The 229,881-nt window shown below is 41.4% G+C and overlaps 17 protein-coding genes across 29 annotated transcripts; 9 read left to right on the forward strand and 8 right to left on the reverse strand.

The window, feature by feature from the left end:
- Positions 1 to 1,061: 1,061 nt before the first annotated feature.
- Positions 1,062 to 11,710, reverse strand: onecut3b (one cut homeobox 3b). Its single transcript, XM_038719312.1, has 2 exons — positions 10,630 to 11,710; positions 1,062 to 1,440 (listed from the first exon to the last, which is right to left on the reverse strand). Exons 1-2 carry the CDS (start codon positions 11,708 to 11,710, stop codon positions 1,097 to 1,099), a joined length of 1,425 nt encoding a protein of 474 aa, XP_038575240.1. The 3' UTR covers positions 1,062 to 1,096.
- An 18,286-nt stretch (positions 11,711 to 29,996) lies between these two features.
- Positions 29,997 to 36,181, forward strand: map2k2b (mitogen-activated protein kinase kinase 2b). The gene is made up of 11 exons (XM_038719313.1): positions 29,997 to 30,925; positions 31,015 to 31,225; positions 31,373 to 31,519; positions 32,524 to 32,601; positions 32,886 to 32,937; positions 33,193 to 33,317; positions 33,472 to 33,685; positions 34,025 to 34,077; positions 34,229 to 34,290; positions 34,421 to 34,466; positions 34,790 to 36,181. Exons 1-11 carry the CDS (start codon positions 30,837 to 30,839, stop codon positions 34,898 to 34,900), a joined length of 1,188 nt encoding a protein of 395 aa, XP_038575241.1. The 5' UTR covers positions 29,997 to 30,836; the 3' UTR covers positions 34,901 to 36,181.
- Positions 36,182 to 39,700: 3,519 nt separating this feature from the next.
- On the forward strand, positions 39,701 to 63,783 carry tcf3a (transcription factor 3a). Of its 5 annotated transcripts, none has more exons than XM_038719316.1 (20): positions 39,701 to 40,178; positions 43,653 to 43,749; positions 44,181 to 44,253; positions 50,035 to 50,108; positions 51,428 to 51,491; positions 52,109 to 52,152; positions 52,328 to 52,460; positions 52,869 to 52,918; positions 54,314 to 54,410; positions 54,765 to 54,901; positions 55,034 to 55,184; positions 55,308 to 55,366; positions 55,470 to 55,548; positions 56,801 to 56,877; positions 57,001 to 57,171; positions 57,345 to 57,453; positions 57,592 to 57,724; positions 60,309 to 60,544; positions 60,960 to 61,091; positions 61,229 to 63,783. In XM_038719316.1, the coding sequence occupies exons 2-19, from the start codon at positions 43,696 to 43,698 to the stop codon at positions 61,082 to 61,084; spliced, it is 1,866 nt and encodes a 621-aa protein (XP_038575244.1). In that variant the 5' UTR covers positions 39,701 to 40,178; positions 43,653 to 43,695; the 3' UTR covers positions 61,085 to 61,091; positions 61,229 to 63,783. The 5 variants fall into 5 exon arrangements, with proteins under 5 accessions (XP_038575244.1, XP_038575247.1, XP_038575245.1 ...); XM_038719319.1 differs by lacking the exon at positions 60,309 to 60,544 and adding an exon at positions 58,536 to 58,774 and having other exon boundaries at positions 39,704 to 40,178; positions 52,112 to 52,152; positions 52,331 to 52,460; XM_038719317.1 differs by lacking the exon at positions 60,309 to 60,544 and adding an exon at positions 58,536 to 58,774 and having other exon boundaries at positions 39,705 to 40,178; positions 52,331 to 52,460.
- A 502-nt stretch (positions 63,784 to 64,285) lies between these two features.
- LOC119902923 (cytochrome b-c1 complex subunit 10) lies at positions 64,286 to 68,015 on the forward strand. The gene is made up of 3 exons (XM_038719321.1): positions 64,286 to 64,442; positions 65,293 to 65,420; positions 67,646 to 68,015. The coding sequence occupies exons 1-2, from the start codon at positions 64,393 to 64,395 to the stop codon at positions 65,408 to 65,410; spliced, it is 168 nt and encodes a 55-aa protein (XP_038575249.1). The 5' UTR covers positions 64,286 to 64,392; the 3' UTR covers positions 65,411 to 65,420; positions 67,646 to 68,015.
- A 1,030-nt stretch (positions 68,016 to 69,045) lies between these two features.
- On the forward strand, positions 69,046 to 78,790 carry mbd3a (methyl-CpG binding domain protein 3a). Its single transcript, XM_038719320.1, has 7 exons — positions 69,046 to 69,203; positions 70,041 to 70,206; positions 74,048 to 74,185; positions 74,482 to 74,572; positions 74,667 to 74,844; positions 77,713 to 77,868; positions 78,013 to 78,790. Exons 1-6 carry the CDS (start codon positions 69,190 to 69,192, stop codon positions 77,861 to 77,863), a joined length of 738 nt encoding a protein of 245 aa, XP_038575248.1. The 5' UTR covers positions 69,046 to 69,189; the 3' UTR covers positions 77,864 to 77,868; positions 78,013 to 78,790.
- Positions 78,791 to 79,692: 902 nt separating this feature from the next.
- Positions 79,693 to 88,031, forward strand: LOC119902919 (RNA-binding protein MEX3B). Its single transcript, XM_038719314.1, has 5 exons — positions 79,693 to 79,945; positions 80,152 to 80,277; positions 80,829 to 81,402; positions 82,987 to 83,240; positions 83,414 to 88,031. Exons 3-5 carry the CDS (start codon positions 80,895 to 80,897, stop codon positions 84,629 to 84,631), a joined length of 1,980 nt encoding a protein of 659 aa, XP_038575242.1. The 5' UTR covers positions 79,693 to 79,945; positions 80,152 to 80,277; positions 80,829 to 80,894; the 3' UTR covers positions 84,632 to 88,031.
- A 1,700-nt stretch (positions 88,032 to 89,731) lies between these two features.
- On the reverse strand, positions 89,732 to 123,426 carry LOC119902924 (protein unc-13 homolog A-like). 2 transcript variants are annotated; one of them, XM_038719323.1, is made up of 42 exons: positions 122,998 to 123,423; positions 118,824 to 118,853; positions 118,523 to 118,622; positions 116,433 to 116,550; positions 116,149 to 116,272; positions 115,432 to 115,502; positions 115,193 to 115,247; positions 114,716 to 114,745; positions 113,205 to 113,418; positions 110,922 to 112,016; positions 110,723 to 110,825; positions 109,461 to 109,504; positions 108,743 to 108,821; positions 108,221 to 108,226; positions 108,052 to 108,126; positions 107,725 to 107,944; positions 106,779 to 107,006; positions 106,082 to 106,223; positions 105,675 to 105,844; positions 105,385 to 105,500; positions 104,252 to 104,415; positions 103,881 to 104,034; positions 103,554 to 103,622; positions 103,196 to 103,285; positions 102,699 to 102,833; positions 102,440 to 102,567; positions 100,216 to 100,301; positions 99,906 to 100,032; positions 99,713 to 99,809; positions 98,443 to 98,586; positions 98,263 to 98,340; positions 97,627 to 97,704; positions 97,454 to 97,542; positions 97,209 to 97,352; positions 96,661 to 96,784; positions 95,949 to 96,005; positions 95,768 to 95,848; positions 94,926 to 95,073; positions 94,393 to 94,449; positions 93,519 to 93,605; positions 93,242 to 93,398; positions 92,605 to 92,893 (listed from the first exon to the last, which is right to left on the reverse strand). In XM_038719323.1, exons 1-42 carry the CDS (start codon positions 123,017 to 123,019, stop codon positions 92,605 to 92,607), a joined length of 5,625 nt encoding a protein of 1,874 aa, XP_038575251.1. In that variant the 5' UTR covers positions 123,020 to 123,423. The 2 variants fall into 2 exon arrangements, with proteins under 2 accessions (XP_038575250.1, XP_038575251.1); XM_038719322.1 differs by having other exon boundaries at positions 89,732 to 92,893; positions 97,454 to 97,704; positions 122,998 to 123,426.
- A 2,726-nt stretch (positions 123,427 to 126,152) lies between these two features.
- Positions 126,153 to 133,121, forward strand: LOC119902926 (BTB/POZ domain-containing protein 2). Its single transcript, XM_038719327.1, has 9 exons — positions 126,153 to 126,673; positions 126,774 to 126,893; positions 127,168 to 127,324; positions 128,345 to 128,450; positions 128,562 to 128,759; positions 128,899 to 129,091; positions 131,349 to 131,436; positions 131,547 to 131,693; positions 132,024 to 133,121. Exons 1-9 carry the CDS (start codon positions 126,153 to 126,155, stop codon positions 132,183 to 132,185), a joined length of 1,692 nt encoding a protein of 563 aa, XP_038575255.1. The 3' UTR covers positions 132,186 to 133,121.
- A 1,043-nt stretch (positions 133,122 to 134,164) lies between these two features.
- On the reverse strand, positions 134,165 to 143,257 carry eef2b (eukaryotic translation elongation factor 2b). Of its 3 annotated transcripts, none has more exons than XM_038719324.1 (14): positions 143,103 to 143,257; positions 141,652 to 141,866; positions 140,201 to 140,382; positions 139,894 to 140,105; positions 139,526 to 139,701; positions 139,195 to 139,300; positions 138,627 to 138,879; positions 138,310 to 138,505; positions 138,073 to 138,196; positions 137,652 to 137,894; positions 135,878 to 136,231; positions 135,576 to 135,758; positions 135,124 to 135,256; positions 134,165 to 134,820 (listed from the first exon to the last, which is right to left on the reverse strand). In XM_038719324.1, the coding sequence occupies exons 1-14, from the start codon at positions 143,103 to 143,105 to the stop codon at positions 134,627 to 134,629; spliced, it is 2,574 nt and encodes an 857-aa protein (XP_038575252.1). In that variant the 5' UTR covers positions 143,106 to 143,257; the 3' UTR covers positions 134,165 to 134,626. The 3 variants fall into 3 exon arrangements, with proteins under 3 accessions (XP_038575252.1, XP_038575254.1, XP_038575253.1); XM_038719326.1 differs by lacking the exon at positions 143,103 to 143,257 and adding an exon at positions 140,610 to 140,695 and having other exon boundaries at positions 134,627 to 134,820; positions 141,652 to 141,789; XM_038719325.1 differs by lacking the exon at positions 143,103 to 143,257 and having other exon boundaries at positions 134,627 to 134,820; positions 140,610 to 141,794.
- Positions 143,258 to 149,836: 6,579 nt separating this feature from the next.
- On the forward strand, positions 149,837 to 159,074 carry LOC119902927 (cyclic AMP-responsive element-binding protein 3-like protein 3-A). The gene is made up of 10 exons (XM_038719328.1): positions 149,837 to 149,992; positions 150,943 to 151,038; positions 151,359 to 151,632; positions 152,207 to 152,340; positions 152,639 to 152,743; positions 152,981 to 153,087; positions 155,918 to 155,986; positions 157,885 to 157,969; positions 158,285 to 158,378; positions 158,463 to 159,074. Exons 1-10 carry the CDS (start codon positions 149,966 to 149,968, stop codon positions 158,573 to 158,575), a joined length of 1,104 nt encoding a protein of 367 aa, XP_038575256.1. The 5' UTR covers positions 149,837 to 149,965; the 3' UTR covers positions 158,576 to 159,074.
- Positions 159,075 to 162,664: 3,590 nt separating this feature from the next.
- Positions 162,665 to 166,408, forward strand: LOC119902928 (relaxin-3 receptor 1-like). Its single transcript, XM_038719329.1, has 3 exons — positions 162,665 to 163,197; positions 163,443 to 163,886; positions 163,996 to 166,408. The coding sequence occupies exons 1-3, from the start codon at positions 162,991 to 162,993 to the stop codon at positions 164,605 to 164,607; spliced, it is 1,263 nt and encodes a 420-aa protein (XP_038575257.1). The 5' UTR covers positions 162,665 to 162,990; the 3' UTR covers positions 164,608 to 166,408.
- Positions 166,409 to 178,757: 12,349 nt separating this feature from the next.
- Positions 178,758 to 190,473, reverse strand: LOC119902930 (NAD-dependent protein deacetylase sirtuin-6-like). Its single transcript, XM_038719330.1, has 8 exons — positions 190,312 to 190,473; positions 188,814 to 188,941; positions 186,075 to 186,257; positions 184,095 to 184,154; positions 183,240 to 183,335; positions 183,077 to 183,157; positions 181,354 to 181,477; positions 178,758 to 179,493 (listed from the first exon to the last, which is right to left on the reverse strand). Exons 1-8 carry the CDS (start codon positions 190,375 to 190,377, stop codon positions 179,191 to 179,193), a joined length of 1,041 nt encoding a protein of 346 aa, XP_038575258.1. The 5' UTR covers positions 190,378 to 190,473; the 3' UTR covers positions 178,758 to 179,190.
- Positions 190,474 to 196,724: 6,251 nt separating this feature from the next.
- LOC119902936 (ubiquitin-conjugating enzyme E2 R1-like) lies at positions 196,725 to 202,078 on the reverse strand. Its single transcript, XM_038719340.1, has 5 exons — positions 201,318 to 202,078; positions 200,622 to 200,708; positions 200,387 to 200,484; positions 198,764 to 198,898; positions 196,725 to 198,641 (listed from the first exon to the last, which is right to left on the reverse strand). The coding sequence occupies exons 1-5, from the start codon at positions 201,501 to 201,503 to the stop codon at positions 198,431 to 198,433; spliced, it is 717 nt and encodes a 238-aa protein (XP_038575268.1). The 5' UTR covers positions 201,504 to 202,078; the 3' UTR covers positions 196,725 to 198,430.
- An 823-nt stretch (positions 202,079 to 202,901) lies between these two features.
- On the forward strand, positions 202,902 to 208,665 carry cactin. Its single transcript, XM_038719331.1, is given in 12 exon segments — positions 202,902 to 203,604; positions 204,081 to 204,107; positions 204,109 to 204,694; positions 204,856 to 204,951; positions 205,059 to 205,204; positions 205,296 to 205,458; positions 206,507 to 206,621; positions 206,728 to 206,920; positions 207,077 to 207,199; positions 207,394 to 207,752; positions 207,946 to 207,974; positions 207,976 to 208,665. Coding segments are annotated over 12 exon segments (2,604 nt in total). The 5' UTR covers positions 202,902 to 203,299; the 3' UTR covers positions 208,438 to 208,665.
- Positions 208,666 to 209,177: 512 nt separating this feature from the next.
- sema4e (semaphorin 4e) lies at positions 209,178 to 217,326 on the reverse strand. 6 transcript variants are annotated; one of them, XM_038719333.1, is made up of 16 exons: positions 215,603 to 217,326; positions 214,266 to 214,578; positions 214,021 to 214,166; positions 213,042 to 213,104; positions 212,842 to 212,940; positions 212,600 to 212,699; positions 212,398 to 212,508; positions 212,120 to 212,271; positions 211,766 to 211,944; positions 211,495 to 211,651; positions 211,117 to 211,339; positions 210,875 to 210,990; positions 210,589 to 210,746; positions 210,454 to 210,500; positions 209,726 to 210,363; positions 209,178 to 209,560 (listed from the first exon to the last, which is right to left on the reverse strand). In XM_038719333.1, exons 2-16 carry the CDS (start codon positions 214,432 to 214,434, stop codon positions 209,363 to 209,365), a joined length of 2,556 nt encoding a protein of 851 aa, XP_038575261.1. In that variant the 5' UTR covers positions 214,435 to 214,578; positions 215,603 to 217,326; the 3' UTR covers positions 209,178 to 209,362. The 6 variants fall into 6 exon arrangements, with proteins under 6 accessions (XP_038575261.1, XP_038575260.1, XP_038575265.1 ...); XM_038719332.1 differs by having other exon boundaries at positions 210,448 to 210,500; XM_038719335.1 differs by having other exon boundaries at positions 209,424 to 209,554; positions 209,672 to 210,363; positions 210,448 to 210,500.
- Positions 217,327 to 217,474: 148 nt separating this feature from the next.
- On the reverse strand, positions 217,475 to 222,465 carry stap2a (signal transducing adaptor family member 2a). The gene is made up of 11 exons (XM_038719338.1): positions 222,117 to 222,465; positions 221,249 to 221,320; positions 221,044 to 221,163; positions 220,904 to 220,960; positions 220,654 to 220,805; positions 220,402 to 220,533; positions 220,227 to 220,296; positions 219,583 to 219,685; positions 219,384 to 219,479; positions 219,178 to 219,306; positions 217,475 to 218,907 (listed from the first exon to the last, which is right to left on the reverse strand). The coding sequence occupies exons 1-11, from the start codon at positions 222,438 to 222,440 to the stop codon at positions 218,852 to 218,854; spliced, it is 1,311 nt and encodes a 436-aa protein (XP_038575266.1). The 5' UTR covers positions 222,441 to 222,465; the 3' UTR covers positions 217,475 to 218,851.
- Positions 222,466 to 222,587: 122 nt separating this feature from the next.
- Positions 222,588 to 229,413, reverse strand: LOC119902935 (endophilin-A2-like; the record flags this gene model as incomplete). The annotated part of the gene is given in 8 exon segments (XM_038719339.1): positions 222,588 to 225,132; positions 225,932 to 225,988; positions 226,143 to 226,270; positions 226,518 to 226,621; positions 228,187 to 228,345; positions 228,595 to 228,728; positions 228,952 to 229,168; positions 229,345 to 229,413. Coding segments are annotated over 8 exon segments (1,053 nt in total), but the record flags the coding sequence as incomplete, so codon positions are not given.
- Positions 229,414 to 229,881: the final 468 nt, after the last annotated feature.

A 229,881-nucleotide genomic window follows, 5' to 3' on the forward strand; every position in this document is an offset into this window, starting at 1 on the left:
CATCCCTGGTTGATTGTTCTCCTTTTGTAACCTGAAAATAACCTCTCAAGTGGCTATGCGGTCTATGGCTATGTCGCCATACTACTTAAGAAACAAACATTCAAATGTGTATCAAAGGGTTTGTGACTAAGCATGTTTTATTATTTCTGTCTGGTGGTGTTTGCAGGGCTACACTTATGCTTATATAGAGTATTGGTGTCTTTAACCTAATAGACTACACTGCAGGCTACACTGGGTTGCTGTAGGCCTGCTGGAGATATGGGCTGCTAACTACATGCTTTGAACATGTTCAAAGATGTGGTTTAAATAGACAGCAGGTGGCACTGTTACTCTGACGTGGAGCGGCCGAATCACTGCAGAGGAATAACACCTCCTCTTGAGCACAGGCAGCATGTGGACATCACGCACATGCACACGCACGACACACACGCATGCAGTGATGGAGAGCAGCGAGGGGTGGTGTGTGGTTAGCGGGTCAAAGGACCTGCCGAGAGCATTTCACAGACACTTGACACACAAACGCACCTCTCAATCAGACTCACTGTCTGTTACTGAAATGAGGAGTGGTTGATCACGGACACATCTGCTGTCTGATTTCTGGCTGATTTGTGAGACCAACGTGTGGCAAGGTTGACTGTCTTAAAGCTATTGGTTCCCTGTCATGAGTGATTCTTTGGTGTGTTTGCATCCTTTCATCAGGAAAACCAGCAGAGGTTCCTTAACCAAACACCTCCCTTTTCAAGGCTTTAACACAGACCCACAGTGTGGTTTAGTCTGTATGGATTTTCTTTGGTTTTCAGATGGATTTACTAAACTCCTGGAGTGATTGTTTGAGGGCAAATCTCTTGAAGCTACTGGATCTTTGGTTTGAAGAGTCACAATTTGAGATGCAGATTAAAAAGACACATGGAGCGTTGAGAAGATCTGATTCATCTGCACAAGTCATCACCACTTTGAGTAGATGAATCAGATGAGTGGCCTGAAGCCACACACCCTGTAGCTCTGCAGGATTTAGAGTTAGAGCCCACTGCTTCAGTGATAAACATTCCCCCCCTCCATCATCCATGCATCTGTTGAACAATCCGTCCTGCCACCATCAGGCCTTAGAGAAAGTGGCTGCAGTGGAGGTACCGGGTTGGATTGGTGAGGCGTTGTTGTTTCCGTGAGGAGTTTGCCCGTGGCCGTGCACCCCGTGACTGTGCTCCTCTGTGTCCCAGCGGTCCGTACAGCGGCGGCGTGAGTTCATGAAGAAGTTGGAGACGGTGGAGAGCTCCAGGCCCAGCTGCTGGGAGATGGTGATCTGCATCTCCTTGGAGGGGCGGCGGTTCTCTCTGAAGATGGCTACCAAGGTGCGACGCTGCAGGTCGGTGAAGACCAGTCGCTGCTTCTTTGGCATCTGATTGCGGTCTCGTCCTCGGTCCTCCTCCTTACGTTTACATGCTGGAGAGAAAAAAGGAGAGGCATAGAGGAAAGGAAGGGAGAGGACAGAACATAAGATTGGAGTTTTATTGGAGATTTTCTAGGGTCCGGTAAATGTATTGAATACAAAACACAGGATTTTGTGGGAACTAACAAATGAGGTAACCTAATGATGACATAAAGGGAAATACCAAAGACTTTAAGACAAACAAATACAATTGTTAAAAGGGTTAGTCAGAGTGTGAAAGCAAAATGTTAAAAAAAAAAAAGACCAATGGAGATGCTTGTGTGCATGTATGAATGTTTTAGTGTTATCACAGGTGTGATATTATAGTGGAATGTGTGTAGCTCATTGTTAAAATGTGAATGTAAGCTATATCACGACTGTATGATACAGGTAGAAAATAACTAATATGAAGCTGAAACTAACAGATTATAAACTAACATTCACACTTAACATGTGACATGAGGGAATCCAGGCTACAAAAGAGGTAATGAAAAAGTGGAAAGGCAGAAAGAAAAGAAATGAGTCAGTGAGTTGACATCAGTGAGTGGAAGAGACCTGATTAAAACTTCTTTCTGATTTTCAGATTCTAAAACTCAAAACTGAGATGTCTGTAACACAGTAGCACTTTCCAAAGACGTTAGCCTGAGTTTAATCTTGCCTAAACCAGTACTTTGAAAGCAAAGTATCAGACCACCCTTGGGATCTTTTGATGGCCATTATACCATTGCTTTCTCAAGTTTCAACCTTTAAAATGTTGTATGACTTATATTAGGCCTATTGCTATTTCCCAAACGTTGTTAGATTGATTTCTCTGTTCCTTTATTAATGTATTTCATTGTGGTATATAAATCAACTTTAGAAGATCTGAAACTAACAATCAAACATTAGGCTAAAGGGTAATTTTCCCCACAAACACGTATGATTGTATTATAGCTGGTGGAAATCATACTTTTCAGCTGTTGAGGTGACTATCAATCCCAAGATGTTGAACTGTCCTTGAATGTAAGGTTATTTTTGGTAATAACAAAAAAAAACACAAGTGTTCATTGGGATAGATTCCTTATTTCAAGCAAGTTTGAAATAGGCTATCTACATGTTGATTTTCAAAGTGCAGTGAGATTAGCTGAAACCAGTGGCCATCTGGAGGATAGGAAATCAATCTAAAAATGTAGGCTTGGAAAATAGTCATCAGTAATGTAAAGTGGGTTGTCCAGTGTGTGGATGATGGGCTAGCCTATAGCTTAACATGCAAAAGCTTCAAAGGGGTCCTTTAAAGTTAATACAGAGGTTACATGTGGGAGGAGGAGGGAAAGTTTAATTGTTATTATTCCTAACAGTTATATATTGTTTTATTTCCCCTGTCTAAAGATACAGTTCTCTTTAGAAAAGGAGGTTGTGGTGGTTGAACAGTTTTCATTGTGGGTCCATTTGTCTTGTCGAAACTGGCTCAGGAGCGTGATCATGTGAAATGCTGACAAAGAAGCGGTCTGCCGTGCCTAGCTGCACCGTCAGTAGGCTCGGCTCTTGCTGTGGAGACTGGAAGGAGTCTGTTCTGTTCTGCTGCCCTAAAAAGCTGCAATGATCGATTTTCCGCGGTTTTCTCCCGAACACGTGGTCCAGTAATCAGGGCTCCCTTCCCCACCCGATCGATCCCCATCGATCCATGAGACCGAGGTGTGTGTGTGTGTGTGTGTGTGTGTGTGTGTCTGTGTAGGCTATGTGTGGCGTGAGCGTTTGTGCACTGCCTTCGCGTTGGGGGAGTATAGCTGGCGAGCGCGCTGTGTGACAGACAGATGAAGAAGAAATTGTTTATCTGTGGAAGAACAAAGGATATGTGGCGGTAAATAGTGGCAGTCATCCAGTCTGAGAGCTCTGGAGTAGGGCAAAGGATAATGTGTGGTTGATTATTTTCATTAAAAATATGTGGCCTGCTGGCTTGCATGGCAGAAAGAAACAAAGTGAGGGTGTAGCATATTTACCCCAAGTGTTTGTGCACGTGTGGGCCAGGAGGGGAGGAAAAGATGAGAGGAGAAAAGGTGGGAGAGAGGGAATAAGGCAGTGTGGAGGTGGTGTATGCAAATGATTGATGACTTTACAGCTGGTTTAGACAACAGCAGTAAACAGATTTGACTGGGGGGGGATCAATATGAATGTGCACATGTGTATGCATGCCTGTGTGTGAGCTTACATGTGTTTGAATTGCCATTGTTCATGCTTTGTTACTGCAAGCAAAGCATAATTGCAAGATATTTTTTCCTCAGCAGAATGTAGGGCATGTTTGTCCTGACATTAGAGCCTCCACAGATACATCGCTCCATGCCTTCTTCACCTGTTTTCCTCTTGTTGTTTTTCTCAATTGTTTTAATTTGCCCCCAGATTGATAGCCCCCATATTGATTGATCCGCACTTCAGAACCATTTCATGGAACGTTTATTCAATTGGTTCAGGCCCAGCCATGCCAGAATCTCCTCGCGGCTCTCTAAGTGCTGTCTCAAACCAAACTCAATACTCCCTAATGTAATGACTGAATGCTAGTGCTAATATAGTGATAATTTAATATGTAATGCCTGTTTTCGAACAACTTGTGCTACCGGCCATTTTACAATGCCAACACCACTCTGGTTCTCCTCCATCAACTCGAATGCAGCTCTGCAGCTCTGAGGCCTGCAGAGCAACGCAGCCGCCATCCAGACCGAAGTGAAACGAGAGAGAAGGGGCAGAGGACTGGGGAGGAACAAAGTGCCTGAGTGTACAGGGCCCTCATGTGAAGAGGACCCACAAAATTACTAGATGAAAAGAAGTGGAGGGGCCCAAAGACAATGCCTATGCAGGGACCAGAATTTTGCTATACGCCCCTGCCAAGTTAGCACAAGGCCTGGCCCTGGTCAATACATATTTCAGATAATCAATAGATACATTTCAAATGAGAGTCCTCTGGCTCCCTGAAAGCTCCCTTCCACAGCAATGAATAGGACCACAGGGAAGGTAAAGAGGGAGCTGCTCATTAAACCGACCTCTCTTGAGACGAGAACCAAACCATCACAGGCTATCTTTAGTTGCCTCATTATCAAATGGGCTTTTCTGAAGAGACATGCGGTGGCGCTGAGCAGTCTCAAGTGGCACTTGCTCATGTCTTCTCTTTCATATGTCCTGGTGTCAACGATGCCAAAGGTCTCAGTCAACTACCACTTTCGCTGATCCAAAGATTAACTCTAAATTGTGCTCGTACCTCCTTTAAGAGCTGCTCAGCTTGATTACTTAAGTGGCTGCTGTTTCTACTTTTCCTTTTGCTGTCTGTAAGACTGTGCACTTATACATGATGATGAGAAGGGAAGTAGGTGGATGGCGATTGACTTGTGTCTGTTATATTACTTTGCACGTGATAGCCTAGGTAGAAACCTACACTAAGAGTAAGCCGGCTGACAAAAACTCACTGGACTAGAAAACAATCTATCGTACTCATTCAGTTTCTTTAAAGATCGCCTTCCAGACATGTTTTAAGAAATTTAAAAATACTCTGTTTGGAATAATAATTTGTGTCACATAGGCTGTTATGATTATCTTAAAAGCCCCTCTCCTATCCAGAATCTTTGAATATGCACTTTTTCCCCCACTGGCTGGACACAAGTTGTCCTCTACTTCACTGGAAAGTCCATTCCAACTTTAGATGCACCTGAGGCTTCAGGTTTTATCATCACACTTGTATAAGTTGCACACTGGCCCCTGATTGGCTGAGTGGATTTTTGGCAGATGTAGAAGTAGAGTGTCAAACTGGCATCATTCTGCACAGTAAAGCTCAAACACCAAGTTACAAGAAGCAAAACATAATTTTTAAGACTTTAAATTCCTTCCCTAATCACTGACATTACTGTAACAAACACAATGGAGTGTGTGTGTTGCAGGCAGAATGATGCTGACTTTAGACAGACAACAATAGGAATCTGTTTGAAGACTCTCTGCCTGCTGTGTTTTGAAATGTTGAATGTGCAGGAAGGAAACATGAGATTCTCAGGGTATCCCAGTGCAAATAAACAGAGATGAAAAGCCAATGAGTGGATGTGAGTCACATTTCATCTATCCATATCCTGTGATGTGGTATAAAAAAAATAATAAACAAAACTCAAAAGGCAGAGAACAATATAAACAAAAATGAATTAATTTATAGTTTTATGAGTGAATTCTCAAAATCTTTAAACTTACTCATAATTTACATCTGTGTGTGTGTGTGTGTGTGTGTGTGTGTGTGTGTGTGTGTGTGTGTGTGTGTGTGTGTGTGCAGATGGGGCATGAAGGGGCAGACGGTGAACTAACCGCACCGTGCTGCTGCTAGTCGACGCCTGGACGGACGGATGAGATCGGGCTTTGTGTCCGGTGAGACGGGCCCTCTCCCGCCCTGGACGGACTACTGCGGGCGAGAAACAGTTTGGCGTCAATCAATCTCTGTCACACCTCTCAGATGTACGGTTATTGATTATATTGATCATATAATAGACCCAGGACTATTCATTGCTGGGAAGTAAAACGCCCGAATAGCAAATCACCATCAACCCCACCAACACACAGCAGCGGTGAAACCAAACCCAAGCCTTCCTCCTAAAAAAAAATAGGCTACTAATTGATTAGGATTTGATTTATTTTTTTATTTTTTATTTTTGGTTTATTTTTCATTATAAAGCCCTTGTTGTCCTGTTGAGACGAGTGATCGGCAGCTTTACATCCTATCAGATATTGGCTTAAAGTCTACAAACCGTGTGCGCTACTTTTAAATGACGTCTCCCCGTTTTTCTCCTAACCAAAGAGTGCACTTTATTTACCCCCAAAACAACCCAAATTAAAGTGGGTAATTTAACTCCTAATGTTTGAGAACCTAAACACGGTGTGAAAATAAAGAGAATAAAACGAGTTCTCGATGCAAACGAAACAAAAAAAAACAGCCACTGAGGGAAACGTTACGGCGACGAATGTTTACAGCGTGCAGAAAAATTGATGAACAGAAAGCCTAAAAAAAAAAGCTATTTTTTATATTGATGATGTAAATAGCCATGTAAAGGCATTTAAATTCGGCGTTTTTGGTTTTGGGGAAGGTGTTTTATTGAAGCCTCAAACAATGTCTCTATAAATGTTTTAATTGCCTGGAGGTGTAGGCCTATTTTTTTTAGTGTTTGCCCAAAATGTGCGGCCTGGACTGATGTGTTGTTTTTTTGTAAGGATTATAAATAGTGTGTGAAGTTGTAGACTGTGAACAGAAAACTTTTAAAAACGCTAAACAAAAACACGTAATTAAATATAATTCTATAGGTTTAAAAAAAATGATTGTGCTGAAGTTTAATTGAGATTTAACATTGTATAAACGAAGCCATGTGTCTCCTGTCGGCCATTATCAGATTTAATAGCCTAAGCCTATTTGACTAGAACTGATCTCGCTGAAACGAGGCTCTGCTAAAATATAAGCCTACCTGTAAGCAACCCACGGAGAAGTTGATGTTGAAAAGTTGTAATTTAACCCTGACCAGTCAGGTTTTATTTGCTCCTTTGACACCAATCTGCTGCTGACAGAAGGAGCTGTCCCTTCAGCACCAGGATGCCTTTTCCAAAAGGACATGAGGCCAAAGTGCAACCCAAGTAAGGCTGTGCTCCAAATTACATATTACAATTTACTGTAAGAGCTTGGATTAAGAAATAAACAACATTACTGACTGCCTGCCATTAATATTTATATTAAGACATTAAGGCAATTTAAACTCAATAGTAGGCAAAGTGGAGGAGAGTAGGAACCATATATTTCTACCACCTTACAGACATCCATTTTTAAATAAAATGCTGCATCCTGTTCACAGTCTTTTTTTCATGTAGTTTGATTAAGTTTGATAATGGGATATGATTGGTTCTAATGGAGGCTTAGTGGTGCCCTAAATATCTAATTTCATCAGTTGTATGTCATTTAAGTTCATTTAATTTTTTATTATTATTAAGTTATATAAAGCTTTTCTATACACTACTATATTGTACAGCTTTTGTTTTCCTATGTGAGGACACATTTACTCTCATTCATGCTGAGTCAAAATATTTCACACCAGTGTGCCAGTGGTGGCTATGCAAAATCAGCTCTGTCTGTTACAGAGAGAGATGAAATGAAATGAAATAAGGGTGGAAAGGCAAAGGATCTGTTTTGCTGATGCTGGTACAGAGCCAGAAGAGGAAGAAGGGGGGAGGAAGGAGGGAGGCAGGGAGGGGAGGAGAGAGAGTGAGAGAGCCGAAGAGAGCAGAAGAGAGGAAATCAATACCGATTCAGAGTGAGTCAGATAAGCCTGAACAATGTATAGTGCAGACACACTCTATAACCCAGTCACACACACACACACACACACGCCTGCATGCACGCACGCACACACAAACACACACACACAATGGATGAAATGTGCTTGCATACCTCCATAAAGACGCATTACAAACCCCATAAAGCATTGCAACCTTTAAAATCAAATGACATCACAACCTTGGATTGCTTTGAAGATTTGCTGACCTGAGCAGAAAGCACTCATTACTACGACTGGATAGGCAACTGGATGCTCTGATGCTCTTTGTCTACTGTAAGATGCTCTTAAGCGCTGATCTTTTTATGTTTGTGTTCACATTTCAGAGAGGCTTCCTTGTCAGTCTCTTAAATATGTTCTGATGTGAGATTTCAGCACTGGGAGTCTACATCCATGCTTGTCGGTGTCAGATCCCTGCTGTTGATATTTCACAGACATGTTTTGGTTTGTAAACAGTGTTCTTGAAAAGCACTTAACACACTCTCCTGCAGCGGTGTGTTTAGGCCATGAGACTGGTGTGTGGTCCTCAGCTGTTAACCACAGATTTTACTTTGCTTACCTAGAAGATGTTGTTACAAGCGCTAACACCACCGCACTCTGTGCCTCCCTCGTTCTTCCCCTCTCCCCTCCGTCTCCCTTATACTTATCAATTATTAAGGTCGGTATTGATCTTTTCACTACCCTGCCTCTATCTGGCTGTTCACACAAAGGCCCAAACCTGACAGCCCTCACTCAATCAATGGCATCTCCCAGCTCTTTTTCCACATGTCAGTTTTGCTTTTCTCACTTTTGCACGTAAGCCATGCCCACAGAATTTTTGTACATCCCAATTTGGTCCATTTGGATTCTTCAGAAAATGGGTGATACAGTACACTGGTATTAATCTTTCATGGCACAAACAGGGCATTAAAAGATGGGTCTGGTAAGGGAGCAGGGAGAGTGAAAAAATGGCTGTGCGCATTGTTTGACTTTATGAAACAGCTCACATTCATGCTCTCCTCATGCTCCAGTCAATGATTTTTTGTTTTGTTTTGTTCCGTGGCGCCAATCTCCTGAAGCCAAACAACCTGCCTGCCTGTTGCCAGGTTAACCAGTGAAAGATTAGTGATATTACTGCCATATGCTTCAGAGAGGGAGAGGGAGAGAGAGAAAAACAGAGAGGGAGAGCACCAGGGTGTGGGAGAGAAGGGGGTTGGGAAGGGGAAACGGCCTTATTGATCTCCTGTGTGCAAAGCCAGGCAAACACTGAAAGGAACGAGCTACACTATTAATGACATTCACAGTCTCATCTATCTATCTATCTATCTATCTATCTATCTATCTATCTATCTATCTATCTATCTATCTATCTATCTATCTATCTATCTATATATATATCTATCTATCTATCTATCTATCTATATATCTATCTATCTATCTATCAATGGACAGTGCCTATAAAAGTATTGAAGTAAACTGTGTTTTGACACATTAAAATCCCTCTGATTCATCGTTTTAAAACAATAAAACATAAGAACCTCAAAGTCAATACTTTTTATAGTCATGTATCAGTCTATTGGCAGGTAAAGACACTGCAGTAATTCTGCTAAATCTGATGTTATGGTCAATAAACTGTGATGGATTGCAACATCCATCAGGAGAGAAGGATATCAAAGGTGTAACTGTGGATGAATTGTACTGTAATACACTGACACCTGCACAGTTTTGGAAATCAATTCCTCTGAGTTATAGAGGCCATCAGTGGACTCTTACTATTTGACACTCAAGTGCCATTTTCAGGCAACGTAAGGCTACATTTTCTTTATGTGTGGCCCCTGTGCTTTTCAGTATCAATCAAAACTCTATTTTCTTTCTCTCCATGTTCTTGTCTGTATTGGTGCCTGTAAGGAATCCCCTTTCCAGCTGCAATCAATACTTCATCAGAACAGTTCATGCAGCTTAAGGTTGCCTTGAAATAGATCTGGGGATCATATGTAGGCCATGTTGGACGTAGACTTTCAATAGTATGCTATCATGCATGTTTTTAATGTTATTTTACACATGTTATTATAAGAATGATGTCCTGGGTGAGAGGCATAGTCTAATCAGAGTTTAAAGGTTCCCTAATCCTGTGAAATCAGGATGAAAATTCATGGTCACATCTTGCTCCTCTGACTCCATGACTCAGTGTGGAAGAAGCGTCCCAGCGATCACACCTGTCCATGTTCTAAATGTAGAGCTTTTACTACAGAGTATTAAATGCAAAGCCGGAGAGACCGTGCGGTTATTGCGTCTTTCAGCTCCGATACGAGTATTGATCCGTGTGCCACATTTAAAAGGGAGAGTGGGAACTGGCGTATTGATCAGGCAGCCTGGGGTCACCCCGCTTCTCCCGCGGAACTAGTTGGCCCAGTAGCCCCACCGCCGCTGTGTGTTTAAAGTGGGACTCGGAGAGAGGGAGTTAAAAAAAATTGTCGGGTGAGGGAAACTATTTTGAGGTTTATTGTGAATCAATTGCGATTTGCTGTGTCCCGATCAAAAATATAGACCTGCAAATTTAGCAGCCCGCATTAACCAAAATGTACACGCCCAAAGTAGTCATCAACAGTTTTCTTTTCTAGAGCTCTTAATTCACTATAATTAGGCTTGTTCTCTTTCTACAAACATATTTTTGTTTCAGGTTTTTAGGAAATAAAGAACTAGTTCACTTTAGGGGAAGTCTCTGAGCGCTGTGTTTCAGCCGGTTGAACTGTCCGTGGTGCTGAATCTTTAAGGCGTGCGCAAGTTAAATGTGTAATTGTGTCATTTAAAATAAAAATAACGGTGGAAGGTGACCGGGCTGTTACTTCACATTGATCAGTTTTAATGTGAAATAATAGGCTAGGTAATAATGGAAGGACAGTATCTTACCGGCCAGCCGGAGAGCAGACATTCGTTGAAACTCAGGCTCCTGCAGCCACTTCCACATCCTCCTGAAGGTCTCCCGGCCTGACTTGAGCTTACTCCAGGGTTTGGGGTTCCGTAGCAGGTCTGAGAGGGTTCCTTGCGACCGGCTCAAGATCCTCTGGGCGAATATGGCCTGCGGGATGGAGTATCGCTTTAACTCGGCTGTTATCCGCTGAGCCACTTCCTTTGTGTTGATTTCCTCCGCCTGGACGCCAGACCCTGCTACTCCCTGTCCGGCTCCGTGGCCGTGCCTCTCCCGGTCCCCCAGCATCACCGCGCCGTTCGCCTGTGAGTGGAGATGACTGTGCGGGTGGTGGTGCATGCCGTTGAGGTTGGAGATCATACCGTGGCCATGGCCCCCTAAACTCCTAGCCAGGTGCTCTTGGTCACTTCGGGACAGCATGGAGGCGTGGGACTCAAACCCTGACACAGGAGAGAGCATCTTGGCGTCGGCGGAGAGGTGCGCGCTTGGCCCGTAGGCTGAGAGCGTCTGCTGGGAGTTGTGCAAAGAGCCCAGCCCGCTGGACAGCGGGGAAAGCGAGCCGTGACCCATGCCGGACACGGACATCTCTTTGGGGTAGTGGCTGTACAGGTTGCCCATGGAGGCAAGCCCCCGGTGGTCATCCCGCATAAGAGTAAAGCTGCCGCTGACGTTCCCGGCAGAGAGTCTTTGATGGGCGGCAGCATGGTGATGTGAGTGCGGGTGGTGAAACTTATCCGAGACGGTGGATATCGGAGGTAGATGCTGCAGAGGGGTCAGGGTGGTGTACGAGTTGCTAAGGCTCATCCCGTTCTCGCACATGCTGATGGACGGGTGCAGGTGTCCGGACAGCGCTGACGGGTCTGTTCGGTAGTCCCCGCCGGAGCTCTCCAGGAGCGAGGCCATGCCGGAGACCATGGCTGACCGCGCGCCGGGAGCGTGCGAGACCAGATTCCGAGGAGTGGAGCTGGGGGACGGCGACGGCCGCACGTGCGGAGAGCTCATGAGGTCTCCCGCCTGGGAGTGCGAGGAGACGCTGTGAAGGTTCTCCATGGTGAGCTCCATAGCTGAAAGGATATATGTTCGCCTGTCCCACCCTCCCCACCCTCTCCCCTGTCTCTCCCTCTCGCTCCTGTCTCTCAGGCTCACTCAGGGACGCGCTCTCTCTCTAACCCTCTAGCCCTTCTGGAGCGATAAAATTACCAAACCGTTTGAATGCCAATCCATTGATTAAAGTTATCCGATCAATCCAGTGTGGTATAGATACGTTCTGATGTTCCGAGGAAGGTACAGAACTGAGCGTCTCCGCGGCGCCGTAGCGCTTTATGCCTTCATGTGGACGGGAGCTCTCCAAGGCTATATCTCATCTCCGGTCCAACAGCGCTTCCACTAAGAGCAGGCTGAGGGAGCGCGCCTCTGTGTATTTAAAACGTGGGGCGGGTACGAGCAGAGGTATAGTCTCCCTCACTGGGATGAAAACATAGCTGGTGAAAACACAATGTCTCACACTGAATATCTCAAAGTTTTAAATTATCCTAGACATAATTAGGTTTTGAGAAGATGTAAATATTTTATCTAATGCCTATGATGTTTGTATGCGGGTGCATGCGCGCGTGTATCTCGCCTGTACCTGTAGCCTATACATGACAGTCAGACAGGTGATGCCCGTACGTGGAATATGTGTAAAATACAATCAGTATCAGTTTCCGGATACAGGAGTTCCTTACAGATAAACTTTGTTTTCCCACGGACTGTATGCTTTTGCATTTATGCGCTTAGTGATAAACCTGATCGAAGTATTGATTGACAGAGATTAATGACGTGGCGCAGGCCGGTAAGGAGGGTTGGGTGGGGGTGAAGGAGGTCACAAAGTAAGTTAGGATCCCAACGCTGCAGACCAGTGAGAGACCAGCCTCTGGGTTGGTTTGTGCAAAGTTCACCAAGTCCAGAGATTAAGTTCAGTGTTTGATTTTATCTCCTTCGAGCTATAATAATATTGTGTAAATTAAATTTTTTCTATGACACACAAAAAATGTCATAGTCCAAAGGAAAGTAAGAGGATTCCTTAACAGCCCGGAGGAGATTCATAACCGGCCAATTTAACATTCATTAATATATTTATCAATATCACACATCTATTTGACTTAGGCAATTAGGCTGTTTGGTAACTTGCAGTTTTATTTTGAATCAACTAAAAATGTGGTAGTGCAATAACAAAAGTGTAAATAACTGTCAGTATATAACTGTATGAACAACATAAATAATAAAAATAATATGGTAACCGAAGCTATATTTATTTTATTTAATATTGTATTGTATATTAAACATTTATTTATATTAGGCTATATATGCAGACAGTTAGCTGTCTAATCACTCTGCTCAGTGAAATAAATGAAGAGTCGGACAGCTCGAGGAGCAGATCTACACTGGGCTCGGTAATTGATGCGTGCACCATCCGCATCTGCAACGAAGGCCGGTATGCAGATGTTGCTTTGTTTGTTTACCTGACTGTCCGTGTGTGTGTGTGAGTGTGTGTTTGTGTGTGTGTGTGTGTGTGTGTGTCCGTGTATGTGTGTGTGTGTGTGTGTGTAACTTAACCGTGAGCAGTTCATAAGGACATTTTAGATTTTAAACAGCTGCGTCAATTTGTCACATGTCTTTTTTTTATTTTATGGATTGTTATATTGTTCACCGTGATCCAGTTTGCTGCACAGGACAAATTAAGAAATTACCAATCAAAAAGCAAAGAAAGATATTTCCATTCTCATTCATTAAACACGCACAAATAATAACATCTTCCCAGAAAGAATTCTGCCTTTACTTCAACAGTGGCTGTGCCGAAGTAGGCTATTAAATAAAGCTAAATTGAGCTTTTTAAAAAAGGTTATTAGATGCTGACCTATGCTGCAAAAGGTTCTAAAAGGTCCTTTTTCGATTTAAAAACTTTAATGTAAATTATATTTTTCAAGTAGCCTATAAGGTAATATGTAGGCCTATTTCTTTTTAGGAATTACACTGACAGGAAACAGACACACACTCACCCACCTCTTTAAACCAATGTATTCTGCTCTTTGTGAGCTGCAGGCCCCCTGTCCTAAAGCCCAAAAGAAACCTAAAAAGATAAAGACTAGGCCGAAACATACAGCGATTAATGCACATTTTTCTAGTTTTATTTTCCAGATTTTAATCACAAATATACTTTTTAAGAGCCTCAGATTGAAAATATTTTTAACCAACCAGAGCCTATAAAATTAAACAGAAAACCCTAAGTGTTATTTCTGGATATCATAAAGCTCCATGGTTAAGCTGTTTCCCCTAAAGTTCAGAGATTGATCGCGGCGTTCGATATATTGATAATCGATCACTTCAATCTCACTCGGCGCTGTTTGCTAAACACAGAGGCATTTGTGAGATCTTTTCAGTGGTTAGGCTTTGACCTGTAGCACATGAATGACTGGCACCGGGAATATGTTGAAAAAAATAAATGTCAGCCTGGCTGTTTTATTATCTATTGAGCAAAAGGCCGTTAAAAACTTCTGCTTCCTCCTCCTTTCAATAAGGTTAATAATGACATCCGTGCTGGCCTATTCAGCTTCTTATATTGATGTGGCTCACAGGAACGGCGTTATTTCGTTGATGAGAAAGAAGACAAGCCTTTCTGCTTATTTATTTCATCGAAAAAAAACTTAGAAATTTCATATTCTATCTTTATTTATTTGTTTACTTAGATTTCAATTAATTTTCGCCAGAATTGCTATCCCTGTATCCACCATTATCCACCATTGTTTCCAAATGTTTGTGATTTGGTCAGTATTTCACGTAATTCACAGTCATCCTGTGAACATAATCCACTGTTCATGTAAGGTATAGCCCGATGAGTTGTGGCAAATCAAACACATACTGCTAAATTATATAATATATATTACTAAAACAGTAAACGACCAACTGGAACAGAGCAGAACAAATCTCATTCAAAAACATTCAAGATGTTTCCCCTCGGTCGTCAGAATGTGCTGAAGCGCATCAGTAAAGGGCACTGCAGATTATTTATGTGTAAACTCAGTAGCTGGCGTGGTGAAGTGAAGTGGTGGTTTAGTCTTATCTGCTTCTCTGCTGTCTATCTAACACAATTGACTGTATGTTTTACAAAAGAAAAATTGAAAAAAAATATTGATTACATTTTTTCTTCTTCTGTAAGATGACCAAGCCACAGCTAAACCGGATACTCGAATGCAGAAAAAACATATGTTTGCCAGACTGAAAAAAAGAAAGTTCTCATTTACAGTATTAGGACAAATTAAAACTTCGAACTACAACATTTTCTGCACATTGACTCAACAATGCTTTTCACACCAGTAAAAGTAATTAGAAAAATAATTAGGCTATTAAAAAACATACTTTTTAAATTTAAATTTAAGTTTTTTGTTACCTCAGTGATGTTTTTATAATGAGTTCTTTTTCATATGTAGGGCTGAACTGTACATCTGTGGTAGACAGCCCAGTGATGTCTGTCAAATTGCTTTTTTTATTAAAACATGTCCTAAATATTGGATATACTCAAAGTAAGATTATTTTCATATTTATGGGAAATAATGTTACGTTTAAATGCATTAAAGCGAAATTCAGCTTTTCTCATAGATTCACATAAGACAGTTTGTGTCTCATTAGAGATAATTCAACCTACTGAAAGTCTTTTACTGGAGGAAGTATATAATTTAAAAAAAAAGCAATTTAATTGAGTTGAGTTTTATTGAGTGTTTTGTAAAGATATTACAGATTTCTAAAGCAGCATTTGAGCGTTGTGCTGAACATTTACATTGCCGTAGTCTGTACATTTTCTCCACCCTGCTTCTATTGCAGTAGTTAAATGTATTGAGTTGTGGACGAGCACAGTGAGTGTCTACAAAGTGAGAAACTGCAGTCAGTATTTTATCAGCTTTTTCAAGAAGACAGAATACAACCCTCATTAAATCTAATAAGTCCGAAACGGAAATTAAACAATATCATAGATATTATTTATATTTAATATAAAAACAGCATCTGTACATCTCAACATATCCTGTGATGATGAAAGAATAAAAATGCACATAAGACATGAATGATAGTAATAGTGAAGACTGAAAAATGTGGGGGGGGATTGTCAATATTTACCAACACAGAAGCAATTTATTTTGTTGTATTATGGTGCAATTAACTACTGAAAAAAATCATATTGATTAAAACAAATCAACAACTTAATCTACTTGCTTGATTGGCACAATACTGAAATACCAAATTAGGATATTCTTGTCATTGAACCAAACTGACCGACTGCCATAGAGTATTTTTAAGTCAAGAAGTTAGGCACAGTTTGAGATCCAAAGCCCATGTTTCCTATTTTATTTCGAAGTTACCCCCCCGCCCCCCCCAACATTTCACCACATAGTCATGGTGACGTTTTCATTAATCATATCTCTTTATCAACAGAAAATGCACAGGAGTACAACTTCTCCAGCATCCGTATCCTCTCAGGCACCGGTTGCTAAGTAACAGAAGGAGAGATGTATTGAGACAGAATAGTCAATCAATTCTCCATGAGGTGTGTGTGTGTGTGTGTGTGTGTGTGTGTGTGTGTCACAGAGCCATGCTGTTTCTGCAGTTGAGTGTATGTCTGTAAGTAAAGGCTGGGAGAATATAATTTCCATTTTAGAATTGAATTAAAATATCTCAAATACCCCTTTATCTTACTCGATGAAATGGTAAGATATAGATATAGATTATAATATAAATGGTTCACAAGTTCCAGACTTGTCATTTCAACCACTTAATTTTGAGAGCAACATAATCTTTAGCCACTTTATATCCAAAGGTCATAAGTCACCTTGCTTCTCCTGCAGGGATTACCTGCTTTTCATCTCATCACTCGGTGCAGTTTGAGGCTTATAAGGGAAACGCTTATCTTCACCGTACAGAGGCAAAGCAACAGATTATTAATCAGCTGGACCACTGGAAGACCTTATGCTGCAGGTACCCAAAAGGGATGCATTGGACATCATTCACTTTGCCCCGGATCGAAATCAGCTCCAAAAAACAAAACAACAGTGACCTCTCCGGACTTTGTTGTTCTTGAACAGAAAGGGACGGAACAGTTTCACACTCTTAGTGCAAACATATTGGGATCCTGTTTCTGATGACTAATTCAATAGACAAAAAGGGTTATTTTTGAGTGTGTGTATGTGTGTGTCGAGTTTTGTTTCTCATCACAATCTATCGTTTAAGGATAGAGAGTATCGTATGTTGTGCAGATTTTAATAGTCTATGGGACAAATTTGAGGATATATAAAAATAAAATTGATTTGAGATGAACGAACTGTACCTTTACTTATCCTTAGTGAGTATGATTTACTCACACTGGTCTGCTTGAGCTCAGACTTTCTAACGTCTCCATGAAAATACGTAAGATTTGTTTTGTTCTGTATTGTTAAAAGAAAAGACTATAAACCCAAAATGTAGAAATGTACAGATTTGCTGTAAACCCTCGTCTCCATGTCTGTTCCCCTTCAGAAGGAGGCAGAGAAATGTGCTGGTTTCATACACTCCATTGATTTTGCCCTCAAACAAAGACAGACAGAGAGAGAGAGGTGGAGGCAGGGAGCACAGAGAGAGAAATGAGAGATAGATGAACGCACAGCCAACATTTAAGAATCTGTTTGGCAATTATTGGCAACTGCCATAAGGAGAAACAAGAATGAGTATTAAAGGTTGTGTGTGTGTGTGTGTGTGTGTGTGTGTGTGTGTGTGTGTGTGTGTGTGTGTGTGTGTGTGTGTGTGTGTGTGTGTGTTTATTTCGGAGGGGAAAGCACTCATCAAGCCGGCTTCAAGCTCTATATGCAGAAAAGGTGCCGCTTACTCTGCGAATGAGTGTGTCACAGAGCAACAGAGCAAGAGCTGGAAACAGAGAGCAACAGGGAAGAAGGGGAGGAGGAAAGAAAGAGGTAGACAGAGAGAGAGAAAGAGAGAGAGAGAGAGGGAGGGAGAGTTGGGCTGGTGTTAAGGTGATTAGTCTGGTGGGTTGGCGATAGAGAGAGTTGATCAATAACCTATCGATCTCCCATTGCAAGTGTCATGGGGGTAGTGGGAAAGAGAGGGAGGGTGAGAGAAAGGATAGGGAGGGAGTTGGTCCTGGCTTGACTTTTAAAAATCCTTTACTCTGCAGATGACAAATAACCCATTAGATTGCAGGAGAGCTGTAAAATCTGGATATCCTTCCTGCTGCACACACACACACACAGACATGCACACACACCTGTGCATTTTCTGATTGTTGCAAATATTTCTCACATCCAAAGAAGCATGGTACAGACGATTTTTCATCTAAGGCTGCATGCAAAAGAAAAATCATTTCTGTAAGTAGTGTGGAGGAACTATTGAGCTCAATGCAGTGAAGTTACTTAGCAGACCATTACTTCAAAGAATTCCTCCAGGCTGAAATATTCACTGAAGCAAGTCTCACTCGATACTCACCCCAAAGCCTTTTAAAATGCTCTGCAATAAGTCTATTCGAAACAGGTGACAAATTTGAATGCAAACAAAAGCAGGCAAGGAACAAAGCTCTCCACTTTCTTTTTTTTGGTGGATTCTTTTAGGCCGCGAAACGACAAATGTGTTGCATCCGATGGCTTGTGTGTGTCATCTGTGTTTCCTGTTTGGAGCAGTACATGATATAATAATGAGATGATGACAAACATGGCGATTAACCATAGAGTCCCTCAGGCCTCCTCACAGACAAGAACAGTGGTTATTAGAGTCTGAAAAATGAATACTGAAAACACGCACACACACACACACACACACACACAGTGAGTCAGTTAACAGAAATATGACTTTGTGTGCAGGTGTCTTTGTTATGTGTTGTCGCCGTGATAGAGGTAATGGTGTTACAAGGTTTGTGGCTCCCCGGTGTAATCTGGACCATGCAGGGTGGGGGTCAGAATTGAGGGGTGAGAGGTGAGGGGTCACCTGGTCCTTGAAAATACCACAGAGCCCAAAGAACGGACGTCAGGGCAATAGAGAGGAGGGTTTTAACAAGCCATCATTTTTATTGTCAGCTCACATATATACCGGAAATCTTTTACTACAGCAGGTGGCTCAAAGCAAAGTGGAGTCAGGGTCCGGTGCAGGTGCATCGAAAAAAAAAACATGACGCTTTTTCCTGCCATGCATCCCAGTTGCAATCCGCTTTCACCTTGCTCAGGCAGGAGATTTGAAGGCAGGGAATGATGGATTCTCCTCGCACTGGGGCTCGGCTCTCAAACAGCCATTATCATTACGGATCCTGCTGACTTCAGGGCTCATTTGGACAAATGGCGAGGGCTTTTGATATTTGAGGGAAGCCATGAATTAGGATGGTTAACGGGGAAAACACAGCCTCTTTGTTCAGTCCTCTCTTTCTCACCCACGCTCGGCTCTGCCATTCTTCCCCCCACTTCCATCTCCTCATTTTCCTCTCGTTCCTCCTCCTCCACCCGGCTCTCTCCTTCTTATGTCCTTGTCTCCTTTGTGCCACTACTCCCTCTCCATGCCTCCCTCTACCTGCACAAAGAGCCCCTCCCCCACCCCCAGTGTCTCTGCTGCCACACCGTCCCTCAAATTAATGTAGAGATATTGACAAGTGATGGGGGGCATTGATCATGAGGAGGGAGAGGAGAAGAGGGCTGGGATGGCCAAACAGATGGAGAGAGCGTTCCCTTTAGGCCACCCTATAGCAGCTTACTTAGCTAGCTATCTGTGGCTGCCCAGCAAATATCTGCCAGCTTCATAAAGTTGTCAGAATCCGACAAGTCCTCCATCAATTGATTTAATTCCTCTATGATTCAGAGGTAGAGGCAAGGTGGAGAAAATGGATGATATTTTCATCACTGCTTTATACTTTACACACACAAATGCCGTTTAACCAATAATTAGCATGCACACATACATCTCATACACCAGTGTCCACACTAAACTTATTATATGTAAACTGGAGAAGGTGCCGCTAACAATGTGCCAGTTGGTCAATACGGCAATTACATAGATGAGGGTATGGAAAGGGCAAATGATAGCCAATCAGTGAAGTGTTTTTGCTGTCTTCCAGCAAGAGCTGACCCCCTGACCCCGTTTGATGACCCTCGGGCCAAAGGTCACCTCTCCAAGGGTCAGAGGGCATTGCCATGTACTGGCCAGAGAGGCGTTGCTATGGTAATAGAAATGGCCGAAGAATGGCTAGGTGTGGCGTTGAGGAGGAGAGGGGTCACTGTGGACGCGCTGAGCAGTGGCGTGATGTTACTCAACCTGTTTTACCTGCATTCAGTGACAAAAAGTGCTTCATTAGTTTGATTACTTAGTAGATGCCAAAATTTTTTTAAAGTTGACACACACACACACTGAACACACAGCACAAACTGTCATACCGGTTTGAAAATATGCACCAGTCAAACGTTTGATTGTACCAGCTTGACACCAGGTTTTTGATTTGAGTGATTATTTCAGATTCAGATTATTTAATTTGAATTCACAAGATTCCCATTCGTGTTTAAAAAAGATCTTTCTGAAAACAAATGATTGACAATTAACTGTGCACTAATATTTAAATATAAAGGCCAATTAAATGTTTTCAGGAAAGAGTAAAGAACATAATGACAGACTAGATATCAAGGAACTGAACTAAAGATTGAAAAATTAATTTCTTAACATGATCAAAGGTGAGTTTTTTATGTTTTGTCTTGTTTTATTGTTTCATTGTTTTATCGCTTGTGTAAATAAAACAATTTTATCCAGTGATAGAAGGTGCTGCATATCTACTCCTGTACTGTACTTGGGGAAATTTATCTGACAGCTATAGTTATTACTTTACATATTTAAAATTATAAAGGTTGACAACCACTGGACTAAACTATTTAACTATATATAAAGTAGTTAAAAGTAGCTCCACTTCCACCAGCTACAACAGTTGTGTGCTGCTTACACATTGATGCATCAGTATCATTCAGAGGAGCCAGTTTTCTGCAGAATGAGTACTTTTACTGTTGATACTTTGTGGTTTTTTAGGTAGTATTTTGAATGCAGGACTTTTACTTGTGGCATGTTTTATAATGTGGTATAGATTTACCTCTACATTTCTGAACACTGCTTTTATCACAACCTTTGAGTATCTGGGCAGAACTTTACCTTTCTCAGCACATCACTGATCATTTAGTGCAATGTTGCACCATCTTGTGGTGGTTGTCCGACTACTTTACTTTTGGTGCTAATTGTATACCCCAAATAAAATTGTAATTATGAATTTATACTCTCTTTCTTTCTCCTCTGTGTTTAGGTTATGTCTTCAGCCTGCTTTAACTTTAAAATTAGGGGTGGATTGCCAACATTGGTGGAGACACATTAGTAGCTGTACACTCATTGATGAGCGCTGTTTCTCTATAAGTCACTCACACACACACACACACACACACACACACACACACACACACATTTCCATCACTTCACTGACTTACATTCACTCCCGGGAGATCCACACCCGATCCTTATCCATAATCAACACCTAACTCCAACCATCACACTAATCTTAACCATAAACCAAGTTTTAAGCGTAAAATGTTATGATTTACGTTGAAGAGGCTTGCTTTTTGTTCCACAGAGGGAGGTGAGTCCCCATAGTGTCTCCAAAATGCCACAATGTGAGTACACCGTCACACAAACTGCTCTGCACTCCACTGTTAGTTTGCCACTTAATTGTCACTGCTGTGTGGCTAGTGCCCTGGCTTATAGGCTATTTAACTGGATAATGTTATAAAACATAACGGTAGCCTCAGAGTCTTGTGTGAAGGTATTATTGGAGCAAAACAACTGAGCACCTGTGACAGTGGAATTTGCAGTTGTAGAAAATTGTCACAGTTGTATCAGTGAATTCGAAGTCAAGGAGAAAAATACTTTTTCTTTCTTTCCAACACAACAGTTACAGTTTCTCAAACTGGGCATTGCAGGTGCCCAAAAAGGTTACAATCCTATAACCTACAGCCTCCATGCTTGACTCAAATTGTAAACTAGTCCTCCAGAATTAACATTTCCCATTACTCAACACTATTAAAATAGTAAATTCATCAAATTCAGTGCCCCTAAGCTTAAGCAGCGACTTTTCTTCACATTTCACTGGGGAAATTTAGCGCATGGAAATTGTCATTTGTGAGCATTTGAGACACGTAACAGCAGATTCAAGCAGTTGTTATCATTGACTTGTGTTTGTGCTAGAAAAATATCCAGGAAAAAATTTTGTAACGGTGTGCAACTCTCATTGCATAAATCCACAAACTGATTTGAGGTGCAAATTTTTCCCATGCATATAAGATTTGTGCTAGAATTGAGAAGATGTAGGCCTAACTGTGTGGGAAAGAAACAATTCTACAGGTTTGCAACCCCTATTTCTCTCTGTGACTTCAAATTTACTGATACACAAGTGTGACTATTTTCTACAACACAGGATTACAGATTCCACTGTCACAGCAGGTGCTCAGTTGTTCCAATAATATCTTCATAGGGTCACAGGAGTCACGACCCTGGGCGTCTTGCTGCAGGCCTGCACCAGTTGAAACCTGTCAAATGAGCTGGGTTTTATTACTCCATTAGCTCAGGTTTTCTTCTCTGCCACTTCACATCAGCTGATCTTAAGGAAGATCTATTTTATGGTGTAGCGAGTGCACCTATCTGTGAAACCTTATTAGGACAACCTACCGACCAGTCAAACAGGGCTCGTGATCTGATGTCCTCGGTGTGTCCTGACGACAGTGTAACTCCTCTGGTTATAAGAAGAGTGCTTTTTTCGGTGCTTTTTTCGGTCATGTCGGATGGAAGAGTGTGAGACTTCGATGAAATAGTGCGACTACGGCCTCTTTCAAATTCTAATGATTCGCTCTGCGCATTTTAAGTGTAATGCCGTGTGGGTAGGCTACATGGGATTGATTCGGTCTTACTGATTGTCTCTGCTGTTAATTATAGTGGGATCTGGTGTGTGACAATTCATTCAATTCAAATTGAACTTAACTTCTAAATGCAATTTTATCTTATTTGAGAATAAAACACTTTATTTTACAGTCTCGGTTTTGGCATTGGTTACGCCTTGTTGACGCTCTTTGCCTACTTCATACAAGGCTGGAGGATGCTGCTGGTTGCTACCGCCATTCCTGATTTTCTATTTGTTCCAACATGGTGGTAAGTCATCGGCTGATGCTATGTTATTGATCAGTGCTCTGTCCCATGCCAAATGTTAGTGTCTCCTCTATTTAAATTCACATTCTTCTGTTTTCAATTGTGCTGTGTCTTATGACATATAACTGAGTGGGCAAGGTGAAAGGAGTGTATCTGGTTTGTAACTTTATTTTATTGTTTTAGGAAACAATCAAGTTGATTGTGATTTATAAAGGGAAATCGGTGTAGGACGTGCATGCATACTGTTTTATAACAGTGATTCCTCTAGGATTTTTTTCAGCAGCAGGGGCAGGAAAAACTCGACTATAACTACAGATATGCAAGTTGACTGCAATTAATTGCAAATAAAATTGATAAAAAGCCAAAGGATTGCACCTCTGTGTCTGCACCATGACTAGACTGAGCTGGTCCCAGTTCTTGTTGCTGATGAGTGTCTGTCTTTCTGCAATCAAACTGCTTTAATAGTAAACCTGACTGTCTCCTCCCTGTCTGAGATTTTACAGTTCAGCTCCAAACTGATTTCAACCTTAACACAGTGTGCATATTATGTATTCTTTGGAACCTTTACGGCTTTTGATTTGTGATTGTATGACATGATTATAGCCCATGCATTACCAAAATCAGATACATCTATGTGAAGCTTTTCTGACCAACTTTCACTGGTGTGTGCAATGTCTATGTTATAAAATTTTTTCACATGCTCCATGTAATTCTGTGTCTTGCTTTGTGTTCAGGGTGATCAGAATCTCCACGTTGGCTTTTACATAAAGTTCGGGTGAAGGAGGCTGAGCATGTCATACGCTGCCAAAATGAACAGAGTCACCATCTCTGACGTTATATTCAGGGCAGGGGAGTGCTTGGAGTTAATGGTAATTATTCAATTTTTACTCCTCATGCTGTGGTAGCTATTGTACTCCAGTGTAAAACATGGTCTAAACTGTAACCAGGTGGTACTTTTGTAAAACAGACAAACTACTCGTTTCAAATCATCTAGTCACTTGTGCACATCATAGAAGCAATTTCTCGTTCTTTTGAACAAATTGCAAGAACTCTGACACATTCATGCAAATGAGTATGCACAATTGTGTGCTGTTTCCTACATTATCAATTGCTTATGTCATGTTGATCACAATATTACTACTTACTATACTTACTATAATATTATACTTACTATACTACTCTGTTGAATAGCCAAAACATATAGACAGAAGTTCATTGCATAAGTCACTACATGACACAAGGACTGGTCATTCTGATGGCACTGACATGTTCGCTGACATAAATATTTACTTTTACAGTTTTTTATCAATTGATTTAGCCCATTTACTGACACAAACTTACAATTGTCAAAACTCAAAAGAAAGTAAAATCCTCACACTAAATGGTACCACTCTATGCGGTCTGCAATATGTGATTACTCAATCAAAAGAACATACTCATGTTTCAAATGTAAAATAGATCCATTAATGAATAAATCATTGTAATCAAAACAAAAGGTTCCTTTATCATTGCTTAGACCAAGACTGTCAAAATGCAAAGACATCTTGTCAAATGATAACACACTCTGAAATTGTGGTAGTCTAATTGCTAACATTGTATTTTTAGGCAGCTGAATAGTATTGATGTCAGCTGTAAGGGCAGAAAATTGTTTTCTCCTTACACTTATCATCTTTTATGCAAGTACTTATAAGAGTGTTATTTTTCTCCTGTTATTATGTCTTATATATTGTTTTAAATATTTAACCTGTTCCATCTTTATTATTGTTCTTGTTATTCCAGTCTGTCCACATGTGTGGGGTTTAGGTCAGGAATGTAGGGTTGTTGATTGTTTTCCTCACTAACTGTTCTTCTCCTTTTGTTCCCCAAAACATAGATGCTCAGACTGTGTAAATGATCATCCAGTTGTTTGCTCTTGGCCAGACGTTAGTGACCGTCTTAGGAGACAGAACCTCTGGTCTAGCTGATTCTGTTGTAGTACTTCTCTGTTTATTCTCTTTTGTTAAATAAATTCAGTTCGTTGTAACTCAATTATTTGCTCAACCTCTCACCAGGAATACAATTTCCACAACATCAGCCATGGCACACACTATACATTAAACAAAAAAATGTTGACGACACCGTGGACTGGCCCAGATTAGGCTGCACTCTCCGACCAGCATCTGTCATACTTAAGCCATGGTTGATTACATGGTCTATGAATGTTGCTTGTATCGCATTTGAGATTTCTCTGTATCTATGCATTTCTCTGGCTCTTCCCCGTCCTCTGTGCCCCCTCTCTCGTCCTCTCTCCCTCACCATACCACCCGACACTCTAATGCCCCTTCCTCTTGCCCCTGTCTGTCTCCTGCATGCTCCATATTCCACAGCTGTAACATTCAGTCTTACCCTTGCAGTATAAATTTGTTTTCTGAACTGATTGGTTATGAGTTTCCCCTGTTAGCTAAATTGGACAGCAGTTGCATTTGGTTGCTCTAAATTGTGGGAAAATTGAATTGTTCCCCATCTAAGTCTATCCATCTGACAACTTTTAAGTTGGTCGCTCTATTTAGCATGTAGGGATTTATACAATGAACATGTGTATAACTGCGTTTGAGAGTGATATGATTCAAAAAGCAAACGAATACAAAGTATTTTGATCTGCAAAGCTTACTCTGTCATTTTGTGCCAAGGTAATTATAAATGACTATAGTAATGTGAACAACTGACCTAATGTTCATATAAATAGTCATATAGTTCAACAATTCTGCCAAAGCAATTGAGAAAAACTGTAAGAGATAGACTAAGTTTTTGAGCAAGCAAGGGCTTTTGCAGGTAATCTGTTTCAAGAAATGCACTTACTGTTTTGCAAATGTTAAGGCTGATTCAAGAAATGTAATAAAGCGACTGAGATTTTAAATCTGGCCTTACCATGCCTTTTTGTTCTGTTTTGTTTATATTTGTATTTTACATGACTATGCATTAATAGGCCCTTTTCGCAGCAGACATTTTGACTTGTCTTGGTAATAAAAGTTCACATATTACTAATAACATTTATGACAGTAAGAGTACAGTTTCCCAGTAAGTCATGACAGTGTGACAGTGAGGCAGCATGCACAACACCAGGGCCCCTAAACTGAAGATGCTGAGTGGAATTCAGCCTAGTTATGTGTGCCTCTTGTTATGTTTGCAGGTGTACAGCGAGACCCTGCCATACATTAATTTTGACACAATCAGCATCATGGCTGCTGTTTGCATACTGCTGCATGACACCAGAAAGAGCAAACTTCCTGACCTTATCACAGAGGCCAAACACATCAGGTGGTATGTCACTCCATGTGTGTGAATATGTGACTAATGATCAGGATCGCTACTAGAATTAGTAAAGTATTTGAGTCTATGAAACTGAGACAATGAAATATGGTGACCTAATTAGGATTTTGCCAAGCCCTATTGCTACTGATATTCCATCAAGCATTTTTAGTGTTAAGTGAAATGGTGATGATTTCAAATAAATACTGTTTGTCATTAATCTGTAAACACAAAGGAGCAAAAACGTTTTAGAGAAAAGTGAATGACAGATGTATTTCTTTGTTTGTGATAATGTGAGCTGTTCTGTCTCTGTTTTTGTGTCTTAGCTGCTGCTGTCCAAAGGAAACAGCTACAGCCCAGACAGATTTAACTGAATGAAGAAATGAGAAATGAGCATGAGCGCCCTCTGCTGAAAGAAATTCACACAGCAAGAAATGACGGATCATAGACAAAGGCTTTTAAAAAATAAACGTTTTCCGATGTATTGGTGAGACATTAATGATGTTTATGAGAGAGAGGCTCTGAGCCTCTTTTCAAACACAGTACAGAATCAGCAATCATTTACACTTATGTCATCTTGAAAAGATTTGTAACTGTGTTCTATAGTTAGCCTACATAAAGAGGTAGCTGGGGAAAGTCAGTGAACACCTACAAACAAAACATTGATAGACAGCAAGACAATAGTGTCGTAAAACAGTGCAAAGGATGCTGAAATACATAAATATTTTGTGAAGTAATTATGCAATATCATATGTAGGCCTACATAATGCAATATTATTATGTATAGGGTAGGTGGAAGTGATAAATAGACTACAGTATGTACAATGTGAACAGCTATTCACTTGCTAGTAGCCTAAGCAGTAAATATACAGGTGGATGTTAGAGTCAGAGTCAAAGACACAGGTATTGCTCCTGACACCGTGTGTCTGGAGTCAACTGTTCATCAGAGTGATGGCCTATTGGTCGAAATTGTTCCTCTGCCTGTTTGTTTTGATGTACAGTGCTCTGTAGCGCCCACCAGAGGGGAGAAGCTGGAACAGGTTGTGACAGGTGTCGTGCCGAAAAGTGATCGTCTGCCGAAAACTGTTTGCCGTCTGCTGGAGCTGTATTGCCCAGTCTCAGTCTCTTCAATCACTTTCTGGCAAGTGAAATAGCCTACTGCATTTTAAGAGTTGTATTGGCCATTTAAAGGTATTATAACAGGTAAAAAACCGAGTGGATTGGTTCGTAGGCCTACACAGCAAGTAAAATAATGCAGAGTCATAAGGATAATTGCAAAATTGTCTTCATTTTATATCTAAGCAGTAAGACATGTTAATTAGGCTACAGCCCGTTTTCTAAATATAAACAAAGATATTACACATAGGCCTACCAAACATCAGTTTTCGGCGGACGATCGCTTTTCGGGCACGAAACCTGACCGTTAATAATAGTTGCCCGTAAAATAAATGGTCACACCTGCCATAAGAGTGTTTATTACTATTATTTATAAAGTTAAAGGACAGTTCAAGTTCATAATTTTGTTCAATGTACACAAATATAACTTGGCTATATGATAATGGAATGGCATTTAAAATGGTTTAAATAAGGGCAGTTTCAGGATTATGTTATGTTTTGAAATTCTGAATTTTAATTACTCAATGCAGTCACAAGTGGGATAAAAGATGGTGGCCATTCTGTTTATGGAGGGATTAAGCGAGACAATCCACACAGATTATTTTATAAACCAGGGCAGCAAAGCACCCGCTTCTTGTACTGGTTGTGTAGGTCCACATTCAGTTGGTCATTTTATTAATTCCATATTTTTTTAGGGGATTTCCAAAACTAAAGTTCATCATATTGTGTATTATGATCGTGTGGTCCTGTGTTATACAGGGGCCCTGTGTCAAAATGAAGTTCAAATGCCTTTATTATTTTAGTTAATACTGTGTGCATATGGTGCATGTTCTTTTTTTAGTAATAAATTACACTAAACTAATGAATGCATAGAGAACCTGGACATAGCAATTATTATACTAGCATAGCAGCACTGGTTAATTAGTGGTTCCCAAGACATGCCATGAAAGTGTTCACTGTAAAGGAGAGAGGGTATGGTTGTAACACTGTTTGCTTCAGCAACTATAACTCACTAAATTTTTTAGCTAGTTCTAAAACTTTTGACAAAGTACCTATATTTGTTCACTACAAATGGCACCAATTCAGTCCTCAAGAATATCACAGTCCTCGTGAGTTTATGTCAAATACATGGTGTTCCGTTGATACAACCCACCCCACTATCGGGGTAAGCTGTAACAATTACACAAAAGAAGCAAAAATGGATGCCACACCATCTGATATACTTCAAAAACAGTTTTATTGACATAAAAGAACAATGTCTCACTCTCTCTCTGTAGCATACTGTCTGATTAACTCTTAACTTGAATAAACTTACTTACTTATAGTACAGTGTATAAAACACATGTCAGTGTGTGTGTGTGTGTGTGTGTGTGTGTGTGTGTGTGTGTCTGTGTGTGTGTGTGTGTGCGTGAGTGTGTGTATTCTAAATCAGAGTCACAGTGCTGACAAATGAATACTAGTAACCCTGGGGTGCAGGTGCCTGGCTCATCTGAAGCACAAGACATGGTGAATTGCTGAGGAGCCAGAAGAAACCAGTTAGGTTGGAGGAGAGGAGGCCATCCCCAGTTGTGGCCTGTGGTTGGTTGCCTCTGGACTGCTCATGGACAGGCTGGGGTTCAACTTCATGAAGAATGTGAACCAGTTAGGACCTGTCATCTGCTTCTCACCCCATGTTTGTGGATATTTGAGGTTATACTTTACAGCCAGTTCATATGCAAACTTTCTGGCCTAAAAGAAAGTGAAATAGAAAACCTGACTAAATAGACCCCCCAAAAATTTCAATTTATCTGGCACCTATGCTAGTGTTCAATTCTAGCTAACCCGTCATTTGCTTACCTCCCGTGGAGTAAATCTATGATACAGGTATGCTGCCTGAGTCAAATATTCTGCAAACACTTTCTCGTGCTCCTCAGAGAAAACTCTGCTCCAGTAACCTACACTGGAAAGATCACTGGACCCCTGGTCTTTTCAGCTTCTGCTCAGAGTTACATGGCAGATCCTGTGTGCCTTTGTAGCTGATCTGACTGACTTGCCCTTCTTTGTGACCTCAACAGATGCTTTATTTAAAAGACTGGTAGACACACCTCTGTTAGTCTTTTCCACTGCCTAGGCATTCTATAAAAATATTAAAATCACTCCGTTCTAAGTTGTAAAATGGAAATAGTTACAAGTAACTATTCGAATAGTTACTAGTAACTAATGAATAGATGATATCTGAACGGCCCATAGATTTCAATGGCAAAATTTGCAATTAGTTACTAGTAACTAAATAAATTGTAACTAGAAATTAGAATAGTCACTACTAGTCACCAAAAATTAAGTGTGCTACTAGTAGCCTATCTAATCGAGTATTCCTAGTAAAACGGGAATAGTTACTAGTAACTAATAAACAAGTAGGCTACCTGTAGCTTTTAAATAGTGACTAGTAGGCCTAAATGTTAAAACCAAGTGGCTGGCGCATCTCTACACTAACAGTATAAGGCTAATAAAACACTGAATGTTTCTTCTCACCCTCCGTAAACAGGTTGCAACTTATACTGTGAACAAATGGGCTGCATTTAGAAGAAATGATGCCATACAATTTCGTAATAATTTGCAAAACAGCAGAACAGCAAAACTTTCCTGTTCTTCAGCTAGGGCTACGTAAGAGAAACGTCACCGTCAGGCTGAGCCAATCAGAGGCAGGGTAAGGCGGGTCACGCATCCACCACAGTAGGATGCACAAATTCGCTACCGGGCTGAGTGTGGGGTGTAGCTGGCCTGGCCCCTGTGCTCTGTGGTGTTACCGGGACCCGGTGTTTGTCTGCGGCGACCACACACCTGGCAGCGGAAAGACGGGACAAAAGCTAAACTAGCCGACACTACGGCAGCATTAGGCTGGAGTTGGTCACTTACACAACTGGTGGGGAAACCGCACTGGAACCGCTTTGTATACGTAGCTAAATGTGGAACAATCACGCAACAGCTAGCAGATTAAGTTAGTTAGCTAGCTAACGTGTAGTGCTGCTTGTGGTGACTCTGGTTTTGAAACTATTCAGTTTGCCGTTTGGTTGTAACGTTTGCTAGTTCGGCGTAAATTAATTTAAAATCCTCTTAACGTCAACTAGCGGTACTTAACGAGAGTCAGAGCCCTTTAGAGAGTGTAGTGGTCATTATAGTGGCTGTCGTGCTAACCAGTTAAAATACCACGTCTCATCCTTTACTCAAGCTAAAACAACTAATCTTGCTAACGTTACAAAGTTAACCTCTTGCTGCCCAACAGTTTCTAAATATTTGCAGTTTTGCTCGATGTGATATGAATCAGAGAAGGGTCATTTAACCAGATTCTGTGGCCACACCCGTGTAAAGTGTTGAAGTCTGTATGTACCTAGGTTGTCTGCCCCACCAAATTACTGTCAGGAAACGTGAAGTCGATCGATCGTTTGTGCACTTGTTTATGCTCACCACAAATAATATTACTTCACTTTGTCAGTCATTTCCCATTCGGAAACCTCTAGGTTAAGAGGGTTAAACTCTTTTCTAACCCAGTGAAAAGTGCCACTTAAGCTCAGTTCGTAGGTAAGTGAGCATGGCTCCTAAAAAGAGACCAGTTCATTTAACCATTGGGCCTACTGGCGATGGGATGTCTACCTCCACCAACACTGATGTTACATCTGAGTAAGTTATTTTACTAACCACATTCATATCAACAGTAAAGATGTCCGCCCTTTGTATTCCTGTTCAGCAACAGTTCTCTATTTTCTCAGGGCCAATTTAGAAGCACTTAAAAGAATATTGACCGAGTTGGACCTGGATGAACAACAGAAGAAGAGTTTAGAAGCTTTCCTTACCCAGAAGGCCAAGGTGGGCGAGTTGAAAGACGATGACTTCCAACGCATCTGTGAGCTGGGCGCAGGCAACGGAGGAGTCGTCAACAAGGAATGTCACAAACCCTCAGGAACAATCATGGCCAGGAAGGTGTGGCTGAATATGATAAAACATTTTTGATGCTGTACAAAAAAAAAAATGATACTGAACCTGGTAATAAAGTGTTGTTGATCCTGTACAAAGTGGTCACACCATAAAACACATTTGATATAACGGTTCTCTTTTCTGCTTTTTCAGCTCATTCATCTTGAAATTAAACCTGCTATCAGAAACCAGATCATCCGAGAGCTTCAGGTGCTGCATGAGTGTAACTCTCCCTACATTGTGGGCTTCTATGGAGCATTTTACAACGATGGAGAGATCAGCATCTGCATGGAACACATGGTGAGAGAATTGGTGGGGGTCGACTGTGTGTGTGGGAGGCCAGTTAAGGTATTAAAGGTATTTCTGTATTGATCAATTTATCCCAACAGGAAAATTATCTTCTTTTGTCCCTTTTGCACATTTTTATCTCAGATACCTATCCTGAAGGTCAAGTACAGAAAACCTTTTACCTAGTTTCCTTTTTTGCCTATTTCAAGGATCATGACATTGAATCAAGGAAAAAAACACATGATCCTCCTTGGCCTTTCTATATGTTTGTGTGTCAGTAACATGTTTTGATATAGTTCTTCAAAAATAAGGAAGGTTATTGTTAAACAGCTCAAATGCTAATCTTTGGCCTTCTCCTATTCAGCAGCACATACCTGGAACACCATACATATAGAACTAAGGAACATTACATTTCTCAACTCCTTCTCCAAAGCTATAAACAGTGGTTACTGGATAATCAGATATGCTGTCATAATCTGGACAGGGGTAGTGCTTCTGTCATTGTTTTTATTAATGCATTGTGTTACTATTGTTTGTGTGTATGTGCTTTTGTCTGTGCATATGTGATTTTGTTTGCGCTGATGTGTTCTGTGTTTATATGAATTTATCTGTGTTCCTGTGCTTTCTGTTTGTGCTTTTGTGCCTTTGTATGTTTTCTGAATGACTTACTTAAGTCTTCATGTTAATTAATGGGCAATGCCCCTTTTTTAAAATAAATAAACTTCACTTTAATTTAAATCACCCATAGTTTGATTTTATAGTAAACCAAAAAGTAAATGTTATCTTTGTGGTAATCATGACATGAAACTACACACTACTATATAAACATTTTCTTTAAAATATTTATGTTTTTACAGATTTAAGAACCACTGTACGTGTTTAGTAGATGTACTCGGTGCACATTACAATAATGGTAAACAAGTTATCTTTTTGAAATTCCCTTTTAGAGGGGATGTGCTTTTAGCAATCTATATAATGACCTAAAGGATTCTTTGTTGTCTCACTTCATTGTGTAGGATGGTGGATCTCTGGACCAGGTGCTGAAAGATGCAAAGAGGATACCTGAAGACATTCTGGGCAAAGTCAGCATTGCTGTACGTATATGCTTGACTTTTTTTATTTTTTATTGTTGTGTTATGTTATATTACATTATTGGCATTAATGAAACAGTGGTTAGTTACAAATGTTCAGTTTAGATAAAACTATTTCATCGATGCTTAAAAAATCAAGATATATCACCCAGCTCAAAATAAACTCTGCACTTAATATACACACACACCATGCCTGAACTGGTTTCATGCTTGTTTCCAACTTTTGTATTCACCTTGCGGTTGTTTATGATTATTGAGCTGTGTAACTTCTTCCCTTTTTGAAACAGGTTTTGAGAGGCCTTGCCTACCTAAGAGAAAAACACCAAATCATGCATAGAGGTACTCGTTTTTTCATGGAGTTAATGCGTTTCATCTGAAAGGCATAATGCACAATAGCAAGGCACTTTGTATGTTGTTAAATAACGTGTATTAACCGGTTCATACACATCCTAAAGATAACAAAAATCTAACTAATCTGACTTTTTATGTTAATTCTAGGGCTGTAGTCGGTACAGTGGTTGGGTAAAGATCGTACCTGTTGACTGCATTTTGTCCAGTCAGGTAAAGTTTCATACATATCCTTTTTTTCCCCAGATGTGAAGCCTTCAAACATACTGGTGAACTCACGTGGGGAGATCAAGTTGTGTGACTTTGGTGTAAGCGGGCAGCTCATAGACTCTATGGCCAACTCCTTTGTTGGAACAAGATCTTATATGTCGGTATGTTGGTCCTATGAATGAACTGACAGTTTTAAACAAACACCACAATAGTATCCCATTTCATTTCAGATTATTTAATGTTTGGGCAGTGAGCAACAGTTCCTTATATTTATTGAGATAATTAATTGTTGTGTTGTTAATGTCTGTTGTGTAGCCTGAGAGATTGCAGGGAACCCACTATTCTGTGCAGTCAGATGTGTGGAGTATGGGGTTGTCCCTTGTAGAGCTGTCCATCGGACGCTTCCCCATCCCTCCTCCAGATACTAAAGAACTGGAGGCCATATTTGGACATCACATCTTGGATGGTAGTGAGAGCGAGACGCACAGCACTTCCCCCAGACCCAGACCACCGGGTAGACCTGTCAGCGGTGAGCAATGCACACACTTTTTTTAGATGGCTATTTTAAACTGCAAAAGGTAACTTTGCATTCAGGCAGCTGTAGGTAGCAGCAGGAGAAATAATGCCTCATGTTAATAAATTGCACTCTAAGGTATACCAACCTGGCCAGAAAGTGAGAGACTGAAAGTTTCCTCTGAATTCTTACTTGCTGCAGTTGTGGAGACAGTTTGAATTTTAATTTTTATGTTTTGATTCATCAGCTCTTCTTGGTAGAAAACTGTATACCTGCTACAAAATAAGTATGGTAATCAATTGTATTGCTTGAAATGTTGAATATGAAACACATTTACCTTTGCTCCATTTCCAGGTCATGGTCCTGCAATGGCCATCTTTGAACTCCTAGACTACATAGTAAATGAGGTAAGAATCTAAGAAGCTTTCTGAAGAATAACAAAAAATTGCTGTATATTATAAAGTACAAAATAAAGTATAAAATAGTACTGTCATTCTTGCAAAATTAAGAACGTGTCTTTCTCTGCTGTTGTTAATATGACTTTCTTCTGTGTTTTAGCCCCCTCCTAAACTACCACATGGCATCTTCACTTCTGATTTCCAGGACTTTGTGACCAAGTGGTGAGATAACATTGCTCAGCTTTCACACTCGCGTCTTCTTTTTTGAGTGTGTACTTTCAGAAGTAAATCTAAACATGTAAACCAGTGTTTTGTGAACATGAAAATCTCTCTCTCTTTCTGTCAATTTCAGTCTCATCAAAAATCCAGCAGACAGGGCTGACTTGAAAATGTTGATGGTGAGTGTCCTCCGTGGGACTATGGCTTATGTTTTGAATTTAAGCTCCCAGTTTTCTCTTTGGGGCAATTTGCAATGACTGTATGTGTATGTGTAATATGTGACAGGTTGATGGTCTAGATCAACAAATAGTTTTTGTAGAAACACCTCAGCCAAACCGACACTGTGTTGAAACTCCAACTACATTTTGTGATGTGATGAGTGTTGTATTTGTACACACTTGAAAGTTAGAGTCGGCTGCAGAAAACTATGTCCCTTTGTAAATGATTAAGTGTTTGGTGTCCTGTGTCTTATTTGTATGTGATTGTGCTTGTTTTGTTGCAGAACCATACATTTATCAAGCGGTCTGAGGCGGCAGAGGTAGACTTTGCTGGCTGGCTTTGTAAAACCATTGGGATGAACAAACCTGGAACTCCCACGCGTGCTGCAAACTGAGCACACACTCCCAACACATTCTTGCACACAGTATGCTCACGCAACAACATGGAGATGCTGCTGTCTAAAACACTCACACCTTGCGTGCCACATTCCTCCCTCAGGTGAACCTCTGAAGCCTCCATCTTTCAAATCTACTGACATGTAAGCCAGTTGATCACATGCTAGGAAAGGTACTGTGTCTATAGTTGTCACCTTGTGTGGAAAGTCAGCACCCATTTCTGTTATCCATACTTTGTTTTTTTTAAATCAATTACAGCATAATTTCTCTGAATGATTTTTGGCGTAGTTTGATTCAGGATTTTGGGCCATTAAATCTGTATTTTGGAGACTAAGAAACCTGGAGCTGCCAGATTGGAATCCTACTATAAAATGCTAGCCTTTGCATTTTAATTTGTCACTGTTCTTACAACCATGCTGCACTTTTTTCCATGTTTGGCTAATGAATGCCATTAGGCTTTTGTTTAGCCTCACCCACCATCCTGCAGTCATACAGACTGAACATACTGTATCAAAACTGGAAAAGATATTCCTCAACAGAAAATTCATATATTAGCTGTGTGATTTTCTAACGTGTCTTTTTCAATTCTGCTTTTCAGTTTTTCTAGTCTGAATTTCTCAGAAGTGTTGTGAGGTTTACAGCACGAGTGTGTCAATCCCAGTTATTACAGTCATGGTTGAGAATCTGTACATGTGTACAGGTAGATACATATATTGCTTTTATATGTGTTATGCAAACAAAGTGAGAAATGGAAGAATATGTTTATTTTACTAAATAGCTTGGGTTGCATGTCTGTGTTAGCATTTTTTGACGTGACTGATTTCTACACATTTTCAGATGCCTCGAGGTGAAGCACAATGTTGTAGTGTGACCCTCATGTCATGGAAAAAATTAAAAAATAAATTACAACCTTAAATGCACCTCTGTAGCAGCATCCTCACCTTTTTGTGGTACCTTTTTTAGTTTCAGATTAGCTACGCTAGGGCAGAGGATGCCTTTGGAAATAGCATAAATCCATCCCTTGACAGTACCCTCTGTAACAAGACTGCTTTTATCACTTGAGCAAGCTACATCGCTACTCACTAAGCAGTCTCAGTGGAAACAAATAGTTATTTCTATGTTGTGGCAGGAGTAGGGCATTTCGCTACTTTGTTTTTTTGGGGGGTACCTCCTCCTATAAATCATGGTTTAAAGATATAAATGTTTTTTATGGTAAAATCAACGAGAACTTTATCTTTCTGAAGTCACAATTGTCAATAAATGGTATGTGTTGGAACACACGAACAAAATGTCTTCATTTGCCAGAACAGCCCACTGTCTTACACTGATTTTACCACAAGGGGGAGGCATTTCAGGTACAATGCTCTGAAGACTTCTGGTAAAACTAAAATATGCTATCAAACAGAAATATAATATACTTTGTACTGTGCGCAGTGTAGTGTGTACACATTGCTGCAACCAAGTTAGCTTATACTGACTGAAAGCAAGCGCTGGACACTGAATTACAGACCTGCTGAAATACATTAGTCCTCCATTTAAATTATAAGCATGATGATTCATCTGTTTGGCTCATGTCTGGAGTGATAATGAAATGTCTTCCCTTGAATGTCTGTCAACTTCAAGCTGAAAGTGTGAGGCCTTGAGCTCAGAGAAACGTAGTGGTGCAGCATGTGGGGAGGCTAAGTCTGAGCAGTGTTGATGGGAGGGGGATTACTGCAGCAGAAAAACAGCAAACTCTGCAGTCATTAATATGCAAATATGCAAATGAGAGGGTAATTAAGATTGGGCGTTTGTCAGTGGCTCTTTGATTGCTAATGAATTCAAATCTGCAAGAAAGGGGGAGGGGATGATGAGCTAAAAATTAGGAAGAAGAACAGGATGGTATTGTGTGTTTTCTTGCAAAACAAAATGAGAGAAAGCGTGAGTGCTCTGTAGAATGTAAAGGCCCTAGTGAACAGAAGAAATTCTCATCATTGCTGCTTTTACCCTAACGCCGAATTTAAAAAAAGATGACGCCCTCCCAAAACTAATAAAGAATCACACAGATGAGAAAGATACTAACAAGTATGTTAAAATTCTGTTAGAGCACCAACAGAAGCCATAACATAAAAAAGTGGGCTGTGAGTTCGTGCCAAGACAATCAACCATGCACACCGTCACTGAGCATTCAGCATGGAAGGCTAGAGCCAGCACAGGAAGGTGGAGAAAGATTTCTGCTCATTAAGAGTGATGTGGCTGACCCCTGTTGAGAGAGATGCTCAGGTATCTTTGGTGGGGGGTGGGCGCAGTGGCAGCATGCTGTGTGTCACAAACAGTGTTATATTCATATTTTTGGCAAACGGGGTGCCTACAGTTCACACACGAGCACACACTCACTGCTGTTATTGCTGTTTCAGTGGTCCCTTGACACTTGTGCATCTTCCTCCGTGGCATGTGAAATGGGAATATGCATACAAGGGATAAAAACAGATTAAATGTTGTGGAGAATGGGGGGGAAACAGCTGTTCTTGTCGCCTTATAGCATAATGACTTTGCTGCAGCTTTGTATATTTCACAGGGCTGCTTTGTATATTTCACACTGACCACGTGTCACTGTCTGTGACACCGAGTCAAAAATACACTGAAATATTAGACTGAGTCTTGTTGGGAATTATCTGAAAAGAGAAGGTATGCCACTGTGTTGGGAATCCAAGTGGCAGTATGATATTTATTTTGAATTCCCGAATACTTGAGCCAGGATTGTAAATACAAACACTTAAATAACATATTTGGCATGGGGTGTTAGCAGCTGATCCCAGGGCTGCACTGTTTGGTGTGTGACAAGTGGTGGAGTACATGAGTGCGTGTGTGTGTGTGTGAGTGAGTGTGAGAGAGAGAGGGGGCTGTATTTTTCACAGGAAACAGGAAACCAGAAGTCATAACAGGATGCCCCAGACTGTACCTGATGCGTGGGTGGCTGTATGGGGGTAACCCATTTACAAAGCTATAGTGCTTTTTGAAGAAGAAGTGAGAGCCCAGAACAGAGTGGGTGGAGAGGAGGGTATACACTTGGGGGTTAGGAAAATGGAGTTCCATTCTAAATATAGCTTTTTTGTGTCTTGCGCCTTATCGTAAAACCTTGATGTTGTTTTGCCTCCATGTCGTTCGTCCTACTTTTTAAAAGACATCAAACCAAATATTGTTTGATGTTTTGTGTAGAGCTGCGATATGATCACTTCCATGGCAAAAACATATGCCATATTTCCCCAGGTGTACTGCAGGAGCTTCACAAGTGAATCTTTGACATGAGACCAGTTTTGTCATAATGAGGTTGATCTGTTCGCACTGACTGAATGCTCCTTACTCTATTGCAAAAATGCAGAGCCACTAACTTAACTGTATCTGCAATTTAAAGCATGCATTGCCTGTGCCTGTGGCTAAGTAAAATATTCTGTGGTCCATTTTTATACATTTATTTAGCTCTAAAAGGATAATATGATAACCAGTCTTTAGTCCCACTGTTAATGGCATGCAGGTTTGTGCCTGAGTTGCATGTGTGCAGTGCATGCTGAGAGTGTGTGTGTGTGTGTGTGTGTGTGTGTGTGTGTGTGTGTGTGTGTGCGTGCGTTTGTGTGCGTGCGTTTGTGAACCACAAAGTGGATGGCTGAGTTTTCTCGTAAAGGCCAGCACAGATGTTATTTAGGTTGTTTCCCCTCAAACCAGTTGAGGTTTTCTTTAGAAAGTCTCAAAACAAACACGCACATTAACTGCTGCCTTGTTTACATAACCACTAAGGTACAACTCATGGAAAACAGCAGCTAGGCCATTTTTCTGAGTTAGATGCTGGCTCATGCTGTAAACTCAGCTTTTTGATTCTAGTTTGACAAAAAGAAGCACCTGCATGTCACTTTTTTCTCTCTTCCACACATAAAAACACACTCAAGCATTCACGTGTTGCATTCAACATGCCTGGGCAGTGTTATCCACTGCTCCATCACCACCCCGATTGTCCCAACTACTGGGACAAATTGTGATAATGCAATGATATATTGCAATATTTCAGTATTATCACACATACAGGTCACTGTGATGGCTTTACATATTTTTCAGGGATGTATTCATAACATTTTGTAAGTACAGATTTTTTTTTGACATAAAGGGTATCCAAACACATGATGACTAATTGTATTAGTCCCTAATTATTTCTTAGGGATGTTTTCATAGCATTTTCAAACTGCAGATGTTTTTTTCTCCCTTAACACTTGACTAAACTAAAGCATTGGGCAAAAAAATGGCATAAAAAGACGTTATTATATTTGATCTTGCATTGTTGTAGGCTACATATTATCATAAATGTAGGCCGTTGTGATTAGTGTATTTTTTCAGTTGTGTATTCATAGCAAGGTCACCCCAAATCTGCTGTCTACTGTCAACACGGCCAGTTATAATCCACCCTAAGAAAACATCTCACTATCTGATCCATGTTTTTGCATAACTGTGCATCGTGGACTCCCATCTTTCACACACACACACACACACACACACACACACACACACACACGAACGTTTACAATAGCTCGGGCACTGTAAATTAAAGTGCGAGCAACCCGTAGGCAAAATGAGACTGCCCTAAAGGTTGATGATGAAACATATTTGGGCGTCCCGCTTGCCAATCAAATTTTCGTCGTATCCAATTGGTCGTCCCTCTGATATTATCATTCCATCTTCTACTGGTCTAGGCTGTTGGGCTTTCCGCTGTGCTAATCCGCCAGTCGACATAGATCCCCGCGAATTGGTACTCCCATCATTTTGTGTCTCGTTTACAACCAAAAAATAGTGACACTGCGCGGTATTTAAGATACTCGCCGCGTAAATTCAGATTTCGTTGAACCCTGCGTCGTTTGGTTACTTCGTCTTTAGTTGAGATTGGACGCCGCTGATGTTTCAGCGTCCATGCCCTCCCGTAGGCTGTGTGCTGCGGAGTGATACTCGGTTGGAACCGACAATGTGGAGGCTGTTAAAATGTCTACTTGGAAAATGACATGGTTACAATTTCTCTAACAATAAGGAAACGGGGGGTAACACAAGAGTTATGGTTTGTGTTAGAGACGTGTTTTCAGCTTCGTGACGAAGACAACGACGAGACGAGGTGACGGAGGAGTGGTTCATATTGTCTTTCCTCATTTTCTCAAGCCCACAGTCCGGACCACGGGGGGAAGGATCCTATCCCCAACTTTGTTTTTCTCTCTACTCCAGCCGTTGATTTCTCCCTGTTGGATGCCACATAATTGAGTCCAGGTAAATATGTGGATAAATACACACTCATAACAAGCATATGCATGTCGAACAGAAGTTGTCTGTCGCGTTGTAACCTGAGTAATGATCAAGTTTTTAAGCCCATCGTTCAAGTTGTACCGAGAGGCACAGCCGGGAAAAGCGGGGTCTCGGATTTTCGTCCCTTCGGCCTCAGCGAGCTTGTCGTGTTACTACTAGAGTATTACTCGCTGATGTGCGGTGGAAAAGACTTCTTTGTTCACTTCAATGGGCTATAACGTTATAGCACATTAGCATAGTACCAGACAGAGTTAGCTCCCCCCGGGATTTTGCTGCCTGTAGCAGTAGTATGTAACGTTAGGTTTTCTAGAAACAAATGCATGGACGTTAGCTAGCAGCGAAACGTTATCATAGCCAGACGTTGTTGATTTGCTTTAGCTGAAACGTTAACATTCCTGGTTGTGGCTACAATGCTAATCTCTTCCACCTGTTATCAGGATTTTGGGGTTTCGCTAATGTCGCCTAACGTTAGGTCACTGTACTCATAAGTACAAACCACAAAATAGTGCAACGATAGCAAACCCCCTAGATAAAGTAACTGTGGGGTATTATTTTTTACTCCCCCTCCATCTTTACAAAAAACACCGCTGTTACAAGCAACAAGAATGCATAAAAGCCTTATTTTCTCCACCCTGCATCGTTTAGATACATTTTTAACGATTCCCTAAAGGCATTTTAACATTTATTCTCTTTTTGTCGGCTTTCGACCACTCAAGTGAAACTTTGGTGGCCCGAGTCTTTGTGTTCATTATTGTCCCATTCTCCTGCTCGACGTGAGGGCAGGCAACAGGTTTTTAGGTCCTTTTAAACACCCCGCAGGATTTGAACCTACAGATGAGCGATGAAAACATGGCCTGGTGATTACAGACTGTTTGTTTATTTAACGGCAGATATAAGATGTGTGGTTATTTATGCCTTAAAACTTTTCTCCAAATGGGCAGGCCGAAGGTGGGGGTGCTCAAGACGAGCGTATGCAACTTCCATTTGTTAGGAGGGGCTAAACACTTATCCCCCATTTTGACCTCGGCTCTATAAGAGACCGATATTACCAGATTAGGTCGTGTCAAAATATTTAGGCTTGTTCTTACATTTCTCATTAGTCGGTACTCTTCGTGTTGTTATTACCCGTTGTACCAGCATTTAGATAGCTTTTTCCCCGTTAGACTTGATCTAGCGGTTGCGTCTTTGCATGCCTTCAGATGCAGTTGTTTTGTGAGTTATCATTGTAGACAAATTGTTGACTTCTCCTACTGTCTTTGTCACGGTTTTACATGATTATAAACAAAGTAGTTATATCAGTCACAATATGTCCAGGAGTACCACTGGTAGCACTCCTTTTAATGCAAGTTGTATACATTTTAATGTGATGGATTAATGCTTTTCTTGTTGTCAGGAATAGCTCAAATAACTGAAACTAATTGACATTTCCTGTTTCTAGTGTATTATTTTGGACTAAAAGCGAATCTCCAGTCATGTCCTGAAAATGATACTGAGTTATTCAAGTGGAAGTAGTGAAATCATCTCAGTAACAGCTTACAAATGTAATGTTACAAATCTACAGACCCCACCAGTTGTTTGAACTACTTGCAGCAAAACAAACAATGCACAAAATAACAGAAACATGCTATAATCCAATCCAACTGAATAATCTTATAGACATTTTAATTTATAGTTTGTAGTGATGTTAACGTTAACATAGTGTCTTTATGTCAGTGTTTGTGGCAGATCTCTGCAAGTCTCACCAGTTGAGGAAATATTGCTGGGGCTCACAAACAGTTTTTTTACACAAAATGATTTATAGTGGCAAAGCAGAAGTCTAAAAAATAACGAAGACATAGAGGAACAGTGGCTATAAGTATACCCCCAACAACACTAACTGAACAACACTTAATTGTATATTTGGTTGATGGCATCACAGCCTCTGAATTTAATCAAAACCTCTGATTGCAAACAATTTAAAAATACATTTTCCCCAGCTGGTACTGGACTGCAGCGCTATTATATTGCAAATGTCTCAGTTGGTTTGTCCACCTAATGTAGAAATAATACATATTTATATGTTTTACACACATGGCCTGCATTTGCTTTGATACAGCATTCACACAGTACATTGCCTATTTGAGTGTCCAGCAAGCTGTGTTATTACTCTCTATGTTTTTCAAAGGGGCTGTTAGAGCAGGTTGGTTTTTGAGGTAGAGGAAGCTGCCTGAGTCCAGTGCCTGACTAACAACGAGTGCACTGTGGCCTGTGGCTGAACCATAGTCACCCATGTTAGATGTGGGCTTCCAGGGAAGCTCTTAGAACTGGTTGGTGTTTTCATTACCAGGTCAGTTACGAGGTAGGCATTAGGTATTCAGGTTTAACTGTATCATTGGTAGAAAGAGTACCTGAGTCAGAGTGATGTGTTATGAAAAGCTAACTGGGTGGTTTTGTAGGTTGGGTATGCCAGGGTTCCCACCAGGTTGTAATAGACTCATATTGAGCAAATTGAATGCTTTTGAGTCATCTGAATAATTATAATTATTAATTATAAAGCTGAGAGAAATCAGTATGTTGTCTGGAGTTGTGTTTATTGTAAGATTTCCTGCTGCATAAAGTGAGTTTTTTTTTCTCTCATCCTTTTTGCCATAATTCTATTTACCAGCTTTATTGTTGAGTTACGGGGACACACTAACAGCACCAGGCACAACTTTAAAATGGATGAGCCAACACCACGGGCACTTAGACTAGCTTAAACAAGTCTCTAGTTTAACTATATTATCTGTACCTCTTATTTTTAAGGGAAAAGGAAGACACTAATGTCTAGCTGCCCATTGCATTATATAACTGCGTTTCCTCTACCATAAACCAGCACAGCAGGACAAGTTTGAACTGGGTCCACTGGGTGTTTTGAGTGGACAGTTTGGGTAAGAATTTCAGTATGTTAGCTTTAATTTGAAAAAAAGTGGTTTAGATAACATGTTAAACTGGACTTTTTTTAAACCCGTATGATTGCTTGTGTGGTTGCCCCGTGTGTGCATAGCTGTTTCTTCAAGTGTTGTGTCCTTATATCTCAGCAGCTGGTGACTAAAATGTTATCATAACCGAAAGGAATGATGAATAAAATGTTGAAACTATTTGTAAATTTATTGGAAAATATTTAAATGCTGCAAAAACAGCAAAGTAATGTCATTTCCTAAACTTTTACTGGGCTGTTCCAGCTGAGTCAAATAAGAATACATTGAACTGCTTGGTTTATATGTCCACATTTTTACCACAAACCCATCTTACATTTACCTTTTGTTTTTGTGTAAAGCACCAATAGTCATACACACAGTGTTGTCACATTCTGGAAAAACATTGTGATACTTGCCTTTGCGAATATCTAGCTCTACTCCGAACTCTACCCTCTTACAAATGGGCGAAATATACTCATATTCTCCTTACCTCTGCTTGTAGTCGCTTGCTGAGACTGAAAGGGCCAAGTGAACAGCAGCAGAGAATGGCTGCAGTGGAAACCGACAAGGAGCTCAACGACTTGCTGGATTTTAGCGCGGTAAGATCCCTCCGAAGATTGCTCGAACTTGTCGAGTGTGCGTCCTATACAGTCCATTCTATGCTCACAGAGGGCCAAATTGCTTTCCTAATAAGTCCTGAACAATTGGTAGTACGTTGAAATTTCAATGAATATCAGGGCATCCATGAATGAGTCAACTTGTCAGGGTTTGAGGGATTGCAGCTACTTTTTTTTGAGACTGTTGTGTCTCTTTAATTTTAGCAGTCACACAGTCAAAAGCTGGAATGTGTGAAGTGATTCATGCCCTTTGTAGCAGTTGGCTAAATAGGTTAGGATACATCATAGTTTGAATTAACCACCTAATAAATCTTTACACAAGTGAAGAGGATACAGTTCAGCAAAGTCATAGATGTACTTGAACTGTCTTTTTTTCTTGTTTGTTTTTTACAGTTTCATTTCTCTCATTTCAGATGTTTGAGCCTCCAGTTTCAAATGGCAAGAACCGGCCAACTACTCTAGCCAGCAGTCAGTTTGGAGGTTCAGGTAAGACAAAAATGGTTTACTTTTCCTTTAATTAATTAATAATTTTTTTTCAATGCCACCCAAATAAATGCTCTATTCTTATATTTGTGATTATCTTGATCGAAAAAAGATTAAACATCAGTAATATGTAATTACAAAGAAAAGAAAACATTACCTTTCTTCCTCTTATCTAAAGCTAGTGTTGAAATGTCCTTACTGGTTTGTAATGCTCCCTAGCACATATCCTGACAGTACTGCTACTCTCCCACCCTCACTCATTCATGGTGTTTTGAATAGTAATAGAAAAGGAAATTGTTCCTGTTCTCCTATTCTTCTCATGAATTGTATATCAGATCACAGATTATTGGAAGGAACCTCAGGATAGATTGCCAGGTTATTTTATGTTATGTAGATCAAGCGTCATCTCCTCTACACTTCCTCATCCTCGACTTGCAGGTGTCCCTTCCCTCACCTTCTCAGCTGTTGCCATTCAATCACTTAAGGACAAAGGCGGTGGGTGGGGGTTGATGGGAACAAGCCCAATTAATCTGCTATGCTTACTCTGTGAAAAAGTGTATTCCCATGTCCTGCAATCTTGCACCCTACTTTCCCCCTTAACATAACTCATTTTCACCCACAGCTATTATTCAACCTCATCATCAACTTCACCAGCATAGCCCTTACAGTTAGTTTTAAGACACGCATGCAGCTTACTATAAACAAACAGCCTCTGACATACTCAAGATCAGACTGTTTCCTTTATTTTGTGTAGTTTCTGGGCCCCTTTGTAAGGCTGTCATACACACAAAGTGGTTAGATTTGTACTGTCCATCTCTCTTCGTAATGTAGCAGATCCACTCTCCCTGCCTGAACCTTTCTCTGTCACCTTCGTATCTCTAGAAGTGCTGTAGGTCTTTCGGCTGGCAATAGAAATGAAACAGGATATTGAAGCTAAGATGAAAGACAAGGCAGGCAGCGGCAGGGAGGGGTACAGGGGGCTCCATTTCTTCTATTCACTTGAGGGCCACTTACATGTTCTTTTGTCACAGTAAGGTGTGTGCTTACAAAAGAGACGCATTGATGATATCAGTCCAACGGCTGCTTATGGAATTGTGCTCCATCCTTAAAATTATACTCCACTATTGCATTTCAGACACAAAACACAAACATTGTAGTGTGTTGTTTGCTTCTTCATGAAGAACAGCTACTGTGGTCTGCATTATTTCGTGTTGTTTAGATAAGTTTTCACAGCAGGAAAAATAAAGTTTTACGAGGTCCATAGAAACATGTACAGTACCTCTGTAAGATCTTCTCTACCCCTCCTGTCTGTGCGATAGCTACGAAGCTGGAGCCAGGATGCGATTAGCTTAGCATCAAGACTGGACCCAGTCGGAAATGGCTAGCATGGCTCTTTCCACAGTTCAAAAATACACCTACCATCATCTCTACAGCTTACAAATTAACAAGTTCTGTTTATTTGTTTTGTCTGTATGCAAACAGAAATGTAAAAACAATTTGCGGTTTTAGGAGTAATTTCATGCCATAGCTATTGCTTGGTGAACAACTGTTACTTTCTGAAGTCTTGTCACAGTGAGGATGCCAGGTTTGGTTCCTGTACAGAAACCTATACTAAAACCTGTGCTCACTTACCGTATGTGGGAACCCAGAGGTCCTGTACTGAAGTGGTGGCCAGGTGGATAAACTTTGTTGGCCAAGAAACAGAATGAAACTTTCTATTTCTTGTCATTTTCACATTTCTGTATGTGTACTAAACTTCTCATCTTACTCTCAGCAAGAAAGCGTATTTCCCAAAACATTAAGCTGTTCCATCTAACATAACAACATGCATTTTAGCTTTAAATGCTTTGACAGGGGGCTAGGTCAGGCCAGTACTGCAGGGTATTCACACAGCATATGTTGCTAAAAGAATCATTTCAGAGTGAAAAATGCACCTCATTGTTCGATTCATGTCTGTCTGTAAGTTCTTATAAATTATGTATGATTATTTACGTATGATTAGTTTAAAAAAACCTGACTTGGTCAGACTGTATTCCTGCTTTTTGTGGAGCAGCTGCCACATGTTTTCCTTATAGAGTCAGTTAAAAGCCTTTTTTTCCCAGTATGGTTAAGCTTTGGGATATGTGGAGGTTTAACATGTGTGGCTATGGGGAACCTCCCATTTAGAGCCTTCAGTGAGCATAATATCTCTGATCTGGTCTTATGTGCCTGTTCAGTCAGTCAATTTCAGTAATGTTCAATTCTCTTTCACTTTTTGGTCTTCAGAAACCGAGAAAATGTATTTTTAAGCTTTGGTATGAGCTGAAATGCAGAAGAGGCGCTTCAAATTTGCATGACATGTTTAATTGTCCAAACAGATGTGTTAGTGAATTACAAAGTCTTAAGGTTATAGTTAAACTCACAAGTAGGTTTGCTGTTTAAAACAGCACACTGTGTTTTGTTTGAGAAGTCTCCGGTGACTCACGGGTTAAAACGGCAATGCCTGTGTTATTGTACATTGTTCAGTATTTCATTAACGGTGTTCACTCTCTTGAGATTTGATCTGACATCATGCTTTGTGTCTGTGTGACTCACTTTGCCAAGGGAAGGAAGAAGGTGTGTAGACAGAACGGCACACTCTGTTATAGGTGCCTGGGGCAGTGTTCCTATAAAAACCAAGACATGTCTGCAAGTTTGGTCAATGTATGTGCTGGCGTTTTGCTCATGAAGCCTATGACTCAGCCTGGCTGTCTGTTTTCAGTATCTCTTCCTGTGTAATTATAGACTAGCCATGCTTAAAGGGGCGTTGCATGCTGGGAGGAAAAGTGCATTGGGGTTCACCAGAGAATTTGTCTGATGTTACTCACCCCTTTCTTCATTTTTGTCTTCTCAATCCTGTTTGTCTGTCTGGGTTGTGCACTACTCATGGTTTTAGCACTTCTCATGGCTCTAATGGAAATTGTTCTGCAAAAATGACTCTGGATTCTGTGTCATTGTGTCATTGAAATTGCAATTTAATTTCTTACCTCTTTAGAATCTCATTTATACATGATAATGATTCTTGCTGCAACAGCAGTGTGATCTGATGTATTTGTTCAAGCACTACCCAGTTTCTTCTGAAAACACCACATTATGAACTGCAAAGGCCAAAGGGCCAGGGACAAAAACAACAATGGGTGCAAATAAGTGGAAAAAGTAAAGTAAAAGAACAAGCATTACACACTAAAAAAGCTTAAAAGGAAAAGCAGTAACTAAACAAAATGTGTCCAAATTAAGGAAATAGTGAGGAAGAAGAAAACAATAATCCTACTGTTTGGTCCTTTTGAGCAAGAAAATGTGAGTGTGTTCAAATGTGTTTCATGTTTTAAACACATGATAATTTCATATTGCTTTAATTATAGGTAGGCGCAAATGGGGTAAGTGTATTTTGGGTTATTTTGATTTAGTAAAGATATTGAAAAGGGTCACATCAAAACATAATGATGACTTATAAAAGTATTTACTTTGTGAGCAGAGTAAGGAGCCATATTTATCCAACCACTTGAAATGAAGAATCACACAAGCACTGCTCAAGAGACGACCAGATGAGCCTAGTCTTTCTGGACCACATTGATAAAATACACTAAATGACCGGAACTACGACATTTTCACATATGCCCTCGCATGAATACTTTGTAGGCAGATACCTGTTTCAATCTAGCTGATATGCAATCAACTGAAAGTGCCTCCTCTCTACCTATCACTGGACGCAGCTGAGCTGCAGCTAGGTTCATTTCTTTGGTGAAATAAAAAAATAAAAGTCATGGAAGCAACACAGTTGCTATGTTGGCAACGCTGAAGTGGTTTAAAACTGGAGCATTTTCATTTCAATAATGTGTGTCAGGCAGTCACAAGGTAGCATCACTGTGGTGGCATGTAATGCATAAGCTTGTATTTTAACATTGGAATGTATAGGATCAGATAGATAATGTTAATACACATATACTGTTTATTTGCATTTAATTCTACTGTTTTACTCCTATGATTGAAACCACATTAGATTTGTGTGTAGAGGGAACTGATTATTATTTTAGTACATTAATAGAAATACACAATGAGTGACCAGAAACATAAAACCCACTGTATAATATCATCGTTTTTAGTGTTTAACTTCATTAAGTAGAGTTGTCAGGATTCAATGAAGCAATTCTGAAAGCCATCTCAAATTTCTAATTAATTAAAGGGATTCCACTCGGTGTTGTTCATCTGCTTATCATCAGATCAGTTAATTAGAAGGAATATGTGGGTTAATTGGCGTTAATTTGAATTACTCTTTAATAATGCCTCTTAGTTCATCTTATTTTCACTCTCTCATGTCGTAAACATTTATTCCATAATTCCATTCCCTCAGGTGTGAATATTCACATTAATCCTCCCATTGTTTCCTGCACACGATCCATTGTTTCCAAATTAACCCTACACTGGAGTGCCTTGAAAAAGGTATTCTTATACAAGAGCGGTTCTGGAGTTAGTTTTCTGCAAAGTGCTATATACATCCTCCTATTTGTGGAATGAATTCCTTACGATCCTCAGTCCTGCCAGAGAGGGGAAAAATGCCACATGTTCATGTCTCGCTGATTAGATTAGAATTTTTGACTGTTCTGATATGCAAAATTAAAGCTTGTTCTACTTGTCTGTAAACAGACTATACTGTTTGTTTGACACTGTAAATACCTTATTTACATGTAGTATCAATAGCAGAGTGAGTAAAATAGACTCCTTGAATATATATTTAATGGTGAACTGTTTCACTGTCAAAAAACCTACTTGTAATCCACATCTGAGCACAAGTATAATGCATTCACAAACAACATTGAATTGGAGCCTTTTCTTGGCTGGAGCTTGGGTAATGATTACTTACAGCGGAAACGAACGGTTCATGCATTTTCTTTATCGTCTTTGATTGACGTGGAGAGTGACAGTCAGCCATAGAGAGGGGACAAGACATTGTCTCCTTCATCTCTTATTCTGCTGGTGTCGTGTGTATAGATCACAGTTGTCACAGCAATCTAGCAGCTCTCAGTGCTGTGGACCCATCATTCTGTTCTACTGCTGATCCTGTCATGATTCTAGCCCCCCCCACCCCCCCACCCTCCGCTTTTTAATTAGACAACAAAACAAAAATATGAATATTCATAGAGCTGAGCTTCATTAATATGCACAATTATGCAAATCAGTGCACAATTAAGCTTCAGCTTTCCCCCCAGAGATGCTGTGTTGCAGTACGAGAGGAGATTGAGAGAAAGGGGACAGGCAGGAATTTCTGCTTTGCCAATCTTTAAAATCGGTTCTTTCAGACACATTCACCTCTGTTAACACTGGAGTGCTGTGGCCAGGGATAACGCGTGTCAACTATGTAAGATTGAGACCTCGCGTCTGTGTCAAGGTGAAGGTGTAGGCCAACTGTGAGAGAATAGATGGGGGGATGAATGACTGTTGCCATGGAAAATGTAAAGGAGTAGAGTGGGAGAATGAAGAATGTCGAGGATGATTCTGGGAGCCTCATACTGGGTGTTAATTATTCAAACTTCCTACAGCTCATATCCACACTATGTGACAGCGCTGTCACTATGCTGTCTCTGTGTGAGCTGTGAAGTGAAGCTCCTCAATGGAGGTTACTTTGAGCAGCTTGAAAAACCTCTATCAAAGCAGGTCAACTTCATCAGTCTCTGAAGTTAGACTTTGCAAAGCCTAAGTTTAAATCCCTGTTAAGAACCTGTCTACCTTTAATGGTTAATAGGCCTAACCCAGTTCTTTGTCTTCCAGGTATGGATGAGAGGAGTGGTCCCAGTCCCTGGGGGCCAGCACAACAGAACAGTCCATCTTTCAACCAGGGAAGGGTATGGTTTATCCTCACTTACTACATTGAATCTGGCCTTGTAGATGTCATACTATTGAGCTTGAGTGAAACACAACAAAAGTTTGGGTGATTTATACCTCTTTTCACACATAAACACAGTGTATGGTATGGGATGATGAAGTTTTTAACCTGCATTATTTTAATACACTTCACTGTTAAGACCAGGCTGAGATCTTAGGATTTTACTAGAAAGTGATCTACAAACAACAGCATAAATATATTCACACTGAATGATAAAATAATGGCATGTCACACATTACACAATATTATGAAGATGGATATGAAGATATAATAGATAGTTTGTATTGTGAGTACACCTCAAAAAGCCTTAATGTTAACGTCCAGATTCTTACAAATGTCATACACTTTGCAGTTATTGGAGCAGAACCAAATTAAATCTACCAGCAATTTAGAAGGATTAAGATCTTATCTCTGAACCACTGAAATCACCAGATATTCTGAGCTCTGAACACTGGTACTGACAAAGCCAGGCCAGACCACTATTCTTCCAAGATATCTAGAACATGGTGGATATCATGGGTAATTTTGGAAGAGCAGACATTATGGATGGTTCAGACTGTCAGACTACCAGGATTTATCTTCTTAATTTGTGCACCTTATGAAAAGTCAACACAACAACTAATGCTGTGTAATCATATTCGATTATTCATAATCATATAAGTATTTTTACATCACGTAGAACAGAAAATATGTTGCTGTTATCTGATATTAGTGATTAATAAAATTATCCTATACTATAGTGGAGTGTTTCCTACAGGTTGAGAATTTATTTTTGTTAGCCAACAAAAACAAAATTTGGGATAAGGGAAGTCATTAGCACTGTGATGGAGATGTGAAATTTCATGTTATTAATTTGAGGAACGTTACATTCTCCTCATCACTCCACACAGATCTGATGTTTTCATCTCTTTAGAGGAGCAGAAGCTTGAGCGACCTTAAAGTCATATCATGTATGTCATGATTTATCCTCATTTTAACTTCGACACAAATCAATATTTTGATTAGACCAAATAAGAAATATTGGCGTATAAATGGTTTATCGATTTCTGTGGCAATCCAGTAGTGATACTATAGTAACCCTGTAGCTGCTACCATATTCACCCTTTTATCACAAAACAGAGCAGTGTTGGACCTGCGTACAAACTAGTCCTAGCAAAGGGTCTCTCTTCGTCGTTCATATGAACACACAACAGTTTATTTTCTTACATAGTTACTTTGGTGAGAAAGGGTTGTTAATTAGGGTTTATATCCCTAATGCCTCTGCTGTCTTTCCCTCAGGGTTATGGAGAAGAAGGCCTTTACAGTGAGCAAGAGGCGCCCATGTTTGGATCAGGGATTGTTGGTAAGAAGGTTTAAATTGAACTAAGCTGTTGAAGCATAGACACCACAACATTCACATAGTCTTTTTTTTTTAAATAAAGAGAATCAGGGACATTTGGGGCCAGTGTTTCTAATAATAGGACTTTATGACGGAAGAAACAATGAGTTGTTTGTTTGAGAGAAGCCGTACACAGATTAGTGTATCTCTTTAGGGCAAACCATGTTTATGCTTAGGTGGCAATGGAGGAAGGGAGCAGAGTAATCAGCGAGGTTGTGGAGGAGGGGTTTGTTAGTGTGTTGCAGTTTGTGTGTTCAAGGCGGGGGGGGGGGGGGGGGGTGTAAAGGGCACCCATGCACAAACAAGGCTCTCCCTTGGGACTACGGTAGCCTATAGCTCTCCCCTGTTTAACTGTCAGGGGAGGGGACAGAGGTTGGTCACAATTGCCCCTGAACCATTTATAATGGGCCAATTTGTTGTTGTTTTGCTGTCCGCAGCCATAAATACCACACATCATCATATGCACTCACAGATGGGAGGCACCCAAATGGAGAAAGGGGAATGGCCAGATTGTGATTTAATATTGACATAAAAGCCCAATCGTCACGATCATGACCTGATTTTATGTTCCTTTCTCCCAGCAGGGAAGGCTGAGCGAGGACCCTACTCGTCATTTGCAACACAGGTATATTAGTTCTGCTGCAGTATTGCCCCATCTCTCCTCATGCTGTTCTTGAAAAATTCTATCCCTCAGTCAGTTTTCTTTTCCTTTATTATTCTGAATTTACATTCATAATTCTTTCTTTTTACCTGTCCTTTTACGCTACATGAGTTTGTGCTTTCTTTTGTGCTGTCTTTAGCAGGGCTTTATGCCCAGTGAGATACCCATGCCCAGTCCCAATGCCCTCTCCCCATCTGGCCTGAAGACCAACTCCCAGTTTTACTCTTCTTATGAGGGAAACCCTCGCAGGAGACCCTCCCAGGACCCCATTGGTAAGATTGTAAAGGACTGTTTCAAGCACAGTGTTGAAATAAGATAAATCTGTCATCACATATTTTGTGTCAGAAAAAGTTATAGAGTTATATATAAGTATATCATCACTTCTCCTGCTGAGGTTTTAAGAAATTCTCACTTCTGCTTGGTTAAAGAAAGTGAAATCGCTGTGAGTTCTCAATAAGCAAAGTCATTGAATAACATCAGACTAGAATACCTTTTGATCAGGCATTAATGACTAGTTACAAGACAGATGGAAAGATTGGTTCAGCGGGACTTCAGAAGGAAGGGGGCTGCACAAATGAATCCCTTCATTGGTGGTTGTATAGTCACTTCTGCATTAAGTTAAGGTCTGTGTGTGGGTGTAAGCATGCTTTTGTGATTTCACTCTGTCTTCCTCCCCTCAGAATCACAGCCAAAAAAGATCAGGAAGGTGCCCCCTGGCTTGCCCTCTTCGGTGAGTGCATCCAGAAACGTTGCAGCCCTGAACTATATTTCAGTCCTCGCAGTCAGTCCATGTTTTCATGTTTTACGCCCCTTTTCACATTCCATTTGGCATCTCAAGCCTCTCCTTGGCTTGCAAAGCAGTAGAATGGCTGCAATACAGGACATCCAGCTCTTACAGCTGTGTATCTGCTGCACCGATGTAAAAAAGAAAGGGGGGGGGGCAGTCATTCACCCAGTCACTCATCTGCAGCATATATTTTATAGTGTGTTGTATTTGTAGGCCCTGTATTTCATGGCCACATTTCTTCCCCACTGCCAAGTATATGCGTTAGATCACTGAAGGGAATTCATACTGGGGTTTGATGATTCTTACTCCACCTCATTTTTTCCCTCCCACTCTCGCTCTCTGGGCACCCTATTTCCGCCTCTCCTCTGTTTCTTCATTCCCCTCCCCCCCTCCTCTTTAGCCCACACCCCCTCCCTCCGCTCCCCTCTCCTTCCCGCCGCCTCCCTCCCTTTTCTCTCTCTCCCTCCCCCATCCCTCTATCCCAGCTGCCAGTGGAGTTGGCTGCCATCCAGGATTCGGCAGATGGTTCAGTAATTAGGAGTGCATCTCTCCGTTCCCTCTTCTCCTCTCCCCTCTTTTTCCTCTCCTTTTTTTCACTGTTTAATCAAATTACAGAAGAAAACTTCAGTCTATTTGGATTTGAGTTTTTGGAGACACAGTTTGATACTTGCTTTTCGTCTAGAATAGTCTTGATTGAGAATAATATGGGGGTTTAGAACATTGGTTCCTTTATACGCATTACACCGTGCACCAAATCCAACTGCATGTCCCATTGTGCGGTCACATCTCACTGTGTTGAAGAGTGTGAGTTATGTTTTTCTGTAAACCCTTCTTAGTGTGTTTCTGTTTAACCTGATAATATGTAAAAGGCCTACAGATATTGGAGGCAGAGCCCAATAAAATTACTGACACTGCACATTGACTACATAATGCTCAGTACTCCAGTCTGTAGAAATGTTGCAACAGCCTGTGTTTTGAATTAAGTAGTAAAAACAGATAGTAAAATAGATTGTAGCCTAGGAAGGAACACGTACTTTTAAGGTATGTGTTTAATCAGGTCTTAAATACATATACCTTTTATTTTTTTGTTTTGTTTGAAAACTTTAGTCAAATGTAATTTTTGTAGAAAAGTTTATTTGTGGTCAACCTCCTAACTAAGCACATGAAAGGTACTGTATTGGAATGGTTCTTATTAGAGAAACACCTTATATGTTATGTCCTGTGTGTCATTTATGCAACAAGTTATTTATGTCTTATAGCTTGTTTGCAGTAATTTTGTGATTTGTGACAATGTTTACAAGCACTGAACTGAATTTTTTTTCTTTGTATCCTCTGTAGGTTTATGCGTCAGCCTCAGGAGAGGATTTTAACAGGGACAATGCCGGCTACCAAGCCTCCAAGGCAGGAAACGTCTACTCACCATTCTACGTGCAAGGTCAGTCGAAACAAAATTTGCCTTCAGAACCTCCCCTTGTTCGTTGTGTTGAGTGGAAAAGTTCAGTCTGACCGAGACACCTGTTAAATGTATCAGATCTCACATAGATAATAAGGAATATTCCTTTATATCCTTTATTTATGGTTGTTGAATTAGCTCCTCATAATATGCCTAAGGAAGTCTGGGTAAACCCTGTGGTAACTGGGTGCTGAATAGTGCATCACAGTTGAATGAAGTCGTCACAGTAATGTGACATGTCTCGTATGTGCTTGCTTCATTGTCTTCTGATCTCCTGTGGCTGGTTGTCCCTCGCCCTTCTTGCTGCCCCCTCCTCCGCTGGATGCTCCCTGACAGAAGGCCTCCACCCGCCCTCCGATCCATGGGGCTCCACCAGGTCGATGGTTCAGCCTGGTTACTCTGCCATGCTGGGCAACTCCCCCCATCTGAACCAGCATGGTCCCTTCACTGCCATCAACCCCCAAGACAGACTGGTGAGCTCTGCCTTCATACTTTGGACTTTTCTATGAAGGCTTTAAAGGGTCTTTGACACTTTTTGACTAATGCATCATTGAGGGCTTCTGTCTCGTTGTGCATTTGTATCACTGGGTGTCTTTGCTTTCAAGAAACGGCAGCCACTTCCCCTCTCTCCCCAAAACTACCCGCTGCATGGCAGTGATGTGAACGGGGCTCATCCCACTGGCTTCCACTCTGGATCCAGCAGCTTCGGAGTCCCCAGCCACACCCCCCCTATCACTGGCACTGACACCATTATGGGTAAACCCTTTAATTTGTTTAGTGAAAAGCGCTCTTTTATTTTTTTCATGCAGTATTGTCACATAGCAGAATTGTTAATAAGCATAGGATTAAATGGAAATGCTTTTATTTCTTCCCCAAAAGCCAATCGAGTTGTAGTACCTGGAAGTTCAGGGGATGAGATTGGAAAAGCTCTGGCATCTGTAAGTAGTATCCTTTCACACAACAGTTTAGCGTAATAGCATAATAAATGTAAAGGAATACGTTGCATTTTGTTTAATTAAAAACAAAAACTTGTGTGTCCAGATCTATCCTTCAGACCCAAACAGTAACACCTTCCCTCCGTCCCCGTCTACTCCGTCTGGATCTCCCCAGGCTGTATCAGGTGAGGGAATAGTCATTTTTTCTCTGAGGCTTCAATGTCAACTGGCTGTTTTGTTTGTTCAACACAGAGTCTTTCCTGTTGGGTGTAAGGGGATGATAAAATGTATTGTTTTCATTTTGACTAAGCCTGAATGGTTCTTAGTGACAGAGTAGCTCCATCTATTGGGTTAAAAGTGAAAGTAAAACATTGTTAATATTAGTGTTATTATTATTGTTATTAAGTAAGTATTATTATTATGGATTAATATTGTCACTGGAACAATATACTTAAAATAAATGAAATGGAAGACTGGCATGTGTTTATCTTTACATCCTTTGGACTGGATACTCACAATTACAGATTTAAGTTAAATAACAATGACTGTACATATTTTAAGTGTAACTTGTGGTACACCACAGCTTAACCTTCACTTGATCTTACACCATCCAAATATAACTTATGAGAGAGGAAGGGAAAATACAGTAAAAATAAAAAAGAGGGTGGGGTCACTTCCCCATTTGTCTCTGCACAGAGGGAGCTCATTACAATCACATACTTAATACACAAAATACTACTTGTGGCGCAAAGTGAGAAAAGAGAAAAGGGAGGAGGGATAATTGTGAACCCAATAAAAGAAATTAGATATGGAAATACCTTACTTTGACCAAAGTATGAATAAAATCCACAATTATATGAAGACGACACAAGTATATTTCATATCTACTGTATCTACGTGTTTCACTTTGTTTCATATCCCCTATCACGTTAGTTTCGCATGTTAAAAATGTCCATTCAAAATACATGTAGTGTTTCATGTTCCTAATTTTCGACACATAACAATGTGAGGATCATTTTTAGAAGCAATAAAGTCTTTGTGTTTAAGAACAGATATTTCTCCTGCATGTGCTTGGCTTAAAACAGCAAAACCCTGGTGTACATTTTATGGTGTCTTTGATTGAGCATGTATCATATAGCATTTGACCAAAGTGACTCACAAAATAAGACAGTATGGCGGGGTGTAGGGAGACCATCATTCATCATCACCTGCAAGGCCCAAGCTTGCAGTTGCATCAGTCATCTTCTCTGTGGTGTTTGTGACATGAAAAGCTACTTTCCAGGAGTGCTTCTTATTGACTAACCAACAAACGTCTACTGCTGAGTGTGTGTCATTACCTATGCGTTAATATTTTGTACCAGCTTAGAGCATAAGCCCAGTCTATACAGTAAACAAAGGCAAATGCACCTAGCAACACCCTGTGGTCTTTTTTTCTAGGCTCTGCATCCCATTGGACTCGCTCCTCTGGCCAGGCCACACCGTCACCCAACTTTGACGGCGGAATTCAATCCATGGTGAGTCAAACATGTCTGTTTTATGCAAGATGTATATTACAGAGATATATACAGGCTGCTACAGTCATTCATACATCACCTTCTACTGTCTCATTGTCCATTGTTCTTCATCATCTGTACCAGAGTAAAATGGAGGACCGTCTGGATGAAGCCATCAATGTTCTCCAGCGTCACGCCAGCGGACAAGGAGGGCCAGGCCTGGCTGAAATGCACAGTCTGCTCTCGTCTGGCTTAGGGTTGCCTCCAGCCTTCACCAGTGCAGCACTTGGACTGGCTAGCCGCCTGCCTGGACTGGTGAGATTTATTAATAGCAGCACAGAAAAGCTATCCACAAATGACTGAATGAAGTTTGGTATTTTAAATTAAAGAAAAAAGTAAACTGTGAAAGCCATTTTTTTTCGTTTTGTTGCTCTTATGCAACAATTACAGAATTGTAACACTCATCATGTTCAATTGCTGTCTTGAAGATGTCCGGTCACCATGAGGATTCTGGCCTGCCCTCTAGTGGAGGACTTTTGCATGGTCACCATGGCCCCACATCTGGCCAGCCAGGCCCACAGCATGAAGGTTTTACCGGTGAGACTTTCTGTTGCTTTGTACTATTTATTTTTCATGTCAGAAAGGGTAGTAATACCATCATTGGACTGTTAAGTAATATATTTTGGTTCTTTATGTGTCTTATTCCGTGTCTTTGTTTCTGAACTCCTTGTGCAGGCCTCGCCAGCAGCCTAAGTCGCTCCAGCGGCAGCGATATCAAACGAGAGGACAAGGAGGATGATGAGAACTGCTCCATTACCGACAAGTCAGAGGATGAGAAAAAAGACATGAAGGCCCGCCTTCGAACAAGGTGTCTAAAAGTTTTTTTTTGGTTTTGTTTTTTTTACATAATAATTATACTCAACTATCGTGCATGAGATTTTATGGAATATAATCCTGCAGTGGTTTAAGTATAATATGTGTCAGGAAGTAATTCTTTATAGTAATTTATTTATTATTTAATTCAACAATAGACTTATGGGCACTTGTCTATTAAGATCAAAACAGGAAGAAATACATTTTAGATATCAATGCTCAGTGGCATGGTAAGAGAAATTGACCAGAGCCTTTACTGGGTTGTTAAAATTTGATTAGCTGTTAAACTGGATACTTCACTTGTCCCGTTTTGAGTCCATAAATCTGAATCCACATCCAGGCTGAATAACAAGACCAACTCCTTTTCTAAACATCCTTACAAACGTACCACGTCTGTATCAAATATGAAGTTGAATTTCATAGGAAAGATCATTTACCCATGTATTATTTTGTAGTAGGCTTTTAGTCTGAACAACCAAAGATGATTTGGTTTGTGGAGCTCTGCCTCTTGTCTTGGTAGGCCCCTGAAAAGTCTTACATCCTGATACTCAGATGTGGTGGAAACAGGAGAGACTTTTAGTTCCTGACATTAGGTCTTGGGGCTCCATTATTCCTCAGAGTAACTCTAATGTGACACACCTTAGTAGCAGTGTCTGTAATTGCCATAAAGTTACTCAAACCTTTCCATGTGGTGTTGACATTATGAGGAAAATGTATTGCACACCATAATTGGGAAGTTATGTTCAGTGAACTGTACCCATACTGTTGTTTCCTTCCCTCCTCATCTGTCATTGGCTCTTCGCTAGTCTGGATGATGAGGAAGACGATGAAGATCTGCCAGTGGAGATTAAGGCTGAGCGGGAGAAAGTGCGGAGGATGGCAAACAACACCCGCGAACGGCTACGTGTGCGGGACATCAATGAGGCTTTTAAGGAGCTGGGCCGCATGTGTCAGCTCCACATGAGCAATGAGAAACCGCAGACCAAATTGATCGTACTGCAACAGGCTGTTAACGTTATACTCAACCTGGAGCAGCAAGTTCGAGGTCAGTGGGTGTCCAGGGAGGAAGGAAGAGGAGGGGAAGGGCCTTTTGACAAAATAAAACTCCCACATGGCTTCATTTCCCAGCTCCTGACATGTCCTTCTAGCCATTTAAACTCTTTTTAAAAATTACTCGTGGTACTTCATTTTACTCCATTAACAGCGCTAAACAAAATATGCTAGTGACACTAGTGAGTTAAAGTATTATTCTTTTTGCCGTCCATCCTAAAAGTGATCAGCAAAGTGAGGACATGGGATAAGGAAAAAGAAGCTGTGTGACTGTTTTTAAGACATGCCCATTCTCCCGTTCATCTTCTAAGGTTTTCGTCCTCTGGTAACACATACAGGACTGCTGTTTGTTCTGATGCAGTATGTGTTGCCTTGTCTTACAGTTGGCTGTCTGTTTCCACTGTGAAAGCGCTTACATGCCTCTCTGCCTCACCCTTTGACTGGATTAACACACCTTTTTGTGTACTCACTTGCTTTTTCCGCTGTTGCCTCATTATGCTTTTTGCAAACTATGAAGTCATTTTAGTTTCAAATAAATTATTTCAGCGTTATGATGCCTTCTGCTCATAGTATACTTGTCTGTTCTCGTGCAACCCAGGTTAGCATGGAAGCAGGGCTGTCTGTTGTCGTGTGTGTTAATCTGTCCTCAGCTTTGTTGCAGTGTCTCTGTGCTGCATGTCCCAGCCTTTCAAGCATTAACCCTGCCACCCTGTTTTCGAGACAAACCTTTTCTCTTTCTCCATTCACTCCCCAGCCCTCTGTCATTTTCTTTTTACAGATGGCAACAGTGACCTCCCTTTTCCTCACATTCAGATAAATACATCTCCTTCTGCTGATGTATTTAACACGATGCCCTCAGTCTCTCCTCTTAGCTTTTTCTCTGTGGCTCTTTCTATGTTGGCAAAGGGTGTTGCTTCCTCTCTCTCTCCCTTTATCTCTTCCTCCTCATTACTTTTCTCATTCTGCTGGACAGTCACCATATCCCCTACAACTTCCATCCTGGACCCCAATGACCAAAAAAAAAAAATCTTTGGTTGGTTATACTTCAGGGCAGATTTATTAGACCTGGTCACACAGGTCAGCTGTTGTATCTTGATCTCCAATATATTTGTTCTCGACTTGATATAATTTATTGCCGCGCTCGTTTAACACACAACACTTAAAGTTGTGAAAATCTATTCATTTTACAAAGATTTAGATCTAAGAAAAAACAAGCTTTCAATTTCCACCCGTCCGCTCACTCTCCTGCAACACAGCCCCACTCCACTGGGATCTTCTTCAGCAGTTCCACTGGTCTTGTCTTGGGCCAAGAGCTTGATTTTATGTAGACGTACATAAAAGATTTTCACAGTAACAGAACAAGTGAAAAACACAAAGTTAAAGGCAGTGCTATAGGTTTAAACCAGTATATGGTAACTGCAGCTTTAGTGAGAACATCTAGCCTAGGTTCAGCGAGGGTTGTGATTTGGGTTTGTTAACCAGCCCCTCCAACCCCCCACCCCCCCTCCCACTTCTCCGCCTGGCTGCAGCGTTGTCTCGGTGACTGATGAGAACCTGACTGCCGAGGAGAAGGAGCAGAGGGAGCGTGAGCGCCGCCACGCTAACAACGCTAGGGAGAGGGTGCGTGTGCGCGACATTAACGAAGCCTTCAGAGAGCTGGGCAGGATGTGTCAGGTCCACCTTCAGAGCGACAAGGCCCAGACCAAGCTTATCATCCTGCAACAGGCTGTCCAGGTCATACTGGGCCTGGAGAAGCAGGTGCGAGGTAGGTCAGCCAATACAGGAAGGTCTGATCCACATAGACAACCAACCATCTCTTATCATAGCTGGCCAAAAGTTGCCAGTCATTTACCTGTAGGAAAATCTCCTCTTTAATTTAGTTCTCCCTTACTGTGTGGCATCTACTTTGGCTTTCTCTTTGCTATTTGCCCGTATAACTTTGAAAAAATGGAGAAGAAGGGGAGAACATTTGAGGAAGTAGATCCCTGCTTTTCTGCCAAACGCCTGCAGTTCCCATCCTACTTTTCATTTTCCTGCTTTCCTTGCTTTTCCTCTTTTCTGTTTTCCCCGTCTATAAATGTGTTCAAATCTTTAATCTTTTAAGATTTCTGAGGGCAAAGCACAGCTTCCTTCCTTCCTTCCTGTTTTTTTAAATCTATGTATGTGTCCTTTTTTCAAAGAGCGTAATTTGAACCCAAAGGCTGCCTGCCTCAAGAGGAGAGAGGAGGAAAAAGTTTCAGGCGTGGACCCCCAGATGCAGCTTGGCGGGGGTCACTCTAGTCTAGGAGCAGATGGACATATGTAATTCTCAGGTCAGTCTACAGAAGCTGTGCATGGGGGGTTTGTGTTGCCTGCAAGATAATATGCAAACAATACTTGATTTCGTTGCTTGTTTTTAAGCTTGTTTTGTGGAAACAATATTCATTCATTTTTCTCCTTTCTCTTCCAGTTCCTGTTGATTGTACAGCCCTTAGAACACGTGGCCTTAATCTATCAGTGTCATGCATCTCAGTGTGTGTTAATCAACTTTTGGAAAGCACACACGCACACACACCTCATTACTGACAAGGCAGGTGGCCACATTCCTGACGATGAATACAAAAGTAACAAGCACACTCTTACAGAGAGGAAAATTTTATTAATCTTTACATGACAATACTTTGAACTGAGGACGCTGGTTTGGAGACAGTGGAAATTGGACATAAGGACGTTCTTATGATCATGTTTTTGTAAGACATTTTGAAAAATTGCTTTACACGTTGGGAGCAAACCTTGTTTGGATCAAATAAAACTTTTGGATCAATTGCTCGTGTTAGCAGAGTTAGGATTTGTACTGTTGGATAATTATTGGCATTCCCATCTGAAAAGGATGTCTTACATTCTTCACAAGCAAAGAGGGACAGCCGGGTTTATATCTTAAAATTGAACAAAACCTGTTTAAGGTTTACGTGCCTGAAGAAGGCCTAATGCATAGTGTTTGGTTAAGATAAAAGTAGCCATCTTTATTATCCTTTCATGTGATGGCTGAATTACAGAGGTAGATTTGGAGACTTTGGAGCAACTAACTGGGACACCAGAGAGCTGACTTCTCATTTTTGATATGTTGGTAACTCTGGCCGTATTTTTAAAATTGTCTTGCTTTGGCTCTAAAGGTGCCACAGCCACTGACTCACACATGGTGGGTTGTGTTTTCTTTATTTTTTACTGTGTATCCCTGAGTCTTATCTGTTTAATGTCCTGTACATCTGTTATTGTCACGGCCGTGCAAGTGGAGTGGAGAGAGTTCCGGAGAGAGACCCACCACCGACACAAAAGCGAGCAAAGACTCGATACAAATCCAGGATGATGTCGAATCAGATGTGCACAGGCACATCCCGTCCCTTCCTGTGTGAGGCTGGCGTTGGACTCAAGCACACATGTGTCACCCTCACTGCTCACATCCTTCGCCATCATCATGAAGTGAGTCAGTTTGAACCCTCTGAATCAAGTGCAGCCAGTGTCACATCAGCCTGCCTCTGTCAAATCATACCTAGACACTGTTGCAGCATGGTGAACTTGCTTAAAGTAAGTCAGTTTGTATTGTGCTAGAAGACAGAAACAATTGAGTATTTGAAAGGGATCATGAGTGTTACTGCTACCTTTTGTGGAGAATTTACTCAATCGCCATTGACTGACTTGTTGTGGTTGTTGCTCTGTGTCGAGCGTCTGGTGTTTTTTTTGTTTTTTTTCCTTTTTGAACAATTGCAAAGCCTGTTGTAAGGATCTTCCTTTTGTAGAATTGATTTGTCATTGTTTATTTTTTACTTTGTAAGATAGTTGTATGAGTTTTGTTTTTATTGTTTGGAATGCTCTTTCTTTTTTTGTTTACATTGTTTAAATGTAAGGCGACTCAATTTAGATTCCAGGAACAAAGTGAGGTGTTTTCTTTTGTGCCAGGTGCTTAGAAATGTTAGAAATGACAAAATGATCTGGCTGTAACATCACATGTTGTGATATTGCTCTTTTGTTTTAATTGCTATGTTTCAACACAAACCTGAAAAAAAAAAAAAATGAAATTAAACACAATATTTTTCTTCAGCACACCCCCCTCCTGTCGCAGATGTCCAGCTCAGTGATGAGCTAGTTGATTAGATTGAGGAAGAAGCAGTAGGGGCGGTCTGCACAATCTACAATATAATTCACTGTCTAACTATAAAATGAAGCATAAAACGAATCAAAAAGGGTGGCCTTAGTCATTTTCCTGACTTTGGGAGTTTTGATAATGGTTACTCACCAGTGCCTGAATACATCTCTGCTACATGGTGGATGATGTTGCATTTGAAGATACATATATACTTCAATTACATCTGGCAGTGTCTAAGAACATCTATATGAAGAATTACTCGCTGACACTGGCTGCTTTAGTGTGTGTGTGTCATTAAATGTAAGATGACTAATAACCTGATCTACAACTTTGATGCTGAAAACTGTACTTAAAATATATTTCTCATCTTTTATGAACTGATTTTGTATAATTTTCTCCTTGACTGGCATGTTCATTGATATGTATGTACAGCTGTATGATATGTCCTCATCAGCTTTATCATTGTAAGCTGATACTGATATGTAACAGTATTTGGTTTACCTCTACCTGTCATTTTATCACAAACCTTGCCCTATGGACTAGCCCCAAACGTTGTTTTCTTTGTCAGTTATTCTAGCCTTTCTGCAGAAAAAAAAACGTGGTCGTGATATGAAAAATCGCCACTGAAGATATTGTCTGCAAGTATCCAAGTATCAAAACATGCACCTGATATTCTTTATTAACAGACCCTTTCTGTCCTCCACAACAGGTGACCTGCTACAGATCTCTCTGTCTTCACTCATGTTTGGGGACAACATTTATGTAGGCTATGTCCTCAAAGTGCCTCCAGTTTCCTATTTTTTATATATAAAGTAGATATTGAGAACTGTTGTGTATATAACAGTAATGTAGCAATAAATGTGCCATTTTTAATAACAAAACCCACGTTAGTCCAATGTCTTTTTTTAAACCATAAATCAAAATTGCATTGCCAACTGGGACAGACAAAGTACGTAATGATAATTTCATAGGCTGAAGCAGAAATAGCATTATTAGTCTGCTACGTGGCAGAAATGAGCTCCACCTTCACCTCCCACTGTCCCGCCGTAAAGTACACTGCACACACAAGAACTACAGAGGAATTCACGTTTCACTGTATTTTGTGCAGATCCTTAGAAGAAAAAATAATTACTTCCGTGCTGGAATATTACTTGGTTTCAATTTTGCTGTGTGTAAATTGTGATCATTTGAATAAACATGCATAGGTCTTTATTTAGGAATAAACATCCGGCGCAATCTAAACTGAATGGATACAGATATAAGAAATAAGTTTTGACACAGGGACACATCTCGGAGACAAGGCCTTCTGAAATGATAATAAGTTGCTATTCGGTTTTATCGAAATTTTAATGTTGCTTTTATTTTTCGAGTAACCGGAAGTAAGTTGTGCACATGCGTACTAGGTGTGGGAAGCTATTGACCCAAAACGGAAATTCTCCACAGCTTTTAAATCGGTCCGTCCTGAGTTTGGAGGACATATTCCAGCCAAAATGATCAGCAAAGTGATCGGTCAGAAGTATGTGGCTATTGCCAAGTCATGGTAAGATGCTTTTTTTTTTTTTTTAAATCTAACTGGTGGTAAAAAACGGAAAGAAGTCCGACTTCCTGCTAACAATCTCGTTGTGTCCTTAGCTAACATGAGCGGTTAGCCTAGCCGAGGTCATTGCTGTGGGACCTGCTGACTTTAGCGATCAGCTAAACTCAGGCTAAATGTCCCTAAAATGTAATTGTTAAGTAATAATAATAACGATTTACAGCTATAATGTCAACGTTATATATTTTATTTGCTCAGTAGAATACATGTTTAATTTAACCAATTAGCCAATGCTAACTTAACGTTAGCTGACTGACTGATCTCACGTCAACGGCTGAAGTTAACGTTAATGTTTTCGTTAAATATTAGTAAGAAAGACAAGTAGTCATTAATCACTGATTCTAAAAGAGTCAGATAAAATGTCACATTGCTGTCCTGAAGCTGATGCTAAATGGGGAAAAAACAAGTAACTCCTCACATTTGTATTTCTATTGATATTTTCTCACAGTAAAAAAACAACTTATCAAGTTGCTATTTTTTTGCATGCATTATTGAACAAATCGTTTCAGCACTTCTGTCTTCTAATATTCAGTAGGCGCTTAATGTTGCTTAGGTGATTGATATTTATAGTTTTCTAGCTACACACAAAACTAAAGAACAAGAACAGAACAACTTGCTTCTTCAGCTTTACCTTTTAATAGTATTAGGATTTTTGTTTTAATATATTGCATCCTTAGACTAATAATTTGCAGTCAATGTATTGAACATTTTTTCCTCAGATTATTTTCATTAAGGGTATATCCACTTTAAATGGAAGACAAATTTGTAAATCTTGACAATGTTCAATACTCCACAGGATCCCAACTATGGCTGTATGGGGCACAGCCAGTGGCGTAGCTCTGGTCCACTTCACAGACTGGAGATTGATTTTGGACTATGTTCCCTACATCAGTGGCAAATTCAAGGACGAGTAGTGGCACTCAGGTTAGTATGAGGAATGTCAAAGAGAACAGGTTGTGACAGCTTGTAATGAATACAGACAGGTGAAGCGTTAACATTTTTCTGCACCTATGGTATATTTTAATGCCAGAAACACTGTCTAGTGTGGAACGGACCCTCTCAGTCCCCATCCTTTACATCTTAATTGGCTTTAGAGTGGCTTCTACAGCAGTTCAGACTCACATTTTGTACATGTTGTTATTGTTCTGATTCAAAATGCTCTCTAGATTAATAGAAATAAATGGCTAGACAAACTAATCTGGTAATTACACAGCAAACACAGTAGTATTTGCAAGTTAGCTAAAATGTTCATACAGAACAATTTTTATTTTTTTTTGTATAGAATAGTTAAATTATGTTTTAAGACCCTTTTTTCTCATACTCAACATTGATTGTATTCCTTATCTATCTGTGGCAATTCACAGGTTTGAATATGATTCACAAAGGCACACTGGTCTACCTGCAGCACTAAAGGTTACTGTGTAATTGTGTAAGGAAGTGTTTTTACCTTTCAAACTTGGTTCTCCCAGGCAGAGAAATTCAATGTTGAGTCTTTTCACATACTACATGATTATTACTTTTTCTTGACTGCCATGGTGGCAGCATTGCAAGAGAGCCATTGTAATTGCAGCAATTGCAGACTGTCTAAATAGTTGAAACCGGGGCAGACCTCTGTTCAGAGATCACAGGCAGCATTGGGTGGAAGTTTGCCCCTGTTTCTACAGTTAATCCTGTAAACAAGTTTTGTCTGTGCAGCCACAGCCTAATATAAGCATAGACCCCCATCCAGCCAGAATGTTGTCCAAAAAGTATTTGGGCATTGGGTTAAATATTCCTTTATGTCAATGAGAATGGCCAGTGTAGTTTATTCTGAAATAACTCTGAGACCGCCGCATGCAGCAGCTCAATTTCTTGTTTACGTTTTGCTAGCTGATGAGCTGAGAGTCAAAGAACATAACCTTGTGCATGCTCTGTACTCTGTTTTTGCTTTTGTTCACATTGGAACTGTATTGAAGAAGACACACTTGCAAATGCTACTATGTACGAAGTAGGAAAATTGCCAAAGCATTTTATTTATTTATTTATTTTTTTTTTACAGTTAAACTACACATAACATTGTAATGAAACTAAGTAAAAGATAATGTAAATTGAAGTCCATGTGATTTTAATTTTCCCCAAATTAGATCTTTCAAACAGACTGTCTGCATACCTGTTATTTGCAAGTGATCAGATCGCATGTGTGTCCAGATATCACCAGCCTATCTGCACTCTGCAAGTAGCAAGATCTCTGCTCAGCCACTTTGATGCACTTCCATCACTCTGAATTTGATGGCATAATTTGTGTGAGTGTGTTGTGTTGAGTTGCAGGTCACGCAAAAGACACTTCGAAGCGTCCGAAATGAGACACATCCATAGAAATCTGATTGGAATAGCATTTCATTGTACCTCCAAATGTGGCTTGAATCCGATTTGGCTAAAAAAATCAGTCTTTTTTAATTTCGACTTTCTAAAATCAATCTGGATATGCACAAAACAGATTTGCGCTGGGAGTCTGAAGAAGGCTTTAATCGACACATCTAAATCTGGGCATACATAAAATATTATATTAACTCCGGTCCGACACAAAATAAGTGCTTTTGCCTAAATACCAAGTGCTACCTCTGGTTTAAAAAGGGTAACATCATTCTTTTGGTGAAACCTGATGGTGGCAACACACTGATGGGATGCTTCTTCTCAGCATGGACTGGGAAACTGTCAGGGCTGAGGCAACAAGCCCTGGTAGTTTCAGTGTCAGGAGACCAGAATCCAGGACAGTGGCCTATTTTTAAGACCGTATGTTGCAGCTTCTAATAATACGTGAATGCCTGGAAAAACCTTCGACCACTCTGTAGCGTAGTTATTTAGCATAGACATTTAAACCCTGACAATGTTTAGACTTGTGTTTAGCCCACATATGCAAAACTGTTTATGAACAGTGTTGGATGTTGAGTGAGTTTTGGATAGTGCTTATAAAATCCAAACAGAACAATGTGTACAATGTACAAACAAAAAGACAAATGTGCTTTCAAGTGAAATGCTCATACTCAGAACCTTGTCACTTAAACATACCATTTTTCCACTGAACTTGCTGACTGTCCATCAAGCGTTGTCTGTCGCAGCAAAACCACATTTTCACTGTTAAACCTAATGGCTTTGTTTTCCCTTGTCAGGTCAGTGCTGTATTTTACACTAAGACTTCAAATATTGATCAAGACCTACTGCAGCTGGTACCTTGCACTGCGGTCCAATTGCATTCCAGGCTACTGGAAGCTGTCATCTTCACCCTGCAGCGCAGTCAACATTGAACTGTTCACCACAAACATCCCATTAAATGCACTGGAGTTTAGCGTGTCAACGTTCCTCATCCAGTGAAAACATGAATGGAATAATATGAAAACAGAGATGGTTAATGGACTTAGTGTGGGGTCAGGTATTTATTTTAATCCTCATCTGTGTACTGTGGGTTCACAAATGGAAAAAATCTGTCCTCCATGTCATGCTGTAATTGCTCTTAAGAGAAGTAAAAGTATGTGATATTTATCCTGTGTTGTGGCTGTGTATAATTTCACATTCTTAAAATGATTTAAAATGCAGTCTTCCTGCTGTCAATATCGAGTCAAATTGAAGTGCATTTGTCTCCTGAATGCAGCCCCGTCACTGGAGTTGGGCTAGAGCTTGCTTGGACTCAACACTGGAGCAGCTCAATTAAGGACGTAGTAATTAAAAATCCTGAATTGTGCTCCTGATGTGTTGGTATATTCCTAAATACCACAACGGATCATAATCCACAATGTACGCTGTTTGGCTTCTGTGTTGACAGACCTTAGCGATGAAAACAAGCATCAGAACACAGTCTGCAGACTGAAAGCAGCCAAACCATTTGGGAGAGATGATTGTTGCTATCCTGAATTTAGATTTTAGATGGAGGAGCTACATTTTTGGATTGTGTATCTGTATAAAATTTGTGTGTACAAGTCATATTTTTCAAGTGCAACTAAAGATCGCCATTGAGTTACAGAATTACCACAAACCTCATACCTAATGCAGATGTATAAGGACATCTTAAGATAAATGTAGTAATGGTATAAATGTGAAGGACTCAGTTACCAGTATTAGTCCTGCAATAAAATTATATAAAAAAAAGTACATGGGTATAAGCAATGTAAAAGTCATGCAGAATTTGTTACTTGTTAACCTGTATGCAGCAGTTTGATGTTGCAGTTAGTACAGGTGGTGATTTAATACTTTAATAAGTTCATCATTCAGTATGTTTATCATGCAACTGAATCTGCAAAGTAACTGCAACATTGTGGGTTTAACAATTTTTTTCTCTAAAGTGTAGTAAGAGTACAAATCTGCACAAAGCAAATACTCAAGTAAAGCTACAACTAAGTACCTATAATTGTACTTGAGTCAATATATTTAGTTTTAGTATAGTAACAATCTGCCTCTGATAGTGTGCATTGTACAGACCACGTGAGACCCGGAGTGTCATTCGGACTACTTTACAGGAGTGTGGCGGAGGTCTTCAGCTCATTGTGTTACAAGGCTGGCGGAGTGATCTACAGTTGTCCTGACGGGAGACAGACAGCGGAGATCGATAACAAACAACACTCGGAGAAGTATTATGACTGCTATAATAGGCAGCTAGCTGGCTTATCATCTTTTTTTATAAGCCGGAATCAAAAGGCACGCAATCAAGACAACGGCGACCATGGAAAGAAAAGGGTGGGACTTTTAAATGTGTAACGTTAGTCGAAGGAGTTAAAATGAAAGTTTCTCTGCAGGAAATGCATGCACACACGCGTTGTTGAGAACAACACTTAGCAAAGGAACATGTCCGGGTTATTTACACTTTAGTTACTTAACTAAACGCAGGCGTTAGATTGTTTTCAGTTTATTACGTTAGGAAACTTCCAAATTTGAACAGCAGTAATTGATACGCAGGTTGCTGCCACATTGACGTTCCCGGCGCTGCTAGCTTGATTAGCTAGCTAAGTTTCATTGTTTACACACGCAAGACTTACGGTGCGTTGGGCCCCGGCACAGTTACGCCAGTTGATACGTTATCAACATTTCAGATGCAGCACAGTGGTCTTGTTGAAACGAGTAGATGCAGAATATGTTTTACCACCACTAACTTATCTGCTTGCAAGTCTCCTAAATGAGTAGCTAACTTACTTCACTCTCAGCACATTGATACGCTTGAAAAGGCAGCCGGTCTGTTTTATTACCATTAAGTTAACAAATCTACCTCACGCAACATCCACACAGGTGTTCTCATTTACTTTGGCTGCGCCTCTTTTTAAGATTTTGTGGGCGTGTAGAGATGTGCTTGATTGACATCTCCTGACTCGTTGTTAGGGCGGGACAACCTGGCCTGCACCTTTTGATCATTGCATGCACTCAGGTGACCTCAGAAAACAACAAGTTCACAATCAACCTGTGAAGAGGTCCAATCATTCAGAATAACTGAGAAGCCATGTGTGGGTGTCCAAAGCCATAATGCCAAAGTTACTGTAAAGGTCAGTCTTTTTGTGATGCGTTTTCTGTGTTTCTTTGTAGTATACCTGTTAAGCGCATTCTCCACAAGCCCCAGATAGTCCGCAGTCTGGGCAGCAACCTTCACGCGGATGTGAACGCCAACCACTCCCGGACTGCACGGTCGCTCCTGACCAAAGTGCAGCACAGCAGGCACAAGCATCTGTATGACATCAACCATCAAATCAGGGTGAGACAGTGTTTTGTTTTGGTATTGCTGAGGCATAAATAACTGTGCAGCGCTGCATGAAGGAAAATATGACTCAATCAGAATGTGAATGCTCCTCTTTCAGGGATTTCTGGACAGTATTAAATTAGTTTATACAATGGCCATAAACATTCGGCAGTAATTACCAGCCATAACTATATGAATAGGTTTATGTCAGCTTCGTGCATCCTGACACTGCAGTTTTTCTTCTTTGCAAACTTGCACAAGCTCTAACAGGTTACATGGGGGCCTTCCACAGATTCTGGATTCATTAAATTCTGAACTGACTTAGGCACTTCAGGAAGCAGCCACAGTGTTGTTTGAATCCAAAACATAGCATTTGGTATAATTAGTACTGCCAGAAAGCTCAATTCAGGTCTTATTAAACCAGGGCTGGCGAACCTTTTTCCAATCAAAGGCCATTTCAGTTTTTAAAACAATCCTTTGAGGGCCATGCTGAATTATTAAACATATACTGTATATCACACTAACCTCTATTGCAACGGCGCAAACTGTGCTGTGATGATGATGCCACAGCAGTAGGCTGTCCCAAACAGAGATGCATGCATCAGTGCATGTCTCCTCAGATAAAAAATAGAAATAGAAAATCCTTGTGATGCATATTTTATAGAACCCGAGCTGGGGATGTACCTTGTTTTGCAGCTCAATCATTTCATGTTGCAGGTTGTCCAGCACATCAGCTGGTTCGACTTAAAAATGCATAGCAAATATGTTCAGTTCCTTTTGTTTACTTTTCGTGTCCTGAAACCTCTCACCTAATGCCTGAAGGTGTTTTTGCTAACTCACCAGCATATTCAGATGTCATAGCAGGCGGTTGTTCTTGCAGAGTAGGAAAATGCACAGTGTTACTTTTATAGTTGCACTTGCCACAGCTTTAATTTTCCTTCAAATGATTTCACAATTGAAAGCAGAGAGCCAAGAAGCTAGTTGGGACCTTGGAGCTTTACGTTCAGTTCTGAGAGGTACCTGGTGATGTGCACCATGAAGGCCAAATCACTAGGGATGCACCGAATGTTCAGCTCCCAAAAATAATCGGCCAAAAATAGCACTTCTGGTGTTCGGCCTAATAAGTCAAGACACCGATTAAATTTTACCAAACAATTATGTTGATATGTTGGCAGTGTGGAAACAAAGTGTCTGAGAAAGACGCAAAAATCGCGGTTTGCAGACACTGTTCTGCTGAATTGTATCCTAGCACATCCACTCCATCTTTGGCTGACTTCTTAGAAAAGGCAACAAACAGTCTGACCCGCTTTGAGTGTTTCTGTCACTCGTTTCTGAGAAGACGATTAAGATAGCCACACCTACATTTGGAGTGCACATGTTATTTAAGCCTTTATGGTAACTGAAACGGACCAGTGCGAGCTGACAGGCAGGTTAGCGACTATCCTGTCATTTTCCTTCTTTACAAAGACATGTGTTGCAGTATTAGAGTCCTACCTGAAGAGAGGCAATCAAGTCTTCATGTTGTGCGATACGAGAACCAAGTATAAATTAATTGTCCTTATGTCCTTTATATGTAGCTTTGGCAATATTGTTGCTATACATTCATGCCAATAAAGCTAATTTGAATTTGAACCACATACAACATTATTTATCAAATTGGGTCCAACTTGATGAATTTAGTGCGAGGATACACATGTGACAAAATAAGGTGTCTATACAGGATGGAAATGAGATAAATTGGATTATATTCACAGAAAATCTAAAACATATTACGTGTGTCCATTGAAAGTAAATGGACACATAATTTATTTTACCGGACCCTCTTGGGCCACGGACCCACCCACCATAGTCTCTCCAAATCGTGTGGGAAACACTGAATAAAAAGCATATATGGACTATTTAATTTATGAAATGGTAAAACAAAAAAAGGCAACATAAATGGAAAAAATGTGAATGTACTTGTTTGGTATTCTGCTAATTTTTTCATTATTTCCGGCTTCGGCCAAGAATTTTCATTTCTGTGCATCCCTACTGATCACACAGCCTCTTGCTTTCACAGAGTTCCACGACAGGTCTTCCTTTTTGTAAAGCCATGTGAGCATACTAGCACCACTCAGCCATCGCACTTCTCGGTAAACCAGATCTCCATACTCCAACTCAGTAGCTCCTTGAACTGTTGGCTGTTTACTTCTCCGCTTTTGATGAAATTCATGGTGGAAACAGCAGTTGTCCTTACCTTGTTGAACGTCAGGGAATGTGCACACAGTTTCTTGATGTGTGATAAAACTAAATCACTTCAAGACTGATTTCCTTTTTGCAGTCAATCCCTTTTGTGGGCCAGTCATGCCTGGGGCTCCATCTGTGGCAAGGCCACTTAACTTTACCGGTGGAAGTTCAACTTTGTTCATAGCCAAAATAACTTGCTCAAACAAATCATCACCTTTGATAGTGCCATGCATTGTATCAAACCTGCAGTAATCCCACACACAAAAATGTCTTTCAGTGTTTTTTCATTATCTTCAACTGTTATTCGACACAAACTTAAACATTGGAGCAATTTTACTTTACTTTGTCCAGTGCTAGTAGCTCGACAAGGCACTCCTTCAGAAATACTCCTTCTGAATGAGGTTTCAGCTTCTTAGCTAATAGCTCACTCACCACAAAACCCAAACTCTGCAGAAGAAGCTTAACTTTATCCAAGCACACTTGTCCTTGCAACTCAACCAGTTTAGCACGTTTCCAGCTGTAATGACACTCAAGATTGGCCTTCGTCAACACTGTGAACGTGTCCCCAGTAGGCACACTGGCTTGCCTTTTACTTGAACAACAAAATTATCTTTTATCATCTGGAAAGCGCAGCCCACTTTTCCTTTTTTGACAGTAAGCTGATGCATGTCAGCAGTGACAGGTAACATGCCTATTGTGTTCACCCTGGCCATGACCAGCACATGGGAGAAGTTTGCCCTTAGGCCTTTTTGCCAGAAGGATGTGTTGGTCAACTATTTTATGTTATTTGCTTTCATCACAGAAATACAATAATTTAAGGCCAACGTCCAACGTCTAATTTAAGGCCAACGTCCCCTACCCGTGCATTACAACATACAACCTTCTTCCTCTCTGTTTGTTCCTGCCTTCTGGCTAACACTAACTCTCTATATCTGTAATGTCACTTTTTTAACAGTGGCTTTCTTTGCCCTAAAGCTGCAATGGATATTAGTGTTTTTGGACAAAACTTGTTTCTTAAATCTTAGAAATGAAACCCTGTTGCTATTCAAGACTTGTCATAGGTCGTTTTGTTGCCTCTCTTGCTGGTGAACCTCTGTAGACATTGTTTTATGATTTGATATAATTTTATGATATTCAGTGCCTTGTAGCCTGTTGATGTTTAGCTTAAGGAGACATTTGTCCCTCCAAACTATTCTTGAATCATAATAATCATTCCGGTTGATTGTCATGTTTTACATTGTCTTTTCACACTCCGTTGATTTAAATAGGGATGCAACAGTACTGACAACTAGGACTATATGAATGATGCATTTTAAGATAATCCCAAAAAAGTGCAGTGCCAGTTATGCAAAGTGAAACTGATCAGAGTACTGTGAATTTGGCAAATCACTTGAAAAGAATAATTTCTCTGAATGTTTTGCTGCTCGGCTAATGTTGGATAACTTCATTCAAAAACCTAAATAGAAGCTTTTGAATGTAAAATGAACATTGACATTCGGTACAGCCCTCCTTATATAAGTGTTTAGACCTGTACAGTAATCTCTCACACATGTCCAATCTTAAGGTTCTATTTTTATTATGATAGAAAATTGGATTAAGCAGGTCATTCATGTTGGTGTCTCCCTTAAAGGCCAAGCCTGACTTAAACACAACACTACCAGTTCGACAGACGGCATCCATCTTCAAACAACCAGTGACCAAGGTAACAAATCATCCCAACAACAAGGTGAAGGCAGACCCGCAGAAGGCTGTAGACCAACCCAAACAAGTAAGTCAGAGGGCAGGAAACATGCACATTTCAGTTCTTTTAAACTACTTTTTAGAGTTTTCAGGAAACGATAACATCACTATAGAAAGGAAAGTAAGTCATAGGAAATTTCTGCTCCTGCAAGTAGTTTTTTGTACCGCTGACCAACATAAAGCCTGCTGTCTTAGTGTTTTGTCTCTGTCTCTCTTTGCTGTTATGTAAGGAGAGTTGAAAGGTTAATTCAACCTTGTTCAATATCCTTAGAAAAATTCCACATATTCAGTTTACGAAATCTGTGTGTGTGCTTTAATTTTCAGCTGTTCTGGGAGAGGAAATTGAGCGGGTTAAATGCATTTGATATCGCAGAGGAGCTGGTGAAAACTATGGATCTTCCCAAAGGCTTACAGGGTGAGGCTAACTAATACGACAGTCTTGTATGATTCAAATCTGGAAAATTTGTGTAGAAGCGTGACTCTCTGCCTCCCTGTTGCCCTCTGCTTAGGTGTTGGGCCTGTGTCTTCAGATAAAACACTGCTCTCTGCTATCGCCAGTGCCCTGCACACCAGCCCTGCTCCTGTCACCGGACAGCTCACCGCTGCAGTGGAGAAAAACCCTGGAGTGTGGCTGAACACAGCACAGCCTCTCTGCAAAGCCTTTGTAGTGACTGATGAGGACATCAGGTGAGATGTTCACACATGCAACACAGCTGTTTCCTCACTGTATTATCGATATCATCAATACACTGGAAATAAACAAAAGGTGGGATCCATTGCTGGTGACCTTCTTTTAAGCAGATGTTTTTGTCAGTTAGAGGGCTCTTTTATATTTTTTATTTTAAGGTGTCAAATGTGAATAAACTGTAAAAGTGCAGTTCATTGCGGCACATGCACCCAGTAACATGGTAGTGTGATGTGTAAGGCCTATCATTACTGAACTATTGAAAAGTGTAGACGTGGATCAACCTCACTTGCATGGAGGTGGATTGGCTTTGAAAAGATGGCTGTTGCTCAAAACACATCAAACTGTATCAAAGATCGGTTGCCGTTAAAGACCACTAACTAACCACCATGCAGAATATCAAGCATGAAAAGCTTCTGGAGTCAGTTGTCCACGACAGGCCTAAATCGGCCTAGATACCAGCACAAAAAACAAACTGCAGTTCAAACACTGCTACAATGATGACAGAATCAAAGACATTACAACAGGTAAGACAGAACTCAGGGCTAATACCACGATAGATGAAATTATTTACTCATACTTACACTGTTTGATGTCAGTAATACTTGCGCTGGTGATTTCAGTGTTTTAATATTGTTTATACTTGAATGCTTTAAGTAAGCTTTAAATAAATAAGACCTGTTTCCATTAGGGCTGCATGATTAATCTAATCACAATCACGATGTCGTCATGTGCGACTACATAACCGCAAAACAGGTACGATTTGATAAAACAGAAAAAGTGTGTGCTGCAGTCTGCTCATTATCCCCGCCCACACCAGGCTCTCGCATGTGCCTCTAAAAACAGATAGGCCTATGTGCAATAAGAAAAATTATTCAGGAGCAATGTGCCAGTAACTTTTAAGACAACAACCTACCATAACCCACCTTCCCGCTCCTCCGCACCGCGCCGCTAATTGGTCAAAACATATCCAGACGCGCCACCGGATCACCAAGAGAAGTGCCGGTGGGAGAACCGGGAGAAGATAAGGAAGGTTTGGGTTTGGCTCGCTGGCCATTTTAACGTTAGCTATATTGATGCCTTTTGTTGTTCTACATGTTCAACTTCTCACAGAGCCAACGTGCTTGTCGCTGTCACTTTTCGTTAACCGACCAATCACAGCCTGGATGGGGCGGGATGTTATAAAAGGTTTGACGTAGGCCTGCTTCAGCAAACTTGCAAATGTTAAACAATATGATTATTGACAAGTTAGTTCTTAGCATTAACAAATTAGAGACCAATGTAGAGCCTTTTTTCTTGCACAAAGAAAAAGAAAGAAAAAAGATTAAATAAAAACAACCCACAGCTGTAACTGGATATAATAATCAACTAGTGGCAAAATAGTATACTATTATATGAAATTATAATGAATGTAGTAATTAATATATTATTAGTATAGGCTACTGGCAGTATACTTTTAATTTAACATTATACTCTTTATTTAATGTTATAATATTATACTAATACACTCATGTATAGCCTACTAGTTCCTCCTCTAGGATGTGGACAGAGTCTCTGCAGTGGACAGTTGTAGATTTAGCCAGAGCCAGGAAGCCAGTGTGCCAGTATTTGCTCCTTCTAGCCGCCTCCTCTATAGAGCAGCACCATCCCCTTGTTCTGTTTTACATCTGTTTTACTCGTTATTTTTATAAATATTTATCGTTTATCCTTTGTTCAAATTGAGAAATATACATTTCAAAATGTCAGTATCTTGTGCATTTTCCATTATAATCGAGCAAGTAGACTCATAGTACCATTTATTTCATTATAATCAAATCGCAGTCGCAAATAGCAATATTGTCCAAAATAATCATTGACTTTTTCTATAAATTGTGCAGCCCTAGTTTCCATTAATGTCATTTGTAAGCAACAGTTAATATACTTTTAACAAGAGCGAGCTAGTACAATATTAGATTTTTACGTACACATTTTTGAAGGATGCCAGATATCGTCTAATTGGTTATCAAGAAAACCCCAGAAAATATAATTTTTTTTTGTCAATATTGCACACCTCTGTTGCAAAGTGTTTGGTTTTTTTTAGTATCGTGAAGAAAGAAGTTCCTGTTTTCTCTTATCTCAAGGCTTTTCCCCTTTTGTTACCGGTCTACCGTTATGCTGTAATGCTTTCAGAACCATTAATAGTCTCTCCTAAACTCCTAAAGATGTTTAACCTAAACGTCTGCTATATGAAATACTGTAAATGACACAGAAAGTACACACAATACTTGCTCAGTAGTTAGCTGTCGAGACTTACTTACTGTGGGGGGGGGGTTGACTTCACCAATGGTGAAGTGTTGTGACGTGTTTCAGACACTGCATCTGAATGTTGGTGTGATTTATCTATCCGCTGCTGTGGAATTCACTGTTGCGACAGAGCGATCAGGAGTCAGCTAAACTGATGTGCTCACAACATCTTACGCTGAATAATGTTATAGTTAACTAACCCTCCGTGATGTAAATAGTCTGACTAAATAAGTGGCTGTGGCAGATTCAGACCCGTCGCACACTGTACTGAAGCTGTCCTGTGTTGCTGCAAACAACTGTAGCCCAGTGGGTGATGAGCACAGAGACGATGTCAAGATTAAAGGAACACTCGTGCTAAAACTGCCCAGGCTTAAATTGCACTGCACAGTGCTTTGCTTGGCCATCCGATGACAGTGACTGAACATATTAACTTGCTATGCACGTTCCACTATGTTAGATGGTGTTGTAAGTAAACCCTTTTCATCATCATCCGGTCTTTCCCATGATAGGTTTGTTTTCGTTAGTGCTACATTATGTCATATTTCAAGTTCACAGTACCCTGTTTGTTCCTTGTCTGTGTGCTTCAGGAAGCAGGAGGACCTGGTGCAGAATGTGAGGAGGCGTCTCGAAGAAGCCCTCACGGCTGATATGTTGGCTCACATGGAGGACACCGCTGCAGATGCAGCAGCCAACAAAGTAGAAGAGAAGGTTGAACAGGTGGACAGGGAGGAATTATAGCCAAGGTATACAAAACCACAGGACTGGGTCAAGTGTGGCTGAAGCCTTTTCTAGTGGTTCACCTGTTGCCTCTGTTTGGTTACTTTAAACGGTTATGAACTGCAGTACACCCTCTAACATATAATGTCTCTTTCTCATCTCTCCCACAGGCTTGTTTGACATGAAGTTTGCTGGTGAACTCCTTTCATTTTCAAATAATTGACTCCATGAAGTTTTTTAATACACTTGTAATAGACCCTAAATGCAAACATTCTGCGGATGTTGTTAACCTAAACAAAATTATATTTCTTTTTTTTACATGTGATGGTGTAATCCTGAAAGGGTGCTTTGAGTTTCAGTTCATGTTTACCTCTATAAAAGTATGGCAGTTGTGGATGGTGCTCTATACAATGCAGTGTTACATTTAGTTAACAGCTGTTCAAGCTCAAAGTTAAAAACACAAACCTGATATGAGAGAGTGAAAAGTGTGTGTGTGTGTGTGTGTTGGGATGTATTAGTTCATGTTGACAGTTTAACTGAACATGTCGATATGTTGCTCTTCTATATTGTAGTGTTTATGTTTGGAAGCATAGAAAGTTTGCCCTATGTTTATGTGCACACAGCATCCTTGTGGCTGTGACCATTTTAGCTAATCGATTCAAGGTTTTCCAGTTCAACTTAGTGTTGTATTTCTCACAGTAACCTGAGTTTACATGGTTCTGAAGTTTCAGTCATGGTATTTTTATTGACAAAAGAATAATCAGTATTGTTTTGCCAATTACATTTGAGTTTAGACAGTCACAGAAAAAGTGCGTACCCTCAAAGTATAAAACCAAACAACGCTGATGTACCTCAAAACAAGATGTACTGTACCTCATTACAAGATTCATTATTTGTCTCTGTACCACTGTGTCAATGTCAAATAAATGCAGCTCTTTTATGACTGGCGTAGAGGGTCATTTATTTAGTCATTTTCATCCTTGAATTTAGGAGGTTGTGGTAGGTGGCGTTGTATTTTTGTGTTTATGGTTGAGGTCCTTTGTTTTTTCTTTCTTTAAAGCATGGCGTCACATTTTTCAAGTCTCTTAAAACAGTACTCATGTGCCCAAATAATAAGCATGTTATTGGTAACTAATGACTAATGGTTCCCCCTTTCCAAAAGCTTCAGCAGCCTGCCTTGGTCAAAGAAAGTGTGTATATTTTCAATTTAAATCATTTTAGTGCTAAATAATGTCTTTGTGTCGCTATCCCGTCACCCCAGCTCAGCAAGAAACACAAAGGGAATTGGGTGCTAAACAAACTATAATTTTAAGAGGGGATGTCTTCATGGCCAGTGTGGACAGAAGAACACTTTAAACGTCCATGTTTTTGTAACATCAAAAAACGTGAAGCTATCCTTTATTTACTTTACTTATGGTACAAGAAAAGGTGGTGACTTGAAGATTTTGAAGTATCTACACACTTTGAAACAAACCTAATCCTACATCCATGATTCTATTTATTACATTTACTCATTTGGCAGACGCTTTTATCCAAAGTGACATACATTTGAGGAACAACATACAAGCATCAATACAGTAAAAGATCTACAACTAACAATAGATATTAGTTGTAATAATAATCTTTGTTTAGTAAGAGCAACAATACATACTAGTAAGTGCTATTAGCACTTATTGCATTAATTATTAATTGTTTTATTACCTAGAAAGCATAAATAAATGCAGACACGCACATACTGCATAAGCATCATCCAATGGTGTTGGACCACTCCAAAACACCTCATTGGTAGCCATGATGAACACACCCAACCATGACCACATTTTTTAAAAACATGCAACAAAAAAATGCATTTAAAGAGAGGGGGATAAAATAGTGCCCCGCAGACTGACAGACACAATAGCAGTGACCCAGTGGCTTCGCGTTGATGCTCTCCCCCTTGCTGCATGTGGCCTTTGAACCCATTGTTGTGTCGCGGGTGACGTCAGTGCCGTGTGCGGGAGACGGAGCGGCGTGCGCCTGGCGAGACAAAGGCGGCGGACCGACCGGGGTCAGGCAGCAGCAGCAGAGAGCCGAGAATCACCACTGTGTTTTTTTAACTAAAAGGTAACAGCTAACCTTGAATTTCGGCTGTGGGTCTCCCTGACGATACGCAGCATGAAGACCCAGTGACACTCCCAGGAAAATGCTCTGACTCTCGAGATAGAGGAAAAACAACAACATTGCCCTCTTTTCGTTTTTAAACGTTTTTCTCCTACGCCCCCCCCTCCCTCTCTCTCTCTCTCTCTCTGTCTCTCTCTCTCCTCGTTTAGCCTGCTGGTTAGCTAACCCGCTAGCTCACAGCACTGGTCTCCTCCTCCTCCTGGCTGCTTCTCATCTTTCCCTCAAGAGCTGGGCGACACGCGAAGAGAGGACCTCGTCGACAAAGGCAAGATACAGTAAGTCCACATGCTTTTCACACTTGTTTAATTTTAAAAAATCACCGCGGCTGCCTTTGAGAATGAGCACAAGTTCGACTGTCAGAACTGAGCTAACCAGCTAGCTGTGGTGCTCCCAAACAAAGGGGTCGACAACGTGACTGAGTGCCGACTATGTGGGACTAGCCTGTTAGCTTGGCTGTTGGAGCTAACAACAGCATATATCCTTCATTTATTTGTATTTTTTTTTATATATCGATCAGAGCACACGAGTGCCCGGGCTTGGTGCCACGCAGGTTTTTCATGTGTGCGGAGGAAAAGACTTAGTTCGTTGGTGTTAAAGCGGACATGCTTTATCCTGACAAAACAACCAGCCTCCAGGATGGTTTCAGTTGTCAGACAAGAAGCAACAACAGACAAAGCAAGGCGCCCAAATCAGCACTACTAATGCATGCTGCTGTTTGTGGATGATCGGTGGCTCCACTCTGCTTATCCACAGCCCTGTTTTGTGTGTTTTTAATAACAAACAAACACTTGAATTTTGTTTTATTCCTTTTTTTTTATTATTTCAGAAGAGGGTGCGCTCACTCCCAACAAAACAGGCATCCGTGATCTGATGTGAGATCCACGGAGAGACTATGCCTAGCCCTTTATTCCACCCCGAGATTATGGACCACGACGTGGTGATCAGCAGCCAGCACAACGGGGTTGGTCTGCCCCGAGAGACAGACCAGGAGTCCCGGGAAGAGGACCACCAAGAGGCGCTCCGTTTCGCCCTGGACCAGCTGTCACTCATGGCCCTGGAGAAGGTGGACTGTGGGGGCGGTGGTGGTGTAGGCGGCGGGCTGGTCGACACTCTGGATGGGACCCAGGGTCCGGGCTCTGACGGCTGTAACGGCGTGGGCGGAGGGGGCTACGTGGATCTACAGATGCTGGAGCATCCCAGCGGGTCCCGGGACTCGCCGACGTCCTGTTCTCCATCCCCGGAGTACTACGGCTCAGGCGGGTACCACATGGCCGGCTCGCACCCGATGCTCCACGGGGAACAAAGCTCCGTCCTCTGCAGCAGGAAAAGAAGTGTCAACATGACTGAATGTGTGCCTGTCCCCAGCTCTGAACATGTGGCCGAAATCGTGGGGAGACAAGGTAAGAATTTATTTGGTGTTTATGTTTGTGGACCGCTCGTTCGGGCAGCATGCAAGCCTGGCTGTTCTTTGTTTGGGTGGCAGCCCGGTGAGAGGAGGGTCTCTGAACTTTTACAGCCTGAGCTTGGTGCTCTGGGCGGACTGCACTCACCATTTCAGTCTTTAACCAGCATAATGCGGATACTCTAGTAAAAAAGCCATACTCGCTGTATTTACATGTCCTTTCTTAACTGTAATTTAGACAATGCTTTGACATAGTGACTGAGAGGAGTGTGGTTTGATGAGTAGGATGGAGGGGGAGGGGTGGGAGAGGGTCAGACAAAGCGGCAGATTGTCGGGAGTCTGGACATGTCTAGCAGCCTGCACCAAACAAAGGAAATATACCGACACACGCTCATTTTATATATCACAGATCCAAAGTGGCCGCTTTGAACGCCGATCTCTCATTCCTGACTCTTGTATGTGGTTATCACAGATTATTATTGTCTTTGCTGAGCAGATTTTAGGCTGAAACGGGGCAGCAGGCGCACAAACACGGGACTGGGCGGTGTTACGCCCTGCACCCAGTTCTGTCTGCCGATGCTGCTGCTGCTGCTCGCCTGTGAGCCGCGGCATTTTATACATTTAATTTTTCTTTGTTGTTGTTTTTTTTTATCGACACTTGTCTCAGACTTTAAACAGAGCCGTGTTGCTGGTTCGGTTCGCCGTCTCTGTCGCGGTAGGGTTACGGCATTGTTCTCTTTGTTTGAAAAAGCCATGCTTTCTGCTTCCCAGAATGACATCACACTCCGCGCGCCCTATTGGTTGCCGGGAACGAAGCGTCCATATTTAAAGTAACAGTGCGCACGGCTGCTGCTGGAGCAGCATGAGTTGACAACAGGCGGTGCAGCAGCTAGTGACTTAATGTTTGGGCATACGCAGACTCTTCGTGAACATCCTGCAAGCGTTTTGCTTCAGCTGATATTGTTATGATGTGAAAACGCGCATGTCAAAGGGGTCAGTTGCCATTTTAAATAACGACAGTTATTTGTCAATAGTCAATTAAAAATGTATTGGAACTTTTTTCAGTTCACTGTGTATGTAACATAACAGCCTGTTCATTACAGTATTAATGTCATCTGATCAATCCCTACACTGTCTTTGTGAAGGTTATACTTCTTTGTTGACACCGTTTTCAGAGAGGTGTTGATTCAGATTTATGATAAATTTAGAGGCTTCACTTTTTGGAGGTGTTTCTAATATTTTATCCACCACTATTAATTAAGAGCGACTAAATGCTAGAAACAACTACTTCCAAAACCACCTTTAAAGCCAGACACACACACACTCAATTCTAAGAAAAACTGAACATTCATGAAAGTAGGGATTATTGTAGGGCTGTTGTATTAGATTTCATTTGTTTTAACTAGGTAAACTTTATATTGGAACCAGTCTCATTAGACTATATAATATAATCACACTTACATGTATGGCTTTGTTATAAATAAATGTGTGTATATGTGCGTGGGCGTGTGTTTGAGTGTATATAAAGAGTATTTTGGCATTTGCTATAAAACTGATGTTTATGTGCTTCTGCACCTTACAGGCTGTAAGATCAAGGCCTTGCGTGCCAAAACAAATACCTACATAAAGACTCCAGTCAGAGGTGAGGAGCCAGTGTTCATCGTGACAGGACGCAGGGAGGATGTGGAGATGGCCAAACGCGAAATTGTCTCTGCGGCTGAGCATTTCTCTATGATCCGGGCGTCCCGCTGCAAAGCCGGAGGGTCTGGAGGAGGAGGCAGCGGCGGCAGCTCTCTTCCTGGACCTCCACACTTGCCTGGACAGACCACCATACAGGTACCCCCTGGCTTTCTCATCATGCTGTGTATTTGTTTTACTCGGCCAGGTAACAAAGGAATAATTGGATGTATAACATCTGTTTAAACTACAACTCTGTTCTCTGTATCCTGCAGTTTGAAATCTGTTGTTTTCTTTCAGACATTAAAATATTTATCTTGTCACTGATCCAGGTGAGGGTGCCCTACAGAGTAGTTGGTTTAGTTGTTGGACCAAAGGGAGCAACTATCAAGCGCATCCAGCAGCAGACTCACACCTACATCGTGACACCCAGTCGAGAGAAAGACCCGGTGTTCGAGGTGACCGGCATGCCGGAGAACGTGGACAGAGCAAGAGAGGAGATCGAGACCCACATCACGCTGCGAACTGGGACCTTCGTAGACCTGCAGGGAGACAATGACTTCCACACCAACGGCACTGATGTCAGTCTAGAAGGCCTGGGCGCCCTGAGCGGAGGACTGGGGGCATCTCTGTGGTCCAGGGCTACTGGTCACCATTCTGCCCCCCCACCTCCTCCGCCCTCCCCACCTCCCCCTCTTCCCATGTCCATGCACCACTCCTCCAGCCGGAAGATGTCCTCCTCGGTCGCCTATCACACGCACAACGGTGGGATGAGCTCAGACAACTTCAGCGCCACTCGCAAGGCCAACGAGAGAGGCAGCCCTACCAGCCCTTTTAGCACAGGCTCCAGCAGTGCTGGTGGAGGATTCACTTTTGGGGGCGACTCCACCCCAGGGCTGGCTTCCTCAGATGAGCTGGGCTTTGAGTTCACCGCTTCCAACATCTGGGCACCTTTCGTCAACGGTGGAACAGGCAATAAGACGGCCAGCGCCTCCCAGCAGCAGCCTCTGCGTCGCAACAGCAGCGGTCTGAGCGGTGGCGCCATCACTCCACGATTGTCTCCAACTCTGCCTCAGGACACGGGCGTGGGCCCGCTGGATCACCCGCTGGCCCGTCGTGCCCAGAGCGATCCCCTCAGCACTCTCTCCTGGCTACAGTCTGGCAGCGCAGGAGGCGGCTCCTTCTCTGGGGCGTCAAGCTCCAGCTCTGGCGGCTCGTCGACCGGTTACTCCTCCTGCTCGGCGTCCTCTCTGCCAGGCGGCTCGCCCACTGACTCCGAGGGAGGCGGCAGTGCCGTGGGTCTCAGCTCTGGGATGCTGAGCCGGCTGAAAGGCGGCTCAGGCCCCGGGGTCACAGGCCTGGTCGGCATCAGCCCCGGGATCAACAGGGACTGCTTTGTGTGTTTCGAGAGCGAGGTGACAGCAGCCCTGGTGCCTTGTGGCCACAACCTGTTCTGCATGGAGTGTGCCGGGCAAATCTGCCAGTCAGCTGAGCCGGAGTGCCCCGTCTGTCACACCCCCACCACACAGTGCATCCGCATCTTCTCCTAATGCTCCGACAGGAAGGGTGGGGGGTAAATATGGGAGAGGAGACTGGAAGAAGACTGCAGTGGGGCACCAGCTGTGGCGGAGGAGATGGAAAGATTCACACTAATAACTTTCACACACACGATGGACCATAATAAATGCATTAATAGAGATGACGATACTATACGGATGTTGATTTATTGCTGATAACTGTCAAGATTAATAATAACAATAATAATAATAATGACTTATTTTCAGAGTGAAGTTAATTGAAACTGGTCTGCAGGCGGTTGGGGCTCAGACAGTCTCTCGGTGGTGAACTTACGGATGGAAACTAGTGTCTTATCTCTCTTCAGGCCTTCATTTTGACTCGGAGCAGCCTGCACCGCTGGCCGCTGGTCTGTCTCGACATTTCTTCATTCTGGCTTCTTCAGATCTCTGCCTGCTTTCTCTCACACAGCCTTTCCTTTAGACACTTTTGTACTTAACAGATATTTTTCGATGAAGCTGTCAATGAGGCCTGCACTTTTCTACTCCTTATTTCAATGTCCTTGACAGGACGCAAACTGTTCCAACAAATCCCTCGCTTTCTCTCTTTGCTCTCACTCATGCTGTTGTTTGTCGCGGGAAGCGGCAGAGTTGCTATTTTTCTGTAAGCTTGGAACTTTTAAAAAGGTCGGTGTGTAGTCAGGCACCCAGCAGAGCAACACACCCAAGGGACCTCTTACGGATGAATTCCTCTTTGTCGTTGCCACACGTAATTTAGCCATCAGTAATGCCAAATGAACGCTGTTAATCACCATCTCTTAATTCTTGATCAAATTTGGATGAGTCTGCCCCACATTTAAAATGTGGCCACTGCATTGATTCAGATAAATTAACCTTTAACAGGTGAGAAATGCTCCATTAGTGATCTGTAGGAATCTGTCTGAGGTCAGTGCTCTGAACGTTTGGGCTGCCTGACCATCCCTTTACATTTCTCTATCTGTGTGTGTGTGTGTGTGTGTGTGTGTGTGTGTGTGTGTGTGTGTGTGTGTGTGTGTAATGCCCACTCATGCTGTTGTTCACATCTGAGTCATTGTGTGCCCTCGCAGTGAGAAGGTCTGGTTTCTGCCACTCTCCTTCACTGTCAGGTCAGTCTTATGGGAAGGTGATGCTCTGATCCATCCACATTTTTCCTCTCACATCTTCCGTCTGTTACACTTAGATCGACTCATTTAGTGTTTTCTACTAGGTTTTTTTCCTTTGACTCTTGACTGTCAAGCGTGTGGCTCACAGACATATTTTCAACTCTAGGATAAGATAGGGCTTTTCTGATGTCACACATGAATGTTTTGTCCAGTAAGGTTAAGGAGAGGTGGCTCCTCCACCCACATGAACCAATAACAAAGGGGCTCAACTGAACCATTTGTTATTTTCTTTTTTCTTTTCATGCACTGTAACTCCCGGCCCCTCCTAAAAAGAAAAAAAGAAGAAAGAAACAGCTCTTACTGTTTTTGTTTTGGTCTTCCACCCCACTCTCACAGCAAAGCTGTATGGCACTCTCAGATGACACTCTGTCACGCCCATATAACGCTGTACTCCTGGATAAATGTGGTGCACTACATGGTTAGTTGTTTGAGATTTGTCCTTTGTTTCATAGCAGTTCCAAGTAACTCGACAAGGCGGTTGCATCCTGTTTTGTGTTTTTAAAAAGAATTCAGTGTGAGTTTGCAGTAACTGCCTCCTATAGTGTTAATACTGTACGTACGATTTGGGCGATGTCGGTGTGATGGTACACGGTTGCCATCAGTGGCCCTTTTATTTTATTTTTTTAAACATAGATGGAATCAGCTCATAGAATGAGAAAAGCCATGACCCAACAAATTAAAATGACACACCTAACTCTCAAAGGGCTTCCTCTGACTGCACAGACACATGATCACATTTTCAGGCTCACGCAGTAGGTAGAATCAACTTATCCTTTATGGCAGCTAGTAGCTAGGTCATCCAGGGCTTCCAGACACTCTCTGTGTTCAAATCCCAGCAGCTGCAGAATGTTTTGCTTGTTGTTTTTAATGAGTTGTTTTTTAAATTACAATTGTCCCCACACACACACAAACGCACATCACATTCGGATCCTGTTGGTAGAGTGTAGGGCGTTGCAGTCACAGTGTGTCCTTGTCCCTGGACACAGTCGCAGATCAGGACGGGTTGTAGGGTTTTAATACCATGGAAAAAAAGGGTAACTCTACTTGAGTATATAGTTGGTAAAAATGGGCAGGTCTGCTGCTGTGCTTTGGTGCTCCAGCCAGTACGATGTTAAACTTATTTGCTGTGTGACTGTTCGTTTGCTACTTTAGGTGACATGGGCAGTAGCTCCACAGAGGAATCTAACAAGGCGCTGTCCTGGTTGAGCACAGCAGTACACTAATTCATGTGTCCACACGTGTAGTAAAAAATCTGCCCAGGAGCTGAATTGGTAGTCTTTGTGAAGACTATCCCATGGTGCTTTGGTGCAACTCCCTACTGAAACACGGTGATGAACAAACCCAGTTGGTAGTGGGGTAGACCTCTTTGTTTTGTTTTTCTCAGACTAAAGTTCTCCAGTGCTCTGTAGACCTGACATCCCTGTTCTCGTTCTCGCTGGAACGTGCAGTCCATCCCCTCGCCGGGCTCTGATGTCAAGCGTCGCATTTCGTCTCTTACCCGCGCACACTCCGAACAGATGCAGGGCTGTGAATGTGTCTGAACGAACAGATCAGTCGTGACCGTTGTGAGAGTCTGTTGAGGCCAAACTTCAAACCGTCCCAAGTGGACGTGTTAACGGAATAAAATGTGGTGTTTGCCAGATTGGTCTCATGTAAATCCTGGTGTTGCACTGGGATGTTTCTGGCTATTGAGAGAATGTTAGGGTTTAATGTACAGTAGTTTAATTGTTTAAAAAGGTACAGAATTTTTCAGATTGACTGCTGATTTTTATTTTTTTTTAGCCAAACGTGTCCCCCTCCCCCATTTCCTTCCTTAAGGTTTGAAAACAGGGTTTCCTGAGGCATGCTAACCAGTGACCTCTGACCTTTTTTTTTTGTGATTAGAGGGGAGGGGGTGCGAAGAGAGCCTCGCCAGTAAGGGGTGACAGACACCCCTCAAGCCTCCGCTCTCCTATTTTTTTGCTTTAATTCTCTTTGTATGCAGAACCAAAATGTAAAAGGTCAGCAAACTAGGTTGCAGGCCTGACCTGTGTGTGTGTGTGTGTGTGTGTGTGTGTGTGTGTGTGTGTGTGTGTGTATATATACCCTGAATACAATCATTGGGATCTTGTTTTCAAAAAGCAAAATGACTTAATTGAAGATAAGTGTAGTTTCTAAAGAACATGTATCATTATTTGTAAGTTAACCATCTGCATGTCTTCAAGCCACCTGGCATTAGTTAATAATTTTTAAAATAAAAAAAAAAACTTTTTACACATTTTATTTTTTACAATTTATTTGCTTACCTAAATATCCCAGACAGTAATGTGACCCTTTTATTACGTCAAATTTATTTTTATTTTCCATTTTTTATTTTCCTTATTTCCTGTGTACTACATATAGGCAATTTATAACAATGAGAAAATTATTGAAGAAATTTTAAAATTGAAATATATTTTATTTGAAAGTTTATGGACCTTTTAACCGTGAGCCAGAAAAATTGTATGATCATATAATTTGAGCTGACTTGACGGTTATCAGAAATGTATCAAGAGTTTTATTTTTTATGCTTCTTTAATAAAGTCTTGTTTTTGGTTTCATTTTTTTACTGTAAAATAAGAACTTGTGTGTCTTGTCTTTATTTCTTGTTCTGTTTGGAGTAGAAATGTGCAGCAGACCGGACCATCTGCATCTTTTCCACATGGTGGCAGTATAGACACACCTGCAGCAGATCAAAGCATGAATAAAGGTGAGTGTCAAATCTGCAGTTTGGGCATGTTTCTGTAAATATGACACCAGACAGTTAATTATTGAGGAAATTCAAAGAACAGTGGGGAGGGCCTGGATCCAACATTTACAGAATTAGGTATTTGTGTGGTATTAGAATAAATGCATTATGTTGTCAGAAGTAATGCGATGATTACTCATAAGAACGTAAATTCAGGTGTTTAAAATCCCTTATCAAGCAAAAGTGCCTTTTTTTTCTAGCAACTTTAAGCTTCTGAGGATTTGCTCTGTTTTATATCATAATTAAATGCCTTTTAGGTTATAGACTGCTGGTTTAACAAAACAAGCAAATTAAGGATGTCAATTTGGAGATTTTTCACTATTTTGCAAATTGATTCAAGTAATTTTACATGCAAAAATGCTAAATGTTTGAAGGTTCCAGCCTCTCAAATGTTAGGCTGCTACTTTTTCTTGCCTTACATTAAGGTAAACTGCATATTTTGTGGCACTGTTGGTTGTTTTAAAAATATATATATATTTGAAGAAGGGGTTCTGGAGAATGTGCCAGAAAATGTTCACTATTTTCCAACATTTTATAGTCCAAATATTTTATCGAGTAATACAGAAAATATTCATTAGTTACATCCCCAAATCAAAAGTAGGATCACCAGCAGCAGGCTCGGTTTCTTTACTTTAATCTCATGCAGGTACAAATGTTAAAACGTGTGAAAACAAGAGCTGCCCCTTTAACACGTCTGTCTGTGTGCACTTAAGAGGAAAAATGTTCCTACTGCCTTTTTATTTAACTGAAACGGGGCTTTCTTTCCTCTGCTCCGGACTGTTGAGAAGGAGCCAAAACATCTGGTTCAACTTGTGTAAAGTGGTGGTGTATTACTACTCCCCTCCCCCCTCCTCCTCAGAGAGGTCAGAGGTCACATGGAGAACAGACTGAGCGCTCACTGAAGCGGAAGCTGGTTGTTCCAGCTGAAGGTTTGGGTCAATACAACACCCTGCTGTCTCCATCTGAGAGGGAACAGCATCTGCTGAAAGACTGTTTTTTTTTTTTTTTTGCGAAGGGTTTAAAATCCACAATTTTTCATAACTTATTGCTTTGAAGACTCCTTTTAGGTGTGTAACACGCATGGAGTTTGAGGTTTAATAACTGGATACAAATCAAACTACAGCAGTGTGATTCTCAGGCACTACAGGAGGAATAATACAGCAGACGTTTAGATTGTGACACAAATGTCCTTTTAATAGGAAGCAGGTCACAATCAGGCTGCATTCCAGTTCCACTTCATCCTCATTAAAGAACGATCAGTGATGATAAGAAACAAATTAGAAACGTCCTTAGTAGAAAATAATTCTCTCATGCGAGTTTTGTGTTCACACTACATTCATATTGGTTACAGATGACGTATTCACAAGCCTTTTAAAAAAACAAAACATTGATGACACAACTTTGGAAATTAAAAACAAGGGGGGAAAAAAAAGTCAACATCAAAGAGACACGTGCTGGCACGATAAAGTTTTCCCATCATGCATTGTAAGTTGAGTCTATTCACAGGGTGGGCGTCATTGGTCTCCACGGGGTTTTGTCGGCGTGCATGCATGCATGTGTGTCATCTTACACATGCCCTTTTTGTGCTTGAGCAGAGATTGGTGTGTGTGTGTGCAGGTGTGCATCTCATCAGTGTGTTTGTGTGCGTACATACATACATGAAGCAGGCAACCAACGAGCCCCAAACTAGATGATGGATTATGGTATTCTTGTTTTGCCTTTTCATCTTCGACCTGACACGTCAAGTTTTGTCCTGAGCCCTGGGATTACTTAGACGACACATACATACAACGTAACTGCACCGTGAGTTAAACGGGGTGGTAAAAGATCCTTTCAAAAGGCTAGTTTGCCCAAAGATCGCCTAAATTAAAAGGCATGAGTTTGTGTCCTCCAGGCTAGTCATGCTTTTGGATTGAACAAACACTTTGATTGTAGAAAGAAGGCTCTGCTGAGGGAAAATAACATTCAGAAGCTTTGTTTTTGGTAGAATTGAACAGCTTTCAGTAAAGACAGCATGTGGCAGGCCAGCAGTGACGTCCAGTGTGGCTCCACACAGCAAGAGGAAAACCTGCTGCAGCGTTTAATCCTACTGTCACTACTCATGTTTCACAAAGAGACTACAAGATGAGCCGGACTACAGCCGGGAGTGTTTGCTCACCGTTTAAAGAGGTTCATTTACGCACATGACAAGACTGAAACTAACATTAATGCTTAAACAACATAAATGCTTGGCGGTGACTCTGATGGCTTCTTTGTTTGAAAAATCAACAAATGTGCAAATTTGGTCCTACTAAAGGCAAATAGGAATTCAAGGACAAAACATTTATCTTTCTCTGTTATCCAAAACATGTGAGAACAAGCTTACACACATCCAACAGGAATAGGAAGTCCAGAAATAAAATATCTTAGTGATTTACACACAAGTTTCCCATTCCGTGGATGTGGATATTGCTGTTGGTGCTGCTGTAGTTATGTTGACAGCGCATACATTTAGGTATGTAGGTACAATATATTGCTCACAATCTCAGAGCCCATTTTGCAGGTGTGGCAATCAGCCCACAAACACCTTCACACACACACATATATATATATATACAAACACCCCTTCACACACATGCATGCACACAATAACAAAAGACACAGCAGTGTTCACAGAGGGTTTGTTCAGTGACCATACATACAAACAACTATTGCCTTAAAGAGACAGGTCTCGATACGTGTGCAGGCGATCAGGAGGGAACGCATTCCACTGAGCATCATGTGTCCTTTAGGCTTCACATGGATTTATTTTCAAGTTCCTCCGCGGCGTTACTCATTAGAGACTTTCTGAATCGGGGTTTGTCTGTAATGTGGCGGGGTTTGTATGGCAGCGCAGGCAGACTAGGGGCACGTGGCGGGGAAGCTTGTGGGTCAATTTGCCAACAGAAGCATGGGCAGTATGTGTTAGTGCGTAAACTGACATCCCAGTCCACTGGTCCTGTAGCCCTTTTTGGAGTTCATGTGCACTCTAGGGAGTGGATGTGTCAGACACTGGGGTATTGCTTCGTTTGTTGTGATGTGTTGCTGTTTGTATTTTAATGGCCACAACTTTCGCTCGTATCAACACAGCACATATCAGGCTCAACGTTTTCCCCCCCAACCGTCGGTGTGTTTTCTCCATGATAATGAAGGTGAGTCAGGTAATAATTATAAAACCTTATCGTACCAGGGTTATATGTGCACCATGCTCACACAGGTAAAATATTTGTGGCACCCATCTTTTATGTGTGGGGAGAGGAACAGTTGCCATACAGCAAAGTCAGTCACAGTGTTCCTGGGGTCAACATGCAGGACGTTAGCACATGACAGGACAGACTAGTGGTGGTGTTGCCCCTGAACACTGATCTAAGGTCAGTGTTCTTTTTCTCTATTTGGATTTTTGGGGCAATAGGAAAGCTGATCTTAGATCAGTGCCTCCAACAGACCACCTCCAACGTACACAACACATCACACTGTGGGAAGACAGCGCAGAGCAAAGGACTTGGGGGGGGGGGGATGACGGACTGGAAGAACGACACACAGTCAGACAAGCGGACATACGGACAGAGCATATCTAGGTAAGGACTGCTCTCCTGAAGACACAGAGAAGCAAAAGTGCAAAGTGGTCGTTCTCAATCTATTCACATGGTTTTGTTGTTCTGCGCTGCCTTGGATTACATCTAAGTGTACAGCGTATAAAAGGTGTGATGTGTTCTAGGAAAAATTGAGTGAGGGACTGACAATTGCTTTGAGCTGAGCTGTTGAAATATTCAAAATGAAACGTGAATTTTTATAAACATATTCCTCCATGTTTGCATTGATAACATTGCAATGTAAATGTTGCATAATGTATGCAGATATATGTACAATTGAGCATTTTTCGTGTGTGCTTGTGTATTGCACATGGTTGTCTATGTAGATGTGAGTTCTATATATGTGCATAACACGATGTATTTCGGGTATTTTTTCTGGTGTCTTTGCGCACACACGCGTGTCCTCGCGCTCTCAGCCCCCTCCCCTCCTCAGCTGCGGCCCTCCTCGGCTGAGCGCTGGTCCGACTTGAGCTTGACGAACTCTTTCGCCACGTCATCGTTGTTGCGCTGAGAGAGGATGCGCAACACCGTCAGGCCCGTCTCGTCCATGTGGATGCGTCTGCCCAGCGGCATCCAGCAGGTGACGCTGCCCTTGCTGGCTATGTCCTTCACCTGCAGCAAGGCAATGCCCACGGTGCGGTCCTCTCTGGCGAAGCAGTAGTCCTTCACACACACCTGCAACTCGTAGCTCTCTGGACCGACCTCAGTGCCCAAGGAGCTGAAACAGAAGACAGAATCAAATCCATGTTTTACTTCACGTCTGTGTGCCTCGTTAAGTGGATTTGTTTTAAAACTAATATTAATGAATAGAGCATTTCAAACTCTTCCTTCCACCTATTTAACTCTGAATGGTAACCACACATGTTGTTTTTATCTTACTGTCTTTTCTGCATTATTAATGTTTCTTTTGTCTACTTCAATTTATAGTATGATGGTTTTGTTAGTATGCTGTGTTGCATTTTTTCCTGTCGGTCCTGTTGCATTATTTGCCAAAGCAATGGCAATAATTTAACTCAACATGTGGCTGAAAAAAGGCAGAAATCCTACAGAAATGGTAGATACTCACTACTGGAAGCTCTCACTGAATTTGGGTGACCAGGTGTTGTTCTTCGACTTGGTGGCAAATTTCCTCTTCTTGTCACTGAGGTGAGGGCCGATGATGTAGACTTCCACAAAGGGCCTGAAGCCCTGCGCCTTCCATTTTAGGTCATTAGCAGCCACCACTAAAGGATGAAAGAAAGTAGGTTAAGATAAAGGACGAAGGGAGGAGAAGACAATAACAACAGAGCACAGGATAATAAATGACAGTGTTGCAGTCTGATCTGCATTTCTTTTTTTTTTACCTTTCACACTGATCTTGTGCTCTCCATTAGGTTGGGGTAAAATGTCCACGCACATGACCACCTCGCCAACTGCATCCACTCCAGATGCTGCAAAGACACACTCAGTAAGAGGTGGATTGTGTTTTTTTGCAGTCCACAATCTAGCACAGCTGAGATATATGACAATGGGGATGCATCAGCAGATTGTGAACTAAATTTAAACATGCAGAAAAAAACACACACACAGCCCTTTAAACTTGTGAGTTCCAGCAATTTGGTCCGCACAAAACAATCTGACCCCACAAGTATAGTGGGCTCCCGTTTTTTGGACCCCATGAATATAGTAAATTCACACACACAGGTTCTCTGTGATAATCAAATGAGCAGGACTTGGCTGGGTAAAGCAGCTTTTGTGCCAGCTCTAATGCTGAGCAAATGGCAAATGCAGCAATAGCTGGTAATTTGGTCTTATCACTCAACAGATACTGAAGGAAAAAGAAAAAGGGATGAAACTTAAAGTTTTTCTCCTTTCACGACTCGTTCTTTTATTCATCGTGTCTTGCACATCCTACGCTCTCCTTCATCTCAAGTCACTGCAGCTTTTACATTGGAGCTCTCACCTGGTCAGCTGTTTAGAAAACCGTCTCTCTGCCTTCATATCTAACAAGCTTCATCTACCATAAACAGTGCATAAGTTGTGCTGTGTCTTCCTGAGTTGATTAAAAAGGAGTTCAAACACAAAAAAAACAAGAAGAAGCAAAGCGAGTCGAGGGCTAACGCTTCATTATCTTTGCTTTATGACAGTTTGATCACACTGACATCTGAGTGTAAGTATGAGCAGCTGTGGGTTTCTATGGAGGACGTGCAGGTTTTACATAACACTGCTGACGTGTACCTTTCTCTGGCGGTGTGTCTTCGTTTGCCGTGCACCTGATCCCTTTCCCTCCGTGGACTGAGAGGAGAGAGACAGAAGTCAGCATTTGAAGACAGCAAAGAAAGTGTTCGTTTCATTGTTAATATTGCGAATTAAAGCATTGATGGGTTAAATACCTACACAAATATGGCATCCTTGAGCAAGATATTTAAAAGTTTTTATTGCTCCCCTTTTTGCTCATCTAAAATCCCTCCATGGGCGTTTAAAGTTGTACAGTATATAACTAAAACCAGTAAATGTAAATAGTAGTTTTGCATTTGCGGGCATTGCTACTGTAATTCACTGAAGCAATGAATTAAACATTTTCTTCCAACACTGTAAGCAAGTTATTCTACTTGATCTCATAATCCTATTTAATTCCATAAGCTGTAGTAACAGTAAGAATAAGCAGTGGAGCTCCATGAGAGTAACTGAAAGCATTTTTGTGTGAAATTGTTTGAACCTGCTGTGTAACAGTGTGTTTGTGTGTGTGTTGCTGCTGTTTGAAGTCGTACCCTGAGCACTCTGTGAGAGGACAAACTTCCTGATGAGCTTGTCTGTGGCCTGGGTGTACAGAGACAAGGCGTAGCGCAGAGACTGCAGGTCCGGACTCTTTTCCAAGAACGTTTTCTTCAGGCCCACACCACCGGCGTGGAAGTATTGCTGCGTAACAGATACGAGATGACACATGTATTGTAGACAGACAGAGGGCAGGACACACAGAGCTCTAAGAGGAAAATGTACGAGTGTGACAAAACTGTTTAGCAGTGTGCAACAACCTCGTCACTCTGGGAGCTGTCGAGGATAGGCATGATGGTTTGAAGCTGCTTTGGTAACTCAAAACCTGCACTAATTTATAACAAACAGATAGCTGTAGTAGCAGTATGACAGATTAAAACTAACCATAACATTAAAATGCTATTGATGTTTATGCTGTTCAAAGTTACATGTTTGGATTATATAATTATTTCATAATTCTTTGATTTATATAAATATACTGTATGTAATAAGATAACATGTACACAAATGACTATAGTTAAACCTGCAAATGCTTTCTTTCCCTTACATTGAACCAATAGATCCACAGCATTCAGTAACAGAAATTCCACTGTCAGCTACAGACTCTTCCTCACCTCCACAATCTGAATTCTTGTGGATTGTCTGCTTTTATGATTTGACTTTCCTGTGGCTTTAGTGAAAATATATTTTCTAGTTTAAACAGTCTCCATCCTGGCAGAGGTTAGTGGACTGTGAAAACACAAGGGACACTTCTGAAAGTCAAGACTGTTGTCAAAGTAAGAATCAAGAGCACCAATATCCCTGCCAGCTGTTTTGTTTGTGTAACATTAGACAATACCTTAATAGTGTCCAGTGCCAGCTCTATTACTGCACACTGTTTAGGAGTTAGAGCTTTCGCCTCCTCTCGCCCCATGTGCTCCTGCAGGATGGATCGAAAAAAGGAGTCAGTCCACACCACAGTTACTGCTAAAATATACACGTTTGTCAGGTATGTTGTTGCTGCCTTCTACTTTCATCACCTTGAGTTTGGACAGCTGGCCCAACTCCTTGGCAGCGTTGAAGATCATCTGGGTGCCCTGTCACGGAGAGACGGACAGACGAGTGGGTACAGTGTGGACAGAAAGACAAGAGTGGTGTTTGAGAGATGTGTAGCTGGGGACGATTTGCAGAGTGAGAGGTGAGTTCAGGAGCTTTAGTGAGGACAGACAGCTGCTGATACAAGAAATGAGTTTGGTGAGTGAGAGGGTGGGGAGAGTAAAACTACAATGTACTAATTCTTAAATCTTTTAAATAAAGGTTCTGAACAAACAAGTTACATCTTGCAAGAGAAAGAAGGTTTAAGTGCTTTGGTGTACAGTCAGTCAGCATTGCAGGGATTCATGGGTAGGTAATGTTGTCTCTGGTGCAGCGTGCTGTCGTTTAAATCAGGCTTTTATTCACTGATATCCACACAGAAGGAGAAAGGCTACAGAGGGTGGTGTTAAGGCTCATGTTAAAAATAGTGTTTTCTCATGCTTACAGAGACTGATTGCACCCACACACCCAAACATACTTACAATAACCTAAGAAAGGAAGGAAGGGAGAGAGGATGGGGTAACGGCAGGATAGATGGGTTAATGTACAAGCACAATGGAACACAGCCAGGAAAAGCAAACTCAAAATCAGAAGCAGAGAAGAAGAAAAATGGGAAAGAAAAAAATGAGTGAATGTCTCCTTTTTTAAATTACATACCGTCTGGTCAGTAAGCGTTGGAAGCACGATAGTTTTTTCCATTGTGTTCATAACTAGTTTCCACAGCTCCTTCAGCACTCTCTTCAGGACTGTCTTCTCACAGATCTTAGCAAACAGCGACAGGCTAAAACACAAAAACACCCACATCTGTCAACTGACAAGACACGAAGGCAGCACTAAAACACATTTATTTATGGAGTGCGTGTGTCTGTAAAGGCCATGGAAACTTCAGTGAGTGCAAGTTAATTCACAAAGGTGCAAACAATAACAAATTTGTGAGAAGTTTTTGATATCAGTGTGAGAACGACACTTTTTCAGTCTCAAAACAAAACTTTTTTCCGTTTGCTTAGTTTGAGTTGTTTTTTTCAAACCATTTGTTCATTTAACAAAATATTGAATGTTGGTATAGCAAAAGCAGCTATTCAAGAAACTTTCTGATCAAGAGATATTTGATCAAAGAAGGAGTAACCAAGACTATGAATCTGACCAATGCCAACTCTTTCAGAGTTCTTAAACGGTGTTGATGTTTGATATCAAGCCATACTTACTTGCTGTCCAGGAAGTCCATGATGGGCTGCAGGACGTTGTCAGCCTCCTGAACCACGCTGCCATTGGCCGGGACGGTCTGACCTTTTACCTGGGCTAGAATGTCACCCATTTGCCTCACGTTGTCCTCGATCTGGGGCTGGAAACTGCATCACCCAACAAAAAACGACAACATGAAAAAGAGACGTTTGAAATCAGCTGGTTGCAGCATCTCTTAGTTCCACGTAGGAATCAGAGACATACCCACCTGACAGCAAAGATGCGGCTGAGGTCGTCCATTACACTGTTGAGTTTGTTCTGCAGCTCTTTCAGGAAGTCGCTAGCCTCGACATTGAGCTGGGAGAAAACAAAAGGGGGTGAATCCAGGAGCCATGTCATAACAGCACAATCACAACAATAACAGCACGTATGGAAACTCACATCTTTGCCTCCCATAGCCTCAAACATCTTCTCCAACTGAACCCTGAGCTGCTGGATGTTATTGATGATGATACATGGCTAAGGGGAGAAAGAGAAAAATTACACCACACACACACACACACACACACACACACACAGCTCTCTCCTTTTCCTCTGTCTGCTCCCAGCGTTTTATTGTAATCAATCAAGGTTAGTCCTCTTAACTTTTTTTATTGCTTCCTTGGCAAAAACACTCTTGGTGATGCAGGGCACGAGAAGCAGGAGTTTTCAGTAATTACTGCTCCTCCGGGGACTCCTGGTCTCTCTGGGAGTGCAGCCCACTTTTCCCCAAGCGTACACCACATTCAGCTAATTACACAGCCCTAATTCACATTGAAACACTGCAACCTGGGCATTTACTATTACACTGAAGAGAGGGTTTATTGTGCTGAAATGAATCAACCTGACCACATACACCAAACTGTGTCCGTCTTAAAGCTAAGATGTGATGGAGCTGAAATTAAAGTATTAAATCAGTCACTGCTGCTTATTCAGCTGACACGAATTTCTTTCTGGTACCTTGTTGTGCCAAACTTTTCTATTATGTTTATGTACTGTTATACACTTTAATGTCTTTAAAACATCTTCAACACTTACGACTTTCTCCTTCTTCACATGATTTGGAAATTCCTTTGCAATGATGTCAGCGTAAGACAGCAGGACGTTGCCGATGGTCTAGAAGAAAATGACAAGATAATGGAATAAGCGCACAATTGCAGTGAGGAATTTTAGTAGAGTGACAACTCAGGTAACGACAATCTTGTAGGTGGAAGTCACCTTTGCGAATCTCTTCATATAGTTGCCAACGATCTGAGGGTCGGGACACTCTAGTTTGCGGATGATTTCAAAGCTCTGATTGAGCTGAGAGAACACATCCACCACTGAGCACGAGAACAAAGCGTGCTCCGAGGTGACCTGGAACTGGAGAACGAGAGGAAAGACGAGAGGAAAAAGTATGAGTGTGACTTCTGTGGTGCTGAGGCTACAGCACAGTGATCTGAACACGACTAACATTGGAAGTGAAGGCTTTGACTCCCCCAACGGCCACCCGTGGAAGAAGTTCACGGCGCTGTTACCCATCAGGGATAACGATAGTGACCTCCCTCCTTCAGCTGCATGTGGCTGCAATCAAATGATTTGCAAAGAGATTCCTCTGGATGCGCTTGGGTGAGAGCCATGGAGGCGATCAGAGGTGTTATGATGGGGAGCAGGGCCCTCATTAACAGCCCAGTCATTAGCCCAGAAGTGAACAGTGTTTTGGTATGTGGCTGGGAGCGGGGACTGCTGTTTCGCTGACACAGAAAAGCAGAATCTGCCTCTGGTGACAGTAATTGGACCCAAAGGATTACTGACATATGAGCTGGGAGAATATTCAGCTGCTTTGTATCGATCCTCTTTCTGTGTGGATATGTAGGTCTGAGCAAGACTGAGAGTATCTGTGTGCTTTCTTTTTCATTTGCCTTTGGTATTGAGTCATTATTGATTGCCTTGAGGCCTTCGGCCTACTCTTCTCAGCCTGGAATATGCTGAGTCAGGAGAGATGATGTGAACTGCCTGAATTTGCATGAGAAATGCATGAATACATTTTTTTTGGGGGGAGGGGGGGTGCTGCAGGTAGGAGGTCAGATTTAAGCTTTTATCCTGTATTTTATTACCATCTCAGCAGAATTTGAGTGTTGATTTTTTAGTCAAACTTTAGTTTCACATGACCGCATGCTTCTTTCCTTTTTTCAGTACTCTTCTCTCACAAGTTTTCCAGCGCACTTTCTTTGTTAAAGGAACAGTTCGACATTTGAGAAGATCATTACTACTGTCATGTCTGTGTGGTAAATATGAAGCTACGGTAGGAGCCTGTTAGATGTTAAAAATAGAATTAGGGCATCTAAAACTAAAGATTGAAAACTAGGAGTTGTTGGGAGTAGACTTAGAGGTGTTTTTTTTATAGCATTTGCAGACATGCTAACAACAGACTGTGGTTTCATTTCACCTGTTACTTTGCTGGTAGGCAAGCATTTTACATGAGAAGGATGCAGATGAAAGCATTTACCCCGTCTTTTTTGTCCCTCTCCAGGGCTCCATGTAGAAAATCTCTGGACACTTCTTCGTTCTCATCCAACCACATGATGACAAACGGTTCGAACCAGCTGCAGAATAAGAGACGAGTAGAAACAACATGAGTCTTTGTGCCACAGTGGTAAATGTAGGAGGAAAAGTGTAGATGCTGTTTATGAAACACTTACGCTGGATATTCGGGTACATGCTTTTGGAAAGTGGGCAGCTCCTTGCAGTACTCATTATAGAGCCACTTCACCTTGAAGTGCAAGTTCATATAATCTGCGCTTTTACACAGGCGGTTCTTCTCATGCTCTGAATGTCAAAGAAGAAAGAATGAGGAAAGTCCCACTGCACCACTCTTTCTCCATATGTAGTTTACTCATAAAACAACATCTCTTACAAACACAATCCTGACACAAACGAATGACCCCCCCCCCCCGCTAATTTCCAAGCCTGTGACCTCCCGCATTCCCCACAACACACACAAAAACCTACCCTCCATGGCGTATTTCATATCTTGTGCAAACATATTCCACATGACCTCCGCGCTGATCTTGCCCACATTCAGTTCCTGGGGAAACCTATAAGAGGCAGTACTCAGGCTTAAATCCAGCTCTATCCAGTAATGGTACTCTATTATTTAACAAAATAACCCAGGCTTATTTTTATGCAACTCCCATCAGTGTTTGCTCTGTATATTTTTTTAGCTGCCACAAAAAAAAAACGCACCAGAGAAGTATTAATTATCAGTATATACACAGGTGCTGGTCATATAATTAGAATATCATCAAAAAGTTGATTTATTTCAGTAATTCCATTCAAAAAGTGAAACTTGGATATTATATTCATTCATTACACACAGACTGACATATTTCAAATGTTTATTTCATTTAATTGTGATGATTAAAACTGACAACTAATGAAAATCCCAAATTCAGTATCTCTGAAAATTATAATATAATATTATAATATATAATATACAAAAGAAGGATTTTTAGAAATGTTGGCCAACTGAAAAGTACGAACATGAAAAGTATGAGCATGTACAGCCCTCAATACTTAGTTGGGGCTCCTTTTGCCTGAATTACTGCAGCAATGCGGCGTGGCATGGAGTCGATCAGTCTGTGGCACTGCTCAGGTGTTATGAGAGCCCAGGTTGCTCTGATAGTGGCCTTCAGCTCTTCTGCATTGTTGGGTCTGGCGTATCGCATCTTCCTCTTTACAATACCCCATAGATTTTCTATAGGGTTAAGGTCAGGCCAGTTTGCTGGGAAATTAAGAACAGGGATACCATGGTCCTTAAACCAGGTACTGGTAGCTTTGGCACTGTGTGCAGGTGCCAAGTCCTGTTGGAAAATGAAATCTGCATCTCCATAAAGTTGGTCAGCAGCAGGAAGCATGAAGTGCTCTAAAACTTCCTGGTAGATGGCTGCGTTGACCTTGGACCTCAGAAAACACAGTGGACCAACACCAGCAGATGACATGGCACCCCAAACCATCACTGACTGTGGAAACTTTACACTGGACTTCAAGCAACGTGGATTCTGTGCCTCTCCTCTCTTCCTCCAGACTCTGGGACCTTGATTTCCAAAGGAAATGCAAAGTTTACTTTCATCAGAGAACATAACTTTGGACCACTCAGCAGCAGTCTAGTCCTTTTTGTCTTTAGCCCAGGCGAGACGCTTCTGACGCTGTGTCTTGTTCAAGAGTGGCTTGACACAAGGAATGCGACAGCTGAAACCCATGTCTTGCATACGTCTGTGCATGGTGGTTCTTGAAGCACTGACTCCAGCTGCAGTCCACTCTTTGTGAATCTCCCCCACATTTTTGAATGGGTTTTGTTTCACAATCCTCTCCAGGGTGCGGTTATCCCTATTGCTTGTGCACTTTTTTCTACCACATCTTTTCCTTCCTTTCGCCTCTCTATTAATGTGCTTGGACACAGAGCTCTGTGAACAGCCAGCCTCTTTAGCAATGACCTTTTGTGTCTTGCCCTCCTTGTGCAAGGTGTCAATGGTCGTCTTTTGGACAGCTGTCAAGTCAGCAGTCTTCCCCATGATTGTGTAGCCTACAGAACTAGACTGAGAGACCATTTAAAGGCCTTTGCAGGTGTTTTGAGTTAATAATCTGATTATCCGATGAGTGTGGCACCAGGTGTCTTCAGTATTGAACCTTTTCACAATATTATAATTTTCTGAGATACTGATTTTGGGGTTTTCATTAATTGTCAGTTATAATCATCAAAATTAAAAGGAATGAACACTTGAAATATATCAGTCTGTGTGGAATGAATGTATACATTATACAAGTTTCACTTTTTGAATGGAATTACTGAAATAAATCAACTTTTTGATGATATTCTAATTATATGACCAGCACCTGTATTTCATATATCATAAGTTTTAAATTGACAGTTTTAAAAAGTTTTTACAATTTTGTTATTCTTAGATATTATAAGTACATCTTCTTTATTTCCATTTCAGAATGGACAGGACACACCTTTAGGCTTGAAAAGAAACAAAGGCATTTTATTTGGCTGTTTGGCCTGTTCTCTAAATGCTCTGACACTCCCTTCTTCATACTGTTTTGCTTTACTTTGACTTTTTTTCTTTAAGCAAATCACATGCAGCTGTTACCTCATAAAGCCTCTTAAATTGCCAACACTGTCTGTGCATGCTAAATTTGAGAAATTAGACCAATGTTATGAGCAGAGACTCACTGATTGAGGCAAGGCGTGTAGGAATTTTTGTCCTCCTCTATGATAGAGACAATGAGGGTGATGAGTTTGGACCAGAAGTCCAGGTTTTTGATGCTGGGACCCTGCTCATCCGGAGGGACAGCCTTTGACTGGAGACAGAAAAGAGGTTATGGATTCAGATCTTAACAGCTGCACCCTGGCTTCATCTGCAAACACACACACACACACACACACACACACACACACACACACACACACACACACACACACACAAGCTTACAGGGTCTGTCTGATATTCCCTGTTATAGAGGTCATGGCAGTTGTTGAAAATGTACTCGTAGGTGGAGTTGAGACAGGCTTTTACGCAGTCCTTCACCACCTGGCTCGCCCTGGGGGGACTCTGCAGCTCCTGGACCTGAACACAAACGTTCGACAACATATAGTTGAATCCAATTCACCTCAGAGCTGTCAGACACACACACACTCTCGCCAGGAGGTTATCTCAGCATGAATTTAACCATAAATTCACTGAGCTGCATCAAATTGCCCCAACATAGATTAACACCCGTACACACACACACACACACACACACACACACACACACACACACACACACACACACACACAGTTTCATGACAATAGCTTCTGTTTGTATATGCTAATGCTAAGCTGAGTCTCAGTTTATGCCTCAGGCTGCTTTCTAGAAAGTACTGGAAATTTGTACCATGTTTGTGTTAATGTGAAAAATAAAAGATCTATCTTTCATTCATCCTTACCTTCATCCTGAAGAATGTGATACTAGTCAAGAGATCAACTGTGGACTTGAGGTCTTGTAGTCTTTCAGGACTGCTGGCAGGGAAGTTATTCTGGAAGCACATTCACAAAAACACTAAGTGTCTCTTCAGGTAGTAAGATTAAAGGAAATAAATATTGTCAGTGACCATGTGAAGACAAAACATATTTTTCATCTCAGTCCCAAAACAGAAAATAGGGTTCCCATACATATACACACAGATATGACACAAACAAATGTTGACCACAACAGATTGTTAACAGACAGCAATTGAGTGAGTGTGGCAGTAAATAACATCTAAATGTTTTGCATCTGTTATGATGAAGAGAAGCAGTCAGTACCCGGTACATGGACAGGTCGATCCTCAGGGAGTTGTGCAGCTGATCCAGCAGTTTGACAAACCTCTCCTTCTAAACAATAAAAAGACCAGAACAAACCACTCAGAAACACACCACAGCGGACATATTATTTGTTACCATTTGACTACACAAACCCCAAGGCCAGATCTGACGGGGCTCAGCTGTTTGGATATTTGGAGAAGTAGGCAGGGCCACATCTACAGCCCCAGAGGGACGAAGAGCTAGTCACCAAGCGATTTTCTGAAGTATAGCATTTTTCAGGCGTTTTGTAGTCACACATACGAAGAAGGGAAATATTACAAAACTCACGCCAAAGTTTGATGCAGCAAATCTGTCTGAGGCAGAAACATTGTTGGAGGACTGGGTGGTGTGGGCGTAGTAAGCGTTGATGTTGGCAAGCAGGGTGCTCATCACAGCTGGCACTCCTGGGCACATGTACTTAGATGACAAGCAAGCAAAGTGGCTGTGGGGTGGAAGAAAGAAGAACATTTAGTGCATTTACTTGCTCCTGATACCCACGTATTGGAAGAAATTATAAACTATATTTAGTCATCTAACTGTGCATGTCAAAAAGCTAAAGCCATTGTGGTGGGAAAAAAACAATGCTTTTAACGCAGGATTTGATCTTTCCTATTTAGCTTTCAAAGTTAAACATTCAGAATAATGGTTGAGAGACTGACGTCATAGCCTGGTAGATGGATTCTACTCCGTATCTCATGGCAAACTCGTCCACAATCTCCTGAGCCGTCTCCTCAAAATACACCTTCCAGGCATCGTCCCCTTTGGCATCTGGGATCTTTACTACGCCGCCATTCTGCTCCTCAGTGGTGTACTGGAACAGATGCTGAGCAAAGACAAAGGACAGGTCTGACGTTTTTGTGTCTCAGGCCATTTTTATTATTATTATTTGTAGTAGTAGTAGTAGCAGTAATTGCAACAGTAGTTAGTATTAGCTTGAAACACTTTAAGGATTTCATTTACAGATTGTAAGAAAACAAACACATCTACTGAGCCAGATAAAAAAGTGAGGCCCTACAGATCAATTTAAGAGGCCTTAGATCTTCTGTAAATATTAAAGCTTAGAAAACCAGAAGCCTTAAACTGCATCATGTAAAAGACCTTTAGGTGCCACAAAGCTACATATCATGTGTTTGACTGTGCAACCCCTTATGTGTGAAAGGAAGACTGTTTATCTATTCTAAAACACACATCCACATCAAAAAAGTCTTCAGTTTTGCACTAGTTAAAGCTGATAGAAATTTGAATGTTAAGACATGTAAAACCACACTACAAACATTCGCTAAAACGTTGTAAAACAATATCAAACTAAAAATATGCCTGATTTTAACCCACAGCTGATTGCCAAAACTGTTTCCCAGTGTTTCACAAAATTCAGGATAGGGATTCATCCACTTCATCTTCCTGTAGTGTAACAGGATTATATATAAAACTGGGAAATGGTGTAAAGGACTTCATATGTGACACTGTATTCATGCCTTTCCCATACCGAGGAAGTCAATATGTCCCTATATGGGCGAAAATGGCTCAATAATTCCAGGCAATTATTAATGATTTCAACTGTTTAACTGTTATGACAAACCTTCTTTTTGGAAAAGAAGGCAAATTTCACAGGGAATGAGCAGAAAGAGAGAATTTTATTTTATTGATTGTGTTTATATGAAACCTAGAAGTGAATTGACTGGAAGCAATGAACTCTGAATAGCAGGTTGTTCTACATTTAATGTTTTATTTCAAGTGCAAATAATCACAACAATGTTTGGAAGATTTCCCCCAGATGTCCGTGCAGACTGACCTCATGTAGACAGGTGTACTGGACATGGTAGGGAGCAACCGTCTCCTCTCCTTTGATCTCCACACTTATGTGCATCCGGATGGCTCCTGACACAGCAGACTTATCAGTTCTCTTGTCTGCCAAATGAAAGTAAGATATACATGCCTCCTTAGTTGGCTGAAATCTGTTCTATCTACAAGAGACAAGCACTTCAATTATCTGTTTCTTGTTCTGTTATCTCTGTGCGACTTCCTGCTCCTCTCATCCGTCTCTAATTCTCCACTGCCTTCTCTCTTATCTTGAAAACTCACCCAGGTTGTACCAAACGTCCATCTCCCCGCTCAGAGTCCGGACTTCGATGATGGTTTGACCCAGGAAGTCATCACTCTCGCGTTTGAACCGTTGTTTCACACGCGACTTGATGTCGTCATCCTCGTCCCACACGCGCACCTTGATGCGGTCAGACGAGTTGTGGCATTCACTGGATGAGATGGAGACAGAAATTGTGGGCAAACAACTGTGATGCAGAGGAACAATCTGTGAAAAAAAGAGGCTCATTTCTAAGTACTGCATAGTTTGCTGGGGTTCCAAAAACATAAACACTGGGGTGTCTTAAATACGTGTTTAGATTTTTAGAGATATCACCCTAAATTGAGCACTACATCATCCATTATAGTGACATAAAGTGACTGACAGAAAAGCTTTCCACTGTACTCACAAGTGGAAGTTTTCTTCCCAGACGGGGTTAAGGTTGCCGTAGATGGTCTTGGTTCTCTTCTTGGTCTTCCCTACTTGAACAGTCACATAAGGGTCACTGGAGCCTGTTTTGTCTTTAGCCTGCAGGCCCTGAGCACATACCACTGAGGCAGAGACAAGAGGCATAGAGGCAATTAAACAAAGTCCTAGAAAGCTTGTCTGACAAGATACCTTTTATTGTTAAGTCTTTCATTAATACTACACTGGACTTCAAGCAACTATATATTATTATTATTAAAATATATTCATAATAGCAAAAGAAAACAATAGCACAATTGCCAGGAACCACAACAATTATCTCACAAGCATAAATTATGCATGTCAGTTTTATTCCATCCATCCATCGTCAACCGCTTATCCTGCATACAGGGTCTTGGGGGGCTGGAGCCAATCCCAACCCTAGACGGTCGCCATCAGGGCCACACACAGACCAACAACCAGTCACACTCACACCTAAGGACAATTTCAGACACCAATTAACCTAGCCTGCACGTCTTTGGATGGTGGGATTTGGATTGCTGTGAGGTGACAGTGCTAACCACTGCACCACCGCACCTCCTTTTATTCATATAACCCAAGAAATAACAAATCACAGATTTTACTCAAATAGGCTTTACAATGTGTGCAACAGGTGAAGAAAAAAGGAGCTTTCAACACACCAGTGATGCTGATCTTTGCTGACCACTTGGAGGTCCCATCAAGCACACTCTGCTTGATTTGCTTCATTAGCGTGGCGTGTGTTGTTTTGTCCAGGCCGAACACTTCCTGGATTTGCTCAAATATTTCTGGTTTGTTCCTCTCTCTGATCTTCATGCGGTCCTTCAGGACCATGATTATGTTCTGGGTTCTGTCCTCTGCCCCGTGTTTGGAGCTCTTCTCTGCAGCTCCTGATGGGAGAGATGAATGATGAGTGGGATGTAGGAAGATTAGTTTATGGCGTAAAATATATTCAAGGCAATAAGGCTCACAGGCTAGCAGCTTACAGTCTCTCCCATTTCCCTGTAATACATCTAAAGCTGTGTGCAAAGCACCAGATCAATTTTGAAAGTCTTTGACATTTTCTTGGCCAGGGATCAAACCCCAAACCTCCAATATTATGGCTGAAACTGTATCCACTTAACCACTGATCTGGTCAGGAAAAAGTAGACAGTCAGAGAGTAAAAGACCAACAGATGTTTTGGCATCAAGATCTTATCTTGATGCCGAAGACTCTAAGACTCTTAGGAGACAGCAGAGCGATGAATTATGCATTGTGTAGACTGACTCCAAAATCAGTATGGGAACTGGATAAGTCACCCCTTGTGGAGCTGAATTAGACAAAGTAGCATGGATGCAAAGGCTATAGGTAGAAGAAAGAGAGCAGAGAGGCAGGGGTATGACAGCACATTACTCAGGAGATAAATTGGAGAGGAAGGGGGAGGAGAATGTGAGAGTGGATAGAGGACAAGAATAATGGGATGTCAATCGGGCAGAAGGATACAGGAGGAGCTAAAAGAGGTTTGGGGTTTGTGTGGACGGCTGGGTGTGTGTATGCCAAAGTCAAAAATATATGCATATGTATAAAAATGTTTTTTTGTGCATGAGTGTGGATGCTGCGATCCTTACTCTGCAGACAGTCAGCGTTGAGCAGGTCCTGGCACTTTTCGTGGCATTTGACGCCACACTCGGAGCAGCGCATGCCTTGTCGGGCAATACCCCAAAGCAGCCCCTCGCATTCATAGCAGTAAGTTGGGGTGGTGGCTGTCCACACCTCAAAGTTGTGTGGGGTGGTGGAGGAGATGGGGTAGATCAGTGCCTGCAGGGTCTTTTTATAGACGTGACTTTTCTGTCAAGGGCGTGGAGAAGAGAAATATAAGTCTGATGCCAGCAGTGATTAAAGGTTGGAAGATCCTGAACAGAACTGCGAATAGGAAGTGAGATGAGGAAACCCACCAGCTCTTCATTGCCAAGAGTGGTGGAAGCCATGGCGGAGGTGATTCCAGCCTTGCGAGAGTTCTGTACTAGGGACTGGGAACAAGAGGGCCAACAGAGAAAAGTGTTAATGCTTGAAAGTGAGCTACACTGCGGACTTGATTTCTGTAAGGGATGAACAAGTACTCACCATTGCCTGATGAGGCCAGGCAGTGATGAAACAGAGGAGAGAAAATAGAGAGAAAAGTGGAAACAGATGTCAACATATTTTAGGACGAGCTGTACAAGTCTTTATGATGATGTGTATGTGTGAGCTACTATGCATCTGACAGGTATGCCCAAACCTCTAGAAGAGAACAGTGTAACTAGACTGATTCATTACGGTAATTACATTAACACCACATATATGGAAACATTTAATTCATCAACAAGTCAAGCATTTGACAGCTGTGGAAAGGGGAAACAGTAAGAAATCAGTGTATTCACTTGGGATTATAGGAAAAAATGCTGGAAAGTATAGAAGAAGTGAAATAGTTTTTCGATGTTTTCAGAGTAAGAACTACAAAGCAGAAGAGGCAAGAACAGAGATGACTGTTTTAAAGTAAACTGAGATTCAGAGTAACCAATAATGTCTGCAACAAAATCGAATCCAGGTTGCCCCATGAGGTTGGTGTATGTTATGTTTGTATGTGTGTCCATGTTTGTTTCTCACCAGATCTCTGACAAGAGGAATGGCTTTCCTCTTGCGAAGGTCAGGCATGCTGTCGATACTGTAGAGTGCACCTCCCATTCTGAATAAGAAGTACGTAGAGAGGGAGAAGTATGAAGCATTATACATTAATATATACATTAATATATACACAGTGTGCAGATAAAATGATTCAATCATCAAAATGTCTTACTATGAAATCTTGTTTTGTTACTATAGGGTAAATGTAATTGCCTCTATCATTGTTGCTACTCCAGTCAAGGACTTTACTGGAGAGTTTAATTACACAGGCTGCCTTGTCTCAAATGGTGGCAGTGATGACACTCCACACCTGGGTATAATTGCTGGGGTTCTATTTGGCTAACTTAGCACTTCTTCAGTATGCAGCCTCAGTTCCACTCTGAGGTTTGCCTCATCTACAAATGACCTGCCAGCAAAATTAGGGCAGCCCACCCTCGTTCAATACTCACTGGCCAAATGCCATGAGCTGAACGAGCCTGTGGATAAGAATGAAATAAAACGAAGGAATCCCAAAATAAAGAAGGGCATTTTCAATCTAAAGCTGAGGTGTCAGGTTTCCATGATGATCTGAGGGTATTTTTTAATTGAGTTAAATTCCTGGAGTTTTTGCATTTGCTTGATTAATACACTGTGTGATATATAATGTGCTCCATATAAGAAAAAAAGTAAATTTCTTGAGGAACTGACAGCAGACACTCACCCTCCTTTACCAAACCACAGCGAACTGGAGGTCTCTCCTCGAGCCTGAGAAAGACAATAAAGGAACGTCACAAAAAGAAACAAGCAATCTTAAGTTTACCCCTGCAGCCTACCCCTCTAGCATTAATTTACTGTATGAGTGAGGCTGCATCTCTAGACTAATTATCTTATTATGATACTGCTCTGCTCTACAGTCCCCTCTCATTTGTGTGTTCCTGTATCAGTGGTGAAAAGTGGGCTGTGTCAGTAAAAACTCAGTACAGTACAAATGGGAAATAAAGCTAGAGAAATACAACATATGATCCATAGACAAGCAGAAAAAGAAACCTGTTATTAAATAGATGTTGTTCATGTCATTACAGAATACATAAACTGGATATGTAACTATGCAAAAAACACTTTGCCTAAATTTAGCAATCAAATATGTCTGCAGAATCTGAAGCAGTGTGACTTATACTCAGATTGGATAACAGCTCTTTACTATACAACACTAAACATCTAATTGTTGTGGAGGTGAATGAGCCAGGGTAAAGGTGCCTGTTTACAGACAGTGAAGAGTTCAACAAGACATCTGTTACATGCATTTTCATTCTTTCTCTCAAGCAACCAATCAGGTTGTACCTACCTGTCAGCATACTCCAGTGATGGCCGAGCAAAGTGCATGCGAGTGTCACTATGGCAATGACATGAAACTAGAAAGAAAACAAAGTGGGTCGGCACAAAAAAAAAAAAAAAAGACAAACGGAGGGAAGCCAAATGTACAAAAACACAACGTGACATACATCAACATAAAACATCAAAGCAAGTGATTAATTCTCTGCACAACTGAATTCAAACGTGATGAATAGCAACATAATGTGAATAACATATGCAACTGAAAGCTGATCAAGCAAAATGTAAGTGTACAAATAAATCAAGGAGTGGTGTGGTGCTACACCCAAACTAAAATAAAAAGTTAGCTATCAGTATTTTTATTTGAGGAAACCAAAAAGAAGCAATCATAGATTGTGAAACAGATGAAGTCTGCTTTCTGGTGTCTAGCAAAAAGCACCATCAAAATAGAACTCAAGAACTTACTGTATGTACCCTGTCTTTGCACATAAATAATGCACTACACATACATATTTCAAAGGCTTGGCAGACACTTTTAGAGTCTCTTGAACTCAGGTAAATCTTTTAGATTATAGGGTGGAGCTGAATCAGGACTTCATTTCAGAGACTTGGACTGCAATGGACTTTGGAGCTAGATTGGGGTGATCGTACCTCCCGAAGCTGTTCTAAGACTTTGTTGTAGAGCCTTAGCCAGTTCTCTTTGGCTCTGACTGCTGGATCCACTGGCTCTTTGGGCTCCTCTATGACTGGAGGACTAAAAGAAAAACAAAAATGTATTCAGCTGTTTCTCTTCTAGTCTATTTTTTTGTTTAGCTCATTGATCTGATTCCCTTTCAGCTTCCACTCCTACCTCTCAGGCGGCATCTCTTCTTCCTCTTCTGGCGTCGGCGGCCTGCTCTCTTCGAAATGCTCCTCTTTCCCTTCCATGGGGAGCTTCTCCTCTGGCTGAGCAGGGGGCGTCATGGCCTCCTTCTCCAACATCATTTCCTCATCAAGCCATGGCTCTTCCTCCAGCTGGAGAGCCTGTTCCTCAGGGGCAGCTGACTGTGTGGTAGCAGAACCGTTGAGATGGGATTGAGGCTGCCTAGAGGATGGGATCTGCTGGGAGGTAGGGTCAACAGTAGTGGAGGGGCCCTGGGAGGCTGAGTTAGTCGCGGTGGCTGGGTGGGATGGAGGGACAGCTTTGCCTGCGGAAGATTGGTGTTGTTGAGATACGGCTGGAGTTGGAGGGTGAGACTGGGCAGGCTGGGCGGTGGGAACAGAAGACAGGAAAGTAGAGGCCAAGCCTGTGACTGCAGCTGTTAGAGGTTTGGCCATTGAGAAGAAGGAAGTGGCAGACGGGGCTGGCTGAGGCTGTGCTTGGGGCTGGGGTTGTTTAGGTGGTTGGGCTGTTGGTTGACAAGAAGGGGGCTGTGCCGATGGGACCATGCCAGAATGGTGAGACTGGTTGGATGTTTGGTTAGGGGGTTGAGCGGGGGGCTGCTGTTGGTGTAAGGAGGGTTGTTTCTCTAGAGGAGGTCTGGAGCTGGGCACATCCAGAGCTGGGGGGGCTGTTGATGTTGGGGTGGGGGTGAATGGAGGCTCCATGTCCTCACTGAGGGTCCCATCCAAATTGTACAAATCCTCGTCGTCATACATCATCTCCTCATCCTCATAGAGGCCCTCCTCTTCTCCCCCATACAGTCCTACATCATCCTCCTCGTACAGAGCCACCTCCTCTCCCCCATCTTTGCTGTAGCCGCCCTCATCACTGTACGCCCCTTGGGTCTCATCGGGGTCCCAGTCTGGAGAGCCTTTACTGTAGCTGACCGAGGAGTGGCAGGAGTGGTAAGAGTCGTTCTCGTCGTAAGGATCCCTTTCGCCATATTCACCGCCATAGTCCTCCTCGCTCAGCTGACTGCTGCACCGGCTCAGCTCTGCAGATGATGCATAGCTCCCCGAGGGACTGGAGGGAGGAAAAGAGAAGAGAAGAGAATAAAAACAGGGTTAAAATGCAAGACCTCAACATGCCCAGGAGAGACTGATTATTAAAGTACTTAAGACGGACACAGTTTTATAATGAACATAGTTAGACTTTCATTCAGGTTATTATTGCCTGTATACATGTACATGAATCATAATCTCAAAAATGCATACAGAGCACTTTATAGGAGCACATTATGGACTGTACACTTTGTACTCTATAGGACAGCCCTACTAAAAACCTTTTCTACATATCTTAGGGTAGCGAGGAACAATGCTGATGGCGAATCAATGAAAAGCACTGGTGATACAAGAGTACCAGACAAGCGGCGAGAAATAGAGCGGAACAGAAAGGTGAGAGACCTCCAGAAAGTTGACAAAAGAAAACGAACAAGCATCCAGAAATGCAACAAACAGGGAAAAAGTATTTATACTCCATGATGAATGGGGCTATTAAAAACAGAATTGAGGCACAGAGAGGAAGGATGATGGGGGGGGGGGGGGTCGCCCTGTCCAATACACTCACAAAAGCAGCTAATCTTATGTGCAGTATTGACCATTAGATTGTCCACTGAGTAATTCACAAAGCAAGAGGTAAAGGACACGGGGTTTCATTCCCAGTCTGTGAGACATGTCAATAAAAGCTGAGAAATGTAGCACTACTGTAAAAGGAGTCATGTAAGAGAAATAGCATCCGGTCTGTTTGACCCGATGAAGGACTTGCATACACTGCATGACTGAATTTCATTGACTTCATTTTCAGCGGAGACATGTCACATGTCACATGTCACAGTAGGAAAAGTATGAATGGCTGAATTTCATTTAGCTACTTTAGTTTCAGGGTTCTTGTATTGTGTCACAGCTTACTGCGACACTTGAATAACACAGCCACTGGTAATGTTATTAGTAACACCTGTGCCTTTCCTTTCATGCCAAAATGTCTGCTGTGAAAAAGGCCTATCACTAAATCAAAGCTCACCACTAATACTAACACACAGTCTATTATTTACTTTGCTTCTAAACTGAAAGCTAGCTCTGAAGTCACCTTTTGTGATGCATATTTTTCAGTTTCGTAGACCAAACAATTTATCAATTAATAAAAAAAGCAAATGAATTAATAATGAAAATAATCATTACTTCCAGTCCTAGTTACACTAAAGCAGCCACACACCTGACAGTCCTCTGATGTTGGTATTCGAGGTCGTGGCTGTTGCCAGAGCGTGGGTAAGAGAAGCTTCTGGAGCCGCGGTGCTGCTGGCTGATGGGATACTGGTGGACAGAGGCATTGGGCTGGGATGTGCTGTAGTAGGGAGGGGGGATGCTATTACTGGTTTCACTGCGATAGTCGCTGTCCCTGTCGTCCACAGCACTGTCTGGGTCTTCATCTGCACCGAGGCAAAAAAAATTAATCAGTCTTTTGGGTGGTGTCCTCATATAGAGTAGAGTAACAGAAGAAAGAAGAAGATTATTACAAAATAAAATCATGAGAAAGAGAAACGAACATCATGAAAGTGATGATCCCAACAGACTTGTCGTGTGGCACAGAGATAAGAGGCTCTAACAGGCAGTGAACCAATCTTTCAGTACCATGGTAATATAGATGAGCTGGCAGCATTTCACTACTGAACCCCCATCAATCCCATATAGGTCATTCAGAGTGCATCCATACATGCAGCATGTCATTCCCATCTTCATAACTGCACATGAAACCATTCCTGCTCACTAAGGAGAAGCTTTATTTTTCTGTGGTGTCCATAGATAAGAGATTACCATCCCAGAGGGAAGTGGTGAGAGACTGTGCTGAATCAGTCAAAAGCAAAACCAGCATCTATTAATCATTCATCATTATCCATCATTATCCATCATCATCTCTCACACTCGGACGCTGCACCACTTACACCTTACACCATCTTCATCCGTCAGGGCATGTAAACACTAATTAAAGGCATCAGACTTTGTTTCTCACTTCTACCGTGCCCCCACACATCTCCATCTCTCTCTCCCTCTCACTTCATTGGCTCACCATCTATCATTACCCCCTTGCTCTTTCCTTATCCCTCTGAGTGAACAGAGATGAGATGACTCGCTGCAGTTGTGTGGGTGAGTCTGACACTTATATAAGACCATCTGCTAATCACGGCAGAAAGAAAGAGACAGACAGGGTGGGGAGCGATAGAGAGTTTTTGCATATATGCATAAATCTAATGTATGTATATCCATGTACTACACATTTCTGTGCAGGATTTAAAGTACAGTCCATAAGTATTTGGACAGTGACATATTTCTCATTAGTGTGGCTCTCTACTACAGAGCATTGGATTTAAAATTAAATAACTTGATGTTAAAGGGTCATTTCACTCAAATTACCCCCACAGACCTCACTGTTGTTCATTCTACCAAAGAAATAGTCCCGACTATGAAAGTGGTAGTAACAAGGACATTGTTTCTGAAAACAGATGCTGCTGTTTAATAATAATCTAAATGTGAGGACCACAGATTATTTAATTTAGCATTAAAACCAAAATACGCACAACCAGATATCTATAAAGGTAAAAGGGTGAACAGTGGGATTATATACATATTCAATGAATGTTCATCCACTACACATGTGGTGTGGTGGTGATGGAGCTAGATATTTATGGACTGCTCTGTCTGTACAGTACGTATTGTCTGTATACTTACTTTGTTGGTCTCCCCATAGACTCCAGTTACCTGCAATAAAACAGGAGGGCGTCAGTATTGATTATGAATTACACTTGTGTCCACACGTAAACATGCATTCACGCCATCGACGCTACAAAGTTCCAAGATGGAGCTGGTGAATGGAAAGATCACACAAAGGGAGTGCCGAGCCTCCAAGTCTTTCCACCTGCCCCAGACAGCTGGCTCAGCAGGCTCGGCAGACCGGGCCAATAGTCAAAGCACAGCAGCGTCCTGGAGGAGCTTGCCTCCGGATATCTGATACTGCTATCGATCCTTTACAATGCAGTGATCCAGGCCCCTTTTCCCCTCCAACACACAATGACCCACATGCGGTTATACACATAATGCACATGCTGAACTAAAGCAATCTAATTACAACTCAACAGCTACACAGGTAATTCTCTTGTTCGACACAAACAAATGACTGGTTTGTACAAACAGTGATCCGTCACTCACAGCATTGGGTTCCTGGTACACGGAGAGGGCGTTCCTGCTCCTCCTGGTATGAATACTGGTGTCAGATAAATGGAAAACATATGAGCTTAACCGGTAAGTAACCGGAATATTTGAAATTGTAGGTCTAACTGCAGGAAATGTAACGTAAAACATAGCTATCCCTGCAATTAATCATTTTGGCATGTTCCTAAAATGTGAGGATGTGCTGGGGTATTAAATCATACGGGGTGACAGCTTACATCTTGGTCCCTCATGGCGTTGAGCTGCTCCAGTTTTTTGGCCCAGTATCGTGCCTCATCCTCCGGGATATCTGAAAACAACGAGCCAAACAAACTCAGGAGGCAAAAACAAAACTATTGGAGCTCCACCTACGTAGGCTATCACACAGGCAATCCACAAAACTTTTTGCCTGAAAACTGTTTCATTCTATGTTAAAAACTTGATCCAAATGACAGCAAAGGAAGCTAAAACTGCCCTTTTACTGGCAATAATAATAATTGGACCTAGATCAGATTTTTTAACAACATGTTTAGAGCTGCAGATACTTTGGCTCACTCAGAACACAGTGACATTGAAAACTGGCCTTTTCACATACAGGCCTAAAGCCAAACCCCTATAAATAAGTCATCCCAACAAACCGAGGAGCCAGGTGGACGCTATTGACTAGAGGAAGAGGAAGCAGTATGAAAATGACACCTAATAAATGCTAAGAGGGACACAGCTGATCAAGCTAGGAAAGGACACAAACACTCTCTCACTGAAAAGTCGGTCAGGTTAATTAATCAGTCAGAGGTTATTGGTGTCCATATATCACCGTTTGCTCTGAAAATATACATAATTTATTCAAGTCATCCTCTCCTTCCCTCGAGGGTTAAAGATTTTCTATAGTTCCATATTCTCATCTTCTCCCACCTATTCACAGTTTTCTGATTTTGAAGCAAATATGGATTTCTCACCGAGAGGCAGTTCAAAGCGCGTGTCGAGCAGCACCAGGTGGAGAGTGGGCTCTTTGGTGCCACAAATCTCATTGTCAGCCATGATGACCTGAGAATCCAGTGTGAGCCACTCCCCTGGACCTTCCTGCATACAGAACCATGATTTTCCAGTTGACACACACAAACAACACGCTGTAATAATGGATAAGCGTGATGGAAACCAGCCCTGAGTGAGTGAGTCCCTTAAGCTGAGTATAGAGTGTTCAGAAACAGTATTTCTGTGGTGGTGGTGGTTAGTGGCAAACCTCATTTGACTGTCTGATGCTACGAAGAGGAATCCACACGGTGCCAACCATGGTGTCCCAGATTAACCCTTTGTTCCACACCTCTACTGTCAGACCCAGGTCCAGGCGGTTAATTTCGCTGGATAGAAAGAGAAAGAGAGACAACAAAGTTCAAAATTTTAAAGAAAATTTAATTTTAAAGAAAATTTTACTTATTTAGTAATACATATACATACAAAGAAAGTTGTGGAAAGTAGCTAAGTACATTTACCTGTACCTTACTTAATGATTTCCATTTCATGATACTTTATACTTCTTCACCACTACATTTCAGAGGGCAATATTATACCTTTTACTCCACTACATTTATTTGACAGCTGGATTTACATTCAGTCGAAGAGTTTGCAAAGAACATATGATTAGCTGATAAAAAATTAAATTCATTGTTAAAGATTAAACCAGTGGTTCCTAAACTTTTCAGATGTCTATGAGTTCTTAGCAGCTCCACCAAAAAGCGATTTCCCCTCTAAATTTCTCAGATGGTTTGAGTTAAATAATTATTCAAGGTTAAAAGAGGTAAAATTATCCAATAAAACATTTAAGTTCTGTCTCTTTTTTACTGCTTTAGTTTTTCCCCCTCAACCACTGGACAAACTACTGAACTGTACTAGTTAAAACTAGGTTCACCTCTATCAGCTACAACAGTAAAATGACGCACATTGTTACGTCAGTAGTAACAAAAAAAGTCATATATGATAACATATTATTTACAGGGGCCATTTTCCTGCATTGTGAATACTTTTATTTTGATACTTTAAGTATATTAAGTATATTAAGTATATTTTGCTGATAATACTTTGACTTAAGTAGGGGTATTCTTTATAGACTTTGTATAGACTTGAAATGGAGTATTTTTACCTTGTTGTATTGGTACTTTTAAAGGATCTAAGTCTGTCCTCCACCACCATTTAAAGATAAATGCTAAACACACAAAGGCACTTATACCCACACAAGATGCACAGTAATTACTAGTGGGCTTCACTGTGACAAATATAAGACACGTCTCTGTGGGAGCAAGCCTGAGAGAATCTAACATAAAACATTTACAAGACAGCAGGAAGCAGGACAGAAAGACAAGGGAGGGGGAGAGAGAGCGAGGGATGGATGAGGGGAGGGAAGGAGAAGAGTGTGATGAAAGCAGTGGAGGGGGTGATTGTATCGCATGCCTGAAGGGAGAAAGTGGGAACTTTAATTAAGAAATAGGGGGCTGGATTTCCCGTCTCAGTGGTGACTCCTTTTAAGAAACGTGCGTGATTGATTGATGGCAGTAACAGAGGGGGCACAGTCATTTAAAGGCAGTTAGACGGAGGCTCTCTCTGCAGCCCAAACATTACATAACACAGCTTCACTGATGCAACCCCAGCACAATGCTCAACGCCTCCGAACATCATACAAATGCACAGGACTCCGCAGTCAGCCTGCCTGCTGCATCCCACATGCTAAATGATTCTCATTCATCGCCCATATCCTGCTACATTGGATCTCTCTGCACGATAAATACAGTGTAATAGTGTTGTATAATGTTTTAGAGATTGTAATGAGCTACCATTCCAATATTTATTGAAAGACAAATTCAAACAAACTAATTTAAAAGTGGGAAATGTTGCTAATGATGCCTTGAGGGTAGAAATAGAAGAAAGGGGAATATAGGGGAGAAGAGGAGGAGAGGCTGAGCAGATGAAGATCAAGGCACTGTGTTTAGAAGAAGCGACAGAGGGGAGGAAAGAAAGGGCTGGGAGGGAGCCACGGTTGAGAACGAGGATGAGAGGGGCAAAAGTGTTGAGGGAGAGCAGATGAAACAGGCGGAGGTGCGAAGAGGAAGAGCTAAGTGAAACAACACAGAGATAAAGGGCACTTGGGATGAAGGAGTGAAAAAGAGGGGAGGGGAGGAAGGTTGATAGAAAGCAGGAGATGGGGGGAAAAAACAACACGCAACCACTCAAGCCTCTGAAGTGGAGGGAAGATGAGAGGATGAAGGCAGGGGTAAGAGCGAGGCAAAGGGAGGTACAGAGGGAGAAGAGAGTTTTGTCTGAATATGATGAAGGACTCACAACATGAAGTCTTGCTCCCAGCTGGGCAAGTTGCCCCTGACAGCAATGGTTGTGCTCTTCACATTTTGTACCTTTAGAGTCACATAAGTGTTGAACTTCTCTGTTAAGGAGAAACAAATGAAGAAAGAGATACAGTGAAACAGCCCTGCATTACAAAGTAATAATGTAATCCCAGTGAGATATAGATGTTTATTCTGCAGTGTAACTGAATTTGCATTGCTTCATTTCCATTCATGGCATCAGCATGTTAATGTGTCCTCAAGTCTGTACTGCGTTCTATTTCCAGGATCCCGGGTCTTACCTTGGGGTCCATCCAGCTTGGCTTTCTTCACTGTGGAAACACAGAGAGGGACAAAGTCACACACAGGAACACCATCTGTTTTCATTTCTGAACGCTCCTGCATCCCCTGTTATGGCTTTTACACAGACAACAGGCAACAAGAGGATGCTTGTGAGAAATGAAAACAATGTCTGGGAATTTTATAAAAAAAACATACAAGAAACTCATGAAAATTGCTTTAAAAAGACTGTGCAGACTAATAATTTTAATACATTTCAGAAATATTTTCCAATCATCTCTAACTGGCAGAAGGTAGACAGAGCATATTCACATACTACATGGGTGTTGGCGCAGGAAACTGAAACTGCAACTATGCAGATCTAAGTGCTCTGCCTTTTTTGCCATAAGGTTCAGACATGTTGGCACTGAGTGTGGTGGCAAAACACAGAAACACACAGCGCTGGAAAAACATGGGCAGCTTTCCGGCTGTGCTTCAACAGTGTGGGAAACAGAAACAGAAAGTACAGTATGCCTACATGCAAATAAAAAGAACCACATAGCACAGACTGAAGAGATGACAAAAATACTTATTAATAACGTGTTATTAATAAGAATACTTCTCAACATGCAAGAGCCAATCATGTCTGCTCATGTCAGGAATCCTTATTCTAAAGGCATTCAGCTGGAAAAAGTCCCACCTTTATCAAACACGATGTGTCAGAGAATTTTTGAGTGTACAGTTATAGCCCAGGCTCTCTCTCTGCAGCACTTTTTTACCAGCTTTGACGTAACTCACACATACATTTTTAATGCTCTACTACCTGCTGCTCACACCAGAAGACCCCCAAACCACACTGCAGGTGTGTGCGCATCATGCACACAGGTCTGTATTCATCAGATTTAAACACAGGTTAAAAGCGCCATGTAACCGCCCCTTGAGGAAATGGACGTGACTTTTCCTTCGCAGACCATTCACACCAGTACCAGTCGCCATAGTAACCACCGCAAAATGAAAAGGCTGATGTAAAATTGCCCTGAGTCAGCAAGGCACTTTTTTGTTTCTATTTCTCACTTCTTTCACTCCATATTTCTTTCATGCAATACACACAAGCTAAATCTGCAGCTTAAGTGCCATGCTGTTACATCAGCAGGCACACACACACTCGACTGCAGTGACTCACTCACACATACACCTGCAGCAATGAATCTCTGCTTCCATTCATACCTCAGCAACTTTAATGTTAACACACATGTAAACACATACATTTGTGCGTTTGCATCTTTACTTAAGGTCAAAATTCTGCTCTGGCACTGGCTCAACATGCTTTTGATGTCCAGTTCAGTTTTCAAAAACCTACTTTTCAGCCAGTTGAACCAATGCAGCTGAAAGCCCGCCGTAAATGTAAAAAAAAATAATAATTCACCACAATGCAGAGAAGACAAGAAAGAAACCAAGCTGTGTTTTCTGACAGACCACTCAGAGCCTGCTTCTTGCCGGGTTTTAGCGTCAACACTAAAACAGCCCTGGAAATATATCAGTACACGAGGAGGATCAATAATAAAGGACTTGAATTTTCAACAGTGGAAAGCTGAAGGTAATAATTGCTCGCAATCGAATCTCTCTGACAGGGTGAGTTATGAAGAGAAACGTCCAACCCCCACAAACAATATTTCTATCTATATTTCTAAATAAAATTTCTAAGCAGACAGGATGACCTCCAACACACACATACATACATACTGTACATGGAAGTGGATATAACTCATAGGCATAGGCATTGGCTCAACTGGCTGAAATGTAGGTTATTATGGGCCTAGAGTCAGAAATCGAAGTCAAAGACATAACTAATCTATTGCCATCTGATTAAATGACTTGAAAGATGTGACAAATCAAAGTGTGTTTGGTTTTTTAGAGTTTAATCAGAGGATGCACAGCGCCTTCTGGATCCAACAGCAGAGAATTCATTCAGGAAGTACCTCTGACACAGCAGACTCTGACTTAAGGCAAATAAGCGGATTGCCAAGAAAACAGAGACTCGACAGGGAATCAAGAAAACCCTTCAACTTGAACTGTCAGGGAATGTAAAATAGGGAGCGGGTGAGCTGAGTTCAGCCATCCAATGACAAAACGGGGGGCTGACATGATTCAGATAGACAGCGCCTTATTCTGAAGGATCATATACACACACAGATCTGCAGGAGTCCTTGCTGCTGACAGAGACATTACACTCCCAGATTTAGTGTCCATATCAAGACAGGGAGAAAACTGGACTTGAAAGTATAAAGTGGAATATCTGCAGGAATAGAAGCCAAGTTTTTCAGAGTTAATCTGTATCTGTGTCTGAATTCTGCTTTGTCGGCAGATGCTCCAAAGAAATGCTGCCTATTCAAGAGGCACAATGTACTGTGGAGGCCAGAAATAGCTCCAGTCAGGTAAGCATGAATGATGCAACAGGAACAGAAAGAGGGCTCTCTGCCAAGTCTCGTAGTCTACGACACTGACAGCCGCAGCCAGTGTTTATGAATGAATAGCGCTCAGTGTCTTAATGACACCTGGAACTGACTCAGTGCAGGGACAGTCAGTGGGTGGACCTGGCGGGACAGGATGAGGTGGGGTAGCATCCACATTGGGCCTGATGCATAAAAGTGACTTTGAAACCCCCTTAACTTTCCATTTGTCCCCACGTTGCCATTATTTTCCATGTATAGCAAATGTCTAGAGCTCAGGCATACCTCCACACATCGACTAATTTACTGACAGTGCTTGATCAGATTTAGATCTGATTAGATAAAAACTGTGATTGGAATAGGGCCGCAATTTATGATTATTATCATTATTGAATAATGTGCCAATCATTTCCTCTATTCATTTATTAGTCTTTTGGTCTAGAAAATGCCATAAACTGATTATAGAAATGCCCATATCCTAAAGACCAAGGTGATGTCTTTATATGTCTTGTTTTGTCTAACCAACAGTCCAAAGATATCCTCAGACAAAGAAAGGCAGCAATCCTCAGAATTAAAGAGCTGGATCCAGACTAAATGTTATGACATACATCTGTGTTTAAAACAATTGATCAGTTGTTGAAATACTTTAATTTAATTTCTTTGGATCAACTAATTAACTTATTAACCAATAATTGATCAATCATTTAACAATTGATCAATGAATTGAGAAAATAACCAATAATTATGGTCCTAAGGTCATCCTCTGCTTAAAATCAAATCAGGTGAGGACACATTATACAGCCAAACCTTGCTCATTGTCATTCCCGTTTGTTCCAGTTTGAGTTAGCACAAAACTCACATCATTTTAAGAAACTTGTTTTTGAAAATATGCTGATTCAACTAGTATCTGTCCACCAACAGTCTAAAAAGGTAAAGGCCTGCTGGTGGACCAGTGCTGTTTTAGAGGGGTTCCCCTCTCTCCCAGCTTGGGCTGTATTCCCCTGATTACTGGCATTACTTTATGAGCAATCGCAGCAGATGCTTATTCATCGCGCTGAGACAGAGGCAACAGTATCAGCATCAGGGAGTCTGGTAGGAGGTGACGCATCGCTTCAGGGAAAACGCTGAGAAGTGACGAGCAGCTCCGGTCCACAAAGAGTATTCCCTCACGACCACAGCAGAGCGGCAGAGCGGCGGTGCGGCAGCGGCAGGGGCTTTTCCTCGTCCACCTCCTCCTCCTGACTGCCCACGCATGAATGAACAGAGTGGATGACACACACACACACGCACGCAGAAACCGCAACAGTAGCCACGAAGGGGAGGAAACAGCGGTTCTCCTCCTCCGTGTAGCCTAGACATTTATAGAAACTCAAAGAGCCTCTGAATATTTGCTGGTGTTAACACAGTCACGACCGGGCTAGCCTACAACAATGTTGCCTCTCTTTTTTTGCTGTCTGATAACTCATTCATGCACAGTATACAGTAAATTAAACAGCAACAGTGCCGTTAAAGTATCCCAGTGGCACCCCCCTACTATAAACCTGTGTTTCCGTTCAGACAAGCGGAGCTGCTGTGTGATTTAATGATTGATCAGCACAAACCCTCCGCTACCAGGGCTACACTGACTTTTCAACGGAGCTGATTTCCCGCAGGCTCTGTCACACAACTGGTGCAGTTGATAGCAAGTGATAACTCCACTAACGTCAAACACAGAGGATTTAATTTCCCCTTTAATCTCCTCTCTTACCTCCCACACACAGCAGGGACATCTCTGATAGCGGCGTGAGCGTCCCCGGCTGTCCTCTACTGAGTGCTCCGTGATTTTGTTTGGTCAGTCCGTTTGTCTCTTGGTTACAACAAAAAGAAGTCAAACCGCCAAAAAACCGTTACCCTAAAAGGTACCGGAAACAAATCCGCATCATCTCAGAAGCGCTCGTCTGTTTCTCCGCGGAGCTGTTGCTCTTTTGGCAGGACAAGACACACGGGAGTGAATTCCTCGCCCCCCTCTTCTTCCTCCTCTGCATTGCCTCAGCTCTCCCCCGCTGCTCCTCCTGCGCGCACAGCCATCTTGTTTCAGCAGCAGCACCCTGCGCGCGAGGACAGCTCCCCCGCGCCGCGCCGCCCTGACGTCACGGTTGATGAGTAGCAGACGGAGAGAGGAGAGAGAAGCTTGCGGTGGGGTGACCGGAGGAGACAGGGGCGGGATGGGGCTGTATTAATATACAATCCTGACCGGTAGACTACAATCAATGACGACGGCGAGGGATTTCATTCATTGCTTTCCAAGTCTCAAAGCATTTTTAGAAAAGTTACTATTTTCTATTTTATCATGCACATGCTGTAATATACCGAGCTTTTTAAACTGCAGTTATTATTATATTAACGTATTTTTATGTAGGCCTATCCTATTGCACATGAATAGCCTACATACATAGGCTACAGGCCTCTGGCAGACTCAATTCATATTTTTGTAACATGATTTTTGAAAAGTGCTCTATAAATAAGGATTATTATCATTATTATTATTATTTTCACCGCATTTCAACACAGATGTTTGAAAGGACGACTTAGGCTAATAACAGGCAGGGCAATACACAGTATGTTTTAAAATGCCATGAATCAGCCCATTTCTACATGTTTATTCCCAAAGCGACGGTGCTGCTCTTTCAAAACTTCACACTACCAGGGATAAAGTGATGGTGGGAAAATACTGAGTTCTTTATACATTTCTCGTTGGCCCAAAGGTAAAAATATTTCATTCAAATACTGTAATCAGTCATATGAACCAACTATGTGTAGTTTCAATTGTAGAATGTGAACTCCCCCACCTCCCAATAATCCTTAAAATATTAGAAACAAATACTGAGGGCATGATCTCATTGTTCTTAGTGCCAGATATGGCCCTGATAAGTGGGTTTATCTCATAATTAAACTATTTTATTTCTTTAAATCTCAACTTTACACATACAGCTGAACTTATTTGAGGCTTGAAAATAAAGTTTGTCTTCTCTGTTCATGACTGTTGACTTGTTTACAAACATGGGGAAGTACTTACATGGTTTTGTGTAGTTATTAAAATTATTATTACTATTAAAATAGATTACACTCACCTAAAGGATTATTAGGAACACCTGTTCAATTTCTCATTAATGCAATTATCTACCAACCAATCAACCAACCACATGGCAGTTGCTTCAATGCATTTAGGGGTGTGGTCCCAGTCAAGACAATTTCCTGAACTCCAAACTGAATGTCAGAATGGGAAAGAAAGGTGATTTAAGCAATTTTGAGCGTGGCATGGTTGTTGGTGCCAGACGGGCCGGTCTGAGTATTTCACAATCTGCTCAGTTACTGGGATTTTCACGCACAACCATTTCTAGGGTTTACAAAGAATGGTGTGAAAAGGGAAAAAAACATCCAGTATGCGGCAGTCCTGTGGGTGAAAATGCCTTGTTGATGCTAGAGGTCAGAGGAGAATGGGCCGACTGATTCAAGCTGATAGAAGAGCAACTTTGACTGAAATAACCACTCGTTACAACCGAGGTATGCAGCAAAGCATTTGTGAAGCCACAACACGCACAACCTTGAGGCGGATGGGCTACAACAGCAGAAGACCCCACCGGGTACCACTCATCTCCACTACAAATAGGAAAAAGAGGATACAATTTGCAAGAGCTCACCAAAATTGGACAGTTGAAGACTGGAAAAATGTTGCCTGGTCTGATGAGTCTCGATTCTGTTGAGACATTCAGATGGTAGAGTCAGAATTTGGCGTAAACAGAATGAGAACATGGATCCATCATGCCTTGTTACCACTGTGCAGGCTGGTGGTGGTGGTGTAATGGTGTGGGGGATGTTTTCTTGGCACACTTTAGGCCCCTTAGTGCCAATTGGGCATCGTTTAAATGCCATGGCCTACCTGAGCATTGTTTCTGACAAATGTCCATCCCTTCACGGCCACCATGTACCCATCCTCTGATGGCTACTTCCAGCAGGATAATGCACCATGTCACAAAGCTCGAATCATTTCAAATTGGTTTCTTGAACATGACAATGAGTTCACTGTACTAAAATGGCCCCCACAGTGACCAGATCTCGACCCAATAGAGCATCTTTGGGATGTGGTGGAACGGGAGCTTCGTGCCCTGGATGTGCATCCCAAAAATCTCCATCAACTGCAAGATGCTATCCTATCAATATGGGCCAACATTTCTAAAGAATGCTTTCAGCACCTAGTTGAATCAATGCCACGTAGAATTAAGGCAGTTCTGAAGGCGAAAGGGGGTCAAACACAGTATTAGTATGGTGTTCCTAATAATCCTTTAGGTGAGTGTATATGTATGGGGTATAGATAAGGAAACATGTATTTTACTGCTCCAAAGTAATTTGTTTGCTCACTAAGACAAATGCTCATTTGTAATTTGCTTATTATAACCAAATGGTCAGTTACATTTTTCTGTATGTATTGACAGAATTTTGATGCACAGGACTTTTAAAAGATAAGCTTGCTTCATTCCTATCTTAGTTTTGTTCAGTCAAGTAAAATACTGTGCATTGAAGTATAGACGATATGGACCTGCTCTATATGAAAAGTGCAATAAGGTGACTGTTTTTGTGAATTGGCGGTATATAAATACAACTGAATTGGATTTAATAATAGGTGGATATGGGCACTTAACACCCAAAGTATGAACTCAAATTGACAGGTTGTAAACGGTCCTGAATGTACATACCTAAACTAGAGAAGCAAGCAACCAATTACAATCAATGTGCAGAGATGGAGAGCAGCTTGTAGTACCGATAAGAAACGCCAGGGGGGCAGAAAAGGCAGCGATGACAGTGGGACTACTGGAAATACACAAAGCGATTAAGTGTGTTGTTTACGCCTACGCTAGGTTCAAGATGGCTGCTGGAGACAACAGCGGCAGGCCTCCTTGCCTTAATTTCTCCGGCCCGGGTCCTTTGGGAAACAGCCAGCCCAGTAACAGCGTTTTCTCCATGCCAGCATCCAACGGCGGAGCGGCCGGTGCGGCCGGGGGAGCACAGGGAGCAGCGAGGCGGCCCAACCCGCAGCTGGGGCCTGGCGGGGGAGACAGCAACGGTGTTTCGACCGGAGCTCCGCCGACTGCGCAGAACTCCCTGCAGCAGTCCGCTGCGGCAGGTGCTGCGGCAGCCGGAGCCATGGCCAACCCGGCGTCCAACATGGCAACCACCGCAGCGTCAAACGCGTCTTCCGCGGCAGCACCGAGCGCCACTCCGGCAGCTGCGTCTGTGCTGGTGTATCGAGAGCCAGTGTACAACTGGCAGGCGACGAAGAGCACCGTCAAGGAGAGATTTGCTTTCCTCTTCAACAACGAAGTGCTCAGTGACGTTCATTTTTTAGTGGGCAAGGGAATGGGGGTTCAGAGGATACCTGCGCACAGGTAAGATGATTAACTGCAGCATGATCGTTCAAAACGTCAACTAGCTAACTCCGCTAAGCGAAAAGACTCTCTCTTGTTCTTTGTTGCTGTCTGCTGACAGGTTTGTTCTGGCTGTGGGGAGCGCAGTGTTTGATGCCATGTTCAACGGCGGGATGGCGACGACCTCAACGGAAATCGAGCTTCCTGATGTGGAGCCAGCTGCTTTTCTGGCCCTGCTAAAGTGAGGAGTGTGTGTGTGTGTGTGACAAGGGGAGCGCGTGCCATTTAAACTGATTATTTGCATGTCCTGAAAGTGGGCGTGTTTTTTTATTTATTTCATAAGGCATCAGCATTTGGGACATAGCAATAATTTGCAGCTAAAATTAAACTCAGACAATGAAACATAACATTTCATACCAGTGCATTCATTATATGATTTATAATTAAGTTAAGCATACAAAACTCTATATTGTGTGCCTCAGTAAAGTATGAATGTCTTGTATAACTTCCTGCAGGTTTCTCTACTCTGATGAAGTGCAGATCGGGCCTGAGACTGTGATGACTACGCTATACACCGCTAAAAAGTATGCAGTGCCAGCCCTGGAGGCGCACTGTGTGGAGTTCCTCAAGAAGAACCTGAGAGCAGACAATGCTTTCATGCTGCTCACACAGGTCTGCTTCCCCAGACTACAAACACTGACCAGTTCTTGTATGCAGTTTGATGTGTAGGACTGATTGATCTGCCTCTATATGTAAATATGCATCTGTCCATTTAGTAAAAACTGCATTTTCTTACTACTCCTAGTTTTGCTGCCCTAGAAGTTGATAATTAGTTGATAATAGTGGGCCAAAACTGTCAGTATGATGTGCAACAATGATGAAATTTCAAATTCACAAATAGAGTTGGATATTGTAATATTTTTTCACAATGGTGTTGATATCATGGAGTTTTGATAACATTACCAAAACTAATAAAGGGTATGCGCATGATGTCACAGAACGCAGTTAGGCTCACTGAGTGGCAGAAAGACAAGCAGCTGTGTTAGCTTGAATCAGCTAAAACACAAACAACACATCTAAAATGGGAAAGAGCTGGACCACTGGTTCTTTGGTAAGCAGTTAGGATCACGGTCAAGTCCGACTGCCTTTAATTTGAGCAAATTATCCCTCGTTTTACTCCCATTTTGCTAAATGCAGCCATGGTAAAAGATGTTTTGCCACTCAGTCCAGCGTGTTCCTGAAGAGGAAGTGACATCACCGCACACCGTCTATACCCCTTGCAACAAATCTTTTATTCAACAAAAGAAGCCAAAGTTATCAAATATTACATGTTTTCTAGACTCAAACAGCTAAACAAAAACTTAAAAACAAAGGAAAAAATAATAGAATAAAATTGGCAAAATGATGATATATATTAGAAACTGTCCTATCAAGAATAACTAAACAAAATTGAGTCTGACCAGCTTTTGGTATTTATCACATTTTGATACTTGGTGCTACGAACATATTTAAGGCTGTCCCAGAAAAATTGTTGAGGTTTGAGTTAAGGTTAGGGCTATAGTGTGATTTGCAACCCAGTACTGACTGAATTGTCACTCTTTTTTAAGTGCAGTTGTCAATTCAGGATTTCTAACTAGGCTGTGTAGGAAAAGGTGATGTGTTCTTTAAACTGTGGTGTATTCCTTGTTTCAGGCACGGTTGTTTGATGAGCCTCAGCTTGCCAGCCTCTGTCTAGAAAATATTGATAAGAACACAGGAGATGCTCTCGCCGCTGAAGGCTTTACAGACATAGATTTAGGTAATGTCGCCTTGTGAATGTTGTCACTACTGCCACGTTGTATTTCGAATAACAGCCTAACTGACCATTGATGTTTATATTTTGTTTTTTTTTCATCTCTCCGTCCCTTAGATACATTGGTGGCAGTGCTGGAGAGGGATACTCTCGGGGTGAGAGAGGTGCGTTTGTTTGGTGCTGCAGTGCGTTGGGCAGAGGCCGAGGCTCACAGGCAGCAGCTGCAGCCAACGCCCGAGAACAAGCGTAAAGTCCTGGGCAAAGCTCTCACACTCATCCGCTTCCCTCTCATGACCATTGAGGAGTTTGCTGCAGGTGAACAGAAACGGAGTAAAGCCACCACTGTAGTTTTAATTTCATGTTTGCCCTGCTTGATTCTTTTCTCTCCCAAAATACACACACACTTCCTGTGCCTCCAGAACTTGATCTGTGGGTCTTGTCTTCATCCCTTCAGGTCCAGCCCAGTCCAGTATTCTGACAGACCGAGAGGTGGTGAGTCTCTTCCTTCACTTCACTGTGAACCCAAAGCCTCGTGTAGATTTCATTGATCGGCCGCGCTGCTGCCTCCGCGGGAAGGAGTGCAGCATTACACGTTTTGGACAGGTGGAGAGCCGCTGGGGTTACAGTGGGACAAGCGACCGCATACGGTGAGTGAGGAGAAGAGCATTTAAAAATTTAATTCCAGCCTAACTCTTTTTTTTTTTTAAATTTATTTTAAATACAAAAATAGACTTTAAAGCTAGACAAACTAGCAGGAGACGGCTAGTATCAGAGAGAGAGAGAGAGAATTTGTTTTTTTAATATAACTTATAACAGTGACAGCCACAGATACTGAATTTTGCAAAAATGCATCTGAAATAAATCGCTAACCTCAGCTTTTAAGTTAATTATTATTTAAGGCGCATTTCAATGTGATCAATTATTTAATAAATATTTTGTAATAATTTATTAACTAAATGCCTATGAAAATTACAGTATAGTTAAACCTTTGAATAAGAGAATAAGTAGATTACATTGGATGCATTTGCACATTTTCAATATATTTAGTCAGATATAAAACAGTTCATGTGTACCATACCCCTACTAGTGCCTGCCAGGTACTTTATTAACAGAAACACAAACTTTGAGAGACCTGAAAAAACATCTGCTGTCATCTCAGGACAAATATTTACTTGGCAAAGTCTTGGTTGATAAAATTGTCAAAAGCCAGCATGGAATTAGCACTGTGGTCATTAAAGACCTTTTTTCAAGGCAAGTACAGGTGTAACTAACAACATCAACAGTGGCTGTGATCCAGTCTGGGCCTCAGTTTTGCGCACACTGCCTCACTGGCATGGCTTACTGAGGACGAACCATTGCTAATGTTATTAGTAACACCTCTGCTTTTCCTGCTATGAGCAGTGAAAATACAGTGCCTTGCGAAAGTATTCGGCCCCCTTGAACTTTTCGACCTTTTGCCACATTTCAGGCTTCAAACATAAAGATATAAAACTGTAATTTTTTGTGAAGAATCAACAACAAGTGGGACACAATTATGAAGTGGAACGAAATTTATTGGATATTTCAAACCTTTTTAACAAATACAAAACTGAAAAATTGGGCGTGCAAAATTATTCAGCCCCTTTACTTTCAGTGCAGCAAACTCTCTCCAGAAGTTCAGTGAGGATCTCTGAATGATCCAATGTTGACCTAAATGACTAATGATGATAAATAGAATCCACCTGTGTGAAATCAAGTCTCCGTATAAATGCACCTGCTCTGTGATAGCGCAGAGAGCATCATGAAGAACAAGGAACACACCAGGCAGGTCCGAGATACTGTTGTGGAGAAGTTTAAAGCTGGATTTGGATACAAAAAGATTTCCCAAGCTTTAAACATCCCAAGGAGCACTGTGCAAGCAATAATATTGAAATGGAAGGAGTATCAGACCACTGCAAATCTACGAAGACCCGGCCGTCCCTCTAAACTTTCATCTGTCAGATGAAACCAATATCAAACTTTTTGGCAACAATGTAAAACGTTATGTTTGGCATAAAGGCAACACAGCTCATCACCACCCACACACCATCCCCACTGTCAAACATGGTGGTGGCAGCATCATGGTTTGGGCCTGCTTTTCTTCAGCAGGGACAGGGAAGATGGTTAAAATTGATGGGAAGATGGATGGAGCCAAATACAGGACCATTCTGGAAGAAAACCTGATGGAGTCTGCAAAAGACCTGAGACTGGGACGGAGATTTGTCTTCCAACAAGACAATGATCCAAAACATAAAGCAAAATCTACACTGGAATGGTTCACAAATAAACATATCCAGGTGTTAGAATGGCCAAGTCAAAGTCCAGACCTGAATCCAATCGAGAATCTGTAGAAAGAACTGAAAACTGCTGTTCACAAACGCTCTCCATCCAACCTCACTGAGCTCGAGCTGTTTTGCAAGGAGGAATGGGCAAAAATTTCAGTCTCTCGATGTGCAAAACTGAGAGACGTACCCCAAGCGACTTACAGCTGTAATCGCAGCTAAAGGTGGCGCTACAAAGTATTAACTTAAGGGGGCTGAATAATTTTGCACGCCCAATTTTTCAGTTTTTAATTTGTTAAAAAAGTTTGAACTATCCAATAAATTTCGTTCCACTTCATGATTGTGTCCCACTTGTTGTTGATTCTTCACAAAAAATTACATTTTATATCTTTATGTTTGAAGCCTGAAATGTGGCAAAAGGTCAAAGTTCAAGGGGGCCGAATACTTTCGCAAGGCACTGTATCTGCTGTAAAAACAGTGTCTGTTTTGTGACTAAAAAACTACAAAGGAAGACACAGTTAAGTTACACCACATATTGTATATACAGTTTTACCCTGCTCATCTCCTTTCTTGATATATATCCCTGTTCTGTTTTTCTTCTCAGGTTCTCAGTAAACAGAAGGATATTTGTGGTTGGGTTCGGTCTCTACGGCTCTATACACGGACCCACAGACTACCAAGTTAACATACAGGTGTGGACCCCAACCCCATAGAAATTCTGTGTCTGGTTTCACTATATGTTAAAGGCATGAAGTATAACATATTTAGGATATTTGTGTCTGCTCTGTCTCTCTCAATGCAGATCATTCACACAGACAGTAACACGGTGCTGGGCCAGAACGATACAGGCTTCAGCTGTGATGGGTCTGCAAACACCTTCAGAGTCATGTTCAAGGAACCAGTGGAGATATTACCCAACGTCAACTACACTGCCTGTGCTACACTAAAGGTCTGTGAAGTGTTGGTAATAACACCACATAAACATAAACTATAGTTGTGTTTTCAAGAGCTGCAACTAACGATTATTTTAATTATTGATGAATCTGCTGATTAATTTCTTGATTCATTGTTCTGTTAAAAATGTGTCCAGTCTAAAAATCTATCTAATGTGTTCAATGTACTCAAATAGAAGACAAAGCCAGACAAATCTTCACAGTTGAAGCTTAAATAATTATTCGATTGTAAATAATAAAATTTCTATCGACTTTTCATTTCAGCTCTATCTAATGTGTTAGTGTTGGCTCCAGCAGTGCATTCAACCTCTTTGTCTGTCTTACAGGGCCCAGATTCTCATTATGGGACTAAGGGAATGCGAAAAGTGACACACGAGTCATCATCCACTGGCACCAAGACGTGTTTCACCTTCTGCTACGCAGCAGGCAACAACAACGGCACTTCTGTAGAGGACGGACAGATTCCTGAGGTCATCTTCTACACATAGTCCTCTCTGACATAGCAACGATCTTCCATCAAATGTGACAACCTGACACCAGCCCGGGGCCACACCTCAGCAGCCGTACTGGGGACTAATCTCTCAGACATCATACTGTTCCCTCCATATAGTGCACTACTGTCGGCCATATGGGAGGCCAAACAGCCGTAAAGCGGAGTAGGTCACTACATGGGGCATAGCTTGTCATTTGAGACGCTGTCGCTCTCTTTCTCAGTGGCTTCCTTTATCCCTTTGTGTTGTAGTGATGCCAGCCTCTGATACAGACATGACTGTAACTGACTCCACAAAGGAAGGAGAAGGGGAGGGAGGAGCTTCTCAGATTATTCACAGTATTAATGTCACTGCTGTGGATTGACTGTGTAAAGCTTGACACTGAATTCAACTTAAGCTGTACAATTCCCCTTCCTGCTCTCCAAAGCATTAGCGCAAAAGGAGAGTCACAACTGTATGAATGTACAGTTTATCATATTTGCCAAGAAAAGTTCCTCATCACCGTTAAGTAGAGACCAGCATTTCACTCAATTCCAAATCAGCTGTAACTTCCACAGACTCATAGACCTCATGGCTTTATGAACTCTTGGTGAATTTGAACCAATCTCCACATTAATCTTAACAACATGATCATGATAAGCAATTTTTGAGGGTTCTACATACAGTGCAATCTGTGATATCTTGTGTCCTTGCTTGGTAGTTGCCTATACCCAAGATACCTTGCACTTCTTGGCCTTGCATATGTTCATTTGGTTGTTGTTTGAATGCACACTAACTCTTCAGATATGTTTCTTTCTAGCTTTGTTTTAAAAAGTGTGGGCGGAAGAGCTTTCCCTCTTGGTGCGGAAGTTAAAGTGTTGTATATTAAAGTGGCATTTATTAACATTATATATGTAACTTGAAATAACTATTGATTAAAGAGTGCGGAAAATATATTGTGGTGCTTGTTTTGTTATTTTTGGTGGGGGGCCAGCGCTTAACCTATAGCAAAAATTAAACATTTTGGGAAATGCGCTACACTTTCTTGTGCAGATTTAGTGTAAGAGTAGAAGTTCATTCATTAAATATAAGGCTATGCTAAACTCAGCAGCTGGTTATCTTACAGTAGCTTAGCATAAAGACTGGGAACTACAATTACATTTTAGACCACCATGAGAACAAAATGCCATGGGAGTTCACAGTGCATAAGTACAAATACAAAAAATAGCTAAAATAGTAATTTACTAATAAACTTAAAATAAAGTGATACATTAATTTACACTCTTATTAGTGCAAGATTAAAACAAAAGGGGCTTAATTTTGGCAAGTTAGCATTGATGTACTCAATATAAAACTTAGCTGAGATAATTGTAAGACTAATAATGTGTTTGTTATAACGTCAGAACCCAAAAGAGCACATTGCTTTTTCATTTCTTAGCTCTATGTAGTAACTTCCTAAGTTTGCATGGGAATTAAGATTTTTTTTTACACAAAACATATGTAGAGCTTGTAAAATGTCTAATTGTCTACCCAACAGTTTATAGTACAGCTGAAATAGTTAGTTGATTGACACATTGAGATTAACTGGCAACTATTTAGGTAATTGTTTTTGTCATGTTTCACGTAAAAACATTTCATTTCAGCTTCCCAAATCTGAGGAGATGCTCCTCTTCATAATTATTTTTAATAATTTTGATGATTGTACTATTGGTTGGACAAAACCAGCACTGTGAAGGTGTCACTTTGGCTACAGGGTAATAGTGACAGCATTTCTAACTATTTTCAGACTTTTTACAAACCAAACAATTGATTAATAAAATGTTGCTCACACATTAATGCATGAGTAATAATAATCTAACGATATATTGTAATATCACTCACATCTATTTTTCTGCATTTAGTACTTTTACTTTAAATACTTCAAGCATATTTCCCAAAATATTGAACTATTCCTTTAAGCCCACCAGAGAAATAATAAATTTCAGGAGTCACATTTTCATCAAGAGTTTAATGTTTTTATTAATGACATTTACTGAACAAAGGTCCAGTCCCGGTAGTTTGACTTCTGAAACACTTATTGTGGTTTCCATGGTTTTATCTGGCCATGATCCATCTAAATACGCATTATTGCAGCAGTATCACAGTGCAATTTTACAGGCCCATCCTGGTAGATGAGGGGGGGGGGGGTAATGTGGAGGGAAAAAAACATGAAATACAACTGCTTTGATCCAATTGTTCCCCAAAACCCTCGCCCTAGGCACTTGGTGTACTGTAGCTGTGAAATGAAAAAGCATTGCAGCTTCCACTAGCCTACAACAAAAACTTAAGCTTTGTTTCTGCTCCGGAATCAAAGTCAAAACCATTTGTGCGATGTACCTTAAGACTGTGCAAAGATTTTAAAGTGCCCACGGGATAGGGTTTAGAGATTTATTTGGTATTTTATAATCCGGGGTTGGTGATTATAGTTTATCCAAGTAGTTGTCAAGGGCAGGAATGCCCTCTTTCAGACCTTTACGTTTCCTGATTTCAGCAACAATCTGGAAGGGTTTGCTGGTGGCGTCACTGGGGTCTCCGGGGAGAATTTGCCAGTGGTCGAACACACACTGAGGAAAGGCCTGGCCCCCAGTGTTACTGCGCAGGTCAGCTGTGAACCCTGCAGGTAATAAATACATATAAATAGTTCATTCACTGATTCACTGATATGGATCTTCACGTACAGAAGCTTTAATTTAATCTTTGGAGCTTTCCAGTAGTCTCTCCTTGACCCAAGTTTTTATAAATCATGAAGACTTTCCATAGAAGTGCTAGACTAAACGAGATGAATTACTCTTAACATATTGTTGCATTGAAATTGTTGAAAATCTTGAAGATTCATATAATATTTATCATGAAACTACAGTAAGAGTTTGATCCCACAACGAAAGACATGGCACAGTACAGAATAAAACACACTCACCAAAGGATTCATTGACAGGCAGGTAGGCTTTCACCACAAAAATGGGTGTGCCCATCACTTGGGATTCCTCAAACACGTGACCTCGTTTCCTGTTCAACACACCATAGATCCCACCGACCACCTGCTCCGGGCACTGCATGGACAAGAGGTCAACCATGAGTGAACAGGCATCAGAGAGTTTTCAAACATAATACTTATGATGAGTAAAGTGGCATGGGGGCAATATTATCCCAACAAGATACAATCATTAAGAAAATAAATTTGATAACTTAAGTCATTTTGGTAAATCAGCAAAACTTCTATAGATCTATAATAGTTGTTTCCTTGGAGTTGTAGGTTTAAATGAATCCACACAGAACATAATCAAATTTACAGGACTGATTTACTGCTGGATACATGTCACGGTCTTCTTTTCAGGATTTATTTTGAAAGCAATCTGCTTCCCTACACACCTGTATCTCCACCAAGTATATAGGCTCCATGAGTCGGGGCTGAGCGGTGAGCTGGCTGGCATACAGGACCCTACGAGCTGTGGGAATGATCTGTCCTCCACCACGGTGGATGGCGTCTGTGTGGAGTGTCACGTCATGAATCTCAAAGCGAACTGCGCGCATGTTCTCTTCACATAGAGCACCCTGCAGGAGAAGGTACAACATCACAAATGTGTGTCAAAAAAATCTACAAAATGTTGCATTTGATTAAAGAGAGCTACAAATTTAAAATGTGCTTGCAGTCACAGTTATCTGCTGCCCACCTCTTTAGTTGCCCACTGGAAACCAGCCACCACGCTGTCCTTGATCTCGTTGAGGTACTGAACCCCCTTTGTCATGTCTATCAGCAGGTTGGCCCCAGTTCCGTCTGGACCGAAGCACCAGATCTTCCTGGCTTCTGTCACCTCCCACTCATACTTGTCAGCGAGGTAACGCGCACGAGCTTTGAGCTCCTGCCGTGCGGTGACATCCCCCTTCTCAATGTCTTCAGCCAGGCCGTCGGGGAAGGGACGGGACTTCATGAAGAGACGATTGTGCTTGTTTGGGGACTTGGAGAGACACATCTGGTCTGATTCTTCCATCACCGTCTCTCTGTAAGACACGACTGGGTCTGATTTCTGGAGAGAGATGAAGGAAAAGGCAGTCAAAATTAAGAATATGGGTGAGTATGCAAATATGTGAGGATCAAATGTGTATTTGCTGTGTTTTATTTCTTAAAATAATTTTTTATGAAAGGATAGTTCTAGTTATTAGGGGTCCAAGCCCGAGTGGGCTGGGAACCCTATTGTTTTATTTTTATGTTTTTATTCTTCCGTACGTTTTCGTCTAATTCCACTACTGCAGCCTAGATGGTAAGTGCTACGGACGCGAAACTCACAGGGTAGGTTCAGGCCCATGAGACGACGTCATGCGAAAAAATTCGCTCACTTCGACCACTAGGGGAGCGCTGCAAGTAAGGTCCAAATTTGGCACATTCAAATCGCTGTAACTCCCGCATACAGTGGCGGATATCAAAAACCTTACATCCACGCGTCCGAGGGATCGAGCTGAATCTCGTGGTATAGGCCACACCCATTTCCACCTAGACTTTTTCTTCGCTACATCGCGAAAACTGAAAAACCTATTTTAATTAACTACTCCGAAGCCGCACGTCCGATCGACACCAAACTTGGCACGGATAATCTCTTGACCAAGCTGATGAAAGGTTGTAGAGGAAATTTTGATCTGACAAAAAATGTTGCAATTATATGCTAACAAATGTTTGTGAAAAACGCTACTAACAGGAAATTATGTCATATCTTAGCTTTGGAATGGCCGATCAACACCAAATTTGGAGCGTTAATGTGGGACGTCCCCCTGAGGGCCTGTGCAAAATTTGGTACAGTTAGCCCCTAGTTGGCACTATTGAAAAAAATCCCATTGACTTACATGCATTTTATATCTCCATAACCGCAAGTCCGATTCAAACCAAATTTGGGTCAATTCTTCCCCATGGTCATCTGATGACACCTGAAAAATTTCGTTCAATTCGGATTCTAGGTGACATGATAATTGAAGCTGAAAGGCCGTGGAAAATCCCATTGAAATGAATAGGATTTCCAACCATGCCACATTTTAGCTAGGTTTGGAATGGCGGTTCAACACCAAACTTGGGGTCCTTATGCGGCACGACCGATCCAAACAGTGGATCACTTCACAAATCTGAGGTAGAACATTCAAAAACAATTTTGAAAAAATCTTTGACAACAAATATGCATGAGTAAAAACAGTAAAAGCTTTTTTCAGTTCTTTTTTTCTCAACAAAATAACATCTTTATAAAAAATTAAGTCCTAATTTGTGTATGATTCAAGTGAATAAAATCAAACATATATATTGAATATTTATTGAACATTTATTATATTGTTATTGCGGTAATTATTGTTATTGTTTTATTGGCCAGCCCTATTTACTAGTTACTAGGGCCTTATTTTCCTAACTTTGCAGATGAATAACTGTTCAAATATGTAGCACAAGTTCCTCTGTTCTCCTTGTCCCACCTTCAGTGGAATGCAGGCATGGTCCTCCTCCAGGTCCTTGAGACAGATCTCCAGGTGCAGCTCTCCCGCTCCAGCAACGATGTGCTCCCCAGACTCCTCGATGATGCACTGCACCATGGGGTCGGACTTGGCCAGACGCTTCAGTCCCTCGACCAGCTTGGGTAGGTCAGCGGGGTTCTTGGCCTCCACAGCAACTCTGACCACAGGGCTCACGCTGAACTTCATCACCCTCATGTTGTGGGACTGCGGACAGAACCAGAGTCATCAAGCTAGAGACTTATTCAATTTGTGTTGTTATAGGAAGAATTATGTTAACAGCAAGCAATAACTCAGTATAAAGCACCAATCATCCACTGTGTGGTGCAGCAGTATTTAAACTAAATTAGATGTCCATGCAGGTAAAATAAAAGGATGACGCTACTTGTTCATAGGTGGTAATGGTCCCTGTCTTAACCAGGAACTGGTCTACTCCAACAAGACCTGCGATGTTGCCACATGGGACATCTTCAATAGGCTCCACATACCGGCCCATCATCAGAACGGTCCTGGAAGTAAGAGAAGAAGGGCATGGTTATAAAAAGTTGCCAACGTGTAGGAAGAGAAGCATGAATTTTGAACTTGTGTTCCTTGTTCTCCTGCCATCTCAGGAGATGCTCACCTCTGGATAGGTTTGATGTAAAGGTCCTCCTTCTTGCCAGGAGCGAAGTTTGGCCCCATGATGCGCACCTTCAGGCCAGTGGACACGCAGCCAGAGAACACACGACCAAAGGCATAGAAACGACCCTTGTCGTTGGTTGGGACCATCTTGGAAATGTACATCATCAGAGGAGCCTTAGGATCACAGTTCTTAATACCTGAGAAGACAGCAGAGACGGTAGGCCCTAATTATAGCATAGCCAAAATAAAGCTAATAAATCAGGCAATTATTTTCAAAATGTTCCAGGTGCTGCGGTGCTGTTAAAATCTTCCACTGACCCATGGCAGCCTCGTCGTCTCCCGGCCCTTCATAAAGCAGCTCACAGCGGTATTTCTGTGCAGTGACGGGGGAGGGAAGGTGGATGGTGATCATCTGGAGCAGGGCCTCTCCGGCAGGCAGCCAGCGACGCATCACAGCCTTCAGCAGTGGCTTTCCCTCTTTCTCCTTGTCCTCTGAGTCTAGTTTGACATCCAGCTTCTCAATTAGTTTGGCTATCTCATCCTTTTTGAAATTCATGATGGCATCAAACACCTAGGAGGACAGTGAGAGAGGGCAAAAAGATGTCGTCAAACTCGAGCCCAAAGGTGTCGCCTTAAAGTCATCCTTAACTTTTGGTATGTTGTGATCTTTCAAATTATTTTGATGGCATACGTTTCGTTTGTAGAACAATTGTAGACAATACTAAAAGGGTGCACTTTATGTTTTGCTTTTAGCCACTCCATCTTAGTGTCCTACACTCCTATATCTAGGCACTTTGTTTTAACAGCACAGAGACGTATGAAGGTCACCAGAAAAATTGTGTCCTGACTTAGTTAAATTGTATGTTTATGTCACTTTTTCATTCACCTTAAAGATGGGGTCCAAAACGAGCTGACAGAAGGTGCGGGGAAGTTTCTGGCCATTGGGACCGGTGGCGGTCTTACTGAACTTGCCGGCATTTGGGTCAAAAAATCTGTAAATATAAATTATCGCATAACATCAAACACACAAATGATTTATCTAGCTCATAATCCTGTTTTTTCTTATTAGGATAGGAGGAGAACATTTTAAGAGGCAACTTAACATCACTGTTGGGTGTGGTTACAGGTGCAACAGAGCACAGCTTTTCAGCCTTGTGTTAAGTTACCCTTTACAGTATGTGAAGCATATTTCTGTTTGGACGGGCCATTATGTTTACCTTTCTCCCCACAGTTTCTTCATCATGTCCTCCACTTTCTTACACCTTTCTGCTGCTCCCAGCTGAACATCTCCTTTTGTGAACTTAGCCACGTACATCTCAGCAAACTGCTTCAAGGTGAAAGCCCAGCCATGGAGTCCAGAGCCAAACCCGACTGTACCAACAACAGGGTCAATCTGAGGAAAAAAGGTATTGTATTGGGTAAACTTGCAGTATAGTGAATGTATAGCAACATTTGTCAGCCATTTGTAAATAAGTTTGGCATTTCTGCTTTATTATGATAGTTATAGCTGGAGAAAGACAGGAAAGGGCAGGGGAGAGAGAGGGGGAAATGGTGAGTATGAGTGCTATTTGAGCATCTGCCTTACCATGATGTTCCCCATGGGTCCCCCCTCATCCTCTCCATAGGTGGAGATAATGACGTTGACATTCTCCACGATACGCTGAAAGGTCTGGAAGAGCTCATCGGGCTCCAGCTGTAGCTCAAGTAGGGCTCGGTCCATCTTGTTCATCATCAGAACCGGCTTGATGCGCTCAGCGATGGCCTGCCGCAGTACGGTCTCAGTCTGCACACACACACCTGTCAGAGGGAACAAACGGGTGAGTCTAGGTGAAAAGCGAGACTGCGTGCTTGTTGAATGGGGAGGCGAGGGTGTCAGCCACTTTTGGAATTACCTGAGACACAGTCCACCACCACCAGGGCTCCGTCCGTTACCCTGAGCGCAGCAGTGACCTCAGAGGAGAAGTCAACGTGACCCGGAGAATCAATCAGGTTGATGAGGAAACCGTTTCCGTCTATAGTCTGCTTGATAAATGCCAGGTCGTTTTCTCCAAGCTCATAGTACATAGAGATGGCCCTGAAGAACAGAGAGGAACAGGAAAAGGCTGGGAACATGTTCACTGTTCACATTTCTCTACCACTTCAGCATTAAAATAAATGTTAAGTAAAGGATGGATCAAATAAAGTTGAATTAAATGAGTTCAACTGAATGAATTTACATACTGAGTCATCTCAATACTGGACTCCGATGAGTCAGACGCTCTTCTAACTTATATGGGGCAGACATCTTGAGTGGAAACTTACCAGTTCAAATGCTACAAACAGGTTTGACTGGAATGATTTCAGTTAATATGTAGTGGTGCGAATCAGTGTCAGTGCTGGTGCATTTCCTGGAATCAGACAGAAACATCCTGAGTGGATTTGAAAAATGCAAAAAAATGGGAATTTAACATGACTTAACTAAGGATTTCCACAGACAAAATCTTTGTTTTGCCATTACAAATTTATCTGTGAAATCGTTTTTTTTTTTTTTTTCAATTAGATGACAAATGTAATTAAGTTAAAAACCTGCAAACAAAACAAATACCGTGGTTATGAATCAACCTACTCTGGCGTCTTACAAATTAGCTGACAGCAACACATCAGCGCCCTAAAGTAGAAATGGTGGCTGGGTAAAGGCTCAAATATGGTACTGTCAGACCAGAACCTGTGGAAGCATTTAAGTCTTTCATGTTGTGTTACAGACCCCATATACCTCTATGCAAATGGTGGACACATTCCTGGACACCTACTCTTGCTGACTTACTGATACTACAAATGCTTCTGTATGTAAAACTTAAAGTTTTGTTGTCTGAGATGATGGCACAACTTGAATTAAATCACACACATTTATATCTAATTGCTTGTTTCCAGTGAGCTCATGTAAGCGATGGCTCAAAACTGCAGGTACATTTTAGATTTGAAAGCACTGATAACCTTTGCTCTCAATCAGCATACTGTGAATGATGCAGTCTTACATACACACGCTATTTTCTGCCAAAGTTATAAAATGTATTGTTGTTTCAGTTAAGAGATGTGTGTGTGCTGATGTGGATGGGGCTTAGTTGAAAAAACTAGATGTCATTTTGATTTGAATCAAAATCTGAAGATATTTAATCTGATCAAACCACACCTACACAGTCCTGATGATTAATTAGTACATGTCCTCCCGCGAATGTAACTTGAATTGTTGCTTATTTAGTCATGAATATTTACTGTAGAGGAAAAAGTCAAGAAGTTTTCGTAACCTTTAATAAGCTCCACAAAAATAGAGCAGTTTCTAAACCCACTTCTCTGGACCACATACGTTGATTTGATGGTGATGCAGCGCTCCTGCTCATCTTTGCGTGTGTCAGTGAAGCGGGTCTCCCCAGCACGGGATGAGGCAATGATCCCCGCCTTGGACACCAGTGAGTCAGTCAGAGTGGACTTCCCATGATCCACATGGGCAATCACAGACATGTTCCTGATGTTGGACTTCTTGTCCATGATGGCACGGATCTGATCCACAGTGAAGTTCACCTGGTGGTGGGATTGAGTGATGGGAGTTACTTTCATCCATTTAAAACCAGAAGAAGATCATTTTGTTCATCATATCCATCTGTTTATTTATGTCCACTGCCAGATCTCATTCCAAGTAGAGTTATAAAAAGAAAGACATGTTGGAAACTGAATCCTTCAGCCTGACTAGGAAGAACGAGTGAGGGCACTGCATAAAGACTTTACCTTATGGTTTCTAATGAAGCAACAGATTAGGAATTACTGAGTCACTGCAGCTGAAAGGACCGAGCTGTATGCTACCATTTCACAATGGGACAGGGTGTCTTCATTTTATACCTTAAATTCCCCTTTAACTCTTGACATGAATTTTATCTTTAACAGACCAATAACAAGCACTCAGTCTGTCTTCATTTAAATGTTTAAGCAATTATAACCATTATTACCACCTAAAATGAGGCAATATAAAGCATGTATGCATACATTAAGTAAAGATTAAGACATTTTTTAAGATGATAAAGGCTTTTTAAGAGACGTCTGTCCCATTGTGTGGTAGGTATTTTCACTGTAGGCCTAAATTCAGTATTATGAATTTACTTTTAATTATAAAATAAACATAAGGATCCAGCATGATTTCACACAATATGTTAAATGCATTTAGCGCATGTTTGGGATGTCTAGACATTCACCGAGACAATCAAAGGCTCTTATATCATAATAATAATTAATTTAAGCCATTATGGCCCACCAGCCTTGTTATAAGCAATAGAGCAGGCCCGTGGCTATGACGCAATTTCTTGTAATCTCCTCTAAAACTATAATCTAGTAACAGCGGTTTCACCGCATTTGTACTAGACATGTCAGGAACATAGAGGACCATGTGTTTTATTTATTACAATATATCAACAAGATGTCATGCGACGGCAGTAGCTTGATGTTGAAGGATTTGCTATGAACGTCACAGCGAGGAAGAGCGGCCGTGCAGTAAAGGCCACAGCCCCGCAGCTTTATCAGCTGGCTGCTGCGTAGGTTGTACCAGATCACACACACAGCCTTTATCTGATCACATAACACCGCTAAGCATCGGCATCCATTTCACACACACACCTGTCAGACTCTGTAGCAGCTTGTTGCAGCGAAACTATCATAACTATTAGCCTACATGACGATAATTCGGTGGAGTGGCTGCCGCTTTTCACCTGCTGCAAATAGTTTATAGAAACACAATCAACTGAACATGTAAGCCCAGTGGCGTCTCACCATTTTGTCTGTAGATCGCTGGTCTTTCTGTGTGACGGTTTATTGCTGTAAACACTGCCTCTGAGGACCCGGCAGTCCCGTTGGTGACTGGAGAGACGCTGCTGCTGCTGCTGCTGCTGCGGCGGCTGCGGTGTCGTGTAGTGGTGCAGGACAGAGGCTGCAGCAGCGGGGGGCGCTGCTGCTCAACAGTACGATGTCACATCCGATTGCCATGAATGTGTGCCCGGCCTCTGCTGCTCTGGGCATGTAGTGACAGACTCAGGCTGTTGAGGGCAGGGGCGGAAAAAAGAGGCACCAGGGTGCATAAAGTCGTGATGCATTTATGGTGAAACAGTTCCAAACCCTTGTTAGGGTTAAAATAGTTTTAGTATGTGACTCATATAGGCTATAACTAGGCCTATATCTCTGTGGTAAAAACAAGGTAGAGGCCAACTCTAACCAGGGGACAGGTAGGCTAATTATTCCAAATTTAAACTTCTAAATATGGCGTCTGGCTTTCTCTCTCTGGACATGCTTAAGTTGATTGGATGAAAGTTGAATTTTAAAAAAGATACGATAAGAAGAGGTGAGATGAGAAAATATAGAGAGGAGAAAAGATGAGACATGAAGAGAAGAGAAGGGAAAGGAAAATGTGAGAAGAAACTGTTACAGTAAGGCAGAGAAGAGATGCAAAAGGAAGAGATGAGGGATGAGAAGAAATGAAACAGTGAAAACAGATTGGAGAGATAAGACTAGAAGAAACAAATGGAAGGAAAAAAATGAATAGACAAGAAAAAAGAATATAGTAAGGTTGAAAGAAAGGTTACAAAGAAAGGTTATAGAAAGAGAGACTAGAAGAAATTTTTATCACATTTTATGTAGTGATGGATAAACAATCTGTTCACTCGGTTTCTGATGTTTTCATATTAGCTGCATTTTCTCTGGAATTGCTTCCTGTACCTTTTAATTAGCCTAATTTAACTTGCAAATGCAAACATTACCATGTCCTGCATGTTGTCAGTCTACACCATATGAATCAAGGGAAAAAAACTTTTGTTTGGTTGAATTTGCCACTTGTCTGTGATTTAGATTGTCTTGTTTTGACTTGAGTCAAATGGACAGCCGGTCCACCAGGTGAAAGAAGTCAAGTGATGTCTACCACTTAGCACCAGCATTGCTGTTGGGTTTCTTATTGCCTTTTATAAGGATGGTTAGGAGCTCTCCTTTCATGTTCTCTTGAGGCTTTACTGTGTCAAGATGTTGTAGCTGTCATCCACCAGCTGATGGCAGAGCACGACAAAACAACTCAGGGCTGTTGAGAGAATCTGAAATAGGACATAGGGGTAAAACAAGTGTTACAGCTGTGCTTTTGTGAATGAACATGGAACATGACTCATTGGTATGGTATAGTGGAAGAACCCTTTTTGAGATAGGACTTTATTAAACCTAGTGAAGAAATTCACAAAATTAATCACAAATTGAAAATGTTACTATGTTGTACTATACTTCTCTAAAACATGTTGTTAATAAATAAATAGATTTTTGTCCAGATTACCAGGTGGTTATATTGTCCTTATGGATTTAGGAGAAAGATAGACTGTCAAAGCAAGCTAGTGTGGAGGGACATGTGCACTAGCAATATGTGTTTTTCATAACTGATCTATAGAACATTAACCACATTTTGACCATGATAATTTGCTACAACCGTATATAAGTGTGTGTTATCAGGAAGTGGTACTGTCTTTTTGTCTGTCCAAATCTAACAAAATAACAATTTAGAGGGGAATAATCAAAGGCTGTAAAAAGTGTATTCGTCTTTACAGCCTTTATTAATACAAGGGAGGGAAGATATTAAAGTTTCTGATGAGAGCAAAATCCATTTCTGTGGTCAATACAACTGAGCACTGTGCACCAAGTCAAGTTTCCCACAGTGGAGTTGACCTACTAAAACAGTGATACTTAGTGCAAATGCAGTCTGTTTCCAGGTGTCTGCAGTCACTCAAGGAGCAGTGATTACTTGACTCAACAGTGCCTGGTTTACGGCACAAACATTTTTTCCCACACTTTCGAACAGCTGGTCTCCTTGAAGCTTCCCTGTGTAGGATTTTGACTGCCACACGGCTCCTTCAAGTGAAAATAAGTTTTTGTAAACACCAGTAGTGGCGATGTCTGCTCCCTTTATTGATCGCAAAAGGTTTTAGAAATGCATAGGATTGGCTCCTTAATTTATCAGAATATCAACAACAATCACAACTATAGGATTAGATTTCAAATGAATGTTAACATGATATATTACACCACTATACATTATTGGGCATTATTTAAATAGATGTTTTAAATCATATCATTTGTAAACAATGCTGATTTTTGCACCTCTTCTTTGTGGAACGCTGCAGAAACTGATCTGAATTTATACTTACAATGAGTAATGGGGTTACTACAGGTCAAGCTCTTTAAAAAAATGCTAAAGCTATACCAAATACCCAAATGGCTGAAAAAAATTCCAGTTGCAATTTACAAGTCCTGCAGTCCAGAAACCACTTACGTGACACTTGCAGCTACAAGGTTACGGAGAAAATTGTTTATTTGATAAGGGACAATGTACACTGATCAACATTCAAAGCAAATGTAAATGTACTTAGCCACAGGCTAGTTTTCATGGGTTATCTCATGATTATGATGTTACAGAGGGACGGGAAATGAAAACATGTGCTGAGCTGCTACAGTAAAATTTGTCGAAATATTGATAGCATGCTTTTTGAATTTATCTGGAAAAATCATACCTATTATAGCAAAAAATCGTTAAGTGTTAATAATTTTAAATTGTAATTACAATGTGGACAAACTCCCTGTGAAACTATCTGTATTCCACAAGCAGGTACTTTAAGCATGGTCTCCGATTTATAAACACAATTTCTATTTTTCTTTTTTTTTTTTGAGAAATGGGTACAGAATCAGATTTTGCAGGTGAACCAGCTATTTGAAGGAAAGGGGCAACTGCTCTCTTATAGAGAGTTTTTATCAACATACAATATTCCAGTTACGCCGATAGAATTTGCATTAGGATTTTAGGCATGCTAATGCTTTTTAGAAATACAGGCAGACCTCCACCTACTTCTGTCTCTCTCCCCAATCTAGCTGAGTCACCAGTTGGAAAAATGTGTTTCTCCCAGCATCCTCGAAAGAATAATAAGAACAAACATGCCTTGTTTCAGAGAGAAATTGTATTTATTCCACATGTTATATCATATTGAAATCAATTTGTTAATGACACTGACTGGAAAAAGTCTGGATGATTCGTCACAAATATATGTTTTTATATACCTGTATACTGTTCTGTATACTTCTGTTTATTCCATGTAAACTATGCAATAAAGATTTAGAGGGGGGATAAAAACATGCTGAGCATGCTACCATATTGTGTTGTCATGTGTTTAATCTTCATTTCTTAAACCTGAATTTAGGGTTTTACGGGGTTAAGAAGTGCCCCAAACATGAGTAACCAACTTGACTCCCCACAGTGCAGCATTAGTTTCATTTCTCTTATTTTGTGACACACTGGGAATTTCCCACAAGCTGCATGTATTGAATCATTTTGTGCACATGGGATTTATCACTGAGCTCCAGATAAGAGCAATCCAACATGCAACAGATAGATCTGGGTTCACGTCAGAAGCCATAACCTTTCTGTACACACAAGTTCTCTTTTCACAGCTCATCCTATTATTTTCAACATGTCTTTTCAGTTTCATGCCTCCTCGTCAAGGAAAGGATTCTGTGTGAACTGTGAGATCATTTTAGGTGGGCTTGAGTTGTACTCATACATCTGTGTGCATGTGTAATAAAGTCATTGAAGGAGAATTCAGCAGCTTGACTCTGATTTCATGGCACATTTTATGTTATTTGGTGAATCACTTCCAGCAATGTTGCGTATATATATACTTCTTGACTCTCAGTGGAGGTGCATCCAAATGGACACGATGATATGGATTTGCCGTATGAAAAACCACAGCAATTATGTGTTCTGAGCTGCATCTAGTTCTTGGTATCCAGAGATGTTCTTAACCATGTGCTGGTTAGATAACATCTGCATGCACTTTGAAACTCTGTAATCGGAAGATAGTGCAACAATAAAGATAGGAGTTCCTCTGCCATGCAATTAGGCTTATTAAAGTTCTGATAATACTGGGCCCTCAGCCATAGATAAATGGATTTTAATCCATTAAGTACACACACACAAATGCTTGAAAGAATGAAGGATAGGGATCAGACACGGTTCGTACAGTGGCCACTCTGTATGAATTATTTCTTATTTTATAAAATAGCAATGAATCTATCCTTCATGAATCAGTGAATCCATAACCCACACTGGCTCCACAAGAATTAATTTAAATAACCTTTAAACCTTTTCTGACATATTATAGTGTCATATATGAGGATTTTTGAGATTCTTGAATCTGTAAGGAGACTGAGAATCCCTCATGAGCTGAAAAATGAATGTCTGTGTTGAAATCAAAGCCTTCAGGGCTTCTTCACAGTTTTATTTATTCACAATATGTGACCAGCCTGACACATAATCAGAAAAGATGAGAAACAAATGGGTCCTTTCCATCTTTATAGTTTATACAGGAAATGACTCAACTAATGTCTCTGCTGTGCGGCGCATATAGTATTGGTCTGAATCGGGCCTCTGCATGAGGGTCTCCTTTCCTTTCTTCCCACACATTCATGTCCCTCACCACTTTGAAACTTGTGAATGGTTTAGTAAAAACAACAACGTCCCACAGACAAGAAAAAAAGAAAGACAGAGAGAAATCAAAAGAAATTCACATCACATCTCTGTCAACTTTGAACTGCCTGATGAAGGTAAAAGTGTCAAAAGAAATCATCTGAGGAGAAAAGAAAATGGCTTTCAATTATTTGACTATATGCTGACTTTCCCCTCTTTCCTCAGAGGTGTACTTTGAATACTTTGAAGTCGAGGCAGTCATGGGTGGATTGTGTTGATGATATTCATTTTAGAAATTAGAAGACAGACTGTTGATTCTACTTTTTCTGTACTGAAATGGACAGCTCTGCCACTGAAAGAATCTCTTCCCCAATGTGATAATAGATATGTAATTGCATGTGTGCATGTTCCTCTTGTGAAACTACTCTGCTATTACTTAATCGCTTTATGGTGTGTATGCTTAGAAATAGCACAAAACAAATGCTTCAGTTATGGCAATAAAGATAAGAAATGGTGAGGCGAAGTTCTGCTATGGGAAAGCAAAAAGATTTTGTCTTTGTTCAACTTTGGTAATGGATGGAAACTGAGGTAACGTTTTCACAAAGAAACTGAGGTCCACTTTGACCACTTTTGAGATAATGAAAATTGAATTTAGAGAGTCTGACTTTTGTATAAGTTTGGCAGACTCACTAAGTGAGAAAGGGCACTTATTCCCACCTTTTTTTTGCTTGTGTGCTTTTGATGAAGAAAATTGAACTGGTGGAAGAAATATATAAATAGCAAAATATACTTAAAGTAATAAAAGTTAAAGTACTTACGAAGCAGAGTGTTAAATTATGGAGCCTTCAAGGTCCAAAATGTTGATTTTTTAAAAAAACCTTTCTATACAAAAGATAATAATGTGTACACACAAGTTATTATCATATGCAACAAGATAAAAAAAAATCTGGACTTCAGTATCTGCTGTTTTGTTTCCAACTTTATCATTCTGTTAAGTACATAATGACCTCACCTAAATATAATCAGAGCTTCAACCTGATTGGTCTAATCAGCAACATAACTGAAAACACCTGTGAAGGTCTGTGGGGCCTTTAATCTACAACTATGCGTCATAGTTAATAAGTTGATCAGATGTTTTCTTTGTAAAATCAAAGCACTTAAATAAATGTAGAGGAGTAAAATGTACAATATTTACCCCCAACATGTAATGGAGTAGAAGTTTCAAAGTAGCTCACAATGGAAATACTCAAACAAAACAAGTACAGCACTTAAGTATATGGGCTTGCTTACTTTCCACAAAGACAACCACAAATGTCAGCCTCATGGTGGCGCTAGAAGAAAGGTCGGGTGATCATCAAAGTCTATATGATTCATCCTCGAGGGACCATGAACGTCTGTATCAAAATTTCATGGCAATCCATGTAGACATTGTTGAGATATTTATGTATTACATATATAAGTGGTGTTCCCAACAACCGACTGACAGACCAACACTACAGTCCCTACAGTCATGTTGCTTTCATGGCTAAAAATAACCATAGTGTAGCAGAAAATTTTTTTCTTCAAATATGTTGACGTTTCCTTATTGATATTCATTAGAACTGTGAAATATATGCAATTGGTTTGTTTTCATAATTGAGCTGATGAGTGGAGAAAGAAGCAGTTTTATGTTTGCATCACCCTGAGTGAAAAATCTATTCAAACAAACTTGAGCTTTCTACTGACAGTGACAGATGGATTTTAAAACTGGACTCTCTCCACCTTCTTCCTTGGAAAGCAATAAAAAAAAAATGCTGTAAATCAACCCTATCCAACAAAAGATGAATGTGAAACCACACAGGGAATCATTCCTGACTTGTCCTGATGACATCAAAGGTCACTGGGCTCCATGTGTGCAACTTTGAGCAGTTAATCTGACAGTGAGTCTTCCTGTTGTGCTGATTGGCTCTGAGCTATCTGCTAAACACTGGATTGGACAGTGATCAGCTGCGTTTGGAAGTGCAGTTATGTGATATGGCATTTCAGCTGTGTCCCTTGCAGCAGATTTAGGCGTTCCTCCAAGAAGCTTAAGCCACAGAGAGGAACGTATTGATCTGATTGTGTGTTTTTATTCCTGTTGGATAGTTTCACTGTAATTTCATCACCTGCCACTTTAATGTTGGACTCGCTGACTACAGACAAGGTGAGGCACATTTGTAATCGGATAACCGGGTGCAACTATTGGTTTGTGTGTAAGAGAATGATTCCAACTGAAACACAACAGTTTTAGAGTAGTGGATTTTTATTGATTTGACTTTGTCAAATCCAAGTGTGCAACTGAGTTTTTGCAACACCCCAACTGATCAGACATTAGTCATATTCAGTGGGGCACCCAGGCTGGCTTTTCCTCTGAGAAAACAACACCTCAACTAAATACCAGTGGTGCAATTTAACTAAGTACATTTACTCAAGTACAAATTTGAGGTACTTCAATACAATTACTTTACATTTTTAGTTACTTGTTACTTTACAAATTATTTTTTACATAAAAATAAAAAAACATGAAGCTTTGTTATAGATTAAACTACTCAACGGTATATACAAGTAGAGTTTAAATGATTAGTTGATTAATCAATTGATTGATTAACAAACTTGAGTATTTCCTTCTACAGTACATTTCAGAGAGAAATGTTTTGTCTTTTTATACCACTACATTTATCTGACAGCTATGATAACTTTTGTGATTTTGCTGCAAACCGCTTTGGCAACATTGTTTAACCTAAACATTCATACCGATAAAGCATATTGAATTGAACATTGAAACAGTGTGGCTCATTGTCATGTTTCAGATGAATCATTAGCAGCTCCACCGAAGAGATTTTTCCCCTCTAAACTTCTCACACTGATGCATCAGTATTAATAATGTCAGATGGAATCATTTATCAGTCACAGGAGATATTTTACTGCCAAATTGGTACTTTTACTTTTGTTAATTTAAGTACTTTTACAGCTTATACCTTTGTACTTTTACTGAGGTAGGATTAAGAATGCTTGGCTTTTAATTGAAGAGAGTATTTTTACATTGTTGTACTTTAACCTAAGTAAAAGATATGTTGCTTAAAACCCATTGCTCAGAGTAGTTCTTTGTTTCAGGTGCACGGTGGGATGGACCTCATTGACCTCCTGCTCAGGAACACAGATGAAACCCCAGGTTGCCACAGCAACCAACCATGGATCACAATTCATGACGTGAGTTTGGTGGAGGCAGAGTCACTCCGGGAACAACATAATCACAACCACAAATTCACTGAATCTCATTATGACAACCCGACCGCGGTGTGATCTGTATTCTCAACACATTGTTTTTGAGCTGAATCTTAGGACATACAGGAGTGATTGACAGCGATGAGGCAAAGAGTCACGGGCAAATTAGTTCAAGTATTTAAATGGCAGGTTTGTTTATGTTCTTGTCTGTGCTCGTGTGATGGAATATGATTGTCTGATTAAATCGGTCAATCCAGCAGTCGTGGTGTCATGGGATGATATTTACATACCCTCCTCCTCCACAGGCCCTGAGCCCCGAGGGAAGTGCTGCTGATGACTTCCTGGACACCCTATTAGATGGGAGCAACTCCTCCTCGGCTCCAGCATCCCCCCTGTGGTCACCCTGCACCACCGACAGCGGCATCAACGAGGACCCCCCAGCAGATGCCACAGAACGCCTTCATCCACCCTCCTGCACAGCTTTTCCAGCCTTCGATGCACATTCTTTCCCTCAGGCTCCACCTCTGCAGAACCAGCCACCACCAAATGAACAAAACTCTGATGTCACCATTGATCTAGGTAAGACTAAAAAGAAAGTTATGTGAAACGCTCAACAGTGAGCGCAATAACAAGAGGAACAAGGTAAACCAGAGCACTAGACAGGTGTAAAACGAAGACCTTGGTGTGTGAGATTTTTACGATTGTAATTTCTGTTGCGGAATAATGAGCTATTGACTGAGCCTTGTGACATTTAAGGGCCCTTTCAAAGAGCAAGTCATTTGTTTTCCCCATTTCTGAGGATTTGTAAAGAATAAAAGGCAAGTGTCATTCTCAGGTGAGGAAATTGTCTTTTGAGGGCTGCTTTTGAATAACAGCCCCTTTTCACGTTACCGATTCTTGACCCCCTCAATGCTAAAAATACTGTGAAATTGACTGAGCAAACCAGATCTGCAGCAACACAAAGATATCAAAGGCAGAGAACAGTGTGACATATATTTTTGATTTGTAAAAAACAGCACGGTGCAGCAGTCACACATTTACATCACTAATTTAAAACACAGGGAGCAGCCTAAACATTTTCTATTTCATTTGAATGGCACATGGAGGCAATTTTGTGAATCATCACCTGATGTTTTACTGGTTCAATCTGCAGGCTGGGAGTCCAGTGACCTCCAAGAGCAGTTTGGCATTGGATACTACCTACGAACTACGAACCAAACCTGCCCTCTGTCGTCCACTCAGACACTCACAGTAAAAGACCTGCTGCTATCCAACCTGAGACAGACAGTAAGGAGAGAAGAGTTAAATGTTTCTGTGAAAAAATGACATTTTGTCAAGCTTTCTAACCAATGGGGGTATTAAATAAAATTAATTCAGTCTCAGTATTTTAAATAAATACAATTTGAACTAATCGTACAGTCCACTGCTTCTCTGTATAACTTGCCTAGAGACCAGACCTGTCTCGTTCTGAGAAAACCAAATTTATTAATTTTATGAACTGGTCCACTCCAGTACCTTCTTTGGCTGAACTGCCCAGAGAGTCACTTTAACTGAAATATTCTGTCCATCTGCTTTATATTCGCAGCAAATCCCCCAGCATTCCTTGCAGGAGCTTGTACTTAATGAGGATGAAAAGAAACTTCTGGCTAAAGAAGGGGTGAACTTACCCAGCAAACTGCCACTGTCCAAGGTACATGAGCAAGACACACACAGACATGTATGTAGGGCAGATGTCTTCCATACACACACACACACACACACACACACACAAACACAGATGCATCTAAATTTAAATCTGTATCCCCAGTTACAAATATCTTGCAGTCCTCACCGCCCCCACCCCACAACCCAGTTTCCCCTCACTTACCCCTTTCTTCTTCATTCTTTCTTGACCCGATCCTCACATGCGTTTCATCTCCCTGACAAGTTTGAAGAGAGGGTTCTGAAAAAGATCCGGCGGAAAATCCGCAACAAACACTCTGCTCAAGAAAGTCGGAAGAAGAAGAGGGAATATGTTGATAGTCTGGAGGGAAGGTAAGAGCCGGGTGCACTCAGCAGCGCCATTCACCACCACATTATCTCTGCATACCATAGCCTAGAAAATTAAACTTTTATCTATAGTCATTTGTTGTGCTCTGAAGCACTCTATAATTAGCCTGTTTCGTTATACACTTAATTAACTTTAACAAACTGTTGCATGGATGGGATGTGAACATTGTTAAAGAGGTAAATGTCCATTTTTCTATTTCATATCATTGTTGAGTTCATGAAAGCTTCTTCATTTGCTGATACGTGATACTTTGAAAAAGCTCAAGCTGACAGAAGTGGTTTGTTGGAATAAAAGGATAAAGGGCTGTGTTGAGATAGCTGTCATGGCTGACCAAACAAAAAAGACCAGCTGCTTACAGAAACTCAAACTTTTTCCAAGACAAAAAGCCTTCACAAAGTGAATTGATATTTGGGGAATTCAGCGCCAGAACACCACAGAAATAACAGAAAGTTATTGCTAATGGTGTTAAAATAAAAACACAAGAACCCAGCAGATTTTTACTTTGACTATCCACTAATATTGTTCATTATGATTCAGAAACACTGATAATTGAAATTTAATTAATTAAATTAACACAGACTTGAGAACATTGCAAACTACAGAATTACTAGCTATAAAAACATTTTCACTAGGATAAAAGTGAAAACAATTAGCATAAATGATAATAAAGGAATTGTGTCAAGTTATTAAGATGGTAAATAAAAGTACTTTGAGATTATGATGAGTAAAATGTTTGTCCCAGTTGCTCATGATTGTCCACAGAGTGCCATACAAGAGCCAAGACATAAGTATGCATGCTTGGTAACAAGAGTCTGCAGCCAAGCTAGTGGTTCTGTGAGTCTGTAGCCTGGTTAGCCGACTTAAGAACAGCTGACGATGCTGGGAATGTAATTTGTTTGCAGGTTTATGGTTTTTTTGAGTTTGACCTGGTGATGGAGCTATAGATAAAAGATCAGAGGTTCACCAAAGACTTTACAATTCATCCTTAGGGGGACATGAATGTTTTTACCACATTTCATGGCCATCCATCCAATAGTTGTGAAGATGATTTACTGAGAACCACAAATGTAAATGTGATGGTGGCGCTAGAGGAAAAATCAGGAGATCAAAAAAGTCATTATGATTCATCTGGCCACCATGAATGTCCACCAGATTTCATCTTAACCCATCCAATAGCTGTCAAGATCATTTACTCAGATTTGAAAAGGCATTAGGATTCATCTTAACCCATGTTATAGTTGTTAAGATATTTCAGTCTGAACGACAGAGGTGGACTGACAGACCGACATTGCCATCAACATAACCACACTGAGTATAGAACGACAGACTTTCCTATCCACATTTAGAAACTCAAACAGTGAACTATTGGGTATGCAACATTAAACAGATCAGGATATAAGCATTAGTGCTGTGCACATCACCAAAGAGTGACATGCTCTAGGCAATTATAATTTTAATCTAGGCATTTTAATTATCCTGATTGTTAACCGAGCATATTGTGGATTGTGGACATACATACATAAGAGGATGATTTAGTCATGTCTAGTGTAAAAAAAACACATTTATACTACCATATATGAAAACATAGGTGGCTAAGAACTGCCATATAATGAATGAACAGTCTCAGCGTGTGAAGGTTTTCCTGCACAATCAGAATATTTTACATAAATATTGCAGCTGTGAGCTATCTTTGTCTTATCTGGGGTCAGCTGGACAGACTGTATAGTTTGATAGCCAGCGGCACAAAAGAGCGGCTAAACCGCTCTGCATTGCAGCTGGAGGGGGACACTGAGAGGAAGTTGAAGATGCTGTGTAGATGCATCATCATCTCACAATAGAGACACAGGAGGAATTTTTTGCCAAGATGGAGCTCAGTTTAATCCCTCTCCTCCTCCTCTTCTCTACCTCCAGGCTGTGCAGAATGAGCCCAACCACACAGCCAGCTCTTTGTCACCAAATTTGTTAATCCTGCCTGTCCCGCCCCCCTCCCCCGTTGGCTCTTCTGCCACATCACACCTCCGCAGACAATGAAGATTGGTAGAGCTTGTCGTCTGATTCATATTTTGAAAGACTCAAAAAGGGTAGTGCAGCAATTCCCCCACATGACTCTGTGTGTCAGACCCCTCTTTTTGTTCATCAGCCTTCCTGGGGGATTTGAAGGATTGCTTGACTTTCCTGAAGCTGACCTTCAGGCAAGTCTCCTTGCACCACTTAATTGTAAAACTTGCCATCACTGAACCATAAAGACATGACTTTTTATTATATATGAGTGCTTCCACCTTCTGTCAAACATTATTGGAAAATTGTTCTCACAAAATAAACCTTTGTGCACATACATGTTTATTTTAAAATCATTAATTATCCAATAGGAGCTTCAAATATCTAATAGTGTGCTATCGACATCTCATTCACGCTTGAGCTCTGTTGCCTCTGGACAACAAAAGTTTCATGATGGGGTGATATTGTCAGCAGAGAGCAGAGTCAGCGTTTGTTGATAATTAAGTAAGCAGAGCATATCAAACGCGTATCTCTTCAGTCGTCAGCTCAGTCAGAGGGCCATAATGGAGGGTGACTCACAGCGACTAAAAGAAACAAGAGAGAAAGCAGAAGAAGAAACGGAAGTGAGGGGTGGAGTCACTGGATGACCCAATGGGATGCGAGATAACACTCAGCAGACAGATATTGGCAACGAGAGAAACAAAGGGTTGACTTGAATGCAACATCATTACACAGTATTATCTGATACCGTTATTTCCTAATTTTATCTATACTCCTCCCATTTCTCCCATTATTCTTCTCTGCCTCTTTCTGTAGGATGTCTGCATGTAGTGCTAACAACCTTGAGCTGCAGAAAAAGATCCAGGAGCTGGAAAAGACCAACAAGTGAGTCCTCAGATGAGCCAACAAGGGCTGCAGCGGATGATTATTTCAATTATTGATTGATCTATTTATTACTTGTAGTTTGTTTTTTTTGTTTTTATAAAAATGACATAAAGTAGTGAGAATAACAATTTCTCAAGACCCAAGGTGACATCTTCAAATAGCTTGTCTGACCCACAGTGCAAAACCCAAAGATATTATTTAAACAGAGAAACAGAGAAAAGCAGCAAAATATCACTTGAGAGGCTGTAATCATGGAATGCTGATTTTTATTTAATAATAAACAAATTATCCTGATGACTGCAAATAACTAATCATGACCATTTACTAAGCCTTGCATTGGTTAATTAATTATGCAGTGACCCAGCTGACTTTTCAGTGATTGCAGTAACTTGTTTCAGAATGAAAACCCAGTAAAAAAATGCTCTTGGTGGTCACATACATGTTATGAGGCGGGTGCAGAAGCTAACGTGTTAGGCATACTTGACAGATGATGACCCACATAGAGGACAACATGAAGAAATGACATTGTTCTGGTGTTGCAGTGTAGAGTTAGTCCTTGCAATTTAGGTATGATAAGGAAATTGTTATTTGCTGGAGAGTAAACTTCCCCAGGACAGAAATACTAATATTAGCTTAAATTCTGAAAGCATCCAGGATTTGCTTCTACACTGTGGGAAAATACAACACCGTGAATGTGCTAATGCTCAGTTCATTATTATAACCTGTAACCCCACAAACTAATGTTATGTGGTCATTGGCTTTGGAAGAAATGCTCGGCTAGTTTAGGTAGTTTACTGGACATGTTAACATTGCAGTTATGTTAGAGCAGATAAACACACAGATTCATCTGTTCCTTATACTTTTGCTCTTGTGTTTTTCATTTTGAAAAGATGTAACCCTCCAAACTACTGAGTAATTAAATGCGGAGTGTTGATCTAATTACAGCAAAATGCACACCACTTCAACATATGGAGAATAGATTTAAATATTTATACTAGCATCAATAGGAGAGATACCAAAAAAACTCTTATTGATATTGGTGATCCTGGCCCTGGTATTACTTGTCATTGGATTGAAACCAAATTTTGTGATGTCGCACCCCTAATCCTAAGCTTGACAACCATCCGTAGCTAAGGTACAATTGGATAATCACTGTTAGAGTGGAGGGGTTTACCTAATGGTCATGTAAGCTCTTGAGCCAACTGCCGCTGTAAAAACAGTACTGCGAATGCATCTCAGCATCACCTCGTTCAATCTTTGCAAGCCCAGTTATTGATTCCATTGTGGGCATAACCTCAGACACAGGAAATAAACCCAACAAAATCCCCTTTCACAGTGGTGCCTTGAATGTTTTACAGTCTTGGTTCATCTTTTTCATCATTTCATCTTATTCTTGGATATTTTTTCATGTGGCTAAATTGTTTGTATGAGTCATTCCCCATTCTCTCTTTTGTGCATTTGTTGTGTGTTGCATTATGTCTGTGCAAGTTTCATTGATCTTCATTGATCCCCCACCCCACCCCACCGGCCCCTCCCTCTCCAGATTTTGACAACCTGGTTAAGAAAACTTTCTACAATGCAGGCTCATTGTAAAATAACCAGAACACAATCCCATCCAATTTTAAAACCTCACACAGTGTTCTCTGACTTTGCTTTCCCTTCATGCTGCTGTCTCATTATGCTGCTTCTTCCTGACGCTGGCAGAGTGCTGCGGTGAATTGAAACAAAACGTGGGAAGAAGCCACGAACCAACACTTCCCCGCTGCGTGTTGCTCTTCTTTCTGTTGTTTTAGTTGCCAATGATCACAGACGCTGAAAAAATGATGCCTATAGCAACCTTTGGACCCTCATGTGAAATGTCTCTTTCATCTTCCTGTCTGTGCTGTCTTGTATCGCAGTGCTCTGTTGGAGCAGCTAAGCCGGCTGCAGGATCTCATTCCTAACAGCTCCAGCAGAACAAATCACAGAGGGACCTGCCTCCTGGTGAGATATGTATAACACAATACATTAATTTATGCCATTGAGAATTTGCTCAGTATATCTGCAACAACGAAATGATAGATGTAGGCCAGTGCCTGAGCACATCATTAACACCCACTGCCTGTGCTCCACTGTTGACTGCTGCTGTGTTTACCTTTAAGATTTTAATCGAGTCAAGTGTTTCAATACCACCCGTGCTCATCTTTTGTCCAAACTGTATGTAGGTTATGCCTAATAACTTCCTTTCTTCCTTTCCCCCATCCTCTGTTGTCTGCTCTTGGCCTGTTTTTTTGTCATACTGTCTGTATTTATGTCCAGGTTTTGCTACTCTCCTTCTCCCTCCTCATTTCCTCAAATCTTTGGCCAGACCCTTACAGCCAACTCAGCCAGGGAGAGTACACACAAAGCAAAGGTCAGCAGGCATATACACACTCACGCGGTCTCTCTTTGTGATACACACACACTCACTCCTCTCCACCACGTCTCTGCTCCACAGTGCTGTCCCGCTCCCTGCAGTCGATGGGTGAAGTGAGAGAAGTCCCATCTCTTCCTCACCTCTCTGTCTCCAGGGGCTTTGAGGCACTGTATAGCCTGATGGAAGAGCGCTGACCCAGGACAGGTCTCCCCAATCCCCATCCAGCACAAGGCCAATCACTGATCTCCTCGTAACTCCCCAGGAGGGAAGATATAGCAAAGGAGTGCAGGCTCGTGGCATTCAAATGAGCAGTTTGATCATTTTCCAGCGTCTGAGGGAGTGGGGTTTTATGGTGTGTTAGGCATCCACTCCAACACACAAACAGTTATTGATAAGATTCTTCTGACTAAAATACACTCACTCAGATGGAGGTTGGCAAAGAGGTCATCCAAATTTTGCTTAGGAAAATGGAGCCTCGGGAACTTGGTGTAGTGTGTATTATATTGCTGACTGCAAGATGTATGACACAAATGTATATTCACTGCTATATTTTATTATTTACTTTTAATGTATATGTTGAAAAAACATGTCAAGAATGATTTGAGTTGCAATTTGTAACAGATCAGTGCAAAGCTAACAAAGCACAAGAGAATAAAAATAAAAATACTCAGGTGCTCTTTGGAAGCACCTAAACTAAACTACGATGTCATGTGTACAATTTGGGAGAGATTTAAATCCCAAAAATAATGAGGCAATATTTGAAACATAAAAAGTATTTGGCCCCCTAAGCCAAAGTTGCTCGATGACTTCTCACTTCCATAAAAACTCCTAATAAGCTTCCCTTTAATGCTGTCAATATGGGAAAGTGGGCATCAGTTTAAAAAACATATTGGATGTCTAAATTTTAGAGCAAAAGTCTTTGTTGTTATTATATTTGGGGAAACATGATTATAGTCCGGTCGCCTTATCTGTGTGAAGTGCCTTTTTCTAGTGCGGTCAAAGAAAAGCGCTGCAAAACCTGCTGTTTTGTAATGCATTGGAGATTTAATTGTTAGAACTGCAGTCTGTTACAGGAAGTCTGTCCATTAAAACAACAACACTTGACTGGTTATTCTTGTCTCTGGTTCGCTGGTGCAGCGCCTCACAGAATGTTCTGTCCAGAAGAATAACAGTGTTTTATTCCTCATCTCTGTCAATTCAGACAGCTTGTCTATTTTACAGATTCGTCTTCGCAGGATCCCAGCTGTAAATCTATAGCAAATTTTGGATCTCAAAACCCAAAAGCAAAGAAGAGACAATACTTTATCTCTGCCCATATTCACCAATACACAAAGAGAACATGTAGTGTACTCTACTTGATTAACTTGATGCCTTCCCAGTCAAAGAATGAGGGCAACATCAAGGTCACGTGTGGATTTATTTTTGAACCCCTGATGTTCAGGCAGCCTCTGCTCAGTAGGTGGACTCAGTTAAGGTCAGCCCTACAAGATGCTCTTTATGTGTTGAAGTTTTACTGGGATACAGTTTGCAGATGGGGCCATAGCTAATATAGAGGAGAATGGGATCATATCCTTGATTAGTATGACATAAAGAGTTTAGATTCTATGATTATGCACATGTTGGGTTTTTCCATGGAGATATTTTTTCAATAAAATTTGACAGGCAGACAAGTCTAGGCACAGCAGCTCTTTGAGCTAAATGCTAACGTCAGCATGCTGACGTGCTCACAGTGACGACGGTAACATGCTGATGTTTAGCGGGTACCATGTCCACCATCTTAGTTTAGTGTGCATGTTAACATCTGCTAATTAGCACTAAACACACACCGGAGGCTGATGGCAATGTCTGTAGTTTTGTAAGTATTTAGTCATAAAACAAAGTATTTGACACATTTACATATTGAATCTGACTAACAGATGAAAGGTCAGGTGATCATCATAACACCACAATTCATGACAATACATCCAATAATTTACTTGTTGAGAAGTTTCACAATGTCAACCTGATGGCGATGCAAGATGAAAAATCAGGGGATCACCAAAGTCAGTTGGCTCATTGGTCATTGCCATCCCTAGAGCAACTCCACTCACATGTGAAGGAATTTAATATTCTCAACCACAGTTAGCCTGCATACCTGGTACCAAACCACAACGTATGGAGATCAAACTTATCAGAAAATATAATTATTAGCAGTTAAATTGATAACTAAAATTATTTTGTTTAATAATACAAATTCTACAGTTTGGTTGGTCACCAGTCAACATTTTTCTAGTTGGGTGGGGTTCTGTGGGATAAAAAAGGGCTTATGACTTCAGTATTTCTAAAATCCAGGCTGTTTGCAGAACAGGTTTCATTTACATTTCACAGTCCTCTCTGAGTGCTATTTGTTCAAGCTGTAAAAGATGTGAGGAGGTGGACACAACTTTTACCATCCAAAAACGGAATGATTTCAGCAAACCTGAACCAAATGTGAATATGCTGCACTAAACCACACAGGGAGTCAGAAATGAATTATTGATCAGACTGCTTTAAACTGGATGTTGTGGTGGTGTGATAAAGATGTAGGTGGAAATTCAAGCCCAATACCAATCATGTAAGATTTGAGCAGAGGTGCTGCTACCTGATGGGGGAAACAGGTCACAGCAAGAAAAGATCATTAATTCAGGTCATCTTGCAAGCTTAGCTTGTCCATTTGTGGTTTTGTGAATGTTTAAGTGAAGAAGCAGAAAAAGTATCAGAGAAAGAGTTTTTTGTTTTTAAAAAACGAGAAATGATTGACCCTGCGACCCTGTACGCAGGATAAGCGGTTGACGATGGATGGATGGATGGAAATGACTGCAAAAATCCTTACTCTTTCTTTTAAATTGCATAACCAGTGGACTCTTTGGGTGGACGTATTGATCAATTTTTGACTGACTAGATTCTGGCTTTAGCGGATATTTGAAATATTTAATGATTTTCCCCCTTTTGGAATAAAGGACTTTCTTTCTAATAAGATCTTTGCTCATTTGGAGAGGTTTATTCCACTGATGCTATATTTTATGCATTGCAGCCATGTGAAGATGGAGCCATTCAGTCTGTGAATTTAAATAACTATCAGCAACGTCAGTATCGCCCTATCTCTTTGTTTTTTTAAGTGCCATGAAAAACAAACTGATGAAAATTAAATCAGACATATTTAAGTGCCTTGAAAAGCTTCAACAGAATGCTGATGAGCATCTTCACAGAGAGCTTCAGGGTCAGACACCAACCATGTCTGCAGTTCCATCCATCTCAATATTAGTAAAATATTAAAGCAAAATAAGGTTACTGTCAACTAATTAGTGTTGTTTTCATTTGAAATGCTTCCTGAATTCTTATGAAACCAGACAAAGTAATAAATTGCTTCCAACTGACTTTAAAAAGGACTCTGCTCAGGGACACGATGTCAGACTCTCTGCTGCTGGTGAAAGGATCTGTACAAATTGTTTGATAAGTTACAGACTGACCAAGCAGGTCCTGTCTGGGTTATTGAGGCTGCTTAAGAAAATAACTCCCCTTTCTTTTCTTTCTAAGGTACACACCGCTGGCCATGGTTGTGCATTGTGTGAATACCAACAGTGACCTATAAGAAATGCTAATCAAACACACACACACACACACATCTCTCTCTCTCTCTCTCTCTCTCTCTTTCTCTCTCTCTCTCTCACACACACACACACACACACACAAAGACTGAAATTGTTTTTACCATTGCTCTGACAGGCAACATTTCAGATGCACATTAACAAACACCCCTGTCGGCTGAGGAAACCTTTCTGAAAATACCATCATTTTATCTTTCCATCAAATGCAGGAATATTAAAGGTGATATTTGGGCATAAAATCAGGGACCCAGATTAGCTGGCAAAAATACAAACAATGAAGAGGAGGCTTATAGGAAGAGGCTATACAAATACTGAACTAAGGTGGAGAAAAAGTTGTAATCCAAAGAAAGCTCAAACAGGCCTACACGTTTTTCTGAGCTATCATTAAAAAAGGCTTTCCACTCCATACAATATAACACAAGGCTTTCTCTGTTTGTTTACCCATGAATCACCAGGCTTAGCTTCATCCCTGTTTAACAGAACAGAACAGATAGTGGTGCTTCTTCATTCCTGCCCAGTATCTGCTCCAATAATCATACCTACTGCATAGTCTATTGAAGCCCTAAACAGTGCGCCATCGAGCGGTGGAGGAGAGCCTCGGCGAGTATAAAAGCCTCGAGTTTTCACATCGCTGTCAGCATCACCGAAAGAACAGGCGGCTGCATCACTGCAGACTTCAGCCCAAATGCTCTTAAGTAGGCTGACACGGATTGATGAACTTTTATGTTTCCTAAAGCTATTAATTTTTTTTCGCTTGTAAAAACATATAAATGCGAGCAGAAACGCGTTTAGGCTTAGAAGTCACTTCAAGTCATGCAACTCTGATCTCCCGCTGATACTTTGAATACGACTAAATACAGGAGCTGACTATGGGGATTTTTGCAGCCTCACCTGCGCGCACACATCCTGGAAGTTAGCCTGAAAGAGGAGGGACACCCACAGAACTTGTTTGTAAAACTCGCCTTTTTCCCCTCTGCAGAACCATGCAGAGCAACAGCAGCGCCTCCGGACCCCTCGCCGCTCTGAGTGTGTGCGGAGGAGAGGAGGATGAACGCGAAATCTTCAAACTTGTCAGCCCCACAGATGCAGCCTCCAACCTCGCAGCTTTTAACCTTTCACTGAACTGCTGGCTTCACATCCTCTCCAAGGAGTCCTCCATGGACCTGCATGGAGACAGCGCGAACCTGGCAGTATGTTAATTTAAGGATAAATTAAATAAATCCAAATCCATATGGATAAAATGAGTACTGTTTCTGGCAAAATAACCATATTGCATGTATCCCCTCAGCATATGTGTGTTTGAAGGTGATTTTATTCATGCATGCATGTTGTCTTTTGCCTTAAATTTCCATTTTTGTGACTATTTAGCAGCTCCAAGATGAGTCCTGTTTACCAGAAAACACAAAATAAAAACGCCATTGTATGTGTTTGACAGGTGCGAGTTGTCATTGCACTGGTCTACCTAGTGGTGTGTGTGCTAGGGCTTGTGGGTAACCTCCTGGCGCTTTTCCTGCTCCACTCCCGCCGCCGGGGCCACCACTACTCCTCCATCGACTGCTTTGTGATGAGCTTGACGCTGACAGACCTCCAGTTTGTCCTCACATTGCCATTCTGGGCTGTGGACACGGTGCTGGACTTCCGTTGGCCCTTTGGACGGGTCATGTGCAAGATTGTGAGCTCGGTCACCACCCTGAACATGTATGCCAGCGTCTTCTTCCTCACCGCCATGAGCATGACCCGCTACCACTCCCTGATTACCTCTCTAAAGATGGACAGCCCTAGAATCGCCACTGCTCGTGCCAAATGGGCCAGTTTGGCAATTTGGGTGGTGTCACTGGTGGCTACACTTCCTCATGCTTTCTACTCCACCACAGTCCAGGTTTGTTCATTCAAGACTATGAACCACCACACCTGATTTGATTTATTTCCAGTACTTTCTTTCACTTTTGGGTTAGTAAACTCTTATGTAGTTGTGGTTGTGTTTACAGGTGTCTACTGATGACGAGCTGTGCTTAGTGCGGTTCTCTGACTCCGATTCAAGCTACTGGGATCCTCAAGTCCTGCTTGGACTCTACCAAACACAGAAAGTACTCTTGGGATTTGTAGTTCCTTTGATTGTCATCTCTGTGTGTTACCTCCTCCTCCTGAGGTTCATCCTGAGCCGGCGCATTGTAGGCAGCATGGTCAGCGGAAATGTGACAGAGAGGTCAGAGTGTGAGAGAGGACGCCACCGTCGCCGCTCCAAAGTCACCCGCTCTGTCACCATTGTAGTTCTGTCCTTTTTCATCTGCTGGCTTCCCAACCAGGCTCTCACCATGTGGGGGGTGCTTATCAAATTTGACCTGGTGCCCTTCAGTAAAGCCTTCTACAACGCCCAGGCCTATGCTTTCCCCCTGACAGTGTGTTTAGCTCATGCAAACAGCTGTCTGAACCCGGTGCTCTACTGTCTGATCCGGAAAGAGTACAGAGCTGGACTGAAGGAGCTTCTGCTGAGCGTGTCTCACTCCGTCCGAAATGTTCTCACTCTGGCACTGAGAGGGAGGAGAGTGGATGAAGCACCGCCCAGCCTGGTTATGATACACAAAGACATCAATATGTGATTTACTGTATAAAATGAATAATTTGACATTTTGGGAAATACAATTATTCACTTTCTTGCTAAGAGTTAGATGAGAATATTAGAGGTCCAGTGTGTAATATTTAGGAGGATCTATTGACAGAAATGCAATATAATATACGTAAATATGTTTTCAGTGGTGTATACAGACCTTACATAATGAGCCGTTATGTTTTCATTATTAGAATGAGCCATTTCTATCTAAATACACCGCAGGTCCATGAGGGTTTACAGAGCATGTTTCATCACTATGCTGAATATGTACTAAGAAGAAGAAGAAGTGGTAGTGGTAGTAGTAGTAGTAGTCGTCTGGTTTGTTAGAAGTAAGACGAGAAGTCAAATTTGGAGGAATAGAGCACCACACGTATTATTCAGCAAACGCCAACAGAGTGCGTCAGCCACCGCAGCTTCTACTATGTGCTTGCAAAGGGAGGGGTGAGCGCTGATTAAGCTGTTGGTTGCAAATTGCAACCCTCACCACCAGATGCCACTAAAACTTTAACACTGAACCTTTAATATCATCCTCATGTTTGGACCCTAATGGTGCGTTCCATTTGCCTCAGAAGTCGGAGGTCGGAGCTGGGAATGACGTCACACCTGAGTTGTACACAGAAGTGCTAATAAACAGTATAAACTACAGCTTTTACTAACTGTTGATGCTCAGAGCAGCCATCTTGGGTCACGAAGTCAGGGTAGTGCGGTTCTCCTGACTTCAAGTCGGAAATCCGATTTCAGTGCACGTTCCCTTTGAAATTTCCAATGGAATTGGATTTAAAATGGAATGAACCATAAATATGAAACTACAGCCAGCAGCAGGTTAGCTTAGCTTAAGACAACAATTGAAAACAGGGGAAATGGCTGCCTGGCTCTTTCCAAGGCTAATTAAATCCACCCACCAGTACCTCTATAGCTCTTTAATGGACATGTTATATCCCATTCGTTTAATCAGTATACACTCCAAATTGAAAAAGCAACGATTTGCCATTTTACAAGGGGTAATGTGCAGGACTATTTCTTTGTGTTGGTATTTGTTTGAATTAAACAAACAAGACACACTGTGTTCATTAGTGAGATTTAGAGGTGCTGGTAGGCAGATTTTGTTTCCTTTGGACAGAGCCAAAGCTAGATGTTTCCTTGCTAACCTAGCCAGCTGCTGCCTTTAGCTTCATATTTAGCACACAAACATGAGACACTGTCATCCCTCTAAATCTATTTCAGCCCTCAAACACACACACTTTAGTAGACTCACCTGTTGCAGACAAACCTGATCATTTATGTTTCAGCTTTATTAAGAACTCCTCACCAGATATTCCACTGTGGAAAAAATCTCTCTCTCCCTGAATCACAAGTACATTGTAGAATATTATAAGTTTCCCTCGAACAAGACAGCTCTGAGTTACACTGTTGGCAGATTTTCTTTTCTCTTCTCTGCATCAAAATACAGTGGTGAACAGCTCAACATGTGAAGTGATTTTTGTACTTTGCATCTCAAACACCCACACAACCAATCACAAGGACTGTAATATTATTACATTTCCATTAGGACTGATTGACTCATATTTATTTGTGTAATTGTTGCTAACTCAGTCAGGACACTAGTCTCCCACACAAACCGTAACTCCACGATATTTGTCATTCAGTGTGTGTTTGATGCTAGCATGAAACTCTGTGCCATTTTCATGTCTCTTGTGTCTGCCTTGCCGTTTTGTGATTACAGGTATGTAATGTGACATTAAATAAAAACAAGAGGACAAAAGAGTTTAGTGACGTCTCTGGAAGTTAATCTCGTCTGCAGTCACAACAGCCAAAAAAATACGAAGATGAGTAAAATGACTCAACCGCACAAAAGCTGCTCCACGTTTATGCCCTTTTGCAACCTTTAAAGTCTGAACATAGATAACCATCTTCAGCTGCCCACAGATAGGGGCTGACATGCAAATACCACACACTCCACCACAGTACCTCCATTGTGTGTCACTGGTAATAATTACTTCTCCAAACAGAATCACGGATTTATTCCGCAGGACTCCACGTGGGAGGCTCTGATGCTGCACAAAAAGCTAGCAGGTCACCAAGGGAACCTGCATCTTCCAGCTGCAAATGGAAATCAATCAAGTGTGATTTCAGAACGGGCGTTTGTATGAAAATTCCGGCCAGCTCTCTTGTTCAGATTATTGCCAAACACTTTATTGTTTGCTGTATTACCAAAAGAAAGCTGTGGCTGACATCTCCTATTGTTTTCTCGGTTTCAGTCATTGTTGCTCCCTTAGATGAGCTTGCTTCATATTTCCACAATTTTTTCATTAAGCTTTGAGCAACAGACACAGCAGCTACAGTACATTCACTCACACCCAGATCTCACCCCTTCTTCTTTATTTCAGAGCCGGTTCACAGAGTACAAGCAATATCTCACTGGTATAAGCATTGCAATGTTATGTGTGCCCAGCTATATTATATAGTATAGGGAGCAATTTCACTGATTGAAACCACATGAGCAAATTCATGAATCCATGTATGCCCAAGTAGGGAAGATGGTTGAAAGCAATTACTGGCTCAAGATGTTTATTTTCCAAGATGATATGAATGAATAATACACTGCTCAAAAGAATAAAGGGAACACTAAAACACCACATCCTAGATCTGAATGAATGAAATAATCTCATTAAATACTCCTTTCTTTACATAGTTGAATGTGCTGACAACATAATCACACAAAAATCAATGGAAATCAAATTTATCAAGGTCTTAATTTGAAGTCACACTCAAAATCAAAGTGGAAAACCACACTACAGGCCGATCCAACTTTGATGTAATGTCCTTAAAACAAGTCAAAATGAGGCTCAGTAGTGTGCGTGGCCTCCACGTGGTTGTATGACCTCCCTACAACGCCTGGGAATGCTCCTGATGAGGTGGCGGATGGTCTCCTGAGGGATCTCCTCCCAGACCTGGACTAAAGCATCCGCCAACTCCTGGACAACATGGCGATGGTGGATGGAGCGAGACATGATGTCCCAGATGTGCTCAATTGGATTCAGGTCTGGGGAACGGGCGGGCCAGTCCATAGCATCAATGCCTTCCTCTTGCAGGAACTGCTGACACACTCCAGCCACATGAGGTCTAGCATTGTCTTGCATTAGGAGGAACCCAGGGCCAACCGCACCAGCATATGGTCTCACAAGGGGTCTGAGGATCTCATCTCGGTACCTAATGGCAGTCAGGCTACCTCTGGCGAGCACATGGACGGCTGTGCGGCCCCCCAAAGAAATACCACCCCACACCATTACTGACCCACCGCCAAACCGGTCATGCTGGAGGATGTTGCAGGCAGCAGAACGTTCTCCACGGCGTCTCCAGATTCTGTCACGTCTGTCATATGTGCTCAGTGTGAACCTGCTTTCATCTGTGAAGAGCACAGTGCGCCAGTGGCGATTTTGCCAATCTTGGTGTTCTCTGGCAAATGCCAAACGTCCTGCACAGTGTTGGGCTGTAAGCACAACCCCCACCTGTGGACGTCGGGACCGTTTGAGCAGACACATGCACATTTGTGGCCTGCTGGAGGTCATTTTGCAGGGCTCTGGCAGTGCTCCTCCTACTCCTTGCACAAAGGCGGAGGTAGCGGTCCTGCTGCTGGGTTGTTGCCCTCCTACGGCCTCCTCCACGTATCCTGATGTACTGGCCTGTCTCCTGGTAGCGCCTCCATGCTCTGGACACTACGCTGACAGACACAGCAAACCTTCTTGCCACAGCTCGCATTGATGTGCCATCCTGGATGAGCTGCACTACCTGAGCCACTTGTGTGGGTTGTAGACTCCGTCTCATGCTACCACTAGAGTGAAAGCACCGCCAGGGGGCCAGGCTGGGGCCAATTGTTTTGTCAGAGGGGCATATTCAATCCGGGACCAAAGAGACAAAGGCAATGTTCAAGCTTTCAAAATGTCTTGTTTAGTATATAATGTAATTTTTTCGTACGTTTCATAAACTTACAGTTATTGTTTCAGTAACAGGATCTTTTCAGTAACTTAGTTATAGTTTTATTTATTTATTTTGGCAGAGTGCATGTCCAGCCTGGTAGGACCAGTAAGCTACTGTTATCGCTTTTTGCGTATGAAAAGTTTAAATGCAATGCATTATTAAATTGTTATGATAATAATTTACCCTTTAAGGAAGGAATTTCCAGCAATATCCAAAGGCTATCCATGCAATGGAAACATGGATTACAAGGACAAAATGTTGTCTACAATGCTGCATTCAGTTTAATGTACATTTTGTTGCAAGGAAGATTACTATGATTACTGTAGACCATTCTCACTTTCCATGAACCTAACCAAGTCATCTCTGTGCCTAAACCTAACCAAACATTAACCATAATGGTGTCACATCATGAAACAAATGTACTTTTAATATGACAGGGATTTGAAACAGCTTCTGAAGACACAGACAGATGATGCCATCCTGTCGATAGTGGCGTCAGATTAGAAAATATGAATATGTGCTGTTGTAAAGGGCATGCGCAAACAACATATTTTGTTTTTGTTGTTTGTTGTATTTGGGGGTTTAGGTTTATCTAGTCTGTTACTGGCCACATTTTGGCCTTTGTCCTGGCTCAAAAACTGACATCCATACCAATGGTCCCATCGTTTTTCTTATCTCTGCTGCCATCTTGACTGTAAGGGAGCTGGGAGGAACAATGGAGTGAGATACAACCCTTTTTTTGTTTCCTAGGTGAGAGGTAGGTAGGGGGAGGGTTTTGTTTTGTGTGTTGAGGTTCAAGAACATGTTCTAATTAAATAACAAAATGTTCCGAATAAATAAGAATGTCCTAAATTCAGAAGTTAGGACTTATCGTCCTATTTGTTTCATTAAGTTTATACAATTAGGCGAACCCAGTATGCTCAGGCACAATATACCATTACACTAGCCTATTCGTCTTAAAGTAAACTGAGACTATACAATACAAAACCACTGTCACACTTTTCCAGAATGTCACCAGAAGGAGGCTTAAAAACTCATAATTTGTGTGTAATTATATTCCTCTCAGGACCAATACTAAGGACATGACTTCCATGTCCTTAATGATAGCTACAGCCCTGCTCACAGTTATAAATATTCACACAGACCAGTCGGATCTCTTGGACACCAGGCAGCTCTGCTGGAGGAATGGGAAATTAAAGGCCTTGCTCAAAGGCACCTCAGCTGTGGTAAGCACTGCTCTTTCATTTTCCCCACACAGATTTATCGTGCTGGTCCAGGGATCAAACCAATTACCTTACATCCACAAGCCTGCTTCTCTAGATGTGTGACATTATGTTAGCACCCATAATTTAACAATGCTCTTTCTCCTTCGTTTTACGTTACTGCAATTGCTGCTTTTTCCTTTCTGCAATATCACTTTCTGAGATCAGGTAATCCGAGTCTTGATCTTTCGGTAATACAGGTTAATGAAATGTAATGACTTTTGATACATTACAATTGCATTTCAGAAAAAACTGTTTCACATTTCACATGGCATCAATTAAGGGGAAATATTTTGAGAATTTATGCTGCACCGTGATGCACACGGGGTTGCAGCACAAGCACAAACATCAAAAACAGGCCTCTCTCAAGAGAATAATGTCCATCAAAAATTGTGGTGACGAATGCAGTTGTGTGAGAACATATTGTTGGTAAAGTGATTCCCATAAGAAACTAAAGGTTCATCCAACCTTAAATGACAAAATCTGCTCCAATTGGCAGTAACAACTCAGTGTCTCTGAACCTATCATAATTAGAAATTGGGTTTCGCGCAACAGGGCTCAAGCTCGCCCGAAATTGTCTCATCTAACTCATAGTGATTTTCTGAACTTTTTCCTACACTCTCGCCAATTTCACAGCGGTTCTTTCAGTTTGACCTAAGAGAATCTGCAGCTGCCTCCATCTGAGGCATGTTTAGACTACAAACTTTGGTTTTCTGGTTTATTGGGACTCATCAGAAAGGACAGGATGACACTTTTTCAAATAAGGGCCAATTCAGTGAAATCGATACCCAAATAGGACATCTTATATTTCTCTTTTAAAATGATTGCTGAATGCCAACACATAATTTAAGTTATCAGAAGCTTTGTTGAGAAAATGGCAATTTTAATGGGAAATCATGTGCTTGCAATATTGAGACATTCCTTTTAAGTATTTTTTTTTTCACTCTTTCTCCCTCTGCTTTCTATCTATTTGCAGTACCGCGCCTTTGACGGTGATTGCAACTTCAGCTTTCTTCCTCTGAGACTTGCTTGAGCTCGCTTATGCTGAATGCAGAGCATCTGTACACAAACACCCATTATGTCCTTCCACACATTTCTTGATGAGATTCAAGGACTCCACACACCTGATTCAGTGACTGATTTCCTCGGATACTTTGGTGCGGCAGCCATGTTGGAGCAAAAACTCATCTCAGCCTTGAAGGTCTTTGACACCCTGTAGCTCTGACCTCGTTACTTACATTCATTGTTCTAAATCTCCTTAAAAGCATCCCAGTAACTGCCAGTGAAAGTTTCTCACACAGCATGAAGCTTTCAAAGCAGGGTTCATGTTAAATGTTAATGAGCTGCGCCTGCTTTCTTTCAGATGTAGCAGTTTCAATTACAACTGAGGAGTTTGATTCTGGCTTCATCAGACCAAATCTTTGATACACAGTCTTCTGGACTCTGCGTGCCAACTGCTGGCACGCTGTCACTGACTGTCTGTCCTTATGGCCTTTCTGCCATCTAGCACAGACTTAAGAAGTGCTGCACTGTCTCTCCTTCCAGAGAGCTCTGCCTTCACAGCCAGCAGAGCTCTGATGTAGAGTCTCTGACCATGGTCCTTCTTGCTGGGTTTAGGAGGATGAGAAACTACAGGAAGAGTCTGTTTGGTGCTATTTAAAGTTTGCACATTCATGCTGTGTATCTCTCCACCACATCCCAAAGGTGCTGCTCTGTTGGATTGCGTTATTCTGCCAGAAGTAGCCATGAGAAGATGTGTAGACTTTGGTGTAGTGTCCATAAAGGGACGCACATGGGCAGCAACAATACTCAGGTAGGTGTTGCGTTTAAACAATGGTCAGTTGGTACTAAGGGGCTAAGTGTGCAAGAAAATATCCCCCACACCATTACACCACTGCCACCAGCCTGAACCGTTGATACAAGGCTGGATGGATCCATGCTTTCATGTTGTTTACGACAGATTCTGACCCTACCATCTGAATGTTGCAGCTGAAACCAAGACTCATCAGACCAGGCAACGTTTTTCCAGTCTTGTATTGTCCAATTTGGGTGAGCCTGTGTGAATTGTAGCCTCAGTTTCCTGTTTTGACCACCCAGTGTGGTCTTCTGCTGCTGTAGCCCATCTGCTTCAAGGTTCGACATGCTGTTCTCGTTCAGAGATGGTATTCTACATACCTTTTTGGTTGTAACGAGTGGTTATTTGAGTTACTATTGCCTTTCTGTCATCTCAAACCAGCCCATCTGCCCATTCTCCTCTGAGTTCTGATATCAACAAGGCATTTTTGTCCACACAACTGACACTCACTGGATATTTTCTCTTTTTCAGACCATTCTCTATAAACCCTAGAGGTGAAAATCTCAGTAGATGAGCAGTTTCTGAAATACTCAGACCAGCCCGTCTGGCACCAACAACTATGCCACGTTCAAAGTAATTTAAATCCCCTTTCTTCCCCATTCTGATGCTCAGTTTAAAATTCAGCAAGTTGTCTTGACCACATCTACATGACTAAAAGCACTGAGTTGCTGCCATGTGATTGGCTGATTAACTATTTGTGTTAACAAGCAATTGTACAGGTGTACCTAATAGTGTGGCCGGTGAGTGTATATGACAATCATGTTAATTTTCAAAAAAATTTATATTAAATCTCAATTAAATTAAAAAAAATAATTAATTGAGAAATTGATGATAGATAAAATAACCAGTCTTTTTTGTCAAATTCGGAAAATAAACACCTCACAAATCAAGGTACTTCATCATATAAAAATTAAATAATTCCAAAAGGAATCAAAAGTCAGTGATTTACATTGGCTCCAATGGCCTGAGACAGGTTTATAAATCGGATATTAAAAATGTTTTTCTCATTTCTGCTGATTTCCTAGTGAAATAGCTGATACCTTCACCTCTTTAGATTTGTAAAAATCCTATATATTAAACTATACTGAACTTGTGTTCATAACCTGCTGTAAGCGGGTACGAGTATAATTACATTGATTCACAGTTACCAGCTCTATATACTGCTTATATGTCATCATATACACAGTATATAGAAACAGTACAAACAGCAAGCCTCGGATAACAAAGTCCCTGAAAATGCTACTGTATAAAAAGAAAAAGGCATTTAGGCAAGGGAACACCCTGCAGCTGAGTAAGCTGCAAAAAGAAATTAAAGGTGAAATCAGGGGAGAACGAAGAAAATATAAGGACAAAATTGAGACACAGCTTAGATTAAATAATTTGGGTTCCACCTGTGATAGTATAAAAAATGGTGTTTGGCTCAAGGAAGATAGGAGGAAAGAAGATTTAAATGGCTACACATCTTGCCAGCAGCTCCCACAGGATTTTAACAACTAATGCTCTGAGCTCAGGAAAGATCTCATGTGTACACCCCCTATTAATCCCTTCTTTGATGAGGCGAGTGTGATCAAATATTTTAAAGGTTGTAGATCCAGGGAAAGCCCAGGTCCTGATAATACAGGCAGCGTCTGCTTATAGTGTACGCAGAGCAGCTAGCTCTTATTTTTAATTATATTAATATTATATTTTATATTATATAATATTATGAGTACCATCTATATGGAAGAAGTCTATTGTGGTACCCGTTGCAAAGGCAACCACCCCCAAGCCTTTAATGAGTTTAGGCCTGTGGCCTTAACCTCCTTCATAATGAAGTCATTCGAATACCTGGAAAAAAGAACTGTGTGCTTTCTCACAGCAGTGTTGTCAAGGGACAGGCAGTGGACATGGTCACTAATTATAAATATTTCCTACTGAATTGCTGCGCAAAAAGGAAGCAACGCCTTTTTTATTTAAGGAAACTTGCTAAATTTCAGATTGACAAGACTCATGTCACTGTCCTACAGAGCTTTCATTGAATCTGTCATTTCATTCTCTATCATGTGCTGGTATGGTAACCTTGGTACCAAAGAGAAAAATGCCTTGGCTAGGATCATTAAAGTAGCCAGTAAGACAGTGGGAGATGAGTTTAGCAGTCTGAATCATATATTCATTAAGTGAGTGCTTTTAACAGTAACAGCTAATCGCTCAGATAGTGCCCATCCTCTTAACTCTGAGTATACACTGTTACCATGTGGCCTGCACTTGCCAAAAAAAAAAAAAAAAAAAACAGATATAAAAACTCCTTCATCCCTGTCTCCATTCAAGCCTCAAATGCCAATAGCAGGAGATAACCACCTTATTGATGTTAGGTGGATGATCACGTCAACAAGAGATTGAGGCAATTATGTGTATATCGGATTTAGAATGTACTGAGATGTACTTCATCCTATTTGTGGTATCTTATTTTGCAGAGAATATATTTCATCTGGTGTAAAAGTTCTGCAAAATATCGTAGATATTTATTGCGGTGCAAAATATTAGTAGTGTAATATATTGTAGTACATATAATTCATCCATAATCTTGATCTTGTTGTCAGACTATGACAGCTATGTTGGGTAATGGTGATGTATAGCACAGAATTTTATGATTTTAATAGTAGGGTCAATGCGTTTTATAGGCCCTGGGTAGCAACAGTGGACACTTATGGCCTGCTTCAGATAAGCTAGGATGACCAATGTTGCATTGCTGTAAGGAACCTGATTCGCAGCTTCCGATTCTGCAGTTAAGGGGAAAGTTAAGGGACCCTTAAGTGAATGTTAACTTACGTTGCTGAGCGACCGATTCTCCATTTTTTGCACCTCTTACTGCTGTGAAAGCTGTTGTGCATTTTAGGCAAAGCCTAAACGCGGTCTAAAACATTTTTTTTAGATTAAATTTTTTTTAATTTATTTGTGAAAATGAAAAAGGGCAATTTCACTGCTATAGCTCTCAAATCTGAAGTAGATTATTCCTCAGAGGCTAAGATTTCAATCAAACATAGTTTCAGATTTGTGAAACCTTTAAATAAAGATTATTATTATTCAATTTGTGAAAATACTTTAAAGTGTGATTTATGTGTTTTGCTGCGAATTGGAACCTAACTTGTCTGTGTCATATTGTCTTTGATATTTGTTGTGTGCTAACAAACAATAGAGTGATTGACTGATAGACTGATCACCCAACCTAGGTATACCACCACAAAATAATGAGAAAAAAAGGGGTGAGTTCATTCAAAGGGCAGAGTGGGAACATTTACTTCATTAGCACCATCAGAAGTCCCCATCAAGAGGTCACATTAACACACCTGATGACACCATGAGCACTCCTTCCTGGAAAGGACAGAAACTTAATGAGAGGCTATATAGTGCTGTGCTTCTTCACAGGGACAGGAAAAGAAGAGGAGAAGCCAGCCAGACCAAGAGACATCCAGCAGGGTGAAGGTGCTTCCTAAGCTCTCTTCAGCTCTCTGGGCAACATGCTGGACATAGCAGTAACCAATGTTCCACACTGCAACTATGTGAGGAAAATAACGGCTTCTATGTCACACCTAAAGGAGAAAACGTAACAAGGCAGCAACACCTAAAAATATCTAGATAACAGTCTGTATTTTCACTGTAATATAAGCAGTCTAAAGACTATAAGAGTTTATGCTGTGTGACCATAAACTTCAATTACCAGTCACAGAAAACTAGTTTTGCTGGATATAAATGTGTTAAACATGAGCAGCTAACTTTAGCCTAGCTAGTCATGTCTGAGTGCACAAATGAACTGCCAGTCAAGCTTCCTGCCAAGACGGCTAACAGTTAGCTAACCATTATAAAGTTACATGTCATTCTAAGAAAGGATAGCGATACTCTGTCACCTTGCCGGTAAATAAAAATAATGATTAAATCAGCCATACTACATTTAAAAGCATTTAAATGGAAATGAGCAATATAACGTCAACTTACCTCCATCTCGCCTGTACAAGTAACAACTCCATCTCCAGTAGAGCAGGTGCTGGTCGGAGCCGTCGGAGTGAGCGGATTGTGGGCGTGGCCATGCGGTCAATGCAAACCCATGATTGGTCAGTCAAACCCACCAATAGAATCTTTTCTCGACCATTTTTGACTTGCCAAACGGTTTAACCTGCATAACTTTCTGACTCACAAGGAAAACCTTTTGACTTGCAATCAAAGAGGACATATTAGATTAGTTTTAGAATTAAAACTTTTTGTGACACAAAAATGGCCTGTTTATTTATAATTAGGGGTCCGAGCCCGCGAATGCAAGGCAGCGCGGTTCCCAGTATCAGCGGAGCTGGGAACCCTATTGTTTTGGCTCAGATTTTTATTTTTTTCTTCCGTGCATAACTCATACTGCAGCCTAGACATTAACTGTTAGGGACGCAAAACTCACAAGGTAGGTTCATAGTCTCAAGAGTACCTCTGGCGCAAAAATCCGCACACTTCTACCTCTAGGGGGCACTATACGCAAGGTCAACACGTTTGGGCTTGGAACTCCCGCTCACGAAGGCGGATATCAAAAACCTTACATCCACATGTTAGGGGGATTGAGCTGAATCTCGTGGTATAGGCCACGCCCATTTCTGCCTAGACTTTTTTTTCACAAAATCGCATAAACTGGAAAACCTATTTTAATTAACTCCTCCAAAGCCGCAAGTCCAATTGGCACGAAACTTGGCACAGACCATCTCGGGACCAAGCCGAAGAAATTTTGTAGAAGGAATTGTGATCTGCCAAAAAATAAGCCATAAGACATTTTTGCGCAAACACTAAAAACAGGATGTCATGTCAGATCTTACGTTTGCAATGTCCGATCTCCACCAAACTCGGGGACCTTATTTGGCACGCCCTCCCGAGGGGCTGTGTGAAATTTGCCGTCAATCGGCCTCTAGGTGGCGCTATTTATTGGAAATCAAATAACACTCCCATAGACATACATCCATTTCAGATCTCCGTAACCGCAAGCCCCTTTAATTTATAACTCTGGTCATTTATTCTCCTTCCGTCGCTCGGGGGCCTGTGGACAATAAATCATGGCGGGCCCAGGCCGACTCGCGCACCCTCCGCGGGGCCAGGGTGGGGGCGGCTTGCGCCGGGAGGCTTGGACCCACTTACAACCGCTTGCAGTTCTAGTTACAAACTTGATTTTTAATTGCAGTGCGATAAATATGCTCTGAAAACATTTTTTTTTTTTTTAGCTTGCATTAAAAAACCTTCATACCTTCCTCGCTTTGTTTTTCTGTGACCCAAGCCACAGTGTCACACACAATTAGTGCTGAGATACTTGATTCAATGGTAACTAGAACTGCAAGCAGTTGTAAGTGGGGTCCAAGCCTCCCACCCCCCTCGCCCTGTGGAGGGCGTGCGAGTCGACTCGGTTGCCCTGCGGTGGCTCGGGGGGGCCCATTGAGAATAAACGGGCAGAGTTTGAAATTAAAGGGACTTGCAGTTAAGGAGATATAAAATGAATGGATGTGTATGGGAGCATTACTTGATGTACGATTAATAGCTCCACCTAGAGGCCAATTGACACCAAATATCACACAATGCATCGGGAGGGCGTGGCAGATAAGGTCCCCGAGTTTGGTGTAGATCGGCCATTGCAAACCTACTGGGAACCCAGCCCACTCGGGCTTGGACCCCTAATAATGTTGTTCTCTCTTGGCGGAACTTAGGCCACACACACAGACGCATAAATCTACAGAGAAATTAAAATAAAAACTGCTCTGCATTTCAAACTTGGACTCATCTGTATGTCTTTCAAACACACACCAGCCTAACCACTAGCCATTAGGTTTAGACAAGCACTACAGAGCAGATACAATAAAGAACAAATTTATGTGTAGATGGAGACAGTAAGAGCAGTAATGAGGACCATGTAATGACCAACTCACAGAGCAGGCAGGATTCTGCATGTGTTTGAGCTGCAGCTGTTATATCTGTTACTTGTGCATCTGGAGAGACAAAATACCGTAATGAACTGAAGCTGCAGTTATAATCTACAAACACCTGTGATCCATTGTACACTTGAAGCATGCTGGACTCTGTCATCCAGGTCACAGTTATCCAAGGAAGGTTAATATCAAGGGCAACTTTAACTTCTTCACTTCTGAAAGCCAATACATCTTAAAGTATCTTCAACCAAGTCCAGTTGCCTTTGATTTTAACGTTCCTTGGTGCTGGATTCAGATTTTTTGGTATTTGGGGTGAATGGAATAACAGTAAGAGGCTCTTTGTTCCTCTTCCCATCGACATTGGTCCTTAGGGGAAATTATTATCATGCTCAGTCACAATGCAGCGATGCATAATTACATTTTAAAACTACAAAGTGTATAAAGGTTGACCTCAGAAATGTTAATGAGGTTTCATGTCAAACACAAAGAACTGTACCACTGTCTCAAATGAACAAACTCGTGTGGCCTTCATTTCCTTTGGAACGCTGGTTCACATTTGTAACTAGGCCACAGCTGTCTGACAGTACAGGAGCTTTTACCTGTTACTTATTGTGTTTATTACCAAAACATATGTATAAAAAAAAGTGACTTTTTCTGTAAGAGTACAATGCTTTTTTCCTGAGATAAAAACATTTTACTAGAAACATGCCGATTATGATCAAAACTCTAGCAGCACTTTTAGTAAACACAACAACTTCATTGTTAGACCATACCAGACCAGGTTTGACCAGTAACGTTCTTTTGTATACGGCAAGTGTTGCTGGAGTTTTGACCTCTTCAAAATTATATGTCTCGCCAGAGGAAGAGAAATCTTTTGTACAAATAATTCTGGAGAAAAGAACAGTTTGTTTAGTAACACACTTAAAAAACAAAACTAACAGGTTTAACCTAAAATGTCCTCTAGCTGTATGAGGTTGCTAGTCAATCAAATTTGCAGATGCTGTAGGGATGAGATCTGGAGCACAGGGTTATAAATAAAGCTTTGGATAAGGTGCAAAATTGCACCTTATTATATATATATATATAACCCTGTGCTCCAGATCTCATCTTGCTGTCTTGTCTGTTACAGATTCCAAGAAAAGTAAAACCCAAAGTAAAGTTTAGGACAATACACAAAGATTTCCCTTACTATGTCCTTACTATAGCAGGAGGAACGCTTACATCGCAGGCTGTGCATTGGTACTTTTTAGTCAAGTAGGTTGACCAGAAATTAAAAAGAAAACCAATCAAACATCCAGGTAATGCACACAATCACTTTCCTCATTCTGCTCTATGAGGAAGTCAACAATTGAGCTGAATTTTGAGTCAGTTTCACATTGCTATTCATCGTGGCTATGAGGGGAGTGGAAAATATCTGTAACTGATTTTCAGTACTAGAGGATTTTGCTCCAGAGAAAGTAAGATGAAAAGAACCTCTGTCTTTGATCAAACCGAGCACCTTCAGTTGTAAAGTTGGTTTCTAGATGGGTCTGTGTTGTAAGAAACAATAGCTGAGGTTATTTCTCTTCTTTTATCTCCACTGGGGAGTCTGCTCTCTCCCTCTTCGCCGAAGCCGTCTCCTCTTTAACACTCCGATCGTCTGTTAGTGCTTTTCTTTTCCTCTCCTTCTTAATGAGGTCATTTTTCACCTTTTCCTTTGCACGCAGTGGTTTGACATCGGTGGTGGACTCAGAGGTGGCCAAGGAGCTCTCGCAGACAGTCGGACCCTCCCACTTTGGGATGTCGACTCCCAGCTCCTCCATCAGCTGTTTCATGACCTCGTCCACATAACCATGGATACGCAGGTACGCATGCTTATCCTACAAGACAGAAAATTACAACAGTGAAATGATGAACCCATAGGTTGTATAAAGTAAATTGATGTAGCCTCCAGGTCTGAAAAGTGAAGCCAATGAGCAAGTGCCTTAAACTTGCATTCTTTCTCATGGCCAGCAGGTGGCGACTCCGCTGGTTGCAAAAAGAAGTCAGAAATATTAAGATAATGGGTGCATTTCACTTAATGCCGCGCTTCGCATCGCTGACTTAACCTGTTGCATGCTGGACTTAACATAAGGCATGCTGCGGGGCAGAGCTAGACTCTCACCGCAGTGGGGCGGAGCTTCACCACTGGGCCCACCTGCTACCAAGTAATTTATACCAAGTTTACATGACCCCGGAGTCACTCCGAAAGTCCGGAACTAATCGCAGCCATTGAAGTCAATGCTTGCGCTCACAGAAGTGATGCAGTGCTACCCAGAAGTCATTCTTCTCTCCGCTGTGCGGAGAACAGGCAGCCAGTGTATTTTTGACAGAAGCCGCGTCAAGCACAGGAGCACAGAGCAGATGAGCCAGGAAGGAAGTCAGACACAGACACGGCAGAGAGAATCTGGTCAATTTTCTAAATAAAACACTATGGGCAGACTCCCTAACGTACTACAATAAACACAGTAAAAAAGACAAAAAAAGAAACAATTTAACTACGTAGCCAATCATGGTAGAAGCACAAAAAACAACCACTAATCACCAAATCAACAAAATCTAAAAATGTCAGCACAATCAGGCAGGCAAAACGCTCTTATTCTGAAATGCCATTGGGAGTAGCCTACGATCGTCCCTCAGAATTCCCATGATGCATGACGGTGATGGGAGTTTTGTTAAAATTTGCTAATATGTTTCCCATTTGTTTGAATACAAATGTTACTTCATGATTTATGTTTTTTTAAACATTACTGCTTAGAATATAGTGGTTTTTTTTGGCAATTTTCATTCTTGTGGTGGTTTACCATTGAAACCTGAAGGGACTGTTTAATTTGATAAGAACAGGATTTTCTTTGTTGTTGTTGGAAGCAAAGTGAATGCAGCATTCTCGTCCAGCCGTGTCTACAATCTACTGACATAAGCTTCATGACATACGTAGGGTCAGCCGCCCTCATGCAGTCACGCTACATCCGCTTATGGCGTGTTGGTAAGAAATTTTCTCCAACTTCGCTGGTGCTGCACCATGTCACCATGTCACATGACATTAAAACCTTGCGGGAGCAAGGCGGCTGCAGTCTTCGGCTGTACCAAGTTGGAACCACCTTTTGCGTCATTTGCCTTTTTTGGGGCCATGAGATAAGACATTGTTCTAAGCTCACGCATTGTACGGGAGGTAGAATGTGTCTAACTTGACAGCTGTGTTTTTATACCCTACCCCTGCAGTCGCCTGCAGATCACATTTGACTATCAAGTCAGCAAAAGTCAGCCTCAGCATCTCGTATGCACCTAATGACCATACTGCTCACTTGATTTATTGATCACTTGATTTACCTTTTCTAAACACTTCTCAAATGAGTTTATGGACTTGGACGCTAGGCCCAAGTATTCTTCGATACAGAATTTAAAATATTATTATTATTAAATAATGGTCCCATTTGGCGTAAAATAGACAATAGAGTATGCTTTAGTGTGTGGCTACATGGTAATTGACAAGTTGCTACCACGGTGACCAGTCAATCAGGATAGAGGTGCAGCAATGTGTATCCATGGCAAGGTGTACATTTAACTACCTGTGAACTTGTTTTTGGGTGCTGTCAGTGTTTTCGTCTAAGAACTCTGACACTGTCAGTGTGTTTACGGTTTGTTAATTGTAACATTTCCCATGTGTATGTGCCAGGCAGTAATAAAGGAATAAGACTCACGTGTTTTGTGGGTTGCAGGTTGACAATGGCCACTTTCCCTCCTTTGCGCTTGGTGAGGAGCGGAAGGTCTCCACTGGGTTTGATCTGCAAGGAGGTGCCGAGCGTCAGTGCCAAGTCCGCTCGTCTGGGTGCAGACAGTAGAGAAATTCGTCACACATAATATTCACTTGTGTTCTTATTTGCCTGTTATTAAGAGGGATCTACTGTTGTGCATTAAGTTGGTAGCGAGGAAAACATTAACCAAGTCGAAGAAAGTACGTTTTGTGCCTCTCATGTATCGTCATTACATTTGAGTCACAGTGCCAAGTCTGTTTCTCTGACAAATAATTACCTGCTGATATTTGAAAAACCCAGAAGATTGTTTAACAACACCTACAACTGTTCTGAAGGTATTCCCAGAATCTGAAGACTGTTGCTTTTTAGTAAGTAAAGACTGCATTTCTCATCCAGGATGCCATATGTCCATATGAAAATATGAACGCATTATTTTGTATGAAAATATAAAATATTGAAAGAAACATCAATATATACTTACATGTACTTGATAATAAAATGTTTACACTTTTGTCGCCTTACGCAGATTGAGAAAGGAGACAATTTGGGAAACAGGTAACAAATCTTTTCATATCTTATCTTGCAGCAGACGGAATATTTATTCATCCAAATGGTTCGAAAAATTTGAGGATTCTTAAAATGCCTTCAGAACAGCCATAAGTGTCGTAAAAATGGTCTGCTGGATTTTTCAAAGACTGCTTGTCAATCCTGTTTTAAAGAAACAGATGGTTAGCGCAGTGACTCACATGTATTGCTCATAGAGGATAGGCGCAAACTGTTATCTGGTGATTTTCAGTAACACACATCCAGCAAAGCAATCTCCACCGCAAACGCTCAGCTCACTGCGATCTGTCATAATGAAAGAAACAGTATAAACACTCCACGGGAATAGTCTCCTATTCATGAAAGAGACAGGTGAAATAGAAGTTTCACATGTACGTGCATAGCCCAACATCTCTGTACATCACAAAGTAAATTAAAACAATGTAAACAAACTTACTATGGGGGAAATATAATTAAAGCATGGTACTGCCCAATTACGTACGATAAATCTGTGTAGTGCTTCAACGGGTGAAATCCACACTGAAATATAAATTGAAACCTTCGTCATAACTATCTATATAGAGCTACAGTAGAAATGAACTCAACTTAACTTTAATTAGCTGCCAATTTTTTGTTGAAACTAATAAACACGCTGCACATCGGAGATCAATGGTCAGAGCCCCAAATCTCCTCTTTGTAATTGAAATGTTACTTATGCATCTATTGTGGGTCACTGAGTACATCAAGGTGAAAATCTTGCTGCTTTGTAAACCCACAATAAAAGCTTTTTGAGGCTGAAAGACTGAATGGAAGTAACACGACACGCACGAGGCAAATGGAAGCATTAAAGCAGACTGGTGCATACACAAACCCTAAAACGATTTTCCAATAAGGGCTTATGTCAGGATGTTGACAGCAAAGCCACGCAGAACGCTCAAGCGAACAGATCCAACAAAATATTTCACATTTTTCAGTTCACAGGGCACGTCTGAACTGTGACTCGTGTTATTTAGTTGAAACGAAAGTGTCAAAGGAAATCAAGATAGATGAGAGTATGTGCTGTTTGCGACGCTATAAAGACAGATGCTGAATGAAAAAAAAACTGCTGCAAATTTGTCTCTCTCACCTGCTGGCATCTTCCGCTTTGTTCAGGTCTCTGTCAGGAAGAGCATCCTCCCAGTCCAGTATAGTGCTTATCAGCTTTCCTCTGTTTTAGTAAAGAACACACTAATAAATGGATCATAGTACATTAGTGGTCATTTCAAAAACGTGGTGAAAGCATGTGTTACCTGCAGGCTCTCAGTCCTCTGGATCGTACCACATCACAGTAACGTCCTGTTGGTTTCAACCCCATCACGCCGATCACTTTCTCTCGGACATACTGCCTGGAAAACCAAGAGTCCTACAGATTATGTCTCGGTTCAACAAGATCAGCTTCAGTTTAGTTACAATTCAGAAGAAAAAGCTGCGTACATGCACCATACCAAGGTCCATTTTTACTTATAATTTATGAACTGACAGACGACAACATGATAATACAGACTCAGTGGACACTTTATTAGAGACACAGAAATGCTCTCTCTGGTGTATCAGGGACTCAACGGCATTATGTAGCTGCAAAGTTGTTTATACAGTTATACCTCTGTTCTATTTCATCCCAAAGATATAGAAACACAGTGCAGGTCACTGGAATAAAACAAAATCACTGTCATGTTCCTAGAATCGTTTTGAGATAAGCTCTGTGAATGGGTGCATTATTTAAGTTTGAAAAAGGATAGACTGTGGTGCAGCTGCTCGGCAACAAATAGGCCCGCAGTTAGTTTTAAGGTGCACACAATTACACAAAATTACACCGCAGGCTTTTACCTTAGATGCAAGGCAGGATCCATTATGGATTCATACTGGCACACACCTGATACTGTGCATGCTAATATTAGGTGAAGAGTAATTCAACCTCTTATCTGCATGCTTTATATCTTGCATTGCAGCCACTTGATTTGCTTTTTTTAATCACTTCCAAAGAGGTGTACATAATAAAATGGCCTAAAACTGAACGTTTGTGGCAGACAGCAGCTTGTAAAGACGAGAATGATCAAATGTAGTTTGGTGGTGTTTGGTGCGTGTGTGTGTGCGCATGCACATACCTGCCACACTTCTCACACTCCTCCACAAACATGTTTCCATGAAGCTCTGATAACATATCCCTAATAAAGCAAGAGGGAGAAAAATCCTCAAAGGCATGAAGATCACAAAGATGATATTCACTTTGATCATTGTCGCCGAAGTTAATGTCGGGACTCTTGAACGCAACTTTTTCCTCACTCCTTCTTTGCAACTCACTTTCTAATAAATATTCTGCAGTCTCATATTCACTTCTGCGTTCCACCTGGCACCTGTGCAGATTAGATCCAACCAGTTTACTTTACCAGTGCGTCTGCTGTCTCAATGATTTCCTCAGAGAACGGCCACTTTGCTGTCCAACCTCGTCTGAAGAAACTGATGGAGGTTAGAGGGAGAGCTAAGAAATGGCTTCCAGGGAAAGCAAGTCTCCCAATATGCATAAAGGTTGGATGTATGCACTGAATGAAAATTTTGATTCTTGGCCTTGGGTTAGTCCAGTATGATTGGATATTCCAGACTCAGACCAAACATTTTCCATTAGACTGAGCGTTATTTGAGCCGTATTTAAAGAGCTACTAATTTCTGGCACTGTTACAACTGTTATCACAAAAGCAGCAGCTTCATATTTAAAAACATTGAGTCACAACCTGACGTGTAACAAATTGACGTGAAACACTTAACAATGTATATATTTGTGTTTATAAAATATTAGAAAGTAATCAAAACAACTATAACATGGTTGTTTCCTCCTCAATAAGGAATTCACTGCATTTTCTAAATAAGTTCCTCTAAATAAGCCTCCAAATGAAATATATTAGCATACAGAGAACATTTTTCATTTATATTTGGATCATTTTGTGAAAATGAAGAACTTTTGCTGTTGCCACACAGCATCTGATAGGATGATACATCTTTAAATCTGTACTACTGAATGTCCATATCAACAATAGATCAACTGACGACATGTAATACGAAAGTGGTCACTCGTAGTCACAACCCCGCAGAGAACTCTATGGAGCATTTCAGAATCTCTCAGCTCCTTGTTTTGGTGAAACTAACAGGTAACGTCGGTATTTTTCAACTTCATTTTTTCTTTCTATGTGACTAACTGGACAACCTGTTTTGAAATATGTCCAGTATTGAGAAAGTACGGTGCAGATGAGACAGGCCCACAACATTATCCTAGTGGGCAATTGTGGCCCGTCAAAGTACGCCCAATTTAGTGCTTGTTTTGGATTGTTCTTACAAGAGTCTGACAACGTTGTGGAAAGGATCCCTACAAGGACAGACCTTTTTTAAAGAGTAAGATCCTTTTTATTCAACCAGAAACAGTCCCTATATCGCTCTTGTCAAAGCCACCAGACTCCATTGATAAAAACTGTAATTTTACCTTGCAAAACACAAAGTTGCTGGTAGACCAGAGGGATAAAAAAATTCAAGGGAGTCTGGTGGCTTTGACGGAAAGGTCTATCTCTGTAGGGATCCTTTCCATAATGTTGTCAGACACTTATAATAAAAATCTGAGCCTGTCCGTGGCAAAAAAAAGCACATTAGTGGACATACTTACAAAACCAGATCCCTGGGTTTAAATACAGCACTCTGCAACTGGATATTGGACTTCCTCACAGACAGACACCAGTCATTATAACTGGTATAAATCCTGCCTGAAAACACATCTTTTTAAACTGGCATATCCCACGTGATCATTCTTTCTCAATCTTTGTTATGTACCCTGATTTTATGCACTGTAATTATAGTTGTTAATTTTTAGTAATTTATTGCTGTACTGTTTTATTATGTTTTGTGAGGTGACCTTGAGTGTTCAGAAAGGCGCCTATAAAAAATGTATTATTATTATTACTAGTAAACATAATGTGGCTTATCTGTGATATAAAGCATTGCTCCACGCACAATAACAACCATGATTTGAGTTAGCTACAGAGTGTGTAAAATGCTTCATGTGTGTATATCACGCTTCAGGACTGCAGGCAGCGCAGAGTTACCTGGGGAAGCCTGATCGGACATGTAGGCCATCCACATTCTGGCTGATGAGATACTTGAGGCGCCCGGCCCTCTGCAGTCCCAGGAGGGCCATGTGAGTCAAGCTGGGTCGGGCATCTTCAAATGTGGTGTCAAAGTGAGGGGACTCGCCCTTTTCTTCCAATGTCCACACACCCTTTGGACCCCTGAAACAGAGAATATAGCAATGAATAGGCTGATCGCATGTATAGGATTGGACAGATTGCAATGCAGTGGGTGGCCTGGAGGCATTAGGTGTCTAAAACTGGTGCGTGGGTTTGTATTCATGGATGAGTATTAGCAATCTGATGGGAGGATTTCTGCAAAGAAGTTCTGCCAAGTTTGTGTACCAAATTGACAACATGCTGTGAAATGTTGCAAGCCCACTGGAAATATGGAAAACCACTGAAAAACATTGCATTGCATTGAAATGATTCTTCCACTGCTGGATGATGAGAAAAACAGAAGCATCAATAGTCTAATATTACAGAAATATCTCTAACAGCATACAGTGACACGTTTTCAGACTAAAATGTACAAAATGTGTAGTCCAATGTGAGATCATTCTGTTCATGCTTCTTTAATAAACCAGTCAATTTTGGGTGTCTGAATAAGGACTGAGGGATGAACACAGCGCTGCTGTCAGTACTGCTGCCGTCTAACACCCTGACAGTTGCCAAGTTACTTCGAGGACACGCAACTTGTCTTGCATCAGATGAGGGAACGCATCCTCAAATGCAGGCACAACAGTCTCATCTCCCGCTTTCTATTTGAACTACATCAATGTGATTCATTGCCTTCTCTCCCAAGACAAGTTCAAAGATGTACCACCATTTGCGGAGATGCTGTATGTCACTTATTCATGCTTATCACCATGACAAAGATGCTGCAGTAGATGAAAGCCACGGAGGATCTATAAAGCTGGCGTATTCTCATCTTTTGGTGTCGTCAATAATAGCAATCATTACTTACTCTCAGCTAAAGCACGAGCATGTGTGTGTGTGTGTGTGTGGTGTGTGTGTTTGTGTCCTTGTGGGAGCAGTGGGAATACAATTTGAGATAGTGGGCCTTATGTATTTATAGGAACCTTGGCTTTAATGGTGTTGCCGTCCAAGGTCGAATAATACATGAGTGACAAGCAGAACAATCAAATGTTAAATTTCCATATTAACATCACCAGGCACGTATATATGAATTCACACAAAGGAATGTCTGTCATTCACACCAGAATGAACTCAATGTCTTCCTGAACTCAATGTCTTCCTCTGTCTTATGTGCAACACCTCAACTATTAGGGCATAATTCTGACACTATAATGGAAGATAACAAAATCAGCCGGGATTTATTTTCAGTGTTTACAAAGAGCTGGATCTGACAAATAATAAGCAAGTACCGCCCCCATCTGTCATGCAGCGGGACTACAAGAGAAACAAGGAGGCTGAGCCAAAAACTCCATGTTTTGTCTACCAGACATAAAAAATTTAAAAAAAAGGAGGATGTGACAAAGTACAATCTGTTCAATAACTCTTCTGACTGAAGCAATTCAAGACTCCCACAAGCAACAGCTCTGTCTCTCTTATTGCTATATTATACAATGTTTTCTTTTCATATTCATTCAACATTTATAAACTACATATTTCGGTTTAGTCTTGATTCAACATTAAGTTAACTGCTTTGGGAAGATATGATCTCTCAAGACAAGACACGTCTTATGACAATGGGTTGCTCAAAATGACAATAAAAATACGAACTTTCTGCAGCGCTCCTTGTAATGTAAGCAGAGTACCTTACAATCAACGTGCCAAGAGAATAACATGTTATTTTGTTAAAAACAGAGTTGAATGAAGTATTTTAAAGAATAAGGAATTTGAAGCGGCATACTATGTCAATGCATATACAGTATGTCTTAGCTACGAAAACCTTTTTTTATTTTTATTATCTAATCATAAAAGTAGGAGCCAGTGTAATGACAGATGAAAACATTCATGTGACCACTGAAGAGCAAGGTGTCTAGAACAGCTAGGAAAAGCAGATTAGTCCTAAAGAGGTAGACCTTAACTTTTCAGAAATTGAAAACAGGAAAAAACATCTATAAATATAAATAATATTATTTTATTTTATTATGATGATCCTTCTTTTCAAGGCTGCTAAAAATCTGAAATGGCAATAAACACATTTAGAGTCCTTTCCGTCTCTCCTCCTTCCAATTTCTGATCAAATGTTTGTTCCTCCAAACTCAGCATTTTACAATAGGAATATCTCCACAATAGCACCTATAATCTACAATTCTCATGTGATCAGGAGAGGTGATTGTCAACCTTTCAGAATGGGATACCTTCCAATAACTGCTCATTAGCTCTAATCTCAAACTGTGTTGAGCAGCAGTGGTGTGCTGTGAGATGTTGAAACCGGGTAACAAAAAACTGCAGGTGACAGCTGTTCATGTTCACAGATATTATGCGTTTGTTTTGTGATTGTTACACTTTGTTATAATGATTTTATGTTATTATGGTCCTCAGGTGTAATATATTGATAAATTTGTTTCCATCAGTATATGTATGCTTGATATCATTATCTTTATTTTTGCATGGGACAGAGTAGGTAAACTCCATGCTGAAATTTGAGGTCAGTGTTGCTGTGTTCATTGTGTTCATGTGCATGGTTGAGAGAGAAAAGCACTGTCTGTGAGTTTGAGCAGTATAGTGACTTTGTTTGTACCTCACCTGAAATCAGGGATGCCTACTGAGGTGCTGATTCCTGCTCCAGAGTGGATAACCAAGTACTGAGATTCTTTTATTAACTGAGCGAGGGTCTCCACCTTCACCTTCAGCTCCTCAGGACTATCAAAAACCTGCCACAGAGTAGAAAACATCAAGTCAACAGCTGTTGGATAGTGGAACAATCAAATAACACAATATTTCTGAAACATAGCAACTGCTATTTGGTGTAGCAAAGGGGACGGCACAGTTGGTGTCGAGGGGCCCTAGTGGTCAGCTCACTCTTTTAAAGCCAAAGGGTCTTGAGACACACACTACATGCGCTGAGGTGTCCAGGGGCCTGAGGAATCAGCTAACATTTTAAGCACCAAGGGGCATGGGAGCAGTCTGGGGGGCCTGGTGGTTAGCTCACGCTATAAGCACCCTGGGGCCTAGTGACACTGGCGTTCAACTTCCTTCAGAAGTCTGGAGCATGCAACCTGAGGCCACTGGCCCGGCTCATAAATTGTTATATCATCTTGTGTTTCAGTTTTAATGTACTGTCCTTTGCTGTAAGCAAACATGTAGCAAAAGTGTATTACTTACAAATGATATAATTAAAAAAAATCCATCATGCATATGGACAGTGTCAAAGACAATAAAATCTAATTAAAAACCCTGATGAAACCAGCTTGTCTGCCGAAAGGTTTGATTTAACTGTATGATTGTCTGCATCTCTTGTCTTCTATACCCTGGTTGTTTTTAAATGTTACATGTGTATATTGTAATTGAGCAGAGCTTTTGCTAAACATGTAACAGCTTTGGGAACAGAATTGTATTCTGTCTATAGTAAAGCTTTAACAGAGACTGTTTATCACATCTCAACAGAGGTGGAGAGTAATTAAATATATTCACTCCCATCAATGTACCGTACACTTAATCCATTTTATGCATCTGAATACTTGTGCTCCTCTACATTTCAGAGTAAATTGTTGTAGCTATTGGCCCTTTACTCCTTTATGTGATTTCTGGAGGTAATGTCTCTAATTGTAATCTAATTATGAATGCAAGTCTTACATATAAATGTTTTTCACTTCAACACAAATGCATTTGAATTTCCACTAAAGGCATTAATAAAGATGACGCACTGCTTGAGTCTAAATTATCCAACTATTTACACTGTAGTTAGACAGTGCGCCACCTAGACCAACCACGACAATAAAACAAACTCCTTAACGTTACACATTAGCTAACTATGTAAAACTAATGCAAACCTCGGGAATGGAGTCATTCTAAATCATTCTGTTTCTTCACAACTTTCTATTGTTAGCTACCAATTCCGCATTTTTTCCACAATAAAACATGGAACGCGGGTAATTTTAATTGAGGTATTTCTATTTAAATATATTTCAAGTACTTTCTCCACCCCAACATCTTAAAGACCGAACATGAACCTGGGCTTTCTCGGCTAAGTTAACATGTTAGCAGTTTAGAAGCTAAGTATCTAGCTCACGGTATCTTTTACCTCTGGAAGTCCGCAAACACCTTTATCTGCGTACGGCGAGAGCCCAGCAGCATAATCCACAGACATGGCTGTTGTTGGTATCGTATATTTATTATTTTTGTTTAGAAAACTGCTCCTGTATCATAAAGTGGGTGATCTCCCAGGCGGGTTCCTGACGCATTGTGTTGTTTGGGTGACGTCATCACTTAGCGACAATATGGTGCGTTTAGAGCAAGTGGGAAAGCAGTGGTGGACAGCAAACACAAATTTGAGGAACCTGTACTTTACTTGTGTATTTATTTTCATGCTTCTTTCTACTTCTACTCCACTACATCTCAAAGGGAAATAGTGTACTTTTTATTTCACTACATTCATCAAACACCTTTACAAACAAAGCTTTTACACACAAACATATGAAGAGTTTAAAAAATGTGTTTTATACTACAACTGAAACGATTAGTTGGTTCACAGAAAATTTATTGGCAACTACTTTGATCTTTTAAGTAATTTTTCATGCGACATTTTATGGTTCTAGCTTCACAAATGAGAATATTTGCTGCTTTTCCTTCACTGCAGTCGATTAATGGAGAAACTAATCAAAAGCTGAATCTACAATGTAAATTATTATTAGTTGCAGTCCGATACAAAATAGTTCAAAATGAGCTCAACCAACAGTAAAATCCTGCTTTTACATTAATGCATGAGTAATAATAATCTCATGATATAATATGTATAGTCACAGGGGACATTTTTCTGCTTTGACTAGGCCTACTTTTACTTTTAACAATTTATGTAGGCTACATTTTCGTCATTATACTTACATACTTTTACCTAAGTCCAGCAATATAAGTGTCTTTAACTAGTTACTGAAACGTTCCTTCATCCCCTTTCTTACCTTCACTCCATTACCTGATCTCATGAGGAAAGACTTGCCCCAAATTCACTCATTTTCTACTAATCAGTCAAAAAACTGTATTTGTGTGTTTTTAATCCATCCATCCATCGTCAACCGCTTATCCTGCGTACAGAGTCACGGGGGGCTGGAGCCAATCCCAGCAGACATCGGGCGAAAGGCAGGGTACACACTGGACAGGTCGCCAGTCCATTACAGGGGTGTTTTTAATCAAATTATTTAAATAAACCGGACTGATAGTAGGCGATCTGACGGGATTGGAGGCTCTGTCCTTGGTGCTGAAGTAGCAGGCGGATTTGTCTTTCTCTGTCTTGCCCTTCTGCCTGTTTCATCTTGGATCTATAAAATTCTCTAAACTATATAAATACTCAATTCTATACTATACTGTACTCTATATAGTGCTCAATAGAGTGGTGTCACCTTCATGGTCAAAGTTAAAAGTAAAAACGTGTAGTCATAGAAGAGGGAGAGGATCAATGAGACACAGATTGGGTTTATTTGCTATAATAATCCGGCAGTCCAACTATAATGTAGCCATACAGAAGCGGGTTCAGGTGGATGCGGGTCTCTCTTACACTTTCTCCTATAAAGGAAAACAACAGCAGACAAAGAAAGTGCAGCAGCAGCCTGACAGAGGCCGGGTCAGAAGTTAATCAGAGCTTGGAGCACACGTGCCCTTGAATGCTCATAAACTTATTTTTTGCTGTTCTCACTTGATATTATTTTTCAGATATAACCATTTTTTTGTGCAGCAAAATGAGTGTTTATTTGACAATATAATGTCATAATTAAATACATTATTTTAGCAAGTGCCCCTAAAATCGTGCCAAGAAACCCTCCATCTGTCCTCCTACTTGTGTGGGGGGTGGTCTCCCAGTTAAAAATGGACAAATCACAGCTCATGCTGTTTATTAACAGATAACACATGAAAGACTAAAGGAATGCGGTTGTTAACAATATTCAACAAAGAGATAATTATCCAGAAATTATGGAAAGTCTCAATTTTAGATTTAAATAACAAGAAAGACAACAAACATTCTCAAATGTGGGCGTAATTAGTCTCTGTGTCTGTCTGCTTCCTGTTCTATTTTGGTGATCTTCTGTCTCTGGTCTTGGTGTTCTCTGATTTCTAATGTGTCCTACCTTCTGTTTAATTAACCTGCCTTCTTGTTTGTGTCTGTAGTGTGTCAGTATTCAGAGTCAGTAGCCTACTCTTTTTGTTTAGACACTTACTCCATAAGTTTGTACTCTTTAATGTTTCCTTATCCATAAATATATAAACTCATCTGCGATTGGGTCCCGAACTTTTTTCCCCTGCCCTTGCAGTGCACTCGGCACCCTTCTTGACAGTACAAACTAGCCATTATAAAGCCAGTGAACATGAGGTCGGGTGAATTGTTTGAACTTTGTGTGGACTTAGCTATAGCCATGAGGAGGCTATCTTGTCTATAGCTCAGAAGGAAATATCCTGGAAGCCTTGGCCAAAAAACTCTGAATGGATAATTAGTTTCGTCCACATCTCAGCTCCTCAGCCTGCAATTTTTTACCTGCATGCCTGTTAGCCCCTCGCCTGCTAACAATCAGCTAGCTTGCAGCTGCAAGCCTAATCTCTGGCCTAGCAAGCTTCATCATGGCCTGCTAGCCGCAAGGCTGATTTCCATCCTGCTAGCCACCAGTCTCCATGACCAGTCTGATGTATCTGCACCTCAGTCGATTAGGCTTGGGGGTCTTGGGCCTACAACCATCCTGTCCAGAGTCAAACCCCGGACGGCTAACCATCAGCCAGCCCCAGCCCTGAGTCAGGGTTGGTGGGAGATTCATGGATGTCCAGCTCTCTGTGGTTTCCTTTTTGTTGGACCTTACCTTGGAACCAGAGAGGACCCAGACAACTAACTCCTGGCCTGCCAGCCTGCACTTTGGACGGCGAGAAACACCTACATCCTTTTGAGGGGACTCGCCTGGCCAATTTCACCGGGTCCCGTGGAGGCCACAAGAGGAGACATTGGCAGCCTCAACCTCTCAGTCTTTGCTGAGTCTTTGCTGCCCATCTCCACATCCTCATTGGTGCCCAGCTCTTCATCCTTGCCACCGTCCAGTGCTGCGGAGGTCTTGCTGCCTGGTGTCGCAGAAATGAAGCTGCCCAGCATTAGAGATTTTGTTACCCGGTTCTTACCCAGAGAATAAATGTTCACTGAGTTTCAGCTGTCTAGTTTCTCAGAGACTTTGTTGCCTGGTATCTCAGAGTCTAAACTAATGCGTTTTTCAGAGACATTGCTACCCTGCTCACTAGAGATTCAGCTGGATTGCATCTCACAGACTCAGCTGAACAGTTCCCCAGTGACTTTGCTATTCAGCTCACCAGAAATTCAACTGATTGGCACCCCTGAGAGTATGCTGGCTAGCATCCAAGAGACAATATTGTCCAGTACCACGGAGGTATCCCCAATTCCTGCCTGATTTCCAGTAGTTGGCCCAGCTGACTCCTGCACCTTGTGTCCAGTCGGCAGTTCATCCACCTCCTGCCACTGCTAAGCTGTTGCAATTTACTGTCCCCACTGCCAAGCCACGGCAGCTCTCAGACTTTGTTGAGCAGCTGCCCCATCCTGTGCCTGCTGAGCTGCATTTGACTTTGACTCCTCTACTACAGGAGATCTCTGTGCCAGAACTGCAGCATTTCCCATTCCCAAAACTACAGCTGCTACCTGACCCTGCTGAGTTCCAGTTAAGTTCTGTGCCCGCTGAACTACTATTGACTGTGCCTCCGTGCTGCAGCAATGCTTCTTACCAGAATAACAGCAGCTGCCTGTCACTACGGAGCTCCAGCAAAACCCTGAACCTGCTCCACTGCAGCGTCCTCTTGCTTCTGTCACATAATGCAGATTGCAATCACCCCAGGTATCCCCCGAAAGAACCTCCTGACTTTGCTGAATTGCAGCTAGCTTCTCTGCCTGAGGTCTCCAGCTCCTCCTCTGTCCTGTCTTCAGGCCATCAGCCTGAGGGATCCTGTTCTGCTCCTGTTTCAGCTCTGTTCCAGCCACAGGCCATTCAATTCTGGTCTCTACCCCAGTCTGGCCATCAGCCTGAGAGCATTGCCTCCATTTTCCCGCCCCTGAACACTAACCCTAAACCTGTTTCCACTCTGCACCCTTTCTGACAGGGAGCCTAACTATAGGGACAATTGCAGAAGGGAAAAAAGAAAAATATTAGGCTAACTGTTATCCCCCTTATGTATATAGGACATGGGAAAGGAAATAATCATAATGACAGTGAAACCTTGCCCAATAATAGCCTACATTAATTAATAAACTCAAAACAGGTTGTCAAAATGGGGATTTGAACATTTAATACCAAATCCATTCTGTCGGCTTGCCACAAGGACAGAGAACCTCTAGAGGCCGGGCGGGCAGGAGGCCAGCTTGGACACTGGAGATCAATAACAGAATCCAGTGGCTGGAGTGTGAGACCAGAGACTGGTGACAGCTGCTGCAGTTCAGACGCCAGATATATCTAGCTATCTGGTCAAGGGTGACGCTTAGGCAGTGCAACATAGTGAGCGGCACGGAACGAATTGAACGACCACGAGTTTGAGCAATAGCTGTTCACCACCAGCTCATCAATCGTTTCGTTCAAGGCAAGGTCTGACATGTCAGAATACAAGGCTAAACGAGAAAGACTGAGGGCTCTAAAAACAAACCAGACAATGATGGGTTAGGATGGAGTAGAAGTACAGTGACCATCTTTTATCTCTAGGAGGGTATTTCTTTCCTTGACTCATAGAACATAAGTACCCCACGTCTTCAAGATTACAAATAATAACAACAAAATATAGCTGCAAGCGGCAATGATTGGGATCCAAGTGCAACATTTGACATTTTCAGAGGAGAAGAACAGATGCTTTAAACTTGAAAGATTAAAGTGATGAAGGAATTTGGACTTTGAGATAATTGTGGAAACGCAAACTTGATTTTTACAGAATCACCTTAAGATCAGTGTGTGTCATATGTACCTGACTACTGGGTGAAATGTTCAACCCACCTGCAACATTTTGTGTTTCCAAGTTTTAAAGTGCTAGGGATCCAAATAAAATAGACCCCTTAGACTCTCTATGATCTGAACAGCCCCATTGTTAGGAAATCTGACTTGGTCATGTGGGGATTTGAACCCCATGGTAGGAGACTTACTGACTGAGCAACTGGTGAGAGGATCTTTCCATACACCTTCTCACAAGTTGAGGTAGGGACGTCACATGTGCCAGACCTGGATAGTTTTGTCAGGCTAAACTTAAAACACTTACGAAGTCAAAATACAGGTGAGAAAATTCTGACAAAAATCACACGTCATTCTGCTGGTTTTGAGTGTGTTAACTATTTTGGTTGCATTTGATTCAACACTGGGCAAAAAAGAAAATGTACTAGCAAGATACTGAATATCACTGCAGACTCACCGTTTGACCGATTTAAAAACCCTTTGAAACACTCAATGTCTGCCATCTAGAGAATGTCTATGTTAATTTTGGTAGCGTTTGAAGAAAGACTTGTGGAGATATACATGTTAATTGAATTTGCATATTCTGAAAAATACAGAGTAATAGACTTCTGAATTTACCGTAGATTGCATTGAGGCAAAGGTTTGTCACATATCAGTGGATGTGCTGAAAGAATTTCAGCTCTCTAGGAGGCACAGGTGTTTTTCTTAGATTTTTTGAAGTGTGAAATGAGAAATGTCTTGAAATTTAAATTTGTTGTAATAAGCCACACACACTTTGAGCAATCATTACCAAATTCATGCATCAACTGAGTAGTGACCCTAGATCGTACGAACCGAATTTTGAATATCGAACCGAATATCCCAGGACTGCTCAGCAAAGCTCGGACCGAGCATCTTAACAGACACTTCAAGTTTGGTTACAATAGCTTAAGCCAATTTTGATTTACGAGCATTTATGTAAAATTGTACAAAAAGACAAACGTGAAAATTTATGAAAAAAAAAAAAACCCCGTCTAGGACGAGTTCGCAAAAATAGGTTACAAAAAGTCCCAGAATTTGAAATTTTTAGAGCAGATCATTGAAGCAATGATGCAGATGAATCCAGAGATTAAAATGAGCATCCTGCTTGGATCCCTAATCAAGACCAAAAAGGGTTAGAAAGAGACACAAGAAAACACCCAGATATCACTTTAAAAAACCTGTTGTCGTTGGCTTTGTATCTGAAATGCTTTGATAGGCCATTTTAGTTGGCTATGAGCAGAGAATAGCTCTCTTGTACTTGGTATGTCTTAAGACAACAGACAATGGCGTGTTTAAACAGTGTTCTTTAAAAAAAAGGGACATGCAGGTTTTATTGGGACATGCTGTAATATTTGAATGTAAGAAAAACCAGCAACCCCCCCGCTGTTTAAAGACTAAGTAGTCCTGCGTAACTACTATCAACCTTAATTTTGATTCTGACCTACAGCAACAACAAACAACACACTTTGGTCATGACTTCACTTCATGACTCCAAGCAATTCAAGTCCGGGCATATTTTTTTTCCAATAAATCTTTATTTTTCAGTTTTAAATAGCCGAAAACAAAAAGTAAACACAAGTGAATAAAACAATATGGTGATCATTCACACAGCTACATGTGCATATCAGTTATGGTTCCTGTAAAAGCATAAACCAACTCTGAAGACCACCTAAAAGAGGAAAGTAGTTGCTTGTCTTAATTGTTTTGTTCATTATCCTGAGAAATTCAGTATGAAGTCCCAATTTCAGTAAATGAAACAATCAATATTGCTGATGCAAAAAACACACACAGGACACCCATGCACTCTAAAAATTATATCAAAACCCGTCCACTCGCCGCTGACACAAAGAACTGAAATGAAAAATAAAACATGGCGGCCTTATTCTTTCACTTCCAGGGACTTCCAGGGCTGAAACACTTTGATAATCCTGACTGATACTGCAACAACACCTTTTGACAGACACTTTTCCTACAGAAGCTTTTTTTGCCAGTAAAATCTAATAATCTCATCACATAAATCATTCTCAAGCAAAGATTGCAGGCATAATGTCTAAAAATAACAAAGCTTGTGAGAGAGCAAACAAAGACAAGAATACAACAAACGCTCATAAAATGTTTTGGGCTTTTTTCTTTTTCTTTTTTTTTTTTTTAAGTTTACACTGTTTTAGGTCTGTGGCTCCGTCAGGCCTCTCAGAGAGCAAACCTGAGGGAGAGATACAATTCTGATCAGTAATTAGTTCTGCCCCCCCCCCCCCCCCCCCAACCCCAACCCTGAAAACTTGGTCATCCTACAAGACTCTTAAATCTCAGCTACTTCAAATAACATAATCCCACACTCAAAATGACAGAGAAACACATCCAACAGTAACCAGAAGAAACACAGCAAAGATTTCAATTTCATGTTACCAAAAATCACATGAGGATTTGACCCACTCACTCAGCTCGCCAGACGGTCCCTCCAGACACAAAGTTGCCTGGGATCTCCATCATCGCAAGTCTTTCTTATCATCAAGCATATAAATGGATCATGATGTAAGTCCACAAGTAAAACGGACAAAAAGCTTCCAATGATGTTCTGGCATGCACAAGAACTTTGAAAACATTGTCCCGTGACATCCCGTTCAGTCGAAGTGAGACAGACTGTGAAACTTGGAAAAATCTTATTCAAACGTATTTGCAGTAGACTGTTCAACAAAAACAAGCTGCTTGAAGTCCTCAATCTTCTGTCAGCCAGTCACTGAGACCGACGACTGGTGAGCAACACCCAGTTACAATTAGGGAAAGAAAGATATGCAAGAGAGGCTGAGCAAAGTTTGGAAGTGTTTGCACCAAATGTTGCTATTGTTGACAGTGGTATTAACCCCACAATACCATAGACTATACAGGGCCTGAACAACTCAACAGGATTAAGTGATGGAAGGTATTCTCTCAAAGTAAGGTTTTAGGTGATAAAGAAAACGATTTGCAAAATTGAAGAAACTGGTGATTTTGTGCTGGTGCAAATCTTACCAGGTCTGACCGTTCCACAATGGTGCATTCATTTTCACCTCCAAAAAGGATCTAGAGGCTCAGGAAAAAAAACAAACAGCTCTTTTCATTGGTTTAGGAGTGGGAAGCTTCAAATCTTTCTTGGTGGTCGACCAAGAATTTCTGGCCTCCCAGACAGAAATAGCAGGTAGCACACGTCAGCGAGATCGGGTTGTCCTGTCAAAAAGCACGTCACGACTCCTCGTTTCCTGAGTCATCCTCATCGTAGCAGCAGTCGCCGTCGCCGTCCTCCACATCGTCGTCGTCATAGTAATAGTCGTAGAAGAGGTCGGAGCCTTCGTCGGGGGCCGGGGCGCGCGTACGCACGCAGTACTCGGCCAGTGTGGTGGGCACCTTCACTCCGTCGCGCTCAGCTTCCGCCTTGGTGGCCAATACCTGTTTCCTGTGGGAGAGAGATTTAAAAAAGAACACATCATGAGTCGAGACTGACTCTTGAAAAAGAGGTTCTTCTACGCTTGTTAGAAAAGTTTTGGATAGGGACAATATCGAAGTGCGACCGTTTACCTGATGATCTCTACGTACTCCCGGTCCTTGCCCTTACTGTCCCTCCATTTGCGGTACATGACAGAGGCATCCACATTAGCAGGAGAGAAGGTGTTTGGTTCATTCAGCAGCGAGATCACACTAAGCAAAATGGTCCTGGAAGCAAAAGCAAAGGTAAGTGGCAAGTGTTAACCCTAACATACTCCATAAATACGTGGTGTGGCCAGTTTAAACAGGATATAAACCTGTTATTATTTAATAAACAAATGAGGAATATTTAATCTACCCTCTCTCTCTCATATCAGTTTTCTTACATTCTGCATTTTACGGGTGCTAAATGGAGCTATGTGAATCAGGGCTGTAACTAAGGATTCATTTCCTTTTCAATTTATCCGGCGATTATTTGGTCAACATTTAGTTTATTTTATTTATTGGTTATTTATTAATTAATAAAAATAAATTGTGAAAAGTGACTGTCAAAATTGCCCTGGCCCCCGAACTCGCCCATTTAAATGTTTTGTTCTGCCCAACCAACAGTCCAAAGCTTACAACCATAAAAGACCAAGAAAACCAGCACATATTCCCAGTTGAGAAGAACCAGAACCATCCATGGCCTATACAGTCCAATACAATCCAGTACAACAGCTCTCCCACATATTCCACCTTTGCAAAGCTTATAATGGCCAGTTAAAACTTTCAGAGAAGTGTTAATTTAAGTGTTAAGTGTTTATACCTGAGGTTGTAGTTAGTTGTGGTGGTGTACTGGACTGTGCAGGATTCCAGTGTAATGCAGTGTAAGTGCAATGCAAATGACAATTTTTCCACAACAGACATTTTGACTTGTAAAAGCAGAAAAAGCACAGGTGATATTAATGACATAAATTAAAAATGCATAATAGCAGAGCCCTGCATCTCTAACCTGGACCACCTACACGGCACGCAGCCAGTAGTTATATCTGTGCAATTAATCCTAGGCAAGTCAACAAGACATCATTATTGCCTGTGTGCTTCATTCACATAAATACTATTAAAATTTAACCAATTTAATTCCCACGTTTGTACACTTATTCATAAAAAACAACAACAACAGCAAAACAAAGCCTTGGTCACTTTGGTCATATAGCAATGTAAACGTATCCTATTGTTTATGTATGCTTGATATAAGAATCCAACATAATCTCATTTTGTTTGTGACTGAATATTAAGTGGGTTCAGTACACGTGCCGCTTTTATTTTTTAGAAGTGATGGAGGGTTTCCTAATGTATTGGCCCTTAACAAATTATTGCTTAATACATTATTTGGAAGAACTTGATACAAATCCAATAAAGCACTTGTGAAATATTTCACTTTTTACACTGAACTGTCACGCCCACACAATTATTGCACAACAAACCCACATACAAAAGGGAGCTGCCTGATGACAGCACCGGACAAAAACAGATCAAATTACGCATGTGGGTCTGAATACCCAGATATGAATTCAGTATTCTTTTTTTTTGGGACTTCTGAAGGAGACTCCACTGAGGACAGATGTCATGTTCTCAGTGTGAGACAGGTCTCGAAGGGACTGAGAGAAGACAAAGACAGCAGGTGCCCAGAAAGGAGACACACATACGCGGAGAGATAATGAGGGAGATGCTAACCGGACATTCTGGGTGGGATTCCATCTCTCTGAAGGCAGCTCTCCACTCTGCGGGTCGTCCACCGGAGGGTGCAGTATGGAAATACACACATCTCCATTCTAAAAACAGAGGGAATCAACTCCTTTCAATGTGACATCCACCATATAACCAATTTGAATTAAATTAAATATAGTGATAAAGGTTACAAAGGCATATATTTAATATTATAAAATAGAGTCACGGTATGATACTTTACCTCATAGATGTTTGGATGCCACATCTTAGTGAGGAATCGGAAGGCAGGTGGGGAGTATGGGTAGTCAATAGGGAACTTGATGCGAGCCTGGGGATACAAAACAGGTCTTTACCATGGTTTTTACATGCGTCTGTGCTCTGTATTACTACAATAAGACTTTTACTGATTTCATATGGTGCGGTCATGCCAGTAGTGCAGTAAACTATGTTTCACATCTTGATTATGTTTTTTAAGAAAACATGCATGGTTTCTACATTCTCAAAAAAAAACTTAACAGCTTTAGTGACCCTGAAAGCTTTACAAGTATCTCATTTAATGTGTTCACACAATATCACTGTACGGTATGGCAACCAGATCGGTAAATTCAGAAGCAAGCTGGCAACTTAGGATTGTCAATGGCCATCAAATTAATCACAGGACAATAGAGCCAGGTGGGGGCTCTGTCTGTGCATATCACAGAGAAAGCTACACATCTAAACTCTTGTAGGTAGGATGGATTTTGTTACAAATAACATTTAAAAAGCAATTTATCCCAAGGGCAACTGGCTTGCTCAATTCTTATAGTGTATGTTTTCTTTTTTTCTTTTTTATCAGTTGAAGAATTCATACCGTCAGTGCCGTTATGCGTGTTTGAATGAACTGCCAGATACATTTTTTTTCACCTTTGTGGACAATAAAGTTGTTATCTATTCTTACCTTAAAATACCCCCCCTCATAATGAGTGTTTGGCGGTCCGAAAATGGCCACTTCCCAGTTGTACATATCAGCCTCGTCCACCAGCGTTATTTTGAATCCCTCGACAGGCTGCTCCTGAAGGCTCTTCATTTCCAACATGAGTGCTTTCTGTGAACTGGCTACATGAGATGAGTCGTGTTGCGCCATACTGAACTAGGTTAGCTCTCAAGATTAACGTTATCTGCAGTCGACAGCTGATGGTTTTGTTTACACGAACACGGCTAGCCTAAGTAGCCAAACAACTTACTGACACTGAAAAAAAACAACTTGTGTGTTTTCGATGTTCGGAGACAATGAAACAGGCCAAACCAGCCAGGCTGCGCACAAACCAAACAAAGGTTGCGACGATTCGTTCCCAAGTCAGATTAATTATTTACCAACGTCAACACTCAGACATGGGTGAATTGGACAAATCATTGTCGGTGACCGGCGCCTTCAGCTTTAGTAGATTTACCTGGCAGGGCGGCCACGGATATAAGCCGTAACCTAAATCTACTGATAGCTGCTGGCTAATGTAAGCTAGCTAACAAGCTCTACCTTAGCGACCAGCAGAAGACGAGTTTACCGTGGAGCGAATAGTTTATAACTTCCTGCGAGAGCCAGGTTAGAAAATAAAACACAACTATTAATCTAAAATTCTAGCAAACTAAAACTCTAACGGTAATAACCAGAAATGTAGTTGATATCGCCCTAACAGAAGACTGGGTAAAGAAGAATGTTGCTTAAAGGAGTCCCCTCTCCCCTCTACACAGGCAATAGCGCCTTGTGCAGTCTGGGATTTGTAGTCCAGTGTTCATCTGTAAACATTACTTTTAACCCTGAAAGCAACCAAGACGCCACACAATGACATAACAAAATACTTGGTTGTAATTACGAAAAAATAATCTTTGGAAGTTGGTTGAGTTGTGAACGTGACTTTTTGAAATATTCATTCACGAGTAAATTTAGACAACTACATTTGCCAGTAGCGTGACGTCATGAAAACACGAACGTTGTTTGTGTTTCTGAAAAGCAGCCCTGACCTACTTTCGCTCTCAAATTATTTTAACACAATAACACATGTCTGCCATGTTAATTTGATTTACGGTGTTCAGTGTTCTATAAAAACTGCAGTTAAGCAAAAGATAGGTATTTGTACGTTATTTCCCCAAGTTTTACTGGTGACGTTTACAATATACGCCATTTTGTAGAAAGCCCCTTTAAGATGGCTTTCTGCCGCCTGAGTAATTAATTTTTCAAACCAGGCAATTTAACGCATTGCTTTCAATTATCAATATCAACTTTATTTTTATAGCACACTTAAACCAAGGTGCTTTGATAAGGGTGTTTTAGGGTCGTGAATGTTTATTAACTTAATTACATGTTTTACAAATAAAGAGACATTTTATACTATGATTTTTCTTTTTTTTTTCTCACTCTCTCTTTGCTTTATTGAATCTTGAATTAATCTCTTACAAAGATCTTTAGCCAAAACAAAATGCGTAAAACGACAGAATAATAGAACAGGACACAAGTATAAACAAAGGGGTATCATGTAAACAACAAAGGCATTAAAGACAAATATCTAAATCTTTACATATTTCAACTGTTTTGATTGCTTTACGATTCGTATTTTATATTGTGATTTTTTTTACATGGGGCATAGACAGGTATACATAACAGTATACAAATATATAATACAGAAATAATAAAAGCTTAAACTTTGCCAGGGGTAAGTTAGCCTATATTATATAAAGACAAAGGACCACAGCCGTTTTGTTGTTGGATTAAAAAAATAAATTGACATAATGCACAACCTCATGGAGAAAAAGTACAAAGTTAGGTTTTTTTACTGCTGAAGTTTTATTTATTTTTACTATGAGAACAGCGAACCGTTTTCTTTATTACGTCTTATTTACGCGACTGAGCGCACTTCGGACCCCGCCTTCACGGAAAAGTTCGTGATGGATTCGAAATCACGACGACGGTCCCGCTCCAGGTCCAGAAGTCGCAGCCGGGATCGGCGGAACAGGTCTAGAGTGAGCAGGTCTCGGTCTCCGGAGGAAAGGAGTGGCCGCAGTCGGTCCGCGGACACGAAAAGAACCGCGCGTGGACGGGGACGGTCGAGCAGCAGGGACTCCAGCGATGGCTCTCCTGGCCCACGTCGGCCTCAACACAGAGACCGTTCAGGTTCTAGCAGCGGTTCGGAGAGCGACAGGCGGCGAGCACCACACCGTCCTAGGACCAGGTCCCGGGGTCGAACATCAAGGTACCGTTAACTTTATTTGCTGTGTGGTGCTCACTGGTTAAACGTTTTACGGCTCGGTTCAATCTGTTAAAACAGCAGTGGTGGTTAACGTTACCTCACGGGACGGTGAAATAAGTAGTGCCCGTGTTAAACTGTGAGCTTAATTGTGCGCAAGACAGTTAAAATGAGTCCATGTGTCCCATTGAAGTCTTACTTTAAGAACTGTGTGAATTAACATGCACATAATCATACATCCACAACTCTTTTAATATATTCCAGACTGTGGTATCATAAAACTAAAGGTTGCTCACAGCATTTTTGTCTACAAGGTTTTCCACAGCAGTAGTGTTGGGAAGCCAGTAATCTGAGTGAGTAAGGAGAAGGGCATCATTAGTGTTCTTGCTGAAGATTAAAGAACAAATGTATTCCCCTTAGTCTCCAATACATGGTTGGCCACCTAAGAGCAAAAATGTACTGAATAATTTTTTCTGTCTCAGTTCTGATTCAGATGATCCCAAAGAGAGGGGGGAGGAGAAAAGAAATGGAGAACCGGGGTGGAACGAGAGAGAGGAGAAGGGGAAGGTCCCAGCACAGCCCAGACTCCCGTGATGGAAGCAGCGACAGAGAAAGGAGAAGGAGGAGAAGTCCTGACAGGGGGAGTCTAGTCAGAGACAGCCACAGGAGGGAGCGAGACAGAGAGAGGTGGAAGAGCAACAGCAAAGACAGGGAAAGAGTAGGGGACGGAGACAAGAGCCACGAGCGAAGGAAGAGGAGTGAAGAAAGGGAGCAGGGGAGGAGCGTGAAAAGCAGAGAGAGGGCCGAGGGAGACCGAGGGAGGCAGCGCTCCAGTTCACCTGAATCGTCTGATAGCTCGGGGTCTGAGCGTGGGGGCCGTGCAGTCAAAGAAAAGGAGGAGAAGAAAAAACAGAAGGATGTGATGAAAGCTCTGGAGACACCAGAGGAGAAGAGGGCCAGGAGACTGGCAAAGAAGGAAGCAAAGGAGAAGAAAAGGAGAGAAAAGATGGGCTGGAGTGAAGAGTACATGGGATACACCAACGCAGACAATCCCTTCGGTGACAACAACTTATTAGGAACATTCAAATGGCAGAAGGTGAGTTGGAGAGCAGCTTAACAGCTTCTAATGAGTTTTTTAATTATAAACTGTATTCAGTTTACAGTCCCAGAATTTTTGAAAGTTTACTGTCATAACCTGGCTTTGAATATTGTAACACAACCAAGATTCTTGTTTTTTTTCCTCCTGTGTTTTTTCAGGCGTTGGATAAGAAAGGCATCGGCCATCTTGGTGAAAAAGACCTTAAAGAAAGGAACAAACGTATTCAGGAGGAGAACCGCAGAGAGCTGCAGAAGGTATAAACTGTCGGATAGTTGTTTTTTTTCTTTCTTTGTTGCCTTAAAATGTTACAGAGTTATGAGTAATAGCCCTTCGATTAATCACGCTAACTTTGTGGATAAAGGTAAAGCAGCTGCGTCTGGAGAGGGAGCGAGAAAAGGCCATGAGAGAGACGGAGCTGGAGATGCTGCAAAGGGAGAAGGAGGCAGAGCATTTCAAGACCTGGGCTGAACAGGAAGACAACTTCCATCTGCATCAGGCCAAACTAAGGTGAGTCTATTAACAGTTACTGTATATCCCTGTGCATCAGGCTCCTGCAACTGCTTCTTAAACCCCACTGTCTCACAATATTGTTGTCCAGGTCAAAGATTAGAATCCGCGACGGTCGTGCAAAGCCTATTGACCTTTTGGCAAAGTACATCAGTGCAGAAGATGACGATCTTGCTGTGGAGATGCATGAGCCTTACACCTTTCTCAATGGGCTAACAGTCACCGACATGGATGACCTGCTGGAGGATATCAAGGTGTGTGGTTATGTTATTAAGCTTAGAATGGCTCTCGTCGCACAAGATTGCTTTTACAAGGGAGATGTTAAGTACAAGTGCACCATCTTTAAACATTGCAGCCTCTTTTAAAGTAAAAAATCCAGTAAATAGAAACCTCAACCTACTACACGTCCATGTTGAAATGAACAAACTCGAGATAACATTTTGACCACCTGCTGAAGTTGCATTGTTTGGTAATAAGACCTCACAGTCTAAACGGCGGCTGCAACTAATGGTTATTTTCATAGTGGATTAATCTGTCAATTATTTTCTCGATTAATCCAGTTGTTTGGTCTACAGTAAATGGTGGAAAATGTGAATCAGTGTTTCCCAATGCCAAAGTTTTTGTCCACAACCCAAATATTCAGTTTAATGTCATAGGAGGAAAGAAAACAGAAAATATTTTCACATTTAAGAAGCTGGAATGAAAGAATTTAAACGCCTTTTACGCAAACCGATTGATTATTAAAATAGTTGCCGAACCATTTAATAGTCGACAGATAATCGATTAATCAAACAATTGTTGCAGCTCTAGTCTAGCTGAGATTTAAAAGAATGTTTGTGTTAAAGACGTATGTGGAATTTTTACAATTCAATTATAGCATCTTTCAAATTATTGTGATGGTACAAGTTCTTATTTGTAGAAATATTTGACAGTCTCATCTCATCAGAATCTCTGTTTCAACAAATTCAGTGTCTTTTTCTTTCAACCACCACTGAGGAGGTGCCAAATCCCAAAATATTCAAAAAAAATAGTTGTCGAGCAGTTAAGATGTCACGCTCTGACTGATTTTGGTTAAATCTGACATATTCATTTAGACATGAAATCTGAGTATAAAACAGGCCACAATATGCAGACATAACATTAATATTGAATCATCACAGTGTAAACTGATTTAGAAATATAATATTTCATGCAGAGTGACCCTGAACTTAACTATGGTAAAAGTTCCATCACACCTCTTATACTTAAAATGAACAGAACCCCATCTGTATACGGCTTACTGTATGAGTGTTGTGCTGGTAGGTGTACATGGAGTTGGAGCAAGGGAAGAATGTGGACTTCTGGAGAGACATGACGACAATCACTGAAGACGAGATCAGCAAACTGAGAAAACTGGAGGCCTCTGGAAGAGGACCGGGTACGTCATTATTTCCATTAAATGCTAACTGTATGTGCAACGTGATGCTGTGCTCAGCCCGCTTTTTAGTCCCTTTAAGTTCATTGCCATCTTTTAAAATTCTCAGGTGATCGTCGTGACGGCATCAACACAGCCGTGAGCACTGATGTACAGACGGTGTTCAAAGGAAAGACATACAGCCAGTTGCAGGCGCTGCACCTGAACATTGAGACGAAGATTCGGGCCGGAGGATCCAATCTTGATATCGGATACTGGGAGAGCCTGCTGCAGCAAGTCCGAGTCTACATGGCCAGAGCAAGGTATGAATGTGGGAGCCGTGATTGTGTTTTAAAGTGCCTGATTACCTCGGTGTGTCATAAACCTAAATCTGCAGCTAGATGTTTCACAGATGGCTCGTGATTTATCTGGATAGACGGTGGAAAGGTGTGTGTAAAGTCTAAAATTTTATGTTCTAGGCTAAGGGAGCGACACCAGGATGTTCTGCGTCAGAAACTGTTCAAGCTTAAACAGGAACAAGGAGTGGAAAGCGAGCCTTTGTTCCCCATCATCAAAGAGGAGCTGAGGAGCGACGAGGAGGAGTAAGTTAACTCGAAACAACACACAACCTGAAGTAGTGGCTCATGTCGGTTTCTGTTCATATTTTCAGTCACCTGGGGTTCAAATTTAATTTCTGTTTCTTTTCAGGATGTGTATTATAGCCTCAGAAAAATCTAAAATACTTACGATGCATTGTCGTGTCAAAGTTCTAACCCCAATGTTTTTGTAACATCAGCGAGAGAGCAGGGGAACCAACAGTAACAGAGGAGCCTGGCCAGGCGTCATCCTCCTCCACACGAAATAAGAACAGAGAAGCAGAAGAGGAGGCAGGTCCGTCAACATCCACAGCAAGAAACAAAGACGAGGACGGAGGAGAAAACAGCGATAAGAAGGACGAAGAGGAGAAGGGCGAGGTGGTAGAGACTGTGTTGACGGAGGAGGACCTCATCCAGCAGAGCCAGGCGGAGTACGACTCCGGCCGCTACAGTCCCTCGCTGCTCAGCTCCTCCGAGCTGCCGCTGGACTCGCACACGATCACGCCGGAAGAGGACACACACAGGCTGCAGTTGGCACGCAGACAGCTGCAAGTCACGGGTATGAGATTAACACACAGAGAGCTTCTAAATCAGTGCATTCTTGATAATACATAACCACAAAATATTTCATTTTCAGCAGTGAAAATGTGGATAAAACCAATCTTAAGATGTCAAAACACTGATAAATACATATACGATGCATATTTCTCCCCCCAAGACACTCACTAATGCTTCTTTGACTTCTCGATCAGGTGACGCCAACGAGAGCGCCGAGGACGCAATTTGTACGTCGTGCCAGAGAAGGCATGGGCAACGATGAGGCTCAGTTCAGCGTGGAGTTTCCCGTCACGGGGAAGATGTACCTGTGGGCAGACAAATACCGTCCCAGGAAACCCCGCTTCTTCAACAGGGTCCACACGGGCTTCGAGTGGAACAAATACAACCAGACGCATTACGACTTCGACAACCCTCCGCCCAAGATCGTCCAGGGTTACAAGTTCAACATCTTCTACCCGGACCTGATAGACAAGCGCTCCACTCCGCAGTACTTCCTTGAGCCCAGTCCCGACAACAAGGACTTTGGGATTTTAAGGTTCCACGCGGGCCCGCCCTACGAGGACATTGCCTTTAAGATCGTGAACAGGGAGTGGGAGTACTCTCACAGACACGGCTTCCGTTGTCAGTTTGCCAACGGGATCTTCCAGCTGTGGTTCCACTTCAAGAGGTACCGCTACAGGAGATAGAGGCCACATACCAGATGGACCAAGACCCCAGTCAGTGGGTTTCAACCATGCGTGGTATATTATATAGGCTGTACAGTCAATGTGCTTTGTTGTTGTCTGTAACTGCTGTCACAACAAAAAGCAGTTTGTTAAAGCCACAAATCACTCTACTATTTGTCTGAAGAAGTAAATTGTAATGTAATGTCTAAAAATTACACATTAAAGATTTTCCCCCGCCTTTTTACTCTTTGCAAGCGGTTGATGGTTTTTTGTTGTGAATTTAAAGCCTGGTAGGCTATATATTCTAAAAGGATTTTTTTAGTAGATTTGCTGAAATCTCTTTACAGCAATCAGTAGATAAAATGCTTGACACAAAACTGAAAACAATCGGGCATCTGTGGCAGGACTGTAATAAGCATGGCCAATCTGGCTGGAATACCTGCGCTGCTCCTGCACATGAAGTGGCTTTGACTAGAGGCCTAAAAAGAGGGGGTGGGATTTGTTGGGTTGGACACTTTCAAAATCTCTTTTGCTAGTTCCTCAAATGAGGTCTTCCCTAGCTTTAAATAAGAGACAAATATACATCTATAATAGTTAAAACACTGAACATCTCAAACTTCAGAAAAGAGTCGTACACAAGAGTACAAAGATGATTCATAACGGCAGGTAACATCCACTTCTGTTCTTCTCATTCTTGGCCAGTCCAGTCTTGCTGAAAGCCAATAACAACTATATGTGGATATACTGGAACAACACAGACACCAGGTAGAAAATGTTTAATAAAACTAAATCTTCGCAGCTAGTGGTTAAAAATATCATGGCTCAGTTTCAGTTATTGTACATTCCCTGTGAAAATCATGAATCTTTGAAATTTATTGTAATCTAAAAATGGGATTTATAATAATTAGTAAACTAAAGCATACTTTTAAATGTACACACAGCTGCATTAAAACAAAGTGAAGCAGAAATTCATGGCAATGATACAAAATTGTATTATAAAATCTTTTGGTGTGTTTAGTCGCAACAGTTCAAACTCTGAAAACAATGTTTCAACCCCTCTGAATGTTTTTATACTCCAACTCACTGGAAATGCCCCATAAACTGAAATTTCAACTCTAAATTCCTGCTGAACTGATGACTGCAGTAAAGAAACTGGTTTGGAGAACTCCCATTCAGCATTCAAGTTGGACAATAAATGGGAGTTCAAACCAGTTTCTTTACTGCAGTCATCAGTTCAGGAATTATTGAATGTTGAGCGAATATTGTATTGTGCTTTTCACATTTCAGACTCGTCATCAATATACTGCAGAGATGGAGGAGTAAATGTCGGGTCATCGTTCTCCTCTGCAGCACTGAATGCCGCTGCCCCTCTGGTGTGGTTGTTATTCCTGCTGCCGTTGTCTATTCCTGACACTAGGGGCTTGTCCTCTGCCAATGCGGGCCTCTGTGCATCTTGGTAGGTTGTGCAGGAGTTCAGTCCCTCCTGATCTGGAGTCTCCTGGGATTGTTCTCTATTCTTCCTATAGTTCCAGGGCAGCGGTAGGTGGCCTTTGTAAAAGTTCCAGGCCAAAAGGGCAAGAAGAGAAACTAGAAGTAACCCGACTACGACCTGAAGTCCAGCCAAGGAGGGGCCATTGATCTGAGCTTCAGGAGAAATCACATTCCTGTCATCACCGCCTTCTGGAATGCTAACGTGGTACTCAGCCAAAGTGGTTGTGTACTCGCCAGCTTTGGAGCGCTCCACAGACAAGCAGCGGTACACACCGGTGTCGGAGTGTGAGGCGTTGAAGATAAGCAGTCCATCTTGCAGAAGCTGAAGATGAGTCGAAAGGGTCAGAGGGCTGCTGTCCTGCTCCCAGGTGGTTTTTCCCAGGTTAGAAGGCGAGGGGCAACTGAGCTTCACGTTACCCCCGAGCCAGATGGACTGATTCACAGGCTTAACCGGATCTGAAAACAAAACAGAGATCCAGAGAAAACAGAGATGTACTAATCATACTTAGATTCTTTAAGTAGCAGTGTGCACTGACTCACCAGCACCTGGGCAAAGAGAGGCATCTCCTTCTTTCACACTTTGGATTAGCTCTCTAAAGCAGAAGATACAATAATTGATATTTAGTTTGGATAGAACAGACATAAACACTGCTTGCTCTACATGTTGGGACAGCTGCCTACCTCTGTGAATTAGAAATGACAATACATTTCCCACCAACTGTGTCCCAGCCACAGTATGGGTCTCTGGCTAGAACACAGTCCATACAGGATGAGGACCTCCCACAGGTGGCCAGTGGTATCTGTGCTGCTCCGTAGTCTGAGCCTGCATAGAGCTGACCCTGTACACAGTGGATCCATCACACACACACACACACACACACACACACACAGTACAATGAACATACACTTGAATAGTGATTTAAATGAATTAAGCCATTCATTAGGCTACAACAGAGACTTAAATTACCGTGACATTAGAGAATTTCAGAATCTTGATTGGATGTGGAGCCTGGAAGAGTTGTACTTCCTCTATGATGAACATTTCTCCATTGTAGTTCACTGCTTTCAGCATTGTGCCTTCCTCTTTTCGTTTAAAAACATAGAAACATGCTATATTATATACACACATAGTCAAATGCTTACCACTGGTGTTGTTAAATTAGCAAAAGCAGCAAAGTCAAACGTGACAAGTGTGCTGCAAACACACACCTGTGCCTATGAACATCACGTGGTACTTATCGCCATCTGCGGCCTGCACTTGGTTAACTATGATGCGTGTGAATTTAGCTCCCCTTCGCACCAGTAGAGGTGCCTCTCCTATTGGCTGGATAGCATGGTCCATGAGGGGCTTATCTTTGATAAATTGAAGGGTCCGGTCCGGGAGGTCCAGAGTCTGAGTTATGCCCGCTTTACGAGCTGAATTGTCTATACACTGGTGAGGGAAGAGGGGAAGGAAAGAGAAAAAAATAAATAAAAGAGGACAACGGAGTCAGAGTACAAAAGGAATCAGCCTCCTGTTGAGCCTTTTGAGTTTTATCTTTGTTTCTAACACACGCACACACACATTGAATAGCGGGGAAGACTCACAGCTCCGGGCCGAGGGAAAGGGACGTCTCCGCTATACATCACCCACTTAACAAAAGACGTTTCTACTGGGACTGGGGTCTTGTACTTCCCCTCTGCAAACACTTTGCTGATGTCAGACACGAGGTACACACACACTGCAGACAGGTCTGATGTATCCCTGAAACACATGCACAACCACAGAAAATAAGAGCCAAATGGTGTGCCAAAGACCATTAAAGAGAAAGAAACCTTCCTCCCTCTTACACAAACTAGTTTGTTAATTCAAACGTACGACTGTGGTGTGAAGACGGCAAAGAACAAACAGTCCTTCCAGGGCTGCTGGGGGTCACACCAGCGGTAAGTGTCCTGGATAATGTACGGCAGCTGGGACTCAAGCACCGGACAGTCAATCCTGGCCTTCAGGAAGGATGTCCATTTCTTCTGCAAGGTCCGCTGACCTCCAACATCCCCCTGCGAGCGCAGAAAGACACATAAATTTCACGATGAAGTGGAAAAACATGAAGACCAGCAGGATGCACAATCAAGCAGAGGAAATGGCGGAATGAGCGCAACTGAGGAAGTTGTGTTTATACGTTATTGTTGTTTCAGGAAATGTAGCTGCAACAAATAAGGAACGGTTTCTCACCTTGCAGACGCGGGCCACACGTGAAACCAGCAGTTTGTTGTAGCAGTCGCACTCCACAGCGGTCTCACTGAAGAACAGGTAAACCTTGTCATCATCACCTGACGCACTCATCACACTCTCTGACATGTGAGCCATGGAAACAAAGTTGGGCTCTGGCATAGAAAGAAGAAAAAAAAAAACCTTTTTCTCAGCTACCATAATCATCAAGGTGAAACAGTGAAGCCCTCGCATGATTGAAGCATCTTGCAAAAAACACATTACATACTCTCACATCTTACCATTGAGCCAGGAGCTCTTGAACTCTGTGCGTATGGAGACCGGAGAGCTGCGCATCAGGACGGGTTCAGAGCCCAGGAAGTTCATTGAAGTGGCTGAGTACAGCTTGTTTTCTGGCAAGACATAGCAGCAGACACAGATATAAATTAAAACATTTAGCTATGTTAACTTCCTCATTTTCTTATCCATATAATTGCTACTTACCAAACATGACGGAGGCATATCTCTGGAAAGGATCAAACGGACACTTCCCTTTGCCATCCTCTCCTTTATTTTCAAGAGTCAGGTTTCCATCTGCGTAGGACTGCACAGACAAACACAGAGGCGCCGCAACACACCAAGTGTTCATTTTTCTAGTACCTGCAGTTATTTTATATACACTATAAACAGTATTGATAAAGTATGAGTGGAGATAAGTGAGCACTGTGGCTCTCATTTTGCCTCACCATGTAATCACACACAGGATCAAAAGCATTGGTTCCACACACATACATTCTGTTATCCTCCATCTTATGCAGGATTCTGATGTAGTTCTTGCACTCCATCTGTAAATGCATTTTAAAAAGCAATGACTCCATCTGCTCAATGTGCAATACATTTTAAATAGCAAAAGCTAAAAAAAAATAAAACAAAAAAAGAAACCCACCTCGGGATCTTTTCCTTTGTTTTTACAATCATCTTTTTGCCGTGTTGTCACTTCCCATTTAGCCTGTAGGAGTGAAAAGCAATTTTAATCACACTCTTTTTAAATATTAAGTGTTATTCTGTTGTACAAATACAGATTTCACATTTTTTCATGCCTTTATTTGACAGTGCAGAGAGGAACAAGAAACATTGGGGGAGAGAGAGAGGGTTATGAAATGCAACAGCGGTACATGTCACATGTGGTGGTTGTCTTAACCCTTATTAGGCTACCAGTTAACCCAAAGCAGTGGAGGTATAATCATCAAATAATTTTCAGTAAAGCTGGTTTGTTTCTTGGCGAAAATATAAAAACAATAAATTGTCGTTTTAAAATAGTCAGACTGTGTTTTCACACAATGTACTGTATTTGACAGCAGTTTTGTTATTAATTAGGTGCTATGTGCATGCACATACGGGCCAATCTTACAACAATGATAAATGAGTTACAGTTCAATGGGAAAATTACCACACTGGTATATTGTGTGAAGAAAAGTGTTACATCACTGCCATGGGCACACACACCAGGATCTTCTGATGTACAAGGCTTAACTCTTAAAACTTATTAGCATTATCTGGCGCTGTCTGTGGTTGTCAAGGCAGTTGTGTAAACAACAGAAACTGGAGCAATTTCTGAAACCGTTTAGGTTGTTGTAGTTGATCTTACTGAGTTTACCATCTGTGTCACCATGACTTCACGGATACAAGGTCTTGGTTGCTCTGAACTGGGGCTCTCAGGCAGCGCTTACTCTAGAACAGTGAACTTGTAGCAAGTGCTGCCTGTAAGATTATATTCAGGGAAAAAGAGCACACATTTGTTCTTAGCCCTGAGTCAAGAAAGCTCTGATATGAAATTTCAAAAATAAACCTAATGCTAACAGTTAATGGAAGCTGTTCCAAGGCTGAATTGACCTTAACTACATTATTAACAAAGGTGTTCTTACTGAAGCGAGTTTCTTTGAGATGTCTTTGAGATCAAGAGCATACACTGCCTCCCTGGCACCGAGTACTAGCAGGTCCAGGTCTTCTCTCAACAGCATAGTGGAATAGTTGAACACTCCCTCCTCACGAAACACGTGAGCGTTGTCCCCTACAGAATAAAAATCAATCAGACCAAACCCACACCACTTGAGCCAACACGAGTTGACATACTGTAAGCCAAGGTTACACAAGAGATAGCAACACTCACTATGATAAGGCACAGATCTACGGGGGACGCAGTCCAGTGGTGAGTTTTCTTCCAGCGTCAAGGCCAGGGGCAGCAGCCAAAAGACACTGAGGGACAGCAGCGGCTGCATGGCTGTTTTGTTCAAGCTAAGAGGAATGTAAGCTTTATTGTTTCCGTAACAGTCAGTCATACAGGGGTAAAGACAGTGAGTGGCATCTATGACGTGATGAGGTCTGTGCTGACTGAAGGGCACTGGCCCCTTTACTGGCCCCACTCAGTTGGGTGTCCATGATGAGATAGATGGCGCAGACCACAGAAACAAAGCCAACGAAGGCTGAAAGAGACAAGGTTGTGTGGACATCACAATCAATTCACCGGATGTGAAACCTGACAGAGTTGAAAATACATACAGCAAACAAACAAAAAGAAAACAAAAAGATACATTTAAGGCATGTTTAAAACAGGAAGCGAAACAAAGCAGAAAAGCAGAGGGATGACCAGAAAGTGGCAGAGTGAGCTAAAGTCAGCGCGGCAGTAATTCTGTCAGTGCCATAGTGATGTTAATGCAGGGCCTTGAAAGGCATTCAGCAGGGTGCAGGGATGTCAACTTCAGCTCTCCTGCAGCACCAAACACAAGCACACAATGCCAGATTCACAGCCAGTACCAAAGGCTGGTGTAGATGAGAGAGGAGCTCTTGCACAAACTTTGTTGCAAGAGAGGTTTCAAACACGCCTGCAGGAAAGATGCAAACTTGACTCATCATTACCAAAGTTAATTCATGTAACAGTTAGCCAGGGTTTGCTTCTCTTCTCAATGACCTTGCTGTTAAAAGGGCCCGCTGTTGTTTTTGCTGCGATTTTGTCCAGCAGTGTCACCACAACCTGCCAAGTGGGTGTGTGCTGTGGGTGTTTCTTTCCCAAGAGAGGTGCTGCTGTGTTGCGGCATGTTAGAGAATTCAGCCCTGATAAGATGTTTCACATATTTGGCCCTGGGGGGGAAAAAACAGCTTCAACTCAACACCCATCTGCACCCGCACCCTGCATCTTGGGCATCACATGCATGCATCAGAGGTCTCCTAGCAAGAACAAGCCTGTCACGAAGTGTGGAGAAGTGCAGCTTGAAGCATTAGCCTTCAATTATTCTGAAATGAGTTGCTTAGTTAATAACGCAGCTCAGAGTAAGCCAATGACTTATTTGAGTGTATTTCTGATGTGTTATTTGAAGTTATTTTTTTACTACATAGGCTGTAAGGTCAGGTATCCCCAAAAGCGGGCACAAACGTAGGTTAACTAGGAAAGTGCGCGAGTCCAAACGGGTTAACCATCAGTCAAACAAACACTGAAAGTTAATCACTTACCTGTTCACTGACACGCCCCAGACTGCGGAGGCTTCCATTTAAAAAATACTCCCGTAAACACCAGTTTAAGCGTTATTTCTGAACCACTGCCTCTTCATCTATTCCACAGCAGTTGGTAGTAAAACTAAGTCGCAGGACGTTATTTAGAAACTGTCGAGCGTATAACACAAGCCGCACAAACTCAGCTGACGCTTAAACTTTGACTCGCGGTAGCTCGCCACTTCCTTTAAAGACTGTTCGCAGGAGCACCGCAGGTTCACTTCTCAAAGCCACCGACCGGAGAAATAAAGGCGCTTCTCTACAACTCAGCAGACGGACTGTATCTCTGTCCGTCCTCTGAAAGTCACAGCGGTCAGTCGTTATTGTAGAGCGGCTCTCGCGCTGAGAAGGACCTGAATGGCTGGCTGCTACTCCGTTTTTTTGTTACCTCGTTAAGACGTGGGAAGGATCTGATCCTAGGTCTGATTACGATTTCATTGTTCTCGTATACTTGTATCTTTCACTGGAGTGCACAGCTGACTCAAGATGGGCGAGGTAAAAGATAAAAGGAACTGGAGGGTGGCAAGTATTTTTTCCTTTTTTTTTTTTTTTACAACAGGCCCTAACAAGTAGCACAGCATTATTGGTGCAAACAGGAGTGATGGATTAACATTACCTAGAGGTGTGGGAGCTTCTTTTCATGCATGGGGTCTTATATATGGATGATTTAATTGGTCTGTTGCACCTGCACAGAAATATAAACTATTCTATTTATAATTAGATTTGATAGATTTAGCCATAAGCCTACTTTTTAGAGGTTTTATGTGGTTGAACTTGATACCTGCATAACGTCCTGAGTAACATACATAGACCATAAGGCAGGGAAAAAACAAAGCACAAACACCTGTATTTTTGTTTTGTTTTTTTACATCAAATCCCCGCATCTTACATTACTGACATTCACTTCTTATGTTTGTTATGTTTTATTTATAATATTTTCCGTTTTCCAACTTCACAAATCAAGAGACAAACTAGAAAAGGAAAATATACACATAAAAAAGAAAAAGGTGTGTTAGCCGCCCCCATTTACACTGACCTTCATGTTAAACTGAAAAAACATCTTAGACCTTTGCTGATACATTTTCTCTTGTCCTTCTGTGATAAACATTATTAACAAGACTTGAGCAAGACCTGAGTCTAGTGTTGTAGGCAAGACCGCCCAAACCGACACCAAGTCAAGACCAAGACCAGAGTTTATCGAGACTGAGACAAGACCAGTTCTCCACATTACATGACACAAAATAAAATGTGGAACGAGATCATAGGTGCTTCTCAAACTGATCTGAAAGATCCAAATTCCCATTAAAACACCCACATACAAAAACTAATAGCTGAAATCAATGTAAGCATCTTTATTCAACACTCCTTTTCCATGTTTACCATCGCGGTTAGGAGTGACAGTCGTTAACGGTAACAACATATTTTTAATTAGGGTAATTCGTTGCATTTGAAGCAGTACGTTTTACATCCAATCAAAGTTTGGATGTTAACAAATAAATCAGACAATGCAAAAGCAATTTATTGATATTCCCAAAGTTATGTATGGTCTTGAAATAAAATCCCGAGTCCTCAATATCCAAGCGCAAGACAAGACCGTGTACAAGTGCGGTCGAGTCAGAGACAAGACCAAGACCATCAAAAAGTGGTCTTTAGACCAAGACCGGTCTCGAGTACTACAACACTACCTGAGTCCTCTTTAATCATCCACTCATAATACTGATTAACTCCATTAACTAATGTCCCCATTTTCATGTTGTCATGAGAAACGCTACACAAAGACTATGTCCTAAAACAGGCTGACACTTACGTAATTTCACAACAGGGACAAATCACATCCATGCAAAACAATTTAATGCCCATGTTATCTAACAAACACTATTCTTTGATAGTGATCAAGTGGACACAACAAATCATGTACAAACATACAAGAAACTGTTAACTGCAAGAAGACACTTATGCGTCAGTTGATCACAGTTTGCCACTAGTAGGTAGGCTACTCAAGACATTTCAAAACTGTAAGGACTGGCCAATTGACAGAAATGTAAGACAGAGATTCCCATTTAGAAATACTTATTGTCTAAACAGACAGAACTGTAATAAATTATAATTTTGCTATTAAAGGTAGAGAGGTAGGGCTTGGCATAATGCTGTGATAAAGCCAAAAGTCTTCACCAGGTTCAGTTTGCAAGGTAAAAGGGTGCTGATACATTTTCTGTCCCTTTTAGCTTCCACTAGAGGGCACCCTCACATATGAATACAGTAGATTGATTTTCTTGAAGAGGAACAGAAATCACCTGGAGTTTCCAGTGAGTCCATAGCACCGTACAGTAGCATGTACACAGTAGCAGAGAATAAGGAAACACTTTAAAATAAGCACCGACGGCACAGTAAAAGTTGAGTCATGGATGAGCCACAACAACAGTGTCATTAGAATCAACGATACATCAATGGTTGCTTATCAATCACAAACAGCACTCAAGAGCAGCAGGCAGACATTGTGCAGTTTCTTTTCTTTTTTTCAGTCATGTTTTTCAGTCATGAAATGAGGGGAATGAAGAGAGTTGCTGAGCTGAAACCTGAGTGTGCCTGGCTTATTTTACTTTCAGGGGCAGATAGAAGTGTTCTAGGTTTCAGGTCAGAGTTAGTCGCTCCGGTGTTGATCTTGGCAGTCTGTGGTTTGTTTGTTCTCAGTCTCCAGTGTTGCAGCATGAACATCAGCAGCTCAGCACTCAGACAGCGGCTCAGATGGGGAAAAAACATAAGCTCAGTTGGTGGTCCAGCACGTGTTCGTGCTTCGCTGATAGGTCTTAGCTGCCAGTCATATTGATTCATTTAATGTGGCACTATTTTGTTTTTTTTGTTTATAGGCAGTTTGTAAACAGCTTTATGTAAGTGGAAGTAGCACTAGCGGATTGTGGCTCACCCCAACCAAGGAAGGCAGCATTTTATGAGGTTTTATGAACCTAATCCAGTGTTTAACCAGCCAGTATTGCTCTTAAGGAGCTGATCAGAGTTAATTTAACCATCAATCAAGTCAAACAGACCAAAATAATGAAATTCAGAACATTTTCTATTTCCTCACGAGTGTACAAGTTGTAGTCCCTTGTCTTCCACCAAGAAGGCACAGGATGAATACATAGCTGCGGTGAGAAGGGGTTCGGCACTGAAGATTGAGTATGCTGTGATGGGAGGTCGCTCTTTACGAGCATGTCACTCCTGGCTGGCTCGTCTCTTCTCCAGCTTTATTTTGAGTTCCTCATTGAGTGCTGTGGAAAGACAGAAGAAACACACTGGATCTGTTCTTATACCCACACTTGCAGTCTTGAGAACTTAGCTGCGCATTCACGTGCGTCCAGGTAGTATGCAAGTGCATCCCATGTCAGAAAAATACCAACACAGGGTCCACTTAACCCAAAAATTATCCCCATGCTTGCAGCCTTAACAGGTTGGGCACTGTGGCGATTACTGGACTTATTGGGACAGGCCCACTGAGTTGAAATAAATACAAATCAGGATTGACTGCATTGTCTACTCACTCTGTGCGAGAGGTGAAGGGGAGAGAATGAGTCGTCTCATCGGGTTGGTGGGCGAGGCCGGCACTGGTGAGGTCAGGATACGGCGATCGGGGGCAGGAGACCTGGACAGGGGGCTGCTGGACCAACGATCTGCACCGGAATGACAGCAATGATTATTGGCGTCTGCCTGTGACTGTCTGCATGGGGTTTATCTGACCAAGGCACACCTTGTTTAGGAGGCAGGGCAGGAGCCTTTGGCAGGGGGCTGGAGGGGGCAGTGTGGAGGATCCTCTCCCCGTTCTCATCATTGGCGGAAACGTATGCTGATGACACAAACAGAGTTTAACGTGGTGAGCCTCATTGATTATTTGTATGAAAATGCACAGGAAAACAATAATAGAATCTTGAGAATATGTGTCGCCTCACTGATATTCTCTTCATAAGGCTCCTCCAGTAGGAAAGGCTGGAGAGTTCCCGCTGTCTTCTCTACAAGAGCATCAATGACCTCGTGAAGGTCAGCACAGGGAATCTGGAGGAGGAAACCTGCGGTGTTATATGTCTAAAGCTGCTGGTTTGTTAGTGGTCTTTACACACAGTCTGAGGCAGAGATTGCAGTCACCTGAAAACACTATTCAAAATTGTCATTTTAATGTTGTACATTTCTTCTTCCAAATAGTGTTTACAAAATCCTCTGTGTCCTAAGTGGTTGCCAAAATACATGATAATGTGAAGATACAGCTGTATTTACCTGTGTTTTTATCTGACATTCTGTTTTTTATCTTTTTAAATATTTAGCCCCATGGTCCATCATCCATCCCCATTGATCCAATATGCACAATATGACACACAGTGTGGTATACAGATTATAAATCTGCTAAAAGATAGCTCTGGTATCAGATAAGTACATGGTGTCACCAGATACCCTGAATTAGAGTGTTGGAATCTGTATCTGTATGGAGAGAAAATGTTGGATGGATGCTAATGCAAATAAGTCAATTATAATGAGAACTTATTCCACCTTATGAATTGTTGTAAGATGTGAATTGTATCTGCAAGTATTAGACACTTACAGGATTTTCTACATCAATGACGTAACCGCCTTGGTCCCTCTGAGTCACACGGTAATGTCTGAACACCGACCTGGAGCAAATTAGAAAAAACAGAAAGCTTGTAAGCGTTTGCAATGAATGGTCACTGTGTCCGATATTTGCAGCTACAGTGTCCAGATGTTCGGCAGGTTTTTACCCATTGAGGTCCTGCCGAGTAGTGACAGCCAGTGAGCATCCATCTCTGCCTGGACGAAGCAACATGTTGCCGCAGTCTGGGTGTCTCTCTAAGAGGACTTCAGCCTCTGTTCGAGACACCGGGCGAAAACACCTGCATGGAACATACACACACACACACACACACACATTATTAGTAATACAGTCGTGCACACACACTAAAGGTGCTATATCTACAGTGCATCCTCTCAACACAACAGCGTGGAGAACTCACGGTGGGATCTCTCCCACTAAAGGCACGGAGAGGGGTGAGGGAGGAGCACGCGTGGGAGTGCGAGTTCTCCGTCTGGACCTTTCTTTGTCCACCACCTCCTTCAGCATCTGCAGCTGGCCCGGCAGCAACGTGAGACAGGATGGTACATTCAGCTGTGATTGGACAGAGGGGAGAATATTTTTAAGACAACAGAGAGACAGATTGGCAGAGGGATGCAGTTGTAGCAGGTGTGCAAAAGATGGATATTTACATCTACAACGGAGTAGAGGAAACCTTTCCACAGCTCTCTTGATTCCAAGTTAGGTGCCTGGAAAGGACAATAGCACGTTCACACCTGGCAAAAAAGTGTTACATTTAATGAGTGTGTGTGTGTGTGTTGAGTGGCATTACTGTGATTTTGGTCTCTCCATCCTTCATGCGCAGGATGAGTCTTGCTGCCTCCAGGTTTCTGTCCCGGCTGCAGTCGTCCTTCAGGGACACAAACCCACTGAGGTCCAGCTTCTCCACATACTATAACACACACACAAAACATGTTTCAGTGTCAACACACTACAATGCACATAAAAAACCTAAATGCATACAGTCTGAAACTTACATGAGTGTCCTTGGCATTATTGAAGAAATACAAAGAATTCCCGCACAGACAGGTCCACAGTCGCCTGGATGCCTGTCACACAGAAATAAGCAGTACAGTAAAGGAATACTGCTGTGGCAACAACAGTGCCAGTTTTTTCACGTGTGTACTGGATATTTCCCTTTTTTATTACTCCCACATCTCCTGTCCCAAGAGATGGACATGGAGCGGGCCACAGCTGCTGTCAGTCTGGGGCCATGGGTGAGTGCAATCCCCTGCACCTGAGCCAGGCTCACATTACAAGTCTATATTGCATTAAAATGAGGGGGGGTGGGCGCGGGAGGGGGTCCCATTCTTTGTCACCTTATATACAAATAATACAACATGTAAAATAATCATTTTTGAATATTGTCAGCTTCACTGTATCCAACTTTGTATTTAAGATATTATCAGAACAGTATGTCTCTGAGTCCGCAGTGAATTCTGAGCGTTGAAAAATCTTGCCAGACATGCTGTGACATAGATGCTTAGTTATTACGATCAGGGAAACAGCCAGAAATCGTTCATGTGATGTAATTTCAATGACACGCAATGTTTTGACAGCGGTCGCGTTACCACAATTCACACGTCGTGATTCAGTCCTGAATTGTTGCATGCTTTCCCCGTCAGATTCTGGCGAAACCCCACTTAACACCCCAACACATCTGTGATCCGTTATGTGAAACAATCCCCAGCAGCACCAGTGCAGTCTCGCCTCGCCCATTTTGACACAATAAGGAAGTTGACAGCTCTGTGGGAATGGGAGATAAGACGGTGCACGCACCCAGACACTGTCCGCCGCATGCAGTGGAAACAACATGGCACTTACATCTTCACCGGCAGAACCTACCTTTTCTTTCGGAGCTCTCTTCTCCAGGTATCCTTCGTAGTAGCAGGGCGGGAGCTGCGCCCGGGGTCCCCCCGGCCCGGAGCGCTGCCTGACGGGTGCAGCCGCCATGAGTGTCGCTGGCTGGGCACAGACAGAGGACAAAGGGGCGCTGAGTAATTCGGGAGTGACACGCCTTCCCCGATGAGATAGTGCTGTGGCAATAATCCAACAGCTGGCTGGTGTAGCCTGCTGTGTCTCGGCATCATGCAGACGGGTGGTTGTGCAGATTAAAAACTGTATGGTTGGGGGATAAGTGCCCCAAGTATATAGATGTGTATTGAGCATAAATAAACAATTGCGCAAATATCAAAGGATAGATTTAAAAAAGAATCAGGTGAGCTACATGTAAAAAGAGAAAATCCCACGCCTCTATATTATCTGCATCAGTGTACAAACCTTTCATTAAATTGTATCCATTTAAAACGAGAGAGAGCCAAATGACTTAATTATTTATTTGAAGAAGTGAATGAACAGCATCCATTCCCTTTTACAGAGTAACAAAAATATACAATACAAAGAAGATTACACTTAGTATAGAGGTAATCCATATATCCTAAAGATAATCCAGGATAATCCCACGTTTAGTCTCCCCACAGTGTCACAATTACAAGAATAAGGCATTGCCTAAGACACAGAAGGTGTAATGAAGACACATGCAAAGCAGTTACATTTTATCACAGAAAAATTCCATTAACATTAGGCATAATAAAATAAAGCTTTAAAGTCTGATAATACTTGCTGTGACTGCAGCAGCACACAAGAACTGATCTCATCCCTTTGTTTCACAACATTATTCACCATCAACATTACACAAGCTGATCCTGAACCCCTGACCCTCCTTTTCCCTCTCCAACTTTGGGCTTTTGACTTAGTGTAATGAGGCATGTAAACCCACACCTGAACCACAGTTATTACTCTGCACAGCCAAAACCCCTGGCCCTATATATATATATATATATAACATGAATGAAACATAGGAGGCATGCAAACATAACATTTAAGAGGCACATGCTACGATATGTACGAACAATGAAGAGATTATTCCAGGGAAGGACCAGGAGACTGAGCTCCAGAGGAACCATGGGATTGGGATGGGGCCGATAATGAGAAAGGGGGTCGGGGCACAGGGGCAGGTGGTGAATAAAGACCAGTGGGGGAGGGAGGGCCACTGCTGTGTGCCCTTCCCTGCTGAAAAGACCTGTCTGTTCCGCTCCCAATTTTAACAGAGACTGGAGAGATGAGTGGGGCGGGGGGCGGTCTAACAAGGGGATCATGACAAGAGGAGAAAGTTGGCATTTTAGTGAACAGCACAAACCCTCACAGCCCATAGTCAGCTTGTAATAGACTTAATTGAAACTGAAACCGGCTATTGTGTACAGGCCTTCCTCATTATTAGTAAATTATTAACGCAGTAGTTTGGAGATAGCATTTTCTGTCAGGTCTGGTGCACAGTTTCAGCCTGAAAACTGAGGCCGGTACAAAAACACCCGAAACACATCAGATTAATTTCCATGCTCCAAATTACAGGTTAGAGTACTAAAGCCAAGCTTAGCCCAGGACTATAGGGGGAAAACAAATCACAGACTGAAAAATCACTGACAACAGTTAAGCAAAGGGCCACAAAATATTGTGAGCGACACTGCCAGCAGTATCAATAGAGCCTGAGAGAATAGTGGAACCGAAAGATGCATGCATATGGCTTTGGTGTGATGCTGCAACATTTCTGGGGCAGGGGTGAATCATGTCACATAGTTGTGGGTTGCACTGTAGTGGCAAGAAATGTCTAATTTTCATTTTAAAAACTGTGAAGTAAATAGGCTGTATGAAACATGTTTTCTTTTAATGACAAACAGCAGCCTCATCCAATCTGGAAAGTGTGCAACCTTTCTTTGGCAACAGCTCTAAGAGAAGAGAGTGGAGTGCAGTGAGAAACATGAAGAGCTGAAGGTAAATTAAAGCATTAACAACTTAGCAACTATTGGTGTGATAAAGATTATAAAGCTAAGCATATTTATGGACACCCCCTCGCTCTTTAGAAATTACCTTTTTTTGTCTTGAATAAGTGTCTGATAAACAGTAGTGTTAAGAATGAAAAAAAACATTTCATACAGCAATCAGTATATATTTCCTGCTGAGTGGCTCCAGCTATTTTTAAATATATCTGTATTTTTAGTTCCACCAGGTGGCAGTAGAGGATAGTCTCAATACATCGACAAAAGGCAGCCATTCCTCCATGTTGACTCCAACTACACTATGATGACAACAGTACTAAAGCCTGAAGGCACAGTAATGAAAACTGGGAGTGTAGAAAACTGCTTAGAAGAAAGCATGTGTATACATGCACGGGTGTCGTACCAATATGAACAATACATAGAATAAGAAATATCATCTTGTGAATATAAAATAGGCTACGAATAAAGTTGCTGCAAGTGTTTGTGGATGTTGCTTTGATCAGTCCCAGTGGTGGAGGTGTAGTGTATGAAGTGCTCAGGTGCATAGAGAACGAGTGTAAGGATGTGAGGATAAGGTAAATGCACCCAAACATACCCTCATTGTTCTGATTGAACATCCCTCTGTTCTTACTGTTTTTAAAAATCCATTAAATATTGGCATAATGTGACGGAATAAAATAGGCTCTTTCCTCAGATAACTCCTAAATACAAAATTAGGTCCATCTTGAGATGTTTACCCTTTAATTACAATTAAGGAAAAATATCTGTTGATCATAGAAAGTTAATAATTCACCCTATTCATCCTCTCCATCACGCTGTCACCCTCTTGCCTTGCTGATTTCAGTGTGACAAAGGCACCACCACTTCAACATAGTTGTTGGGGAAGAATCCTGATTTGCCGCGAAGGCTTCCCTCGAACCAGTTCTCATCGATCTGATTGACCAAGGTGATGATGTCGCCCTCGTGGAAGCCCAGTTCTCCGTCGTTCTCTGGCTCAAAGTCATACAGGGCTTTACAGCACGGCTCTGCAGAAAGAGACAAAAACAGACGCAAGGAGGGAGAAAGAACAAATACTGTCATTTAGTGAAAAGAATATTTGACATTTTCCCCTCAACAGCATTAGTATTAGTGTGTCACCAGTATTTTTTCCCAATAGGACTCTGGAATAGACCACAAAACAAGAGTCATTAAAACAGGCGATATGTTAGTAGTCAATGTGGTAAGGGAGAATCCTTCTGAAGCTCAAGATCAAAATCAATGTCCTGACATGTTAATAGCTGAATTATTTTATTATGACCATAATGTCCAAGTTTGTTCAAGTTTTAGACGCTTCACATTTACTTTCTCTTGTGTTTGACTGAAAAGGTGAAAAATATTAGCTCCACCCATACGGACTATCTCTCTAAATGAAACATGTGGCATGAAGTGATTTTTCTTGAGGTACAGAAGCTTCAGTCAGTCAGTGAACAGGATGTCAGGTACATATAATTCAGCAAAACCATGACTACCGGTTAAAAAAAAGAAATATTTTGTAAAAAATGTGATCGACAACTTTGACAGACATGACGTGCTTTGCTGACGATTCCATGTATCTGCAACCTTTGGTCAGACAGTAATTTTCACACTGTCAAGTCCCATGTTGTTCTGGGAACCTGAAAATATGGACCCAACAAACACCACTCAACAATGTTAGCCAAATACTTTGCCATCACACAGACATGCACAGACCTTCTCTGCCACACAGATGTGCAACAGAGTGAGTGAAAGTAGTGAAACTTTCTACTTCTGTGTAAGTGACACGTTATCTTCATCTGTCTCACTCACGCTGTCTGCTCTTGATGGAGGCTCTTTGGAAGGATGGAACTGGATATTGCGCTGGGGCTGGTTAATGTCGTAGAAGGAAAGACACATCAGTCTTAAGAATGAGATTGACTTGCACACATGCCTTCTTGAGAGTAGGCCTCACACACATACAGACACAGATGGTCAAGTGCACTCACACTGCTCTTAGAAAATACAGAAAAGTTAAGTTTACCAGAGGAGTAAGCTGAAGGGCTTGTTGCAGATGGTGAGTATCCTCCGTTGGATTCTTCTCCATAGTCAAAGGATGGTCTGGGTTTAGGTGTGTATTCACGCCTTGGACGAGACTGAGCATCATTCATCCTGCATACAATCATAAAATAAAAAAACATCACCTCTCTGAACTGCTCACAAGTAGGGGTTGCACCAATACAAATATAAGCAGGTTAAACAAAGAGATAACAATTCATTTTCTTGTGGGTTTGTAATCATTGCAATTCATTGCTTGTAATCGTAAGGGTGTGCTGAATCATCCCTCGTCACGAGCCAGAGGACACAGCCTCAATATAGAAAAGGCATGCCATCCTCCATAAATAGCCATGGCACTGACCTTTCTCTCAGTTTGTCAGAAAGCTCCTCCAGGATTTGCGAGGCCTGTTTGTGGTACTGCAGCAGAGACTCCACTAAAGAAGACAGCTGACTCACCTGCTCCACCTACATGCACATACAAACCATTTCAAAATCAGACCAAACACAGAAACAGCAGTGGCCCTTCAGAGCATTCTTTACAGGTTTATCGTTTTAATTCTTGCGTCTCATCATCACACCAGTATTGTTTATCACAATTACTCCACTGAAACATCTTATTATGGCAAGTATGAAAACAGGAAATACCAACAAGAAACAAGCAAAAAACAGGTTTGACAAGTTCTCACTATGCAAGTCATTGGTAGTAAAAACTAGGCATGTCACCTGATATATACTGCCCTTAGAGAAATCACATTTGGCTTACTAGCTGAGAAACTGTGAGAAGCAAGCAAAATGCATTTCCAATGCAAGTAGAAACCTATACCAGCCAGAATATATGTTTCATGCAGCTCTGTATTCATCCTTTCTATACTGAAAACTACTGCTGCTGGACTTCCATCTCACAGTCTTGGCACACAGAAGACGTCTTGGCAATCATGAGATTTTTACAGCTCCCCCAAATTCTTAAAGACTGAAGTATTGATACATTTTGGCTCCCCAAAGAAAACTAGACAGAATTATAAAACTTCTGCCCTGTGTGAATTCCACTGATCAAATCACCTATTAAGGTGATGGAGTTATTTCCACTGGCGCTGAGATGGCTTCTTTATTACTTTAAGCCTATTATATCTTACATAACAATGCTTGTTGACATGACTTGGCCTACTTTATTGAAAACAAGATTCCTTGGAAAATACAAAAACAATACGTCGTTAGATTATTATGGATTCCGATCAGTGTCAATATTTATTAAAGCACACGGAATAATGTATTTCAGGATTTAAGAGGATATAACCAACTCCCTCACTAGGGCTGGCGATATGGCCAAAAATGTTCATATAATTTAATATTGACAATTATCACGATAAATGTCAATTATTTCATTCAAGTTTAAAGGCTGATTTTGGCTCCTGAGTGAAAGTAGAAGAAACTGGACAGTTAATTCTGTTTTTAAGCTATTCTTTATGGTCAGAACATGACAAAGACTTGATGCCAAACAGTGGACCACTTGACAAATCTGAGGAAGAACGTTCAAATCAATTATGCTAAAATCTTTTTTCAACAAATATGCATGAGTAAAATTAAGTTAAATATTTCAGTCCCTTTTAGGCAACAAAATAAATATCTTAATAGAAAAATTAAGTACTAATTCGTCCGTGATTCAAATCAATTAAATAAAACATTTCATTTTTTTTGTTTTCATTTTATACCATTAAATTACTCCCTTGAATCAACACTTACATGATTGGCTAAAGCAAAAGGAGCCATCTGATTGGCTAGAGATAAATCACTGTTGAAAAAGAAATAAGTAAATAAGTGATTGCAGATCTAAAAACTATCTGAGTGCTTGTTGCAAAATCTATGGCCATGGTTTTATTCTCTTGCAGTGCAGACACCTTGCAGAGGAACAAGGACAGTCTCACCCACACTACGTTTTTATTAACATGTTCTAGAAATGAAACAAGTCCAGCAGGTTTCAATATGTCACCTGCAATGCAAAGTGAATCAAGTTTATTCTACAGGCTACTCACATCTGTTTCCAGCAGGTTGTGCATGGAGCTTTCAGCCAGCTCTTTGGACTCGTGGAACTTCTCCAGGGCCTGCTTGATCTCTTCTTCTGGAATTTTACCTTGCCGTTTCTTTTTATAGTCATAGTCCAGCCGGCGACCCTCCAGCTTCTTCAGGTGGTGCTGAGGGGGTGGAAGAGTTGGAAAATTAGTTTTCACAGATAATATTATATGAATTATATGAAGTACTGTCACGTGTATGATAGTTTTGAGAAATGTGTGCGATTTAAACATTTACATGCAATTCCACTGCTCTGTATCTGGACAGTTAATACTTCTTTTCTTATTACTGCAGATGACACACAGACTGCGGCACTCATTAGTCAATGCCTGGCATGTACGTGCAGAGGCATACCACCTCTTTGATTCTACCTGAATGTCTCTGATATCCTTCTCAGCAACTCCCTGCAGTGGGTCAATAAAGTTCTGCTTCACATCAATATCCAAAGAGTCCTTGACCTCAGACATCCTCTTCATTGACTCCCCAAAATCTATTAAAGCCCCACCTGCAGACATGCAAAATACCAGCGTTAGGGAATGTGGGACATTGTGGGGAATGTTAATAATACTGATTGGCTTTAAACTATGAAGGTTAAAACATTATAAGTAGATTCATGGGAACATCCTGAACAAATACACTGTTCTAATTCTCCTCTCTTTTCATGGTTTCCAAACATCCACCATACATACAGCATCTCTCATCATCTCACTGCCTATAACTGTTCTTACCAAAGTTGGTGTCGTAGCCCATATCCTGTCCATACTTAGTCATGCACTCCCCCAGGAGGCCCTCAGGCTGGGGGTAGCCCGGACTCTTCACCTGCCCGCGGATTTTGGACACTGTGTTCAGCATGGAAAGCTTAGCTCTCGTTGCCGGATTAGGCTGGAGGTACTCTGATGTTTTAGTGATGACTTCCACCACTGCTTTGCTGGTGATATCTGCTCTCTGGTGGTACAGGTTATGGGGAGACAGTAATTGATATACTGAGTTTTATGCCTCTGAGAGTGTTTAAGTGAGTGAGGGAAACTTTAATGACATAATTTCTCTTTCAGTAACACAAAAGAACATGTTGTTATTCTACCTTTTAGTATAGATATTTTCAGAAAATGTATGCATGTTACCCTCTCGAGGTCCTTGAAGTCTTCATCCAGTTTGGTTCCCTCCGCACCTCCAACCTTCTCACTCACCATCTGTGAACACACAGCAATCCGAGCATTAAAGCCGACTCAAGTCTGCGAAGTCACTGGTCTCTCATGGATTACCTAAAGTCCACATTTTTTTACTCCGTGACTACCTTGACAATCTACACATGGTCATAAAATAAAAGATTGATTGACTTCTGTGTATTGATAAAACTTGTATTGATAATATTGTGAATATTTTAGTTAACTGTCTTCCACTTATGCACCTGCAGAGGTTCGCCAACTTTAGAAAAGAACATGTTTGACCTTTTGTTCAGAGAGTTTGAACCAGACTTTCACAACCATTTCCAAACTTTAATGGATATTTAACATCTTCCACTATTTTCTTTTTTTCCAGGTTCGGTTAACACAGTTCTCAAATTTCAAGATATGCCCATGTTTTCCGTCAGTGGAGAAACGTCCTCAAGTCTGCATAAGGGAGTGAGTTCTGAAAACTGGACTTTCCTCTCTACTGAG

Source organism: Micropterus salmoides, unplaced genomic scaffold (genome assembly GCF_014851395.1).
Source record: "Micropterus salmoides isolate LMB-PRFRI ecotype aquatic unplaced genomic scaffold, ASM1485139v1 Ms_hic_scaffold_14, whole genome shotgun sequence".
Lineage (NCBI taxonomy): Eukaryota > Metazoa > Chordata > Actinopteri > Centrarchiformes > Centrarchidae > Micropterus > Micropterus salmoides.

Excerpts from the sequence above, each read along its gene's own strand:
- sema4e (XM_038719332.1), bottom strand. The coding sequence starts at position 214,434 with ATGACTGACTGTTACGGAAACAATAAAGCTTACATTCCTCTTAGCTTG. Across the intron at positions 210,991-211,116 it reads CGTGATGTTCATAGGCACAG|AGGAAGGCACAATGCTGAAA; the intron begins GTGTGTGTTTGC and ends TTAAACGAAAAG. Across the intron at positions 210,364-210,447 it reads CTCTCTTTGCCCAGGTGCTG|ATCCGGTTAAGCCTGTGAAT; the intron begins GTGAGTCAGTGC and ends TTTTGTTTTCAG.
- stap2a (XM_038719338.1), bottom strand. The coding sequence starts at position 222,440 with ATGCTCAATACACATCTATATACTTGGGGCACTTATCCCCCAACCATA. Across the intron at positions 221,321-222,116 it reads AGAGAGCTCCGAAAGAAAAG|GCATCCAGGCGACTGTGGAC; the intron begins GTAGGTTCTGCC and ends TCTGTGTGACAG. Across the intron at positions 219,686-220,226 it reads TCATTGATGTAGAAAATCCT|ATTCCCTGTGCTGACCTTCA; the intron begins GTAAGTGTCTAA and ends TTCCTCCTCCAG.
- map2k2b (XM_038719313.1), top strand. The coding sequence starts at position 30,837 with ATGGCTCCTAAAAAGAGACCAGTTCATTTAACCATTGGGCCTACTGGC. Across the intron at positions 30,926-31,014 it reads AACACTGATGTTACATCTGA|GGCCAATTTAGAAGCACTTA; the intron begins GTAAGTTATTTT and ends CTATTTTCTCAG. Across the intron at positions 32,938-33,192 it reads ACACCAAATCATGCATAGAG|ATGTGAAGCCTTCAAACATA; the intron begins GTACTCGTTTTT and ends TTTTTTCCCCAG.
- LOC119902928 (XM_038719329.1), top strand. The coding sequence starts at position 162,991 with ATGCAGAGCAACAGCAGCGCCTCCGGACCCCTCGCCGCTCTGAGTGTG. Across the intron at positions 163,198-163,442 it reads GAGACAGCGCGAACCTGGCA|GTGCGAGTTGTCATTGCACT; the intron begins GTATGTTAATTT and ends TGTGTTTGACAG. Across the intron at positions 163,887-163,995 it reads TCTACTCCACCACAGTCCAG|GTGTCTACTGATGACGAGCT; the intron begins GTTTGTTCATTC and ends TTGTGTTTACAG.
- eef2b (XM_038719324.1), bottom strand. Across the intron at positions 138,880-139,194 it reads TTTTGGACCCCATCTTTAAG|GTGTTTGATGCCATCATGAA; the intron begins GTGAATGAAAAA and ends CTGTCCTCCTAG. Across the intron at positions 138,197-138,309 it reads TACATCAAACCTATCCAGAG|GACCGTTCTGATGATGGGCC; the intron begins GTGAGCATCTCC and ends TCTTACTTCCAG.
- LOC119902924 (XM_038719322.1), bottom strand. The coding sequence starts at position 123,019 with ATGTCCCTGCTGTGTGTGGGAG. Across the intron at positions 115,248-115,431 it reads ACGCCATGAGGGACCAAGAT|TATTCATACCAGGAGGAGCA; the intron begins GTAAGCTGTCAC and ends ATCTGACACCAG. Across the intron at positions 104,416-105,384 it reads AGTACACCTGTCTACATGAG|CATCTGTTCCAGTACACCAC; the intron begins GTCAGTCTGCAC and ends GTCTTTGCTCAG.
- LOC119902923 (XM_038719321.1), top strand. The coding sequence starts at position 64,393 with ATGATCAGCAAAGTGATCGGTCAGAAGTATGTGGCTATTGCCAAGTCA. Across the intron at positions 64,443-65,292 it reads GTGGCTATTGCCAAGTCATG|GATCCCAACTATGGCTGTAT; the intron begins GTAAGATGCTTT and ends AATACTCCACAG.
- LOC119902936 (XM_038719340.1), bottom strand. The coding sequence starts at position 201,503 with ATGGCGCAACACGACTCATCTCATGTAGCCAGTTCACAGAAAGCACTC. Across the intron at positions 200,709-201,317 it reads ATGAGGGGGGGTATTTTAAG|GCTCGCATCAAGTTCCCTAT; the intron begins GTAAGAATAGAT and ends TTGTATCCCCAG. Across the intron at positions 198,642-198,763 it reads GAGTACGTAGAGATCATCAG|GAAACAGGTATTGGCCACCA; the intron begins GTAAACGGTCGC and ends TCTCTCCCACAG.
- LOC119902930 (XM_038719330.1), bottom strand. The coding sequence starts at position 190,377 with ATGTCTGTGGATTATGCTGCTGGGCTCTCGCCGTACGCAGATAAAGGT. Across the intron at positions 181,478-183,076 it reads AAAGCGGAAGATGCCAGCAG|ACGAGCGGACTTGGCACTGA; the intron begins GTGAGAGAGACA and ends GTCTGCACCCAG. Across the intron at positions 179,494-181,353 it reads ACCTGCAACCCACAAAACAC|GATAAGCATGCGTACCTGCG; the intron begins GTGAGTCTTATT and ends TCTGTCTTGTAG.
- mbd3a (XM_038719320.1), top strand. Across the intron at positions 70,207-74,047 it reads ACATCAACCATCAAATCAGG|GCCAAGCCTGACTTAAACAC; the intron begins GTGAGACAGTGT and ends TCTCCCTTAAAG. Across the intron at positions 74,573-74,666 it reads TCTTCCCAAAGGCTTACAGG|GTGTTGGGCCTGTGTCTTCA; the intron begins GTGAGGCTAACT and ends CCCTCTGCTTAG.
- tcf3a (XM_038719315.1), top strand. The coding sequence starts at position 43,696 with ATGGCTGCAGTGGAAACCGACAAGGAGCTCAACGACTTGCTGGATTTT. Across the intron at positions 50,109-51,427 it reads CATCTTTCAACCAGGGAAGG|GGTTATGGAGAAGAAGGCCT; the intron begins GTATGGTTTATC and ends TCTTTCCCTCAG. Across the intron at positions 52,461-52,868 it reads ACCCTCCCAGGACCCCATTG|AATCACAGCCAAAAAAGATC; the intron begins GTAAGATTGTAA and ends TCCTCCCCTCAG.
- LOC119902926 (XM_038719327.1), top strand. The coding sequence starts at position 126,153 with ATGGCTGCTGGAGACAACAGCGGCAGGCCTCCTTGCCTTAATTTCTCC. Across the intron at positions 126,674-126,773 it reads CAGAGGATACCTGCGCACAG|GTTTGTTCTGGCTGTGGGGA; the intron begins GTAAGATGATTA and ends GTCTGCTGACAG. Across the intron at positions 131,437-131,546 it reads ACTACCAAGTTAACATACAG|ATCATTCACACAGACAGTAA; the intron begins GTGTGGACCCCA and ends CTCTCAATGCAG.
- LOC119902927 (XM_038719328.1), top strand. The coding sequence starts at position 149,966 with ATGTTGGACTCGCTGACTACAGACAAG. Across the intron at positions 149,993-150,942 it reads ACTCGCTGACTACAGACAAG|GTGCACGGTGGGATGGACCT; the intron begins GTGAGGCACATT and ends TCTTTGTTTCAG. Across the intron at positions 155,987-157,884 it reads GAGCTGGAAAAGACCAACAA|TGCTCTGTTGGAGCAGCTAA; the intron begins GTGAGTCCTCAG and ends CTTGTATCGCAG.
- LOC119902919 (XM_038719314.1), top strand. The coding sequence starts at position 80,895 with ATGCCTAGCCCTTTATTCCACCCCGAGATTATGGACCACGACGTGGTG. Across the intron at positions 81,403-82,986 it reads CGAAATCGTGGGGAGACAAG|GCTGTAAGATCAAGGCCTTG; the intron begins GTAAGAATTTAT and ends TGCACCTTACAG. Across the intron at positions 83,241-83,413 it reads CTGGACAGACCACCATACAG|GTGAGGGTGCCCTACAGAGT; the intron begins GTACCCCCTGGC and ends TCACTGATCCAG.
- onecut3b (XM_038719312.1), bottom strand. The coding sequence starts at position 11,710 with ATGGAGCTCACCATGGAGAACCTTCACAGCGTCTCCTCGCACTCCCAG. Across the intron at positions 1,441-10,629 it reads GTCTGCTCTCCGGCTGGCCG|CATGTAAACGTAAGGAGGAG; the intron begins GTAAGATACTGT and ends TTTTCTCTCCAG.